The sequence below is a fragment of the Bufo gargarizans genome, chromosome 1 (assembly GCF_014858855.1).
Source record: "Bufo gargarizans isolate SCDJY-AF-19 chromosome 1, ASM1485885v1, whole genome shotgun sequence".
Taxonomy (NCBI): domain Eukaryota; kingdom Metazoa; phylum Chordata; class Amphibia; order Anura; family Bufonidae; genus Bufo; species Bufo gargarizans.
Window position 1 is genome coordinate 264,751,645 of NC_058080.1, and position 288,358 is coordinate 265,040,002.

General features: G+C 43.8%; 1 protein-coding gene across 1 annotated transcript; it reads left to right on the forward strand.

Annotated features, from left to right (window-relative positions):
• The first annotated feature begins 69,401 nt into the window (after window positions 1-69,401).
• Window positions 69,402-242,385, forward strand: GPRIN3 (GPRIN family member 3). The gene is made up of 2 exons (XM_044276932.1): window positions 69,402-69,580; window positions 239,467-242,385. The coding sequence occupies exon 2, from the start codon at window positions 239,565-239,567 to the stop codon at window positions 241,767-241,769; it is 2,205 nt and encodes a 734-aa protein (XP_044132867.1). The 5' UTR covers window positions 69,402-69,580; window positions 239,467-239,564; the 3' UTR covers window positions 241,770-242,385.
• Window positions 242,386-288,358: the final 45,973 nt, after the last annotated feature.

The window sequence follows — 288,358 nt, forward strand, 5'->3', positions numbered from 1 at the left end:
AAACCGCTGATCAACCGTCCGAAGTTGATCAGCGTTGGGGTGTGCGATGCGCTAACAGTGGCCGGACACTAAGTGCCGGCCACAGTCAGCGTACACGAAAAAAAAAAAAAATGCACCCCAAAAAAGGTGGGGGGGGGGGCAGGGGGGGGGGCAAGTGGCAGCACCCCTGGGGGGTCTAGGGTCACACAGCTGTGCTGTGGACCCCAGACACCCTAACTTAGGGTGATGCAATCAAAGTTCAAAAACTAACTTTCCCTTTTTTTTCCCTGCCTAAACCAAACTTTCCCTAGCTGTCCCTATGTACCTGATGGGGTCCTGGGGGGCACAGATCGGGTCCTGGGGGGCACAGATCGGGTCCTGGGGGGCACAGATCGGGGTGCAGGCAGCGGTGGCAGACACGTGCAGGCAGCTCCTCTCTCCTCCGGCTCCGGAACACAAAAGGAGGAGGAGAGGAGCGCCTGCCTCTTTTGAATCTGCCGCCGGACCGCCCACAGACCAATCAGAAAGCGATCCTGAGTGGTGATGTCACCATCACCACTCAGGATCGCTGGATGGTGATTGGTGGGGTGAAATCACACCACCATCACCATCCTGTTCCGGGTTATCGGGACTTCAAAGACCCGAATAACCCGGAAACGCAGAAAACCGCAGGTCTGAATTGACCTGCGGTTTTCTGCGATCGCATACATGGGGGGGTCACCGGACCCCCCGGCGCATTTGCTCCAAGTGCCTGCTCAATGATTTGAGCAGGCACGGGGTTCCGATCACCGCCCGCCGTGCGGCGGTGATCGAAAATGCACAGGGCGTACATGTACGCCCTGTGTCCTTAAGTACCAGGGCACAAGGGCGTACCTGTACGCCCTATGTCCTTAAGAGGTTAAAAGAAGATAAATTTGCTGGGCCCGCTGGCCTTGCCTTTCCCACCGTCTCCATAACACCTTCTTGAAAAGAATGGCGTAGAAACGTCACTTGAAACTAAATTTAGTCACAGTGGTTTGAACTGGCACGGAGAAATGTAAATCTCCACTATAAAGTCTCAAATTTAGGCCTCATGCACACGGCGGTGTTTCGCGGCCGTGTTCCTGTTGAGAGCAGGAGCGGATGGCGTAATTGGTTGCTATGACGCCGTGCACTTGATGCCGCCGCTGCACTACAGTAATACACTATACGAGTGTATTACTGTAGTGCAGCGGCGTCATGAAGCGCACGGAGTCATAGCAACCAATGACGCTATCCGCTCCTGCTCTCAACAGGAATCCAAGCCGTGTTACCACAGACCGCTCTCGGCCGTGGAACACCGCCTTGTGCATGAGGCCTTAGGCTTATGTACTGAGCTGACTGTATTACACTGCATATTTTCTGCACAAAAATCCATGCATAATATGCAATGTGTGCTGATAATCAAGGGTTTATGCCAGTTTTTGTGTAAAATATTTTTTAACCCCTTTAAGACACAGCCTTATTCACCTTATTCACCTTTTTTGCAAATCTGACCAGTGTTATTTTAAGTGGTGATAACTTTAAAACGCTTTGACTTATCCAGGCCACACCTCCAAAAATAGTTATTACTTTACATTCCCCATATGTCTACTTTATGTTTGGATCATTTTGGGAATGATATTTCATATTTTGGGGATGTTACAAGGCTTAGAAGTTTAGAAACAAATCTTGAAATTTTCAGAAATTTTCAAAAACACAATTGTTAGGGACCAGTTCAGGTCTGAAGTCACTTTGTGAGGCTTACATAATAGAAACCACCAAAAAATGACCCTCAAGGTATTCAAAACTGATTTTACGAACTTTGTTAACACTTTAGGTGTTGCAAGAGTTATTGACAAATGGGGATGAAATTTGAGAATTTAAATTTTTGGGCAAATGTTCCATTTTAATCAATTTTTCCAGTAACAAAGCAAGGGTTTACAGCCAAACAAAATGCTATATTTATTGCCCCAATTCTGTAGTTTGTAGAAACACCCCATATGTGGCCGTAAACTACTGTACGGGTACACAGTAGGGCGTAGAGGGAAAGGTGCGCCGTATGGTTTTTGGAAGGCAGATTTAGCTGGACTGGTTTATTTACACCATGTCCCATTTGAAGCCCCCATGATGCACCCCTAAAGTAGAAACTCCATAAAAGTGACCCCATCTAAGAAACTACACCCCTCAAGGTATTCAAAACTGATTTTACGAACTTTGTTAACCCTTTAAGTGTTGCACAAGAGTTATTGGCAAATGGGGATCAAATTTGAGAATTACAATTTTGGGGCAAATTTTCAATTTTAATCAATTTTTTCCAGTAACAAAGCAAGGGTTAACAGCCAAACAAAATGCTATATTTATTGCCCCGATTCTGTAGTTTGCAGAAACACCCCATATGTGTCCGTAAACTACTGTACTGCTCTATAAAAACTTTTTGTACCATGCCCGGGTTTTGTGCATGGCGTTATATGGCTTTAGGACTTGATCAGAAAGATCAACTCCTCCCATATACCGATTGTAGTCAATGATACAATCGGGCTTGAGGACTGTTGCCGCGGTACCTCGCACAGGGACAGGGGTGATGCTGTTACCATGAATTGTGGACAGTACAAGGACATCCCTCTTGTCCTTATATCTGACCAGCAACAGGTTTCCACTAGTAAGGGCACGGGTCTCACCCATGGGGATGGGTACCTAGAGGGGGTAGGCAGGGAGGCCGCATTGATTTTTCCCCACGGTCCCACAAGCGGACGTGGATCTGGTGGCAAGGGGATACTAGTATAATAGTTATCCACGTACAGGTGGTAACCCTTATCTAGCAGTGGGTGCATAAGGTCCCACACAAGTTTCCCGCTAACACCCAGAGTGGGGGGACATTCTGGGGGTTAAATACAGGAATCTCACCCCTCGTACACACAAAACTTGTAAGTGTACCCTGAGGTACTCTCACAAAGTTTGTACAGCTTCACGCCATACTTCGCCCGCTTAGAGGGAACATACTGCCGGAAACTGAGTCTCCCCTTGAACGCAATGAGAGACTCATCAACCGCGACCTCCCTTCCAGGTACATAGGCCTGTACAAATTTGGCCCCAAAGTGATCGATGACCGGCCTGATTTTGTACAGGCGGTCATAGGCTGGATCACCTCGGGGGGGACATGCTGCATTATCTGAATAATGCAGGCATTTCCGGATGGCCTCAAACCGGGAGCGTCTCATGGCTGTACTGTAAAGTGGGGTCTGGTAGAGGACGTCCCCACTCCAGTAATGCCTGACACTAGGTTTCTTGACTAGGCCCATGTGCAGCACGAGCCCCCAAAACATCCTCATCTCGTCTGCACTGACCGGGGTCCAGCCACCGGGCCTAGCCAAAAAGGAGGTCAGGTGTTGTGTAAAATAGTCATATTCAGTGAAGCCCACTGTGGAAATCTGGATTCCTGGTTGGACTACAAAATCAGGAATCACGGGCTCAAATTGCTCTGGGGTACACCAAACAAGTTCACCGGCAGGGAACTCCGTTGGATTTAACTGGTGGGCCGGAAAACTAGTAGGAGCCCCAGAGCTGCTCGTACTAGGGTGGGCCACAGGGTCCCTATCATGGCGGTCCTCATCCGACGGGACATAGGGGAGTGTGTGTCTGCGTGTGTGTGTGCATGTAAATCTTTATTCAGTGTGTGTGGGGGCACGGGGCAACTAAAAAAAGGGGAAAAAATGTGAAGAAAAATTCTTAATCACTGATCAACCGTCCGAAGTTGATCAGCGGTGGGGTGTGCGATGCGTTAACAGTGGCCGGACGCTAAGAGTGCTGGCCACAGTCAGCGTACGCAAAAAAAAACTGCTTGCGCCCCCAAAAAAGTTGAGGAGGGGGTAGGGGGGCAAGCTGCAGCACCCCTGGGGGGTCTAGGGTCACACAGCTGTGCTGTGGACCTCAGATACCCGATTTGGGGTGATGCAAAAAAAATTAGTTTTTAGTTTTTTTCACACTAACTTTCCCTGAAAATTCCTGCCTAACCCAACCTTTCCCTAACCTTGCCCTTAATACCTGAGGGGTGCTGGGGCACAGATTGGGGTGCTGGCTGGAGATCAGTGCAGCTCTGGATCCACGTGCAGCAGCCTCTCTCCTTGGCTCCCAGACACAAAAGGAGGAGAAGAGGAGCGCTGCTCTAATTTGAACCTCCCGCCCGCCCGCCCACCAACCTATCAGGGCCGATCCTGAGAGGTGATGTCACCATCACCTCTCAGGATCGCAGGATGGTGATTGGTGGTGTATTATCACACCACCAATCACCATCCTGTTCCGGGTTATCGGGTTCCCAGAGACCCGAATAACCCGGAAACGCAGAAAACCACAGGTCTGAATTGACCTGCGGTTTGCTGCGATCGCCGACATGGGGGGGGGGGGTTACAGGACCCCCCCGCGCATTTAGACAAGGTGCCTGCTCAATGATTTTCAGCAGGCACCGGGTTCCGGTCATCGGAACTATACATGACGTACTGGTACGTCATGTGTCCTTAAGTACCAGGACAACATGCCGTACCGGTACGCCATGTGTCCTGAAGATGTTAAAAGTTGCTTTGGAATGTGTGCCAAATCTGTATATCTCTTTGGGAAATGTAGGCCAACAGGGTCATAAATATGATTGCCATCTATGAATCTAAGGCGGCAGGATTTAGGGGGTTGGAATTTTGCTGTCCTATTTTTTTTTAATAGTGCATTGAGGGCTGGGCAAACATTAAGGGGGTCATTTACTAACATAAATTTGTGTATTTTGGGCATATTTATGGTGCAGATTAATAACAGGCCTGTCTCCTTTATCATTTTCTGTTTTAGGCATGAAAAATTGTCTAAATTTAAGCCAGCAAGGAAGCTGGCGTAGATTTAGACTGGCAGTGGATGTGCCATAGTTCTTTATAACTTTGGCGATTACACCCCCAGTGCATTAGGTTATTAAGACTGGCTTCTAAAACGCTGGTCTTAATAAATGACCTGAGTGAATAAATGGAGAGCAGGACCGCTGGCAGCAACACTACACGGAGCTGTAGTACACACCCACAGCACTAGGGTTGAGTACAAAGCCACGCTAAATGTGGTTTAAAAAATCTACTGGGTGTCTAGCTGTCTTTGATAGGCTAGCACTCAATTGTTGGAGTTGGCAATTTGAAAGTTATGGATCGAACATGCATTGGCCATTCAACATGAACGCCAGTGAAAAGTTAAAAAAATATCTTCAGGGTGACCAAAGGCTAACAACAAAAATGAATATAAAAACGATCAAAACCCCTTTGATAAATCTGAATAAATGAATGTTTCTATCAAATCTAATTAGGTCCTGTTCACTATCTGGTCTTGTCTTTTTATGATAACTCATGCTGACACATTTTGTGTGTCTTTTAAAAGCTTTGCACATTTTGACAAATTCACTCAGCTGCTTGTCTCTGACATAGAGCTATTTTTGCATGCTAGCCATCCCAGCCATGAAGGTTAATCATCAATGCCTTCTCTAAATACTGAAGAGTTTTAAGTGATGATGAGTGCCTAGCCAACTGGTTTGGAAAATCACAAATCTAGCAAGGCAATTACATTGTAATGGAAAAATGTCACTCTTAAATCCCATTCTGACTTTTGCAAGTGAGGATTTTATTGAAGGCATGATTTATTTGTTATAATCTGTAGTACTGTGTTAAATATCTTAAAGGGACTCTGTCACCAGTTTCTAACCCCCACTTTTAAAAATATTGTTCTGTCCATGGAGCCCTTGTGATTACTAAGGTGTTGTTATAAGCTAAATCTCCCCCCTCCTTCTTTTCTAAGATCCCGCGCGTGCGCACATGCCTGTGCCTGATGCGCCCGTGCGGACTTTTCGGTTCAGCCTCATTAAGCGAAGTGCGCATGCGCGAGCACTTCGCTCAACCTCCCGATAACGCGAACACTGCCGCACGCGCGGGATCTTAGAAAAGAAGGAGGGGGGAGTGAGGGAGAGCCGGAGGCGTATCTCATGGTTTTCAGGCGGCGCTGACGGAGCAGAGGAGGAGCTGGGCACCAACGGCGGCGGCGGCGGGCGGTATCTTCAGGCCATGAGAAACGCCCTGGGCACCTTAACTATATGACTGACAGGTTAGATGAAACGTTTTTTTATCAAAACGAGCCAGCAGATTTAGCTTATAACAACACCTTAGTAATCACAAGGGCTCCATGGACAGAACAATATTTTTAAAAGTGGGGGTTAGAAACTGGTGACAGAGTCCCTTTAATGTATTTTACAAACTATAAGACATGGATTTGGTATGTTTTAGAGATGAGCGAATCGAAGTTGACGAAGTGGAATTCGTTCCGAATTTCAGGAAAAATTTGATTCGCACCGAATCCGAATTTCCTCATGCTTTATGGTAACGAATCACATTTTTTCCTAAAATGGCTGCTGCACGTTTTAGGACATGGAGCAAGGAACTCTGGGAACAAGGGATCACCCACAAAGGCCATGCATGCAGCCAATCAGCAGCCAGCCAGCCCTGTGATGTCACAGTCCTATAAATAACCTCAGTCATCTTGGATTCAGTTATTTTCCAGTGTACTTAGTGCAGGGAGAGACGTCAGCAGGCGCTAGGGACAGTGGTAGAAAAGACTTAAAAACTTTTATTTTGCTGTATAGACGTTCAGGGAAGCAGAACAGGGGTTTGAAGCAGAAGAGGGTTTAGTAGGGGAGTTTACAGCTTGGGTAATAGGAACAATCCTATTACACCTTGCTGCACTGACTGGCGATACAAATTGCCATTATACAGCTCTGTAATTCCAGCAAACCATTCTTATTAGGGTGCAAGTGCTGTTTGATACAGCCATTAACAGGGTTTATTACAAGGAAATATTTATAAGTCTTATTTGCCCTTGTGCCGTGCAGTTATTCTAAAGCATTTTTTGGCTTGTGTTAGTGGGAAAAAAAGGGCTTATTAGCCGTTGTGTGGTGAAATGAGAAAATGACAGCCCTTTTTGGCGTGTATTAGTGGAAGAAAGTAAGGGCCTATTTGCCGTTCAGAGGTGCAGTTATATGTTTTAAAGCCTTCTTTGGGGTGTATTAGTGGAAAAAAAAGGCTTATTAGCCGTTGTGTGGTGAAGTGAGAAAATTACAGGCTTTTTTGGGGTGTTTTAATTTCCTTTTTATTTATTTATTATTTATTTCAGACAAAAAAGTGCACAGGGGAGTGGCAGAGGCTAAATGTTTCTGGTGCAGGCACAGGTCACAGCAGAGTAAGGGGGCGTGGCAGCAGGAGTCGCAGCGAGAGGCCTGAGCTCCCAGTGTCATCTAGTGGTGTCATAGTGTCTTGACCAGCAACCCAGCGGTTCTTGAATGGTTGACTCGGTCATCTACATCGTCCCATGTGACATCAGACACCCCCAGCCAAGAGTTGTGGGTTTGTCAGATACAACCCTTAGTTGGCATGGCCCAGGAGCAGGTCCTTTGCCCTCACCTGTCCTCAACCTGCCTCTGTCCTTTTCTGTTCCCTGAGCCAGAGAAGTATTATATGCTTTGGGCTCAGCTCCACTATACAGTGAGGATGAGCTACTAGAGGATAGTCAGCAGCTACTGCCTAGCCAAGATCTGGAGGAGACATCCAGTAGGTGGGCAAGTAGTGATGAGGAGAGTAGCGTGGGAGATGGTGTTGCTGGTGTTGCGAGCGGTCAGGCTCCTGGCTCAGAAACCGTTGAAGAGGACATCAGTGACGTGCAGACAGTACTCGATGATAATGTAGCCTACTCGATTCGGAGCCGGATGATGAAGGGGCTTCATCATCATCGGGAGAAGAGGGTGGCAGCTTGCCCGTGAGGCAGCAGCGGAGCCAGCAAGTCGTAGCGTGGCCGGGAGTCAGCAGGGTGGGAGGTCGGGAGCCAAACATGCCCAGGGTAGACCAACCACTTGCAGGAGCCTACCTGCCCGGAAAGTAGTGGTGCAGGGGTTCACAGAGGCAGCGGCGATAGCAGTCAGTCAGTGGGGAGTGTTGGGGCTACCTACCTGGCATTGTGGCATTTTTTTGTTAAGCCGCCAGAGCAGATGATCATGGCCAGTTGTAGAATCTGTGGGCAGAAGGTGAAGCATGGCGAGGGTGCAGTGTTGGCACCACGGCCCTGTGTCAACATATGCAGCATCACCATAAAGTAGCCTGGGAGAACCGTGGCTCCAATGTGGTGGTCCAGCCTGATGCAGTAGCCGCTGCATTACCCAGTGGCACGCACCCGATTTCAGGCAGTCAAGACTCCACCACCTCAGCCGAAGGGAACTGTCTGTCCTTCCCATCATCTACTGGTCCTGATGCTCCTGCTCCTCACCCTCCAACTCCTCATCAGTCATTCCATCAGCAATCGATCACTTTGACAAAAGAAACCGGTTTCTTCCGGCTACATGCCTCAGCTACTATTCTGATGCTGCCACCCACCTGATGCCACACATCTGATGCCAAGTGCTCCTTCTTTCACCCTCCATCTTCAGCTGGTACTGGTATTGCCACCCACCTCCACAGTCTATCTCCGGCTTACTCTGTGGTCTCCTGATGCTGCTGCCACCTCCACACTATGTCACCTTGCCACTCTGTGGTCTCCTGATGCTGCTGCCACCTACACACTATGTCACCTTGCCACTCTGTGGTCTCCTGATGCTGCTGTCACCTCCATACTATGTCACCTTGCAACTCAGTAGTTTGCTGATGCCGCCACCTCCACACTCTGTCATTGCACCACTCTGTTGCCTCTTATTGCTGCTGCTGCTGCCACCTCCACACTGTCATTGTGCCACCCTGTGGCCTTCTCCTGATGCTGCTGCCACCTCCACACTGTCATTGTGCCACCTTGTGGCCTTCTCCTGATGCTGCTGCTACCGCCAGACTCTGTCATTGGGCCACTCTGTGGTCTCCTTCTGATGCTGCTGCTGGTGCCGCCACCTCCACACTCTGTCATTGTGCCACTCTGTGGCTTCCTCCTGATTCTGCTGCCACCTCCGCACTCTGTCATTGTGCCACTCTGTGGCCTCCTGATTCTTCTGGCACCTCCACACTGTCATTGTGCCACTCTGTGGCCTCCTCCTAATGCTGCTGCTGCCACCTCCACACTCTGTCATTGTGCCACTCTGTGGCCTCCTTATTCTGCTGCCTCCACCACAATGTCATTGTGCCGCTGTGTGGCCTCCTCCTGATGCTGCTGCCACCTCCAGACTCTGTCATTGGGCCACTCTGTGGTCTCCTCATCCTGCTTCCACCTCACCACTATGTCATAGGGCCACTCTGTGGACTTCTCATGCTGTTCCCACCCTCCCCACTTCATGAATGGCCCACTATTTTGCCTTTCTGCCTGGCTGACATCATCATTTATTTGACCCTTCTTCTCATCTGCACTCTACAAGGTATGTGGATTTTTGTGTGTGTGTGTGTTGTGGTGGAGGGCGTGATTGCATGCTAGGGTGTGGGAAGGCAGGATCCAGGGGGCCCTAGTAAATTCTTGTCATAGGTCCACTCTGTGGACTTCTAATGCTGTTCCCACTCTTCTCACTTCATGACTGGGCCACTATTTTGCCTTTCGGCCTGGCTGACATCATAATTTACATGATTTATTTGACCTTTCTTCTGATCTGTCAGAAGGAAGGAAAAATGAGACGCACAACAGATACTGTCTGTGTAGCAGCTGTAAGGCCTGTATGGACCCATCAGAATTGGTTCATGATTTGGTAGCCAAAAGCAGGAGTAGGTACAAAACACAGAAGACATGCAAATATTCCATTCACGTGTCATCTCTTTTTAACATCCACTCCTGTTTTTTTTTTGGGGCATTAGCAATACTTATGGATTATTGAGCAAATGTTGACCGAGTGAAGGCGTATGTTCCACAGACAGGATCCGTTTTATGTGGGTTATTGTTCTAACGGATCAGAGAAAGGGCAAATGATTCAGTGACGTCAACAGAAACTTACTGCTAACACCCTCTGCACTCTGTCCAGCGTTGGGCTCTACTTGCATATGTGTTTAATAGAGCAGGTTCTGTAGACATCTATATGGAATCAGCTGAAGACGCTGTAAAAGGAGTGCGCTTCTTCTTGGCGCTAACATCGACATGTAAGGCTGAGTTCATACTTGAGTTATTTGGTCAGTTTTGGCCCCATGAATGCCCTAATATGTGAAGTGTACAGTGATTGTAAGAGCGACATCTGTCATCTGCATGTCATACGGACTCACAGTATTATTTCACTACCAAAGCAAACTACCTATGTGTGTTACTACAAGGCACAGTGTTCTACATCACTATAAAGGCTCTCAGCAGCTAGGAAATAACAGTTTTTTTATGTAATTTGCAGAGAATAAATTTGGATCTAAGCTAATTTTTCCTGAAAAATTCGGCAAAACCGGCGAATGGAATTTTTGAAAAATTCGCTCATCTCTAGTGCCTACAGGTAATGTGACTACAGGTAATCTCACTACAGGAAATGTTACGTTCCTTCACTGGGCTTCTGTAAGCCTTGTTTTGTGTCCATCTAACATCCATTACTGTAGAATCCTATTAAACAGCTGGTATCTCTATTAAGTGTCTGTGACTTGATTAAATGGGCATGCCGGTGCCTAGTGATGAGTAGGGATGAGCGAACTCGAACTGTATAGTTCGGGTTCGTACCGAATTTTGGGGTGTCCGTGACACGGACCCGAACCCGGACATTTTCGTAAAAGTCCGGGTTCGGGTTCGGTGTTCGTCGCTTTCTTGGCGCTTTTGTGACGCTTTCTTGGCGCTTTTTGAAAGGCTGCAAAGCAGCCAATCAACAAGCGTCATACTACTTGCCCCAAGAGGCCATCACAGCCATGCCTACTATTGGCATGGCTGTGATTGGCCAGAGCACCATGTGACCCAGCCTCTATTTAAGCTGGAGTCACATAGCGCCGCCCGTCACTCTGCTCTGATTAGCGTAGGGAGAGGTTGCGGCTGCGACAGTAGGGCGAGATTAGGCAGATTAACTCCTCCAAAGGACTTGATTAACTGATCGATCTGCAGCTGTGGATCATTGAGCTGCTGATCCTCAATTGCTCACTGTTTTTAGGCTGCCCAGACCGTTTGTCAGTCACATTTTTCTGGGGTGATCGGCGGCCATTTTGTGTCTTGTGGTGCGCCAGCACAAGCTGCGACCAAGTGCATTTAACCCTCAATGGTGTGGTTGTTTTTTGGCTAAAGCCTACATCAGGGTGAAGCTGTCACACCAAGTGCATTTAACCAGCAATAGTCTGTTCATTTTTTGGCCATATACAAAATCAGGGGCAAGCTGCGCCTGTCACCAAGTGCATTTAACCCTCAATGGTGTGGTTGTTTTTTGGCTAAAGCCTACATCAGGGTGAAGCTGTCACACCAAGTGCATTTAACCAGCAATAGTCTGTTCATTTTTTGGCCATATACAAAATCAGGGGCAAGCTGCGCCTGTCACCAAGTGCATTTAACCCTCAATGGTGTGGTTGTTTTTTGGCTAAAGCCTACATCAGGGTGAAGCTGTCACACCAAGTGCATTTAACCAGCAATAGTCTGTTCATTTTTTGGCCATATACAAAATCAGGGGCAAGCTGCGCCTGTCACCAAGTGCATTTAACCCTCAATGGTGTGGTTGTTTTCTGGCTAAAGCCTACATCAGGGTGAAGCTGTCACACCAAGTGCATTTAACCAGCAATAGTCTGTTTATTTTTTGGCCATATACTACATCAGGGGCAAGCTGCGCCCGTCACCAAGTGCATTTAACCCTCAGTAGTGTGGTTGGTCAAGCTGTGACACCAAGTGCATTTAACCAGCAATAGTCTGTTCATTTTTTGGCCATATACTACATCAGGGGCAAGCTGCGCCCGTCACCAAGTGCATTTAACCAGCAATAGTGTGGTTATTTTTTGGCCATATCCCAGTCTAATTCTGTCACTAAATCCATACCGGTCACCCAGCGCCTAAATACTAGGCCTCAAATTTATATCCCGCTAAATCTCTCGTTACCGCTGTCCTGTTGTAGCTGGGAAAGTTATTTAGTGTCCGTCAAAGCACATTTTTTCTTCTGGGTTGAAATACAATTCCCAATTTAGCAATTTCATAATTTAGTGGTTTCTGCTATATCAGAGCTATTTGAAATCTATCCCTAAAAGGGTATATAATATTCAAGGTGCACATTGGGTCATTCAGAATAACTTCACACACACCCGCTACTGTGTATTTTCAAGTCTAATTCTGTCACTAAACCCATACCTGTCACCCAGCGCCTAAATACTAGGCCTCAAATTTATATCCCGCTAAATCTCTCGTTACCGCTGTCCTGTTGTAGCTGGGAAAGTTATTTAGTGTCCGTCAAAGCACATTTTTTGTTCTGGGTTGAAGTACAATTCCCAATTTAGCAATTTCATAATTTAGTGGTTTCTGCTATATCAGAGCTATTTGAAATCTATCCCTAAAAGGGTATATAATATTCAAGGTGCACATTGGGTCATTCAGAATAACTTCACACACACCCGCTACTGTGTATTTCAAGTCTAATTCTGTCACTAAACCCATACCTGTCACCCAGCGCCTAAATACTAGGCCTCAAATTTATATCCTGCTAAATCTCTCGTTACCGCTGTCCTGTTGTAGCTGGGAAAGTTATTTAGTGTCCGTCAAAGCACATTTTTTGTTCTGGGTTGAAGTACAATTCCCAATTTAGCAATTTCATAATTTAGTGGTTTCTGCTATATCAGAGCTATTTGAAATCTATCCCTAAAAGGGTATATAATATTCAAGGTGCACATTGGGTCATTCAGAATAACTTCACACACACCCGCTACTGTGTATTTCCAAGTCTAATTCTGTCACTAAACCCATACCTGTCACCCAGCGCCTAAATACTAGGCCTCAAATTTATATCCTGCTAAATCTCTCGTTACCGCTGTCCTGTTGTAGCTGGGAAAGTTATTTAGTGTCCGTCAAAGCACATTTTTTGTTCTGGGTTGAAATACAATTCCCAATTTAGCAATTTCATAATTTAGTGGTTTCTGCTATATCAGAGCTATTTGAAATCTATCCCTAAAAGGGTATATAATATTGAAGGTGCACATAGGGTCATTCAGAATAACTTCACACACACCCGCTACTGTGTATTTCCAAGTCTAATTCTGTCACTAAACCCATACCTGTCACCCAGCGCCTAAATACTAGGCCTCAAATTTATATCCCTGCTAAATCTCTCGTTACCGCTGTCCTGTTGTAGCTGGGAAAGTTATTTAGTGTCCGTCAAAGCACATTTTTTGTTCTGGGTTGAAGTACAATTCCCAATTTAGCAATTTCATAATTTAGTGGTTTCTGCTATATCAGAGCTATTTGAAATCTATCCCTAAAAGGGTATATAATATTCAAGGTGCACATTGGGTCATTCAGAATAACTTCACACACACCCGCTACTGTGTATTTCCAAGTCTAATTCTGTCACTAAACCCATACCTGTCACCCAGCGCCTAAATACTAGGCCTCAAATTTATATCCTGCTAAATCTCTCGTTACCGCTGTCCTGTTGTAGCTGGGAAAGTTATTTAGTGTCCGTCAAAGCACATTTTTTGTTCTGGGTTGAAGTACAATTCCCAATTTAGCAATTTCATAATTTAGTGGTTTCTGCTATATCAGAGCTATTTGAAATCTATCCCTAAAAGGGTATATAATATTCAAGGTGCACATTGGGTCATTCAGAATAACTTCACACACACCCGCTACTGTGTATTTCCAAGTCTAATTCTGTCACTAAACCCATACCTGTCACCCAGCGCCTAAATACTAGGCCTCAAATTTATATCCTGCTAAATCTCTCGTTACCGCTGTCCTGTTGTAGCTGGGAAAGTTATTTAGTGTCCGTCAAAGCACATTTTTTGTTCTGGGTTGAAATACAATTCCCAATTTAGCAATTTCATAATTTAGTGGTTTCTGCTATATCAGAGCTATTTGAAATCTATCCCTAAAAGGGTATATAATATTCAAGGTGCACATAGGGTCATTCAGAATAACTTCACACACACCCGCTACTGTGTATTTCCAAGTCTAATTCTGTCACTAAACCCATACCTGTCACCCAGCGCCTAAATACTAGGCCTCAAATTTATATCCCTGCTAAATCTCTCGTTACCGCTGTCCTGTTGTAGCTGGGAAAGTTATTTAGTGTCCGTCAAAGCACATTTTTTGTTCTGGGTTGAAGTACAATTCCCAATTTAGCAATTTCATAATTTAGTGGTTTCTGCTATATCAGAGCTATTTGAAATCTATCCCTAAAAGGGTATATAATATTCAAGGTGCACATTGGGTCATTCAGAATAACTTCACACACACCCGCTACTGTGTATTTCCAAGTCTAATTCTGTCACTAAACCCATACCTGTCACCCAGCGCCTAAATACTAGGCCTCAAATTTATATCCTGCTAAATCTCTCGTTACCGCTGTACTGTTGTTGCTGGGAAAGATTATTTAGTGTCCGTCAAAGCACATTTTTTGTTCTGGGTTGAAGTACAATTCCCAATTTAGCAATTTCATAATTTAGTGGTTTCTGCTATATCAGAGCTATTTGAAATCTATCCCTAAAAGGGTATATAATATTCAAGGTGCACATTGGGTCATTCAGAATAACTTCACACACACCCGCTACTGTGTATTTCCAAGTCTAATTCTGTCACTAAACCCATACCTGTCACCCAGCGCCTAAATACTAGGCCTCAAATTTATATCCTGCTAAATCTCTCGTTACCGCTGTCCTGTTGTAGCTGGGAAAGTTATTTAGTGTCCGTCAAAGCACATTTTTTGTTCTGGGTTGAAATACAATTCCCAATTTAGCAATTTCATAATTTAGTGGTTTCTGCTATATCAGAGCTATTTGAAATCTATCCCTAAAAGGGTATATAATATTCAAGGTGCACATTGGGTCATTCAGAATAACTTCACACACACCCGCTACTGTGTATTTCCAAGTCTAATTCTGTCACTAAACCCATACCTGTCACCCAGCGCCTAAATACTAGGCCTCAAATTTATATCCTGCTAAATCTCTCGTTACCGCTGTCCTGTTGTAGCTGGGAAAGTTATTTAGTGTCCGTCAAAGCACATTTTTTGTTCTGGGTTGAAGTACAATTCCCAATTTAGCAATTTCATAATTTAGTGGTTTCTGCTATATCAGAGCTATTTGAAATCTATCCCTAAAAGGGTATATAATATTCAAGGTGCACATTGGGTCATTCAGAATAACTTCACACACACCCGCTACTGTGTATTTCCAAGTCTAATTCTGTCACTAAACCCATACCTGTCACCCAGCGCCTAAATACTAGGCCTCAAATTTATATCCTGCTAAATCTCTCGTTACCGCTGTACTGTTGTTGCTGGGCAAGATTATTTAGTGTCCGTCAAAGCACATTTTTTGTTCTGGGTTGAAATACAATTCCCAATTTAGCAATTTCATAATTTAGTGGTTTCTGCTATATCAGAGCTATTTGAAATCTATCCCTAAAAGGGTATATAATATTCAAGGTGCACATTGGGTCATTCAGAATAACTTCACACACACCCGCTACTGTGTATTTCCAAGTCTAATTCTGTCACTAAACCCATACCTGTCACCCAGCGCCTAAATACTAGGCCTCAAATTTATATCCTGCTAAATCTCTCGTTACCGCTGTCCTGTTGTTGCTGGGCAAGATATTTAGTGTCCGTCAAAGCACATTTTTTGTTCTGGGTTGAAATACAATTCCCAATTTAGCAATTTCATAATTTAGTGGTTTCCTGCTATATCAGAGCTATTTGAAATCTATCCCTAAAAGGGTATATAATATTCAAGGTGCACATAGGGTCATTCAGAATAACTTCACACACACGCTTCTGTGCATTTCCAAGTCTAATTCTGTCACTAAATCCATACCGGTCACCCAGCGCCTAAATACTAGGCCTCAAATTTATATCCCGCTGAATTTGAATACAATACATTGGGCCAAATAATATATTTGTTGTTGTGGTGAACCATAACAATGAGAAAAACATCTAGTAAGGGACGCGGACGTGGACATGGTCGTGGTGGTGTTAGTGGACCCTCTGGTGCTGGGAGAGGACGTGGCCGTTCTGCCACATCCACACGTCCTAGTGTACCAACTACCTCAGGTCCCAGTAGCCGCCAGAATTTACAGCGATATATGGTGGGGCCCAATGCCGTTCTAAGGATGGTAAGGCCTGAGCAGGTACAGGCATTAGTCAATTGGGTGGCCGACAGTGGATCCAGCACGTTCACATTATCTCCCACCCAGTCTTCTGCAGAAAGCGCACAGATGGCGCCTGAAAACCAACCCCATCAGTCTGTCACATCACCCCCATGCATACCAGGGAAACTGTCTCAGCCTCAAGTTATGCAGCAGTCTCTTATGCTGTTTGAAGACTCCGCTGGCAGGGTTTCCCAAGGGCATCCACCTAGCCCTTCCCCAGCGGTGAAAGACATAGAATGCACTGACGCACAACCACTTATGTTTCCTGATGATGAGGACATGGGAATACCACCTCAGCATGTCTCTGATGATGACGAAACACAGGTGCCAACTGCTGCGTCTTTCTGCAGTGTGCAGACTGAACAGGAGGTCAGGGATCAAGACTGGGTGGAAGACGATGCAGGGGACGATGAGGTCCTAGACCCCACATGGAATGAAGGTCGTGCCACTGACTTTCACAGTTCGGAGGAAGAGGCAGTGGTGAGACCGAGCCAACAGCGTAGCAAAAGAGGGAGCAGTGGGCAAAAGCAGAACACCCGCCGCCAAGAGACTCCGCCTGCTACTGACCGCCGCCATCTGGGACCGAGCACCCCAAAGGCAGCTTCAAGGAGTTCCCTGGCATGGCACTTCTTCAAACAATGTGCTGACGACAAGACCCGAGTGGTTTGCACGCTGTGCCATCAGAGCCTGAAGCGAGGCATTAACGTTCTGAACCTGAGCACAACCTGCATGACCAGGCACCTGCATGCAAAGCATGAACTGCAGTGGAGTAAACACCTTAAAACCAAGGAAGTCACTCAGGCTCCCCCTGCTACCTCTTCTGCTGCTGCCGCCTCGGCCTATTCTGCTGCTGCCGCCTCGGCCTCTTCCTCCGCCTCTGGAGGAACGTTGGCACCTGCCGCCCAGCAAACAGGGGATGTACCACCAACACCACCACCACCACCTCCGTCACCAAGCGTCTCAACCATGTCACACGCCAGCGTTCAGCTCTCCATCTCACAAACATTTGATAGAAAGCGTAAATTCCCACCTAGCCACCCTCGATCCCTGGCCCTGAATGCCAGCATTTCTAAACTACTGGCCTATGAAATGCTGTCATTTAGGCTGGTGGACACAGACAGCTTCAAACAGCTCATGTCGCTTGCTGTCCCACAGTATGTTGTTCCCAGCCGGCACTACTTCTCCAAGAGAGCCGTGCCTTCCCTGCACAACCAAGTATCCGATAAAATCAAGTGTGCACTGCGCAACGCCATCTGTAGCAAGGTCCACCTAACCACAGATACGTGGACCAGTAAGCACGGCCAGGGACGCTATATCTCCCTAACTGCACACTGGGTAAATGTAGTGGCAGCTGGGCCCCAGGCGGAGAGCTGTTTGGCGCACGTCCTTCCGCCGCCAAGGATCGCAGGGCAACATTCTTTGCCTCCTGTTGCCACCTCCTCCTTCTCGGCTTCCTCCTCCTCTTCTTCCACCTGCTCATCCAGTCAGCCACACACCTTCACCACCAACTTCAGCACAGCCCGGGGTAAACGTCAGCAGGCCATTCTGAAACTCATATGTTTGGGGGACAGGCCCCACACCGCACAGGAGTTGTGGCGGGGTATTGAACAACAGACCGACGAGTGGTTGCTGCCGGTGAGCCTCAAGCCCGGCCTGGTGGTGTGTGATAATGGGCGAAATCTCGTTGCAGCTCTGGGACTAGCCAATTTGACGCACATCCCTTGCTTGGCGCATGTGCTGAATTTGGTGGTGCAGAAGTTCATTCACAACTACCCCGACATGTCAGAGCTGCTGCATAAAGTGCGGGCCGTCTGTTCGCGCTTCCGGCGTTCACATCCTGCTGCTGCTCGCCTGTCTGCGCTACAGCGTAACTTCGGCCTTCCCGCTCACCGCCTCATATGCGACGTGCCCACCAGGTGGAACTCCACCTTGCACATGCTGGACAGACTGTGCGAGCAGCAGCAGGCCATAGTGGAGTTTCAGCTGCAGCACGCACGGGTCAGTCGCACTACAGAACAGCACCACTTCACCACCAATGACTGGGCCTCCATGCGAGACCTGTGTGCCCTGTTGCGCTGTTTCGAGTACTCCACCAACATGGCCAGTGGCGATGACACCGTTATCAGCGTTACAATACCACTTCTATGTCTCCTTGAGAAAACACTTAGGGCGATGATGGAAGAGGAGGTGGCCCAGGAGGAGGAGGAGGAGGAGGAGGAAGAGGGGTCATTTTTAGCACTTTCAGGCCAGTCTCTTCGAAGTGACTCAGAGGGAGGTTTTTGGCAACAGCAGAGGCCAGGTACAAATGTGGCCAGCCAGGGCCCACTACTGGAGGACGAGGAGGACGAGGATGAGGAGGAGGTGGAGGAGGATGAGGATGAAGCATGGTCACAGCGGGGTGGCACCCAACGCAGCTCGGGTCCATCACTGGTGCGTGGCTGGGGGGAAAGGCAGGACGATGACGATACGCCTCCCACAGAGGACAGCTTGTCCTTACCCCTGGGCAGCCTGGCACACATGAGCGACTACATGCTGCAGTGCCTGCGCAACGACAGCAGAGTTGCCCACATTTTAACCTGTGCGGACTACTGGGTTGCCACCCTGCTGGATCCACGCTACAAAGACAATGTGCCCACCTTACTTCCTGCACTGGAGCGTGATAGGAAGATGCGCGAGTACAAGCGCACGTTGGTAGACGCGCTACTGAGAGCATTCCCAAATGTCACAGGGGAACAAGTGGAAGCCCAAGGCCAAGGCAGAGGAGGAGCAAGAGGTCGCCAAGGCAGCTGTGTCACGGCCAGCTCCTCTGAGGGCAGGGTTAGCATGGCAGAGATGTGGAAAACTTTTGTCAACACGCCACAGCTAACTGCACCACCACCTGATACGCAACGTGTTAGCAGGAGGCAACATTTCACTAACATGGTGGAACAGTACGTGTGCACACCCCTCCACGTACTGACTGATGGTTCGGCCCCATTCAACTTCTGGGTCTCTAAATTGTCCACGTGGCCAGAGCTAGCCTTTTATGCCTTGGAGGTGCTGGCCTGCCCGGCAGCCAGCGTTTTGTCTGAACGTGTATTCAGCACGGCAGGGGGCGTCATTACAGACAAACGCAGCCGCCTGTCTACAGCCAATGTGGACAAGCTGACGTTCATAAAAATGAACCAGGCATGGATCCCACAGGACCTGTCCGTCCCTTGTCCAGATTAGACATTAACTACCTCCCCATAACCATATATTATTGGACTCCAGGGCACTTCCTCATTCAATCCTATTTTTATTTTCATTTTACCATTATATTGCAAGGCTACCCAAAGTTGAATGAACCTCTCCTCTGCCTGTGTGCTAGGCCTAAATATATGCCAATGGATTGTTGCAGTGGTGGCTGACGTGAAGCCTCATTCTCTGCTATGACATGCAGACTGATTCTCTGGTGACATGAAGCCAGATTGTCTGTTACGGGACCTCTCTCCTCTGCCTGGGTGCTGGGCCTGAATTTATGACAATGGACTGTTGCAGTGGTGGCTGACGTGAAGCCTGATTCTCTGCTATGACATGCAGACTGATTCTCTGCTGACATGAAGCCAGATCCTCTGTTACGGGACCTCTCTCCTCTGCCTGGGTGCTGGGCCTAAATTTATGACAATGGACTGTTGCAGTGGTGGGTGACGTGAAGCCTCATTCTCTGCTATGACATGCAGACTGATTCTCTGCTGACATGAAGCCAGATTGTCTGTTACGGGACCTCTCTCCTCTGCCTGGGTGCTGGGCCTAAATATATGACAATGGACTGTTGCAGTGGTGGCTGACGTGAAGCCTGATTCTCTGCTATGACATGCAGACTGATTCTCTGCTGACATGAAGCCAGATTGTCTGTTACGGGACCTCTCTCCTCTGCCTGTGTGCTAGGCCTAAATATATGCCAATGGACTGTTGCAGTGGTGGCTGACGTGAAGCCTGATTCTCTGCTATGACATGCAGACTGATTCTCTGCTGACATGAAGCCAGATTGTCTGTTACGGGACCTCTCTCCTCTGCCTGGGTGCTGGGCCTAAATATATGACAATGGACTGTTGCAGTGGTGGCTGACGTGAAGCCTGATTCTCTGCTATGACATGCAGACTGATTCTCTGCTGACATGAAGCCAGATTCTCTGTTACGGGACCTCTCTCCTCTGCCTGGGTGCTGGGCCTAAATATATGACAATGGACTGTTGCAGTGGTGGGTGACGTGAAGCCTCATTCTCTGCTATGACATGCAGACTGATTCTCTGCTGACATGAAGCCAGATTGTCTGTTACGGGACCTCTCTCCTCTGCCTGGGTGCTGGGCCTAAATATATGACAATGGACTGTTGCAGTGGTGGGTGACGTGAAGCCTGATTCTCTGCTATGACATGCAGACTGATTCTCTGCTGACATGAAGCCAGATTCTCTGTTACGGGACCTCTCTCCTCTGCCTGGGTGCTGGGCCTAAATATCTGACAATGGACTGTTGCAGTGGTGGCTGACGTGAAGCCTGATTCTCTGCTATGACTTGCAGACTGATTCTCTGCTGACATGAAGCCAGATTGTCTGTTACGGGACCTCTCTCCTCTGCCTGTGTGCTAGGCCTAAATATATGCCAATGGACTGTTGCAGTGGTGGCTGACGTGAAGCCTGATTCTCTGCTATGACATGCAGACTGATTCTCTGCTGACATGAAGCCAGATTCTCTGTTACGGGACCTCTCTCCTCTGCCTGGGTGCTGGGCCTAAATATATGACAATGGACTGTTGCAGTGGTGGCTGACGTGAAGCCTGATTCTCTGCTATGACATGCAGACTGATTCTCTGCTGACATGAAGCCAGATCCTCTGTTACGGGACCTCTCTCCTCTGCCTGGGTGCTGGGCCTAAATTTATGACAATGGACTGTTGCAGTGGTGGGTGACGTGAAGCCTCATTCTCTGCTATGACATGCAGACTGATTCTCTGCTGACATGAAGCCAGATTGTCTGTTACGGGACCTCTCTCCTCTGCCTGTGTGCTGGGCCTAAATATATGCCAATGGACTGTTGCAGTGGTGGGTGACGTGAAGCCTGATTCTCTGCTATGACATGCAGACTGATTCTCTGCTGACATGAAGCCAGATTCTCTGTTACGGGACCTCTCTCCTCTGCCTGGGTGCTGGGCCTAAATATATGACAATGGACTGTTGCATTGGTGGCTGACGTGAAGCCTGATTCTCTGCTATGATATGAAGACTGATTCTCTGCTGACATGAAGCCAGATTGTCTGTTACGGGACCTCTCTCCTCTGCCTGTGTGCTAGGCCTAAATATATGCCAATGGACTGTTGCAGTGGTGGCTGACGTGAAGCCTGATTCTCTGCTATGACATGCAGACTAATTCTCTGCTGACATGAAGCCAGATTCTCTGTTACGGGACCTCTCTCCTCTGCCTGGGTGCTGGGCCTAAATTTATGACAATGGACTGTTGCAGTGGTGGCTGACGTGAAGCCTGATTCTCTGCTATGACATGCAGACTGATTCTCTGCTGACATGAAGCCAGATCCTCTGTTACGGGACCTCTCTCCTCTGCCTGGGTGCTGGGCCTAAATTTATGACAATGGACTGTTGCAGTGGTGGGCTGACGTGAAGCCTCATTCTCTGCTATGACATGCAGACTGATTCTCTGCTGACATGAAGCCAGATTCTCTGTTACGGGACCTCTCTCCTCTGCCTGGGTGCTGGGCCTAAATATATGCCAATGGACTGTTGCAGTGGTGGCTGACGTGAAGCCTGATTCTCTGCTATGACATGCAGACTGATTCTCTGCTGACATGAAGCCAGATTGTCTGTTACGGGACCTCTCTCCTCTGCCTGGGTGCTGGGCCTAAATTTATGCAAATGGACTGTTTCAGTGGTGGGCTGACGTGAAGCCTGATTCTCTGCTATGACATGCAGACTGATTCTCTGCTGACATGAAGCCAGATTGTCTGTTACGGGACCTCTCTCCTCTGCCTGGGTGCCGGGGCCTAAATATCTGAGAATGGACTGTTCCAGTGGTGGGTGACGGGAAGCCAGATTCTCTGCTATGGAACCTCTCTCCAATTGATTTTGGTTAATTTTTATTTATTTAATTTTTATTTTAATTCATTTCCCTATCCACATTTGTTTGCAGGGGATTTACCTACATGTTGCTGCCTTTTGCAGCCCTCTAGCCCTTTCCTGGGCTGTTTTACAGCCGTTTTAGTGCCGAAAAGTTCGGGTCCCCATTGACTTCAATGGGGTTCGGGTTCGGGACGAAGTTCGGATCGGGTTCGGATCCCGAACCCGAACATTTCCGGGATGTTCGGCCGAACTTCTCGAACCCGAACATCCAGGTGTTCGCTCAACTCTAGTGATGAGCAAGCATGCTCGGCCGAATACCTGTTCGGCTCGAGCATCGCTATGCTCGGCACATGGCGGTACTCATCCGAGTACCGAATGTGCTTGTGCGCCATGCTCGATTATCCTCCCTGCACGTTTCGCGGGTATTAAGCAGCCAATAAAGGTGCAGGTAGGTACTGCCCTCACTGTATGTCACGGTGGGGAGTGGGGAAAATCCCCACTGTACAATGTCAGGTATAAAGGAGAAGCAGCTAGGCCAGGATGCCAGAATCAGGGAGCAGGCTACCTCCTAAAGCGTCCCTAATCCTCATCCTAACTTCTCACCGTATGAGCGGACCTGGATGATAGGATGGCTCATATCAGGATACCTTTGGCCCTGAGTCGCCTTGATAATCCCTCACATAGGAGCAGGGGAGAGACGACCTGTTCTTCCCAGACATGGATGAACAGGAGTCTCAAATGGCGTAGCAGCAGGAAAAGGAAAAGACCATATGCAGCAACAGAGTCGGCAGGTAAGAACACCAGAAACACACTTACCTGCCGTAGCCACCATGACTGGAACCCATGCAAAAGTACAGGTGCCCACACACCAAATAGGACATCTTACAAACAGCACCACACACTATCCAGCACTCCTTATTCTGCCTGGGCCCGAAACAGCAAGGTGCACTGCAGCCCCAGGCAGCACTGCATACAGACTAATGGTTCACCCTTCCAGGAAACCAGCACCCTTCCGGAGGTACAACACACACAGGGAAACGTCTTGCACACATGTAGGTACAAACACCAAAAACATTCCAGACAAGTAACAACAAACAAGATGTACAACAAACCCTGAACATAAACCCACACTAAACATACAACAAGTGAGGATAAGAGAGACAAAGGAATGACATTGCAGAAGACATTGATGTTCTACAAGGTGGCCCTCAAGGACTGGGCAGATAGAATACCCTGGGCTGGAGCAGAACTCCAGCACCAACGACGGCTGGAGTACCACTGACTCCAGCCAGGAAGCCACAGGAGATAAAATCCAAGTGACCACACCCAGTCAGGGAGTTAACCCTTACAGCACCAGACAGAGGGAGGCTACATCTTAAAGGGTTTGTGCACACACCAGCCAACAGGTAACACGCTACCACAGGCAACAGCATGCGTGGCAACCATGTCACGGAGCACACAGCAAAAGCTGAAACACTGCCACCACATGTCATAACAGCAACACGTTGCCCAGGGCAACTGCAAGAGTTGGAAAAGTGTCACAACACACACAGCAAAGGCCGTGATACTGTAATGCCAGCAGCCATGTTGGCTGCTGGCATTACAGTGATTGGCTGGCTGGAACGCGTCATCTGGTATAAGGGACCAGACCGAGCTGTGGCTCTCTCCACTCAACCTACAACCAGGCATGGTTGTGTCTGACAATAGCCGTAACTTGGTGGCGGCTTTGGAGCTCGGCAAGCTGACACACATCCCATGCATAGCCCACAACTTAAACTTAGTGGTTCAGTGGTTTATCAAAACCTACCCCAATTTGCCAGAGCTACTAGTGAAGGTGCGCTGCGTGTGTGCCATTTCCACAAGTCGTCCACAGCTACAGCCGTCAACGATTCAGCAGCGCTTGTGGCTTCCAGCTCAGCTACTGTTGTGCGATGTGAGCATGCGCTGGAACTCTATGTTCTACATGTTGTCCAGGCTTTGTGAGCAAAAGAGGGCAGTTGTGGAATACCAGCTGCAACATGGTCGTCGCCTTTCGAGTCAACTGCCACTATTCACAAACGAGGAGTGGGCATTGATGTCAGACCTCTGTGAGGTTTTAAAAAACTTTGATGAAGCCACACAGATGGTTAGTGGTGATAACGCTATTATCAGCGTAACCATCTGTGGCAAGCACAGCACTATGAAGTGCCTTTTGCGCTGTGGCATTATAAGAATTTTGATATCTCTGACCTTTTAGTCTAACCAGACTGTCTATTCCTCTAGCACCGTTCTATGCAAACAGTAGATTTAAAGAGCACACCAAATACTTAAAATAACTTCAACTTTCTTCATATAACACTGCCGCCTCTGCAGCAGATAGTCCATGTACAAAACATGTGTTGAATAAAGTATCACAAATTGGCAGTATGCATAAGATGGTGGTTCAACTGTTCAATCTTGTCATTCAACATAAAATGGTGGATATACAGTTGCAAGAAAAAGTATGTGAGCCCTTTGGAATGATATGGATTTCTGCACAAATTGGTCATAAAATGTGAACTGATCTTGATCTAAGTCACAACAATAGACAATCACAGTCTGCTTGAACTAATAACGCACAAATAATTAAATGTTACCATGTTTTTATTGAACACACCATGTAAACATTCACAGTGCAGGTGGAAAAAGTATGTGAACCCCTAGACTAATGACATCTCCAAGAGCTAATTGGAGTGAGGTGTCAGCCAACTGGAGTCCAATAAATGAGATGAGATTGGAGGTGTTTGCTATAGTTGCACTGCCCTATAAAAAACACACACCAGTTCTGGGTTTGCTTTTCACAAGAAGCATTGCCTGATGTGAATGATGCCTCGCACAAAAGATCTCTCAGAAGAACTACGATTAAGAATTGTTGACTTGCATAAAGCTGGAAAGGGTTATAAAAGTATCTCCAAAAGCCTTGCTTTTCATCAGTCCACGGTAAGACAAATTGTCTATAAATCGAGAAAGTTCAGCACTGCTGCTACTCTCCCTAGGGGTGGCCGTCCTGTAAAGATAACTGCAAAAGCACAGCACAGACTGCTCAATGAGGTGAAGAATCCTAGAGTGTTAGCTAAAGACTTACAAAAGTCTCTGGCATATGCTAACATCCCCGTTAGCGAATCTACGATGCGTAAAACACAAAACAAGAATGGATTTGATGGGTGGATACCACAGAGGAAGCCACTGCTGTCCAAAAAAAAATTGCTGCACGTTTGCAGTTTGCACAAGAGCACCTGGATGTTCCACAGCAGTACTGGCAAAATATTCTGTGGACAGATGAAACCAAAGTTGAGTTGTTTGGAAGAAACAAACAACACTATGTGTGGAGAAAAAGAGTCACAGCACACCAACATCAAAACCTCATCCCAACTGTGAAGTATGGTGGTGGGGGCATCATGGTTTAGGGCTGCTTTGCTGCGTCAGGGCTTGGACGGATTGCTATCATCGAAGGAAAAATGAATTTCCAAGTTTATCAAAACATTTTGCAGGAGAACTTAAAGGGGTTGTCCAAGTTATATTTATTGATGACCTATCTTCAGGATAGGTCATCAATATCAGATCGGCGGGGTCCGACACCCAGCACCCCCTCCGATCAGCTGTTTGAAGAGAAGGCGTGCGCGGTGTCGGCGCTGCCTCCTCTTCACTGTTTACCTTCTAGCCGTTGCATCTGCAGTGGTAAGCAGGTGTAATTACACCCAAGCTTTCCTTTTGAAATGAATGGGACAGCTTTTGCTCACCACTGCAGATGCAATGGCTAGAAGGTAAACAGTGAAGAGGAGGCAGCGCTGACACCGTGTACGCCTTCTCTTCAAACAGCTGATCGAAAGGGGGTGCTGGGTGTCGGACCCCCTCCGATCTGATATTGATGACCTATCCTGAGGATAGGTCATCAATAAATATAACTTGGATAACCCCTTTAAGGCCATCTGTCCACCAGCTGAAGCTCAACAGAAGATGAGTGTTGCAACAGGTCAACGACCCAAAGCATATAAGTAAATCAACAACAGAATGGCTTAAACAGAAGAAAATACGCCTTCTGGAGTGACCCAGTCCTGATCTCAACCCGATTGAGATGCTGTGGCATGACCTCAAGAAAGCGATTCACACCAGCCATCCCATGAATATTGCTAAACTGAAACAGTTCTGTAAAGAGGAATGGTCAAGAATTACTCCTGACCATTGTGCATGTCTGATCTGCAACTACAGGCAACCTTTGGTTGAAGTTATTGCTTCCAAAGGAGGTTCAACCAGTTATTAAATCCAAGGGTTCACATACTTCTTTCCACCTGCACTGTGAATGTTTACATGGTGTGTTCAATAAAAACATGGTAACATTTAATTAATTTGTATGTTATTAGTTTAACCCCTTAAGGACTCAGCCCTATTTCACCTTAAAGGGAACCTGTCACCAGGATTTTGGGTATCGAGCTGAGGACATGGGTTGCTAGATGGCCGCTAGCACATCCATATTATCCAGTCCCCATAGCTCTGTGTGCTTTTATTGTGTAAAAAAAAAACGATTTGATACATATGCAAATGAACATAAAAGAGTCATATCTTACTTGTGTGACCAGAGAAGAGTCATATTTTCAAGCTCTGACTCATCCCAGGTTAATTTGCATATGTATCAAATCGTTTTTTATACACAATAAAAGCACACAGAGCTATGGGGACTGGGTATTGCGGATGTGCTAGTGGCCATCTAGCAACCTATGTCCTCAGCTCTATACCCAAAATTCTGGTGACAGGTTCCCTTTAAGGACTTGGCCATTTTTTGCAAATCTGACCAGTGTCCCTTTAAGTGCTCATAACTTTAAAACGCTTTGACTTACCCAGGCCGTTCTGAGATTGTTTTTTCGTCACATATTGTACTTCATGACACTGCTAAAATTGGGTCAAAAAAGTTTTTTTTTTACAATTTTTTTTGAAAAATTAGCAAATTTCAAAGTTTCAGTTTCTCTACTTCTGTAATACATAGTAATACCCCCAAAAATTGTGATGGCTACTTCATGTGTGTAGCATTTTGGGAATGATATTTTATTTTTTGGGGATGTTACAAGGCTTAGAAGTTTAGAAGCAAATTTTGAAATTTTTCAGAAATCTTCAAAATCCCACTTTTTATGGACCAGTTCAGGTTTGCAGTCATATTGTGAGGCTTAGATAATAGAAACCTCCCAAAAATGACCCCATTCTAGAAACTACACCCCTCAAGGTATTCAAAACAGTTTTTTCAAACTTTATTAACCCTTTAGGTCTTCCACAAGAGTTAATGGCAGATGGAGAAACAATTTAGAAATTTCTATTTTTGGGAAAATTTTCCAATATAATCAATTTTTTCCAGGAGTAAAACAAGGGTTAACTGCCAAACAAAACTCAAAATGGGTTGCCCTGATTCTGTAGTTTGCAGAAACACCCCATATGTGGTCGTAAACTACTGTTTGGCCAAACGGCAGGACATAGAAGGAGGGGAACACCATATGGGTTTTGGAAGGCAGATTTTGCAGGACTGGTTTTGTTTATACCATGTCCCATTTGAAGCCCCCTGTTGCACCCCTAGAATAGAAATTTCAAAAAAGTGACTCCATCTAAGAAAGTACACCCCTCAAGGTATTCAAAACTGGGTTTACAAACTTTGTTAACCCTTTAGGTGTTCCACAAGAGTTAATGGCAGATGGAGAAACAATTTAGAAATTTCTATTTTTTGGAAAATTTTCCAATATAATCAATTTTTTCCAGGAGTAAGACAAGGGTTAACTGCCAAACAAAACTCAAAATGGGTTGCCCTGATTCTGTAGTTTGCAGAAACACCCCATATGTGGTCGTAAACTACTGTTTGGCCAAACGGGAGGACATAGAAGGAGGGGAACGCCATATGGGTTTTGGAAGGCAGATTTTGCAGGACTGGTTTTGTTTATACCATGTCCCATTTGAAGCCCCCTGTTGCACCCCTAGAATAGAAATTTCAAAAAAGTGACTCCATCTAAGAAAGTACACCCCTCAAGGTATTCAAAACTGGGTTTACAAACTTTGTTAACCCTTTAGGTGTTCCACAAGAGTTAATGGCAGATGGAGAAACAATTTAGAAATTTCTATTTTTTGGAAAATTTTCCAATATAATCAATTTTTTCCAGGAGTAAAACAAGGGTTAACTGCCAAACAAAACTCAAAATGGGTTGCCCTGATTCTGTAGTTTGCAGAAACACCCCATATGTGGTCGTAAACTACTGTTTGGCCAAACGGGAGGACATAGAAGGAGGGGAACACCATATGGGTTTTGGAAGGCAGATTTTGCAGGACTGGTTTTGTTTATACCATGTCCCATTTGAAGCCCCCTGTTGCACCCCTAGAATAGAAATTTCAAAAAAGTGACTCCATCTAAGAAAGTACACCCCTCAAGGTATTCAAAACTGGGTTTACAAACTTTGTTAACCCTTTAGGTGTTCCACAAGAGTTAATGGCAGATGGAGAAACAATTTAGAAATTTCTATTTTTTGGAAAATTTTCCAATATAATCAATTTTTTCCAGGAGTAAAACAAGGGTTAACTGCCAACAAAACTCAAAATGGGTTGCCCTGATTCTGTAGTTTGCAGAAACACCCCATATGTGGTCGTAAACTACTGTTTGGCCAAACGGGAGGACATAGAAGGAGGGGAACACCATATGGGTTTTGGAAGGCAGATTTTGCAGGACTGGTTTTGTTTATACCATGTCCCATTTGAAGCCCCCTGTTGCACCCCTAGAATAGAAATTTCAAAAAAGTGACTCCATCTAAGAAAGTACACCCCTCAAGGTATTCAAAACTGGGTTTACAAACTTTGTTAACCCTTTAGGTGTTCCACAAGAGTTAATGGCAGATGGAGAAACAATTTAGAAATTTCTATTTTTTGGAAAATTTTCCAATATAATCAATTTTTTCCAGGAGTAAAACAAGGGTTAACTGCCAAACAAAACTCAAAATGGGTTGCCCTGATTCTGTAGTTTGCAGAAACACCCCATATGTGGTCGTAAACTACTGTTTGGCCAAACGGCAGGACATAGAAGGAGGGGAACGTCATATGGTTTTTGGAAGGCAGATTTTGCTGGACTGGTTTATTTACACCATGTACCCTTTCAAGCCCCCTGATGCACCCCTAGAGTAGAAACTCCATAAAAGTGACCCCATCTAGGAAACTACGGGATAAGGTGGTTGTTGTTTTGGGACTATTTTAGGGGTAAATATGATTTTTGGTTGCTCTATATTACTCTTTTTTGAGGCAATGTAACAAAAAAATTTAATTCTAAAAAATGTTCTACATTCGCTATTTAGTTTTGTGGAACACCTAAAGGGTTAACATAGTTTGTAAAGTAACTTTTGAATACCTTGAGGGGTGTAGTTTCTTAGATGGGGTCACTTTTTTGGAGTTTCTAGTCTAGGCTACATCAGGGGGGGCTTCTAATGGGACATGGTGTCAAAAAAAAAAACTGTCCATCAAAATCTGCCTTCCAGAAACCGTATGGAGTTCCCTTCGTTCTATGCCCTGCCGTGCGGCTATATAGCCATTTACGACCACATATGGGGTGTTTCTGCAAACTACAGAATCAGGGCCATAAATATTGAGTTTTGTTTGGCTGTTAACCCTTGCTTTATTACCGGCAAAAGGGATTCAAATTGAAATTTTGCCCAAAAATGGGTGTTTTGGCACCGTTTTTGTTTTATATTTTTAACACCGTTCATTCGAGGCGTTTGGTCAAATGTTATTTTTATAGCGACGACTTTTACGCACGCGACGATGCCCAATATGTATGGCTCTCAGACTTTGGAGACACTAAGCAGGCATCCTAAAAACTGCGGCCCTCCAGATGTTGTAAAACTACAATTCCCACCATGCCCTGCTGATGGCTGTAGGTTGTCTGGGCATGCTGGGAGTTATAGTTTTACAACATCTGGAGGGCCGCAGTTTGAGGATGCCTGCTCTAAAACTAATATTTTTTTGGGGAAAAAAAATTGTTTCTGTGTCTCCAAAGTCTAAGAGCCATAGTGTTTTATGTTCTCTAGTGGACTGTTGGGGATTATAAAAATTTAGTACTCCATGGAAGTGTGATACTCCCTGAAGCAATCGATAACGCAGAGGCCCGGATGATCGGGGCACGTGTCACATTGAGTGGTGGTGTCCTTCCGTATCCCCCTCTTGTGACACACTCTGCATCTTTTTTGGGTTCGTCCCTTCTTTCCAGTATGGGGGACCACACCTGGAAAGTGTTGGCCAGGGACGATCCGGGCGCCTCCAGTTCCCGAGGTACTCCGGCCTGCTCTTTCCCGGTCCGAAAAGATCAGGTCTTTGAGGACTGCCTCATAGAATTGGAGGAATGTCCCTGTGCTGCCAGCGCTTCGGGATAGTACAAAAGAGTTGTACATGGCAACCTGCACCATGTAGACCGTAACTTTTTTGTACCATGCCCGGGTTTTGCGCATGGCATTATATGGCGTGAGGACTTGATCAGAGAGATCAACTCCTCCCATATACCGATTGTAGTCGACGATACAATCGGGCTTGAGGACCGTTGCCGCGGTACCTCGCACAGGGACTGGGGTGGTGCTGTTACCGTGGATTGTGGACAGCATAAGGACATCCCTCTTGTCCTTATACCTGACCAGCAACAGGTTTCCACTGGTAAGGGCACGGGTCTCACCCCTGGGGATAGGTACCTGGAGGGGGTGGGCAGGGAGGCCGCGCTGATTTTTTCCGCACGGTCCCACAAGCGAACGTGGATCTGGCGGCAAGGGACCTGAACAAGGGAATGCTGGTATAAAAGTTATCCACGTACAAGTGGTAACCCTTATCCAGCAGTGGGTGCATAAGGTCCCACACGAGTTTCCCGCTAACACCCAGAGTGGGGGGACATTCTGGGGGTTGAATACGGGAATCTCGCCCCTCGTACACACGAAATTTGTAAGTGTACCCTGAGGTACTCTCACAAATTTTGTATAGCTTCACGCCATACCTCGCCCGCTTTGTGGGAATGTATTGGCGGAAACTGAGTCTCCCCTTGAACGCAACGAGAGACTCATCAACCGCGACCTCCCTTCCAGGTACGTAGGCCTGCTGAAATGTGGCCCCAAAGTGATCGATGACCGGCCGTATCTTATACAGCCGGTCATAGGCAGGATCACCTCGGGGTGGACATGCTGCATTATCGGAATAATGCAGACATTTCCGGATGGCCTCAAACCGGGGACGTGTCATGACCATACTGTACAGTGGGGTCTGGTATAGGACGTCCCCACTCCAGTATTGCCTGACACTGGGTTTTTGGACTAGACCCATATGCAGCACGAGGCCCCAAAATGTCCTCATTTCGGCTGCACTGACCGGCGTCCAGCCACCGGGTCTAGCCAAAAATGAGCCTGGGTTTTGAGCGACGAACTGTTGGGCGTACAGATTCGTCTGCTCCACCATCAAATTCACCAGTGGGTTACTGAAAAAAAAACTAAAAAAGTCTATTTCAGTAAACCCCACTGTGGGAATCTGGATTCCAGGATTGCCAGCGAAATCCGGAATCTCAGGCTCAAAGTCCACTGGGGGACACCAGCTAAGTTCATCGGCAGGGGGCTCCGGTGAACTTATTTGGTGGGCCGGGAAACCAGTACGAACCCCAGGGCGGCTCGTACTAGGGTGGGCCACAGGATCCCTAGCATGTGTGGCCCCTGGCTCCGCCTGGCGGCGTCTCCGCCGCCTTGGTGGCTCATCGTCATCCGATGATGATGAGGAGGATGCGGATGACAGAAGGAATGTGGGGTCATCCTCATCCTCACTGGGGCTCTCGGAGTCGGAGGCAATCTGGGCGTATGCCTCCTCGGCCGAGAACACCCGGCGGGCCATGGGTGTGTGTGCGTGTAGGTGTGCGTGTGTGGAAACCTTTATTATATGTGCGTGTGTGTGGGGGCAACGGGTGTTCGCGTACTAAAAAAGGAAAATAAAGGGGCAAGTGTTAGGAAAAAAAAAAAAAAAAGTTCAAAGTTGCTGATCAGCGGTACAACGCTGATCAGCGGTGGGGCAGGCGATGCGCTAACAGTGGACGGACGCTAAAGTGCCGACCAGTCAGCGAACGCAGAAAAATAAAAAAAAAGTGGTGGTAAGGGGGCTAGTGGTGAGGGGGGGGGGGGCTGGGGGAGGGCTGGTGGGGGGATGGGTGGGGGGGTGGGGGGGGCTGGTGGTGGTGGGGGGCTGGTAGGGGGGGGCAAGTGGCAGGGGGGGCTCTGGGGTCTGATAGATGGATCAAAAAAGTTTTGTGTAAAAGTTCTTTTTTTTTTTTTTTTTTCCTAACTAACTTTTCCCTTCTTTCCCTTCCTAATGGTGCCTCTCCCTCACTGACCCTAACCTACCTGAGTGGCGATGGGTGCAGGAGGGTGATGGATGCCGATTAGGGGGACACAGGAGCTGGTGCTGGACGATGCTGCACGGTCAGGGTGCTGGACAGGAAGAGGAGGGGAGAGAGGAGCGCAGGAAGTTTGAATCTCGCGCCTCTCTCCCCTGCACCAATCAGCACCCTGGACAGCAGTGTTCAGCACCAGGGCCAGCACCGCCTCCTCAAATCCTCGGACTGCGATTGGTGGTGTAAAATTACGCCACCGATCGCAGTCTTTTTCCGGTTCATCGGGTCACAGCACACCCGAATGGACCGGAAACGCAGAAAACCGCAGGTCTGAATGGACCTGCGGTTTTCTGCGATCGTCTATACGGGGGGGTCAAATGACCCCCCCCTGCGTTGTTACGGGATGCCGGCTGAATGATTTCAGCCGGCATCCCGTTCCGATTAACCCCCGCGGCGCCGGAATCGCGAATTAAAGCCATGACGTACCGGTACGTCATGGGTCCTTAAGGATTCGGGAAACATGCCGTACCGATACGTCATGGGTCCCTAAGGGGTTAAGCAGACTGTGATTGTCTATTGTTGTGACTTAGATGAAGATCAGATCACATTTTATAACCAATTTGTGCAGAAATCCATCTCATTCCAAAGGGTTCACACACTTTTTCTTGTAACTGTATGTGTATATATCAAACGTATTTTCCTCAGGTGAGGTATTCAAAGGCAGAATAATATATATATATATATATATATATATATATACACAGTACAGACCAAAAGTTTGGACACACCTTCTCATTCAAAGAGTTTTCTTTATTTTCATGACTATAAAAATTGTAGATTCACACTGAAGGCATCTAAACTATGAATTAACACATGTGGAATTATATACATAACAAAAAAGAGTGAAACAACTGAAAATATTCTAGGTTCTTCAAAAGAGCCACCTTTTGCTTTGATTACTGCTTTGCACAATCTTGGCATTCTCTTGATGATCTTCAAGAGGTAGTCACCTGAAATGGTTTTCACTTCACAGGTGTGCCCTGTCAGGTTTAATAAGTGGGATTTCTTGCCTTATAAATGGGGTTGGGACCATCAGTTGCGTTGTGGAGAAGTCAGGTGAATACACAGCTGATAGTCCTACTGAATAGACTGTTAGAATTTGTATTATGGCAAGAAAAAAGCAGCTAAGTAAAGAAAAACTAGTGGCCATCATTACTTTAAGAAATGAAGGTCAGTCAGTCCGAAAAATTGGGAAAACTTTAAAAGTGTCCCCAAGTGCAGTCACAAAAACCATCAAGCACTACAAAGAAACTGGCTCACATGCGGACCTCCCCAGGAAAGGAAGACCAAGAGTCACCTCTGCTGCGGAGGATAAGTTCATCCGAGTCACCAGCCTCAGAAATCTCAGGTTAACAGCAGCTCAGCTTAGAGACCAGGTCAATTCCCCACAGAGTTCTAGCAGCAGACACATCTCTAGAACAACTGTTAAGAGGAGACTGTGTGAATCAGGCCTTCATGGTAGAATATCTGCTAGGAAACCACTGCTAAGGACAGGCAACAAGCAGAAGAGACTTGTTTGGGCTAAAGAACACAAGGAAAGGACATTAGACCAGTGGAAATCTGTGCTTTGGTTTGATGAGTCCAAATTTGAGATCTTTGGTTCCAACCACTGTGTCTTTGTGCGACGCAGAAAAGGTGAACGGATGGACTCTACATGCCTGGTTCCCACCGTGAAGCATGGAGGAGGAGGTGTGATGGTGTGGGGGTGCTTTGCTGGTGACACTGTTGGGGATTTATTCAAAATTGAAGGCATACTGAACCAGCATGGCTACTACAGCATCTTGCATGCTATTCCATCCGGTTTGCTCTTAGTTGGACCATCATTTATTTTTCAACAGGACAATGACCACAAACACACCTCCAGGCTGTGTAAGGGCTATTTGACCATGAAGGAGAGTGATAGGGTGCTGCGCCAGATGACCTGGCCTCCACAGTCACCGGACCTGAACCTAATCGAGATAGTTTGGGGTGAGCAGGACCGCAGAGTGAAGGCAAAAGGGCCAACAAGTGCTAAGCATCTCTGGGAACTCCTTCAAGACTGTTGGAAGACCATTTCAGGTGACTATCTCTTGAAGCTCATCAAGAGAATGCAAGAGTGTGCAAAGCAGTAATCAAAGCAAAAGGTGGCTACTTTGAAGAACCTAGAATATGACATATTTTCAGTTGTTTCACACTTTTTTGTTATGTATATAATTCCACATGTGTTAATTCATAGTTTTGATGCCTTCAGTGTGAATTGACAATTTTCATAGTCATGAAAATAAAGAAAACTCTTTGAATGAGAAGGTGTGTCCAAACTTTTGGTCTGTACTGTATATACTCTCTGTAACTAGTGTTATTGTTATTTCTGTTAATACTACTGTTCAGTAGAGTTACTGTTTTTGCATCAGGAGCTGGTGTCTGTGTCGCTTTTCTTATACCATGACTTCGCTGTATCCTGGGGGTCCCTCCCGGTTCACGGTCTTACAACTGTACAGTTACGTACAAATATTATCTGCATACACAGTGGCAGGCAGTAGCAAGATGGTACAAGATGATTCAGCAACTTCAATAAGGTGGCCCCCTAAAGAAAGATGACACTGGCCAGCTAATGTGTCTATAATAATGCAATAGGCAGTGTGTTAAATAATTTACCCAGGTTTTATATGGACAAATAGGCTGGTTGAGATGCTGTACACTGCACTGCCTGTCTAGATGCAGTGCAATCAGACTACTGTGTAAATTGGACATTGGACGGGGGACTAGGGGTCCACCTTGCTCAGGGGTCCATTGGGTGAGTCACATTTTCCCCTGTGGGCCAGTCCTAACCTGTCTTAGTGTGGTTAACAGCATTACCACAGAGGTCAGAGACACCGGTGCAGAGCACAGAGGGATCAGGCAAAATCATAGTCCGGGGAAGGCCCAGGTCAGGGCTGGCAGAGTATTTGCTAAACAGTTAATAATCTGAGGTCAGGTCAGGCAGCAGAGAGTCAGAATCCAGAAGATGGGCAGAATTTGGTACATGGGTAAACAAACAAGTGCAGCATGGTGTCATATACTCCATTTTGAAACCTCAATTATAATAAACTCATAAATAAACAACAACTCTTAAAGTATTACATATTTTATTAATGGATATAAATGGCCACGGAGTCTTAAAGGGGTAATCTCATCTTTAAGATCATATCTAAAAAAATTCCCCTAGTGCCATAGACTATTTTTGCAATTAGGTTCTATCATTTATTATGCAGCCATTCTGAAAAATAATTTCCCTCTTACAGCATTGTTTACATTTGGAAACTCATAGATACGGCCACCGCTCGACGGCCGCATCCATGGGCCGCGATTGCGTAGACCGCACTTACTGTTCACCCAGGCGGCCAGCCATTCTCACAGGAACGCGCACACTAGCCGCGCGTGCGCTGATCTCATTTCTTCTCTGCCGTGTCTGATACAGAGCCGCGCATGCTCTGTATGCAGCGCGGCCTTCCAGGTGAGCGGCGGAGAGAGAGAGAGTGAAGACGTGCCCATAGGAGTGAGCGGCAGTACCGAGGAGGTGCACAGACAGCATATGTAAGTGCCAGGAGAACCTCAACCACTTATCCACCAACGATTTTATTTATTAGAACCATCAAAGGGGGTAAAATATATAGAGCAGGGAAGCTGGGCACAATGTTATTTAGGGCAGGGATGCTGTGCACAATGTAATTTATTGCAGGGATGCTGGGGCCAATGTAATTTAGTTTAGGGACGCTGGGCACAATGTGATTTATTGCAGGGGCGCTGGGTACAATGTGATTTATTGCAGGGATGCCGTGCACAATGTCATTTTTTGCAGGGACGCTGGGCACAATGTTATGTAGTGCAGCGATGCTGGGGACAATACTATACTATCCACATGAACGAGCTCTCAGTGTCAGGTAATAAGAAGGCATGGCCTGCCTTCACTATAGCTGCCTAAGCCAGCCCAGCTTTAGAAGCCTCAAACCAGGAAGTGAATTCTGCTGTAACTGCAGCTCAGGCTGATTTAGCAAGATGAGAATTCCCCTTTAATGTCATTTTAAATTAACAACAGTAAACTACAGTCGTGGCCAAAAGTTTTGAGAATGACACAAATATTAGTTTTCACAAAGTTTGCTGCTAAACTGCTTTTAGATCTTTGTTTCAGTTGTTTCTGTGATGTAGTGAAAGTATAATTACACGCACTTCATACGTTTCAAAGGCTTTTATCGACAATTACATGACATTTATGCAAAGAGTCAGTATTTGCAGTGTTGGCCCTTCTTTTTCAGGACCTCTGCAATTCGACTGGGCATGTTATCAATCAACTTCTGGGCCAATTCCTGACTAATAGCAACCCATTCTTTCATAATCACTTCTTGGTTCTCAATGGGATTAAGATCTGGGGAGTTTCTAGGCCATAGACCCAAAATGTCAACGTTTTGGTCTCCGAGCCTTATAGGGCCGCTTCACACGAGCGGATGCCGTGCGTGGCATCCGCTCCGTGAAAGAGTGCCAAGACCCGCTGCAGACTGCAGAGGCACGGAGCAGTAACATGACTGTTAATGCTCCGTGCCTCTCTGTGATCTCTTTACTACGAAATCACAGTGACAACTGTGATTTCGTAGTAAAGAGATCACAGAGAGGCACGGAGCAGTAACAGTCATGTTACTGCTCCGTGCCTCTGCAGTCTGCAGCGGGTCTTGGCACTCTTTCACGGAGCGGATGCCACGCACGGCATCCGCTCGTGTGAAGCGGCCCTTAGTTATCACTTTTGCCTTATGGCATCGTGCGCCATTGTGCTGGAAAATGCATTGTTCTTCACCAAACTGTTGTTGGATTGTTGGAAGACGTTACTGTTGGAGGGTGTTTTGGTACCATTCTTTATTCATGGCTGTGTTTTGGGGCAAAATTGTGAGTGAGCCCACTCCCTTGGATGAGAAGCAACCCCACACATGAATGGTCTCAGGATGCTTTACTGTTGGCATGACACAGGACTGATGGTAGCGCTCACCTTTTCTTCTCCGGACAAGCCTTTTTCCTGATGCCCCAAACAATCAGAAAGAGGCTTCATCTGAGAATATGACTTTGCCCCAGTCCTCAGCAGTCCATTCACCATATTTTCTGCAGAAGTTCAATCTGTCCCTGATGGGTTTTTTTTGGAGAGAAGTGGCTTCTTTGCTGCCCTTCTTGACACCAGGCCATCTTCCAAAAGTCTTCGCCTCACTGTGCGTGCAGATGCGCTCACATCCGCCTGCTGCCATTCCTGAGCAAGCTCTGCACTGGTGGCACTCCGATCCCGCAGCTGAATCCTCTTTAGGAGACGATCCTGGCGCTTGCTGGACTTTTTTGGACACCCTGAAGCCTTCTTAACAAGAATTGAACCTCTTTCCTTGAAGTTCTTGATGATCCTATAAATTGATGATTGAGGTGCAATCTTAGTAGCCACAATATCCTTGCCTGTGCAACGCAATGATGTCTGCATGCGTTTCTTTGCAGGTCACCATGGTTAACAATGGAAGAACAATGATTTTAAGCATCACCCTCCTTTTAACAGGTCAAGTCTGCCATTTTTACCCAATCAGCCTGACATAATGATCTCCAGCCTTGTGCTCGTCAACATTCTCACCTGAGTTAACAAGACGATTACTGAAATGATCTCAGCAGGACCTTTAATGACAGCAATGAAACGCAGTGGAAAGGTTTTTTTGGGATTACGTTTATTTTCATGGCAAAGAAGGACTATGCAATTTATCTGATCACTCTTCATAACATTCTGGAGTATATGCAAATTGCTATTATAAAAACTTAAGCAGCAACTTTTCCAATTTCCAATATTTATGTAATTCTCAAAACTTTTGGCCACGATTGTATAAAAATTACTCAAAGAGTGACTATTACCCTATACTAAACACCGTGACATAATACTTGCACACATGTCCCCCCTTTATTTGCATACACAAAAAGGGTTGGATCACACCTTTGCAGGGAACTAGCAAGTTAGACAACCTTTTACTCAGGCACTCTTCCAAGGGGAAAGGGCTTTAATTATCCCTGATTAACGCGATGTTGGCAGAAAGCAGGCCACAGCTTGCACAAGGAGATGTTGTCTGGGCCCACAGGGAGGGGGAAAGAGAAGGTCCGTGCCTCTGGCAAGCAGAAGCGGTGAGTAACACAGCTGAGCCGACCATGGAGAGTGGGATGGTGGCGAGCATGGACAGTCACCGTAACAACATAGTTACAATCTCATAAAACCACAGTAAACCTATTGGTTACAGTTTCTAAATGAGGGCACATACAGTTAACAGTTACACATCTGTAGTCCAGAGGCACAATTAGCATGTTGGTTTCTAAATAGAAATGCTATTACATAAATCCTTTGACTGGGCGGGTGACACCAGGAGGCTCGTCCAAGTCGCCACTTTCTATTGGCCGAACAACCACAGCCTGGTTAGATCGGGTCTGCTTGGACCCAGCTGTCACATCTGCAGCATCACCTCTGCAGTGATCTGCTTCAGTAAACACCTACAACAAGCATCCTCAAACTGCGGCCCTCCAGCTGTTGCAAAACTACAACTCCCAGCATCCCTGAACAGCCTACAGGTATCAGCCTACAGTAGGGTATCATTGGAGTTGTAGTTTTACAACAGCTGGAGGGCCACAGTTTGAGGATGCCTGCCCTACAAGAATGGAAACTCCCAATGCCCCCACATTGCGGCTCTAGCAACCACTCTACAAAATGGGCTGGTGCATCATTGTGGTCACCTTTGGATCTCCCAGCCAAAGTGGCCACTACTCTAATTTATGTCCCTTAGCCACGGACATGCTCAGGCCTGGTGTAGCTCCCCTATGGGACTTTAACATGTGATCATTAGATTGCTTATACCATAGACTGGGCTTGATACAAACTTTACTATGGCATGCCTCTGATGCTTCAGAAGGCTCCAGGCTGCCACAGCAACCGAACGACTCCCTCCATCTTGTTGAGGGGGGCCATTTGGTCACTGGGAGCGCTGATCACAGCATCTGCGGGGTTAAATTCCATATTCACAGTCTCCAGTCACAGATTTTTCCACCAGGTGTCTGCTCTCTAAAACAACAGGCATCTGCCAGCATGGTGCCCACACAACTCTTGAGCTGGTGCCATCTTTAAAGATCTGTTATCTGCCATATGTATATAGTGGATGTAGGAAAGGGGTTAAAGAGTGTTAGACCTGCGCTTATTGCCTGCGCTGCTGCCCTTACACATGGGCACCGGGCTTCCTCAATCTCTCAATCTCACGCTGACATGCATGGGCAGCAGGTAGCTTAAACTCTTGTATCTGCACCCCGTGCCGGAGCTTCCTTCCTTCCTGCTTAGAGTCCTGTGCTGTTTGTTAGGGCGTGTATGGGCATGTCTCTCCTTTTGTGAGGCAGCACAGGCACACCCTCTATCTCACCAACCTATGGATGGGTTGCAGGATGTATTTACCTGCCTCAGGAGGAAGCCTGAGCAATTTTGGTCACTAACCAGCCTAGTTCCTTGCGTGAAGGTGTTTGGAAGTTTCTGCTTTACTGTGTACCAGACCCTGCTTCTCGATTAAACAGACTTTGATTGCCGCCTGCCTCTGACCTTGGAGTTTGATTATGGACCTTGCTTGATCACTGCCTGCCCTGACTCTAGACTTCCTGACTACATCTTTCCCCTCTGTGTTTTCCACCGTTATCTCTGACCCCCAGGTCAGCTGCCACTGGCTCGGGGACTGCTCTGGAGTGGTAACTGATGACTACACTAATGGCCCAAGCCTATCCTCACCATCAGAGGCTCTAGTGAAGACTAGGTAGTTACTCAGTCATGCTCTTCCAGGGTATAGCCGGTCAGTGGCTCAGTGGGTCCACACCCGCTTGCATAACAGAGAGTCATAACTAGGGTTGAGCGCATTGATCCAAAGTGGACTTTGATTCAAATTTCAGGAAAAAATTGATTCCCTGAAATGGCGGTAGGAAAAAAAAACATACCTCATCCATTGGAGTGTGAAGAGGCCGCCGCAAATTCTCATGCGTGGTGACTTATGATGTCACGATGCCGGCAAGTGTGATGAGATCATGCACAGCGTAAGATGTCGCACAGTGCCTTCAACTAAGATGGCCGCGGCAGCCTTTTCACACTCAAATTGATAAGGTGTGTATTTTTTTTACAAGATTGACCCATGAAAGCCCTCACTATTATTCTCAGATGCTTCAATCAGTGATGAACGTTGCATCTGACGGGTTCAATGACGGGGACAGCACAATCGCCTTTCCCCGTCATTGCGCCCACTACTTACAAATAAATGCACATTGTGACAAAGTAATTCGTCATGAAGCAAATTTCTTTGTGCAATTCAGCGAAGTAGCCGAATCAAATTTTTCAAAACTTCGCTCAACACTAGTCATAACAATAATAATAACAACAATCTAGCTTATTCCACAGAACTTTACTATCAGAGGGTACATGTACAGACAAAATCAGACATTACAGAGTAACAAGCTAAAAATTCAAACAATAGAATACAGGACCCTACTCACAATAGCTTACAATTTATGAGGGAATTGGAAATGGTAAAAATAGTGCAAGATATATAGATTAGATAGATAGATAGATAGATAGATAGATAGATAGATAGATAGATAGATAAAAATATAGAAGATTGATAGAAAGACATACTGTACAGCATACTAGTTCAGAATATTGCTCCATTCTCCAGCACTACATATATTGAAAGTACTTGAGCAAGCTTTAAGTAAAATGTGATTTAGGGTAGGCAGGAGCTTTATAGATGAGGAGGTTTAAAAGCTTCATCATGCTTAGAAGGGGACGAATAATTAACTTTCTCTGTAATGTGTAAAGAGCTTGGATTATGGAAAAATTTCTGTAATGGATACTTTTTAAATACAAATGTGGGTGAGACACCCATTCGAATCTGTATATGTTTGCTGCACACAGAGCCGGAAGGCTAATTGTTTACACTTGACTTGTTTTATATCTGCTCTGGGTCCTCACTGTGAGGATAAATGCTCAAAGCTAGACTGAGAACCAGCCTGCTGAATTAAGAATCTGAAATCCAGCAAAATTGCTATGTACTGTAAGTAAGTAATCTTCTCTTGGCTGTACTGAATAATCATGAAATCTGTCAGGTCCTTTTCTCATTAGGGAGAATGCTAAACTTTACACTTTGCTTTTCTTGACAGATGCCAAAGTATAAAATAGCTAGAGTCGTCTACACGTCAGTCAGTTTTTTTAAAGGGCATGTTCACTTTTATAGAGGTACTGTATTCTGACTGTGAGAAGTTATGATAGGTATTAACTATTAGATCCTGGGGGTCCTACTGCTGGGACCCCCACGAATCACAAGAAAGGGGAACCTGAGACTTGCTCAACACCTGTCAGTGTTGAGCAAGTCTCCACAGTTATGTAAACAAAAGACAGAGAAGCATTTCTAAGGCTCAAAATGGGCCACTTTAGAGTTATTTTTCTAATAGAAATGTGCAATTTCAGTAATTAAAGTATATTACAAAAATGGTCAGCATCACTGCCCCTACACATTACAAAAAAAATGACAGTTACAGTGTAAACATAATTTTCCAGTCTGCATATAAGATTAAAAGGGTTGTCCAAGATAATGAAAAACTTTCTGTTTACTGTAATTTCTAATTACTTTTAGATTTTGGATGTTCTGAATAGGGATGAGCTTGGCCCGAAATGTCGACGGATACAGTAGAGGACTACAAAGAAGATGAAGATAGAATTAAGGAAATATACATAAAGATATCACTTTAATAATGTGAATGTGAATAGGAGTGATATACCGTATTTTTCGCCGTATAAGGCGTACTTTCCCCCCCCAAAAAAAGTGGGGGGGAAATAGCAGTGCGTCTTATACGGCGAATGCTGCTGATTTTGCCTTGTTTTCAATGATACACCCGCCGCGATGCCGTGCAGCGGGTGTATCAGCTGTGAGGGAGGAGGGGCTGGGGGCCGGCATCTGCTTTTATAATGACAGCGGGGCCCGTGCAGTGACTATTCTACTACACGGGCCCCGCTCACTGTATAATCGTATCTCTAATAGTTAATGGTTACCGTATGTATATAATCGCATAAGGAGCGCTGTGTATTACCGGTACTTTCAACTACAAGCGCTCGCCGAGAGGAGGGAGGAGGCAGGCTGGGAGGACGGGCGCTGGCAGCGCCGCCCACTTTATGAATGAAGCAGGCGGCGTGGGCGCATGACGTATGACTCACGCTGCCAGCGCTCGTCCTCCCGGCCTGCCTCCTCCCTCCTCTCGGCGAGCGCTTGTAGTTGTAAGTACCGGTAATACACAGCGCTCCTTATGCGATTATATACATACGGTAACCATTAACTATTAGAGATACGATTATACAGTGAGCGGGGCCCGTGTAGTAGAATAGTCACTGCACGGGCCCCGCTGTCATTATAAAAGCAGATGCCGGCCCCCAGCCTGTGTATTGAGGGTCATTCACTACAGGGACACTTATGGAGGGGATCTGTGGATGACACATAGCATAAGATGCTATATATGTGTCATCCACAGATCCCCCCATAACTGTCATACACAGATCCCCCATAAGAGCCACCCACAGATCCCCCATAAGTGTCACCCACAGATCCCCCATAAGTGTCACCCACAGATCCCCCATAACAGTGCCACCCACAGATCCCCCATAACAGTGCGTCACCCACAGATCCCCCATAACAGTGCCATCCACAGATCCCCCATAACAGTGCCATCCACAAATCCCCCATAACAGTGCCACCCACAGACCACAATTAGTTCAAAACCCAAAACCCTAGGTGCGTCTTATGGGCCGGTGCGTCTTATAGGGCGAAAAATCCGGTACTTTTTTTTATTTTTATTAATCATGTATATGGGTATTTACATTATTTAAAGCAGAAATATTTTTTTTCTCACTATTAATTTCATTATCTAGTGGCACTAGGTGGTTGATATGCATGGAATTCAGGCAGAAGAGGTGTCAGGAAGCAGATCAAGGGTCAAATCCAAAGGTAAGCTAAATAACAATAATAATAAACAGCCTAAGGGACCAAAATCACAGGCAACCTGTAGCCAGCAGGTTGCATGTATTTATAGTGGGGAGTGAGGGTCATGTGACGTGGCCAGCGTCAAATGACCGACAGACAAACAAGTCGAGCACCGAGTGATCAGCTCGGCGCTCAAGGCAGACCTAAGAGCAGGGAGCCTCCCAGCTAGCAAAAGCCGCTCTGGGAACGAAGCTGAACACAGATCCTCGCTCCCGAAGCTAAGCAGCAGATCTGCGGCTGATGGGAGACTGAGTGCGCATTCTGTGTCTCGTTACAGTACCCCCCCTTTTACGAGGGGCCACCAGAGCCAAGCACTTGGGTACAAATCTCCCAGGATGCTCATCATGAAACTTCTTAAGCAACGACTTATGAAACACATCATAAATACGAAAGGAGTTGGGTAGCTTCAGTCTAAAGGACACTGGGTTAACAACTTCAATAATATTGTATGGTCCAATGAATCGCAGAGAGAATTTCCTAGAACACTGTTTCAAAGCAAGATTCTTAGTCGACAACCACACCTTATCGCCGAGTACAAAATTTACCCCTTTGGAACGTCTCTTATAGGCATGTTTACACTGGGTTGAGTGAGGATACAGAGGGACTAGAACAAAAGCGAGGATGCAAACCACTGTTAAAAAAAAAAAGGAGACATCCCCGTGGAAGAATTAACTCGATTGTTAATAGCGAATTCTGCCAACGGGAGGTATCTCACCCATAAGAGTTGGTTATGTGATACATAGCACCTTAGAAAAAGCTCCACTGCCTGATTTAACCGTTCCGTCTGCCCATTGGTCTGTGGATGGAAAGAAGACGAAAAGGATAAAGAGATGTTGCATCTTCGAGAAAAAGACTTCCAGAAACCAGAAACAAACTGAACACCTCTATCAGAGACGATATTCTCAGGAACATCATGCAAACGTACCACATGGTCTTCGCATCAGGGAGCTTACTTAAAGGAACAAAGTGCACCATCTTGCTAAAACGGTCAACCACTACCCACACCACTGATTTCCCCTCAGAAGGGAGCAGATCAGAAATTAAATGCATGAAAATGTGAGACCATGGCTTGCAGGGAATGGGTAGTGGTTGTAGTTCACCAGCGGGAAGTGTTCTCGAGGTCTTATACCTGGCACAAACATCGCAAACCAAAACATAAGACCGTACATCCTTAGACAAAGTGGGCCACCAGAAAGATCTCAGCAGCAATTCCTTAGTGGCAGCAATACCTGGATGACCAGAGAACACGGAGTCATGACATTCACCCAATAATTGAAAACGAAAGCACTCAAACACATAACTTATCTGCCGGTTTTTGTGGAGGAGCAAGTTGCTGGGCCCGTTGAATCTCAGAGGAAAGATCCACAGAAATTGCTGCCACAAAGATGCTTGTCGGCAAGATGGGTTCAATCATCTTGAGTGCCTCCTGCTGTCTGTCTCTGTGTGAGTAAGTAGCATTTGCATGTAACTGTATAGTGGGTTCCTAGAATGATTTTTTCCACTGGTGGGCCCTAGGCATCCCAGTCCAACACTGCTGCCACCATCCTAAATACAGGATATTGGCAACACTTGGCAAGGAGACAACAAAGTTACAGTGAATTCCTGTCCAATCCACCCTGCCAGGGTTAGCATGTTACTATACCACTCAAATATTGCAGCTCATCATGGGGTCATGCCTACATCATAGCAACAGGGATCACAGCAGTCCCAAAGCCACATCGCTTACTGGTGTTACTGTATTAAAATTGTAGGTAAGACTACACAAACCCGGGTTATTTCAGACAATACTGCATTTACTTCTCATCCCTGGTCATGTCCTTTTCATTTCTGGGCACAGTACTGGACACTAACAATACTAAGTACGTGGCACACAACATGATGATTAGTGTTGAGTAAATTGAAGTCCGCAAAGTGGACTTCAATCCGAATTTCAGGATAATTTTGATTCTCTGCAAAGCTGAATTTTCTCGTGCTTCCTGGTAGCAAATCGATTTAACCTGAAATTGTGCAAAAAAACATGCTTACCTACTCAATTTGCTCGCGACGGGCCAGCCGCCGCCATCTTGCTTGAAGGTCTTGGCCAAAATCCCATGTGCGGGTCACGAGCAAATGGATCAGGTAACTATGATTTATTTATGTTTTTTACACAGTGTTAAGTACATCAGATGCCGCAATCATGTATAAACGAGCCATCTGAGGAGTACAATGAGAGGGCACCGCTCCCTGTCATTGCACCCACTACTTAAATAGAAATGTGTTTCATGACAAAGTAATTTGTCACAAAGCAATTATTTTTTTTTTTTATTCAGCGAAGCAACCAAATATAATTTTCCAATTCTTTGCTCATCTTTAATTATGATCATCTGTATCAAACCCCAGTGTGGTAGTGTCTGAAGCTGAAGAGGGCCCAACCATGAGCAAATATGATCCAAAGTCAGTGATAGACTTGCACAGTTCTTGCAACGACAGGCAAAATACATAACAATTTACATCCAGTGACTCATATGTGATGTCCTCTCTGATTGTGATATAGCATGCACAGGAGAGAAGAGTAGAGGTGAGGATAGGAGTGATAATAGCAAGAATGGTGGTTGTAGTTATTAGTCACTCTGATGCACCCCTGGGCCATGCAGTGATGGGAAGGGTACACCTTTCTTCCCTTCAGAGCACACCTTGGTTCTGGGGTTTCTCCTGCCTGTTGTTGGTTCGGGGTACTCTTAATTGTAATAAATTGTGTAGGGCAAGGCAGGGTCCCCTGCAGCAGTGGAGGCAATTATGAGGCAATTTTGCAGTAGAACGGTTCTTTACTGAAGAATTACGTTTAGGTACATTAGTCACAGTTCTCAGTATTCATAGACTGGCAGTTCTTACACAGTGTGCAATTTTCACATTTCTGACAGGTTACACAGCTGTAAAGGTAGTTAATAGGCCAAGATGTGTCTCCAAAGCTATTTTTCTCAGACTGCACCTTTCTACCTAAGGTACAATTATTCAGAAATAGGGATGCAACACTTCACCTGAGGCAATCCTGGGCAGACTCCAACGTCAGACTAAGTTTTGCATACTCACAGTTTTGCATTCTTACACTTATTGTAAGTCCCCCTAGGGGACTTTAACATATGATCATCTGATCAAGTTTCTCATAGACTACAATGATTTAATACTGCAGACTATGGGAGATTTACTTTGATATGGCAGGCCTGGGAGCCTTCAGAAAGCACAAGGTTACATGGTTGTCATAGCATCTGAACAGCATCCTTAATCTTGGCGCAGGGAGCCATTCAACCAAATACTGATGTAGCTATAAGGGTCACAGCGGTTGCAGTTGCGATCGGGCCCCTTTGCCAGTGGTGCTGTATATTTCCCTTTGCAGTGCATCTTATAAAGGGAATACTAGTGAGTGCTATGGAAGCACTCACTAGTCTGCAGGAGGCGAGGAAATGAAGAGCTGTACTTACCCCTCCTGTCTGCTTGCTCTTCTCAGGGCCTGCGCTGCTGTGTCCTGGCTGCCTACATCGTCAGGACGTACAGAGCGCAGTGTGACCGACACGTCAGGCAGTCAGGTGACTGGGCAGTGCGGGCCCAGAGAAGAGAGCCTGGGAGATCGCCAGAATTGGAGATTGGTGGTGCAGCAGGAGAGGTAAGTTTAATTATTTATTTTAAAGTCTGATCTGAGGTCTAATGGGGGTCTAGAGGTCTGGTCTGAGGTCAGATATGGTGGTGTAGAGGTCTAATGGGGATCTGGAGGTCTAATGGGGATCTGATATGGGGGTCTGATATAGGGGTCTGGAGGTCTGGTCTAAAGTCTAATGGGGGTCTGGAGGTCTGGTCTTAGGTCTGATATGGGGGTCTGGATGTCTAATGGGGGTCCAATATTGGCGTCTGGAGGTCTAATGGGGTCTGGTCTTTCTTCTGATATGGGGGTCTGGAGGTCTAATGGGGGTCCGACATGAGGTCTGGAGGTCTAATTGGAGTCTGGTCTGAGTTCTGATATGGGGGTCTGGAGGTCTAATGGGGGTCCGATATTGGGGTCTGGAGGTCTAATGGGGGTCCAATATGGGGGTCTGGAGGTCTAATTGGGGTCTGGTCTGACTTCTGATATGGGGGTCTGGAGGTCTAATGGGGTCAGATATGGGGTCTGGAGGTCTAATTGGGGTCTGATCTGAGGTCTGATATGGGGGTCTGGACAGGGGCGTAACTGCCTCTCTCCTTCCCACCCCCCATGTGCCAGTATCATAGTGCCAACCCCCCCATGTGCCAGTATCAAGTGCCTCTCTCTTCCCCCCATGTCCCATTATCATAGTGCCATCTCCCCCCCAAAAAAGTGCCAGTATTAAGTGCCTCTCCCCCCCCATGTGCCAGTATCATAGTGCCACCCCCCCCCCAAAAAAAAGTGCCAATATCAAGTCCCTCTCTCCCTCCCCCTCCCCCCTCCCCATGTGCCAGTATGTATCAGGTTCCTTTCTTCCCCCCCCCCCATGTGCCAGTATCATTTGCCAACCCCCCCTCTCCCCTCCAGGTGCCAGTATCAGGTGCCTCTCCCCCCCCCATGTCCCAGTACCATAGTGCCATCTCCCCCCCCCCCAAAAAAAGTGCCAGTATCAAGTGCCTCTCTCCCCCCCCCCACCCCACCCCATATGCCAGTATCAGGTGCCAACCCCTCTCCCCCCCATGTGCCAGTATCAGGTGCCTCTTCCCCCTCATGTGCCAGTATCAGGTGCCAACCCCCCTCCCCCCCAGGTGCCAGTATCAGGTGCCACTCTCCCTCCCCCCCATATGCCAGTATCAGGTGCCACTCTCTCTCCCCCCCCCCATATGCCAGTATCAGGTGCCAACCCCTCCCCCCCCCCATGTGCCAGTATCAGGTGCCTCTCCCCCCCCCCCATGTACCAGTATCAGGTGCCAACCCCCCTCCCCCCCCAGGTGCCAATATCAGATGCCAACCCCCCTCCCCCCATGTGCCAGTATCAGGTGCCACTGCCAGTATCAGGTGCCTCCCGCTCCCCCATGGCAGTAACAGTCGGGTATTAAAGAAAAAATAATAAACACTTCTACTTACCTCCATGTCAGCGATGCAGCCTCTTCCTGTGCCCCGCCTTGTATGTCCATATAGTGCTTGTATTTCAGAAAAGCTTCTGCTGGGATTCAAACCCACGACCTTCAGCTTCAGAGGCAAAGCAGCTAACCACTAGACCATACTAGCTTCCTTGCAACTGACTGAAAAAATATGAGACTTCTACTGTTATAGCTGGCTTAGTGTACATCTATACACATGACAGCTGCTCATATATAGAGATATAGCAGAGCTGAATGTGCTGAGACAGCTGTCATATACAGATATAGCAGTATCTCAGATATATCTCTAAATGACAGCTGTTCCAGCACACTCAGCTTTGCTATATCTCTATATATGATAGCTGCCCCAGCAAACCCAGCTCTGCTACATCTATGCATATAACAGCTGCCCAAACTGCCCAAACACACCCAGCAGTGCTATATCTCTATATGACAGCTGTCCCAGCACACTCAGCTCTGCTATATCTCTATATATGACAGCTGCCCCAGCAAACCCAGCTCTGCTACATCTATACACATGACAACTGCCCAAACACATCCAGCACTGCTATATCTCTATATGACAGCTGCCCCAGCACACTCAGCTCTGCTATATCTCTATATATGATAGCTGACTAGTATTGCTATACAGTAGATAGATATATAGAGATATAGCAGAGCTGAGTGTGCTGGGGCAGCTGTCATGTGTATAGATGTAGCAGAGCTGGCTGTGTTTCGGCAGCTGTCATGTGTATAGATGTAGTAGAGCTGGGTTTGCTGGGGCAGCTGTCATATATAGAGATATAGCAGAGCTGAGTGTGCTGGTGCAGCTGTCATGTGTATAGATGTAGCAGAGCTGGCTGTGTTTCGCAGCTGTCATGTGTATAGATGTAGTAGAGCTGGGTTTGCTGGGGCAGCGGTCATATATAGAGATATAGCAGAGCTGATTGTGCTGGGACAGCTGTCATATAGAGATATAGCAGTGCTGGGTGTGTTGGGGGCAGCTGTCATGTGTATAGATGTAGCAGAGCTGGCTGTGTTTCGCAGCTGTCATGTGTATAGATGTAGTAGAGCTGGGTTTGCTGGGGCAGCTGTCATATATAGAGATATAGCAGAGCTGATTGTGCTGGGACAGCTGTCATATAGAGATATAGCAGTGCTGGGTGTGTTGGGGCAGCTGTCATGTGTATAGATGTAGCAGAGCTGACTGTGTTTCGGCAGCTGTCATGTGTATAGATGTAGTAGAGCTGGGTTTGCTGGGGCAGCTGTCATATATAGAGATATAGCAGAGCTGAGTGTGTTGGGGGCAGCTGTCATATAGAGATATAGCAGTGCTGGGTGTGTTGGGGGCAGCTGTCATGTGTATAGATGTAGCAGAGCTGACTGTGTTTCGGCAGCTGTCATGTGTATAGATGTAGTAGAGCTGGGTTTGCTGGGGCAGCTGTCATATATAGAGATATAGCAGAGCTGAGTGTGTTGGGGGCAGCTGTCATGTGTATAGATGTAGCAGAGCTGGCTGTGTTTCGGTAGCTGTCATGTGTATAGATGTAGTAGAGCTGGGTTTGTTGGGGCAGCTGTCATATATAGAGATATAGCAGAGCTGAGTGTGCAGGGACAGCTGTCATATAGAGATATAGCAGTGCTAGGCAGCTGTCATGTGTATAGATGTACAATTAGCCAGCTATAACAGTAGAAGTCTCATATTTTTTCAATGAGTTGTAATGCAGCCTTTATGGCTGTGAGGGTAAATGCATTGCCACTGATACACTGCTAGATTGAAGGTTGTGGGTTCAAATCCCAGACCAGGAGACTTTAGCAGACAGTAAAATTAGATCACACTAGCTGCTGTGAAGGGGCCCTGAACATGATATTTAACTAACTTGAAAATAAACTGAGTCTGTCACACACGCTGCCGGGGCGCCGGGCCCCGAAGCACCTGCTTCCCCGGTAGTTACGCCACTGGGTCTGGAGGTCTAATGGGGGTCCGATCTGGAGGTCTAATTGGGGTCTGGTCTGACTTCTGATATGGCAGTCTGGAGGTATAATGGGGGTCTGATATGGGGTCTGGAGGTCTAATTGTGGTCTGGTGATGATATGGAGGTCTGAAACGGGGGGGTCTGACATGGGGGTCTAAAGGAGGTCTGGTCTGAGATGGGTGGGTTTGATATGGGGGTCTGATTTGAAAGGTAAGGGGGCATTTTTGGTACTGGTGCACAATATAAAGGGGTATTTTTGTACTGGCACACTATCTGTATGGTACCAGTATTTTCAGGGGGACTGTTTCTGCAGGATAGTATTGGGGGACACAGTATTGTGGGTGGCAGGATGGGGTGTTGACAAGGTGGTGAGGATGATGCAAAAGTGGGAAAGTAAGATGTCTGTTTGTTAAACTCTGCAGAGACAAAACACAGCTGAAAGAAATCATCATGGTGGTCTGAAAGGAAAGGAAAGGATGAGGAAAGAGAATGTCTACATCAGAGGAGATGCCTCTGGATGTTAGAGGTGTTCTGCAGCGATGTATGTAATGTTTTCTAAGTATGTCTTTAAAGGGGTTGCCCGCTTAGTTTTTTGTACGAGTGCTGCCTTCTTTGTTCTGTTTACCTACTAACCACTGCAATTGCTGTGGCGAGCAGGTAAACAGAGCAGAGAAAGCAGCTCTCATATGAGCGTTGCCTTCTCTTCAAACAGTTGATCGGCGGTGTACTAGGTGTCAAACCCCCGCCGATCTGAGGTCATCAGAAGTAAAAAGAGCACAACCCCTTTAACAGTAGGACTGGAGGTAAAGGGCTAGATTGAGAATTTGGCATGGGAGGGGACGTTTCAATTTTTACCTCGGCCAGATAGGCTAATTGCACCCCTACCCCTTGCCACAATGCACTAAGGAAGGGGGGTCCTAAGCTGAACTTTTGCACCAGGACCTATGAGCCTTTAGCTACGCCCCTGCAACCAAATGACATGGTTGCAACAGACTATGGCATCTGGTTAAATGTCCGTGATTATCGTTATTGCAGACCACTGACATTGCATCCGGAGGTCTGCCGTGTGAAACAGCAGACACCTGGCAGATATAGTGCCCACTCATAGCTGGTGCAATCTTTAAAGTGATAAATGTACGGTGAATGTTCTGAAAGAGTTGAACCCCTATGCACCTAAATGTAGGTGCATGCAGCATTTTTATGCCATCATTGATACTGGGAAGTGTAGAGCCAGTCTGGTGGCATGGCGGGGCCATCAGCCCTGGCAAATTCACTAACATTTGGCATAAATGACAATTGAAATCTACTCCAGTCAGGGGCTAGAGTAGATTTCATCTCGGTTCACAGACTGGTTGAGGATGTGCCTAATTTATGACAAGTCTTAAGTCTTGTTACAAATTAAGTGGCTCCTCCAGCAGCGCAGAGGATATTAAAGACGGGCATAACATGTATTAAAGATAGGCATAACATGCTGGTCTTTGATAAATGACCTCCAATGAGTATTGAAATATGGAAACATTGGGACAGATTTACTAAGCCTACAGATGGCATAAACTTAGACAAACTGTTTCGATCTGCACCAGATTTATCACAGGGGCTCTTGTGGTGTATGACTAGACACTTTTGTCTTTTTACCAACTACTGGTTGGCTTAGTTTGAGACACAATTTTGGCGCTAAGCATTGAACATTAGACCACAGTTTTTCCACAAAGCCCCAGCCTCTTTGTGCTAAAACCTACCTCCCCACCGCCACCCATCACACGAGTCAGAAAAGGTTATACAAACTCTAGTTATGCCAATTTGCTCCACTTTTTAGACAGATTCAAGTTGCATATACATTTGTAAATCTGGGCCAGTGTATCTAAACTGTTATTGGAACATAGAAAATAGCATCAGACAGTATTTATACTATCGCCTTCCGCAAAAGTCTGCAGCAGGAATAGAGATGGCACAGTCATATGTTATTTTGCCTGTTCCCTACAATAAACCTCTGACTTATTGAGGGCGCTGTGATTTAGACAGCGGTAAAAATACATTAGCAAATAAAATGTTAGACAACGCCTAGATTAAGAAGTTTTATTTAGCTATCAATCATCTTTGTTGTTCCTATAAATTATTATTAACTATACCATTAGGCAAGCTCCTGGGTGGATTTGATAAATGGTGCAATCATACTGCTAAATATAAACTATGTATGTTATAAATTGCATAAACCTGAAAGACGATGTCCACCCAAACTGGAATGATGGCCATATATCAGTAAAAATACAGAATTAGAAACCGTCACGTTGTTACTGCTACACAGAACATGAATAGAAAATACCACTTTAAACCACTTACTATAGTTATTTCAAAAGAAACCACCAAAATAGCTGCACTTTCAGATGTCATTACTGTAAACACCACAACAAATACCAATATCTTTGTAAATGAAATAAAATGTCTGTTTATTGATCTAATTTCTTAGTACATAGTTATCGTTATCATACTTTTGAGTGGAAATCCTCTCTTATAGATATTAGTGGATATTGAGTTACCAAACTGTGTCATAATTCTGGCACCAATTATGCCAAAAATGTATGTGATGTGCACCACATTTATCATGTGTCTTAGACACTTTTGCACCTACATATATAATTTTAAAAATATATATATACACTATGCTTGAGGAAAATCCCATTGAGAGGATTGAAACGTCACATGCTTGGTGAACAAAGTTTTTTTTACTTCCTTACTACGTGGATGTGCTGCGGAATTCTTTCATTCTATATATATATATATATATATATATATACAGTACAGACCAAATGTTTGGACACACTTTCTCATTCAAAGAGTTTTCTTTATTTTCATGACTATGAAAATTTTAGATTCACACTGAAGGCATCAACACTATTAATTAACACATAACTATGAATTCTATACATAACAAAAAAGTGTGAAACAACTGAAAATATGTCATATTCTAGGTTCTTCAAAGTAGCCACCTTTTGCTTTGATTACTGCTTTGCACACTCTTGGCATTTTCTTGATGAGCTTCAAGAGGTAGTCACCTGAAATGGTTTTCACTTCACAGGTGTGCCCTGTCAGGTTTAATAAGTGGGATGTCTTGCCTTATAAATGGTGTTGGGACCATCAGTTGCGTTGTGGAGAAGTCAGGTGGATACACAGCTTGATAGTCCTACTGAATAGACTGTTAGAATTTGTATTATGGCAAGAAAAAAGCAGCTAAGTAAAGAAAAATGAGTGGCCATCATTACTTTAAGAAATGAAGGCCAGTCAGTCCGAAAAATTGGGAAAACTTTGAAAGGGTCCCCAAGTGCAGTCACAAAAACCATCAAGCGCTACAAAGAAACTGGCTCACATGCGGACCACCCCAGGAAAGTTAACAGCAGCTCAGATTAGAGACCAGGTCAATGCCACACAGAGTGCTAGCAGCAGACACATCTCTAGAACAACTGTTAAGAGGAGACTGTGTGAATCAGGCCTTCATGGTAGAATATCTGCTAGTAAACCACTGCTAAGGACAGGCAACAAGCAGAAGAGACTTGTTTGGGCTAAAGAACACAAGGAATGGACATTAGACCAGTGGAAATCTGTGCTTTGGTCTGATAAGTCCAAATTTGAGATCTTTGGTTCCAACCACTGTGTCTTTGTGCGACGCAGAAAAGGTGAACGGGTGGACTCTACATGCCTGGTTCCCACCATGAAGCATGGAGGAGGAGGTGTGATGGTGTGGGGGTGCTTTGCTGGTACACTGTTGGGGATTTATTCAAAATTGAAGGCATACTGAACCAGCATGTGCAGTAAGCCGGATTGGGACTAATGCACACTGGGGCAAAATTAACAGTTTTTAGTTTGTGACGCCAATTGCAATGTGCGCAGGTTATAGTCTCAGGGCCCTTTAAGGTGTTATAGCTCACGTACCAGGTGAGGAATGCCAGAGGGGGATAATGTCTCTATGTAGTGTCAACGGTGTCTCCTACCTGGGTACGGCTGGACTCCTGGATCCTGGCTCACTTGCAATAAAATTTGTGTTGTTAATAGGAGTAATTGAGGAACTTTGGTAGCAGTAAATGAGATCCAAACAGGTAATATGATCCAACTTCTCTTTACTGAATGGCAGCTTTAAGTCCATATAAGTTACAGCAATAGTCTTGGGTCCCAACAGGTATATGCAATGTATGGCAGGGATCAGTATCTGTTCTGCTTCTATACTATGTGCCTGGAGAATCTGGCAGGAATCTATCTTCTGCTCTGTCTATCTTCTGCTTGATATGAGCCTGACTAGCTGAGGAGGAGTTTGGCTTCTACTGGTCTCAGGATATATACTCACAGCACTGCTCGCAGGGAATGCTTCTTCCTGGAGGCTGGAGATGGCTGCTTTTCTTGTCAACCAGCTGAGGCTGATGGCTCAGGCTGGGAAGAGTGATCTTTGCCTCAGCCGAGGCTGGATCCCTATTTCTGGGAGCTCCTACTAACACAGCCTTCCCCAAGCAGGGGGGCTGGTATACTAACTAGAACTTTCTTTCCTCCCCATGAGGCAGGAAGTGGGAACATTCCACACCTCCTCAAAGAGGGGGGGGGGAGCTAGATTGGAATGTACTATTCCAGTCTAGATATGCTAAACTGAACTAAACACATTGCTGCCACCTGCTGGTGTACATGGAAAATCATAGCAATTATATGAAACAGGCATAGAAAATGCACATAATGGAGAATGCAGTGTTAGATTACACAAGATTACAATAAATATACACCTGACATGTTGTAGCAGGGTAACAGAGTTTAGTAACATACTCTGGGATGTTACACATGGCTACCACAGCATCTTGCAGCGGCATGCTATTCCATCCGGTTTGCGTTTAGTTGTACCATAATTTATTTATCAACAGGACAATGACCCCCAAACACACCTCCAGGCTGTGTAAGGGCTATTTGACCATGAAGGAGAGTGATGGGGTGCTGCGCCAGATGACCTGGCCCCCACAGTCACCGGACCTGAACCCAATCGAGATGGTTTGGAGTGAGCTGGACCGCAGAGTGAAGGCAAAAGGGCCAACAAGTGCTAAGTATCTCTGGGAACTCCTTCAAGACTGTTGGAAGACCATTTCAGATGACTACCTCTTGAAGCTCATCAAGTTAATGCCAAGAGTGTGCAAAGCAGTAATCAAAGCAAAAGGTGGCTACTTTGAAGAATGTAGAATATGACATATCTTCAGTTGTTTTACACTTTTTTGTTATGTATATAATCTCACATGTGTTAATTCATAGTTTTGATGCCTTCAGTGTGAATCTACAATTTTCATAGTCATGAAAATAAAGAAAACTTTTTGAATGAGAAGGTGTGTCCAAACTTTTGGTCTGTACTGTATATGTGTATGCCTCCCACCAGAAGATTTGTATGTGTATGGATGTGCCCCAAGCATCTATACACATATCCTATACAAATAAAGATGTCTGGGTGCCCCGCCCCCTCTTCCTGCATCCCTGCAGAAGATGAGAAGGTCACCAGATGGAAAAGTGGAATCTGATTGGTTGCTATAGGCAACAAAGCCAGTTCTACTTTACATCAGTTTGATAAATCTCCCCCGTAGTTTCCAAAATAGAATAACTTTTTGGGCGTTCCGAATGTATTGGTGTCTCAGAGTCTCATCAAATGCACCTGAAAACCACTGCAAAGTCTGCCCTCCAAAAGTTAAATGGTGCCTCTTCCCTTCTTTACCTTCCCTTCTGAAAAATACATATTTTTACATTGAAAGTTGCAAAAATGAAATCCCCACAAATTTGGTATTGCAACATCCATAACGACCTAGGCTACTTTTACACTGCCGTTTCTGGGCCCGCCTGTGAGATCCGTTTCAAGGATCTCACAAGCGGCCCAAAACGGATGAGTTTAGCCCCAATGCATTCTGAATGGTTAAGGATCTGCTCAGAATGCATCCGTTTGGCTCCGTTCCGCCTTCATTCCGCTCTGGAGCGTTTTGATGTCCGTCTGACGAAACTGAGCCAAACGGATCCGTTTTGACTTACAATGTAAGTCAATGGGGACGGGTCAGTTTTTACTGACACGATATGGTGCAATTGAAAACGGATCCGCCTTCCATTGACTTTCAATGTAAGTCAAAACGGATCCGTTTGCATTATCATGAACATGGTTCATGGTAATGCAAACGGATCCGTTCTGAAAGGATACAAGTGTTTGCATTATAGGTGCGGATCCGTCTGTGCAGATACCAGACGGATCCGCACCTAAACGCGGGTGTGAAAGTAGCCTTACCCTATACAATTATCATGTAAATTATCCCACATGGTGAATGCCATAAAAGAAAAATATAAAAATGCCAGAATTGCTGTTTTTTTGCTTATTTGCCATAAAGAAGTTGAATAAAAAGCGATCAAAAAGTGTTATGTACCCAGAAAGTATACCAATGAAAACTAGAAGTAAGGCCTCGTCCACATTTCGGTGTTTCACCTACCCATTGATTTAAATGTGTCTGTTCATATTTCAGTAGTTTTTTACTGACCGTTGGTCAGTAAGAAAATCACAGAGACATGCACTACTTTAATCCATGATGTGGACCAAGCACGCCTTGAAGTCTATAGGTCTATTTTCACGGAAAGCAGATAGAAAATGCTCTTGAAATTAATTTTCAGCTGAGCAACGTCCGTGAATTACGGATGGCACACAGAGTGAAAAAAAGAACACATCCTTCACTGACATCTTCACGGATGATACACGGAGGCTTTTTTTCACGGATGTGACACTGGCACGGAAGTGTGGACAAGGCCTAATCCAGCAAAAATCAAGCCTTCCAACAGCTCTATAGAAAGAAAAAGAAAACATTATGGGTGTTGGGATGCTGTGATCCAAAAACATTTACAGTATATATTTTTTTTTAAAGGGGTTTTATCGTAGAAAAGTAGTAAAACGTAAAAAAAAAATGTATATGTATTTAGTATCGCTATAATAGTACTGACCAAAATAATAAAGTTAGCATGTTACAAAATGTAAAACTTAGTGACAGTATTCCTCCCAGAAAAAATATTATTAAAGTTAACACAATGGTGCAATTAAAAACTACAACTTGCCTTGCAAAAAAAGAAGCCCTCATATGGCTACATCAACAGAAAAATGCAAAAAATGATGAAAAACGTGACGATGAAAAAAAAGAACAAAAATTGCTTTGTCCCAAAACAGGCTGGCCACTACGGGGTTAAAGCGGTTACATATGCGATATATTAACCTGATCTATACATTAGGAGAAACGTTCGTGCAAATAATTTGACATAAACGTGTCAAAATCAGGAATTAAAAAGGGGAAGAAGATAAGATCCAATGATCAGTATGATAAGAATATAATAAATAAAGTAGTATGACAGGTAACTAGGGTTACAGATCCAACCATTCAGATGTTACTATGGGACTAAATGTTAGCCTTTTTTTGTCATTTTGTGTGGGGGTTTTTGTACATATTTTTTCCTGGTGTTTTTTGGGTGCAGTTTTAGTGACAAAAAACATGAGCTCCAGATGTTTTCTGAAAGTCTATATTTATTATTAAACACAGTACAATTATACTTTTGTTTCAGTGGCATGTTTCTCCACTTGAGTTGTTTTTTGGGGTCAATGCCATTTTTGTTCCATAGACATCCACTTTTTTTGGCCCTGCTTGAAAAAACGCAAGTGGCAATGTGTTGCTTTTTTATGATGTTTTTACATTGCATCTTTATAAGGCTTTTATTCACACTGATCTACCGATCTGTGCTATGAAATACTGCAAAAACACAGAAAAATTCTAGCATTTATGATTTTTTTTCTGCATTTCTCTAATTTTGATACATAGTGTGTAATTCTTAAAGAGTCACTGTACTTCCATACAGTTTGATTTCATTCAGTAGAGAATGGTGCAGAAAGACCCCTCTGTAAAAGACATTTGAAAGCCTACCTGGAGTTTGCAAAAAGCACTTAATGGACTTTCAGACTGTCAGAAACAAGATTCTCTGGTCTGATGAAACCAAGGTTGAACTTTTTGGTCTCAGTTCTAAGCATGATGTTTGGAGGAAACCAGGCACTGCTTGTCACCTGCCCAATACCATCTCCACAGTGAAGCATGGGGGTGGCAGCATCATGTTGTGGGGGTGTTTTTCAGTGGCTGGCAGAGGGAGACTGGTCAGGGTTGAAGGAAAGCTAAAGGGTTCAAAGTAACGAAAATCTGATCCTGACCAGCGTGTTTGGGACTTGACCCTGACTCATATGGTCAGCCTGATTGTTCATTGATGTTGCTACAGTATGTCTCGATGTCTTCTATGTCCTGGTCTGCCTTTAAACGCCATGCTACCTCTGTGTATCTGATCCACATGGGATCCTGGCGATGTTGCTATGTCTCAATGTCTTATGCTTTTGGTTACTTTCTGTTCTGACCATGAACACCATGCTTCCCTAATGTATGATCCACATGGGTTCTGGTTTATTACTTGATCCTGATTCAGTGTCTTTGATCTGGCTTGCTTGTGACCTTGATTTGTGTCTGTTTTGTGAGTTTGGGTTCTGGCTGTGTGAACAGATCCCTGCAGTTCTAACTGTGGGTGTTTGGACTAGGTTCCTGCATGCCAGCATACGGACTGTTGACCAGTTGGGGCCTGTCATTTACGACAGATCATCCAAGCAGGTAGGGACAGTGGCTGGGTGAGACTAGGTCTGCACTGTTCCCTACCTTTATGTCCAGTTTGATTCTGATATCTTATATGTGATATGTTCAGTGGTTCTCTTAACCCCTGAACATGACAGCATTGTAAATGATTACAGGTGTGGCCTGGATAGATACTGGGTTGTGCCACAAAAGAAAGTAAAAGCGCTACCCCCGCTACCTTATAAAAAGGCTCTCAGAGGCTACTTTTAGGTAGTTTACCTCTTGATCAGAAATCATTGACTGCTAGACATGCTTCTATGATGCGTTCAAAGACATTGTAGCCAGGTGACAGACTTCAAGATGGGGTGCATGATTGGACTGATAGAAGCAGGATTTTCCTTTCAATGAATTGCCTGCCATCTAGGCTGTTCTGACCTAACGGTTAGGAGGTGTTGGGAGAAGTGGTTCCATGAGGGCACACACATATGGTGAACCGACTCCGGATGGCGCAGACAGACCGCTTGTAGAGAGGATAATTTCATTAACCAATAAGTATGAGCAGCTCCCATAGTTTTGTTGTCCACCATCCAGACAGGTGGCCAATTTATTACATCCCCCCGTCTCTGCCCACACCATTTTCTGGTGTGTAGCTGACAGAAATTTGTTGTCAAAGTGCCCATTATACTATATGCCCTGTAATTAACAGCCAGTCACTATCACATTTGTTTGAAATGGTGTTGTGAACAAGAACTGGACTGCTATGGACTAGAACCGTATTGTCTTTAGCGATTAATCCAAGTTCTGTTTAGTATCTGACAATGGTTGGGTTCGAGTAGAAAGGTCTCATGCCTCTGCTATGGAATGACACACTGCCCCAACTGCTGGTATGATGATCTGGGGAGCCATTGCATTTGAAAGTCGGTCACCCCTAAGGGTCTATTCACACGTCCGTTGTTTCTTTCCTGATCTGTTCCGTTTTTTGCTGAACAGATCTGGACCAGATCTGGACCCATTAATTTTCAATGGGTCCTGAAAAAAATCAGACATTGTGCTGTCCGTTTTTTTTCAGGACCCATTGAAAATTAATGAGTCCAGATCTGGTCCAGATCTGTTCAGCAAAAAACGGAACAGATCAGGAAACAAACAACGGACGTGTGAATGGACCCTAATAGTGACAGGAGGACACTAACAGCTTAGTGATATGTGCAGGACTTCACTGGCCTGCCCAATGGCCAGATTTATCCCCAATCAAGCATATATAGGACCAGTTGGGGCACCTGTTTTAGCAACCTACAAGTGTGCAGGGTCCAAAGGCCTAGATGCAACATCTGTGGGCAAATTTGCTGCAGGATACCATACAGAACCTGTATATCTCCATGCCCAACTGTATCTCATCTTGTATCGAGGCTAGAGATGGCACATGTGGTTCTCAGGCTGCAGGTTGTGCACCCCTCTTATAACGTATATCTAAAATTCTTAAATAGAATGTGATATTTTCTTTAGATGCCAGATGCTAAAATATAGTTTTATCATGTGCAGTTTCCATTTGTTCTTGTTCATGTTTTATACTACAGTATGTTGATGTTTAATTTTATACTAGCATGCAATGCAGCACACATATATATATATATATATATATATATATATATATGTATATATAAAATAGTGGAAATCTGTTTGTGTATTTGTTCTTTGTAGGTTCCTATGTGCCTTGATGGGTCTCAACCAAACTTGGCAGATATACTCCTTATGATCCAACCCCTATCATGCTTCCCAAAATGCCCGAGCCCCTCACACAGATTGTTCTTACCTCGCTCCCTGGCACCCGTGTCGCTCCTGATGCCCACACGGCCGTCGCTGCATCTCTCTGTCGTGCGGATGAAAACATCTGGCGATGGGGGGGCACCCAATAGCAGGCCGCGACAAGAACAAACCTCCCTCGCATTGCGGGTAATATTAAAGAGGCTTGTCCCTGTCGTGGCCTGCTATTGGCTGCCTCCCCCCCTTTCCCGTCGCCAGATGTTTTTTATCCACACCACGGGGAGATGCAACTGCTGCCATCAGGAGCAACACAGGTGCTGGGGAGTGAGATAAGTGCAATCTGTGTGAGGGACCTGGACATTTGGGGAGGCATTATAGGGGTTGGATAACCCCTTTAATATGCTGCAGGTTCATCAAGTCCAGCTGACAGGGTTCATTACTTTATTAAAATAAAGTAATGTGTTTTTGAGGCAGAGTTCATTACAAAGTATACACTATGTAACTGGTGAGGCACTGCTTCTCACTCTGCCTCTCAACTTATTTTTTTGCCCATAGCAACCAATCACAGCACAGTTTCATTTTTATACAAGGCTTCTCAATCGGGACATTCTAAAACATTTAATGTGAAAATGGCTTAATGTACCATAATGTGCCTAAACCTCAATCAATTGCCTTGAAACTTTGCACAACCTAAGATCTCAGCTTTCCAAACCTATCCTGGAAGTTTCATGGATTTTGGCTACCCACAAGGCAAATGAGTGACATTAAGCTTGTTTTTTGGGGAGCTTAATGTGGCTTAACGTACAAAAAACAACTTAGATGTTAACCGATTTCCCCTAAACTTCCCATTCTACAAGACTCTCTCTATGCCAACATATTTTGATGATTTTGGGTCATTTGAGAAAACATACCAAAAGTTATTCACATTAAGCTATTTTATTGCTTGACTGGACATGGTCACACATTTTAATGTAATCCCGCCCAGAACCACTGCGTGTCAGCCGCCATGGTCACAATTGACCAAGACATCTGAATGGTCAAATAATAAAGTGTTACCGGTATCTCCAATCTCAGATATTAGCCCGAGGTGTCTGCTGTTAAAGACAGCAGAAATCCAGTGCCTATGGTACCTGCCGTGCTCGAGAGCAGGCACCATATTTAAAGACCTGACTTGGAAAGGGGTTAAAGAAAATTAATTAATTTTAAAAATGGTGTGTTTTCTTTAACTCTCTAATTGGGCCAAATACAATAATGAGTATTTCTAGGTATAAATAGCATTAGAAAATATCCTTATAGATAGATGTCTACTCAAGCAATTCTGGGTATATACACTAGTAGGAAATAAACATAGGTTCTGTAATGGTAGCGCTGTGGAGTTAGGTTTCATATAAAAAAATTACTTAACTCCATCCCAACATCCGCCGTACATGTACGGCGGATGTCGGGTCTTTAACCCTTTCATGACCAAGGGTCATTGATGCCCCAGTGTCCAGGTCAAAATTTACAAATCTGACATGCGTCACTTCATGTGGTAATAGCTTTGGAACACTTTTACTTATCCACGCCATTCTGAGATTTTTTTATCGTGACACATTGTACTTCATGATAGTCATATATTTGAGTCAATATATTTCACCTTTATTTATGAAAAAATAGCCAAATTTACCAAAAATTGGGAAAAATTCACAATTTTTCAAATTTCAATTTCTCTGCTTCTAAAACAGAAAGTCATACCTAATAAAATATTTACTTAACATTCCCCATATGTCTACTTTATGTTGGCATCATTTTGGAAATGTTATTTTATTTTTTTAGGACGTTAGAAGGCTTAGAAGTTTAGAAGCAATTCTTACAATTTTTAAGAAAATTTCCAAAACCCACTTTTTAAGGACCAGTTCAGGTCTGAAGTCACTTTGTGGGACTTACATAGTGGAAACCCCCATAAATGACCCCATTGTAGAAACTACACCCCTCAAGTTACTGAAAACTGATTTTACAAACTTTGTTAACCATTTAGGCGTTCCACAAGAATTAAAGGAAAATGGAGATGAAATTTCTACATTTCACTTTTTGGGCAGATTTTCCATTTTATAATTTTTCTTTCTTTAACACATTGAGGGTTAACAGCCAAACAAAACTCAATATTTATTACCCTGATTCCGCAGTTTACATAAACACCCCACATGTGGTCGTAAACTGCCGTACGGGCACACGGCAGGGCGCAGAAGGAAAGGAATGCCATACGGTTTTTGGAAGGCAGATTGTGCTGGATTGGTTTTCTGAACGCCATATGTTTTTTTATTTTTCAGCCGATCATCTTGTGCAGGGGCTCGTTTTTTGCAGAAAGTGTTGAGGTTTTTATTGGTACCATTTTTGGGTACATAGGATTTTTTGATCATTCATTATTACACTTTATGGGGCAAGGTGACCCAAAAATTGGCTGTTTTGGAACAGTTTTCATTTATTTTTACAGCGTTCATCTGAGGAGTTAGGTCATGTGATAGTTTTATAGAGAAGATCGTTACGGACGTGGAAATACCTAATATGTATACTTTTTCTTATTTATTTAAGTTTTACACAATAATAGCATTTCTGAAACCAAAAAAATTATGTTATAGTGTCTCTATAGTCTGAGAGCCATAGCTTTTTTATTTTTTGGGTGATTGTCTTAAATAGGGTATCATTTTTTGCGGGACGAGATGACGGTTTGATTGGTACTATTTTGGGGGTCATACGCCTTTTTGATCGCTTGCTGTTGCACTTTTTGTGATGTAAGGTGACAAAAATTGCTTTTTTTTACACCGTTTTTTTTTTTTTATGTTGTTTATCGGACGGGGTCTATCATGTGATATCTTCATAGAGACGATAGGTACGTACGCGGTGATACCTAATATGTGTAGTTTTTTTATTTTTCATTTTTTATAGGAAAAGGCAATTTATTTTTTTAATTTTACATTTTTATTTTTTTATTTTTACTTTTATTTTTTTTCACATTTTTTTTTATCAAGTCCCTCTTGGATCTTGAAGATCCAGTGGGGCTGTACTATACTTTGCAATGCTCTTGCATTGCAAAGTGTAATACATTCAGATGCCCTGTAGGTGGCAACAGCGGACGCTTTTGCAAAGCGTCCGGTTGCCATGGCAACCATCAGGGCTGCCATCACAGCGCAGCAGCCCCGATGGTAGAGAGAGGGAGCCCCCTCCCTCTATTAACCCCATGGATGCCGCTGCCGCGGCATCTATGGGGTTACAGAACTTACAGCAGAGTGTCAGCATAGAGCTGACACTCTGATGATGGCGGCGGCTCAGGAATGGAGCCGCTGCCATCAAACACAGCAGGGGGGCAGACCGAGCGGGGGGCCGCGCTGGAAGTGGGGAGGGGGAGGGAGGGTGTCACGCGTCACGCCAGCAGAAGGAATGGAGGGGGCGGACTCAAGGAGGGGGCACTGTGGATACAAGATAGGGCACAGATGGGGGGCTGCACAGATCGGGGGGGCTGCACAGGTGGGGAGGCACGAGGACACTGTGATTTCAGGCTCTGATCTGCAGAGCGCAGATCAGAGCCTGAAATCTGCATTTTTTCACTGCCGCGATCCGATTGGTTAGTCTGTACAGACTAACCAATCGGATCGATTGCCGGCAAGGGGCCACTCTGATTGGTCCCTTGCCGGCATTACTGCACTGTATGCTGTCCGTGACAGCATACAGGGCAGGGGCAGAAGCTTTAATCCAGAAGAGCTGCCAGAACGTTTATATACGTGGTAGCTGCACGGGGTATGTGCAGCTATCACGTATATATACAGATTGCTGTTGGGAAGGGGTTAAAGATGGTGCCTGCTCCAGAGCAGAGTGAGCACCATAGCCATCCAGTGCTTGATGTTTCATACAGCAGACACCAGCAGCTAATGTCTCGATCGGCTGTAATGCCGACTGAGGACATATTACTCCTCAGACATCATGGTCAAAATATTTAAAAAAATATATATTTTTTTTTATAAATTATAATTATAAAAATTCTAATTCTCCGTTACCCCCAAAATAAATATAACAATAAATAAACAATTGAAAAAAAACATCATGTGCGAAAACACCTGTACTTTTTACATTTAAAAAAAAATAGCCCATCGAGTAAATGGCATAACTGGAGAAAAATAAATGGCCAATTTGCAATTTTTTCATCACTTTATCTTTTTTTTATTGAATAAAAAGTGATCAAAAAGTCATGCACACCCCAAAATGGTATTACCAAAAACTACAGATTGTCCCACAAAAAAATTAGCCCCCACACATTTACATATACATAACTATTAAAAAAAAGGGTCAAAATATGGCAATGATAAGAAAACAATAAATTTTTCTAAAGTTTTTTTTTTTTCAGTAACAAAACACAAGAAAAACTATACATATGGTATCGCCAGATTCGTACTGTTCTGGAGAATGAAGAGCACAAGTCAGTTTTACAGCATAGTGAACGCCATTAAAAAAATTTAACGTAAAACTGTGTCAGAATTGTGTTTTTTTCCAATTTTCCAATTCCACCTCATTTTTTTCCTGCTTCCTACTATATTGCATGCCATATTAAATGGTGGCATAAGAAAGTGCAACTTGTCCTACAAAAAACTAGCCCCATATGGCTATGTGAACGGAAAAATAATAAAAGAAATTCCAACTGGATTTTATCAGTTATCTTCATTTGGCATCTATAGCTTGAATATATTTAAAAATGTAGCAAGCTGCAGAAGGCTGTCCACAGTCATTTCCATCATATGGACAAATGAACCTTCAGATCAGAAAGCTCGTCTGATGGATTTAAGGTTCCTTTATATGGGACAATACAGCCGGCCATTGTTGGGAGGGAAGCGTTCCTTCCCGGCAATTGCCTGCTCCTCAGCAGAGGAGACTTCTGCTATTACATGGCGCTATCTCCTCCACAGTATGGGGAGAAGAGATCGCTAATGCCATCACTCTTCCCCATACTAAATCATTATTTGCCGGCAGCAGAGTGTGATTAGACAGCACAATCTGCTGCCGGCAAATAAGGATTTTTAGCATGCATAAAAATTGTGATTGCCCGATGAATAATCTTGTTCCTCGGGTAATCGGAAGCGCTTTTAGGGCTGTATTACACAGGCAGATCATCGCTAAGGAGCGTTAAGGGTGTATTAGACTGGCAGATAGTCAGCCAGATCATCACTAATGAGAATTTGTAGTAACGTTTGTTGGCGATGATCTGGCAGTGTAATACTGCCGCCTATTACCTGATGAACGAACAAACGCTCGTTCATCGGGCAATTGGAATCTTTCAACAGGTTAAAAAATCATTGTTTGCCAGTGACAAATCATGCCATGTAATCAGTATATAGTTAATATGCGGAAGAGCGATGGCATTAGTGATCCCTCTTCCCCTATACTGTGGAGGAGATCATTGCATGTAATAGCAGCGGTCTCCTCCATTAATGAGCAGGCGATTACTGGGAAAGAATGCTTACTTCCTGACAATCGCCTACATAATCAGCAGGTCTAATACAGTCTTTACTATGAACGCAGACTATCTGCAGGTGTAAGGTCCCTTTAAACGGGATGACACAGTAGGCGATTGTCAGGAAGGAAGCATTACTTCCCAACAATCACCTGCTTGCTAGCGGAGACAGCAGCTATTACATGCAGCGATCTCCTCCACTGTATGGAGAGGAGGGATCGCTAATGTCATCTCCCGTCCCCATACAGAATCGATGTTTGACAGAAGCATACTTACCAACATTTGAGTTGGTAAAATTGGGACATATAAGTGCAGCGTCCCACATATGTGTGTAAAAGGAATGCTTTAAACATCTGCCTATTTAGTTAATGTATTTGCAATGAAGGGTATCCTATTATCAGACTGGCAATGTCATTACACTCATTCGCCCCTGGGTGGTGCTGGAGCCACATAATATATATAGTTTGGGGGGTGTCTAGCCTAGGGCATTCCAGTGTAGTGTATTGTAGTGAGAGAGGAAAGCAAGTTTATGGAGGAGAGAAACAGGCCTTATCCACCATGTAGCTGCAATTTCTTTCCTCCGGGACGTGATCAATCCTGGAGAGGACAAACTAAGAGTAGTCACAGCAGCTTAGCACTGGACAGTAGGTCTACGTCTAAATATAAAGCAAGCCTAGTGAAGGTTAGAGCTGAGTCTGGCCTATGGACTTCACAAGCACAAGTGACCAAGAATAACTTTCCAAGTTCCCAGACACAGCCAGATGACCAAGGAGCCAAGTTGTCCTAATTCACTAGAAGCCTTCTAGGAAATAGTGAACCTGAATACTTCAGGAGAGCATCCTGCAAATAATGTCACAGAGAGTTTGCCTGCCACGAGGGAGGAACACCCTTATTGGATAGCTCAAGATAAGTAGAAAACAGTATATTTAGTACCTGAGTGCTATAGAAAGCGGACTTAAAGGGAACCTGTCGCCTGGATTCTGTGTATAGAGCTGAGGACATGGGTTGCTAGATGGCTGCTAGCACATCCGCAATACCCAGTCCCCATAGCTCTGTGTGCTTTTATTGTGTAAAAAAAACGATTTGATACATATGCAAATTAACCTGAGATGAATCCTGTCCCTGACTCATCTTACGTAGAAGACTCAGGTTAATTTGCATATGTATCAAATAGTTTTTTTTACACAATAAAAGCACACAGAGCTATGGGAACTGGATATTGCGGTAGTGCTAGCGGCCATCTAGCAACCCATGTCCTCAGCTCTATACACAAAATCCCGGCCATAGGTTCCCTTTAAAGTAAATCTAATTATTCTTCGCCTGTAAATCTAAAGTACTAGAGAACTCCTCAACTGACAATTGCCTAAACCTGATAAAAGAAATACTACTGAACCTATTTCTGAATCATCACTCAGGCCATACAAATGAACTGTATCTGTACTGACTACCTGAAGACAATTGATTCAGTAAATGTTCAACTGATTACAACCGACTCCTTATCATTTCTACTACTACACTTAACATTTGCACCTTGCGGTGCTGGTGTCACGAACACAGGGACCCAGCCACCAAAGTACCTTAAACACCTATACCATCAACTACACCTCAACTTCCATCTGGTGGGTGTTCCCTGCAAATAGCGAGTGCCCCGGAGGATTTAGTGCTGTCTTCCCCATCACTGTACTCCGACCGGGGGAGGCTCTGCTAACTGTGAACATGAACTACTACCCCCATCAGCCCACCGTCACCTCATGTGTTGCCCCTGCGGACCCGGTCGCTGCCAGTGATGAGCAGCAGCTGCAATATTCAAATTCGCTATATTTTACGAATATTTGGGTGAATATTCGTCATATATTTGAGAATTCGTGATCTCGTCATTATTTTCTTGATTGCAAAAATCTGAAATCGGAAAATTTGCGATAAAAATTTGCGATACGAATATTCGCAATCAACACTACTCCTAAAGTCAAAGACATTGCATCCTTATCATTGGCCCACAATCAAGAAGCAGTGAGGGATCATGGGTTCAGATTTTAAAAGAAAAAGTGAATATTCGCGAATGCGAATATATAGCACTGTATTTTAGATATTTGTGAATTCTCGAAGTGCCAGTATTCGCAATAAAAATTAGCGATTTGAATATTCGTGATCAACACTAGTCGCTGCATTAGCCCAAGACTCACCCAGAAACACCCACAGGTGGGCAGGGTTTTTGTTAGCCCAGCTCATTTTTTAGCCCTGGACAGCGCAAGGATTGTGTCTAAAAATCAGGGACGGTTCGGGCAAGTGCGGGACAGTTGGCAGCTATGCTGTTTACAGCACAGGATCTGCTAAGTGCAAATGGTAATTTTTGTGACAGCAATCAGCATGATCTTTAACTGGATGAATGAGCTCGTTCATTGGGTAATTGGCGGCACACTTGCATTTACAGGAATGGCAGATTCCCGCACCTGTAAAGGACTAGAACAGGTTGGAAGTCATATATTTAACATTGGTGGGAAATCTTTAATACTGGAGTGATACACCCTTGATGCAGCAGTACACGCTGATGTGGTAGTAGTACTGCACCGGAGAGCAGTGAAGCAAGCACCCTCCTCCTCCTGCTGAGTGACAGGCAGCATCACAGGGGGCGTGTCCTCGCTGACAGCCAGAACGCTTCCCGTAGACCTGCTGCTGCTGTGCACGGCTCCTGGACGAGAGGAGACGCTGGTAAAGGCACACATAGAGGGCAAGCGGTGCCATCTCTGCCCCGTGACACCCGTGGATGGGAAGCCTGGATATCCCCAGTGACACCCCATTTACTATTGGATTATCATTTACAGTGACAGCAGATGAGGATTTTCCCTGCAAGGTCAATGCTGGCGCTTCTGAGGGTAAGAGAAGCAGTGGGTGCCTTTGTTTCCATCAGGCTGGTGAAGGCTGTGTGCTCCAGGTAGTCCCTGCCAGTGATGGCTCCACAGGGGATTATGCAGCATCACATAGAGTGTAATTACAGGGCAGGGATAAAGCTGCTGCTGCTGATGACCTTTGCTGGATGCATCACTATGTGGCTGCATTCCTTATGTCTTCTCTGTGATAGAAAGTGCCAGCCAGGGCCATGGCTGCAGTGTGGATGGGTCCATGTCCACTGGGGTCCATCAGCTGCACTATATAAAGGGACACTCCTCATGGACTAGGACACAGGGAATGTATATTCTGCTTACAGGCTAGATAATCCCCTGGGGACAGCATTCTCTTATAGACTCTATACTAGATGTTGTCTAGAGGATTCATTGCCTGCTGTGTGTGAGGATTGCCTGCCCCTAGAATCCCCCCAAATCATGTCAAACTTAAAGGAACATACATGAAAGGGTCAGTGTCCCTAGGCTGTTCATGGTTGTCATGATGTGCCTCCAATTTACACCCAGGATGGGCTTCTTTCTGTCTCTTCACTTTGTGAAATTAGTTTTTTCTTTAATGTTGCATGTGTACAACACCCTAGGGTCAGATATGTGCGACATCAGTTTGGTGTGCCAAGAAAAAGGCATCAGGCTTATGGGTATGCTAATGAAGTAGTAGATAGACAGACAGAAATAGATAATAGGGTAGATAACTGATTAATAGATAGGAGATAGATAGATAGAGGAGATGGATAGATAGAAGATAGATAGATAGATAGATAGATAGATAGATAGATAGATAGATAGAGGATAGATAGAGGATAGATAGATAGAGGATAGATAGATGATAGATATATAGATAGATTAGATAAATAGATAATAGTAGATAGATAGAGGAGATGGATAGATAGATAGATAGATGATAGATAGATAGATAGATAATAGATAGATGATAGATAGATATAGGATATAAATAGAGGATAGATAGATAGATAATAGAGAATAGATAGATTAGATAAATAGATAATTGTAGATAGATAGATAGATAGAGGATAGATAGATATTAGATAGATAGATAGATAGATTAGATAAATATATAATAGTAGATAGATAAAGTAAAGATAGATAGATAATAGATTAGATAAATAGATAATAGTAGATAGAGGATAGATAGATAATAGATAGATAGATAATAGAAAGATGATAAATAGATAATAGATAGATAGATAATAGATGATAGCTATTGTACAGGTGTAGCGCAGCAGCTGTTCTGCATATATATATATATTACAGTGAGATTTATGCTTTGAATGACATCAGGCGTGCGGCCGGCTAGTATTATTTCCACTGGATCGGCAGCATGGTTAAGGAAGGTGTAGAGCAGTATATAGCACTGCTGGATTGTGGAGTTTTTCCATAGAAATACTCCAGTCCTATCTATTTATGTCTCTATGTCAATGATTGGTGTCCTCTGTGATGTACACGACCCCTGGATGACTGACAGTGATGTCATCTGCACCGGACGTCTAGGTACCAAGGCTAAATCTGTTATCTGGTCCTGCAGATGCCGTACAGTTATCGCGACGAACGTGATTATTCTATTATTACATTTACTTACATATTTCTAAACAGTTTGTACAAGGGATGGGATATCTTCAAGGAGATGAGGATTTGCAGCCCCCATGGTTGTCATACCCAGTCTGGCGTGGGTACAAGGTTGTTTTATATAACTGCGGGATCCATTACTAGATGTTCAGCCATCATGCCAGGTAATCTGGCCCTGGAGTAGCAAATGATAGCAGACAAGTCAACGCAGAATGCAGCCAAATGATTTAGATGATGACACATGTACTATCTGAAATTCTTAATAGTTTGACAAAGAGAAATAGGTCTCTGTATTTGTAGGCAGAAAGAAAATCTTTGCAAAAAGTGCAAGAGGCATGACATATAGCGGTGAATGTGAGACAAGAGGCTGGCAGTATGCAATATGTCATTTCATCATGGAACAATAATGCAGGAGACAGTTACCATGATGAAGAGCCAGCAGAAAAGAAGACTGCCGGTCCTTTCACTCCCCCATAGACCTCTGTCCGCACCTTCTGAATACAGAGGCAGCAGTTGCTCCTGGTCCCTGGTGCCCAGAGGACTATACAATCTTTGTGTGATACCTCATGTAGCTATACATATACTCCGTGTCCAGGACACAGGTTCATTAGGGGATGTCCAGAGCCTTCTTCTTTCCCCATGTGGCTGGACCTGTGGAGGGATGCATACTTACCTGCTCCCCACAGCTGGGTTCTAGCTCCTTTAGTACCCCACCCTTGCTGCCTAGCTCCACTCTTTGCCTGTCAAACATCCTGTTTGACGGGGGTCACGTAGCCACTGCAGCCACGTGTACATTGAACAATTGATTTTAATGGGTCCCTTGCACACACCGATAACACCTAGAAACAAAATACAGTTTTGTAACTCAGCCCTTATAATGTACCCTATTATATCATGATGTGATATACATTGTACCGCTTAGATCTGATGTACAGTCAAGTCACATTATTATGGCCTGGGAGTAAGGTCCTGGTAGGTTGTCACAGGTATCTGGAGCCATGCAGACTGCAATACATCCCACAGCTGCTGGAGGGAGCAAACACTATGATTGAGGTGGTCCCACAGATGCTCAGTTGACTTCAATTCTGGGGAATTATGGGCCCAGGGTAGTACTTGGAAATCTTGGTCGTGCTCTTCCAACCAGTGTCAGACATTTCTAGACATGGGACATGTCATATTGTCTTGTTGGAAGATCCTATCCTCCCCATGGAAGACAATCAGCATGTATGGGTGTACGTGATCTGCAAGGATTGATTTGTACCCAAATAAGTTGAGTGCCTTCTACATGGGTGAGTGGGCCCAGAGAGTACCACCAAAACATTCCCCAGACCATAATGCTGCCACCTCCAGCTTGTGTTCTTCCAGCAATGGTTGCATAGAGTGTATCTGATGTTTCTTACCTGACACATCAATGTTCACCCCTTCGATGAAGCAGAAAATGCAACTCATCGGAGAAGGCAACCCTTTACCAATCAGTAAAGGTCTACTTCTGATACAGCTATGAAGATAGGAGTCTTGTCTGATGATACAACTTAGTAGATAGGAGAGGTGCAGTGACCATCCATCTGCTTTGGAGCGCGATATAGTAGGGTTCACCAAACTGTTTGACACACTTCTGGTAGCCTCTAGTCCATTTTGCAGGTGAGCTGCTCCTGTAGCGTGTTGGTCCACCCTCACTCACCTTCATTGCTGATGTTCACCTCTCACATCAATGGCACCTGGTGCTCTGCAGTTTCCATGTCACTTATGCACAATGGTGCCGTATGTCCAGTCACGATAACACTTTCACCACAGCTGAATGTGAACAGTTCACAAACTGCCAGTTTCAGAAATACCGCCAATAATCATCCTGTTTTGCAACTCTGATAAATCTCCCCTTTTACACATGACTGCAATAAGGGGTATGTGTGCAGACAGCCTATCGCACACCTTATATACCCACCGAGCCAGCTCACATGACTTCACGAGCTATGCTCTGCCAACATCATAATAATGTGACTCAACTGTGCATTAAAATAAAGACACTGGGTACTGTATGGCCTCTTTCACAAGGGCGAGATTTCCGCACGGGTGCAATGCGTGAGGTGAACACTGAATCCGGACCCATTCATTTCTATGGGGCTGTGCACATGAGCGGTGATTTTCACGCATCACTTGTGCGTTGCGTGAAAATAGCAGCAAGCTCTATTTTGTGCATTTTTCACGCAACGCAGGCCCTATAGAAGTGAATTGGGCTGCGTGAAAATCGCAAGCATCCGCAAACATGGTTGCTAGGTGACGATCGGGATGGGGACCCGATTTTTATTATTTTCCCTTATAACATTGTTATAAGGGAAAATAATAACATTCTCAATACAGAATGCTTAGTAAAATGTGGATTGAGGGGTTAAAAATAAAAATAATTTAACTCGCCTTCTCCTCTTGATCTCGTAGTTGCCGATCTCTTCTTACTTCTTTAATCATGAGCTGCAGGCTAAAGGACCTGTGGTGACGTCACATCACATGGTCCAATCACATTGTCCATCACCGTGGTGATGGACTATGTGATTGGACCATGTGCTGAGCTCAGTGACGTCACCACAGGTACTGAAAAAAGAGCAGAGACCGGCAGCTATGAAGGAGGTGAGTTCATTTTTATAAAAAAATGTAACCCTCAATTGACCTTCTACTAAGCATTCTGTATTAAAGAATGCTATTATTTTCCCTTATAACCATGTTATAAGCGAAAGTAATAAAATATACACTACAACTAACCCAAACCCGAACTTCATTGAAGAAGTTCGGGTCTGGGTACCACATTCAGTTTTTTCTCACGCGCGTGCAAAACGCATTGCACTCGCGCGAAAAAAAAACTGAATCCCGGCCACGCACCCGCTTCCTATCCGACCCCAATCTGTAACGCCCATGTGAAAGAGACCTATAAGTAACCTTTTCTGCTGACATTTAGTATTCATCTATTTTTTGTCTATCCTAGTGAAGGACTAAGTCAGAAACGTTGTTGCAGTTAAAGTTGTAATTTGTATTCAATGGAACATAAACTGCAATAATAAAAATTTACGAATTTGCATCCAGTTGATCAAAGAATTCAGTGTACCATTATCTCCAGGCACAGGGGCTAGAACGCTCCCAGTATTCATTCACTGGTATAATATTTAGGTTTATTCTGTGTGTTGCGATGCATCTCATGGGTTGATGCAAGCTGTGGTTTCCTGTTATCCTCCCGTATGACAGAGACTTATGGGCTGGAGGTGATTGCAGCCTTAGCTTCCCCCTAATTACACCTCAGCGTACAATGTATGTAATTACAAAAATAAACATTTCATTCCTAGTTAAGAAATGAATATTTTATCTCCGTTTTAAGTTAAAGAAAACCAGTCACCAGGAAAAACAGTGCAATCTGCAGACAGCAGGGTATAGAGCAGGAGGAGCTGAGCAGACTGATATATAGATTTATATGGGCATACAGCGATAGTTATCAGTCACTGATAAGACCTCCCCTGAGTACAACTAAAGTCAGAAAATGCAGAGATATAAATGTATAAATCACAAGTTTTGCTGAATCTTTTCCCACAATACGATATATTAATCTGCTCAGCTCCTCCTGCTCTATAACATGCTGCCTGCAGATTGTAGTGCAATTTGTATTGTCATATATCAATATCAGATCGGTGGGGGTCTGACCCCCGGGCCCCCCGATCAGTTGCTTGAAGGAGCACTGCGTCCCCTTCAGTGCTTATCTGCACAGCGTCTACTTTGTAGCGGCGGTTCTGTGTTATTACAGCTTACTGTCCCATTCAAGTGAACCAACAGCTTTAAAAGGGGTTGTGCCAAGTTTTGAAATTATCCCCTATTATCCTCCTATATGGGGATAACTGATCGGTGGGGGTCCGACTGCTGGAAACCTAACTGATCCCGATAATCAGGTTCCCGTTTCCTAGATCTAATGGAATGTTAGGTCGGGCATAGGATAGGAGATAACTTTAAAACTTGGTGGAAGCCCTTTATTTTCACCGCACAACCACTACAAAGTAGACCGCATGCAGGTAAATATTAAAGGGGACGCAACGCTTGCTTCAGTATCATGAACACGGACACCTTCTTTAGAAATACTGATACAACTGAATTTGGGTAATGAGAGAAATCTAGTGTCCAAGGTTATATATACAGACGGTAAGCTCTCCATATACATCTGTAATCTCTGCCAAACCTTTAAAGGGCATCTGTCAGCAGATCTGTACCTATGACACTGGCTGACCTGTTACATGTGCGCTTGGCAGCTAAAGGCATTGGTGTTGGTTCCATGTTCATATATGCCCGCATTGCTGAAAAAAATGAAGTTTTAATATATGCAACGGGGGCGTTGCCATTGCACCTAAAGGCTCAGCTCTCTATGCAACTGCGGCACTTTCTGTTTTTTGATTGACAGGACCAGGCAGTGAAAACATCATCATGCCTGACTCTGTCAATTAAAAAGTGGAGAGGGCGCGGAGAAAGCAGAGCCTCTAGGTGTAATGACAACTCCCCCGTTGCTCCTAGAGGGTCATTTGCGTATAATAAAACTTCATTTTTCTCAGCAATGCAATGAAAATCTTATCAGCTGTATTCAGGATTATAACCTCTGACAAGCATAGCATAGGGGAGAAAAGAAAGCTCTTTAGCTCCGTGTTCTGAAGTAACTTGTCCTGCTGTGTGATTAGGACAGGTTTTGTGTGTACTGATAGGACGGCAGCCATTTTATTTCTCCTAATGATTGCTCTCAAGACTAAACAAGCTGTAAGGGGGCGCCGAAGGGGCACTCGGTCTCCCATCAGCCACAGACCTGCTGCTTAGCTACGGCCTAGTTCCCAGTGCGGCTTTGCTAGCTGGGAGGCTCCCTGCTCCTAGGTCTGCTTTGAGCGCCGAGCTGATCACTTGGTGATGGACTTGCCTGTCTGTCGGTCATGTGACGCTGGCCACGTCACATGACCCTCACTCCCCACTATAAACACAGGCAGCCTGCTGTCTACAGGTAACCTGTGATTTTGGTCCCTTAGGCTGTTTATTATTATTGTTATTTAGCTTACCTTTGGATTTGACCCTTGATCTGCTTCCTGACACCTCTTCTGCCTGCTCCCTGAACCTTGACGCTACCTCTCGGATTTTGACCTCAGCTTGCTTTTGGATTTTGTCTTTGCCTCTTCTCTTGTACTGACGTGACCTCCCGGATTTTGACCTCGGCCTGCTCTCGGATCTGTCTCTGTCTCCTCCCTCGTACTGTCGTGACCTCCTGGACTGACCCCGCTTGTTGACCCGCCTCGACCTTCGGTTTTTGGTGGTGCCTTGCTTGTTTCACCTCTCTGTCCGCTCGAGTGCTACCTCTCATTGGCTGTCCACTTCCCTGCTGTCTCTATCTCTCTGCTTGCACTTACTCAGGTCAGGGACTGTTGCCCAGTTGCGCCCCCTCACCTAGGGCGGGTGGTGCAAGTAGGCAGGGACAGGGGACCGGGTGGCAGCTCAGGGGGTGCACCTCCACTCTATCTTTATACCTGTGACGCTACCCTGTGACACAAGCCATTATAAATAATGAAAGGTATTTGGGAATATATTTATAATAAAGTAATATTTAAGTATTTTCAGTAATTTTCTTAATTCCCGGACAACCCTTTTAACACGGTCTACATTTAAGAAACGTATTGGTTCTGTTTTATGCCATATGCTCCCATAACAGAACAGCTGAGTAGTGACAGGGTTCACATGCTGATTATTGGAAATTGGCATAAGGAACTTGTCACCAAGTTCCCCTCCTAACCGGAGCCACAGCAACAGCATAGCAGGGACAGCACTGTGCAAATAGGATGCTTAGCATTCCTTGGTGAGAATTTCATTTTTAACTTGTGTTCATGCCTTAGTTCTTTAGTAGGTGTGCTCTAGTAAATACACAGTTGCACTTTTTTACTGTGTATCTGTTGATAAGACGTAGGTTTACAATGGTGGGATAACACAAAGCACACGTTTACATTAGAATAAAAGACGTTCTACTTGCATGCTATGTTACTTTAAAAAGGACCCGCTGCCCTGACATGTCTTTTAGGGCTCATGCACACAAGCGTATTTTCTTTAAGGGCCCGTTCCGTTTTTTTTGTGGACCATATTCGAAACCATTCATTTCAATGGGTCAGCAGAAAAAACTGAAGTTATTCTGTGTGCATTCTGTTTCCGTATATACGTTCCACAAAAAAATTGAACATGTCCTATTATTGTCCGCATTACGGACAAGGATAGTACTCTTCTATTAGGGGCCAGCTGTTCAGTTCCGCAAAACACGAAATGCACACGGACGTAATCCGTATTTTTTGCAGATCCATTTTTGCGGATCGCAAAATACATAGGCTTGTGTGCATGAGCCCTGAGTCGTAGTTTTCCCAATAATCGATCGGTTTTGGAGCATCTTTTTTCATAACTGTGGTGTTGCATTGCTATGTTGTTCCTCCTAGAATTTAATGAATACATTGACAAATTGGCTTTGCCATCTCTCTGGACCCTGGATTCTGTCAGTACTATATAAATGTAATAGTAACAGATTTAATCCTGTCTAAAACATAGACAGGTGACTCAGGCAATCTAAGGTGGCTCAGGCAGGCTAACAAATTTGATGCATGGCTTGTCTAAATTTGTAGCACCTATTGTTTGGCTTAGGCTACTTTCACACTTGCGTTGTTTTCTGGTATTGAGATCCGATGATCTCAATGCCAAAAATAAAAATGTTTCCGTTTAGTCCCATGCATCCATCCATTCTCAATGGAAAGTGATCAGTTCAGTATGCATCAGGATGTCTTCCATTCCCGCAGCGTTCCGTTTGGTGACCGGACACAAAACTGCTGTAAGCTGCAGTTTTGTGTCCGGTCATAAAAACGGGGGGAAAAAACTGATCTAGCAGTGAAAACAATGCAAGTCAATGGTGAACAGTTTTTTATGGAGCCTAAGGCTCTTATGCACACGACCGTGCCGTTTTTTGCGGTCCGCTAACCGCGGATCAGCAAATAATGGAAGCCGCCCGTGTGCCTTCCGCAATTTGCGGAACGGAACGGGCGGCCCATTGTAGACATGCCTATTCTTGTCCACAAAACGGACAACAATAGGACATGCTATATTTTTATTGCAGGGCCACGGAATTGATCAACGGATGTGGACAGCACACAAAGTGCTGTCCGCTTTTATTGCGGGCCCATTGAAGTGAATGGGTCAGCACTTGAGCCGCAAAAAATGCGGCTCGGATGTGGACCACAACAACGGTTGTGTGCATGAGGCCTAAAAACCCGGATCCGGTGACATTGGCACGTGTATTATGTCAGCCTGTTTAATAGTGAAAAATGTGGTGACAGAAACCCTTTAAAGAGGTTGGCCTCTTTCTAGTTACTGTTTTCCAATGTGTCTGTAAGATAATTATATGACATTTATTAATATTCAGTGACATTATACGACATTTACTAATATTCTAGAAATTCTGTACCATTTTCTATATTTTCTATGGTCTGCTCCCTTGTTTGCCAAGTCTTTTGTGCTGTCTACACAGAAGTCTTATCCAAAAAAAGGCTGCTGATGGAGGGTCATGTGACCAGAGAAATCCCCTCCATTTGAATACAGTGTGCCTGCCATCTGCAGTTGTACTGTTGGGAGGTTAGTGCTGGCGTAGTGTGTTTGAATGGAAGAGGCGGAGTGATGTGTCTGGTCACATGACCCTCCTTCAGCCGCCATCTTATGGACAGGATCTCTATGTGGACTGCAGACAAGATTTGCCTAAGAAGGGGACATGGCTTGTGAAATATAGCAAACGACACAGAATATCAACAAAGGCTGTATTAGTAAGTGCCATATAGTCATCTTACCTACAAGTAGCCAGCCCTGTCTGATAGTAGAACACATCTTGTGTGTTGTAGAAGAGCTTTTCCACATAGGACAAGACCTCTCCTACATCTACTAGATCTCCACGAACACCCCTACCCACTAGCCATGTTATTAGTGTGGGGAGATAGAAAAAATTACATGGGTTGTAAAATATATATTGCTATATATTTATATATACAGTACAGACCAAATGTTTGGACACCACCTTCTCATTCAAAGAGTTTTCTTTATTTTCATGACTATGAAAATTGTACATTCATACTGAAGGTATCAAAACTATGAATTAACACATGTGGAATTATATACATCAAGAGAATTCCAAGAGTGTGCAAAGCAGTAATCAAAGCAAAAGGTGGCTTCTTTGAAGAACATAGAATATGACATACAGTACAGACCAAAAGTTTGGACACACCTCATTCAAAGAGTTTTCTTTATTTTCATGACTAAAATTGTAGATTCACACTGAAGGCATCAAAACTATGAATTAACACATGTGGAATTATATTCATAACAAAAAAGTGTGAAACAACTGAAAATATGTCATATTCTAGGTTCTTCAAAGTAGCCACCTTTTGCTTTGATTACTGCTTTGCACACTCTTGGCATTCTCTTGATGAGCTTCAAGAGGTAGTCACCTGAAATGGTCTTCCAACAGTCTTGAAAGAGTTCCCAGAGATGCTTAGGACTTGTTGGTCCTTTTGCCTTCACTCTGCGGTCCAGCTCACCCCAAGCCATCTCGATTGGGTTCAGGTCCGGTGACTGTGGAGGCCAGGTCATCTGGCGCAGCACCCGATCACTCTCCTTCATGGTCAAATATCCCTTACACAGCCTGGAGGTGTGTTTGGGGTCATTGTCCTGTTAAAAATAAATGATGGTCTAACTAAACGCAAACCGGATGGAATAGCATGCCGCTGCAAGATGCTGTGGTAGCCATGCTGGTTCAGTATGCCTTCAATTTTGAATAAATCCCCAACAGTGTCACCAGCAAAGCACCCCCACACCATCACACCTCCTCCTCCATGCTTCACGGTGGGAACCAGGCATGTAAAGTCTATCCGTTCACCTTTTCTGTGTCGCACAAAGACACAGTGGTTGGAACCAAAGATCTCGAATTTGGACTCATCAGACCAAAGCACAGATTTCCACTGGTCTAATGTCCATTCCTTGTGTTCTTTAGCCTAAACAAGTCTCTTCTGCTTGTTACCTGTCCTTAGCAGTGCTTTCCTAGTAGATATTCTACCATGAAGGCCTGATTCACACAGTCTCCTCTTAACAGTTGTTCTAGAGATGTGTCTGCTGCTAGAACTCTGTGTGGCATTGACCTGGTCTCTAATCTGAGCTGCTGTTAACCTGCGTTTTTTGAGGCTGGTGACTCGGATGAACTTATCCTCCGCAGCAGAGGTGACCCTTGGTCTTCCTTTCCTGGGGCGGTCCACTTGTGAGCCAGTTTCTTTGTAGCGCTTGATGGTTTTTGTGACTGCACTTGGGGACACTTTCAAAGTTTTCCCAATTTTTCGGACTGACTGACCTTCATTTCTTAGAGTAATGATGGCCACTCGTTTTTCTTTACTTAGCTGCTTTTTTCTTGCCATAATACAAATTCTAACAGTCTATTCAGTAGGACTATCAGCTGTGTATCCACCTCACTTATCCACAACGCAACTGATGGCCCCAACCCCATTTATAAGGCAAGAAATCCCACTTATTAAACCTGACAGAGCACACCTGTGAAGGGAAAACCATTTCAGGTGACTACCTCTTGAAGCTTATCAAGAGAATGCCAAGAGTGTGCAAAGCAGTAATCAAAGCAAAAGGTGGCTACTTTGAAGAACTTAGAATATGACATATTTTCAGTTGTTTCACACTTTTTTGTTATGTATATAATTCCACATGTGTTAATTCATAGTTTTGATGCCTTCAGTGTGAATCTACAATTTTCATAGTCATGAAAATAAAGAAAACTCTTTGCATGAGAAGGTGTGTCGAAACTTTTGGTCTGTACTGTATATATATATATATATATATATACACACTCACCTAAAGAATTATTAGGAACACCTGTTCTATTTCTCATTAATGCAATTATCTAGTCAACCAATTACATGGCAGTTGCTTAAATGTATGTAGGGTTGTGGTCCTGGTCAAGACAATCTCCTGAACTCCAAACTGAATGTCAGATTGGGAAAGAAAGGTGATTTAAGCAATTTTGAGCGTGGCATGGTTGTTGGTGTCAGACGGGCCGGTCTGAGTATTTCACAATCTGCTCAGTTACTGGGATTTTCACGCACAACCATTTCTAGGGTTTACAAAGAATGGTGTGAAAAGGGAAAAACATCCAGTATGCGGCAGTCCTGTGGGCGAAAATGCCTTGTTGATGCTAGAGGTCAGAGGAGAATGGGCCGACTGATTCAAGCTGATAGAAGAGCAACGTTGACTGAAATAACCACTCGTTACAACCGAGGTATGCAGCAAAGCATTTGTGAAGCCACAACACGCACAACCTTGAGGCGGATGGGCTACAACAGCAGAAGATCCCACCGGGTACCACTCATCTCCACTACAAATAGGAAAAAGAGGCTACAATTTGCACGAGCTCACCAAAATTGGACTGTTGAAGACTGGAAAAATGTTGCCTGGTCTGATGAGTCTCGATTTCTGTTGAGACATTCAAATGGTAGAGTCCGAATTTGGCCATCCCTAATGACCACCATGTACCCATCCTCTAATGGCTACTTCCAGCAGGATAATGCACCATGTCACAAAGCTCGAATCATTTCAAATTGGTTTCTTGAACATGACAATGAGTTCACTGTACTAAAATGGCCCCCACAGTCACCAGATCTCAACCCAATAGAGCATCTTTGGGATGTGGCGGAACGGGAGCTTCGTGCCCTGGATGTGCATCCCTCAAATCTCCATCAACTGCTATCCTATCAATATGGGCCAACATTTCTAAAGAATGCTATCAGCACCCTGTTGAATCAATGCCACGTAGAATTAAGGCAGTTCTGATTCTTTAGGTGAGTGTGTATATATATATATATATATATATATATATATATTTATTAATATTTTATATATATATATATATATATATTTATATAATACATTTTTTTTTTTCAATATATTTGCGGCAAAGTGACCAACTGACTCTGATAACCACTCCTTGTTTTGTTGCAGTTTATTAATAATCTGTAATTTACAAATGTACAATTTGTCTTTTATAGTACACTTTGAGACACTTTTTTTAGATCACCGTATTTTACATTAACATTTATTAAACACAATAAGGTGTTTTCATGTATAAACTCGGCAGGAACAGACTTTGAAGTGTTGGTTGTCACTTGAAATCTGTCTGGTTTGGTAAAAACCTAAAGGTATTGACAGCAGAGTGGCTATTCGCTGTTGGAAGCCAGTGTGATTTCAATTATTAGCTTCAACTCGCTCTAGAAAGGGATTTAACATCTGAGAAATAAATGTCTGGCACCCAGGCTGGCAATTTTGCAGAAAAAAAATCTCTTTTTATAAGAGCTTAGAGAGGTGTTAGATGTGATTGACGCAGATCATTTGTCAATTTCTAAGCCTTTTCCTGATGGATGAAGGGGTATTAACCCTTTCATGACCAAGGGTCATTGATGCCCTAGTGTCCAGATTAAAATTTACAAATCTGACATGCGTCACTTTATGTGGTAATAGCTTTGGGACACTTTTACTTATCCAAGCCATTCTGAGATTGTTTTCTCGTGACATATTGTGCTTCATGATAGTCATATATTTGAGTCAATATATTTCACCTTTATTTATGAAAAAATCCAAAATGTACCCAAAATTTAGAAAAATTCTAAATTTTCCAAATTTCTATTTCTCTGCTTCTAAAACAGAAAGTGATACCTAATAAAATATTTATTACTTAACATTCCCCATATATCTACTTTATGTCGGCATCATTTTGGAAATGTCATTTTATTTTTTTAGGATGTTAGAAAGCTTAGACGTTTAGGAGCAATTCTTAAAATTTTTAAGAACATTTCCAAAATCCACTTTTTAAGGACCAGTTCAGGTCTGAAGTCACTTTGTGGGGCCTACATACAAACCGGATTCCCAAAAAGTTGGGACACTAAACAAATTGTGAATAAAAACTGAATGCAATGATGTGGAGATGGCAAATGTCAATATTTTATTTGTAATAGAATGTAGATGACAGATCAAACGTTTAATCCGAGTAAATGTATCATTTTAAAGGAAAAATACGTTGATTCAAATTTTCACAGTGTCAACAAATCCCCAAAAAGTTGGGACAAGTAGCAATAAGGCTGGAAAAAGCAAATTTGAGCATAACGAAGAGCTGGAAGACCAATTAACACTAATTAGGTCAATTGGCAACATGATTGGGTATAAAAAGAGCTTTTCAGAGTGGCAGTGTCTCTCAGAAGCCAAGATGGGTAGAGGATCACCAATTCCCACAATGTTGCGCAGAAAGATAGTGGAGCAATATCAGAAAGATGTTACCCAGCGAAATATTGCAAAGACTTTGCATCTATCATCATCAACTGTGCATAACATCATCCGAAGATTCAGAGAATCTGGAACAATCTCTGTGCATAAGGGTCAAGGCCGTAAAACCATACTGGATGCCCGTGATCTCCGGGCCATTAAACGACACTGCACCACAAACAGGAATGCTACTGTAAAGGAAATCACAGAATGGGCTCAGGAATACTTCCAGAAACCATTGTCAGTGAACACAATCCACCGTGCCATCCGCCGTTGCCAGCTGAAACTCTACAGTGCAAAGAAGAAGCCATTTATAAGCAAGATCCACAAGCTCAGGCGTTTTCACTGGGCCAGAGATCATTTAAAATGGAGTATGGCAAAATGGAAGACTGTTCTGTGGTCAGACGAGTTACGATTCGAAGTTCTTTTTGGAAATCTGTGACGCCATGTCATCCGGACCAAAGAGGACAAGGACAACCCAAGTTGTTATCAACGCTCAGTTCAGAAGCCTGCATCTCTGATGGTATGGGGTTGCATGAGTGCGTGTGGCATGGGCAGCTTGCATGTCTGGAAAGGCACCATCAATGCAGAAAAATATATTCAGGTTCTAGAACAACATATGCTCCCATCCAGACGTCATCTCTTTCAGGGAAGACCCTGCATTTTTCAACAAGATAATGCCAGACCACATTCTGCATCAATCACAACATCATGGCTGCGTAGGAGAAGGATCCGGGTACTGAAATGGCCAGTCTACAGTCCAGATCTTTCACCTATACAGAACATTTGGCGCATCATAAAGAGGAAGGTGCAGCAAAGAAGGCCCAAGACGATTGAACAGTTAGAGGCCTGTATTAGACAAGAATGAGAGAGCATTCCTATTTCTAAACTTGAGAAACTGGTCTCCTCGGTCCCCAGACGTCTGTTGAGTGTTGTAAGAAGAAGGGGAGATGCCACACAGTGGTGAAAATGGCCTTGTCCCAACTTTTTGGGGATTTGTTGACACCATGAAATTCTGATTCAACATATTTTTCCCTTAAAATGGTACATTTTCTCAGTTTAAACTTTTGTTCCGTGATTTATGTTCTATTCTGAATAAAATATTAGAAGTTGGCACCTCCACATCATTGCATTCAGTTTTTATTCACGATTTGTATAGTGTCCCAACTTTTTTGGAATCCAGTTTGTAGTAGACACCCCCATAAATGACCTCATTGTAGAAACTACACCCCTCAAGTTTCTCGAAACTGATTTGGACTGCATCAGGAGATGAGCGCAGGAGATGAGCGGCAGGTGGACACAAGGGGGGGCTTGGCGCACAGAACGGGGGGCACAGATGGGGGGTGCACAAGGACATTATCTGATTTCAGGCTCTGATCTGCAGAACGCAGATCACAGCCTAAAACCGGCATTTTAACACTGCAGCAATCTGATTGGTTAACCAATCGAATCAATTGCCGGCAAGGGGCCACTCTGATTGGTCCCTTGCCGGCATTAGTGCACTGTATGCTGTCCATGACAGCAGCAGAGCAGGGGCAGAAGCTTTAATCCAAGCGCTTTGCAGCGCTTGGATTAAAGAGCTGGCTTGACGTTTATAGACGTGATAGCTGCACGGGGCATGTGCAAATATCACATATATAAACGTATTGCAGTTGTTAAGGGGTTAAGACGAGACTTACGGTATATGAACAGATTTCAAAACCTAAAATCATGTCAGGGGATATAACGCTATGTGTGTTTCATGTAAAGGGACACTTCCATCAGAAAAGGTTTTCTAACTCATTATTGATAGAAAACTATTTTTTAAAGATTTTTTTTGCCGTTTTTCTTTTTTAATTTTGGCAGTACTATACCATTGAAAATTAAAAACAAAATACTTGACTTCTGTAGCAGTCAGCACAGAGAGCTACAACTCCTTGGTACAGAGGTAATCCAATGTTAAAGTCCCTTTACACAGGATAATTTAGCAGGCGATTGTTGGGAAGAAAACATTCCTTCCTGAAAATTGTCTGCTCATCAGTGAAGGAGTAGTAAATGCAGTGATCTCCTCCACAGTATGGGAAGGTGTGATCGCTAATGCCTTCGCTCGTTCCCATACAGAATTATTATTTTCCAGCAGCAGAGTGCTGTTAAAAAAGCACAATATGCGTCCAGCAAACAACGATTTAGGTACCTGCACGTACAGGCATAATACCCGACGAACAAGCTTTTACTCGTTCATCAGGTAATTAGCGGCACCTTTAGACCGCTAGATAATTGATAACAATTGATCGCTCATTTGTGATTATCTGAAGGATTCTCGGCCTGTGTAAAGGGGCCTATATTTTACAGCTGCTGGGAGAGAAAGATGTTATCTGTTAGTAAAATAGTAGATTAGTAGGTTTGAGATAGCAGTATAATAGCTACATAAAGATGTGTACATAACTTGTCAGTGTAATGTGTGATGCTCTAATTGAGTCACTCATCCCCATTCCCTCTGTCTGGCCGCAGTGAATGGTGTGACTGAGAAAGTCAAACAAGGCTGTTTTGCTGTATTAAAAGAAGAAGGAAGTTAAAGGGGTTGTCCAGGACTTTACAAGTGATGGCTTATCCTCACTATATAGGCTATGAGTATCTAATCGGTCGGCGTCCGACACCTCTCACCCCACGGATCAGCTGTTCTGCAGTGGCTCTGGTGCCGAAACTACACAGGTCTGTCCATTGTGCCAAAGATGGAGCTGATTACTGCAGCACTGTTCATATTGCAGTATTTAGAAGCAGTGCTGCAGTAACCAGCTCTGTCCACCACACAGTGAATGGAACTGTGCATTTCCAGCGCTGGAGCTACTGCAGAACACCTGTCTGGTGGGGGTTCTGGGTGTTGGACCCCAGCCAGTCAGATACTCCTGGCTTATATTGAGGATAGGTCATCACTTGTAAACTCCTTGCCAACTCTTTTAAGAACTACGACAGCAAGTAGAATACCTGAAGAGAATGTAAAAAAATTATAACCAGAAAACCAACCACTAGTTTTTTTGTAAAACAAATAATGTCGAATATTCACAGGCTGTTAATATGTAATAAAAAAATTACGGTAGTGTCCCCTTGATAAAGAATACTCTTTAAATTGAATACATATCTTCATAGTATCAATACACTCTATACAGTGTATATTATAAGAAGGGAAGAGAAACATAAAAGCTGTAAATAATTGATCATGTGAAAGCAAAACAAAGACACAAAAAATAAAACATCAGTCAACTGAAAGGCAAACCTTAGAGGATCATCTGGCAGTGGTTTGGATTTCACGGCTGTTGAACTTTAGAAATATGCTTTTATATTGGTATATTTGTGATGGATTATTTATGATGTGTGTTTTTGTTGAAGAAGCCAAGCATTGATTAAAGCCTAACTCAAAGTCTAGACACTCAAATGTGACTACAGTTGACCACAATATTCCACTCCCTACCCATAGTTATATTGACTTGAAGGTCAATGGGAATAACCTACTAGTTTGTTAAAGGTGCTCTCCAGGATTTACATATTGATGATCTTCAGGATAGGTCACCAATATGAGATCGTCAGGGGTTCATCTCCCAGCACACCCATCGATCAGCTGTTTGAGGAAGTGTCAGAGCTCCTGTGAGCATGATGGCCTCCTCGCAACTGACCAAGCACAGCGTTGTACGTTGTATAGCAGCTCTGCTTGGCATTGCAGCTCAGCCTGAATCACTTGACTGGAGCTGAGCTGTGCCTAGGCATATGACTGATGAGTGTGATGTCACTGGCCTAGGAAAGGCTGCAAGAAGGCCATGGCATTCGTAGGAGTACCACAGCCTACTCAAACAGCTGATCGCCTGGCTGTCAGACCCCCACCGATCAGTTACTAATGGCCAATCCATAGAATAGGTAATCAGTTAAAAAGTTGAAGCACCGCAGCCTCCTCATACAGCTGATCGTCGGGGTACTGGGATGATATGACATCAATATGTAAATGCCAGAGAACCCCTTTTAGGGTTCATGCACAAATCCGTAGTGTATTGCAGATCTGTAAATTGCAGATCCACAATACACCCGGCCGGCACCCCCCATGGAACTGCCTATTCTTGTCCGCAATTGCGGACAAGAATAGGACATGTTCTATTTTTTTGCAGAGCCGCGGCCCGGAAGATTGGGCTGAAGCCTGAAAGTTCGGGGCCGCGCTCCGGAAATGTGGATACGGAGAGCACATAGTGTTCTCTCTGCATCTCTTCCGGCCCTATAGAGAATAAATGGGTCCGCACCCGTTCCCAATATTGCGGAACGGATGCAGACCCATTTGCAGACGTGTAAATGGACCCTAATTCACGAAAATAGAATGAGTATATTTCTTTATGTCATTGGTAAGCAAAGCTGTTGTACAGTGTGGTAATCCCTCCAAAAACTCCATATACCACAACTTCAGGGACCTATATTTACATGGGAAAGGGTTATTGGGTTTATCTATTCAATATTCCGTTTTTAAAAGGTCCACATTAATTTGTTATTGCATTAGATCTATAGCATGTGGTAGAATATCACTTTTGTGATTGGTTTTAAAATTCTCCACCGTTTGTCTTCTGCAGCCTGCAGGTTTTCACACACAAGCTGATCAGTATTGTTCAAAGTAAATCCAAGTAAAATAAACTTAAAAATATCAGTGTAAAAGATCATTCAGGAGAGTGGAGAGAAGGGCTACAGAAGGAGCCCAGAAAAAACTTGTCTGTCCATAACTTTTAAAAAGTTTGTAACAATATATAAACGTATTCCCTATCTGTAACATAGGAAATAATTGTGTGATTGCTGGGGACTCCCGCTGCTGTACTTTGCTATCTTGACAGTCCAATAAAAAATGAATAGAACAGCAGTGTGCGTACATGACCACCGCTCCATTCAACTCAGAGTCTTTGTTCTCGCAATCAGTTGAGGTCTAACATTCATAGATTATGTTGTTTATATCTCTGTTTAAACCCTTTAAAAGGGTTATCCCATAATTTCTGTAAAAAATTAAAATTATCTAGTACATGACAATACCTTTATAAATAAGCTAGAATCAGCTGCATCCAGAGATCTCCCCATTCATTGCTCTTCTAGATTTTTATCAAGTTGGCAGCTCAAGGGGAGGGTCTTTTCTGCTGCAGCTCAGGGGGCGTGTCCATGCTCTCCCTATCACAGCTCAGGAGGCAGATGAAGTATGAAACTGAGCATGTGCGACCATCTCAGTGAGCAGGACAAAGACATAAGGAAATAAGTGACACTATACAAATACATTTTATTGAAAAACTCAGTGGCTATACAAGTTTTTTCGTTACATGCATTACAAAAGTATTCGGATCTAGGTGCTGGTTTGAAAACTGTAGAATATCTTTTGTGGTACAACCACTTTAATTAAGGTTTTAGGTTTATACATAAAAAGCAGTTCTTATCACAAGTTGCATAAAGCATCTTGTAGTTGGTAAAGCTGATCTTATATATTGCTTCCTAAACATTTTGTATTCTGTTGCAGCTTTCGTGTGATATCCCCTTAAAGAGCATCTGTCCCCACGATCAGCCCTAATAAAGGACCATTATACCATAAAAAAAAAAAAAGAAAATAAAGCATAACCTGCTAAGGAAAGTTTGTCTTTACCTCTTTCTGCTTGGACATCTTCAAACTGTCACAGAAAGCAGTTTTAGGAGATTTCCTGCAGTCACGCAAGTCTCTTGTTGCTCCCAGCCTCTCCATCTTCAGCTGGAGAGAGGCTGTTATCAAGACAGAGGCTAGAATGGAGTTGGTAAAAGGAGGTGTGATGTCACTGATCACAGATGCTAATATATGAAATAATTGTTGTGTAATGCCTGTACCACCCAAATAATTGTTACCATTACCAAAACCCTCATTGTGGCACAGCCACCACCTCTACAATCTATTGCTGTTTCTGGCTAAGGTGTAGGGGTAGGGGTTAGGGTTAGGGTTCAGCTTAGATTACTGACTCCAGAGGGAGCACCTCTGTCTAAGAGCTGTATTACACTATGTGATCAAGCAGACGATTGTCTGGAAGGAAGAGTTCCTTCCTAGCACTCACCTGCTCGTCAGCGGTTTTTAAAACTAAAAATCATGCCGTCTTTGCACTGGCCACTATGTCTAATAATTGGCGTCACTTCTAGGTTTGTACAGATCACTTTACTGCAGTTAACTCATTCTAATCCTGCCTGTAATTATATCACCTCTGTGTATAGAGAAGACAGGATCCACCATGCACAATAGGTGGTTGTCACATTCTTCCCTTGTACAATGACCTCTGCACAGGTCACAGAACATGCCTAGAAAAGTCTCCCATAGAAATCAATGAGGTCCCCTCCTGTCCATTGTGTCTATGGCCCATGGGGCTGCCGTAAAGCAATTGTTTTAACACTGTGTAAATACTGTTAAGAACAGCTTAGGCAAGATGGCTGCGCCCATGATAATGTTCAGGAGCTAAAAAAATAAAATAATCTACAATCAAAAAATTAAAACAGATTAGAAAAAAAGGAGATGTATTACTATGTAGTTTTAACTGGCACATGGTGACACATTTCCTTTAAGGTGGAGCTTTGAGGCAAACGGTAGTAGCTGGACAAAGAGGTTAAAGAATGGCTTCCTAAAGATAGGTATGACTGTTGTATAAAAAAGGTAAATGAGGTGCACAGGAACACACAAGGACCAACCAGAGGTGGACTCACCCAGTCCACTAAAATAACGTGAAACTTGTGATACATGAACTGGGCACTCTCAGGATATAGGGATCAGACCAGGGGCGTCGCTAGGTTAAAACATTCGGGGCCTGGGCCCCGGATGTTTTGTCCCATGCCCCGAATGTCCTGCCTGCCTGCTAGATGCAACTGTATTGCCGTACACAGAACGGCAAATACAATTGAATCTTATACTGGGAACAGGCGAAGGACCTTTGGTGACATCACAGGTCATGTGATCAGCAAAACAGGCTGTGATAGGATGACCTGGATGATGTCACCATCCAGGTCATCCTATCACAGCCTGTTTTGCTGATCACATGGCCTGTGATGTCACCAAAGGTCTTTCGCCTCTTCCCAGTTCAGGATTGGACCGGAGTCAAGAGGAGAAGGAGCCTAATAGTGATGTCTGTACAGGCGAGGTAAGTGAAGGGAGAGGCAGAGAAATGCTGGGAGTTGTAGTTATTTAACTGGGATGTATTTTAGGGCTGAAGGGAGGGATGTTATTGACATGGAACTGTGTGCTTGAGGTGGCTGGGGGAGGGAGGGATGTTATTTACATGGGACTGTATGTTGAAAGTGGATGGTGGGGGGGAATGATGTTTATGTACATGGGACTTAATGTTTAGGGTCCGTTCACACTTGCGTTTGGTGATCCGCTTGTGAGATCCGTTTCAGGTCTCTCACAAGCAGCCCCAAATGCATCAGTTTAACCCCAATGCATTCTGAATGGATGCGGATCCATTCAGAATGCATTCGTTCGGCTCCGTGCGGTCCCCCGTTCCATTTTGGAGGCGGACCTCAAAATGCTGCAAGCAGCGTTTTTTGTGTCCGCATGGCCTTGCGGAGCCAAACGCATCCGTCCTGACAATGTAAGTCAATGGGGACGGATCCCTTTGCATTGACACAAAATGGTGCAATTGTAAACGGATCCGCCCCCCATTGACTTTCAATGTAAGTCAGGACGGATCCGTATTGGGACTTAGAAATTAAAATCTAATACAAACAAATTGGTCCTGAACGGATGCATTCGTTTGTATTATATCGGTGCGGATCCGTCCTGTACAAGTACATGAACGCAAGTGTGAAAGTAGCCTTAGGGGGTGATGTTTACATGGGATTATGCGTTGGAGGCGGCTAGGGAGGAGGTGATGTTATTTACATGGGACTGTATGGTGGAGGGAGGATTATAACTGCAGGGGGCACTGCAAATCCAGGGGACATTATAGGCGTTCTTATTACTACTGGGGGCTCTATAGGAGGGTCTTGTAGATCTGCCTTATTTCTACTAAGCGCACTATGGGGGCCTTATTACTACTGTGGGGTCTGTAGGGAGCTTTATTGCCACTGGGGGAACAATAGGGGGCCTTATTTCTACTAGGGACTCTGTGAGGGTATTATTAATATGGGAGGGCATTGTTGAGGAGCATTATCACGGTTGGGGCAGTGTTACTAATAAGGGCATTCTAGAAGGGAATTACTATTGGTGGGACTATGAGGAGCACTATTACTATGGGGGGCAGTAATGTTTCTTTAGGATAGTATTTGGGGGTATGGGGGGGGGGGGGGGTTGAGGTTTTGGCATAGAAAGCAGCAGGATAACACTGTGGGGACTCCAGTTGGGGGATAATGATAGAAAGTGAGGAAGCTAAGATGTCTGTGTGTCACACTCTGCAGAGACGAGGCGGCTGAGAGAAGTTGTCCAGACCGAGAAGATGATGACAGAGAGGAGACGTCACCTGGAGGCCCTGGATGTAACAGGTAAGTGCCGCTGTATAGCAAGTACAGCATAGTGCGGGGGGGGGGGGGGGGGCATATTTATTGGGGCTTGTGCCCCGGATCTTTTGAGACCCTAGCAACGCCCCTGGATCAGACAGATATTTATTGATGTAGAAGACAATAAAAACGACAATAAAAGAGAGAATGTGGCCCTCCTGTAGGAAATCTATGTATAAAGCAGCACTTGCTCCGTGACAGCCTACAGCAGAGACCGGGCTGCAAATGCCAAACTTTTACCTACGTGGGATTTCAATAACCTGACCGCTCAAAAAAGTCTGGAGGTAATTAAAAACACGACCCAGCAGAGCGACGGTGGGCAACGAAGTGGTGAGGAGAACCTTTCCGGTAAGACTATCTTTTTCATCAAATATTTGCTGACAGGAGATTTAACAAGACTTAAATGCTATTAGCCCAGTGGGACGCTACTGGTTGAATATAGAGCGGGACGCCGCTATACCTGTTTGTTGTGGGACTATCACGCCACGGTGCCTCTAACTGTTACCTTGGAGCTTCAGAACTTTGTCAGTGAGTTGGGGAATAACTCGCATTTGTAGTTTTCCCAGTGAACATTCAGCATCTGCGATATGTATGCGTTTTTATTGTGCGATTTTTTATTGTGTGAATAATTTGTGATGTACCTTTTTATTGTCGTTTTATTGCAGGAATATGCCATGTGTAGTTTATAATACCTATCTAGATTCAGAGTGCCAGCTACAGTGAGCAAGTGCTGTTTTATACATAGATTTCCAACAGGAGGGCCACATTCTCTCTTTTATTGTCGTTATTATTGTCTTATACATCAATAAATATCTGTTTGATCCCTATATCCTGAGAGTGCCCAGTTCATGACTGTTGTATGTTTAAAAGAAGAAGGGGGCATATTTGAGGTCAAATGGCTAATGATAAGTTTAAGGGATGGGTTAGGACTCTGATAAACACAGTAGTAAGATTGGGGGTGAAAACGTGATGCAGTGCAGTTTGAAGAGTAAGATGGGAAGATTTTCATCTGTAATGGTGGAGAAGCAGGTTTTAGTGAAAGAGGACTAAGTTGTCTATGTAGAAGAGTTGTGGACACTGTCAGTCAAAGTTTTCTCTAATGTTGTCGATCTTGTCTTTGAAGTATGTGGTAAAGTCCTTGTTGACATAAAAGATGTGGAAGATGCTACCAGCGGATGGAGTAGGGAATTCAAAGTCTGGAAACTTTGAGGTTGTGAGACAGAGGATATAAAGTCTTATAATTTACACTGGTAGGTAAATTGTCCCATATTTCTATACACTGCCAAAAATCATATATGGCCAAGGTTTCTCACTGTGCATTCTTTGCACGTAATATATATATAAATATATATAGAAAACAGAAAAATAAAAACATACATATTGCCTTGAAAGATGTGCAGATATAGTAAGATATATGCGCTTACCATATGCTGTTGTGACGGCTTCGCTGGTTTTCAATCCTTACCAGCATAGGGTCATGCTGTGCTGCTGCCCAGGTTCCCTCCTTGAGTACCAGGATGTACCAGAGTGATTTTGTAGATAATGTAAAGAAAAGAATGGAACCCACTGGTCAGCGCTGCCAGAAATATGGATGGAGAAGCAGTGTTCTTTAAATGTTTTTCTTAATTTAAAAATATATATATAATAAACGGTCAATGCGTTTTTGGGACGGAGCTTCCCCTTCATCAGGTGCGGAAGAGAACACTCCATCCCAGAAACACGTTGACCGTTTAATATATAAAAATAATAATATATATAATAAACGGTCAATGCGTTTTTGGGACGGAGCGTCCCCTTCATCAGGTGTGGAAGAGAACACTCTATCCCAGAAACACGTTGACCGTTTAATATATAAAAATAATAATATATATAATAAACGGTCAATGCATTTTTGGGACGGAGCGTCCCCTTCATCAGGTGTGGAAGAGAACGCTCCATCCCAGAAACACGTTGACCGTTTAATATATAAAAAAATAAATAAAGAACATTTAAAGAACACTACGTCTCCATCCATATTGCTGGCAGCGCCGACCAGTGGGTTCCATTCTTTTCTTCACATTATCTTCTTTTCACGTAAACCACAGCATATCCATTTGAAATATGCATGGTTACTGTGGCAACACCTCCTTTTACAGTATATACGCAGTCTCTGACTACAGATCAGCTTTAGTTATTATATGGCAAACACTTTGGTGACTTCAGCTGGTCTGTTGCCATAGACTGGTGAGAGTAGAGTCACCTGAATAGGGTGTTTTTAAGCTGCTTAGAAAAGTAATTTACCCTTATTGAATGCACTGAGGGTGAGCTTACTTTATAGAAACTAAGGGGGTCATTTACAAACAGAGATACGCCACATTTGTGGTGTATATCTGGCACAGATTCTGACGCACACCATGTTGCAGCAAAATTCCACTTCAAAAGTTTCCATTGGATTTCTAGCACATAACCCACATGAAAAACAGCAACACAAACACATGCATTACATGCGGTTTTTGCAGTTTAAAAGCCAGCAGATTTCACACATAGCAATGGGTGAAATCCGCCAGAGAAATCCGTCAGAGAAATCCGCAATACTGCAGCTTTTTTTTACCGCAGCATGTGGATGAGAATTCAGTGATTCTCATTCACTTTGCTAATTCTGTATAATGTTACGGATTTACTGCACGTAAATCCGCGACGGCAAATCTGCAGCTATTCAGTTACGTGTGACCTTCGCCTCAGAGGCCCATGGCCAGCGTGTTTGAAATACCTGTGTTAGTTACTTTGCCTAAATTTACGCCAACTATAGGATTAGTAAAAAGAAAAACGCCAAAAAGGACTACGGGGGAATGTAGGTTTCTGGCATACAAAATTCATACTTACTGTGGATGTAAGGTTTTTAAAGATGGCGCCATAACCAGACAGTGCCTGCTGTTTACCCAGCAGACCCCGGTGTCAGAGTCTGTGAATGGAGACGCCTCCAATCACTGACTTTTAACCCCTCAGAAGCCATGGGCAATTAGTAAAAAAAAAAATGTAAGTAGTCAAAACATAAGAAAAACTATAAAAATAAATTATTATTGCTGTAATCATATTGATCACAGAATTTTGTTAACAAGTCAGTTTTACTGCATAGGGAACGCCATAAAAACAGGGCACATAAAACAATGGGGAAATAACATTATTTTTCGCGTTCCACCTTGTGCAGTTTTTTTTCCTGCTTCCCACTACATCATATGGAATATTAAGTGGTGCCATTAGAAAGTACACCTTGTCTCACAGAAAACAGAGGTCAAACAATGGCTTCCTAAGGATAGGTAAGACGGTTGTATGTTTGTGTCACTTCCGTCAGAGATCAGATATTTTTGACAGGAGAAAAAGTCCTGCATGCAGTACTTTTTCTCCTGTGAAAAATAACTGATCTCTGACAAAGTGATGCAAACTTATCATAACTGATGCTCAAAAACAGACATATCAGTTATTTTTTGTGCAAACAGATGGTAGCTGTGCATAACTGATGCTCCAAGTAAAGCATCTTTAAAAAAAAAAAATTCTGTCCTGACGGATGAGAAGAACCGAAAGCTAAATGGTGATGTGAACTAAGCCTTAGGACTCATTCACACAACCGTGCTGTGTTTTGCGGTCCGCAATTTGCGGTTCCGCTAAACACCGATGCCGCCCGTGTGCGTTCTGCAATTTGTGGAACAGAACGGGCCACCCATTATAGAAATGCCTATTCTTGTCCGCAAAACGGGGCCACGGAATAGAGCAAGAGATGCGGACAGCACACAAAAATGTGGAACGGATGTGGACCCATTCCTACGGTTTTGTGAATGAGCCCTTATACCTGGATTTTTATTAGCAATTTTCTGAAGGATTAACCTATAAGACTATGTTCACACATACCGTAGCAGTTGCATTGCAGTTAAAACATTCAAAAGTACATCAGAAAATCAATGTGGGTGCATTTTTTACCGACAAAACATGTTAAATAAATTGGTTTCACCTATACAAAATTTGTAACCTTATCAAAACCAGATTGCATTTTTGCTGATGCAGTTCTGAAGCCATATGGGGATAAAGGCATGACTAATGAATGTACATCCCTGGAGTATGAAGATAATCATATTCATCTTTTCTACTTAGGGACAGTAACCATGCCTGCGGTTTGCTTCCCAGTCTACATAGGCTGTGTGTATATAGGAACCACATCTCATCTAATAAATATATCAAATATATCTTGTATCTTTCATTAGAAAATGAAGAAAAAAAATGTATAAAATCTATGCAGCCTTCACCGTTCTAAAATCATTTTCTCCAGTCCACAAACGGGTACACCTTACTCCACTGGCGCAACACATAAGTGCATAGTATCCGCATCACTATTAGGGCTCATGCACACCACCGTGTGCCGGCTGGGACTGTGCTGCAGACCGCAAACTGCGGTCGGCAATGCACGGGCAATGCACGGGCAGCATGCGTATCACGAACCCATTCACTTGAATGGGGTTCATGATCCGCATCAGACGGTCCACACCGCTAAAAAGTAGTGCATGCACTACTTTTTTGCTGTGTGAAGGCAGGGCCAGAAACACCATGAAAGCACTCCGCAGTGCTTCCATGGGGTTCCGATCCGCGCTTCCGCACCGCATCTCCGGGTTTGCGGACTCATTAAAGTGAATGGGTCCGCATCCGTGATGCGGGGTGCACATGGCCGGGGCAACGGCTGTGTGCATGGGCTGAAATAATTGTTCAGTTCCTCCTATGATACCTACATGAGTGGCGCTTCAGGAGTCAACAGATGATATAAGCACTAACCTGAATGGTAGTGCACCTGAGGCAGCTGCCCAACAGCTCCCTGTGCGGCGATCGGGGAAGCTGTTCATTCAGGCTGGGTTCAGACCTGAGCGTTTTACAGCGCGTTCCTACGCGCTGTAAAACACTCAACAGGCAAAAACCAATGATTCCCTATGGGAATGGTTCTCACCTGAGCGTTTTACAGCGCGTACGATCGCGCTGTAAAACGCCCGACACCCCAAGAAGTACAGGAGCTTCTTTGGGGCGTCTTGTCGCGCGTTCCCGTACATAGACTTCCGGGAACACGCGACAATGGGCGTTCGCATACTACCGGAGCCGCGTATGTGAGAAGCTGGAGAATCGCGCATACACATCGCTCAGGTCAGTACGCTCAGGTCTGAACCCAGCCTCACTGTGATAGCTTCAATCCCTCTGAAGGATCCAAGGTTATCACAGCAGTAGTTCCTATGGAGGCCTGCAGGTGGCAGATCTCCTTAGGAACATAGCGCGACTCCCATATGCTGAAATGGTATTTCACTGCAGTTTATGGGAGTTAAAGTTCCTAGGAGGACTTAAAAATAAAAATTCGAATTACGGTACCCAGCTTTCCACATAATAAAAATAAACAATAAAAAATAAAGATCGCTTGCACCATGACGTGTCAAAACACATGGGGCCAGATTTATCATTAGCTCAAGTCAAAATAATATAATGAAAAAGTCGTGAATTTTTGCGCAATTGCTAAAACTGTGCGACTTTTATTGGCTCTATGCTGTACTCCCCAGTTTTCTGAAAGTGGGGGTGTTTTCTTATGTAAATTAACCTCTAAACAGATTTTCTTTTGCGACAATTTAAAAAAGTCACAACAAATTGTGCAATATCACTCCAGTGAGGACCATTCTTATCTGATGCGACTTTATAATAGAACATGCAACTTTTTCGTAAAGACGTATGACTTTTGTAAGGCCGCTTACTGAAGGATAAACTGCTACCGTCAAACCACATTTATCACAGTATTAAAGGACCATTAATAAATCTGACTTAGCCAAAAGTGACTTTGGACATATGTAAAAGTGGAGTAAGATGTAAGTGTAATGATAAATCTGGCGCATGTACTATTAAAATATAAATATATGGAAATGGAAAGGAAATCAAAATGGCCACTTTTTCGCCCGTTCATCTCCCCCAATTTTTTTTTATACGTCATTAACTTTTGTATTGATTAGACATCGGTAAAACATTTACCGTAGAGGTGAGTTTCAGGTGGCCATAACACTACCGCATTTCCGTGTCTGTATTACAGCCACAAGACCTGGACCTCCTACAGAGTAAGTGGATCACCTGTTCTGTGGAGATCTAAATTCATTTTGGCAGAACCCCAGGGGTCCAGGCCTTATGAGCGTAATACTGACAGTAATAAGTGGCTATACAGTATTTCAGCCGCCAGAAACCAGCCAAACATAGGCATAGTACAGCTTGTTCAACTTGATGATGCCATAGTGAGCCAGATGAGAATGAGCATCTGCATGGTGTTGCGACCTTGATGAAGGATGATTTGATATATAAAATGCAGATGTTATCACACGTGGAAAAATAATTTATTGCTTGCCTTGTTTCCGCTATGAGACAGTATCTGTTACTGTCTGTGAAGGTTCTCATTTATCCAGGTCATGGTATATCCATAAAGAATAAATCAAGGCAACTGGACTTACTGTAGATTTCTTGAAAACGTTTCACTTGTTCTTCCAACGAGCTTTCTCAATTCTGAGTGACTGTTCAAGAATTCTCTGGGAATAAATATGTAACAGAATCATAGTGTTACATATTTATTCCCAGAGAATTTTTGTACAGTCACTTCCATGTACTTTATCATTTAGCTATAATACCCTGCCTACATTCAGTGCTCTGCCTGTGCTCTTCATAGCGCTCCCTGCACTGATGAATGGTAGGAAAAGTCTAAGGCATATTGGTACACCTTAGATATTTTCCAGGGTGTGGGGGCCCATAGAGAGGGCTCTGAGTGCCGCCTCTGACACCCGTGCCATAGGTTCACCACCACTGGTTTAGGCTAATCTGTCTATCTTTCTTTCTTTGCATGAACAAAGCATTTTCTCATCAGAGAACCTTTCCAATATACTCCTATATCTAATATATTCCTAAATCATTGCTCTGGGGAAAGTAACATCCCTGACTCTGCGCTCCCTGGGGTTGTCAGCAGAATACTGGCACTGTTCAGGCCACCTGTATTCCACTAATAGAGAGGAAATAGGCTGTTGTAATGTATAATGAAGGCAGCGCTCCAATGACATGAGTACAGATGCCATAACCAATGCCAGGACTGTATAAGATAATTGGATATATGCTGAGGTAAACCTTAACGGGGATGGCCCTTTCTGGTTACTGTTGACCAAAGAGATTGTGAGATGATTATATGGCACTTACTTATATGGTCTTTTTTGAAATTCTGCACCATTTTCTATAGTTCATAAAGTATGCCCCCCTTTTTTACCAAGTGTTTTGTGCTGTCCACACAGAGGACCTGTCCATAATGTGGATGCTGATGGGGGGTCATGTGACCAGTGTAATCTCCTTCGTGTGATGCTCCTTCATTCAAATACACTGCACTTGCCATCTGCACTTACTGTTGGGAGTAGTGCGGGTGCAGTGTGTTTGAATTAAAAATAAATCACATGAAGGTGATGTGTCTGGTCATATAACCCTCCATCAGCGGCCATCTTATGGACCGGACCTCTGTGTAGACAGCACAAAAGACTTTGTAAACAAGGGGGCAGACCTTAAGAAATATAGAAAATGGTGCAGAATTTCAAAAAAGGCTGTATTAGTTAATGCCATATAATCGTCTTACATAGACACTGGTCAACAGTAACTTAAAGTGGCCAAAATCCTTTAAGGTGGCTCTACACCTTCAATAGATGTCAGCTTGTTTGGCTGGCAGCAATTACTTCCAACTCCCCCGATACAAATGTACATTGAGAAATGTGTTCCCAGTAAGGAGAGGGGAATACACCACAAAACAGACAAATTGATCAGACATATTAAAATCCAGTATGGCCAACCCTTCCTTCCTTTGACATCTGCCATCAGGGGAGAGCCAGCACCAGCGGAGATAAAGTGGCTCGAAGGCTGCTGACTGTTCCTCAGGCTGGGGGCCTTCTGATTCTTTACCATCACCCTGCCACACAGCTGCTGATGTATGCCCTGACACGTACATCATCTGTATCCATAGGCTCTTTTATGGCCTCTCTCAGGCCCGCCTATTGTTGTTTTTTTAGGGTACATTCACTCGACCATAATTCTGGGTCCGCATCCGTTCAGGAATTTTGTGGAACGAGTGCAGACCAATTCATTTCAATGGGGCCGCAAAGATGCGGACAGCACACCGTGTGCTGTCCGCATTCATAGTTTCGTTTTACAGCCTCAGCAAAAAATAGAGTATGTCCTATTTTTGTCCTCAATCGCGTCGGCCATGTGCGGTCCGCAAAATGCGGAATACTCACAGCTGATATCCATGTTTGGCAGATCCACAATTTGCAGATCACAATACACTTACGGTCGTGTGAATAAGCCCTTATGCTGTATATAATAACACAGTCTGCTTCAATATTTCATACAGAGGCATCCAGTTATAAAAAATACTGTGCAGCAAGTGTTTTTCTAGAATCAGATGGATACATCAATGTATACACATACATATACATGCACACATATGCTGTTCATCTATTTATACACATGCATCTACATATATAAGTATCCATATATATTTTACATGGACTGTCCCTAATTTTAAGAGACAGACCTTGCAAATTGGGTCTGTCCCGAGCTGAAAATGTGCGGGGTTTATGTAATTCCTGCCCATGATTATAATCCGCCATTGCTAGGTATACTCCCATACACATTAGATGTTTGGCCAACATTCATGTAATGTATATGACCACTTTTAGCTTTAAAATTACCATATAAGACAAGAACAACAGATGATCCAAATGTATGTTACACAATTCATTGCGACATAAAAATCATTAAGTGCAACTGTCAAACAATTGTAAGGACTCAAATTAGTTTTACATACCATAATTTTATTTCATTTAATAGAGAATGGTGTAACTAGCAAATTTCTAAATCACTTCATTTAAAAATATGCCTGCATCCATTAGGGGTCTAACTCCCACCTAATTTGCAGTCAACTGCCTATTTTCAGGCAAGATCCGTCTTTAGTAACAGAGACACGGAAGATAGTTCACAGGAAGTGGGGGCATGTCAGAGCTAGCTAAAAGAACTGCTTCTACACTGCTTTTAAATTCACAGGAGCCTCCTGTGTGTCTGTAAGTGTGATCTCTCCCTCCTCTCTGTCCTGTGAGCTCTGGAACGGAAAACAAACATAGTGGGAAGTAAGGGAAAAGACATCACAGCAGTACAGTACAGTACATGCTGGCAGATTGTGAGACTGCTTGTGAGAGAAATGCATCTAGCTGCTCAGCTGAAGAGGGGACTACGGTAATTACTGTAGGCTGAAAGACATTAGGGAAGCCCAAAAAGACCTGCTCCTTTACAGTTTGCACAAAAGAGCACAGCTATTATGCAAACTTATTTTGGAAAACTCATGTATGCTTTAAGAATTTGTCTGAAATAATTTTGAAGGCTGCATTTACAGTTCATGTCTTAATCATTACATCTCTTTATTAGTATATTGAAATGTATTAGTTATTGTTGCTTTTTTAAGGGCCCATTTTCATGGGCAGATTTTTGGGACAATAATCAGAAACAAATATTCCCAGAAACGCTCGCTTCCGATAATTGCTTTGTGCAATTGTGTTGACGATCAACTTGACAAACAGCCAAAATGCTTGTTTGTCTGGTGAGCTGTCATTTATGTGGCTTGTTGCCAGCACATCAACCCTGCAGGGGAGGATTACTGATTGTAAATGCTGCCCACAGAAGCTGGCAATGAGCAAAAATGAACCCTTCATTGCCCTGAGTATGGGTGCATGTAAATGGGCCCTAATAGTAAAGTGTTTTTACCTTTTTTTCCATATATTAGCATACTGTGATTTATAAAACAAAGTACCATAGGACGTCTGTGGACCCCTTGGGCAGCGGTGCCGGGATGCCTCTTATTTCTCTGTTGCTGAGATTAGGAGAAATTCAGTTAGAATGCATTGTAAAAACATTCACATAATCATTAACAGAGATTACAAGCTAGTTTTTACTGACTCATTATGCCTTCTCTTATGTCAGCTCCATGCCTGTTATCAAGCTTATCTTGGTATGTTTGCCCACTAAAGTAATGCAGTTTTAGTATAGTTACAGAACAGTCAAACGTCTGTAGTAATTATATATTTTATTCGTTTTATTAGGTAATAATGTTATGAAAATGACGTTGCTCAATATAGAGGAAATATTATAGAAATGTGTTACGTGCTTTTTTCCCTCTTTATTAGAAATAGCAATCATTCCTATGTGATTTTAAAAGTGACAAACAATTTATGAAGAACATTTCTTGGGGTTTTCTGGGAGTTTTAGGCATCATTTACAGGTCTGTGTCCGTGATGAAATCCGTGATGGTCATTGAAGGTTTCTGTGGAGAATCTTTGTTTGTTTGGTTCGTGTGTCCATTTTTTCCTTTCCACGTGTCATCTGTGTTCCACGGACACTGCACGGCTGGATATTAATTTCCAGAGCATCTCCTCTTATTGGTCTATGAAACACGGATAGAATCCGTGCTGCATCCGTGTTTTTCACGGACCCATAGATTATAAAGGGCGTGAAGGATGTATAAACACAAACAAAATAGGGCTTCCTTCTGTGCTAAAACCACGGAGCCACAGACCGTGGTAAAAACACTGATGTGTGAAAACACACATTAAAATGAATGGGTACATGTGCTGTCCATGGAGAACATGGACAGCACACCTCTGGGAATCATTGACATGTGAATAAGGCATTAGGCCTCATGCACATGGTCATTGCCCGGCCGTTGCCGTATTGCGGCCTGCAAACAGCGGGTCTGCAATATGCGGGCATGGACGGTGTGCTCCCCGCATCACGGATGAGGACCCATTCACTTGAATAGGTCCGCAATCCGGACCTGCGGTAAAGTGAATGGGGATGAGCTGTGATACCAAGCACAGCTGCTATTCAATGTACGGTGCTGTGCTTGGTGAGCTATGAGAAGGCAGTGGCACTCACAGGAGTGCCGCTGGCTTCTTAAAATAGCTGATCGGCAGGGGTCCTGGGTGTCGGACCCTCACCGATCAGATACTGATGACCCACCCAGAGGATAGGTCATCAGTATAAAACTCCTGGAAAACCCCTTTAGCATGAGGGGAATGTTAAGTCAGTTTTACATGAGTCTGGGGATTGAGAATTTATCATAGCATTCATGGCAGAATTTTAGCAGGAAAAAATTCTCAAATTTGTCACACGCCATTTTAGTTTACAAATTGCAAGCTTTTTGCAATTTTACTCCCCTTTCGCCACTTTTGAAAAGTGTGCGGGAAAGTGGGCATGGTTAGCTAACTAGGCGCACACTAGCTTTATCAACTGGGCCTATTTAAAAAAGAAAATCCCCCAAAAATGTAGAAATCTTACTCCAGTAAAGGGGTGGAATACAAAAACCCAGGTAACATTTCTAGACAAAAGTTTTATGTACAAATATGAGCCAAATCTATCAGTTTGATAAATTTGGCTCAAATTACTGCAATGCAGACAAAAAAAATATAACTGACTTGGCTGGCATGAAATTTGGCACATCTTTAGAAATAACGCTTTTGTCTACAGTTTTTACTCCACCTTTCCTCCCACCCCTCTCCCAGAGTGAGCCTGTGCCAGTCTGTTTAATAAATCTGTCATGCACCTAGCTATTCTGGATAACCATGCCCATTTTCCTATCCACTTTTAAAAGTGTTGAGAGTGGTGTAAAATCGCTAATTTGTTGTCGGCTTTATTGTCACAGTCAGTGTGGGGCTGAGGTGCCTAGGGCCTAACAGTAAACTTCATTGTAGGGGCCCTTACTCGTGTAGTGCTTACTCATAGCTGTCAGTAAGCACTACACACGTAAAAAACATGTCAGCAGGGGAACTCCATGGAGTTTAAACAGGTTAAATTAAAAGTTACATTTTATTCATTGGGCGTTGGATTGCCCAATTTTTCTTGGAGATATTGTATGCCCGAGGTCAGGGAAGGATCCGTGCTGCCCTACACTGGCCAAGAACTCTGTTCACACCATCTGCTTCTGGGTGAGCTGTGCTTATTTTTCTTTTGCGCATGCAAATATTACCTGATCCCCAATCTCAAATCTCCAAAACGATGCCAGCGCACATTTATTTTCAGTAGTAGCCTGCTGCGTCTGTGCCTGAAACTATTCTGTCCTGAAGACCCAGTCTCTTTGCCTGTCTCAGCCAGATGTATCTAGAATAATAAACAGGGTAGTTTCTTAAATAAGGTCATGGGCGTAGGGATCACCATAGCAGCCATAGCAATGGCTATGGGGCCCTACGCCATTGGGGGCCCGGGCTGCCGGCTGAGCATTATATATATTTTTTTAATTCATGTGGCGTAGCTACAGGGGTTGCAGGCCCCTCCAGGACAGACAAAGAAAGCACTATCTGCAAGGCCTGCAGGCTGTGGGCGGTGTGATAGGGTGCGGCCGGAGGCAGAGAGGCATACCTGCAATGAGGAGATGGAGTGGTCCCGCTCCCAGTCTAGGCGTCAGTCAAACTGGCCGAAAGTGGAGGATGCGGAGCGTACAGCGAAGCTGCTGGGCCTGGCAGCGCTGCTGGAGTGTGGGCGCGCAGACGTTCAAGTGGCTGTGAGGTGAGGGCTGGCTGACTCTGGGACTGGTAAAACTTACTCTGGAGTCCTGGACCATTATATCTGGGGAGGAGGGGGGAGCAGCACCCTAGAGGTCTAGACCAGTACATTTAAGGAGAAGGGGAGAGCAGGACCCTGGAGGTTTGGTCTGGACCATTATATAGGGGGAATAGGACACTGGAGGTCTGGACCATTATATCTGGGGAGGAGGGGGAGCAGGACCCTGGAGGTCTGGTCAATTATATTTAAGGAGAAGGGGGGATCAGGACCCTGGAGGTCTGGACCATTATATTTAAGAAGGGGGAAGCAGGACCCTGGAGGTCTGGACCATTATATTTAAGGAGAAGGGGGCGCAGGATCCTGGAGGTCTGGACCATTATATAGGGGGGAACAGGACACTGGAGGTCTGGACCATTCTATTTAGGGGGAGCAGGACCCTGGAGGTCTGGACCTTTAGATTTGGTGAGGAGGGGGAAGCAGGACCCTGGAGGTCTGGACCATTATATAGTGAGGAGGGGGGAGCAGGACCCTGGAGGTCTGGACCATTATATATTGGGAGTAGGGGGAAGCAGGATCCTGGAGGTCTGGACCATTATATTTAAGGAGAAGGGGGATCAGGACCCTGGAGGTCTGGACCATTATATTTAAGAAGGGGGAGCAGGACCCTGGAGGTCTGGACCATTATATTTAAGGAGAAGGGGGGAGCAGGATCCTGGAGGTCTGGACCATTATATAGAGGGGAACAGGACACTGGAGGTCTAGACCATTCTAATTAGGGGGAGCAGGACCTTCGAGGTCTGGACCATTATATTTAAGGAGAAGGGGGGATCAGGACCCTAAGGTCTGGACCATTATATTTAAGAAGGGGGAGCAGGACCCTGGAGGTCTGGACCATTATATTTAAGGAGAAGGGGGGAGCAGGATCCTGGAGGTCTGGACCATTATATAGAGGGGAACAGGACACTGGAGGTCTGGACCATTCTATTTAGGGGGAGCAGGACCTTCGAGGTCTGGACCATTATATATTAGGAGTAGGGGGAAGCAGGATCCTGGAGGTCTGGACCATTATATATGGGGAGTAGAGGGAAGCAGGATCCTGGAGGTCTGGAACATTATATATGGGGAGTAGGGGGAAGCATGAACCTGGAGGTCTGGACCATTATATAGGCAGGAGGGGGGAGCAGGACACTTGATGTCTGGACCAATATATCTGGGGACTAGCGGTGGGAGGTTTAGGGTGGGGGTGGGAGGTCTAGGAGGGGTGTAGGGATGTTGGGGTGGGAGGTCCTGGAAGGGTGTTTGGGTGGGAGCTCTGGAAGGGGTGGGGGTCTGAGAGGTATGTGGGGGTGGGAGATCCGGGAGGGGGGGCCCATAAAAAAATGTTGCTATGGGGCCCAGTCATTTCTAGCTACGCCCCTGAATAAGGTACCCAGTTTTTTTTATATGGCAAGTTGAGATGATGTACACTTAATATCTGTATGTAGCGCAATCAGTGTAGTGTGCTGTGTGCCACTTGTTCTGGGGGGGACTATGGGCTATTGGGCGATTCCCCTGCTCCCATCCGGGCTAGTCCAAGCCTGGTCACAGTAGTGTCTAGTGATCCTCTGAATCAGCCCAGCCCATCCATTCACTACATAGACAGCCACCACTGTGCAATGACACATTGTGGCATTAAGTGGCCAGATGTGACCCTCCCCTTGAAGGTTAAATGGGCTGTAAAGTGTCAGGATATTGATGACGTATCCTCAGGATAGGTCACTAATATCAGATCGGTGGAGGTCCCACCCTAGGCATCCCTGGCGATCAGTTGATTGAAGAGGCTGCCGCAAGTGATGCTTTTTCTTCATCGTTTACGTTCAAGCACGCCGTTTAGATTGTAGTGGCACAGTGCAGTGTTATTATACTTTCCTTTTCTGTTCACTTAAAGAAGCCAGACCATGGGGATCAGCTAACTACTTTTTTCTTTTAAAAATGTGGTGTCTTGGTCAGAAGGCTTGTTCATAGTACATAATAGAATAACTGTGTGGGTATCAAGGCAACGTGTCTCACCAAATGAGGACTTCTAATTGGAAAGCAGAGCGCTGTCAACTGAAACAATAGGGCAAAAGTATGAGGAAGCGCAGTCTAAAGCTGTAAGTCATCATAAAAATTATGCAAGAGCAGAAGGTTGGCAAAGCCCAGTCAAATGGATAAATATTTTGCTGTAACAGAATTTCTTCTTGCTAATTTCTTGTTTATTTTTCAATTATTTATGCTTTTTTTAAATCACTCTTTATTTTTACTTTCATTTATATTAAAGATTGTTTTTTTTTTAAAAAAAAAAGGTCTTGAAAGAATAAACATGCACTGTTATCAATCAGAGATACTGAGATGTGATATTGACAGGCAAATACTGAAATACTGAGATGCGATATTGACAGGCAAATACTGAAACGAGATGCAAGTAAAACATAATACAGAAATACTGAGAGAGAAGAAAATAATAATAAAATTATCAGTGGAACAAACCAAAGGAATTAATAAACCATTCATATGTAATTTGCTTTATAAAAGGAGTAAGACAGCAGAGCAAGTAAGACAAACCATCACTAAGACCAACATAGACCAAAAAGAAACACATAAATTAGGGAAGGGGAGGAAAAGCAGGTTCAGAGGTCAGACAGGATCCGAAGATGAAACTCCAATGATAGAAACTAGGGCTGCAGCTAACGATTATTTGAATAAAAATATGGGAAAAAACACCAAAATGACAAAAAAAGGGGTTTATATGATTTTACTTGAAAAATTATGTTTAAAGGCCATATTAAAACAAATTGTGAATGGCACTGTTATGGGAGGGGTTCTGTGGATGGCACTTATGGAGGGGATCTGTGGATGGCACTTATGGAGGGGTTCTGTGGATGGCACTTATGGAGGGGATCTGTGGATGGCACTTATGGAGGGGATCTGTGGATGGCACTTATGGAGGGGATCTGTGGATGGCACTTATGGAGGGGATCTGTGGATGGCACTGTTATTGGGGATCTGTGGATGGCACTGTTATTGAGGATCTGTGGATGGCACTGTTATGGGGAGGGGGATCTGTGGATGACACTTTATAGCATCTTGTGCTATATGTGTCATTCACAGATCTCCCCCATAGCAGTAGCATCCACAGATCTCCCCCATAGCAGTGTCATCTACAGATCTCCCCCATAGCAGTGTCATCCACAGACCCCCCTCCCCATAACAGTGCCATACACAGATCTCCCCCATAACAGTGCCATACACAGATCCCCCTCCCCATAACAGCCCTGGCCCCGCCGCTCACAGCAGTATTCCTTAACCGGTAGTAACTTTTACTTTAAATCACTGCATCTTCTTTTACCTTACAATGAAGCTCCAGTTACAAGCAGAGCGGGCGGCGGCGTAACGTCACTTACTCACGTGACGTGCCTGCTCCACCTACTTTATGAATGAAGCAGGCGGAGCATGTGCGTCACGTAAGTAAGTGACGTTAGGCCACCGCCCGCTCTGCCTGTTACTGGAGCTTCAATGTAAGGTAATAAAGGTGCGGTGATCTAAAGTTCAAGGACCCGCAGGCATAGCGCCCGACCGCCCGCTCCCGCCCGCATAGCAACGAATCGGCCTATTATTCGATAACGGGATTAATCGTTGCAGCCCTAATAGAAACCCTACAGCTATAACAGAGAAAAATCAAGTCATGCTCAGTACATTAAGAGTATCCCAGGGGGTCCCAAATTGACTGGAATAAGTCCACAGAATTGTTGAGAGAAACCGTTTTTTTTTCTAAGGAGAAAATCTCCTTCAATTTAGCATACAGTATAGGGGGAGCGGTTTTCTCCACAATTTAGCAATGTGTTTTTGCCGCTGTGCTCACTTACAGAAACAACCTTGCAGACTTCTTGCCCAAGCGTTTTGGTAGGACATTTTGCAAGTAAAGCAGTATATTCAACAATGTATCAATAAAGAATAAAGCTTGAGGCCCCTGACATCATTCCAGAATGGAACTAAAAGGGGACATTCCCAGAATATATGAAAGAGAGAGCAAGTTGTATTAAGACAATACTATCATGTGGACGATATACAGTAGACAGGTTAAGGGCAGGAAGAAGGGCTGGACTGCATCATCAGTTTATACTGAATTTCTTTGTAGATTAAACAAGTAGAGGATTTGGCTGCCCAACGCCATATTATCTGCCACAAAGTAGGAGAGATCGGCCTTCCAAGGACAGTTGCCCACTCTTCCATAAACCTGTGAGGGGGTGTCCCATTTCCCACTGGAGAGTTCAGAATTTGATAGATTATAGATATAAGACCTTTGGTAGATGTGCTCAAACAACAAAGCTTCTCAAATGCTGTGGGAAAGGAGACCTTAGTAGACCCAAAAGCTGAGGTCACAGAGTGAAGTATTTAATGACAATGAAACTGTTCACTGGTAGGAAGGCCTAAGTTTTGGTCAGGTGATCAAAGGGTATAATTTCCAAAGTTGCAGCAACCACCACATCAGCTAATCCGAAAAGACCTGTTGATGACCAAGCCTGAACTATGGGAGACATCATGCTCTCAGGGATCTCAGGGTTATATAAAGAAAGGGTATCCTAGGTCAATATAAAGAGGACAAGGGAAAAAGACCCCAAAAAGGCAGTCAAAGGCCTTATCCGCATCTAACAATTATTTTTTTGTTTTAATACAGATACAAATGTCCCATTACGTCTCAGTACTGATGACATATCCTATGTTTGTGCTTTCATATGTTTGTATCTATGGAAGTTGTTCTTTGGACTTTGAACTCAGAACAAATGATGCCTTTCATATATTAATCGTACTCTGACATAGCACAGTGAGCATATTTGCTTTCACCATTGTATGATATCTTACTCTTTCAAAAAATATATCCAACACAGTGTGCTAGGATGGCTAACGCGTTTTCAGATTATATCATTCATAGTCATAGCACAGCTAAGTGTACATGCACACGAACGTTTGTGTTTTGCGGACAAGAATAGGATATGTTCTATTTTTTTTTTCGGGGCTACAAAACTTCTACGGCCCCATTGAAGTGAATGGGTCCGTACCCGAGCCGTAAAAAATGCGGTTCAGATGCAGAACCAAACCACGTTTGTGTGCATGTTGGCTAAGAATGTTATAATGCGAAAAGTGCACTGAATAATTCCATGCTGGATCATCTTTTAAACTGATGAAATAAAATTGAAGTTTTATTGACTTTCCCACTGGGCAGGACATATTTTTGATTGGTTCCTACAACCATGTCTGCAGTTTTTCTTACATGCGTGTGGGTTGGCTGAACAGTGGCGAGGTGAGCTGGACTATTTGCTGTTAGATTCCTTGCCCCTTGAAATAAAAGAATATCATTTCATGTACAAATCTATTTGTGAAAGAGATATTTCCTTTTTGTACAGAAATGCAATGAAAATATTTTTTTTATCTCTTCAGCTTGTAAATTCCAGTTGTCTGTAATCCTTTTTTCAGAATTGCGTGATAATTTAGAATTCCACAAGCCTAGTCTCACAGCATGCAAGATGCAAAAACTGCTTCTCTGTAAGGGTGAATTTACACACTGCAGATTTAGGCTACTTTCACACTGGCGTTTTGGTTTCCTTTTCTGAGATCCGTTCAGGGCTCTCACAAGCGTCCAAAACGGATCAGTTTTCCCCTAATGCATTCTGAATGGAAAAGGATCCGCTCAGAATGCATCAGTTTGCCTCCGATCAGTCTCCATTCCGCTCTGGAGGCGGACACCAGAACACTGCCTGCATCGTTTTTGTCCATCTGACGAAACTGAGCCAAGCGGATCTGTTCATACACACAATGTAAGTCAATGGGGACAGATCAGTTTTCACTGACACAATAGAGAACAGATCCATCCTCCATTGACTTTCAGTGGTGTTCAAGACGGATCCGTCTTGGCTGTGTTACAGATAATACAAACGGATCCGTTCTGAATGGATGCAGACGTTTGTATTATCTGAACAGATCCGTCAGTGCAGATCCATGACGGATCCGTACCAAACGCGAGTGTGAAAGTAGCCTTACTTGTTTGCCTGTTTGCCAATGACAAAAATATGTCTAACAGGGTTGATATTCCTGGAGGGATTAATAACAGGGAGAAAGATTTAGCTTCTCTGGTTAAATGCTCCAAATAATGGAAACTGCAGTTCAACATTTCCAAATGTAAAATGATGCACTTAAAGGGAACCTGTCACCGGGATTTTGTGTATAGAGCTGAGGACATGGGTTGCTAGATGGCCACTAGCACATCCGCAATAGCCAGTCCCCTTAGGTCCGTGTGCTTTTATTGTGTAAAAAAAACGATTTGATACATATGCAAATTAACCTGAGATGAGTCCTGTCCCTGACTCATCTCACATACAGGACTCATCTCAGGTTAATTTGCATATGTATCAAATAGTTTTTTTTACACAATAAAAGCACACAGAGCTATGGGGACTGGGTATTGCGGATGTGCTAGCGGCCATCTAGCAACCCATGTCCTCAGCTCTATACACAAAATCCCGGTGACAGGTTCCCTTTAAGGAGAAGGACCGTCTTCAATTTGGTAGTTCTTTGTTGGCGGGTTTAAAAGAACAGATTGACATCACTAAGAAATTCCAATCGGAACCAGAGTTCTCTGCTAAAGAGGTCCAGCTGCAGAATACGGTGGAGCGGTATCAATTTCATCTAAAAGACCGCAAACACCGACAGTTTAGCAGAGACTCCCAGGACTTCCGAGATAATAAAGCCTACCAATTCCTAACCAACCCACCCACGTCACAGAACACTGACATCTCCTCCACGGACACAGAACTCTCTGATACAGAGAAAGAGAGGAACCCGAGGGGTAGGGGACGTGGACGGGGTGCATATAGGTCCAGGGGACGGGGCAATCGGGCACGACAGGGCCAACAATACTCCTCCCAAACGCCAAATACATCTGCATCAGGTTCTTCTGTTCCTTTTTTAGACCAGGGGTCACATTATCCCCTGAGGAGCAAGTACATCGAGAAACAGGCAGGGTAGACCAGGCCCTGCTAGATAAACGAATCATAAACCTTTCTTCCCGCACTCTTTCCCCGACCGAACTCAGTCTGCTGGGACGTGGACTCTCATTTGTCCCCACCAACAAGTTTGACATATTTCGGTGGACTAGGGACTTGAGTCTATTTGCCCGCAGACTGAGATGGCATAAATTCCACAAGTTAAGAGACAAAAGAGAAAGTCGCGAACTTGGCGTCCCCGTAGAAATTTTAAAAGACGTCCGTACCTTATTCAATCTTGATCAACCGTCTCCGAATGCGGAAGGTCTGGGTCCATTTACATCTCTTAAAAACAAAAGTGTAAAAATGCCTCCTATGGGGGAAGTGTCCTGCGTGGACGTGTTCCTCCAACACACTACTGCAGAGCTAGCCAGTATACAGCCAGTTCCGTTGAGGTTCAACTGTAACAAAAAAGAGAGAAAGGCCATTAGGGACCTTGAGGATGACAATAATATTGTTATCAAACCGTCTGACAAGGGGGGTAACACTGTCATAATGGACACGTCCGCATATCGTGACATGTGTCTGTCCATCTTGTCAGACGGAACGGGATATGAGATCCTTCGAAGTAGTCCTATTGACAACTTGCGAGGAACCCTGAAAAAAATCTTGTCAAGGGCCAAGGACACCCATCTCATTAGTGACGAGGAATATGACTTCCTGTACCCCCTCCACCCGATTATGGCGACCTTTTACTGTTTGCCAAAAGTGCACAAAGAAACAACACCTATGAAAGGCCGTCCGATTGTCTCAGGCATCGGTAGTATATCACAGAACTGTGGGATATACGTTGACAGGGTTTTGCGCCCTTTTGTGGTGGCCCTGCCATCCTATGTGAGAGACACTGGCGATCTGCTAGGGAAACTCGAGGACATCTGTATAGAACCGGACTGGTTCCTAGCTTCCATCGACGTGGAGGCCCTCTACTCATCAATCCCACATGGACGAGGGTTGGAGGCCTCCAGTCACTATTTGAGTACAAGGGGGCAACAATTCTCTCAACACAACACTTTTACTTTGGAGCTCCTGGAATTTGTGTTGTCTAACAATATCTTCATGTTCGATGGCCGGGTCTACCACCAGCTCAGGGGCACGGCGATGGGCAGTTCATGTGCCCCATCATACGCCAACTTGCTCCTGGGCCGGTGGGAGGAATCGGTGGTGTTCAGTGACCCACCAGGGTGGTTCACGGGTCATATCGCTCTCTGGTCTCGCTACATTGACGATATCTTTCTGTTATGGAGCGGACCAGAGAGCGATTTTAACAAATTGATCAGTGAACTCAACATCAATAATTTCAACCTTAGGTTCACATCGGTCATTGTGAAGGACTGCCTTCCATTCCTGGATGTAGTCATCAGGAGGAACGACAGGGGCGGCCTTAACACATCCATCTATAGGAAACCTACCTCTACGAATTCCCTTCTTAGGTGGGACAGCTGTCATCCTGTCCCACTTAAGAGAGGGATACCCACCGGACAGTACCTGAGACTCAAGCGCAATTGCTCAGAGGACGCGGACTTTAAACTCCAGGCCCGCGACCTCAGGTCTAGGTTCCAGGAGAGGGGGTATCCTGATAGGACCCTCAGACTGGCCTATGAGAGAACCAGGACTCGTGCACGTACTGCACTTCTCCACCCAGCAAAGAGTGGAGAGCGCGTTTCTCAGGGTACTGTCCGGGTGGTAGGCACTTTCGACGCGGCCTGCGTCACAGGTGAGAGGTATTCTGACACGCCACTGGGACACATTACTGATGGACCCAGACCTGGCCGAAGTTCTGGATCCCTCAGTTTCCCTCACATTTAGGAGGGGCAACAATTTGAGAGACAGATTGGTGCACAGCCATTTCACCACAGCGAATAAACAAAAGACGTGGTTAGACAGATCCCTGACGGGTTGTCATAGATGTGGCCGCTGCAGCTTCTGTGTACACCTGACACAGGGAAGAACTTTCATTGGTGAACCCAAGGACACCGTTTACCAGATTAAAAGCTTCCTGAACTGCCGCACTACGGGGGTGATCTACTTGATCACATGTGTGTGCGGCCTGCGTTATGTAGGCAAGACAGTCAGGGAGTTGCGGAAACGCATGGGGGAGCACCAAGGCGACATTCGCAACAATAGAGACACCCCCGTGGCGCGGCATGTGCAGACGGTCCATGATGGACGCATAACATCAATTAGCTTTATGGGAATCGAACATGTTGCCAAACCGACCCGTGGGGGGGACTGGAACAGGTCCATCCTCCAAAGGGAGTGTTGGTGGACATATACACTGAATACGGTAACCCCCAATGGACTTAATGAACAGTTGAATTTCAGCTGTTTTTTGTAATTCACTTGATTTTTCTGCATGGGCCCTGTGGCCACTTATTCTTACTTCTAACCTCATTCTTTGGTCTTGTATATGCGGGATTTTGATATAACTGTCAAATCACGCGTGAGGAGGTGGGGGATATGTAGGGGAGTGCTGGGATCGCATTTGGACTTGCGAGCAATGCGTCTCCCCCCATCCCTTTCCGTTTCCCACCCCCCTCACCTTCCATAGCCGGGATGGATGTAGGTTCCCACATGTGTTCAAATGGGGAATCATCCATTCTTTAGGCCTAACCTATAAGTACCCTGCTTAATGTAGGAGACATTTAGACAGGATACCTTGCCTTACTGTGGAAATGGCCGACTGCACTATTGTGGTTATGCACAGCAGTCCGGCCATAAAGAGGAATCACTGCGCCCGCACGATCGAGGCTTGGCCTTGATCATGTGACCGCACATCTATCAGATACATGGGTGGCGCGACGCGGCCGGATGACGTCAGAACACGGCGCCGGCCGTGCGCTCCACACTTACTCCATGGCACGCATGATAGAGGCGCATGCGCGATAACGTCACTTCCGCCCACGTGACCGCAACCTCAGGACGCCACACAGTAGCGTCATCAATGAGCGCACATACCGGAAGTCCACGAGTTCCGACTGATGCGCTCCACCTGGCCCCCTAGCCTTATAATGCGGTACATTTCACCCCACCAGTGCCGGTCACAACTGCAGCAGACACCACCACACTGGGTCTTCGCCACACAGTGGGCTAACAGCCACTCTCGACCGCAGCCGCTAACTAAGTAAGTTGTATACCTCTCCTAGACTTCACATAGACAATGGGGGAGGCTTACTCTCTGACTTTTGCTATAGTGATATATTCTTAGATGTACATGTCTTTGTCCTTAGGCGTAGTCATTGTCTGACTTACATGAACACGCAGCCCCGTGTCCCCTGAAGAATCTTGGGGCTATAAACTGAAGAAACGCGTCGGGACTATATAGGTATGCACTCACTCTGACCTCTTACATTCAGGTGGTGTTATACCCCTTTTTTTCTTTTTTGTGTTCACTTATACCCTGCAGTATCCTCAAGTGGGAACCCCACCTTTCTTTCTGGCACTGCTCTAATAGGGCTTTACCAGGGAATTGTATTTAGGAACAGAGTTCCTGTCTGGGCCACCCCTTGCGGGGTTTTTTTGGACCCCGTCACTTGGATACTTATAGGGTGTCACAGGTCAAGCAGGGAGGTACTAGGGCTAGTGGTCTGCGTTCACGTATCCGCCGCCCATCTACCACCGTCCCTGCCCATTTCACCAGTGGCATCTCTGTTCGGTGCTTATACCCACCGGGCATGTCTTAATCGTTGTTTGTCTAGTAGGGGCTTTTTTATCTCCTGATGTATTAAAAGTAAAGTTTTATTTAGTCTACTGCCCCTTTAGTTCTTTTTGTTTGCATTTTGAGCAGTATACCAGGAGGCCCTAACGGTCCTTCCTGTAAAGACCACCATTTATTGTAGTTCTTTGTTAACAAACCTTCAGAAGAGAAGGATCTAGGGATCCTGATGTCAAACAGCTTCAAAATGAGTGCACAGTGTGGGCAGGCGGCTGGGAAAGAAAGTCAGATTCTTGGCCATATAGCAATAGCTATAACCAGTAGGAAGAGATTGTTGTCCTGCTGTATGGAACGTTAGTGAGACCACATCTAGAATACTGTGTCCAGTTCTGGAGACCCCACCTACAAAAAGATATAGGTAAAATGAAACAGATGCTTAGGCAGGCTACGAAAATGGTGGAAGATCTGAAGTGAACCTTATGTTATATCAGGAGGGACTTTTAAGGTCCTTTCACACTGCTAAATTGAGCGGACAGCTGCATTCATTTCCCACAAATGTCCACTCATCAGTGAAGGAGACCGCTACATTTATATCCAGCGATCTCCTCCACAGTATTGGGAGGAGCGATCACCAATGCCATTGATCATCCCCATACAGAATCATTGTTTGCTGGCAGCAGAGGGCTGTTTAGACAGTACAATTTACTGTTGGCAAACATTGATTTAGGTGACCAGATAAAAGATCCAATTACCTGATTATCGAGCGTTTCACCTCCTACAAATACTTCCTAGTAGTATGATCTGCCCAATTATCAGTCAGTGTAAAGTAGGCTTCAGAGAACTTAATATGTATAGTGGCATCATCCATCACCAAAGTATTATTTCAGCATTGTCCAGCATTGTTGTTTGGCCCAGTACTGCTCAATTCAATCACTATGTGATGATTCTAAGTATTGAGTACTATATCACAATGTAGTATCGTATTTACATACTATAGTAAAATAATAAATGATGTACTCACATGGCCTGGAGTAATTTCTTAGCGTTTCTGGATATAGCTTTAGAAAACATAATTAAAATGTGCTTTGTTTACAGGATGCCATGACCCTGCAGAGCTTTGTAGGTGAAGAACATTACCATTTTGATGTGTTTACCAATCTCATAGAATCTCTTAAGGGAGCAGTAAAGCTAGAAATGCAGTGGGTAAATACTGATGACCTATCTGTCACGAGGGTGTCAAGAGCCACGTCTGACTCCGTTATACCCGGGGTCAGGAAGTCGCAGCGGGTGGCTGCGCGCTCTATGTCTAAAGATCACGCTGTTTCTTAATGATAGTTTTCTGTGTTTGCCTTGCAATCCTTTTTGTCTCACTCAGGGATCCGTAGCTTCTCCTCCTCAGCTGTTTCTGGTCTGTCACTCCCAACCTCCTTATATTCTCCTCTCCCACTTCTCTGGTTGCCAGATATAGAGCTTCCTGCCTGGACTTCTATACTGACCCACTGGAGCTGAGATCCCTGGTTGTTGTTCCAGAGTGCTACCCTCCGGATCCCTGTTGGACTTTTGTTGTCCACTGTGGTCGCCCACCTGGGATTATATGTTTTGTCTGTATTGTCTGTCCTCTCCTTGGTGTTTTCCTTTAGTGTTAGTCGTGCGGACTAGTGTTCCCACCGCCCTATTCACTATCTAGGGCTCATCTTAGGGAAAGCCAGGGTTTTAGGCACGCGATCGGCGTACGGGTGAGGAACCCGTCTAGGGACGTTAGGGCAGTCAGGTGCCAGCCGCAAGGTGAGTTAGGGGTCACCACCTTTCGCTCTCCCTTGGACAGGGCCTTCCCTTTTCCCTCCCTTTGTGTCACGTATGTGATTGGCACACCGGTCATGACACTATCCTGAGGATAGGTCATCAATATCAGATCTACGGGAGTCTGACTCCCTGCACCTCCACCAATCAGAGGTAGCGGTGCTCATGTGAACGCTACTTCTTCACAATTACCTGCGTGTCATCTCGCTGCTAGAGGCAACTCAGTGTAATAACAACTGCGCGTCCCATTCACTTCTATATACAGCTGATCGTCGGGGGTGCCGGGTGTTGGACTTTTGTCAATCTGAGATTGATGACCTAACCTGAGGATAGGTCAACAATATTTACCCGCTGCACAATACCTTCATTTAGACAAATAAATCAACGTTAAACTAGTCCACTCTGTTTGACAATATTTAGGCTTTTCTAAAACAAACAGTTTTTTCAAAATCCTGCTGATCTTTCCATTTTTAGCTAGTGAATGGTTAAAGCTAGGTTCATATCTTGGCACCTGACCCCAGTAGTCTGTTTCAGCAGAGGAACACACTACCGGAGTTACTAGATCTGGCATAGATGGATTCCGCCATACACTGCCAGATCCTGATTGACTATAATGGGATCTGTCAGCTTTCCAGTATAACTGCAGGGTTTTGTATCTGGCTGAAAGCAAGCATTTATGCTGGAAAAACACTGGATCCCTGTCAGATCCCATTATAGTCAATGGGGATCCCTTGGTGTTGAATGGTACCTCCAGTAGTGTGTTCCTCTGCTGGAACACCCTACCCAAGTTAGGTGCTGGAGATGTGAACGTAGCATGAGGGGTGGCAGAATTTATGGATATTAAGGCTCTGTCCTGCAGTAGACAGTGTAGAGGAGGAGGCTTCTGGTGCAGCCAGTTGTCTTGCAGGAGGGAGGGGGGCATGACTGATCTCATGGGACACAGCAAAAAGATTCCTTCATGTATTTTCCAGTTTTAATTGTAAAATGAGGCAACATAGGATTGAAACAGAGGGTGAGATTCAGGGTTCAATTACTGAATTTATTTTCTATAGAGCAGTAGTCTTCTCACCCACCCCTCCTATTAGCAAGAGTGTGGGTCCCACTGGAGTGCCAGTATATGATACACTGACGGACCATTGATTTCAATCAACTTGTCATCGGGGACCTTTTATGTTTGGATTGTTTAACTGTGCAAAGTCTTTAATGGTGGCAGGAACAGAAATATGCATATATTATAAATGACGAGGAAAAGGAGTACAGTGTATTTTATAGAAGCAGAGAAGTCAACATGAACAATTCCATCTAGTGGATGTTCATTGTCTCCTGATGTTAGCTCGCTCTTTCAAACTGAGCTAGCCTAGACACATTAATTAAACACATTCCTATTCCATCATTTTAATTAACCAAGTCCAAGTTAATTCACTCAAAAATTCAGTGCTATTTCCAGGAGCAATCAGATATCCATAAGATGAAAATGGTCTTATCGACCTCTCTGTAGAATAGTCCTTTTACTTTACTGTTGGATACAATATAGAGGAAAGGTACAGAGTGGATTTATTAGGGAATTCCTGACAACAATGGTCTATTTGGTTTGGATAGGCAAAGAATCAGAACAGTTCAGTCGTGAAAGAAAAACCACAACAGATCAAGGAATAAGGTGAATGAATGGGTTTAGGTGCAATGCCAGACACAGCCCATGGACTAGACTGGCAGTGTTTCTAGAAAAAGCTGACCTATTTAATGGTTTCCGTACAATAGACTACTATTCAGTTTCTGGTGTAAAGACTTTACCTCCCAGAATGCAGATCTTCAGAGGAAGCTGAATGTAGACCTTTAACCAGGCTTTAAAGGGAACCTGTCATCTCCAAAATCCATCCCAAGCTGCCAGCAGTACCTGACAGCAGCCAGCAGCGTGTTTCTGACGATCATTTTCTTCTTGAAGGCCGATGGGGCTAAAGCTCTGAAAGCGTTCCTTTATCCCCTGCTGGCGCGGTTTTCTAGTCATGTCAAGGGGGCAGCAGCCTCCTTGCTTCAAGTCAGGGTAAACGCGCCCCCTTTCCTATGACTGACAGCCGGCAGCTCGGCAAATCAAGTTGAACTCTCAGCATAAGCGCTGTTCTTTTGTTTTTCACGCATCTGCCTTCAGGAACAAAATGATCATCAGAAACACGCTGCTGGCTGCTCTCAGGTACTGCTGGTGACTTGGGATGGTTTTTGGAAGTGACAGGTTCCCTTTAAACAGTTTGAAGCTAGTGTTGGGTGAACGCAGCCAATAAACGAGCGCGGAGGTACTGGCACTCACTGTAATGCCGCAGCCATGTTGGTTACTGGCATTACAGTGATTGGCTGGCCGTAACGCGTCAACGGGTGCTATACAGCACCCTATGACACGTGGTTCGGCTCAGTTTTAGTCAGGGAGAGCAGCAGAATGGACAGATAGTGTAGGGACAGGAATAGTTTTTTTTTTAGGCAGGGTTTACTGGTGAAAGTTGTTAGAGACCCAAAAGTCCTTTTAAGGACTACTGTTTTATCTGGCTGCCATATATGTTATTAGCACAACATGCGCTAAATTGCGTGCAATTGTTTGGCCGCTGCTGACAGTGACACAACCTCTGCTACAACTGTTGTGTTACATTTGCGCTGTGAAATTTAGTGCAATTGTTTGGCCGCTGCTGACAGCGACATTACCTGCGCTACATCTCCAGTATAACGTTAGCGCATCCTAAATATCAGGGACATTCAGTGTAATTTTTTCGCCGCTAGTGACAGCGACATTACCTGCGCTACATCTCCTGTATAACGTTTGCCCATCCTAAATATCACCAGTGACACAATCAGTCGAATTTTTTCGCTGCTGGTGGCAGCGTCATTACCTGTGCTACATCTCCTGTATAACGTTTGCCCATCCTAAATATCAGTGACATTCAGTTTAATTTTTTCGCCGCTGGTGACAGCGACATTACCTGCGCTACATCTCCTGTATAATGTTTGTGCATCCTAAATAGCAGTGACATTCAGTTAAATTTTGTCGCCGCTGGTGACAGCGACATTACCTGCACTACATCTCCTGTATAACGTTTGCGCATCCTAAATATCTGTGATTACATTTTTTGCGCATACATTAACAAAACCTGCACTAGTGTACGTGTGACATACTTGCAAGCATATATACCATTTCATATGCTTAAGGCAAACAGTAAGGGATGGGGAAGTGGCCGTGCTGCTGATCGTGCATGCAGAGGCCGTGGTCCTGGGCACGGTGAAACTGTGCCTGCTGCCAGAGCACAAGAAACACACTCATCCACGATACTTAGCTTCATGTCCCAGTTTGCAGGGCGGCACAGGACACCACTCTCGAAGTCACACCAGTGCGACCAGGTGGTCGGTTGGATTGCAGCAGATAATGCTTCCAGTCGGTTAAGCACCACCCTGTCTTCCACAAAGTCCAGTCTCAGTAGCCAAGAGTTTGATCAACAGAATTCTCACCCTGATCCTCCTTCCTCCCACCATGGAGAGTCTTGGCAAACAAGTGATCCCATACTTGGATATTCCGAGGAGCTCTTTTCATTGCCATTCCTTGATTTGGTCCTCTCGCCAAGCTCGCTTGAAGAGGGACATGAGGAGATCTTGTGCACCGATTCCCAAAACGCGAGCATCTACAATCACAAGAAGGTGATGGTGGGGAATGGCATTTAGTGTTTTACGAGGTGGATGAGGATGATGAGACAGTGTATTCAATACACCATAAAAGCCACATTTAAAGTGTCTTATGTTCAGCCGCTTTCCTCTAGTGGAGTAGAGAAGTCAGGGGCAATCAAGGCCTTGTACATTTTGATAAGAGTCAACCTGTCAGCATTTTCAGTTAACAGGCGGATGTGCTTATCAGTTATCAGGCCCCCAGCAGCACTAAATACCCTCTCTGACAAAACGCTGGCGGCAGGGCAGGCCAGCTCCTCCAAGGCGTAGAGCACCAGTTTGTGCCAATAGTTGTAAGGCACAGAGGGATCACTGAGGACGCTGACACAGTCTGCTACCAACTCCACCATCTTCCAAAACTTTTCCCTCCTTGTGACACTAGGCCGCATCAGGGTGAGGGTGCTGGCGGAGTGTTATGAAACTGTCAGAGGCATTGGAGAGTGTTGCCCTGACTCTGCTGTGTGTTCCCCTCATCTCCCCTCCTCGGTTGCCCAAGATACTACATACTCTGCTGCCAGCGTTGTCAGCTGGAAATTTTGGGAGCAATTTTTCCACAAGGATCTTCTGGTATTGCACCATTTTGATAGTCCTCTCCACCACAGGAATGAGAGATGAGAAATTCTCTTTGTAGCGGGGGTCAAGAAGGGTGAACAACCACTAATCGGTGTTGTCCAAAATGCGTATAACGCGAGGGTCACTTGAAAGGCAGCATAACATAAAGTAAGCCATGTGTGCCAAAGTCCCAACAGACAAGACTTCTCTATCCTCATCAGGAGGATGACTCTCAATCTCCTCATCCTCTTCCTCCTCTTCGGCCCATCCACCCTGAACAGATGGAATAAACCTGGTATGGGTACTACCCTCTGTAGCGGAGGCAACCGTCTCCTGCTCCTCCTCATCATCATCCAATTTGTGCTGAGAAGACGAACGGAGAGTGGTCTGGCTATCTCACCCTGTGTACTGTCTTCCCCCATTTCCACCGCTCACCATCTGTGTTGATTCCTCAAAGTTGCGTAAAACCTCAGAGGTCAGACATCCATGCCCACTCGTCTCTTGTGGAGAACGGAAGCTAAAGGTGTTGGATAAGATGCAGTTCTTAGGCCCTTTCAGAACATTTATATCTGCCCTCTACACAGCCCCTAAAGCAAGGGTTTCTATACAGGATTCCTCTCTACACCCGTCACATTACATAAAGGAACTCGTGAGGGATGTCCTCTTTTGCCTTTTATTGTTTAATCTAGCATTAGAGCCCCTGGCAAGGATACTGGAAGATGGGGATATATTCAAGGGAACCAAGATAGGTGAGAGGTACGCACGTCTCTTTTTGCCGTTGATCTTTATCTTTTCATGGCATACCCGGTAGAGGACCTGGAAAACATTCTGCAACTCTTAGGTCCCTTTCACACGAGCGAGTTTTCCGCGCGGGTGCAATGCGTGACATGAACGCATGGCACCCGCACTGAATCCTGACCCATTCATTTCAATGGGTCTGTGTACATGAGCGTTGTTTTTCACGCATCAGTTCTGCGTTGCGTGAAAATCGCAGCATGTTCTATATTCTGCGTTTTTCACGCAGCCCTGGCCCCATAGAAGTGAATGGGGCTGCGTGAAAAACGCATTGCATCCGCAAGCAAGTGCGGGTGCGATGCGTTTTTCACTGATGGTTGCTAAGAGATGTTGTTTGTAAACCTTCAGTTTTTTATCACGCGCGTGAAAAACGCATCAAAACGCATTGCACCCGCGCGGAAAAAACTGAACAACTGAACGCAATCGCAGACAAAACTGACTGAACTTGCTTGCAAAATAGTGCGATTTTCACTGAACGCACCCTGAACGCTTCCGGACCTAATCCGTCACGCTCGTGTGAAACCAGCCTTACACTCCTTTGGTCCGGTTTCGGGTTTCAGGGTAAACATAGACAAATGTTAAATATTACCGCTGAACACACTAAGGCCCCTTTCACACGGGCGAGATTTCCGCGCGGGTGCGATGCGTGAGTTGAACGCATTGCACCCGCACTGAATCCTGACCCATTCATTTCTATGGGGCTGTTCACATGAGCGGTGATTTTCACGCATCACTTATGCGTTGCGTGAAAATCGCAGCATGTTCTATATTCAGCGTTTTTCACGTAACGCAGGCCCCATAGAAATGAATGGGGTTGCGTGAAAATCGCAAGCATCCGCAAGCAAGTGCGGATGCGGTGCGATTTCCACGCATGGGTTCTAGGTGACAGTCTATTCACTGAATTTTTTTCCCTTATAACATGGTTATAAGGGAAAATAATAGCATTCTGACTACAGAATGCATAGTACAATAGTGCTGGGAGGGTTAAAAAAAATAAAAAAAGTTAACTCACCTTATCCCCATGATCGCCTAGTTCCCGGTCGGTCTGTTCTTTAGCTGTGACTAAAGGACCTTTGGTGATGTCAGATCACATGCTCCATCACCATGGTGATGGACCATGTGATTGGAGCATGTGATCTGACATCACCAAAGGTCATTCAGCCCACAGCTAAAGAACAGACCGGGATCTACACGATCATGGGGATAAGGTGAGTTAACGTTTTTATTTTTTTTAACCCTTCCAGCGCTATTATACTAAGCATTCTGTATTCAGAATGCTATTATTTTCCCTTATAACCATGTTATAAGGGAAAATAATACAATCTTCAGAACATCAATCCCAAGCCCGAACTTCTGTGAAGAAGTTCGGGTTTGGGTACCAAACATGCGCGATTTTTCTCACGCGAGTGCAAAACGCATTACAATGTTTTGCACTCGCGCGGAAAAATCGCGGGTGTTTCCGCAACGCACCCGCACATTTTTCCGCAACGCCCGTGTGAAACCAGCCTAACACTGAAATCTAGCCTGCCCAATACCTGTAAACAAATTCCAGTGGCAGATTCACATATCACATACTTGGGTATTAAAATAGGGAAAACATATAACTCCCTATATAAATTAAACTATGTTCCCTTATTTAAATCAATTGCCAAAAATCTACGGAGATGGCAGGGTCTCCCACTGTCCCTAACAGGCAGAAGTCCCTTAATCAAGATGGTTTGTTTCTCAAAACTACTATACCCCCTCCAGACATTAGCAATTTTACTGATATCAAAGAACTTCAGTTGATATTTACCACTTTCTTGTGGTCAGCGAAAAGACCATGGATAGCCTTAACTAAGCTAATGTTGCCCAGAAATAAACGGGGGTTAAACATACCCATCCTGAGATTATATAATGTCTCATGTCTTTTTAGACATTGTATTGACTGGATATACAAGACCAATAATCATTCTAATTATCTATTGGAGCAACAACTGGCTTTTCCATGGCCATTGGTTAATCTATTACATTTAAGGAGGTGTACTCTACCAACAAATCTGAAGCACTCAATTATCATTAGAGATACTATGATAGCCTGGAGGGAAATGCGCAAACTAAGGCTACTTTCACACTAGCGTTCGATCGGATCCGTTCTGAACGGATCCGATCATAATAATGCAGACGGAGGCTCCGTTCAGAACGGATCCGTCTGCATTATTTTAGCATATAACAGCTAAGTGTGAAAATAGCCTCGTACGGATCCGTCCAGACTTTCAATGTAAAGTCAATGGGGGACGGATCCGCCTGAAGATTGAGCCATATTGTGGCATCTTCAAACGGATCCGTCCCCATTGACTTACATTGTAAGTCTGGACGGATCCGCACGCCTCCGCACGGCCAGGCGGACACCCGAACACTGCAAGCAGCGTTCAGCTGTCCGCCTGTCCGTGCGGAGGCGAGCGGAGCGGAGGCTGAACGCCGCCAGACTGATGCAGTCTGAGCGGATCCGCTCCATTCAGACTGCATCAGGGCTGGACGGCTGCGTTCGGGTCCGCTCGTGAGCCCCTTCAAACGGAGCTCACGAGCGGACCGACGAACGCTAGTGTGAAAGTAGCCTAAGTAAAAGGCCTTTTCTGGCTTCTCGAGAAATGGGCCTTTGGCGCCATCCTGAATTTCCCCAAGGAATTCACAATAAGATGTTCGAGACCTGGAGAGAGAAAGGTATTAATATGTTCTTAGACCTTTTACAGACCTCAGAGTTTCCTGAACTATGCAGTAAATATAATCTCAGTAAGATGCACTTTCTGCCATATCAGCAGGTTTTCCACTTCTGCCGCCAGAGGTTACTTAATGTCACTACAGAATGCAATAACACCGCACGGATACGCTCATTGGGGCCTGTTAACACCAAACAGTCTCTCTCTTCCATTTATCAAATCCTTAGAGAAATGGGAGACAAGAAAGTAGAGGCTAACCTAAAAAATAGGAAAAGACACTTAAAGGGCTTCTGTCACCCCCCAACCCCCCAATTTAAGTTTTTGACTTATTATATTTGTTAATGTAAGCAGATTCCATATATGCCCCTCTTACCTCGGGCTGTGCAGTAATTACAGTAAAAAACGTACTTTTATTATATGTAAATTTCTTCACTACCAGCAAGTTGGCCGGACTTGCTGGTAGCCGCCGCATCCTCTGTTTGAAAATACACCCCCTCCTCCACTTGATTGACAGGGCCAGCGAGCGCTCTCCTTCTCTTGCTGGCCCTGCCTGGAGCCTCAAATCCCGCGCCTGCGCTGTATCGATTGTCATTCGGCACAGGCGCTCTGAGAGAGGGACGGCCGCTTGGCAGCTCCTTCCTCAGTGCTCCTGCGCCGATGACGTCAGCCCTACACCCGGAAGAGAGGTCTTCTCTTCCGGGTGTAGGGCTGACGCCATCGGCGCAGGAGCACTGAGGACGGAGCGGCCGTCCTTCTGTCAGAGCGCCTGCGCCGAATGACGACCGGTACGGCGCAAGCGCGGGATTTGAGGCTGCAGGCAGGGCCAGCGAGGGGAGGAGAGCGCTCGCTGGCCCTGTCAATCAAGTGGAGGAGGGAGGAATTCTCAAACAGAGGATGCGGTGGCTACCAGCAAGTCCACCCAACTTGCTGGTAGTGAAGAAATTTACATATAATAAAAGTATGTTTTTTACTGTAATTACTGCACAGCCCGAGGTAAGAGGGGCATATATGGAATCTGCTTATCAAATATAATAAGTCCAAAACTGAAAATTGGGGGTTGGGGGGCTGACAGAAGCCCTAAGATCAAAGTAGCACCTGAAGAATTTCTTCAAGGGTGGATCAGAGTATGTCCCATGTGAAAAACGGAGAGAATGTCACTTTCGCCTGATACACTTGGCCATATATGCATTTAAGTTTTCTAACAAGACTGATAACCCTGAGCATCTGAGGGCGTGTCCCGAATGCGGATTGGATATTCCCATGCACCCCTTCCACCACAAAAAATTGTATATTATTCAATCTTCCTTTTCTCGTCCTCCTCCATCATATCAACATGCTTATTAGGCTGCCCTCCTAATGTTTTAGAGGGTCACCAGCAGGCCCTCACCCATAATGTTTTAGATAATCAGATCAGCAGCAGGCCCTCGCCCCAAATGTTTTAGAGGGTCAGCTCAGCAGCAGACCCTCACCCCAAATTTTTTAGATGGTCAGATCAGCAACAGGCCCTCTCCCCTAATGTTTTAGATGGTCAGCTTAGCAGCAGACCCTCACCCCTAATGTTTTAGATGGTCAGATCAGCATCAGACCATGACCCCTAATGTTTTAGATGGTCAGATCAGCAGCAGACCCTCACCCCTAATTTTTTAGATTGTCAGCTCAGCAGCAGACCCTCACCCCTAATGTTTTAGATGGTCAGCTCAGCAGCAGACCCTCACACCTAATTTTTAAATGGTCAGATCAGCAGCAGACCCTCGCCCCTAATGTTTTAGAGGGTCACCAGCAGGCCCTTGCTCATAATGTTTTTGAGGGTCACCAGCAGGCTATCAATCATAATTTTTCAAAGGTGTGTATGATGCCCTCCTTTATGTGATATACAGGGTGTATCGGAGTGCCTCTTCTTTGTAATTTTTGGCAGCACTTGCACTTTATATACAAGTAAATATACAGAAAAGAATGTTTCCTAACAATTTTTCCTCAAAATTTTTTATCTTCTGTTTGGTGCGTATTATTGTCAGTCTGTAAACGTGGCGTACTACTTGGACAACATCATTCGGAGCAGCGACCTGGGAGTCCAAGATGCATCCAGACATCCTCCCCATGCTGTTCCCGAATCATTTCGGTGGTGTTTCCATCAATTTATGACCTTTTCCTATGAACCAGACACCCTCCCCTCTTCAGAGCAGGGGGTGCCTGGTTTAATGCTCTCATTGACTTTCATTGTGCTCGGGTGCTCTGTAGAGCACCCAAGCATCCCAAAGTGTTCTACTTTGGTGCTCGATCAACACTATTTGAGACCTCTTGCACATGACCATATGCAGTCGGCAATTCGCAGATCCACTAAATATGTATGTGGTGCATGTGCACACAGGCCCTATTGTAGAATTGCCTATTTTTGCCCTCAAAACAGACAAGAATAGGACATGTTCTATAATTTGAGGCATGGCCATACCTAATAATTTCTATGGGGCCACAAATTATGGTCCACAGTACACAGGCACCATCCATCTAAACCCTGTTCATTGACTTGAATGGGTCCGTAATCCGCAAGGTAGGGCATGTCCTATCTTTTACAGTGCGGAAGCACGGATAGGAATCCCACAGAAACAATCTCTTTTGTTCGCTCTTCGAGTCTGAAGACTTTTATTTGTTTTTTGCATTGTAGTAATAACAGCTCACTTTATGCCCCCACATAATAAAATGCCTATCTCTGTGGCCCATAATATGAGAATAGCGCCCATTAGAAGGAAAATAATGTCTCTCTAAGGCCTCATGAACACGAACGTATTTTGTTTACATTCCGTTTTTTTTGTGGATAGGATGCAAACCCATTCATTTCAATGGGTCCGCAAAAAATGCGTACAGCACACTGTCTGCTATCCACATCCGTATGTCCATTCCTTAGCCCCACACAAAATATAATACATGTCCTATTCTTGTCCATTTTGTTGACAAGGATAGGCATTGTTACAATGGAAACACATACGGTCATGTGAATGTAGCCTAATAGAAAGAGTGCCCCCAATAGTACAGTAGTGCCCCCTGATAGTAAAATAGTGCTTATTTTGTCTCCAGAAAATAATACATGTTGTACCTACCTCTATATCTCCCAAATTTGAAAAACCCAAGGAGGGATAATATCTACATTTCTACATGTGTCGTGGCAATTTTTTTTACACTACGTTATGCCTCTAACTATGCTCAATCCTTGCCCCCACACAGTAGCAATACACCCCTAGTGCTCCGCTCACAGTAGTAATGCTCCTTTAATGCCGCTACATTGTAGTTATACTCCCTTATAGTAGATATGCTTCCTTAATGCCCCCTCACATTAGTTATGCCCTCTAAATGCAGGGTGATAGGTTCCTAATTTCTTCTCGAGAAGAGACTGGGTTCCTTTCTGCCCAAAGACCACATCTACCCTGCAACCACATCCTCTGTTCAGCAAAACCTGCTGCACTGTACAGCCTTCTCTGCCTGTACTAGCGCTGCTGTTGGAGAATACTTGCTAACTGTAGTATTAGTAGTCAGGAATGTCCTCTCCCAGTGCCAGGACAGACGGGGCAGCTTGTACAATACAGAAAACTCTGTGAGTAGCAGATGTGGATGTCGGTGTTCGAGGAGCCACATCCTCACCCAGCATAGTCTGCTGTGCTACTCGGCCTGTAAATATTACAGTTACCCTGCTATGCAAGGGTCAGTTAATAACCTCCGAACCAGGACCATATAGTGACTAAATAATGCCATCCATCATAGTACTACTAAATAAAAACCACTTTACAAACACCAATATTATCACCACAGAGTGATCATATAGTGGTAATAGTAAAGTAATAGTAATGTCCAGTGACTTACATCTTCTTTAAATCGAGTTGTTCACTTTACTTTTTCTGCTCCATCTGCAGAAAACTGCCTTCTGACCATGACACGTTTCTTCAGAGTTTTCTTCACTTCCATCTTTGGCTCTTTATTTTTCCAGCACAAACTGCCTATCTTTTCATCTTTGTCACAGTACGGTCCTTCTGCTTCCCCCAGTGCCGCCCCAGGAGCCCCCATATCTACATTAAGCCTACTTAAACAAGTGCCAAATAGACAGTACCCCAGATGGTAATAGTGCACCACATGATAACAGTGCCCCCTTTGTGCCCTGCACAATAAGTCTCCCCCTTTCTGCTGCACACGTCATTAGTGCTCTATTAGTGACATCAACAAGGTAATAGTTCCCCATGCAGCCTCCACATAGTAACAGTGTTACCCTTTGGGTATGCACACAGTGTCATTTCCCCCACATAGTAACACTGCCCATTTAGTGTCATTCTCTCAGTAATAGTACCAGCTTACTTCCCCTACACACTGATAATGCCCCCTTAGAAAAAGAATACTGAGCTAAACCTGTTACCTTGATAATCAGAGCAGCTCAGGCTTCTGGCCTGTGCCCCATGCTGTTAATCTGTATTGCTCTGGTAATGTATTGCTCTGGCCTGTATCCAGTTCTTAGTGCCTTAACCTGTAGGCCACAGGCCACTTTTCTGCCACAGTATTCAATAGTATTTGCATCCTAAGGACACTGAAACAGTTAAAAGGCGGGTAAGGGGCGGTTGTAAACCCTTCATTACGTATACTCATGACCTTAATTGTGTATCCGACCATAATGCGCTACTCCTATCTCAAGAATAGGGGTCCCTCCACCCCCATTTTGTAGTTGGTGGAAATGGAGTTGTGGCATGCTTGCGCAGCTTTCTCCATTCACTTGGGAGTTCACTGTACTATAATGTACTCAGCTACTTCCAGCAACCGTGTAGAGAATGATTGGAGCAGCACTGCGCAAGCTTAGCCACCGCTCAGGGGACTCCGGACCCTGTTCTTATCGTTGGTGAGGGTTCCAGTGCTTGGACTTCTGCCGATCAGATATTCGTCCCCTATCCTGTGGACACCTTGGGCCAACCTTTTTAAGACCTCTCAGAGGCCCACATTTCTTTGGACTTTCTTTCTGGGTGTTTACAGAATGTGCAATGGTAATATCAATTTATATATATATAGCACTAGCATATTCCACTGCAGTCTACAAGAACCGGCATACAAGATGCCAAATAGTGTAGACTATTTATACTGTATATCTGTTACCAGTGAAGAAAGAGCAGGTAGGACCTTGCCTGAGCGCACAGGGGTGTGACACAATTGAGACAAATAACTTATTTTGTTTAGTAGGTCAGCCTTCTCTGAGAGCAGGTAATAAATTATGCAGCGTGATTCAGTAACCCAGCCACTAGCTGTGCCAACTTAGATGAAACATGTTGAAAGGAAGGTAGTTAAAGAATCAAGGGGGAAAAGTTTAGAAAACGAAATAAAGAAATACTAAAAACGTGTCAATGTTCCCAACAAATGTATTGTGATTGTAGGTGTATATTCCATTGAGAATCAGGATCTGCCATAAATGTCTGATAGGAGGTGGTTTCATCACTGGGTCTACCTTCTCAGTTGCCACCATCAGGGGCGTAGCTATAGGGGAAGCAGGGGAAGCGGTTGCTTTGGGGCCCTGACCCAGAAGGGGCCCATCCAGGAGGAGGAGGACTAAAGAATTTGGTCAGGGCCCCCTCAACAGTATTACACAATGAGATTATTTACAGTGACAGTATAGACAGTGCATAAAACGGATGGAACAGCTGCCGGGCCTGGTCTGAGAGAGCGATCTTTACTAGCCACAGGAATGGGGGTAGCATGAAGGGAAGGGGGCAGTAAAAAATTACTGGGGGAGTGGGGCCCCATTCAAAAATATGCTGTGGGGCCTAGTCATTTCTAGCTATGCCACTGGGCACCATCTTGAACTTATTGGTGGTTTAGTAGTCCATACTGCATTGAAAATCAGAGCTTCATGCAGTGACGTCCTGGTGGGCCTGTGATAGGCTTGTTTTATCCACAGCAGCCAATCTGAACAAGCGGAGCTGCAGGAAGGAGGGAAAGAGCAGCAGCCAGTGTAGAGTTATACTACCCTACCTCGTGAGATTTCCCTACCTCCTGACTTCCTGTCGCACTACTAATGACGTGAGGAGGCGTTCCTGAGTTTTGACGATCTGCGCATGCGCAAACCAACAGTTTGTGGAAAATCTCAGCGGAGTTCAGCTTTACACCGGGACACTGCGCATGCGCAGGAGATCCTCAGTAGGGAAATATTACGGCCCAGTGCGCAAGCGTGGCTAACTCCGGCCGGCGCATGGGCAGTGTCCCGGTGTGAAGCTGAACTCCGCTGAGATTTTCCATAAACTGTCGGTTTGCGCATGCGCAGATCGTCAAAACTCAGGAACGCCTCCTCACGTCATTAGCAGTCCGACGGGAAGTCAGGAGGTAGGCAAATCTCACGAAGTAGGGTAATGTAACGCTACACCGGAACCAATAATGAGAGAGGAGGCACTGGTGAAAAAGGGTTTTGGTTTTGGGGCATGGCCTAACACAGGGTGTTATTTGACACCAATGGTTTGATCATATTTTGAGTTTTGAACTTTTTAAAAAATTATCATTTTTTTTGTCATAATTTTTAATATAAAATGCAGCCAAAAATGCTGAGTGAACAGGTGTAATGAATAAGCTCAACAAGCAAATATCCATAAAGCCATGATAAATTCATCCGTTTCACCTATTTCATTTCTGCCCCTGAACCGTGCAGCCCTATGCAGGGGTCCAGATTGCCCTGGCTTGTCATCCTGGCTGTTTTGAGAAATTAATTTAAAGCGATTGTTTGTTGTCTGTTGTGGTGGAAACTTTCTCCATCTGTCAGAAGTATGCTAGATATTTCTCTCAAGTGATAGTCTTTATCTCAAATATTGAAGCATGTGATATATTTCTCTCTAGTGATAGTCTTTATCTCAAATATTGAAGCATGTGTCACTAATCCTCTGGATAGATCATCAGCATCTGATCGGCAGGGGTCTGACACCCGGGACCCCCGCCGATCCAGGAGCGCCGCGGCCTTCTCACTGTTTACCACAGGTCCATTGACATCAAGACTTATATCACTGGCCTGGGCGCGGCTAAGCTCTGTTCACTTGAATGGAGCTTAGCTGCGCCCACGCAAGTTGATACTAGTCATGACATCACTGGGCCTGCGGTAAACAGTGAGAAGGCCGCTGTGCTCCTGGAGTGCCGCTGCATTCTGAAACAGCTGATCGGCGGGGGTCCCAGGTGTCGGACACCTGCCGATCAGATGCTAATGATCTATCCAGAGGATAGATCATCAGTTTAAACAAACTGCAGAACCCCTTTAATGAACAAGCGATTATCTCTTTAATCCTTTTCTGGAAAGAAAATGACACCCTATATCAGAGCAAGGATTGATTACATGCATAGCAGTTAGGTTTCGTCCACATCTGTATTGAAGGGTCCATCTGGAACTTCCGTTGCAGAATCTGTTAAAAATATGTGACAGAATATGTGTCAGCATGCTGCGTTTTCTCAATCCCATTATAGTCAGTGCAGTTTGCCAGGCGGCGTTCATTTCCATCATTTGGAGATCATTATTTTAACTATTATTTATTTTGTAAATTTTTTAGCAATTATTAAAAAATTATAAAATGATACTGTGTGTGTATGAATATATATATATGCGCTCACCTAAAGAATTATTAGGAACACCATACTAATACGGTGTTGGACCCCCTTTTGCCTTCAGAACTGCCTTAATTCTACGTGGCATTGATTCAACAATAGCACTCGTGATAGCATTCTTTAGAAATGTTGGCCCATATTGATAGGATAGCATCTTGCAGTTGATGGAGATTTGAGGGATGCACATCCAGGGCACGAAGCTCCCGTTCCACCAAATCCCAAAGATGCTCTATTGGGTTGAGATCTGGTGACTGTGGGGGCCATTTTAGTACAGTGAACTCATTGTCATGTTCAAGAAACCAATTTGAAATGATTCGAGCTTTGTGACATGGTGCATTATCCTGCTGGAAGTAGCCATCAGAGGATGGGTACATGGTGGTCATGAAGGCATGGACATGGTCAGAAACAATGCTCAGGTAGCCCGTGGCATTTAAACGATGGCCAATTGGCACTAAGGGGCCTAAAGTGTGCCCAGAAAACATCCCCCACACCATTACACCACCACCACCAGCCTGCACAGTAGTAACAAGGCTTGATGGATACATGTTCTCATTCAAATTCGGACTCTACCATTTGAATGTCTCAACAGAAATCGAGACTCATCAGACCAGGCAACATTTTTCCAGTCTTCAACAGTCCAATTTTGGTGTGCTCGTGCAAATTGTAGCCTTTTTTCCCTATTTGTAGAGGAGATGAGTGGTACCCGGTGGGGTCTTCTGCTGTTGTAGCCATCCGCCTCAAGGTTGTGCGTGTTGTGGCTTCACAAATGCTTTGCTGCATACCTCGGTTGTAACGAGTGGTTATTTCAGTCAACGTTGCTCTTCTATCAGCTTGAATCAGTCGGCCCATTCTCCTCTGACCTCCAGCATCAACAAGGCATTTTCGCCCACAGGACTGCCGCATACTGGATGTTTTTCCCTTTTCACACCATTCTTTGTAAACCCTAGAAATGGTTGTGCGTGAAAATCCCAGTAACTGAGCAGATTGTGAAGTACTCAGACCGGCCCGTCTGGCACCAACAACCATGCCACACTCAAAATTGCTTAAATCACCTTTCTTTCCCATTCTGACATTGAGTTTGGAGTTCAGGAGACTGTCTTGACCAGGACCACAACCCTACATGCATTGAAGCAACTGCCATGTGATTGGTTTACTAGATAATCGCATTAATGAGAAATAGAACAGGTGTTCCTAATAATTCTTTAGGTGAGTGTGTATATATATATATATATATATATATATATATACATATTTAAAAAAAATTGCAGCACTGGTAATAATGACAGACATTTACAAACGATAGGTACAAGTCCAAAGGGAATAGGCAAGTACCCAAAATACCAAATCTGCAGATGCAGCATATTATGCATACGAAAAAAGCAATTGAGGTTTTTAATCAGCGAAAATCCTTCTATTAAAAACAGTGGGATCTGGGGCTCACTGCTTAGAGCTTTTGTCCCATACAGAAGGTCCTGTGTTCAAGACCCGGAAGTGACAATCTGAAAGTTAAATACACAGGGGTATCTCCAATGTTTTGGTCAGTGATTTCTATCAGTGATTGTGAGTCACAACCAGGAGTGGAGCCTCCACAGACATAAGGTCTGTTAATGTTCTATGATTTTGATCCACATCTGGTTTTGACTTAGAATCACTGATGGAAATCACTGACCAAATACTGAATAAGTAATGACTGTGTGAAAGCAGCCTAAGGGTCCCTTCACACGTCCGCAAAATGGGTCCGCATCCGTTCTGCAATTTTGCGGAATAGGTGTGGACCCATTCATTTTCAATGGGGCTGGAATGTGCTGTCCGCATCCGCATTTGCATCCGCAAAATACATATGTGTGCATGAGGAATAGCTCATGTGGATTTTGTTGCAGAAATGTAGCAAACACCGCACGAAAATCTGCACATAGAATTTGCATAGACGACTCTGTTGTGTGCGTATACATTGCATGTGTTAGCAACTTGTTTCTTATACATCTAGACTGAAAATAATAGGTCATTTTGTTTTCTATAGTCAAAGTCAGTTTTCTCACCAATGTTGATATCTATGACCGTATAATGCTGTTTTCTGACACAGCACACAAATGTCCATCTGGCTACCATTTTTCAGAAACTTAAAGGGGTTGTCCGGGTTCAGTGCTGAACCCGGACATACCCATATTTTCACCCAGGCAGCCCCCTGATGTTAGCATCAGAGCACCTTATGCTCCGATGCGCTCCCTTTCCCCATGCTAGATCGCACAGGCCAAGGGCTCTCTTGTTTACAATAACACACGGCAGTGTGTTCGGTGATGTCACCGACTATGATGGACGTGCTTTAGATTCATTTTACAGGCTAGGGCAGCGCTAAAGCCCGCCCATCAGTGCCAGTGACGTCACCGGGCTTCCTGGCAGCCCCATGGAGAGCCCGGTACGTCACCAGAACTTTGGAAAATGCCTTTGCCCTTCGCGATTTAGCGCAGTACAAAGGAGAGCATCGGAGCATGAACTGCTCCGATGCTCAAGTCAGGGGGCTGCCAGGGGGAAAATGGAGGTATGTCCGGGTTCAGCTCTGAACCCGGACAACCCCTTTAAAATGCACACGTTACCAATTCCTATTCACTTTAGGCTGGGTTCACACCTGAACGTTTTACAGCGCGTTCCTACGCGCTGTAAAACGCTCAACAAGGAGAAACCAATGCTTCCCTATCGGCATGGTTCTCACCTGGGCGTTTTACAGCGCGTACGATCGCGCTGTAAAACGCCTGACACCCCAAGAAGTACATGAGCTTCTTTGGGGCGTCTCGTCGCACGTTCCCGTACATAGACTTTCGGGAACGCGCGACAATGGGCGTTTGCTTATCTCTGTATGCGCGATTGCAAACGCTGGTACAATCGCGCATACAGAGCGCTCCTTTCAGAACGCTCAGGTCTGAACCCAGCGTTAGGCCTGTCAGTCTTTATGGATTCTAGGATTGTTTCAAGCTATTGATTCCCAGTTTCAGGAGGCAGGATCCTATGGTAGTATGACAGAGCCATGTCTCACTCACCTGACCTAGATGCAGCAATGAAACGCCCCTGCTGATAACCCACATCTACCGTACAGGATACGCTCCCTCTTCACGTTAGGAACTAATGGCTTGGAGGATCTAACTTACTAACCAATGATTAATGGGATGGACTAGTATGATGCCATGTTTAACAAGATATACCGGTAATTGATTTGCCTAAATGTAGGCCGCTGCTTCCCCTTGAGAGATCACATACTTCCAGCAAAACTATTACATTTAGAAAGCACATTGGACATAATGCTCAGCTATTCCAGCTGGTTTTAGCATAAAGAAGAGCAGTGTAAGCAGTAATACTGTACCTGGCCACTGCACACGCTGTATAAAGTTTTATTTTTTTTCAACTACAGTATAATTCAATAATTATGTTTATTTTTTATTTTTGTGAGAGCTAACTAGTTTTCAGACCCCTCATGGAAGGTCCTCTCCGAAGCGCACCTTCAGTTTAGGTGAATTTCAAAATAATTTGATAAGGCCAGTTAGTGGCTGAAGCTTTCACGTACTGGTACAGCACATCACTGCTGACATCAACATAACTGAAAAAAAAGTTAAAACCGTGACATTTAAAGGGGTTCTGCAGTCTTTTCAAACTGATGATCCATCTTCTGGATAGATCATCAGCATCTGATCGGCGGGGGTCCGACACCCGGGACTTCCGCCGATCAGCTGTTTGAGAAGGCAGCTGCACAGGCAGTAGCGCCGCGACCCTCTCGCTGTTTACCGCAGGCCCAGTGATGTCACTACTAGTATCAATGGCCTGGGCGCGGCTAAGCTCCATTCAAGTGAACAGAGCTACGCCCCGCCCAGGCCATTGATACTAGTCGTGACATCACTGGGCCTGCAGTAAACAGCGAGAAGGCCAGCGACGCTGCCTTCTCAAACAGCTGATTGGCGGGGGTACCGGGTGTCAGACCCCTGCTGATCAGATGCTGATGATCTATCCAGAGGATAGATCATCAGTTTAAAAAACTGCAGAACCACTATAAAGGGGTCGTCCAGCCTTAGGCTCACAGGAGCATTTTGTATTCAAATAAAAAACCATACTCACTTGCTCCCCGCCGCTCCATTCCATGTATTCTGCTCTTAAAAAGTGATATTTGCACTGTGATTGGTTGCTATGGGTCATTTTTCATAGATCTGGCCATCTGAGTAGTCTCATGCCATATGAAACCTGAACCTAGGTAATGATCAAGGTTCTGATGGATGTCCTGTGTGATTTGTCCTGCACAATTGTAGTGTCCCACTAGGTATGGGTGGGCACTACACAAGGGTCAATTGGTGTGCGCGTTACTCCTACTCACAAGGAACAGAAATGTCATATTTAATTCTGCATTTAATGTATGTTTTAATGTGTTGTTATATGCAATGTACCCCTGTCTAATGCAGCAGCAGGCCTAGTTGGGTGTAATTAGACATCCCAGACACTAGAGGGAGATAGGGAGCCCCTAGTATAAATGTCCAGGCCCAGACAGGGAGAGGTGGTGAGTGCAGAGTCAGGAGTCTGAGAAGACAGAGGCCAGTAAGCCTGCTCCTGACATGCAGCTGGATAGCCCTGGCTGCTAGTGATGTCCAGGAGGCTGTTGAGAAGCTCCAGCCTGCCTGAAGAACAAGAGAGCCTAAGTTAGCTCTGAAGAGATACCCCAGTTGCAGGATTCAACCTCCTGGGAGAAACCGACAGTTATCCACCTGATAGGAGGAGGCGTCCCAGGGTAAGCCAAGTGCCCCTGATAGGCAGAGGAACCTAGGAACCATTGCAAGCAGTATAATACCTGAGGAAGGAAGTAACCAAGGATATAAGCCACCCTTTTAGGCATCCGGGCCTTGGGAATTATCAAGCCAGAGTAGGAGTTCTAGAAAGGACAGTGTAAAAGTGCAACCTGCTGCTGAGTGCTTGTGGAATTTACCCTCAGTGTAACTTGCATGTCTATTGCCTGCCATACTTGTGAATAAGCCCCTTTTTGTGGAACTGTAATACAGAGACTATACTACTCCCTGCTGTACAAAGTTGGATTGTCCAGTAAAGTTTCCGTTTGGTTCACTGCATACTTGTGTACCGTCATCTTTCCAACCATCAACCGGCGTGCCACCGGCCAAAGGCACTGGCGTCACGAATACCACAGGGACCTTGCCCCAGGCACACAAAATACCTGTAACATCCAGGGCACCTCAACTACCATCCGGCCTGGTCCCTATCTACAGAGCGTGCCCCAGAGGAACTGTGTCTACCTCTCCTTCACTGCCACGCGCCTGCCCAGGGTTCTTCAAATATAGTGAGTACCCTCGATTGCCCATAACTGTGACCTCACTTCGGCATACCCTGCAGGTCTGGCGTGTTGCACAATGTCTTATGTACCCACATCAGTCAAGGTCTATTCATTCTTAATAATTTCTTCACTTCTTTAAATCATACCTCCCGTGAAAAATCTGAAATTCACAAGTCTCTTAGGGTACTTTCACACTAGCGTTTTTGTTTTCCGGTATTGAGTTCCGTCCTAGGGGCTCAATACTGGAAAAGAACAGATTAGTTTTATCCCCAAGCATTCTGAATGGAGAGCAATCCGTTCAGGATGCATCAGGATGTCTTCAGTTCAGTCCCCATATCATGCTGCAGTTTTCTCTCCGGCCAAAAATTCTGAACACTTGCCGGAATTATGGATCTGGCATTAATTTCCATTGAAATGTATTAGTGCCGCATCCGGCATATGTTACAGATAATACAACTGGACCCGGTCATAACGGATGCAGACGGTTGTATTATCAGTAACTGAAATTTTTTGCTGATCCACGATGGATCCAGCAAAAACGCTGGTGTGAAAGTAGCCTTAGAATCAGGGATGGCCAACCTGAGGCTCTCCAGCTGTTGCAAAACTACAACTCCCAGCATGCCCAAACTGCCTACAGCCAACAGCCTACAGCAGGGCATGGTGGGAGTTGTAGTTTTACAACAGCTGGAGAGCCGCAGGTTGGCCATGCCTGCCTTAGATCATCATGTTTAGTGCCTTTGAAAAGCTTTTCCGTTCAAAGCCCAGCTGTCTGTACGTCAGACCTCTACCTCCTGATTGACTAACAGGAGATTGTTGTCATGGACTGCTATGTTACGGATTGAGTGTGGCTGCAGTTTGGTCACGTTCAATGTTTCTGCAAGCCTGCCAGTTCATATTATACCTGGCACATCTCCCCCTCTCTGCCCTGTTAGTGCACTCCCATACTTCACTTGACTCTGTGCCAAGGCTTCTGTAAGCAAGACCTAAAATTACAAGTGAATGAAGCAACCAAGCATCATAGAACTCTCACTCACTATATATATATATATATATATATACACACACACATAGCCCTGCAGCACACGCTATATACAGGGTGATTCAAAAGGGTTGGTGCAAACGTAAAGGCCTGTATTTAAAGTAAACAAATTGTGCACTTGAGAAATGAACAGTGTGCTGTGATTGATTGCTATGGGCAACAAAGTCAGTTTTATTGTAGACAGTTTTCATGAATCCGCCTCTTTGTGTATAGGTTATTTCAAACCCGTAAACAAGAGGGCAGGTTTAAGATGGTGACATTGTATCAGGAAAAAGTTTTCTGCGTGTTGGAAAGTGCAAAAACGGTGGGGATTATTTATTATAGTGAAATACGTCTATATTAGGCGTATTTCAGGCTCAGATTGCGATGTAATGGTTAGTTGCGTCACAATCTGTGACTTTTCTCTGCTCACGCCAGGTCTAAAGAAGAATTCATTTTAGGTGTAGAAAATGTTCTAAATGTAAGACAGCTAGGAAGATGACTTACATTTAGACTGGCACTGGATGCGCCAAAGTTATGCCTGTTCATATTAAGACCGGCGACTAAAACCCCCAGTGTCTCCTGTGACACTAAAGTATGTCTATGTAAGGCACTTTTCCCAAGAAGAAGGTTTCTAAACTTTAGGTTGCCTAGTTTACTAGTCCTAGTTAAGTTGTGTTTATTTTGACTGCCCGTATACCAAACTCTCCCTGTTTACCGATTCTAACCTTCTGCTGCCTGTCCTGACTGCTGCTTATATACAATATTAGCTGCCTGCCCAGACCTCGGGCTTATTTCACGGATGCGCAAAGACTCTGCCTGCCCTGACCTCAGCTTGCTTCTTGACTATAAGTATTACCTGATCCCCTTGGTGACTTGCACTGATGTCTCTGACCCCCATGGGTCATATGCTAACTACAGTATACCAGGACTATATTTAAAGCGGTAGCACCCTGGTGTTTCCCTGCAGCCAAAGCCAGATACTTATATAGGGATTAAAGGGTGAAAACCAGGGGACCACTAGGATAATGCCCTTAGGAATAGCCCAAGCCAAACTGGTTCCACAACCATTGTCATTTACAGTAGTGTATCCGCGAGATTGCTCCTCCTTATTTCCAGTTGAATGTTCGCTGATGCCTGAATGAAACGCTACTGAAATCTTGTATCAACAATGCCGGAATAAACAATTCACCAATGTTGCGCTGGCCTCCATAAACACCAGATCACCCTGTAACTTCAGTTCTTTATACAGTCAGGTCCATAAATATTGGAACATCAACACAATTCTAACATTTTTGGCTCTATACACCACCACAATGGATTTGAAATTAAACAAACAAGATGTGCTTTAACTGCAGACTGCCAGCTTTAATTTGAGGGTATTTACATTCAAATCAGGTGAACAGTGTAGAAATTACAACAGTTTGCATATGCGCCTTCCACTTGTTAAGGGACCAAAAGTAATGTGACAGAATAATAATCATAAATCAAACTTTTACTTTTTAATACTTGGTTGTAAATCTTTTGCAGTTAATTACAACCTGAAGTCTGGAACGCATAGACCTCATCATACACTGGGTTTCATCCCTGGTGATGCTCTGCCAGGCCTCTACTGCAACTGTCTTCAGTTCCTGGTTGTTCTTGGGGCATTTTCCCTTCAGTTTTGTCTTCAGCAAGTGAAATGCATGCTAAATTGGATTCAGGTTAGGTGATTGACTTAGCCATTGCATAACATTCCACTTCTTTCCCTTTGGTTGCTTTTGCAGTTTGCTTTGGGTCATTGTCCATCTGCACTGTGAATCGCCGTCCAATGAGTTCTGAAGCATTTGGATGAATATGAGCAGATAATATTGCCCGAAACACTTCAGAATTTATCCTGCTGCTTTTGTCAGCAGTCACATCATCAATAAATACAAGAGAACCAGTTCCATTGGCAGCCATACATGCCCACGCCATGACACTACCACCACCATGCTTCACTGATGAGGTGGTATGCTTAGGATCATGTGCAGTTCCTTTCCTTCTCCATACTCTTCTCTTCCCATCACTCTGGTACAAGTTGATCTTGGTCTCATCTGTCCATAGGATGTTGTTCCAGAACTGTGAAGGCTTTTTTAGATGTCGTTGGCAAACTCTAATCTGGCCTTCCTGTTTTTGAGGCTCACCAGTGGTTTACATCTTGTGGTGAACCTCTGTATTCACTGTGGTGAAGTCTTCTCTTGATTGTTGACTTTGACACACATACACCTACCTCCTGGAGATGTTCTTGATCTGGCCAACTGTTGTGAAGGTTTCCTTCACCAGGGAAAGAATTCTTCGGTCATCCACCACAGTTGTTTTCTGTGGTCTTCCGGGTCTTTTGGTGTTGCTGAGCTCACTGGTGCGTTCCTTCTTTTTAAGAATGTTCCAAACAGTTGTTTTGGCCATGCCTAATTTTTTGCTATCTCTCTGGGTTTGTTTTGTTTTTTTCAGCCCAATGATGGCTTGCTTCACTGATAGTGACAGCTCTTTGGTCTCATCTTGAGAGTTGACAGCAACAGATTCCAAATGCAAATAGCACACTTGAAATGAACTTTGGACCTTTCATCTGCTCATTGTAATTGGGATAATGAGGGAATAACACACACCTGGCCATGGAACAGCTGAGAAGCCAATTGTCCCATTACATTTAGTCCCTTAACAAGTGGGAGGCACATATGCAAACTGTTGTAATTCCTACACCGTTCACCTGATTTGGATGTAAATACCCTCAAATTAAAGCTGACAGTCTGCAGTTAAAGAACATCTTGTTCGTTTCATTTCAAATGCATTTTGTGTATAGAGCCAAAAATGTTAGAATTGTGTCGATGTCCCAATATTTATGGACCTGACTGTATATGCATGCGCAGTTTTTAATACATTACACATGGAGGTGCATACCCTTTGATATATCCCTTACAGCCATACCTTATCCTTATTTTCAACAGCAAATAAGGTCTGATCCAACCAATTAAGATCCAAAGATACATACTTACTGGATTATAAAATGCAACATTAAGGAAGAAAAAATACTGCTAAAAAGAACCTACATCTTACAGTCTGCAGTAATAGTAGTAGAGTAATCCAGCAGTGCTAGACCCTCTGCCTGATTCCATAGTGATTCGGCAGAGCACTCATATAGCATCCGCACACTTCTCACTGTCCTTGCCAAGCACTGATCTGTGTGATCAATGCAGGCAGAGAGGACTTGTGGAGATGCTACTTTTACATATGCGGTTTTGTTTTCCGGTTTGGAGATCCAGCAGAGGATCTCAAAACTGGAGCAAAACGGTTCTGTTTGATTTAACCCTTTCTACCCCGGGCCAGTTTTCACCTTTCTGCCCAGGCCATTTTTTGCAAATCTGACGTGTCATTTTATGTGGTAATAACTTTGGAATACTTTTACTTATCCAAGCCATTCTGAGACAGTTTTTTCGTGACACATTGTACTTCACGACAGTGGTAAATTTGAGTCAATATATTTTTCGTTTATTTATAAAAAAAATCCCAAATTTTGAAACATTCACAATTTTCTAAATTTGAATTTCTCTACTTTTAAGACAGACAGTAATGCCTCATAAAATAGTTATAGGTCATCATTCCCCATATGTCTGCTTTAGGCTACTTTCACACTAGCGTTCGATCGGATCCGTTCTGAACGGATCCGATCATATTAATGCAGACGGAGGCTCCGTTCAGTACGGATCCGTCTGCATTAATAACTTAGAAAAAATTCTAAGTGTGAAAGCAGCCTGAGCGGATCCGTTCAGACTTTCAATGTAAAGTCAATGGGGGACGGATCCGCTTGAAGATTGAGCCATATGGTGACATCTTCAAGCGGATCCGTTCCTATTGACTTACATTGTAAGTCTGAACGGATCCGCTCGCCTCCGCATGGCCAGGCGGACAGCTGAACGCTGCAAGCAGCGTTCAGCTGTCCGCCTGTCCGTGCGGAGGCGAGCGGAGCGGAGGCTGAACGCCGCCAGACTGATGCAGTCTGAGCGGATCCGCTCCATTCAGACTGCATCAGGGCTGGACGGAGGCGTTCGGGTCCGCTCGTGAGCTCCTTCAAACGGAGCTCACGAGCGGACCGGCGAACGCTAGTGTGAAAGTAGCCTAATGTTGGCTACATTTTGTACAAGTCATTTTATTTTTTTAGAACCTTAGAAGGCTTAGAAGTTTAGAAGCAATTTTTCACATTTTCAACAAAATTTCTCAAATCATTTTTTTAAGCACCAATTCAGATATAAAGTGATTTTGAGAGGCTTACATAATGGAAACCACCCTCAAATTATTCAAAACTGATGTTGCAAACTTTCTTAACCCTTTGGGGTTTAACAAGAATTAAAGGAAAATGTTTCATGTTAATCAATTTTTTCTTGCAACATAGCAAGGGTCAACAGCAAACTAAACCTCAGTATATATTAGGGCTCATGCACACGACCGTATGTATTTTGCGGTCTGCAAAAAACTGATTCGCAAAAACTACGGATGACGTCCGTGTGCATTCTGTATTTTGCGGAACAAAACAGCTGGCCCCTAATAGAACAGTACTATCCTTTTCTGTAATGCGGACAATATTAGGACATGTTCTATTTTTTTGCGAAACGTAAATACGGACATACGGAAACGGAATGCACATGGAATGTTTTTTTTTGTGGACCCATTGAAATGAATAGTTCCGTATATTGTCTGCAAAAAAAACCAAAACGGAACGGACATGGAAACAAAATACGTTTTGTGTGCATGAGCCCTTGCTCTTATTCTGCAGGTTACAGAAATACCCCATATGTAGTAGTAAACTGCTGTTGGGGCATGTGGCAGTGGTCAGAAGGAAAGGAGCGCCATATGGTTTTTGGAGGCAGCTTTTGCTAGAATAATTTTTGGGCACCATTTTGTATTTGAAGTGACCCTGATGTACCCCTACAGTGGAAACCCTAAAAAAATGACCCCATTTTGGAAACTACACCCTTCAAAGAACATATTAAGGGGGGACCCCCTAAGCGTTTTACGGAATTTGAAAACACTTGGCTGTGAAAATGAAGAGTTTCATTTCTTCCAATAAAATGTTGCTTTAGCCCCAAATTTCAATTTTACAAGGGGTAATAGGAGAAAAAGCACCCCAATTTGTTACCCATTTTCTCCTCAATACGGCAACACCCCATATGTCGTGGTTAACTGCTGGGGGGGGGGCACATGGCAGTATTCAGAATGGAAGGAGCGCCATATAACTTTTTCAGCACAGATTTTGATGGATTGGTTTATGGGCGCCATTGGTTTTTATTTTTTGAGTGATTGTCTTATGTGGGGGCAAATTTTTTGTGGGATGAGGTGACCTTTTCATTGGTACCATTTTAGGGTACATAAGACTTTTTGATCACTTGGTATTACACTTTTTGTGAGGCACGGTAATAAAAAGGCTGTTTTGGCGTAGTTAGCATCGGGCTGCCATCCCAGCCATCGGGTCCCCGTCACAGCAGCACGGACCGTGGCATAGTGAGGGTTAATGCGCCGGCATCAGTGTTTTCACCGATGCCGGTGCATACAGCAGGGGTCCGGCTAACGGGAACAGACAGTCCCCTGCAGCTGATCGGGCGGGCGCAGCTCCTTCACCCGCCCGATCAGCGTGCAGTACTAGTACTACGGCACTGGTCAGGAAGTCACTTCCCGCAGAGCCGTACTATTATGGCGCTGGTCAGGAAGGGGTTAATGCACCAGGATGTATCCGTTCCGTTAGGATGCGGTTGTACTAAATCGAAATGGAACAAACCGGATCTGGCATTAAAATCATTGTAAGGCCTCATGCACACAACAGTGTTTTTTCACTGTCAGTGATTTGGCTTCAGTGGTCCGTGTCCGATTTTGCTTCAGTTGTGTTTCCTTGTGTCTTCCTTTTTTTTTTGTCTGACGGGAAAAAAAAGGAAGGTAATGAAAAGTGTAATTTTATTGCACCAAGGTCTTGTAGAAAAAACGGACACGGACGCGGACACGGATGACATACCAACTGTGCATCCGTTTTTTTTGAATGACCCATTGACTTGAATGGGTCCGTCCTTCATTTTCCACTGACAAGAATAGGATAGGTTATATTTTTTTGGACGGACTGGAATCACGGACGCAGAGAAAAAACGGAGGACTATCAGTTTTTTCTATCAGTTTTTTTTCACAGCTCCATAGAAATGAATGGGACCTCCGCTAAACTATAAAAAATGATGAAAAAAAATGATCTGGCACCACTGACAAAACCGCACAAACCGGAACTGATGCATCCTGAATGGATATTTCTCAATTCTGAATACATGGTTACAAAACTGAAGCGTTTTGCTCTGATTTTGAGGCCCTCTGCCGGATCTTAAAACCGGAATATAAAACCGCAGATGTGAAAGTAGCCTTAGAAACACAGCCCTCTCCATGCAGCAGAAAAAGAGATGAAAGCTCTCACTAATTGCAGCTTGAGGAACTCGATGATGTTACAAGTGGAAGTAGAAAGACCAGGAAGAGCGTATAGTGGATGCTAATGTATAGAAATATATTTTTTTTTTTTCATTTAGAACAAAATAAATTTTTTATTCGAATTTTCAAAGAAATTTCCATATAACATACAGGAAATTGAATGTTTCACACGTAATATTACTTCATATCACATGAGGTGAGAACACAATCTACATTTCAAATATAATTGGTGATGCATGTATCAGAATAAATTGCAGTAAAATAAAATAAACATATACACGAAAGTGCCTTCAGCTGTATATGTGTATCACTTGATCCCTTGTGCATGCACCAGTGGTGGGTTTGTGTTATTTATAATTAAAGATGAGCGAATTTTATGTTAGGAAATTTGTTCACGCTTCGTTTGGTGGTAAAATCAGGACCATAACGCAATTCTATGAAGGAATGCATACCACCAAAAGAAGCATGAACAAATTTCAAAATATGAAATTCCCTCATCTCTATTTATAATGTGTATGTGGGAGAATTGGCTGTGAATATGTGCTGTGCGTAAAGAAGAGTTGTATGTGTGTATATACTGTGCATGCAGTGTGTGTATATAATGTGTGTGCTGCAGAGCTGTGTGCGTGTATAATGTGAGTACTGCAGAGGTTGTGCATGTGTAATATGCCTACTGCAGAGCTGTGTGTGTGTATATTGTGAGTACTGCGGAGCTGTGTGTGTGTGTAAAATGTGCATACTGCAGAGCTGTGCATGTTTATTTGTGTAATTACGATTTGTGTATCATGGAAACAGCAAAAAAATACTTCAAAGTAATACTAGAGTAGAACCAGGGGTCAAGTCCTGGGAAAAAAAGTGTGGGAACTCACCCAAGATCCACTGCAACCCCCCCCCCCCCCCCTCCAAAAAATAAAAAAGCACAGAAAATCTAGCATGCTGTAATTTGTGCCGCTGCGGACTAAAAAAATAAATAAAAAAAATAACACTTTTAGAAAAGTTTGTCCTGGGATTCGATCTCATGACCTCTACACAGCAGAAGCAAGGCATATGCCCTCACAGCTATGAAAGCTGTCTAGCTTGTTACTTTAAAAAAAAAAAATATAAGACTTCTACTGTAGGTAACTTTGCCCACTGTGTATGGATGTAGCAGAGCTGGGTGTGTTGGGGCAGCTGTCATGTGTATGGTTGTACACTAGGTATCAGTACACTAGGTATCAGTAGAAGTATCAGAAAAAAAAAAAAAAAACACTTTTAGAAAAGTTTGTCCTGGGATTCGAACTCATGACCTCTACACATTACAGGCAAGGCATTTACCCTCACAGCCATAAAAGCTGTTGAGGTAGTTGCTTAAAAAAAAAAAAAACTAAGACTTCCACTTATACCTAGTGTACTGATACCTAGTGTACAACCATACACGTGACAGCTGCCCCAACACACCCAGCTCTGCTACATCCTTACACAGTGGGCAGCTGTCATGTGTATGGTTGTACACTAGGTATCAGTAAACTAGGTATCAGTAGAAGTCTTATAAAAAAAAAAAAAACACTTTTAGAAAAGTTTGCCTTGGGATTCGAACTCATGACCTCTACACATCAGCGGCAAGGCATTTACCCTCACAGCCATAAAAGCTGTCTAGGTAGCTGCTTAAAAAAAAATAAAAAATAAGACTTCTACTTATACCTAGTGTACTTATACCTAGTGTACTGATACCTAGTGTACTGATACCTAGTGTACAACCATACACATGACAGCTGCCCCAACACACCCAGCTCTGCTACATCCATACACAGTGGGCAGCTGTCATGTGTATGGTTGTACACTAGGTATCAGTACACTAGGTATAAGTAGAAGTCTTATATTTTTTTTTTTTTAAGCAACTACCTAAACAGCTTTCATGGCTGTGAGGTTAAATGCCTTCCTCTGATGTGTAGAGGTCGTGAGTTCGAATCCCAGGACAAACTTTTCTAAAAGACATTCTAAATGATCTCGTAGTGAAGGAGATTATGTCATTAGGGGGCGGGGCGCCATGAGAGGAGTCGCAGGCAGCGGCACCGCACAGACAGCTTCCTCTCAACTGAAGCCGCCCCTCCTCCCTTAGCCTGCCCTGCACAGTGCGCTCCGTCCCCCCCTGTGAATCTGATTCAGCCGTGTTCTCCTGACTTGAGGCTGAAAGGGAACGGCGTTCCTGCCATGAAAAAAGTGCAGGAACGCCGTTCCCATGCGTTCCCCCTCCACTCGACCCCTGAGTAGAACAAACATGTCAGGACACTACAGAGCAATATGGGAAAAGCAAATGACAGTAGACACATTATTTGGATACGTTTCAATGGTCAACAGATAACACACTAAGGTTAACAGGAGCTAATCTTAAACCATTAAAGGAGTTGTCCGGGTTCAGAGCTGAACCCGGACATACCCATATTTTCACCCAGGTAGTCCCCCTGATGCTAGCATCGGAGCATCTTATGCTCCAATGCGTTCCCTTGCCCTGCGCTAGATCGCGCCCGGCAGCTTCCGCCCGGCAGTGTGTTCGGTGACGTCACCAGCTCAGATGGGCGGGCTTTAGCGCTGCCCTAGCCGTTTTACTGGCTAGGGCAGTGTTAAAGCCCGTCCATCAGTGCCGGTGACATAACCGAGCTTCCTGGCAGCCCCATGGAGAGCCCCGATACGTCACCGGAACTCTTGAAAATGCCTTTGCTCTGCACGATTTAGCGCAGGGCAAAGGAGAGCATCGGAGCATGAACTGCTTAAGTCAGGGGGGCTGCCTGGGTGAAAATGGAGGTATGTCCGGGTTCAGCTCTGACCCCGGACAACCCCTTTAAATACCTTAAACTATACTCTAAAGTTATTGACATTGACCCCTTAACTTGTCACATGATCTGTTCCACAATATGAGTATAATGCCAATTACTATAGCGCAGCACAAAATACAGCAACAGCAGCACATAATACCTCCTATGGCACTCCCTAATTTCCCCCAGTAATAATAATTCCCCTATAGGACCCCCTTTTAAATAATGCCCGTATACTGCCATAAGTAATAATAATGCCCCTATAGTGCAACCAGTAATAATTCCTCCTTTAATGTCCTTAGTAATAATGCCTTTATAGTGCCCCAGTGTATTAATAACGGCCCTATAGCACCTCTGGCATTAATAATACCCTCTGTTGTTCCCCAAGTAATACTAATGCAACATTAATGCCACCCTCTTGTGCTCCAGTAATAATAATGGCCTCTATAGCACCCCCTATAGCGCCCTTAAAAGTAATAATAATGCGCCTTATAGTTCTTCCACTAATAAAGCCCCATATAGTTTTTCCACCAATACTAACCCACTATTGCATCTCTAGTTATAATAATGCTCCCAGTAATGCCCTATGATGCCTCCAGTATTAGTACTAAGCATGTTCGCATAGTGCACCTAGTAAAGCCCCACCGCAGTATTTAAAGGGACACTGACAGGCCCAAAAAGCATATTTAGGTATATATATGACAGTACAGGTCATATAAAGGGTATTAGAATCATCTAAGTATCCCCCCTGTCCGCCTCATAAATACAGTAAAAAGAAGTTTTATAACCTGCTTTCATCGTGTTCAATCTGCCCAAGGGGCGGTGCTTCATCTCCATTTGCGCCCAGCCAGCCTCGCCACAACTGCCGTTTGAAGCGCCGCCCAGCTAATCAATATTCACTTCGCTGGGCGGCTACTAGTGTCCCCGGCCATCTTCAGCGCATGCGCCCGGCACCCTCACTGGCCGGGATCGCATCGCGCCTGCGCACAGTCTGATTCCCAGAGGCCGATGCAGCCTCTGCTTAATGCGCATGCGCCGGGCACAGCAGCGCTTCAGAGTAGCCGCCCAGCGAAGTGAATATTGATTAGCTGGGCGGCAGTTGTGGCGAGGCTGGCTGGGCGCAAGTTGAGATGAAACACCGCCCCTTGGGCAGATTGAACACGATGAAAGCAGGTTATAAAACTTCGGTTTACTGTATTTATAAGGTGGACAGGGGGGATACTTAGATGATTCTAATACACTTTATATGACCTGTACTGTCATATATATACCTAAATATGCGTTTTGGGCCTGTCAGTGTCCCTTTAACTGTATCACCATCCTATGGACGCCAATGCAGTTGAATTCAGGAGGGCACCTGTGGCCATTGGGTTGCTGCATAAGTACCTGGCACTTCCAGCATTAATTAACAATGGGAGTTGGGGAATACAATATCTATTTATGGAAAGCACCTTAAACAAAGGGATTTTTACAAATTTTAACAATAGACAATGGCAGTGTAACAGTATTATGTATATGGCGGTCCTGAAGAGGGTGTGGGCACCAACAAAAGCTCATATACTGCTAAAATTACACTAGAGTAATTTAAGTGGAAATAGGTAGAGTGGCTTAGACAAAGCCCAGACCACAATTGAATAAAAAATATGGCAAGACTTGAAGACTGCTGTACATGAACACAACCCATCGACGGTAACTTGAAGTAATGAGTTAGATGAGTTTTGCCTGGAAGAATAAACAAAAATTCCATTGTCTAGATGTGCTAGGGTCATAGAAACATGCCCCAAGAGACCTCAATCTGTAATTGTAGCAAAATATGTCTCCACTAAGTAATGACTTTCAGGGGCTGAATACTGTTATTTTGTCTTAATTATTCTTTGTGTCACAGTAAAACATATTTGCACTTGTAAAGTACTATTGTGTAAATCAAATGGTACAACCCCCTCAAAAATCCATTTTAATTCTAGGTTGTAATGAAACAAAACAGGAAAAACACAGTGGGAGATGAATACTTTTGCAAGGTACTGTACTAGCCTGTTTCCCTTTTAAATGTTTCACTATTAAATTTTGGTCAGGAAGGCTTATTACTAAGGCTACTTTCACACTAGCGTTCGGGCGGATCCGTTCTGAACGGATCCGCTCATAATAATGCAGACGGAGGCTCCGTTCAGAACGGATCCGTCTGCATTATTTTTAGCATAGAACAGCTAAGTGTGAAAATAGCCTCGGACGGATCCGTCCAGACTTTCAATGTAAAGTCAATGGGGGACGGATCCGCTTGAAGATTGAGCCACATTGTGGCATCTTCAAACGGATCCGTCCCCATTGACTTACATTGAAAGTCTGGACGGATCCGCACGGATCCGCACGCCTCCGAACGGCCAGGCGGACACCCGAACGCTGCAAGCAGCGTTCAGCTGTCCGCCTGTCCGTGCGGAGGCGAGCGGAGCGGAGGCTGAACGCCGCCAGACTGATGCAGTCTGAGCGGATCCGCTCCATTCAGACTGCATCAGGGCTGGACGGCTGCGTTCGGGTCCGCTCGTGAGCTCCTTCAAACGGAGCTCACGAGCGGACCAGCGAACGCTAGTGTGAAAGCAGCCTAAATACAGTTCATTCCTTAAAGATGATTTGTCACCAGATTTCACAATACAAACTGCAAAGATTATTAAGTAAATCACTTGATGTGATGGGGGCAGTGTGCCTACTTTGAAAATCCATGCCAGAATGAGTGTATAATAATTGTATGATATTAAAATGAGCATTTTTTAGTCCAGCTAGAGAGTGAGAGAACTGATTAAGGACTGTTTCACATCTGCGTTTCAGCAGATCTGGCAGACTGTACCGGCCAGGAACAACCTGCCGGATCCGCTACTGCCGGGTGCAACCGTGTGCTGCCGAAATTCTGTCCGGTTGCATTCACTATAATGGGGACTGGCAGAGATTTAGAGATTCTGCAAATATGCAGAAGAGCGGCCAGTCAAATACAGCTGTGTGGTATTTGCAGCAGTATTTGGCCTCTCCTCAACATATTTGCTGGGTTGCGGACGGATTTCTGCAGGTCTCCAATATAGTGATGGGGGACAGATGGAATTCTTTCAGCGCACGGTTGCGCCCGGCAGTGACAAATCCGGCGGGCTGTTCCCGACCAGAGCAGCCTGCCAGATCTGCTTAACGCAGATGTGAAACAAGCCAATCTAGTGTATACATGAACTAAACTTAGTCACCACCCTCCGAGCCTAAATGACAAACTGGAAGGAAACTTGTCAGTCATTTTAGGTGCATGGAGATTGAGTTTAACTCATGAATACACTTGGAATGATCAGCTCTCACTCTCTAGCTGGAATCATACAATTCTCAAAAGGATTATACAGACATTCACTTTTTTTTTATTTAACAATTATAAATATTACATATTAAAGAAAAATAGCAAAATTTGTAAAATACCCCAAACCTTAACTCTCTCCCCCTCAAAGATGCAACATATGATCAGAAAATAAAAAAGCCAAAACATATATTGATTAAATAATGAAATATTTCATAATCCCTGTCTCTCCTGTCCTTCAATTCATTGAATTAGACAACTCTCCTCTCCCGATTCCTCTACTCATTGGTTAGCATTCTTATTTGGGTCAGAAAAAAGGTTTTTAAAATATTAGTAATCTGATCAGAGATTTGGTAAGGAGGGGAAAAAAACAGGTTAAGCTTCATGTCTAATAGCAGGTGAGGAGAATTGTTATGAATACAAAGGAGAGAAGGGAATAGAGGGTCAATGTCCTAGACCACTACCAGCAAACTCTATATCTGAAACCTGTTTTCCTTCACCACTCTGGTTAGTTAGACCTAAAGCTACCCCTAGGTGTTCACCAGAAGCCTCCACAACAGGCGTGAGATCACAGCAGACCAATCAGGTGCCATGGCGTAGAAGAAGAGTAGATCAAGTCAGCGTCAAAGCCAGGAAAATCTGTAGAAGTCAAAACAGTAGACAAGGAGTTAATTCAGAAACAAGTCAAGGAGTCAACAGTGGAAGCGGAACAGTACAGTGGAAGGTCCAACAGAAATTCTACACTGTTCTAATCACAAAGAGCAAACAAGAGACAAGAATTCAAGAACTTCAGACACTGAGAAGCAGTAAGTGTTTGACTTAAATTCCCGCCTAGCTCTGGGAGTGGACGTTGATCCAGGGACCTGATTTGCCTGGCGTCCAGACTCACTGATAGGTCAACCAGCTGGAGCTTGGCTGGTTGCATGGCAATCCTTCTGGAACAGTCTGTAGGAACATTGCTGGATATATTCCTAACAAGGATTATTAGTTTGTGATACAATACTTTATTTTGTAGCTGGACAGTTTCAGTTCTTGATTACATGGAATTAAATTGTATTTGTGGATAACCTGATAAGGGATAGCAAAGGCCCATTAAAGATTTTTTATTTTTTATTTTTTTGAGTTGGACAAGTTGCTAGGAAAGCATTAACAAATACCTTAAATTAAAAGTGAAGCACAAATTTTAGGAAAAAATAAGGCCCATACATAAAATTTAAGATATTTCTCCAGGATGCTTTTAAAAATTCAAGCAGTACATGTGAAGAGGTCTACACGTACCTACTTCCTGATACTCTGTTCAGGCTCTATGGCTGTCCTCACTGTACTTCTGGTCCTCACCTGTTAATATCCGCATGAATGATGTTGAGTGTTGTTGCAACCAATGACTGGCTTTATCAGTCATGTTCTAAAGTGGCATGTCACTGATAGGCCACGTGTAGCTTGGGGACAGGTGACCTCTAAGGCCAGTCATTGGATGCACAGTAACTGTGCATATGACCCAGTCTGTGCGGAATTTGACAGCTGAGGGACGGAATTCCAGTGAAGACAGCCCAGGAACCACATAGCTGAAACAGAGTTCTCTTTACAGAATCTGCTGGTTGCAAGGGGATTTACAAACAAAATAAAACATGAACAACCCCTTTAGGGTGTTTCTGTGGTTTATTACATTTATTAGAAGTGAATATGTTTACACAGGTTAAGTGTTGGAGAAGAGAGGGGATGTGGCTGATAGTTCACTTTTTTCAGAAAAGTAAGTGTCCGTGTATAGAATATCGACATGGTTGTATTATTTATTAATATATTCATTTGCCGCACGCAGTGATGGCCACTTAGAATACAGGTCTTTTTCACTTAGACAGTTCTGAAGAGTTGAGTGAGATTCTTAGTTTGTCTAGAGAGAAGAGTCTACTATCTTAGCTATATTAAAAATTTAAATAGTTCTGTGATGGTGGCTGTGATCTTAGACATAAATAAAAATGTATGTCCTCTTACATTGGAAGATTGAGAAATGAATGGGAGTTGCACTATTATATGTAAAAATTCACATAGGATAACTCACTGTTTTATGTTTAATTATTTGTACTATACACCAAAAAGACTAACTAAAATTTGTAAAAAATAAAAATAGGGGTGGTGGTAAATACCCTAAATGCAATAGAGATGATTTGGGGATTATTCATTTATATTGGAAGTATCCAGTAGAAACTTTTGGGATCAAGTCTTACAAATTACCGTATTTTTGCCCTCCCAAAAGTGGGTGAAAAATGTCAGTGCATCTTACAGGGTAAATACTATAATACTGTACTGTGCTGGCTCTGTACTCATTGCTTCCTGGATGTCTGCTGGCGCTGAATCCTAAACTGTGACCTGCACACATGACAAGGACATTGGCGCACTCTGTGGCCTCACATTGTCTGATGTTGGGTCACAGCATGGCAGGAAGAACACTGGATCTCAGGAGCTGGATCTCAGCATTGGGGGTCTGAGCTGAGGTCTGATTAACATTGGGGGTCTGTGCTGATGTCTGATGAAAAATATTTTTTTTATTTTCCTCATCTAAAACCTAGGTGTGTCCTATGAGCAGTTGCATCTTATGGGGTGAAAAATACGGTAATATCTCAGATAATCCCCTATTTTGCTGTTGAATCTCATGTCCCCTGGCCAGTGCAGCGCTTCTTGGCAGAACCGCCATTGTCCGGTTGTTAGGGCACATGTTGGGTATCTAGGTGAGGGAGCCTCAACCAATCAGAGCCAGCTCTCACTTACTGGCAGTACTGATATCACGGATCATGTAATGCCAGCCACATCATGTATTTAAACAGGATAATCTGCAGGCCACAGGCTGTCTGTGATTGCTATTATTCATTTGGATTTTTCTGAAGATGTGCACTTTGGAGTGCTGGTACGCAGATCAGAATTTGTCACTTACCTAGAGAATTTCTTTGATCTGATCATATCCAAAAAGCCCCAACACATCCATCCAAAGTGGGTGCTCTACTGCTGCTACAGAGACACTCCATCCCATTGAAGGCACAATGCAGAGTCAAAAATATGTGGCTGTTCTGAAGACGAAACTGCTACCAACAATACAGAAGTGTTTTCCAAGTGGTTATTGCATATGTTAACAAGACCTGGCACCCTACTATTGCAGTACCCCAGATGGGGTATCTACAATTCTTTGTTGTTTGTTGCACTCCTAAGGGGAAGTGCTGTATGTAATGTCATGTAATATGTTTCTATGTCACACACTCAGCATGTTCCAGCATGAGTCAGGTTTGGCCAGAGTTAACAATTCTGGTCCAGCCCCCTCTGGAGCTCATGGAGGGGGCTTGTCCTTCCCTCTAGCTCCAGAAGATTCTAGAGTGTGCTGGGCGTAGGCAGTGGTGAGGACGGGTCCTGGAGGAGAGGAAGCAGACTGCAGTTGCTTCTGTAGCCAGGTATTTAACTAGAAGTGTCCGGAGACTAACAGTTCCCTGTGTGTCCTCTGCTACTTTTGCAGGAAGAGAGAGAGAAAACAAAGGAGAATTTCAGAGCTACAGTGTGAGTCAGTAAGGTGATCAGTGTCAAGCATTACAGGCCATGTTGCAGTTGAGGGAAAATAGGGTAAAGACACCCTTTATGTTCACAGTGGAGGGAAAACTGGTTAAAGACACTGCACTCTTCAGTTACAATTTTGGCCAGTCGTAGTATAGGAAGTACGAATTGCGAACATTGTGATAAATTGCTGTGGTTAGCAGGAAATCCCAGGATTAGAGACTGTAGCAGTAAAGAGAGTAACCCGAGGGCCATAACTTCTATCTAATCATTTGACTCATGCTTGGACTTCAGTGTTGACTTTGCTTTGTCTATGGATAAAGACTGAATGTACTATTTGGTGCACAGTAAAGATAAACTTTGCTTAAGTTTAATCAGGCCTAGTTACTGACTCTCCTAACACCACATGTTGGCTGCTGCCTCACCTGTCCTGCCTTGTACCCACTTGGACATTAACATCCAAGGCACCCCTAGCTACTATCAGGCAGGAAGTCCACAACTACAGGGAATGCCATGATGGAATATATGGTGCCCCTTTTTGACTGCACAGACCAGAGGGTGAGACTGACCGAGATAGGACACCCCTGATAGTACCACTACACTACATCAGGGCCATTATCACTCCCATTCTCCACATTGGCTCCTGCGGGTAATTGTTGCACTATAATTCAAATTACACCAAGAAGGTTTTTTGGCACAACACAGCTTGCACAGTGACCTGGAAACTCATGAGATTTGAACCCGATAGAAAACCTATGGGCCACTAGGAAATCATGAATAAGAAAACATTGATTGTCCAGCAAAAATTTATACTGTATGATTACAAGTGTGATTAAAAGGGTCCATTCACACGTCCGCAAATGTGTCCGCACCCGTTCTGCAATTCTGCGGAATGGGTGCGGACCCATTCATTCTCTATGGGGCAGGAATGGATGCGGACAGCACACATTGTGCTGTCCGCATCTGCATTTCCGGGGTGCACCCCCGATCTTCCGGTCCGCGGCTCCCGAAAAAAATAGAACATGTCCTATTAGGCCATTCTATAGGTGTGCCGGCCGGGTGTATTGCGGATCTGCAATACACTAAGGACGTGTGAATGGACCCTAAAGCGTGGTTCCAAGATCAAGAAGTTAAAGAGTTGTACAGAAAACTGGTTGAATCAATGCCTAAGAGGGTGAAGCAACTGATCACAACAAAAAAGAGGACACATCATGTACTAAAATTGATTAAATAAATCTGACTTTGTATATATTCCAGTTACACTTCCCTATTTAGGCTATGTGAGCAATTTGCAATTTGTCATTTTAGTCAAGCACCCGAGGAAGTAGAAAAATAATTATTATTGTAAAAACAAATACATTTTAACCATGGTTCCTCTTTCTGAAGAAATAATTCAGTGCAAGGCATGTGACAGCATCAAATATATAGGATTCAACTAACTTACCGGTACTTTCCCTTTTTCCCCTAATTCTAATGGCCTTTAACTTTTTGAGGGAGATTTAACCTCAAAATGTAGTATTTTAATCTTCTTGCCTTTTTTCAGAAAATGCAGTTTTCAGAAAATGCAGGTACACTATTAAAACTTTTGCAAGCAAACTTAGTTAACTAGCCACACCTCAGATGGCTTTACCAACGTGTTAGAAAATAGAGCCATTCATGTCATTCTGCACATTACAGCCACAGTATGAAGCATATTATCTCCTCATCCTTCACTTTTCACTACCATTGTGCATTCGATTCAGACAGAAGTACATCCACCATCAATCAGTTTAATCATCCAAGAGCATGCATTTTTCATGTCCAGCATAACTTTTATGGATAACAATAGAAATAATCAAACAAGTCAGTGGTAAGAAATACCAAGGTAAAACAGCCCAAAACTTACCATTGGGCACCTGAAGGCACATGCAAGCTGATTCCCAATGGGCTGTATGAACCTCACTTGAAAGGCCGCCGGCTGGGTACATAACAATCTGGCGCTCCCAGTGTTAATTAATGCCGTGAACACTTATGTACCTGGCCAGAGACTACAAATCCCACTGTATTGGTGTCCTCGGGACAGCAATGCAGTTGAATACAGCGGTGGGGCACAAGATACAATAGTTTTCTGTTCCGCTGTTAACTCTCACCTACGAGGCAGTAAGTCCTGGTGCTAGGACACATACCACAGTGCACAAAAAATACTGGCTCAGCAGAACCAAATACCACAGTGCAACAAGAAGTTCTGCTGGGTCAGTATATTATGCTGCACTGTTGTATTTTGTTCTGCTGGGACAGTATATTATGCTGCGCTGTAGTATTTTGTTCTGCTGGGTCAGTATATTATGCTGCACTGTTGTATTTGGTTCTGCTGGGCAGTATATTGTGCTGCGCTGTAGTATTTTGTTCTGCTGGGACAGTATATTATGTTTCAGTATAGTATTTGGTTCTGGTCGGGCAGTATATTCTGTTGCACTACGCTATTCCTTTCTACTGGGGCAGTATATTCTGTTGCACTACGCTATTCCTTTCTGCTGGGACAATATATTGTGCTGAACAGTGGTATTTGGTTCTTCTGGGGCAGTATATTGTGCTGCACTGTGGTATTTGGTTCTGATGGGGCAGTATATTTTGTTGCGTTACACTATTCCTTTCTGCTGGGGCAGTATATTGTGCTGAACCAGTGGCGTTGCAAGGGGGTGCGGGCCGCACCGGGTGACACCAGCAGGGCTGGCAACTTGCACACTTCTCATTTACGAATCCCAGGCATAGTCATCTCAGGAGAGGATGTGTCTGGGATTAGAACCCATGACCTTCTGTATCTTTGTATTTCAGAAAAGTTTCTGCTGGGATTTGAACCTACAACCTTCTGTATCAGAGGCAAAGCATTTACCCACCCAGCCATAACAAAACTGAAAAAATATGAGACTTCTACTGTTATAGCCGGCTAAGTGTACATCATATATAGAGATATAGCAGAGCTGAGTGTGCTGGGACAGCTGTCATATAGAGATATAGCAGTGCTGGGTGTGTTGGGGCAGCTGTCATGTGTATAGATGTACACTTAGCCAGCTATGACAGTAGAAGTCTCATATTTTTTCAATCAGAGGCAAAGCAGCTCTTATGGCTGTGTGGGTAAGTGCTTTGCCTCTGATACAGAAGGTTGTGGGTTTGAATCCCAGCAGAAACTTTTCTGAAATACACAAGCACTGACTCCATATATGGACATACAGGGCAGGACACAGGAAGAGGCTGCATCGCATCGCTGACATAGAGGTAAGTGTTTTTTTTTGTTTGTTTTTTAATACCCGACTGTTGCTGCTATGGGGGGAGCGGGAGGCACTTGATACTGGCACATGGGGGAGGGGGGTTGGCACCTGATACTGGAACATGGGGGTGATGGGGAAGGGTTTGGCACTATGATACTGGCACATGGGGGGGTTGCCACTATGATACTTGCACATGGGGGGGAAGGAGAGAGGCACCTGATACTGGCACATGGGGGGGGGGGTTGGCACTATGATACTGGCACATGGGGGGGAAGGAGAGAGGCACCTGATACTGGCACAAGGGGGGAGGGGTTGGCACCTGATGCTGGCACATGGGGGGAGGGGGGTTGGCACCTGATACTGGCTACTGGCACATGGGGGGGAGGAGAGAGGCACTTGATACTGGCACTTTTTTTGGGGGGGGGGTGGCACTATGATACTGGTACATGGGGGGTGGGAAGGAGAGAGGCACTTGATACTGGCACTTTTTTGGGGGGGGAGATGGCACTATGATACTGGGACATGGAGAGGTTTGGCACTATGATACTGGCACATGGGGGGTTGGAGGTAGAGAGGCACTTGATACTGGCACTTTTTTGGAGGGAGGAGATGGCACTATGATACTGGCACATGGTGGGTGGGAAGGAGAGAGGCACTTGATACTGGCACCGTGGGGGGGGGGGGGGGGGTGGCACTATGATACTGGGACATGTGGGGGGAGGAGAGAGGCACTTGATACTGGCACATGATGGAGGGCATCTATGGGGACACTTACTGGCACATTATTGGGGGGCATTATGGGGGACACTAGGCCGGCAGCCTATCAGAGGCCGGACACTGAGGGCATCTACTGGGGCACTATATATGGGGCATTTTATACTGGTACATTATGGGGGGCACTAGCAGGAAGGGGGGAGAGGAGCACTATGGGAGAATTTACTGGGGGCACTATATAGGGGTTTTTATACTGGCACATTATGGGGGCACTATGGGGACATTAACTCAACTGGGGGCATTACAAGGGGGTATTTTTTGCACTGTCACATTATAAGAAAAATTATTTCTACTGGGGGGGGCATTATGGTGGGCTTTATTACTCCCCCATGGTATGACCCCCTAGTGGCAGCACCAGCCACTCCCTGCTCTGCTATCCCTCTGCCCCTTCTCCAAATCCTTATTATGAAATCTTTCACATCAGCTCCGCCGAGCCCCCAGCCAAAGTGTGAAAGTGGCATCCGAGATCCCCAAGGGTCAAGCCAAGTAACTGTAAGTTTTCATGTGGAGTATGTTTGTTATACACATATAACATACACTGTTCCCCACAATATACAGTATACCGCTACACTGTGCCACACAATATACAGTATACCGCTACACTGTGCCACACAATATACAGTATACCTCTACACTGTGCCACACAATATACAGTATACCGCTACACTGTGCCACACAATATACAGTATACCGCTACACTGGTGGCGGACAGAAAATAATCTGGAAGTGCCCCTCCCGAGACCAGGCTCTGACTGCTAGGGGGGTCTTCTGAGCTAACGGATGCCCCCTATGGCAGTAGCACCACTATAGCCCCCATATATGGCAAAAAAATTATTGCTTTGGGGGGGTGACACCATCTACTGCACCGGGTGACACCAGCCCTAGCAACGCCACTGTGCTGAACAGTGGTATTTGGTTCTTCGGGGAAAGTATATTGTGCTATGCTGTGGTATTTGGTTCTGCTGGGGCAGTATATTGCGCTGCACTGTGGTTTTTGGTTCTGCTGGGGCAGTATATTATGTTGTTTTGTGGTATTTGGCTATGCTGGCGAAATACAGTATATTGTGCTGTGTTTTGGTATTTGGTTCGGCTGCAGAATCAAATACCAAGTTGTAGCACAATATACTTACTGCCCCTTTATGGTACTGCTGGCCCTATCCACATGTGTTTGACCCACCAACTTGAGATATCACACATACTTGTTTTGGTTCCACCTTCTGTAACTTTGGGCCAGCCTACAACATGAGGTCACTTAAAATTCCCAGTTAGCTCCTGTGCTCACCCTATCCCAGACAGTTGCTACTCTCTGTTTGTACATTGTCAGAATATCATGCTTAGTGTATCTAGAATTCCAAAATGTAAAGAATAGCAAGTCATATAAATCAAATCCAACAAATCTCAAATGTTTTGTGAAAAATTACTGTCTTGAATAGTAATGGTTGGTTACTAATCAGGAATCAGTATTACTGTGTGTGGCAGGACCATAGATCTAAAATATTTTTTCAATCATACAGTATAGATGTGATACTGAGCATGTTCATAATTGATAAGTTATTAACCCCTTAGTGACCAGCGATACGCCTTTTTACGGCGGTCACAAGGGGCCTTAGTCAGGCCGCCGCTTTTTTACGGAGGCCCAGTCTAAGAGCTGCACGGGTCCCCTGTGCAGCGGGGAGCGGGGACCTGGCTCTCACATGAGAGCCGCGGCTCTGCTCTAACAGCCTGAACCGACAGGAGTCCTGATCCGGGCTGTTTAGCACTTTACAGGCCACGGGCAATGGCACCCGGACTCCCTCTGTCTCCCATTGGCACCCCGCAAATGCAATTGCGGGGTGCCGATGTGTGTAAAATCAGGCTGGGGTCTTATAAAGGCCCCAAGCCTGCCTTGAGTAGTTTCCAGCAGGCTGTGCCTCTCTGACGCAGCCTGCCGGTCAATGTCAGTATAGCACTGACATTAAAATGCAATGCACTATAGGGATAATGCATTGCATTTTTAAATCAATCTGAATATTGTCTGTTATAGTCCCCTTGTGGGACTATTAAGTGGTAAAAAAAGTAAAAAAAAACAAAAAAAAACAAATGTATTAAATAAAAAAATTCTGTAAAAAAAAAATTAAAAGAAAAAAATAGCTAAAAAAATCTCTCCCATATGTTTGGTATTTCCTCGTCCGAAACGACCCAGACTACATAAATATTATGTAAATTATCCCCTACGGTGAATGCCGTGAGAAAATAAATAAGAAAGAACAATGACAGAATTGCTAATTTATTCTTAGTTGCCACCGAAAAAACTTAATAACAAGCAATCAAAAAGCGGAATTTACTCCAAAATGATACCAATGAAAATCACAAGTCGTCCCGCAAAAATCAAGCCCTCTCACAACTCCATAGAAAGAAAAATTTAAAAATTACGGGTTTTGGGATACGGCAAAAACATTTTTTTCCTTTTAATTAAAAAAGGGGTTTTATTGCAAAAAAGTAGTAAAATGTAAAAAAGGAAACTATATGTATTTGGTATCACTGTAATCATACTGACCCAGAGAATAAAGATGTTATGTTATTTATACCAAAAAATGAACGCCGTAAAATTTATAACGTAAAAACGCAGTGACAGTATTGCTGTTTTTCCAATCTCCCTCCCAGAAGAGTTAATAAAAGTTAATCAGAAAGTTATGTGTACCCCAAAATGGCACCAAAACTACAACTTTTCCTGCTAAAAACAAGCCCTCATACAGCTATATAGACGGAAAAATAAAAAAGTTATAGCCCTTGGAAGGCAAAGATGAAAAAAGGAAGAAAAACGCTCGGTCACTAAGACCCAAAACAGGCTGGTCAATAAGGGGTTAATTTTGAAATCTATGGAGCAATATTAAAGGGGTTATCCTATGACTAATGTAACAATGAAACATCATGTAATACAATAATCTCTTTCTAACAAAGCTAGAACCAGCCCTGTACCTCACATGGATCCAGAGATCTCCCCATTCATTGCTCTGCTAGATTTATATCAAGCTGGTAGCTCAAGGGGAGTGTCTTTTCTGCTGCAGCTCAGGGGGCGTGTCCATGCTATCCCTATCACAGCTCAGGAGACAGTTGAAGGATGAAACTGAGCATGTGCGGCCATCTCAGTGAGCAGGACAAAGAAATAAGGAAAAGAACAAACATTAGGTGGTGCTATACAGATACATTTTACTGAATAATAATTCTTAATCACATGCAATTACAAAAGTGCTGCTTTGAAAACTGTAGAATATTTTTCAAGGGAAAACCCCTTTAAACCTTACTGTTTGGTGCAGGATTTATTATCTTATACAACAGTTAATACTGTACTGTATGTCATCTGTGAAATGAAGAAGAAGATGTAGAAACAATACAACTTTGTAAATGCAGTAATTCAAATAAATGTTCTATGTAAGAATGAAGTAAGGCTACTTTCACACTCACGTTAAGCGTGTCTGGCACGCAGGCCCGGTGCTGCAAACCTAGCGGCCGCCTTAGGGCGCTGAGAAGGGGGGGGCGGAAAAATGAAACGTTTTTTTTTTTTCATTAATCACTTGCATGCCGCCGGCCTCCTGCGGCTGTTCTCCTCTGTGTGGTGGTCCTCATATGTTCTCTCTGGGCTCCCGAGTCCTAACAAGATGTTTGAGGACCTTTCCCACTCTGTCAATCAGTGGCCGCAGCTGTGTCACGTGTCAGGGCAGTGATTTCCCGCTGAGCCAATCACTGGTCTGACACATGACACAGCTGCAGCCACTGATTGGCTGAGTGGGAAAGGTCCTCAAAGTCTTGTCGGGAGCACAGAGAGAAGATACCAGGACCACACAGAGGTGAAGGGGAGCTGCTGCAGACAGGACCAGGGCCAGGTGAGCATAATGTTTATTTTTACACAACATTAATAGAGGAGGGAAATGTGCCATGGGGGGGGGGGGGTGATGTGACATAGGGGGAGAAATGTGACATGGAGGGGGTTGAAATGTGACACAAAGGGGGTGATGTAAAAAGCAGGGGGAGAAATGTGACATGGAGGAGGAGAAATGTCACATATCACCCACCCATGTCACATTTCTCCCCCTCCATGTCACATCACCCTCCTATGTCACATTTCTCCCCCCTCCATGTCACTTTTCTCCCCCCTCCATGTCACATTTCTCCCCCCTCCATGTCACATTTCTCATCCCCTTCCATGTCACATTTCTCATCCCCTTCCATGTCACATTTCTCATCCCCTTCCATGTCACATTTCTCATCCCCTTCCATGTCACATTTCTCATCCCCTTCCATGTCACATTTCTCATCCCCTTCCATGTCACATTTCTCATCCCCTTCCATGTCACATTTCTCATCCCCTTCCATGTCACATTTCTCATCCCCTTCCATGTCACATTTCTCAGCCCCCTCCATGTCACATTTCTCAACCCCCTCCATGTCACATTTCTCAACCCCCTCCATGTCACATTTCTCAGCTTCCTCCATGTCACATTTCTCATCCCCCTCCATGTCACATCACGCCCTCCTTTTTACATCACCCCCACCGAGTTGTGGGGGGGGGGGGGCGCCAAAATGTAGCTTCGCTTGTGTGTGCAAAAATCCTTGCACCGGCCCTGCTGGCACGCTGCGTGTCTCGTCATGTTTGCCATGCTGCGGCCGGATCTCTGGCCGGTCCCCATTATAGTGAATTGGGCGGACTTCCAGCAGCATACGCAAATGTTGTTACGCGAGTGTGAAAGTACCCTAAGTAGTACAGTTATAGCCTGTCGATATCAGGCCATATGCAGTGGGTTTTGAATTATGGCTATTTACACAGTTCTGCAAACACTATATATACATTTGATTCTAAATTGTGAGTAAGAAAGTGCAGGGATAGCATAATGTGCCAAAATGTTTCCCTTACCCTACAGTCATTGGAAGGTGCTGCCTGAGGTGGCCTCATGGTTGGTGTATCTTTGTGTCTCCTTTGCAGGGCCATTTGCACTGAAGCTATTTGATGTCTAAGGACTTTGTTGCATCCAGTGAATGGCAGAAGTCCAGGAAGTGGATCTCAGATGAAGCTGATATAGGGGGTGCTGAACTATAGTTGTACGTGGTTTATTTGGGCATAAGTGAAGTTATTCAAAGGTGTCCATATACTTTCAATAGCTATTGGCCAAACAGCTGTTCCTAACTAATTCTCCATACGTTCAGCCGGGCCAAGTACTCACACATTTTCAATGGGGAAAGGGGCTGGACGATAATTGTGGTGCAGGGATAGACACTTTTCACTGACTCTATACCAACTATTGGTTGGCTTACTTTGAGACTGGTTTTATGCTAGAACTGCACCATAATTTTGGCAAAGAATGGCACATCTTAGGCCTTGCCCATTTTCAATCAATCCCCACTAACTTTCCACTAAGCCCGTCTGCATCCTTGTTGAGCAGGTACGGCTGCACCAATCTGTACCACTTTTTGGTACAGATTTTTGGTGCAGACACATTTGTAAATCTTAAGGCAGACAAACCCATAGCATTTTATACTGAACTTTCCTATATAAAGTTCAGTACAAAAAAACAACAAAAACAAACACAATGCAACAGCGCTCTGCAAACACAAATAGGAAAGTAAATACTAAAGTACCATACTCACTATAGAAAATGTGCTAAGGCTACGGTATAAATGTGAGGTTCTTGGCAAATAAATGTTGTACAAAATTATTTGTGCCTGTCCAGAGAAGTGCAAGTATAAAGCTGTAACCATGTTTTCCCTGCATTTATTGGAGGCCATTTGGCACCAGAAGAGGTAAAATACAGAGTGGGCTCAGCATGCATATGGAGCCTGCATTCCCTGCATTGTCCTAAAGAGATTGCCTTGTCTTTGCAAGTATAAAGCTGTATAAAGCCTTGTTGTTGGTGGACAGGCACAAATCATTTCATACAAAATATATTTGCTAAGAATCTCACATTTATAACGTAGCATTAGTATAGTTTCTATAGTGAGTATAGCACGATTGTATTTACTTTATTATATGTGTTTGCAGAGCAATGTTGCATCGTATTTGTTTTTCCTTTTGTGCTTTCAGCCATGGTGACGTGCACCTGCGCATTGGGATGTGCTGACTAACCCCCATTTTATTCTCTATGCCACACCACATTAGTTTATTGGCCTCTCTACCTTGATTTTTTTCTTAATGCAGACCAAAACAACTGAATAATAAAAGGTCCATACTCCTATATTAGCTTGGCATTCAAGACTCATGGAACTTAAAGCTTTCTACATTAGCGTTCATTGTAGGGATGTCACTCCTGTCCCTATGTCACTACTCTCCCCTCTCTTATAGGATATATGGATTTACTGATTTCCTGGTACCCAAGAACTTCTAGTCTCCATTAGCTGTTAAGCCTCTTACAAATGCTCATCTGCATTCCCTCCCTCGCAACAGTTTAAACCCTGTTTGCAAATATTCTATTGAAAAGCATATAGTGATGTACCAATTTTCATCTTCATTCTTAAGTTAAAGGGGCTATGCCATGATTGATGTAAATAAATGAAAATCGGACATCATATAGATGACAGTCTATTTCTAACAAAGCTAAAATCAGCCCTGTACCTCACATGAATCCACAGCCCCCGCTATTCATTGCTCTGCTAGATTCTCTTCAGGTTGACAGCTCAAGAGGAGTGTCGTTTATCAGGGGGTGTCCTTTCTGCTGCATCTCTTTCCCTGTAAGTGTCACAATAGATAGGGCTTGGGGGCAGTTGAAGAATGTAACTGAGCATGTGTGACCAGCTCAGTGGCCATCAGGTCACCCCTATCTAAAAAGTTTCCAGCTAGGGGCTGACTGACAGACTGGTGTATTGTGCATTTGGCTGTTATATTGTCTGTTAATGTCTTTTAATATTGTCTTAAGGCCCCTTTCACACAAGCGAGTTTTCCGTATGGTGCAATGTCCCACCTCTGGGACCTGCCCCTATCTCTAAAACTAAGCCTAACACGAGGCCGATAAAGTGGTGGCCGGCGGTGCCGGGTCCTGCCACCACCAAGCCTTCCTATTGGCTTGCGCGGCCACCGCTATCATTCATTTCTATGGGGCTGACATAAATAGCTGAGCCAGTGCTCGGCTATTGTCGGCGGCCCAATAAAAATGAATGGAGGGCAGCCACGCATGCACGGTGCGCCCTCTGGCGTTTATGTGATAGATGAGGGTCCCAGAGGTGGGACCTGCACCTACCAGACAATGGGGGCATATCCTAGTGATATGCCTCCATTGTCTGAAATGATACAACCCCTTTAACTCATTGTGATATCCTGTAACAAAAGCCATTGAAAAACAATTGAAGATGTCGGCTTAACACAACTACACGTAGCTTAGTTAACACATCTAGTTAAGCGTGTGTTAACTCTACTACATCACTATGGTAAATTTACACAGAGACATGGGTGTCTTTTATTGGATAGGCATTGTCAATGGAACAATTCAATAATGCATATGTTCATAAACATGTCCTAATTTTTGATCTATTTTTGCCTAATAGACATTAGCAGAGCCCTACTAATCATCGAATATTACAACAGTAATAATAGTAATAGCAATAATCGCAGAGCAAAAATATGACTAAGAAACATGGACATAACACAGCACTTTAAAAGAGATGAAAAATACAATAGAAAAGACAAGTAGAGACTTGGTATCTGGATAGAACACATCTGTATCCTGTGTCCTTATTTAGCAGCAGATTCCTTCCACATCTGAATACAGTCATATCAACAAGGTCATGCAGCTGCTTCTAGAACACAGCTATACATATGTAGTATGGAAACATATTGGATGACAGAAGGCTGTTGTGATTTTCACAAAGATTTATATAGGCTATAGGATTATATGTGGTAAGCATTAGAGTCATGCTAAGCGTAGGATTGAATGCGGTGGGCGTAACTTTCATAGGTTTTCCTAAATCAATCTATAATCTGCCTCAAACTTGCAATCATGAGAAACACTTTGAATTATTCGGTAGCTGTCACGTTTTAGGAAAGAGTAGAATGTTTTCAGGGCTGCAAAAATTACTGTATGCAATAGAACTTTCAAGAGCTACACCTGAGAAAACCTGTATGATTGCCATGTCTATGGGGAAAGCTGAAATCGAAATAAATGGTTGTCCAAACTAGAATTTGCACCCAACCAGCATAAACACCAACTCACCATTATTTATCTAGTTGACTCCAGCCAATGACGGGTTCTTGCCTTACTTAGATTTAGTTACATGATTCAAGAGTCCAATAGCTACTGCTAGTTCTACACCCTGGAACAACAGTCTCTAGCACACCATGTCTACTCCCTATGACCATCAAAAGCGCTTTTTGTGGAGAATTGGCCAGACACAAACCGCTGCACGCTGCAGTTTGTGTCCAACCAATTCCCAGCTTTGTCTGCCTGATTAGGCGGCTGGATCTACGTGCCGCAGGTGTGAAACTAGGAGGTAAAAGGTGGTTAGTTGTTTCTGGTAGAACTTTTCTCCTTTACCCAAATGTCTTTGGAGTCCCAGAGTTAATTTTCTTTTTTCATAATCTGCTGATTTTGGAACTTTGTGGACTAGCTCCTGTTACTTTTATGTTTGTTGCCTGGCTCACACTAACATTGATGAAGATTTCTCTGCTGCCAGATCTAGGCCTCAGCAATACACCATGTGCCCCCACTTTACTCATGCGTAACCACAAGTGTGTATCATCTCCACATGGCGCACAGTCCTAAATCGTGACTCTCTTACAACCACAACTGTCTACCTTCATGACTGCCTCTCCTTCGTGTAGTCCAGTATGCCACACTCTACACAGGAAATCTCTATACAGCAACCTGGTTGGTCTGTTCCTCATAACGTGGCCTATCACATGTCCTCTGAACACTCAAAGATGCAAGGGCTAGGAATTGCTGTGAGTGTCGCCGCTCCAACCGCTATTTAGGTTCTGAGAGTGGTGCCACCTCCATTTGATAGCTAACTACCAAGCAGTTTGGCTGTTCCTCTCCATACCAGGGGCTGTAGTATTTTCTGTGTACTGCCCACTGCATACTGACAATGCATTCCTGCTGGGCACCACAACTCCCCACATGTCAACAACGTACAGAGCAGCTTCTCATCAATTAGTGAGGTTTGCATTAATTACAGTGTGCTTTCTGACACACATATTTGCAGTGCACGCCAACATTCTGTCTGAGGGTCTAGAGCTCACATGAGCATTATCCCCATTTCAGAGGCCAACTGTGACATCACCACCTACAATATACACCTTACACATAGTGTGAATACTCAGGGCATTTAATGGTGCATACATTACTTAAGTGCTGGCATCTCACAGTGACGCAAAACACATTAAAGGGGTTGTACAGGTAATATCTCATCGGCGGCAGTCTGATTTCCAGCACCGCCACCGATCAGCTATTTAAAGAGGAGGCGGCACTCCATGCAAGCAAATGAAGCAAGTACTTGTAGTTACACCCCCTTCCAAGATGACAGGCAGCATAATGAAGAGGAAACGACGCTCAGATGGAAAGCCACCTCCTCTTCAAACAGCTGATCAGAGAGAATGCTGGGTGTTTGACCCCCACCGATCAGACATTGATCAATATATATTGCCTGCACAACCCCGTTTAAATGGCATATCATACAAGCAGTATAGTCAGTTGGCCCTTCAGGCATCATTAGTTCCTATCATTTTATGGATCCTGCTCAGCCATTATTTTTTGTTGTTCTGAATATATAATGCAGCACAACAATGGGAATAACAATGCAGATGTTAACAGAGCCTAAGACTTTGACTATGTTGGCTCAGCTCTTAAAGGGCTACAGCTTTTATCACAAAATTAGTGAGAATTGTTTATGTTCTAATTATATATATATATTATTCTCCTATTACTTTATGAGGTTTCTCAAGCTATTATAAGGTCCTCTTTAATACTAGTTCTCATGGCAGATTTAATCCGCGCTGCTCTGATTTGGGAAGCATGCTAGTAGATTCTTAAAAGCAGTGAATAATAGAATATCTAACCTACTTAGTGCCTGTGCCAACGTGTGACCTATTTTCCATGAATTTATATTCCTCTGATACATGCCAGTTTGTGAAATTAATTCTGCTGCATGCTGACTAGAGGGACTGTAAGCATTTGGCAAAATGTATGCTTATTTCCAATCAAGCTTCAGCAAGGCTTGTGTCTTTGAGTAAGTCTGTTGATTTGATGTAAAATGCAATGACCAAAGGGGACTTTCAACACTTATTAAAATGATTTACACTGTGGTTTTGGAAGTCTGACCTACAGCAAAAATTCTTTCAAATGTCTTCTGACTCTTCTCTAAGATATTGTTTTTGTTATCTTTTCATTTATAGAAAAATGTGCATTATTTTCCATCAAGTGGATACTTTTTTTTATCAAAATGGTTATGGGCTTTAAGCAGACATCCTGAGAATAAATCTACTATATTCAGGTTAAACAATATAATTATTAAAGAGTCTGTCAAGCTGAGACAAACCTCTCTAACTTAAACTTTAATCTACCCTTGCAATCTGATTGTGGCGCCTACTATAACTGCTTAGACCAACCTGGAGGGTTTCAGGCAAACCACCTTTATGCAATTGGAAAGGTCAGTGTCCCACTAAAGAAATGGAAGAATACATACATCAGTAATCATGGCTGGATTAATTGGAATGATACATGGACTTCCTTCGCCTTGGAAATGTAGGTGATTACACTTAATACATTTTTGTTTTATAAAAGGGGTTGTCTGAGAGTTTAATACTCATGACCTATCCTTAAGGTAGGTCATCAGTATGTGATCTGAAGGGGTCTGACTCCCGGCATACCCATCAATTAGCTGCTTGAAGAGGCTGCAGGCTCCCGGCAGCTTGCCAAGTACACCGCCATCCCTTGGATAGCGGCTAGGTTTGGTATTGCAGCTTAGCCTCATTTACATAGTGCTTAGGATTTTTCTTCTGGCCAATTTTTGACATATTTGCCGGGTTGTGACCGGTTCTCCACCAGTCCCCATTATAGTTAATGGGGCCGGACAGCGACATTTAAGCTTCCGGCATTGCAAATAAATCCGTCAGGCTGTTCCAGTATGGAACAGCCTGCCAGATCCTAAGCACTAGTGTGAAACTAGCCTCAGAGGTTAAATAGGACTCCTTCTGTTATCCTGTTGCCACCTCTGTGATACAATTCCATGGTGGCAATTGGTTTTCAGGGTCTAACAAAGATCCCCAGGTCTGATACCTTTGTACCCCTATAAAGTATACATTGAAATACATAATTATTGTTGTGTATTATATCAGAAATCAAGTGATTGCATTGTCCAGTTCCAAAGTGGGACTGAAAAAATGTAAAGTAAAGTCACATACCTTGCTAAAAAATTAAATTCTCCTTCCCCCAAGCTAAAAGTTATACAGTACATAAAACGAACCTCAAAATAGTACTTTTCAAACATACGCATGCAACCAAAACTGGTTCTCATCATGGTTACGTTGATTAAAAAATTTAAATAATAAATAAAAAAAAATGCTGCATCCTTAAAGGGGTTGTCCACTTTTTATTGAGTTATGACCTATCCTCAGGACCTGATTGGCAGGTGTGTGGGGTACCCGGAAGATAGATCAATTAGATAAAGGTGGAAAGCCAGTTTAAAGGGACATAACCCTGAAAAACAAGAAAAAAAGAAGCATAACCTGCTAAGAAAAGTTATTTCTGCATGCATATCTGCCGACTGCTGCAGAAAGCAGTTAAACAGATATTCTGCAGTCGGAGAAGTGTCTCCTTCCTTCATGCCTCTCCATTTTCGGCTACGGACCAGTTCTGTCCCAGCCGAAAATGGAGCTCACAGGTAAGCAGGAAGTTTGGGTAAGGGGCGGGGCTTAACACTGCATTCACTTTACCATTACACTGACCAGATGATGTTACCATTACAATGTGCAAGTAACCCACCTTTTCCAGGACCCTGAAAAGCAAATCTAACTATGCCATTATTTAGGAGAGAGGAGGGGCTTTTTCTTGTCATATTTATTATTCTGCAATCTATTACAGTTCCACATATCTGTTCTAGGACCCTAAAAGTCAAATTAAGCTAACTTATGCATATTTAGGGGTGAGAAAGAGGGATTGATCTTTGTAGAGTTACTATTCTACAGACTCTATTGCAGCACCACATGGCGGTAACCTGGTTTTACCAGGAACCTGAAATGCAAATCTACCTAGTTGTGGCACTATTTAGGAGTGGAGAGGATTTATCTTGGTAGATTTAGCATTCTGCAGTCTATTACAGTTCCACTTGGTGGTAGCCAGCTTTCCCAGGAACCTGAAAGGCAAATATGCCTAGCTGCACTATTATGCAGTGAAGGGAGTAACTGAATTATCACTGCCAAACTAGGCAGTTGTGTAGCTGTTATGTACTATGGCTGGTATTATGTATATACTAGAGCTGGTACTATTGGCATTATGGCTGGCTCCTTTACCAAGTCTATTTAGTACTATTACTAGCTAGGAGCTTCCTTCCAACAAAATGGCCACAATCACTGTGTAGACTAAAATTATCCAACTAAACCCAGCTCCCTACTCCTAAGAGAACAATACACTGCTTTTCTATTGTATTTTTCATGTTCTGCAGTTGTGACATCTGATAAAAAAAGGAGCAAATAACAATTATTATTATTTTTGTTATTTTTTTTTAATTCCAGGTTTAGTGTCCCTTTCAAGTGAATATGTTGAGAGCTTTATGCTGCCGTATATAGCCGACAGCAGGATATGATCAAGGAAAAGATTTGGTGCAGGATTTCTGAGTAAAAAACAGTAAATCCTGACAAGACTCCTAGGAGAGGCAGTGAGAGTCATGATTACTTCGTCCATACAGGATGATTGACAGCTTTACCTGTATCAATGTGTAGGGGTTTACTCCATTTTTTTACTCAAATATCCTGTTTTAGCTCATATAAACTGATATATAACACAGCAAAGCTTCATTACCTCTATCATACCCTGCTCTCAGACAGGACAGCAGCACCGGATCTGGATTCAGCCGGTAACACGGTTCTCCGATCCTGCTGTAATTTTAACAACCGGATCTGAAGAACCTGAGGGAACTGGCTGAATCCCATGCCTGGTCTAATGTATAACCTCAGGATGTATTATATTTATGCAGAGCTGGATGTTCTCTTCCTAGTTCTGCTAACTATATTATAAAGTTGGAGCACATCATGTTCTTATTTCAAAAAGCTATATTTCTAAGAGCTTGAGAACCCCTTTAAACCAGTCACTCTGAATTTTCACTCCAAAGTATCAAGAGCTAACTTCATACATGAATAATAATGAGCAATGAATAATTCTGTAAGGTGTAGTATTTTATTGCAAACCATATACTCACATGCAGCAGGCCTGCTATATGAAAATAGCAATCAAATTGGCTGTTGCTTTCACAGTTTTACTATAGTTTATAGTAGGTTTATATTCTATCAGCTTACTGATCTTTTTGCCATTATTTAGTTATATTAGTTATAACTTATCTGAAATCCAAACCAAAGCCATCAGAAAACATTGTTAAAATTGCAACTAAATGCTAAGTGACTGCATATAATAATCCAGAAGATCTGCCAGTGCTTACCAATCAGAATTGTCTGTGGCGAATGTACAACATTCTCCATTTTACATTATGGATTTTGTGCTAACACCAAATAACACCAGAATTAGGGTCCATTCACACATCCGTATGTGTTTTGCGGATCCGCTATTGCCACCCTTGTGACTGTTGGGACATATTCAGATATATTTTAGATTAATTTTAGTCTACATGGCTTATAATACCACCTATACAATAGCTTTGTATTAGTTTCTAAATGAATAATATTAGAAGCAGTGTAACTTAGAGAGAATATGAATAACCACTGCAAGTCAGAAAATTCAGTTTTCAAGTCCACTTCCCATCGAAGTTGGAAAGGGAATTTAGCAATACTAAGGTGCATTTGAATCACCTGATACCTCTTGGATATGCCCTTGAGAAGCAATTTAGGATCATAAAAGCACTTGTCATTCGGGGTTTGAGACCCCTTTTATATGTTGATAGTTGCAATATAATGAGTCAATCCCCCAGCTTTTAATTAGGTAGAGAATAATGTGAGAAGACAGGGACACTCTAAACCCCCCAACCCCTCAACCCCCCAAGGTTTATACAGAACAGTCGTTTAAACTCTTGCCCTTTGAGTGTTCCATATGAATTATAAGAGCAGTTTCTGAAGGTTGTTAAGAACATGAAGGGGAATAACAATTGGTAAATTGTAGAAATAATTTTAAATCTTTGGAAGTATAAGCACTTTCCGAACAGCAATATGGCCAAGTCATGAAATTGGGTAGTGGGAGTACAACTGAAGATCTCTCTTTACCTTTGAGACAAGCATAAAGTAGTTTGTAGTAATTTGTTTAAAGGCTAAGAGTAATTCGCATGTAGGGGATGCTATCACCAGCCCACTGAAAGGGAAATTTGTTAGCAATATCTTGTTTTGTTGTTCACAGGGATGTTCATACCCAACAATACTGATTTGTGGGCATTAACGTTATAATAACTAACCCTACCTAAATGCTCATGATCCACTACGGGAGGCAACGAAGATTCAGGAGAGGTCAATGAAATAATGTAATAACATTGCTCACAAATAATCTGATATTATGGGCTTCCTTTCCCTTGAAAATTCCCTATATAATGAATGCAAAAATCAAGATAGACAGTGGACATCCTTGCCGGGTGCCGTATGAAGGCCAAGGAGAGAAGTCCCAAAATCTACACCCTAGCGGAAGGAAACATATAGTACCATAAATAAAGATAGCAATCATGGTGGAAAACCAAATTTACAGACCACTTCCTTTAGATAACCCCAATGCACATGATCAATCACCTTCTCAGCTTCCAAAGGTAGGAGCAGAACAGGTGTCTGATCCGCAACGACTAAAGAGAGCACGCCCAAGAAGCCGCGCTTACCAGCTAGCTTTTTGTAATTTTGTAAAAAAAACACCTGATCAGAACTAAACAGCATTAGGAAAAGACTGCTTGGGCGGGAGGCTAGCTCCGAGTTCAGTAAAGAAATCAGTCTGAAGTTAGATGGAGTATCTGGTGGTTTCCTTGTTTTTGGCAGTGTTACTATTAAAGCCTCCAGCATTTGTGATGGAAACACACCTGAGGGTGCCAGTTCATTGAAAATTCTTGCTAAATATGCGGCTAATAATGATCTAAAGGATCAATAAAACTCAATCCAATTTTTTGTAAGACTATGAGGTCCAAGAGATAAGGCCATTTTCAAGAAATTAATAGCAAGAGAGACATCATGTGCCATATAGTGATAGTGTATCATCACCACTTGTAAAGGATCACCTAAATGACAATAGTAATACTTCCTGGTAATTATCTATACAAGATAACCATGTAGATTAGCTTTCTGAGCAGATCTCAGTGTGGTGAAGCTTTAGTACATAGTGATATGATATTGCTAGCACACAGCTCTAGGACACAGCTCTGCCCTCAGCCTGATGTCTAGCTCTGTCAGTCAAGGAGAGGAGCGAAGTGTGCAGAGCATAGGGGGTGTTACAAAGCAGTGCTCAAACGATTCAGCCTGACCTTCTGGTGCTCCAATTACTCATTTGCATATTGATGCTATTTATCACACAGACAAAAGAAAGGTATAGTTTTAATCAGCATGATGAGTCCTGCCAGTCAGTATGTGGTTTAATAGGGTAGATCCTGGTGACAGAGCCTTCAATAGCAGGTTGCTGCTAATGCAGTTGCTAAATACCTACTGAATGTATGAATTGGAGGTAGATACAGTAGTGATCGAGGGTGGTAGTGCACACTATCTAGATCCTCACTCCTGAGATTCAGATAGTACATAATCTAGATATACATAGTACCTGCCTGCTGGGTTTTTTATTGAACACCAAGATCTTATGAAATGTGAATCAATAAAAAATCATGGTTTTATAATGCACCAAAAATTAGGGGAAATGAGAAAAGGGTAATATTAGCCGATTAGGCTACATTTGTGTGCTACAAGGGTAAACACTGTAAGTTGTTAGGATTCCTTAATTTCTATTTTAAACCACATTTTACTATGAAAAAATATCAGCTAATTGCCCTAGATATGGGGGAAATGTATCATTCCCCTTACGACTCTTTATGGCGTAGTCTGCATTTTACGCTGCCCTCACAAGTCTACGAAAACGGGAAGTGGCGAGAGCAGAGTAAGGGTGTTGCAAGGGTGGGGCTATCAGCTCCGGCTAATTCATCATCCTTATAAATTACATGCCTGCTCTGGCAGCACAGGTATTATCAAGGCCCCTGTAAATCAGAGCCAACGTTTTTATTATTTAGTGAAGTGCCTGCAAGACGGAAGGCATACACTTTCTAATGCAGTTAAAATGAATGGAGCAGGAGTGCACATGCTGGTCCACTGGTCCATGCACTGCTATGGGACTGATGGAGTGCCGCTTACATTAGTCCCATTGTAGTGAACAGAGCGCTAGACCAATGTGCACACTACCGCTCCATTCACAGAGGGCACTTGACGACCCTCCATTCTGGAGATTACTGAGAATGCCAATGGTTGTACCCCACAGTGAGCAGACATTTAAGACAGTTTCATCTGATAAGGGATAGGGAGAGACTATGGTCACATCCTGCTTGCAGTTCTGAAGATATAGGTACTTACATTTATTTTATATTAGTTTTTTTTATCCTTATAACTATGAGCAGGAGCACGGCTATGTGGGTGCTCTGCTTCCCACTGAGTTAACATCCACATGAGATAAATAGTTAATAAAATCTTTGTAGTCTGTTTAATAAAAATGTCAATAAAAGGATTTGCAGTTATGTTTTAAATGTTCCCCTGTTTACCTTGTGCCCTGGAAAAGTTTAAGAACTTTATCTAATCTTTTCCAAGATAGCTCGGAGGAACACATCCTTCCACAGACAAAGCTGTTTATTTTTTACCTCTTTTCTCCTTGAGAAATGGCGTCACAGTCAGTCCTGAAAGGCTTTTAACCTGAATATCATTCATGATTATCAGTAAATTAAACAGAAGGAGTCTGTGTAGAATCTGATACATTTTCGCTGAGCTTTAAACACATTGTTTACCTATAAACAGGTATATAAAATTATAGCTCATTATATGAAGTGGTGTTGCAGACTACAGTTTACTTAAAGGGACACTTTAATCAAAATGTTTTATCATATACTAACAGCCTATATGTCAATACTGAATGTCATTTATTTATTTTTTTACTAAACACAGGTGTATGGTTTTCCGAATGTCATTTTTTTTAAATCTCTCCATGTATTCTATTTCCTGTTCTGGGTCTGTTTTTGTTGGGGTGTTTAGCATGGCAAACAGTCTTGGTTTTCTGGGGCTAGAATATTGATGCCCTTAGGTCATCAATATCAGATTGGCGGGGTTCCAACTGTCCTAGTCAGTTTTTTTAAGAGGACACATCACTACGGTGAGCTCAGAAGCCTCTGTCTAGGCCAGTGATATCACATTCATTAGTCTTGTTGTCTAGTGAATTGGCCTGAGCTTCAATACAAAGTACGGCCAATATACAATGTATAGCAGTGTGCTTGGTATGTTTTGAGGAGGTCATGCTGCTCAAACAGCTGATCAGTGGTGGTGCCAGGTGTTGGAAGCCCACCAATCAGATATTGATGACCTATCTTAAGGATAGATCAATATTTTACTCACAGAAAACCCCCTTAACTTTTTCAGTCCTATCATCACCGTGATCAAAAGACAGTCTAATAAATTACACTGATTAATCCAATGCTCTTCCTGGGGCATCTTTATCTAGACTTAGGGTATCAAGAGAACAACAGTGTTGTCATATGACAATGGATTACCAGTGTATATAGAAGGTGTTATTCTTTGTGTTGACCTCAACAGAACCACCAAAATTAAAAAGAAAGACTGCCCAATATTCTAAAAAATGTTTTCTATAAATATTGAGCTTACAAAATACCCCTTTCTATTGGAAATATTCCTTTAACCCCTTCCAGGCATGCGCCATACATGTAAGGCAGATGTCGGGTCTTTAAAGATGGTGCCAGCTCTGGAGTGGAGTAGGTGCCATAGTCGCCAGGTGTCTGCTGTTTTACACAGTAGATACCTGGGGCTAATGTCTGCGATCGGCATCTGAGAGGCTTTTATCCAGGAGCAATGCTCTCCTGGGACTGGCACGGCTACCCCGCTTGGTGAGCTACTACAGTTTTCCTACTCCACCCTCCTTCTGGAGTGAGATTGCGACTTTTAAAAAAAAGCCTCATGCCTTATTCACTCAATTGGTGTTTGGTCAATCATTTCCATCATTGGTTTTGAGCCAAAACCAGGTGCGGCTCTAAACACAGAAAAGGGGCAGATCTTTCCATTAGGCCTCTTTCACATGGCCGTGGTGGTTCCGTGCATTGGGGACCACAACTTGCGGTACCTAATGCACGGGCAAGGTCCGTGCGGCGACTGGGATGGATCCAGACCCGTTCAACTTGAATGGGTCCGTGATCCGTCAGTTACACAAAAAGATGGAACAGGTTCTATTTTTTTGTGGAACGGAAGCATGGATCAGAACCGCACGGAAGCAGTCCGTAGTGCTTCCGTCGGTTCCGTTCCCTGCTTCCGCACCGCATCTCCGAATTTTCGGACCCATTCCAGTGAATGGGTCCGCATCTGTGATGCGGAATGCACATGGGCGGTGCCCTGTGTATTGTGGAACCACCGTATGTGGCCCGCAATACAGCCACAGGAGCACAACGGCCGTGTGAAAGAGGCCTAACATCTTATCTCTGTGTAGGCTCCAATCCTCGTTTTGGCTCACAATCCCTGACCAAATCACTGACGTGTGAATAACAGCTAACCACACCCATTTTCCAAAACTAGAGTGTAAAAATTCTAAAAGGTGCAAAATGTTTGCACATATGAGCCCAAAAATGTCACAAAAGCCTCATTTTGAGCCTTTTTTTAAGCTGAATATCTTTTCCTTGGTACTTTTTTGAGTTTGTGAATGGCATGAAGTTCTGGCGATTTTACATGCATTTTTTGGAGTTGCACTTATTAGTCATACATTTTTTTCTCAAAAATACCAATGAAGGGACAAGGGAATGGAATAAAATACACCTTTATTGATTTTGTTAAAATAAATGAATTCATAATGTAAAAAAATATTTTATTTCGATCAAACATTGATTACAGACATACAAAAAATTAAAAACAAGGGAGAAATAAATAACTTTTAAGGTTGGAGATCCATAGTAAATAGCTGAGTGTGGAGCAAAATTATGTATACCAACCAGGGAACCAACGTGGGTTTCACCTAATGCTTTATCATGAAACATCACCATGTCCTTGGACGGTTTTGTTTTCATAGCACTCACTGTGCGCTAGAAATGACATGACAACCTTATTCTGCAGATGAGTATGATTACAGTAATATCACATTTATATAGTTTTTATTATGTTTTAAATCGTTCATACATTTTCAAATGCAGCAGTACCCATTATGTGTATTCTTTATAGTTTATTGTTATATGTACAGTTGGGAAAGGGGGTGATCTGAATGTTTCATATTTTTGTGTATCGATAAATTTTTACTGGCCAGTATGTAACATCTGGCCACTGTGTTTTTTGCTCCAAAAAAAGTAAAGTCACAAGCCATAGCAATTGTGCAGTTTATTGTGACATTTGGTCAAAATTTGCAACATTTGGTGACCCTCGCGACTTTTAAAAATGGTGTATGTTTAAGAGATACAAGTGAGATTAGACTTGGATCATGGCTTATTAACTGATTTTAAAGAATTTGCAACCTACGCCAGGCAACCCCCTGGTATACTTTACACTTAAAGATGTAAACCACATTGGACTCATGCCAAATATATTATTAAAGTGCACCATTTCATAAATTTGGCGCGGTCACTCACAGCAAAGGCAGACTTTCAACTGACACAAAAACAACCACCACCAATGATAAATGCCTCCCATAGTGTGAAACGACCCTTAGGGCTCATTTACACGACTGTACCCCTTTTTGCGGACCGCAAATTGCAGAGCCATAAAACACAGATAACGATTGTGTGCCTTTTGCTGAATGGAACATTCTCCTCCATGATAGAAATGTCTATTCTCGTCCGCAAATACGGACAAGAATAGGACATGATCTGTCTTTTTTTGCGGGTCACGGAATGGATATACGGATGTGCCCCCACACTGAAATTAATGGGTCCACATCCGAACCACAAAATTGCGAAATGGATGCAGACAGATATATATACGATCTTGTGAATGAGCCCTTAGACAGATCCTTCTTAAAGGGGTTTCCCAGGAGTAAAGTACTGATGATCTATCCTCAGGACACGTCATCAATATCTGATCAGTGGGGTTCCAACACCCAGCGCTCCACTGATCAGCTGTTTGCAGAAGCAGCACTGCTCTGGTGAGTGATGCTTCATAGCATTCCAGGCTGTGCTTGGTATTGCAGCCCAAGCCCATTTACTTGAATGAGACTGATCTGCTTCTAGGCCCTGGGATTGATGAATATGAAGTCACTGGCCTAGGCTACAGCGCATACTAGAGTTCCGCAGTCTCTTCAAATTGCTGATTGGTGGGAATGCTGGGAATCAGACGCCCACCAATCAGATATTAATGACCTATTCTGAGGATAGTTGTGATAAATGAACTGGGCACTCTCAGGATATAGGGATCAAACAGATATTTATTGATGTATAAGACAATAATAACGACAATAAAAGAGAGAATGTGGCCCTCCTGTTGGAAATCTATGTATAAAACAGCACTTGCTCACTGTAGCTGGCACTCTGAATCTAGATGGGTATTATAAACTACACATGGCATATTCCTGCAATAAAACGACAATAAAAAGGTACATCACAAATTATTCACACAATAAAAAAATTGCACAATAAAAACGCATACATATCGCAGATGCTGAATGTTCACTGGGAAAACTACGAGTTGTTCCCCAACTCACTGACAAAGTTCTGAAGCTCCAAGGTAACAGTTAGAGGCACCGTGGCGTGATAGTCCCAAAACAAACAGGTAGAGCGTCCTGCTCTATATTCAACCAGTAGCGTCCCACTGGGCTAATAGCATTTAAGTCTTGTTAAATCTCCTGTCAGCAAATATTTGATGAAAAAGATAGTCTTACCGGAAAGGTTCTCCTCACCACTTTGTTGCCCACCGTCGCTCTGCTGGGTCGTGTTTTTAATTACCTCCAGACTTTTTTGAGCGGTCAGGTTATTAAAATCCCACGTAAGTAAATCTTTGGCATGTGCAGCCCGGTCTCTGCTGTAGGCTGTCGAGGATTCCTTATACTTGAACCTTATCGTGGTGTTGAGCAGTATGGTACGAGATTCCGGCACTATCTGTTGGTCCTCACTCCTTAAAAAATTTGGGGTCCTGTTAGAGCTAGACGCGTTTCGGGGCTTAAGATTGCCGGAACCTTGTACCATACTGCTCAACACCACGATAAGGTTCAAGTATAAGGAATCCGTGACAGCCTACAGCACTAATTAGAGCACTAAGAGGTGGGGCTGAATAATCTGAGCACTGCTATGTAACACCCCCTGTGCTCTGCACACTCCCCCCTCCCCTTGATTGACAGGGCAAGACATCAGGTTGAGGGCAGAGCTGTGTCCTGGCGTATACATAGTGTATCTACTGCATATATGTGTATTATATACATTCTGTACTATAGCTTCACAGCACTGAGATCTGCTCAGAAAGCTAATCTACATATCACTCCTTTATTCACAGGTACAATATATGATTATACAGACAACAGTTATGTGTGTCAGAATATAAGCTGGCATCTCTGTGTGGTAATGCTATAGCTTGGTGGTATAGTGGTCTACCCTCTATGTAGACATCCCTGGTTCAAGTCCCAGGAGAGACATATTTCTTCTTTCTATTGTTTTTTATTTATTTATTTATTTATTTAAAACCATATTAAAAGGCTTTACTATAATAAATAATACATAATCATATAATAATAAGGCCTTACTATATTGAGAATAGTTTTTGCTAAAACCTATTACCTGTTTATTCACAGACACAATATATGATTATAAAGCTGTAATGACCGGTGTCGCGCACAGGGAGGAAAACAGGGAAAGCCCTGCCCAAGGGAGAGGGAAAGGTGGTGACCCCTAACTCACCTTGCGGCTGGCACCTGACTGCCCTGACGTCCCTAGACGGTTCCTCACCCGTGCGGCGATCACGTGCCTAAACCCTGGCTTTCCCTGAAATGAGCCCTAGATGGTGAACAGGCCGGTGGGATCGCTAGTCCGCACCACTGCACTAAGAGGGAAATACCATGGGGGAGGACAGACAAATACAGACAAACACAAACACCCAGGTGGACGACCACAGCAGTCCACAAAGGTCCAACAGGGATCCGGAGGGTAGCGTTCTGAATCAACAGTCAGAGAACGCAGCAACACAGCTCCAGTGGGTCAGGATAGATGTCCAGGCAGGAAGCTCTATCTCTGGCAACCAGAGAAGTGTGAGAGGGGAATATAAGGAGGTTTGGGAGTGCTGGACAAGGAACAGCTGAGGAGAAGGAGCTACGGATCCCTGAGTGAGCCAAAAGGGTTTGCAAAGCAAACTCAGAAAGCTACCATAAGGAAAACAGCCCTATCTTAAATAGAGCGTGCAGCCAACCGCTGCGACTTCCTGACCCCGGGTATAACAGAGTCAGGAGTGGTTCTCGATACCCTCGTGACAGTACCCCCCTCTCTACGAGGGGCCTCCGGACACTCAGGACCAGGTCTCTCAGGATGAGAGGCATGAAAAACCCGAACTAACCTGTCGGCGTTTACCTCAGACGCAGGAACCCACATTCTTTCCTCGGGACCGTAACCTCTCCAATGCAGATTTTCTGGGGGAAGGGACAAGTTTTTGACATTCCGTGAGGCCTGTAAGTTATATTTTAAACTGCGCCCTTACTCCTCTGGTAATGAAGATCAGCGGGTGGGGGTTGTTATTTCCCTGCTGCAGGGGGACCCGCAGTCCTGGGCGTTCTCTTTACCTACTGATTCCCAGGCTCTTCGGTCAGTGGATGAGTTTTTCGGGGCCTTGGGTCTCATATATGACGACCCTGACCGAGTAGCACTGGCTGAATCAAGATTACGGAGACTCTTACAAGGAGAACGGCCGGTAGAGGAGTATTGCTCTGAATTCCGTAGGTGGGCTACGGATACCCAATGGAACGACCCGGCTCTCAGGAGTCAGTTCTGCTCTGGGTTATCCGAAAGGGTTAAGGATGCGCTTGCATTATATGAGACCCCCTTTTCCCTTGATGCGGTTATGTCCCTTTCTATCCGTATAGAGAGACGCCTTAGGGACAGGTTGAAAGAACCGGAGAAATTGGTAACTCCTCCCAAGCAGCAGTTAGTCTGTACGGACTTAGACGAGCCTATGCAGCTAGGAGGAACTACTCGTCAGGTCCGTCCTCCTGAGGCTCGCCGTAGGCGTGGGGTTTGTTTTTTTTGTGGGGAGAGGGGTCATTTCATTAATGTCTGTCCTTCTTTTCTCAGAAACAAAAGACCGTCGGAAAAACTACTAACCCCAGGCTGTGTGGAGGATGTCAGCCGGGGGGTATACGTCTCCTCCATACGTACATCGCAATTTGTGTTGCCAGCGGTTATTATTTTTGGTGATAAGACGGAGACTATTTCTTTCTTTTTAGACAGTGGAGCAGGGGTAAATTTGATAGATGCCCATTTTGCCCGCACTTTGGGTTTGTCTCTCTGTACGTTACAGAGACCCATTCCCATATTCGCTATTGATTCTGCTCCCCTGTCTCAGAGAAACCTCACCCACATTGTTCATAATTTACACCTTCGGGTAGGGGACCACCATAACGAGATGCTTTCAGGTTATGTTCTGGAGGGGCTTCCCACTCCGGTGGTGCTGGGTCTTCCCTGGTTGGTAGCGCACAATCCAGTAGTGGATTGGCAGGCCAGGGAGATATTGGAGTGGAGTGAGCAGTGCAGAGAAAATTGCTTAAATAGCAATTGCTTAGTCGCCTCCATAACTACCCTACCTACATTTATTTCTGATTTTGAGGATGTTTTTTCTGAAAAGGGTTGTCAGAAGTTACCACCTCATCGTCCTTATGATTGCCCGGTTAACCTTATTCCCGGCGCAAAATTACCCAAGACCAGGTTATATAATCTTTCGGGTCCAGAGAGACAAGCCATGAAAGATTATATCTCCGAGAGCTTGGCTAAGGGACACATCAGGCCCTCTTCTTCACCCGTGGCTGCAGGGTTTTTCTTCGTTAAAAAGAAAGATGGGGGCCTGCGTCCTTGCTTGGATTTTCGCGAATTAAATCGGATAACCATCCGAGACCCATACCCTCTTCCTCTCATTCCTGACCTGTTTAATCAGATTGCGGGTGCTAGGTGGTTCTCCAAACTTGATCTTAGGGGGGCCTACAATCTGATTCGTATTAAGGAGGGGGATGAGTGGAAGACAGCGTTTAACACCCCCGAGGGGCATTATGAAAATCTAGTTATGCCTTTCGGTCTGACCAATGCTCCTGCCGTCTTTCAACATTTCGTTAATGACATTTTTAGTCATCTAATCGGCAGGTTTGTGGTAATATACCTAGCTGATATTTTAATTTATTCGTCTGATCTGAAAACACATGAGGTGCATGTCAGACAAGTACTGCAGGTCCTACGGACGAATGAATTATATGCTAAGATTGAAAAATGTGTCTTCGCCGTTCAGGAAATACAATTCCTGGGTTATTTTTTATCTGCTTCAGGTTTCCGTATGGATCCTAGGAAGGTCCAGGCAATTTTAGATTGGGATCTTCCTGAGAACCTCAAAGCACTACAACGGTTCTTGGGCTTCGCGAATTTCTATAGGAAATTCATTAAAAATTATTCACTTATTGTAAAACCGCTTACTGACATGACTAGGAAGGGGTCTGATTTTTCTAAATGGTCTGACGCCGCTAAAGTTGCTTTTTCCTCTCTAAAAGAGAGGTTTACCTCAGCACCTGTACTAGTCCAACCTGATGTCTCTCAGCCTTTTATTGTTGAAGTCGATGCGTCAGAGGTGGGAGTGGGGGGTCTCAGGGTCCGTCTCATGGCAAATGGCGTCCTTGTGCCTTCTTTTCGAAAAAACTATCTGCAGCAGAAAAGAACTACGATATTGGCAATAGGGAACTATTAGCTATTAAACTTGCGTTTGAGGAGTGGCGTCACTTCTTAGAGGGGGCAGTCCACCCCGTCACTGTGATTACGGACCACAAAAATCTCCTGTACCTCGAATCAGCTAAGCGTCTCACCCCTAGACAGGCTAGGTGGTCGCTATTTTTTACCAGGTTTAACTTTGTGATTACCTATCGTCCTGGGGCAAAGAACACCAAGGCTGATGCACTATCTCGTTGTTTCCCTGGAGGGGGTAATGTGAGTGATCCGGTGCCCATTCTACAAAGAGGAGTGGTTTTCTCTGCGGTACACTCTGTTTTGGAGGGGAAGGTGTTAGAGGCCCAGGGGGACGCCCCGGTCTCTTGCCCCTCAGAGAAATTGTTTGTACCGTTGAACCTACGTTTCGAATTATTAAAGGAACATCATAATTCGGCACTTGCTATGCACCCGGGTAGTAAAGCAACCTTGGAGCTATTGTCTCGTCGTTTTTGGTGGCCAAGGTTGCGTCAGGATGTATTGGATTTTGTGTCTTCTTGTTCTACCTGTGCGCGCGCAAAAGTTTCACATACACGTCCTGCAGGGTCTCTATTACCACTCGTCATTCCCAATAGACCGTGGACACATCTGTCAATGGATTTTATCACTGACTTACCTTTGTCTGCGGGTAAAACAGTTATTTTGGTAGTAGTGGACAGGTTTAGCAAAATGGTACACTTCATTGCGTTACCCGCACTACCTAATGCTAAGACTCTTGCTCAGGTATTCGTCAGTGAAATCGTGAAGCTTCACGGGGTCCCCTCCGATGTTGTTTCGGATCGGGGTACCCAGTTTATTTCTAAATTTTGGAAAGCTTTTTGTTCCCGTTTGGGGGTACACTTGTCCTTTTCCTCAGCTTTCCATCCTCAGTCGAATGGACAGACTGAGCGTACCAACCAAAACCTTGAGACATATCTAAGATGTTTTGTGTCTGAAAACCAAGAGTTGTGGTCGTCATATTTACCGTTAGCTGAGTTTGCCATAAATAATCGTCGTCAGGAATCCACTGGCAAGTCACCATTTCTTGGTGCATATGGTTTTCATCCCCAATTCTGTACTTTCAAAGAGGGGGGGTCTTCTGGGGTTCCCGAAGAGGAACGTTTTTCGTCATCTCTTTCATCGGTATGGCAGAAGGTGCAAGCTAACTTGAAAAATATGGGAGGTAAATACAAATGCATGGCTGATAAGAGACGGTCGCCAGGTCCGGACCTAGGAGTGAATGACTATGTGTGGTTGTCTACTAGGAATATTAAATTGAAGGTTCCCTCTTGGAAACTGGGTCCTAGGTTTATTGGCCCTTACAAAATTGTAGCCATCATCAACCCCGTGGCTTTTCGCCTGGAGTTACCTCAGACTTTTAAAATTCATAATGTAATGACCGGTGTCACGCACAGGGAGGAAAACAGGGAAAGCCCTGCCCAAGGGAGAGGGAAAGGTGGTGACCCCTAACTCACCTTGCGGCTGGCACCTGACTGCCCTGACGTCCCTAGAAGGGTTCCTCACCCGTGCGGCGATCACGTGCCTAAACCCTGGCTTTCCCTGAAATGAGCCCTAGATAGTGAACGGGCCGGTGGGATCGCTAGTCCGCACCACTGCACTAAGAGGGAAACACCAGGGAGAGGACAGACAAATACAGACAAACACAAACACCTAGGTGGACGACCACAGCAGTCCACAAAGGTCCAACAGGGATCCGGAGGGTAGCGTTCTGAATCAACAGTCAGAGAACGCAGCAACACAGCTCCAGTGGGTCAGGATAGATGTCCAGGCAGGAAGCTCTATCTCTGGCAACCAGAGAAGTGTGAGAGGGGAATATAAGGAGGTTTGGGAGTGCTGGACAAGGAACAGCTGAGGAGAAGGAGCTACGGATCCCTGAGTGAGCCAAAAGGGTTTGCAAAGCAAACTCAGAAAGCTACCATAAGGAAAACAGCCCTATCTTAAATAGAGCGTGCAGCCAACCGCTGTGACTTCCTGACCCCGGGTATAACGGAGTCAGGAGTGGTTCTCGATACCCTCGTGACAAAAGCAACCAGTAACATTTATTAGCTTTCTAAAAAAAAAAAACATTATTCTCAATATGATAAGGATATAGACTTTTCTTATAGAATACATGTGGAAGAAAAAAAGTCTCTCCTAAGATTCAAACCAGGGATCTCTACATGCAAAACTATTAGCTTAACCACTAAGCTATAGAATTACTATACAGATACTTGTTTTTTCTATGCTTATAAGCTAACACATATTACCAGTGTCAGTATAATATTGTGTCTGTGAATAAATCATAGGTGTATCAGCTTTCTGAGCAGATCTCAATGTGGTGAAGCTGTAGTACATAGTGATATGATATAGCTAGGACAGAGCTCTGCCCTCAGCCTGATGTCTAGTCATGTCAATCAAGGGAAGGGGGGAGTGTTCATAGCTCTGCTCAGACGATTTAGCCCCGCCTCTTGGTGCCCTAATTGTACATTTGCATATGAATAAAAACAGATTTCTCTGCAGCTAGTTATCATACAGACGAAAGAAAGATATAGCTTTAATCAGCATGATGAGCTTTACCAGCCAGTATGTCTGGTTTAATAGGGTTGATCCTGGTAATAGAGCCTCTTTAAAGTCTCAGTCCAGGCTTGGAACACCCTCCTTTCTCAAGTGTCTGATGATGCTACTAACTTGGTCCTCGTCTCGGCTCTTCGTATAAGATATGCTTAATCTTTATTACCGGGCATTGATTTCTCTTCATGGGAGTCTCAAGGGGGATTTGTCTGATGGAAATGTATTGAAGGACGCCCCACTCCATCAGCAACAATTCCACATTTCAGCCAATTTTTTAAAATATCTAACATGTACTTCAGTCCATAGATCTTCATAGTGCAAGCTTCCCAAAAGTAGCCTGTAATTTCTTAGCTTTGTCACATCAAGTTAAAGAAGGTATATCCACTTTTTATAATTTATTTTTCATCATGGTCTCTTGCACAAAATCCTCGCACATGTTAACTTGGGAGAGAGACTTCAGTAGACAAATTTGCCTAAAGGCTTGGAAGCAGGCTATCTCATTGTCCAAAAAACATGGTGTGAGTCATTGGGAGACATCTCAGAAGATTTTTATGTTGGTACTATACTGTACTGTACTTTTCACTAAAATGTATAACTTTTATCCAGAGACATGTTGGAGAGGATACAGCACTAAAATGTGGTGGCTGTGCTTTCTGGATGTCGATATTTTTTATGTGCATGGTGTTTACCTGCTCGATCCCTAACTTTCCATCATTGGTGCTCTGCTTTCTGGATGCAAATCATCTCCCATCTAGTTCAGTGGTAGTATTCAATCATATTATTCTTGCAGCCCGCTTAGCCATTACCAAGTGGTGAAAATCCCAGACTCCTCCGACCTTACAAAAAGTCATAAACTCTGTCTCCAATATGTGGAACGCCTCTACTCTGCTAGATTTCTTGGAAAGTGGTCACCCTCCACTATTTGGCTGCCGTGGACACTTTTTCAAGACATTGCAGGATAACAGGCCGAACTGCATAGACAAATGTATTTTTTCGGCCTTATATACTATGCTACTATGTTACAAGACCGTGATGGCTTTGGCTGGGGCCCCCCTTGTTCTAAGTTGTTATCCCCCACCCTTTTATTATCATTGGGGGGTCGAGTTCTATCTGTGCTAGATATTTGAAAGAGGATTTTTCTATTTGTGCATGGAAGCTGAGCTGTAGTACAGTGGCATGACTACTGCACAATGGACAGAAGCTTCTACTTTCATCTCGGTCCACTGTGTAGTTTATGGCACCAGTGGAGGATAAATCACCAATATAAAAAAGCTTGAATACCCTTCAATGGGAGAACCCATTTAATTTGAATGTAAAGTACCTCCAGTTGTTACCCTCCATTGTTATTGGAGGGTCCAGTTCTATTTGTGTTAGATATTTAAAAGATGACTTGTCTTTTTGTCTTTTTTCTTTTATGTACTTTAGGCTCTCGTTTTAGGCCTTTGCATTACTTATTTCTGTTTAATCACTTTGACCCTACATAGAAGTTTCAAAATTTCAATAAAAAGTAAATATCAAAAATTTGTTGTGGGGTGAAATAGAAAATAAAAACTAAATAGTTTTTACAGCTTTCACTGTGCGTTAACAGTGACATGACAACCTTATTCTGTGGGCTAGTATGATTATAGTGATATCAAATTTATATAGTTTTTTATCATGTTTTACTACTTAAAAAAATAAAAAATAATTGAATAAATGTTTTTCTTTGCATTGCCATATTCTGACATTCATAACTTTTTTATATTTCTATCTACAGTGTTGCTTGAAGGCTGCTGTAGTTTTTATTGGTACCATTTTGGCATACCTACAAATTTTGGGCCCTGTTTATTCAATCTTTTTGAGGAGTCGCTGTGATAAATAAAAATATGCAAATCGACCATTGTTAATATTTTCCGTTACGGCATTCATCGTGCTCGATAAATATTTTTATTTGCCTTTGCCTTTTTTACTGTACTTTTTAGGGAACTTTAACTGATCATGTATTCCATAGAATGCAATGATATACACTACTGTTGTTGTCTGTGGGATTTTCACTGCATACTAAGCCCAGCAGCAGACAGAGCTTAACAGACTTTCACAAGCTCACAGGCTGCCATAGCAACTAATTGGAACCCCGCAATTTAGCCACTGAGGCACCAAACGGAGTTATCTCTGATCCCGGTCATTGCAGACTGGTGTCAGTTGTATTACACTGCAAACACTGGCCGCGTGTGGAGCAGGATCAGCTGGTGATCCTGCTCTATACACCTCTCGCGCCCCGCTGACATACTACTACATCATGGGTCATGAAGAGGTTAAGGTAGTTTGTTCAATAAATAACGCTTCCCTAAGATTTCTTCCATGCATAAAGATGTCTTGTATTTATTTTAGTAACTTTTTACATTTTACTGTAGTCCTTCATTAATTAACTATACTAATCAGAATTCTAGCGCACTTTGTGTCACAATAGTGGCATACTTGCTTTGCACCACTTTTTTAGAAAGGAGTTTTCCAGGATTTTAATATTCATGACCTATCCTGAGGATAGTTCATCAATATCAGATTGGCTGGGGTCTGACACGCAGCACCCTTGCCAATCAGCTGTCTCTCTCCCTGCCAGCCATAGACATGGCAGTAGTGAATAAGAAGAGAGATGCCTTCTCTTCATACAGCTGATCAGCCGGGGTGTAGGGTGTCCGACCCCCACCTTTCTGATATTGATGACCTACCCTGAACATAGGTCATCAATATTAAAAGCCTGGAAAACCCCTTTAAGTTATATGCAAAGTTTCCAGCACCAATACCAGCAGATGAAATCTTCACCTTTATTGATACAAATAGTAAAATAATCCAACATGTTATGAGTAAGGCTGCACACAGAAACTCTTAACCCATGATTGTGCCGCTATTTGCATCAATAAAGCTGAAGATTGTGTCTGCTGGCATCAGTGCTGGAAATGTTATATGTATACCAAGATTTGAGGCTATACTCCTGGCATTTCCTTTGCACAGCATATGCCAGATTATGGAGGAAAGGTGAGCAGACTGTTTGTGAACATTTTTTAAAGGGATTCTGCAGTGTCATAATATTGATGACCTATCCTAAGGATAGGTCATCATTATCAGATCAATGAGTTTCTGATTTGCGGTACCCCCACCAATCAACTGTTTGTATAGCAGCTGTGCTTGATATTGAAGCTCAGCACCATTCACTTGAATGAGACATAGGCCATAGGCTGCACATAGGCCATGTGGCCGATGAACATGACGTCACTGGCTTAGGAAGAGGTGGAGGCACTCAATGGAGCTTAACGGTCTCTTCAAACAGCCGATCGGGGGTGCCCGAAGTTGCACCCAACGTTAAGTCATCACTAATAAACACTCAGATAACTTCTTTAATTTGATTTGCTCTACTTTTTTCTTCCACCCTACTACTTGTAAGGGGGTAATTGGTACTTACCTTCTTTGACTTTATTGGCCAGGTCTGTTGCTAAAGAGAGAAGCTGGGGTCTCTTGAGTGAGGAAAGTTGGGTTCTGACCTGATTGGTCGGCAGCTAATTTGGTGGGAAAATTTCAGCCCCCTTCCCATCACAGACACTAATGTTGTGGTATTTTTTAGTGCAGGGATCAGCAACCTCCGGCACTCCAGCTGTTCAGAAACTACATCTCCCAGAATGCTCCATTCACTTCTATGGAAGTTAGAAGAGCAGCCGAGCATGTTTGCATGCTGGGAGTTGTAGTTTCACAGCAGCTGGAGTGACGGAGGTTGCTTTTCCCTGCTTTAGTGGGGAACATTTAAATGGACTGCTTATGTCTGTGCTGATCATTTTATTTGGACTTTTTGGCCTGAGTATTTTGGACTAAGGCTTTGGTATTGGTTATTTATGATTTGAATTGTATATTGGTATTTTAAGAAATATTTGTTCTGATGTCCCAGAGAGGTATACCCTGTTAATACCAGTTTTATACATCTTGTATAATATTTGGTGTGTATATCAAAATGACTGATATATAAAGGGGATATACTAAAAAATATATATTTTAGTTGCACATTGTGCTATTAACAAAAATATTTGAAAAATTTGAAAAACATTATTATTTCCATGGTTTTTACATTTTCCATATATGGTACAGGTTGTTATAAATGTGTATAGTTTTTATTGATTTTTATTTTTTTAAACAATAAAGCATTTTGAATAAGAAAGTAGGAATATTTTTGTGGATTTTTATATTTTTTTAATTTTTTTCCCAGTTGGGAGTTAGAACATGTGATCTTCTGACCGCTAATATAACACACTGCAGTACTTTTGAATTGCAGTGTACTGTCAACATAATGGTTACAGCCACCGTATAATGGCACTACTTTACAGGAGCAGCAGTTTATTTCAGCAGGCTTTCAACACCCGAAGGCATGAGCTCAGCTCCTGAGTCTGTGCCATCACATCCCCATACATGTATGTCGAGTTGTGCAAACTGCTAGCCTGCTGCACCATACATGTACAGCACAACTTACAAGATGATGATAAATAGTAAAGAAGAGCATAGCACCCTATGTGTTGAAGTATTGCCAATGAAAAGGTATCCAGATGTAAACCTGATTTGCCAAATGGACACACTGCTGGCATACAACTGCCCCATAGAAGCATAGTGGTGCAGTACACAGGGCTTCCCAGTCTTTCCCTACTGGCACCTCACAAGACAGAACATGATGATGGGTGAATCAGTCATCAGATAGGTGGGGATCTGACACCTGCATCTTCACCAATCGGCTGTTTTCTGCAGCTACTGGCGCCAGAAGTGAAATAGTGGACAGAGCCAGAAGCAAAAGGCTTTGTCCAATACATTGCTTAGTGGCCGTGCCAGCATTCTGCAGATGATCTCCCATACAAGTGAATGGAAGCTGAGCTGTAGTACACCATCACGACCCCAACACAATGGACAAAACCCTCTACTTCTGTCTCTGTAATGAAAAAAGCTGATCAGTGAGGGTGCCCTGCGATGGACCCCTACTAATTTGATACTGATAACCTATCTGAATGATAGGTCAACAATATCAAAAAGCTGGAATACCCTTAGGGTCTATTCACACGTCCATGTGTGTTTTGCGGTTCTGTGGACCCGCAAAACACGGACATCGGCGATGTGCGTTCCGCATTTTGCAGACCGCACATCGCCGGCACTTAATAGAAAATGCCTATTCTATAGGACATGTTCTATTTTTTTTTTCGGGAACGGAAGTGCGGATCCGCAATTCCGGATCCGGGCAGCACATCGTGCTGCCCCATAGAAATGAATGGGTCCGCAATTCCATTCGGCAAAATGCGGAACGAAATTGCGGACGTGTGAATAGACCCTTAAGGCCTCTTTCACACGGGCGTCATGTTTTTTGCCCGGATAAAAGCCGGGTGCGTTGCGGGAAAATGCGCAATTTTCCCGCGCAAGTGCAAAACATTGTCATGCGTTTTGCACTCGCGTGAGAAAAATCACGCATGTTTGGTACCCAAACCCGAACTTCTCCACAGAAGTTCGGGCTTGGGATTGATGTTCTGAAGATTGTATTATTTTCCCTTAAAACATGGTTATAAGGGAAAATAATAGCATTCTGACTACAGAATGCATAGTATAATAGTGCTGGAAGGGTTAAAAAAAATAAAAAAGTTAACTCACCTTATCCTCTTGTTCGCGTAGTTCGTTCCCGGTCCGTTCTTTGCTAGCTGTGGGCTTGGGCTGAATGACCTGTGGTGACTTCAGATCACATGCTCCAATCACATGGTCCATCACCATGGTGATGGAGCATGTGATCTGACGTCACCACAGGTCATTCAGCCCAAGCCCACAGCTAGCAAAGAACAGACCGGGAACGAACTACGCGAACAAGAGGATAAGGTGAGTTAACTTTTTTATTTTTTTAACCCTTCCAGCACTATTATACTATGTATTCTGTAGTCAGAATGCTATTATTTTCCCTTATAACCATGTTATAAGGGAAAATAATACAGTGAATAGACTGTCACCTAGAACCCATGCGTGAAAATCGCACCGCATCCGCACTTGCTTGCGGATGCTTGCGATTTTCACGCAGCCCCATTCACTTCTATGGGGCCTGCGTTGCGTGAAAAACGCACAAAATAGAGCATGCTGCGATTTTCACGCAACGCATAAGTGATACGTGAAAATCACCGCTCATGTGATCAGCCCCATAGAAATGAATGGGTCAGGATTCAGTGCGGGTGCAATGCGTTCAACTCACGCATCGCACCCGCGTGGAATACTCGCTCGTGTGAAAGGGGCCTAATAGGAGAACCCATTTAAATTGAATATAAAGTGCCTCCAGACCAAAGTCTAATAAATACTCAATCAATAATTTTATAAGTGGCTCTAATATGCTAAGATATTAACAACTTTATATTTTTGGGGATCAATTTCATAGAAAGAGTCTAGATTATTTTATCTAGTACTCAAAAGCTATAAAAAAATTAATTAGCTAAATTACTCATCTAAAAGTCTGTTTACTTTGACACCTAGGGTTTCATTAAAGCCTTAATTGCCATGAATCTTACACAAGCAGCAAAACTGTTAATTATTCTAAAAAGAAAAAAAGCATCATTTGAAGTAATCTCCTTATACTAAGGCCTCATGCACACGACCGTATTTTGTTTCTGTGTCCGATCCGTTTTTTTTTGGCCGATAGGATGCGGACCCATTCATTTCAAAGGGTTTTCAAAAATTGTGGACAGCTGTGCTGTCCGCATCAGTATGTCCGTTACGTTGCTCCGCAAAAAAAATAGTGCATGTCCTATTTTTTTCTACTTTGCGGACAAGGATAGGCATTATTACAATGGATCAGCAAAAAAAAAAAAACGGATCTGCAAAAAAAAAGGATGCCATAAGGAACGTCATCCTTTTTTTTGCGGACCTCAAAACACATACGGTCGTGTGCATGTAGCCTAACAGAGTGCAGATTTTTTCGTCTTTGCTCTTGGCTATTTATAGTGTGTATAGTTTGTGATATACCATAGGCTTTACCGTGTAGACACTAGCAAAGAGTAGTAATTACATAATCTTCTATGGTAGTAGCTAAAAGAAATGCAACACACCTGCTGAATTGTTGTAAAGATTTGTTACAGTCTTAGGCTAGCTTTCACACTAGCGTTCGTCGGTCCGCTCGTGAGCTCCGTTTGAAGGGGCTCACGAGCTGATCCGAACGCCTCCGTCCAGCCCTGATGCAGTCTGAATGGAGCGGATCCGTTCAGCCTCCGCTCCGCTCGCCTCCGCACGGACAGGCGGACAGCTGAACGCTGCTTGCAGCGTTCAGCTGTCCGCCTGGCCATGCGGAGGCGAGCGGATCCGTTCAGACTTACAATGTAAGTCAATGGGAACGGATCCGCTTGAAGAGATCACCATATGGCTCAATCTTCAAGCGGATCCGTCCCCCATTGACTTTACATTGAAAGCCTGAACGGATCCGCTCAGGCATCTTGCGCACTTAGAAATTTTTCTAAGTTATTAATGCAGACGGATCCGTACTGAACGGAGCCTCCGTCTGCATTAATATGATCGGATCCGTTCAGAACGGATCCGATCAAGCGCTAGTGTGAAAGTAGCCTTAAAAGAGAATGTAGGAGAATCAAGCAATGATCCAAAATTATTCCATAATTGCACACAAGGGCTTTGCTGCTTACACGTTTTGAAACATCAGTCTTGCTCAGAATTAAGCAACAGATTTGGGCCCAAAACCCCCAAAACCACCAGCACTCTATCTGCAAGGAATTACATATTCATTAGTCAGTCCTATATAAATTTGCTCCTTATTATTAATGTCAACGGTTTCTTCTAGTTAAGTAGAATAGTTAGTAGCTTTTAAAATAATTCCCTGTAAAGGTAAATGAGACTTTTCATGAAGTTCTGACAAGGTCGTACATGGTTTCCTTATATACGGTAGACTGTTTCTGGGTATCTTTTCTATACGCTAAGGATGTAAGGACATGAAGGTATTGAGGCTTGCATGCTCTCTTTCCTTTTTTGCCCTCACATTGTCCAGTATTAGCAAGGTAATTGAGAATGGTGTACAGACAAATAGCACCTTGCTTTATTCTTACCTCATGTTTTTTTTTAGTTCTGTATATATAAAACAAAGAAAAAGTCGGTGGTTTAGGTGGTGCCAACATTGTTAACCCCTAAAAAGACTGAGCAATTTTTCATTTTTGTGTTTTCATTTTTAACTCCCTGCCTTTCCAGAGCCATAACATTTTTATTTTTCTAATCACAGAGACATATGAGGTTTTGCTTTTGTTTTTTGCAGGACAAGAGATAATTTTTTTTATATTATTATTATAGTGTTTTATTGGGTAAGATATTGTCATTACAGTACATGCAAGGGACACAGAAAATAATACATTCAATTCTGTAGTCAGAAGTTACAACCACTAGTCTTCAAATTACTCACTATTTTCATTTTCTATCCTCATATTTATATAAACATGAACATCTCATCCCACAAATCCCCTCGCCCCTTACCACCAAAAAATTGAAAATATCCACATATACCTGTACGAATAGTGACCACTGGAATACTCTCCCTCTTTAAAGCGATCGACCCAAGGTGCTTCTTTCTTTTTGTATGTAGTACCACGTTGTGTACCTGAAAGGTTCCAACAAGAATTGTATTTCCTGCTGCGTCAAAGGATGTTCAATAAACTTTCTCCATCTCCTAAAGAAATGTTTTGTGCTGTGCTCCTTTATAAGCCATACGTTCTAATGGCACCTATCTTATATTGTACATAATGTAGTGGGAAAAAAACACAAATCTGCCATAGTTTTATGGGTTTTGTTTTTATAGTGTTCCCTATGTGGTAAAACTGACCCAGTACCTTCATTCTACTGGTCAGTATGATTACAGCGATACCACGTTTGTATAGTTTTATACATATAACTAGGGCTTCTGTCACCAGAATCATTGTAGTAAAACAAACGGACCTGCAGCATGTGGTGGCAGTCTTGGTCCCATCCCCATCTGTGGCTTAATTTCAGAAAAAACAAAATATTTTATATATGCAAATGAGCCTGAGAGGAGGCTCCATTCTCCCTGCTGGTGTGTATATAGCTATGCGTACAGTGTATGTGCTGGGGTGCACCTAGCCTTTCTGCTGCCTAAGGCAAAAACTGAAATGGCGGCCCAACCCCCCAATGCCAACTTCTTAACTGAACCCCTACTGTCAAAGACATACTTGGAAAACATTACATACAGAGCTACAAAACATATAGAATAATACAGTGCCGTCCACTGTGCTTCCCAATACTATACTGCAGAAACAGATAATCCCCCTTCTGCTGCCCCCCTCTTGCCCCTACCTGGTTCTGCCTTGGGCAATCGCATCACCTCGCCTTATTGTTGGTGCACCCCTGTGTATGTGTGCATATAGATGTCAGTGTTCATGTTATAAATACATATCTTTATTTAAAGGACTGAATGGACTGTGGCAGGGGTAGGACATTTCTAATTTAAGGCTCATTTAGACAACACACACAACGGCAATGATAACAAGCATTTACAAGCATTGAGTATTGTATACTAAATCGTTCATATTCGATCGTAAACTCACTTGAGCTGTCTTTAAACAGTTTCCCTCTTTACATCTATAAATGGGAAAAAGTCACACGCAAGCAATGATTTACATAAAACACACCTGCATTGACATCGTGCCTATTGGTGAAAGATACATTACCACAATTTTTTAACAACAGACGATAATTTACTTGTTCGCATCAGCAATTTCAGAAGTGTTGAATGAGCATTTTTACATTACACACTTCACATTACACCTGGGGAAAACTCAGTTACTTGGACATGATTTGGAACACACACCCCTGTTTATATAAGGTATCACAGCTGACAATGCAAATCAGAGTAAGAACCAAGCCATGAGAAGGAAAAAATTACCTGTACAGCTCAGAGACAGGATTGTGGGGAGGCACGGATCTGGAGAAGGACACACAAAAAAGATCTACTCCAAAAGCATAGTGTCCTCCACAGTCTTTAAATGGAAGAGGTTTGGAACAACCAAGACTAAGTACTTACTCAACTAAGTACTGAGTAAAGGGTCTAAATACTTATGGTCAGGATTTTGAGCATTTTGTTTTCACTTCGTCATTATGGGATATTGAATGTTGAGGATGATGGAGAAATACTTGACTTTTTTAGTTCAGCACACGGCTGCAACATAACAAAATGTCTGGAGACTTTTCAAATGTATTATAAGCTTACGCTATCTTTAGAATCAGTAAATCTGGGCCACATTTCGTTCTTTGGAGAGGAAACTGCTGTAGGTGAAAGCCAGTTCTGCAGTCCTGTGAACAACCAGCCTTGTTACAGTTATTGTAGCAAAATATCACAGCCGACACTCTTTGTCTTCAAACCATCTCTTTCTTTATTACATCAATGCAGATACATATTGAGGATGCGTATCGGCCCGTCCAGCCTCCATCAGCTCATTACAAACAGAGTAATGTGTAGCCTTAAAGGGAATCTGTCACCTATTTTGACCATATTTTGTCACCTATTTTGAATAAATTAAATGACGTAGTGGGGAGGGGGTAGCGCCGTAGGCAAATATGTGGGAGGACTTTTATTTCTTAGGAGGCTGGCTGGGCACTGCAGGGGGGCGTTACTGGGCACTAGAGCAGAGTAATAACGCCCCTCTGGGCACCTTGAGACTTCATTTGCATATCAGAAAAATCTTTTTTATAAGAATGAAAAGTTGAATAAAAGAAAGAAGACACATGTAGGTAAGAAGGTACTCTATTGCACATTGCTATGTTAACGGCTTTATATGGTCAGATAGGTGACAGATTCCCTTTATAAACCTATCCAAACTCCTCCTCCTCTCTGACATAAAACACGCACAGCTGGCTGTGATAATGGATTGCTATGCTAGTGAATCACTCCTCTGACCCATTGTAACGACACCTCAGATGAACAACATACAAAATAAGCAAAAATAAATAACATCTATACAAAAATTAGATGTAAATATCACTTGCTTGTAGTAAATAATCGCAAATTCACAGTCTGTAAGAAAATCCAAAAATAACCCAGAAATGAACATGTTAACTCATAAGCATAATAAATATAGATCTTATATCAGATGAGTAATTTCATATTCTTGATTTAATCCCCTGGGTTGCAGTGTCCCTAGGGTATGAATCCAGAACGCCTCTCTGCGCAACAGTTGTGTTTTAATATCACCTCCTCTTCTATGTCGTCTAACTTGCTCCAAGACCTGGAACCTACCGTAAGTTGAGAGATCGAATGGCGTGATTTACGGAAGTGAGCTGGAAATGGTAACAGCAAATTGCCAGTACGTATGTTTGACTTGTGTTTACACATGCGATCCCTAATCAATTGTATTGTTTCTTCTATGTAAGCCAAGCCACACGGGCACTTGATCATATATACTGCGTTAGCTGAATCGCATGTAAAAAAAAAACTTTAATTTTGTATGTCCTTCCAGTATGCGAACACTGCACACATTGCAGACATGGATAAGTGCCGTTTCTTTGACTGCCCAATAATCTTTGTCGCAATGTAGTCTGCAGTATTCCAATGTCCGCATGGACCAACCGATCTCGATAATTAGTCCCGCGCTTGTTACAAATTAATGGAGGGTTTGTAAACTCCATTATTTGTGGATATGACTTTAAAAGTGACGAATGTTTCTAAACAATGTTATCAAATCGTTTATTGAATATATGAAACTTATGACTAAATGGGATACGTAAGGTGTTATCCTTTTTCTTGGTCTGTGTACAGACCATTGTCGCTTCCCCTAGGAAATCTATCCAGAATTTCTCCTACCCTCTGCTCCTGCACCTATTGATCAGACACTATACGTTTAACCGTCTGTATTTGGGATCTAGGAATGGCTTTTTTTAAAGAAACCGGGTGTGCACTGGTATAATGTAGTACACTATTTTTAGCAGTATCCTTTCGAAAAAAGTCTGTATGTAACAAGCCTTCTTCATCCTTGATAACCAAGGGATCCAAAAAACTCACTTGTTTTTGATATGTCATTGTGAATCTCAGTGTAGTACACATTGTATTCAGGTATCCAAAGAAGAATACTTGAAAACACATCATCTATATATCTTTTCCATAATATAGCAAATTTCCGATAATCAGGATTTGGGTATATATGTATCTCCTCAATTGATGCCATAAATGTGTTTGCGTGGGGCGGGCCCACATTTGAGCCCATCACGGTCCCGCGTTGCTGCCAGTTGAAAGTATCACCAAACATAAAATCATTTTCAAAAAGAACCAATTGTTACAGCTTCAGAAAAAACTCTCGTTGTATATCATCATATTCACTCTCATGTAGCAATCGTGACACTGCCGCCCCCCCCCCCCCTCATGGTCAATGGAGGTGTAGAGGCTCACCATATCAATAGTTACCAAGAAACTATCTTTTGAAATTTGATGATGACCTTTAATCATGTCAAGGAAGTGCGATGTATCCAGCAGAAAAGAGGTGGTTTGCTTCACAAGAGGTGTCAAAACTTTCTCTAATACTATTGCTAGTGGAGACAGGATAAAATTCACTGACGCCACTATAGGACGTCCAGGTGGATCTATAAGGGTTTTATGCACCTTTGGGAGGACATACCTTATTTTTTCGCCCAATAAGACACACCGGCCCATAAGACGCACCTAGGTTTTTGAGGAAGAAAATAAGAAAAAAAATATTTTGAACCAAAAGGTGTGCTTTTGGTGGACTTTGAACTAATGGCAGCCTGTGAATGACACTATTATGGGGGTCTGTGGATAACGCACTGTTATGGAGGATCTGTGGCTGACACTGTTATGAGCGTCTGTGGATGGCACTGTTATGGGGGTCTGTGGCTGACACTGTTATGGGGGTCTGTGGCTGACACTGTTATGGGGGTCTGTGGCTGACACTGTTATGGGGGTCTGTGGCTGACACTGTTATGAGCGTCTGTGGATGGCACTGTTATGCGGCGTCTGTGGATGGCACTGTTATGGGGGTGTCTGTGGCTGGCATGACACTGCTATGGGGGGGGTCTGTGGATGACAGATAAATAGCATCTTATGTTATGTGTCATCCATAGATCCCCCACATAACAGTGTCCCTGTGTATTGTGAATGACCCCCAATACAGGGGGTGGGGGCTGGCATCTACAGTCGTTTTGTAATGGCAGCGGGGCCCAGTGCAGTCATTGTATTCTATTGCACCGTGCCCCGCTCATTGTATTAATCGTATCTAACTGCAGGCAATGTTTAACTATAGAAAATCTTCAATCCAGCAGCCTGTACTTACCACCATAGCAGGCACTGGGCTGGGCGGGGGGGGGGGGGGGGTTTACAGGCAGGCACTAGCAGCGTAACTCACTACATTACGTGCCCGCGCCGCCTGCTTCATTCATAAAGTGGGCAGAGCAGGCGTGTGACGTAGTGCGTTACGCTGCCAGTGCCTGCCCAGCCTCCTGCCTGCTACGGACGTAAGTACAGGCTGCTGGATTGAAGATATTCTATAGTTAAACATTGACTGCAGTTAGATAATACGATTAGTACAATAAGCAGGGCCCGGTGCAATAGAATACAGTCACTGCATCGGGCCCCGCTGCCATTACAAAACAAGATTCCGGCCCCCAGCCCCTCCTCCCTCCTCACTGATACACCTCCGACCGCGCTGTGCAGCATGCGGTCAGCGGTGTATCAGTGTAAACGGCTGCATTCGCCCCAGAAGATGCACTGCCATTTCCCCCCCTCTTTTGGGGGGGTGCGTCTTATAGGGCAAAAAATACAGTAAATACCGGAGTCATCGGTGAATGGTTTATCAAGAATTCACTCATTTTATCAATCACTCCCAAAGATGCATAATGATTAGTGTTGGGCGCGAATATTCGAATCGCGAATATTAATCACAAATATCGGCAATTCGAGAATTTGCGAATATAGTGATATATATTCGTATTTTTAAATATTCTAGATTTTTTTTAGTTTGAACCCATGATCCCTCCCGGCTTCTTGCTTGTGGGCCAATGAGAAGGCTGCAATGTCTTTGTCTGAGCTTAGCAACATCCCTAGCAACCAGTAGGAAAGTTGCCTACCCCATACTAGTGGGAGATAGTCAGTGTATGTTATATCCTGATGTAGTGTAGCTGTTGCAGTGCAGTGTGTTAGGTAGTGTGATAGGTTCTGCTGTCCATACATACATGCTACAGACATAGTGCTGTGATGTCACAACAATACTTAGTGCACCAATCAGTAATATGTAGTCAGACCTGCTAAAATGTTAAGTTTCACGTATTGCGCCAAAATATTCACATTATTAGTGCGCAATCGCGAATATATTGGAGCGCTCTATCGGCATATAAAGCCATTTTTAATGTTCTGCCGTGCCAAACCATTTTCTCCAGTCTCAGGAAACGTCTAGTAGCTTGGAAAAAGTAGCAAAAGTGACCCACGCCTGTATTGCGCGCACATTACGTGAATATTATATTGCCAATTTTTGCAATCAAGAAAATAATCGCAAATTCTCAAATTCGCGAATATATGATGAATATTCTACAAAATATTCACAAAATATTGTGAATTCGAATATTGCCCCTGCCGCTTATCACTAATAATGATGTACCACAGTACCACAACAGATCCCTGTCTAATGCCACATATGTATCATAATCAGAAAGCTAACGTTCAACCTCCTTGACATAATTAGCCCTATCCATGATTACCACAGAACCCCCCTTGTCCGCAGGTGTCACAATCCCTCCCGTGCAGGGCCGGCTCCAGGTTCATGTGGGCCCTTGGGCGATAAATCCCAGTGGGCCCCCATGAGGCATTTTTTTACATTTACATGTCCCCCTGTGGCTCCCACACAGGTATAATGACCCCCAGTGGCCCCTATACAGTATGACCACTAGTGGCCCTTCACACAGTAAAATTAACCCCCAATTCCCCCCCCCCCCACACTGTATAATGACCCCCGTTGGCCCTGCATTTAGAATAATAACCCCCAGTCGCCCCCATTCAGAATAATGACCCCCAGTAGCCCCCACACTGGGGGAATACTGTATGGAGGGGGCTCAGGGGGTCATTATACTGAATGGAGGGTCATTGGGGATCATTATACTAAATGGGGGACACTGGGGTCATTATACTATGTAAAGGGCCCTCACAGTATAATGACCCCACAGTGGCCCTCCATTCAGAATAATGACCCCCAGTCCCCCCCACACTGGAGGTTATACGGTATGGAGGGGGCACTGGGGGTCATTATATTGAATGGGGGCTCTGGTGGTCATTATACTAAATGGAGGGTCAATGGGGATCATTATACTAAATGGGGGGCACTGGCAGTCATTATACTGTGTAAGGGGCCCTCAACTAAAATTTGTACGCCCCCCCCCCAATGTGTGTTCACATCACGTTTTTCCTATCGGTTTGATGTATACAAATGTGCAGCACTCCATGTTTTTTCACAATGGGAACGGACGCCACTGTACGGCATCAGTCTGAGGCATCTGTTAACACATACATTTTTGGTATACATTAAATGAATGGCACAAATAGGATGTGAACCCAGCCCTAGTGTCAAAATAAGCATCAGTACGGAGCGGAGCAGCGTGACGGAGAGGGGAGGCCGCCATGTACTGACAGAGCGCTACCTGGTCCTGGTGGTCAGAGATTAGGACTGTGCTTCCCAAGGATCATTTTCTACATGGAAATACAGGGCACAGTATAATACACTAGAATCTATATAATATAAAGATATTAGCCCTACCCCCGAATAATAATACAATTAGGGGGTCATTTATTATATAGAAATACGTCTATATTAGGCATATTTCTGACACCGATTGTGGCGCAAAGGTTCTTAGCACCGCAATATGTATATTTTCTCGCTTGTGCCAGGTCTAAAAAAAGTGGTGTGGGCAGGGAAGGGGATACAGTTATGGCCATGCAGTTATTAGATACCACCGCCATATAGTGATAACACCACCATACAATGATAAAACCACCATACAGTGACCGGATAAAAGGGTATAAGAGGGCACAGTACAGGGAATGACTAGGGGCACTGCACAGGGTGTGGTAAGAGGGCACAATGCAGGGTATAAAGGGGCACAGTACAGGGTGGGGGGCACAGTAAGGGGTGGGGGGCACAGTCACATGACCCTGTGACGTTAGAAGGTCATTATGGTGAATGCGGTTCAGATGCCACCATAATGAGAGGCAGAGGAGTGAGACAAGGGCCCTGGATGGACAGGAGGGGTGGACACAGCAAGTAGATGGAAGGGGCTCTGAGGGGGATTCATACAACAAGTAGTGGCAGGAGGTCTGTGCAGGGCAGCAATAGGAGATAGGAGGGTGGGACAGGAGCTCTGGATACATGAGAGAGGAAAGGAGACAGCAGGGGCTCCATGAGGATAAGATAGGACAGGATATGGGGGGGCAGGTGTCATGGAGACAAACTGCTTAATGAAACAGTAAAGCAACTAAATAGAATGAAGCAGCATCCAGCAGCAGGTGGAAGAGTCCCCCCCCCCCTTCTGTCCCACAGACAAGAGACAGTCACAGTGCAGACTTACTCACAGACTGTCTTTACACTTCTCTGCTCCAGCCCTGCGGTCTCTCTCCTCAGGCAGCATGTCGTGTGTAGAAGGGGCGCGTCTGAGTCTCTGCAGCAGCCGGACCCATGTGATTCAGAGGGCCCACCAAAGGGGTACTGCGTAAATGAAATGACAGCAGTGAGAGCTTCCATCTGTATTGATGGAAGTGCTCATAGCAGCTCAGTGGGCCCCCCCAGGAGCATTGGACCCTGGCACTTGCCCGGGGATGCCGGGTTATGACGCCAGCCCTGCTCCCGTGACAGAGGTTAGAAGATCTGAGAGACTGGCGGCATGTAAGGTTATCTGACAGCCTCTTGGCTTTCACTTGTTACAGTGTTGTTGGTAATGACCACATATCTTGTCTCAGGTGTAGCTTGTGGTCATTACTGCTCCTCTATTTAGTCTGGACTCACACTTCTTACCATGTGGTTGATATTATCTGCCTGGAGTTGGAAGAGCTGGTGTGTGGTTCTCATCTGAGTTCCTTCTCATCCATTTTCTATTGAAGATAAGTGTACTTCTCTGTATTTTGTTTCTCCCATTTGCTCGTTGCTTACTAGGCCTCAGGGAGACGATGGTTCGTTAATCTGGGAAGGAACCAGTAGTCTCAGACCCTGTGACTACTCCTAGGGCTATTCAGGGTTACTAGGGCCTAGGTTTTCGATGTATGAATATTCCCACCTTCAGGGTCTATTCATACTGACAGGCGTCAGGGCTAGGTTTAGGGTTTCCTAGGTAGTTACCTTTTCCCTTTCCCTAGCCTTGAGGCCTAGTTCCTGGTCATTTTCCTTCTGTTGTCATTCTGGTGTTCCTCCCTTCCCCCCACATTGTGACAGCAGGTTTTATGATCAGGCTTTTATCATCCACCAATGATTGAATAACCTATTTTTCTAGGTGTGTAGTATTACTTGTCATATGTAGTTATCTCTTGTTATTGAGTTTATTAAAATCAGTGTATCCCTTGTCGCCAAATATATATGTCTCTACTGGGTGTAGATATTTTGGTGGCATATATCTACTTCTCAGTCTCAACCCCAAGTCTGTTAACTTTAATATACCTGTTTCTTTATCTGGGTTATCAATCACATGATCTTCAGAAACAAATGCGTTATCAGCTGTAGCAAAATGTGCCTTCAGTCTTAGGGTCCATTCACACATCCGTGTGTGTTTTGTGGATCTACGGATCTGCGGACCCGCAAAACACGGACACCGGCAATGTGCGCTCCGCATTTTGCGGACTGCACATCGCCGGCGCTTTATAGAAAATGCCTATTCTTGTCCGCGGACAAGAATAGGACATGTTCTATTTTTTTCGGGATCGGAATTGCGGACCCGGAAGTGCGGGTCCGCATTTACGGATCCGGGCAGCACATCGTGCGGCCCCATAGAAATGAATGGGCCCGCAATTCCGTTCCGCAAAATGCGAAACAGAATAGCGGACTTTTGAATGGAGCCTTATCCTCCTGAAAAACTGCTTCAAATCAATGTCCATTTGAAAACGATCAAATTGAGAAACTGGGCTGAAAGACAAGCCCTTCTCTAAAGCAGATGATTGTGTCGGGGTTAATGCTTTAGAGGACAGATTAATAATCAGAGATGGCGTCCTACCTGGGATCGGGTCTGTATCTTCTGTGGGGTCATTCTCTCGTGTTCAATGTTTGTGACCTGCTCTACGTTTCCTCCTGGTAGTCGTCGGCCATTTCCCCTCCGAGAAAAAGGGCGTGATTCTTGCGACCCAACTAATTCGCTTCTAGAACTTGCTGAATAATAATTCCTTCTGGGAGGTCTCTTGTAACCCAGACCGGAACGCTGTGAGGACTCTTGCCATTTATACACTTTATTTAATAAATAATCCTCGTTATCACGCAAAAATGTAGATCTCTTCTTTTCCTCCACTTCTTTTTTGTAATTGGAGATATACTTATTCACTGTGTCTTTCAACTTGGAAAATTCTTCAGTATTAAGGCAATCCTGCAACTGGCGTTCAGTGGTCTCAAGTTGATCTTTAATCTCTATTATCGCTTTCTGTAGGCGATCCACTGTAAGTAGTATGAAGTCCAAGGAACATTAATATAGATTTTTTTCAAAGTCACTACAGTAAGCCACATCATCTGAAAAAAGGGTAGGTCGTAAATGGACCCTCAGACCTCTTGGAATTCTATTCAACTTATAGTATTCAGCCAGAGTAGTAGCATGCAATTCATAACAAGTAAGTCTTCTTAATTCACGTTCCCAGTGTCTCTTTTTGTACAGTCGTGGCCAAAAGTTTCGAGAATTTCATAAATATTGGAAATTTGAAAAGTTGCTGCTTAAGTTTTTATGATAGCAATTTGCATATACTCCAGAATGTTATGAAGAGTGATCAGATGAATTGCATAGTCCTTCTTTGCCATGAAAATGAACTTAATCCCAAAAAAACCTTTCCACTGCATTTCATTGCTGTCATTAAAGGACCTGCTGAGATCATTTCAGTAATCGTCTTGTTAACTCAGGTAAGAATGTTGACGAGCACAAGGCTGGAGATCATTATGTCAGGCTGATTGGGTTAAAATGGCAGACTTGACCTGTTAAAAGGAGGGTGATGCTTGAAATCATTGTTCTTCCATTGTTAACCATGGTGACCTGCAAAGAAACGCGTGCAGCCATCATTGCGTTGCATAAAAATGGCTTCACAGGCAAGGATATTGTGGCTACTAAGATTGCACCTCAATCAACAATTTATAGGATCATCAAGAACTTCAAGGAAAGAGGTTTAATTCTTGTTAAGAAGGCTTCAGGGCATCCGAGAAAGTCCAGCAAGCGCCAGGATCGTCTCCTAAAGAGGATTCAGCTGCGGGATCGGAGTGCCACCAGTGCAGAGCTTGCTCAGGAATGGCAGCAGGCAGGTGTGAGCGCATCTGCACGCACAGTGAGGCGAAGACTTTTGGAAGATTGCCTGGTGTCAGGGACAGATTGATCTTCTGCAGAAAATATGGTGAATGGACTGCTGAGGACTGGGGCAAAGTCATATTCTCCGATGAAGCCTCTTTCCGATTGTTTGGGGCATCAGGAAAAAGGCTTGTCCGGAGAAGAAAAGGTGAGCGCTACCATCAGTCCTGTGTCATGCCAACAGTAAAGCATCCTGAGACCATTCATGTGTGGGGTTGCTTCTCATCCAAGGGAGTGGGCTCACTCACAATTTTGCCCCAAAACACAGCCATGAATAAAGAATGGTACCAAAACACCCTCCAACAGCAACTTCTTCCAACAATCCAACAATAGTTTGGTGAAGAACAATGCATTTTCCAGCACGATGGAGCACCGTGCCATAAGGCAAAAGTGATAACTAAGTGGCTAGGGGACCAAAACGTTGACATTTTGGGTCCATGGCCTGGAAACTCCCCAGATCTTAATCCCATTGAGAACTTGTGGTCAATCCTCAAGAGGCGGGTGGACAAACAAAAACCCACTAATTCTGACAAACTCCAAGAAGTGATTATGATAAGGCAAAAGTGATAACTAAGTAGCTCGGAAACCAAAACGTTGACATTTTGGGTCCATGGCCTGGAAACTTCCCAGATCTTAATCCCATTGAGAACTTGTGGTCAACCCTCAAGAGGCGGGTGGACAAACAAAAACCCACTAATTCTGACAAACTCCAAGAAGTGATTATGAAAGAATGGGTTGCTATCAGTCAGGAATTGGCCCAGAAGTTGATTGATAACATGCCCAGTCGAATTGCAGAGGTCCTGACAAAGAAGGGCCAACACTGCAAATACTGACTCTTTGCATAAATGTCATGTAATTGTCGATAAAAGCCTTTGAAACGTATGAAGTGCGTGTAATTATATTTCACTACATCACAGAAACAACTGAAACAAAGATCTAAAAGCAGTTTAGCAGCAAAATTTGTGAAAACTAATATTTGTGTCATTCTCAAAACTTTTGGCCACGACTGTATTCACTGTTTGGTATCGTCAGAAATTCACTAGGTGATGTCACCTGCAACAGAATCCTTGATGCGTCGGCTTCATTGAAATTTAAAGTGTTCGCTGTTGTGGACATGTGGATAGTCGGTGCACGTACCCAATTAACGATAACTTGCAAAAATGGTCAGCACCTGACTTCCAGTTCGTTGGCACGGGAAAGGAATCACTCCAATGGAAATGTAGCAAAACATTCCAGCAGATGCTCTTTGTCTTCAAAACATCTTTTTCTTTATTAAATCAGTGCAGATACATATTGAGGACGCGCATTGGCCCGTCCAGCCTTCATCATCTCATTACAAACAGAGTAATGTCATATGTAGCCTTAAAAACCTATCCAAACTCCTCCTCCTCTCTGACATAAGGGGATTGAATCGAGAATATGAAATTACTCATCTGATATAAGAGTTATGTTTATTATGCTTATGAGTTCATATGTTCATTTCTGGGTTATTTTAGAATTTTCTTACAGACTGGAAATTTGCGATTATTTACTACAAGCAAGTGATATTTATATCAGTCTTTGTTGCACATCCAATTTTTGTATAGATGTTATTTATTTTTGCTTATTTTGTATGTTGTTCGTCTGAGGTGTCGTTACAATGGGTCAGTGGAGTGATTCACTAGCATAGCAATTCATTATCACAGCCAGCTGTGGGTGTTTTATGTCAGAGAGGACGAGTTTGGATAGGTTTTTAAGGCTAGGTCTACACGACGACATTTGTTGCGCGACAAAAGGTCGCGCAACATTTTGTTGCACAAATGTCGCGCAACAATTTTTATAATGGCAGTCTATGGTGTCGCACTGCAAAAATTGTCGCGCGACATTAGTGCAACAAAATGTTGCACGACAACTGTTGCGCCCTATCTGTTGCGCAACTTTTTGTAGCGCGACAAATGTCGTCGTGTAGACCTAGCCTTAGGCTACACATTACTCTGTTTGTAATGAGCTGATGAAGGCTGGACGGGCCTATACGTATCCTCAATATGTATCTGCATTGATGTAATAAAGAAAAATATATTTTGAAGAAAAACAGCATCCGCTGGGATTTTTTGCTACATTTCCATTTCCCGTGCCCACGAACTGGAAGTCAGGGGCTGACCATTTTTGCAAGTTATTGTTACAGTTATTGACATAATAAAACGTTGACTGCCTGCAGCCACCACTAAGAGGAGCTCACTACATAAAGATGCATTCAACTAGCTTTGAACTTGCAACGGATAATTAGGGCAATATTTTGTTTCATAAACTATTGGGGTCATTTATCAATGTAAAGTAGAACTGGCTTCACCTTTATGCTGCCCTTATTTATTTGAACTAATATTAGGTAAAACACACTGTATAATCTAATCAGCATATGCCAGAGAACACTCATACGCTGCCTGAAAAGAATCACAATTACATATAGATATGGATATAGTAACCCCCAAATCCTGGCTTTACCTTGTTATTAAGGTGAAACCCTCCTTGCATATTATATTGACATTTTCATGACTGAGCACTTTATCAATTCACTGTGCAAAACGGTACTAAGGTTTAGGCCTCTTTCACACGAGCGTGATGGATTAGGTCCGGATGCGTTCAGGGTGCGTTCAGTGAAACTCGCACTATTTTGCAAGCAAGTTCAGTCAGTTTTGTCTGCGATTGCGTTCAGTTGTTCAGTTTTTTCCGTGCGGGCGCAATGCGTTTTGATGCGGTTTCCACGCGTGTGATAAAAAACTACCTTTTAGTTTGCTACAGTGTCTATGGCACACATTTTTAATTGTGCCAAGTCTAGTATCCCAACTGGAGTTGATTTTAGGGTCACAAGTACACACGCTCTGGATGTGTATGAGTTGTTATACACCCCAGTGATACGATGTACCTCCTGATACTTTCTAGTAGGTATTGGGATTTTTTGCACATTTTTGATTTATTAAGGGTTGATCCTTCCTATCCCATTGTATTAATCAGATATCAAATAAAGATTTAGTATTTTAATCTTCAACGTTCCTTTTTGGCAGTGATAAGTGATAAATAAATAAGTGGAGCATAAACCTTAGTACCAATTTGCACAGTGAATTGATCTAACTATACGCCTACCGTATTTTTCGCCCTATAAGATGCACCGGCCCATAAGACGCACCTAGGTTTTTGAGGAGGAAAATAAGAAAAAAATATTTTGAACCAATAGGTGTGCTTTTGGTGGGTTTTGAACTAATTGTGGTCTGTGGGTGACGCACTGTTATGGGGGATCTGTGGGTGACACACTGTTATGGGGGATCTGTGGGTGACACACTGTTATGGGGGATCTGTGGGTGACACTTATGGGGGATCTGTGGGTGGCTCTTATTGGGGTCTCTGGATGGCACTGTTATGGGGATCTGTGTATGACATTGTTATGGGGGGGATCTGTGGATGACACATATATAGCATCTTATGCTATGTGTCATCCACAGATCCCCTCCATAACAGTTTTCCTGTAGGGAATGACCCTCAATACAAGGGGTGGGGGTCGCATCTGCTTTTATAATGACAGCGGGGCCCGTGCAGTGACTGTATTCTACTACACGGGCCCCGCTCACTGTATAATCGTATCTATATTCTGTAATAGTTAATTATGTATATACCGGTAATTGCATAATCAGCGCTACTTACAACTACAAGCGCTCGGTAGGTAGCAGAGAGGAGGGAGGAGGCAGGCTGGGAGGACGGGCGCTGGCAGTGTGAGTCACTACATCATGCGCCCATGCCGCCTGCTTCATTCATAAAGTGGGCGGCGCAGGCGCGTGACGTAGTGAGTGATGGGGGAAAAAGTGCGTCTTATAGGGCGAAAAATACAGTATTTTATCAGGAATGGCATACAACAGGAATGGCATACAACTTACTAAAATATATAAGGATCATATGAGAGACTGGTGGGAGATACAAACTTTGGACATTTATATCAAGAACAGAATACGATTACGATTCCCTTTTTGCAGACATCTAGGTTTCAGTCACCCGAATTCTACAAAAAGTGGGAAAGAGAGTCACTGAGACTGATGACGCTGCTCCTTGAGGAAGAAAAAACACTGTATAAAAAAACACTCAGGTACTTCAGGAGCAAATCACAGCGACAAAAAAATTCCCAGACAGTCCAGACTTTGCCTGTAAGGAAGTGATATTGCAGCAGACTATTGAACGATTCACAGCCCAATTAAAGGAACGCAAGCATTCTCAGTATATGAGGGATACTGTAGATTTTAAAGAAGGGAGTATACTTGATTTTGGGTCAAAGACTACCAAAGTACTCGAGTTTAAAGAGGACCTTTCACCAGAATAAAACTTCTAAAGTAACTATACAGGCATGTAGAGCGGCGCCCAGGGACCCCCCTGCACTTACTGTTATACCTGAGCGCCACTCCGTTCTCCCGTTATTGCCTCCGGTATCTTCACAGTTAGGCTCCACCCAGGGGAACCTGCCAGCGCCTCCTTCTCCCATGCTGCAGCGCTGGCCAATCACAGCGCTCAGCTCATAGCCTGAGAGGCTTTTTTCTCTCTCAGGCTATGAGCTGAGCGCTGTGATTGGCCAGCGCTACAGCATGGGAGAATGAGCCGACGGCAGGTTCCCCTGGGTGGAGCCTAACTGTGAAGATACCGGAGGCAATAACGGGAGAACGGAGCGGCGCCCAGGTATAACAGTAAGTGCAGGGGGGTCCCTAGGCGCCGCTCTACATGCCTGTATAGTTACTTTAGAAGTTTTATTCTGGTGAAAGGTCCTCTTTAAGGGCTCATGCACACGACAGTATTTTGCGTTCAGTATACTGGACGTTTTTTTAGCTCAGTATACGGAACATATACTGAACCATTCATTTCAATGGTTCCGCAAAAAAAACGGAATGTACTCCGTATGCATTCCGTTTCCGTATTTCCGTTTTTCCGTTCCGTTTTAACATAGAACATGTCCTATTATTGCCCGCAAATCACGGTCCGTGGCTCCATTCAAGTCAATGGATCCGCAAAAAAAACGGAACACATACGGAAATGCATCCGTATGTCTTCCGTTTCCGTTCCGTTTTTTCCTGAACCATCTATTGAAAATGTTATGCCCAGCCCAATTTTATCTATGTAATTACTGTATACTGTATATGCCATACGGAAAAACGGAACGGAAAAACGGAACAGAAACGGAAACACAACGGAAACAAAAAACGGAACAACGGATCCATGAAAAACGGACAGCAAAACACTGAAAAAGCCATACGGTCGTGTGCAATAGGCCTAAGAATGAGCGTTCATCCTCAGAGGGTGAGATTGAATCTGAAGGAACTAACTATTAAACCACTCAGTTCCCGATTTTCTCATCCTTTAGGGGTAGATCAAGATGGAAAGGCAGAAGACCCTGTTAACTAGTTTTTTTTTTAGGAGCACCTTCAGTGACGGATGCCTATGCTCTGAGGGACAGAAAAAATCAGTAGAACATATGTCAAGTTGGGGTACAGTTGCTGCAAAATTAAACGATAAGGCAACATATAGATTCAGACATACAGACGAGTTACAAATCATCAATCTATCGGATAGGCCTCTAAACACAGTAGAGATGCAGTTGCTCAGTAAAGGCCTTTAATTTGTCCCTGTATGCACGTTTAATTGATTTGGATGGGTCAAGGATTTGACCCTATTCATAAGGAAACTGAAATGGAAAAAATGTATTGCCACAGGTAACAATGCATGGAATTAGGGATTGACATTCAGGAGTTGCCAGATGTACAGTACAGACCAAAAGTTTGGACACAACTCATTCAAAGAGTTTTCTTTATTTTCATGACTATGAAAATTATAGATTCACGCTGAGGCATCAAAACTATGAATTAACACATGTGGAATTATATACATAACAACTGAAAATATGTCATATTCTAGGTTCTTCAAAGTAGCCATCTTTAGCTTTGATTACTGCTTTGCACACTCTTGGCATTCTCTTGATGAGCTTCATGAGGTAGTCACCTGAAATGGTTTTCACTTCACAGGTGTGCCCTGTCAGGTTTAATAAGTGGGATTTCTTGCCTTATAAATGGGGTTGGGACCATCAGTTGCGTTGTGGAGAAGTCAGGTGGATACACAGCTGATAGTCCTACTGAATAGACTGTTAGAATTTCTATTATGGCAAGAAAAAAGCAGCTAAGTAAAGAAAAATGAGTGGCCATCATTACTTTAAGAAATGAAGGTCAGTCAGTCTGAAAAATTGGGAAAACTTTGAAAGTGTCCCCAAGTGCAGTCACAAAAACCATCAAGCGCTACAAAGAAACTGGCTCACATGCGGACCGCCCCAGGAAAGTAAGACCAAGAGTCACCTCTGCTGGGGAGAATAAGTTCATCAGCCTCAGAAATCGCAGGTTAACAGCAGCTCAGATTAGAGACCAGGTCAATGCCACACAGAGTTCTAGCAGCAGACACAACTCTAGAACAACTGTTAAGAGGAGACTGTGTGAATCAGGCCTTCATGGTAGAATATCTGCTAGGAAACCACTGCTAAGGACAGACAACAAGCAGAAGAGACTTGTTTGGGCTAAAGAACACAAGGAATGGACATTAGACCAGTGGAAATCTGTGCTTTGGTCTGATGAGTCCAAATTTGAGATCTTTGGTTTCAACCACCGTGTCTTTGTGCGACGCAGAAAAGGTGAACGGATGGACTCTACATTCCTGGTTCCCACCGTGAAGCATGGAGGAGGAGGTGTGATGGTGTGGGGGTGCTTTGCTGGTGACACTGTTGGGGATTTATTCAAAACTGAAGGCATACTGAACCAGCATGGCTACCACAGCATCTTGCAACGGCATGCTATTCCATCCGGTTTGCGTTTAGTTGGACCATCATTTATTTTTCAACAGGACAATGACCCCAAACACACCTCCAGGCTGTGTAAGGGCTATTTGCCCATGAAGGAGAGTGATGGGCTGCCTCGCCAGATGACCTGGTCTCCACAGTCACCGGACTTGAACCCAATCGAGATGGTGAGCTGGACCGCAGAGTGAAGGCAAAAGGGCCAACAAGTGCTAAGCATCTCTGGGAACTCCTTCAAGGCTGTTGGGAGACCATTTCAGGTGACTACCTCTTGAAGCTTAGCAAGAGAATGCCAAGAGTGTGCAAAGCAGTAATCAAAGCAAAAGGTGGCTACTTTGAAGAACCTAGAATATGATATATTTTCAGTTGTTTCACACTTTTTTGTTATGTATATAATTCCACATGTGTTAATTCATATTTTTGATGCCTTCAGTGTGAATCTACAACTTTCATAGTCATGAAAATAAAGAAAACTATTTGAATCAGAAGGTGTGTCCAAACTTTTGGTCTGTAGTGTCTGGCAGGTTTGATTGAAGAAGTGGGAAGGAGTCTTGGTGAAGGCTCACTTACGGACCTCAGGCTTCCTTCCACCAAGAATCCGCCAGTTGGACATCTTTCTGAATGTTGTGATAGAACAATTAAGCATTTTAGAGGACCAGAGAACAAAAGGATCTAATCTATCTGGAGCTGAGACTGAAGCACTTCTTTCTCTTGAACAAGATCCCATCATCTTCAAAGACCAAGAAGGGAACCTTGGACCACTGTTGCTCTGTAAGTACATTGCCGCAAACAGTCTGCTGCGTTGGGATAGTTGTCATCCTTTGGCCTTGAAAAAAGGCATTCCCAAAGGACAATATCTGAGACTACATCACAACTGTTCCAGGGTGGCTGATTACTGTGTGACAGCGAAAGATCTACATCACATCTGTATTAGCTAGAGCTTACCAACATTCTCTAGTGGTTGCTTGAACCCAAGAGGGACATTTCTGGGGATGGACAAATGCGCATCATCGCAACTTATGATGATGTGCATGAGAATGTATGTGAGATTCTCACGCGATATTGGGGCATCCTGAAGTTCGACCCTGACGTGGGACATCAAGTTGAAGCAAAACCAACAATAACCTATCGCTGTGGCCGTAACTTGAGGGATAGGTTGGTCCATAGCTTTCAGCAATCTCCCAGGGCAACCACCTGGCTCAGTACTAACTTGACGGGTACTTTTAAATGTGGCAACTATGTAGCCTGTGATGCTATAGGGTTAGGAAACAGTTTTACAAGTACTGTTACACAGCGGATGTTTACAATTAAATCGTTTATCAATTGCAGAACTAAGAGAGTTGTCTATTTGGCCACATATAAGTGCATAAAACAATATGTGGGTAAGACCTTTCAGGACTTTCACAGATGGATTGGCGAGCATCTTAATTAATTAATTAATTAATTAACATCTACTGCTATATTTCTCCACTGTGCCATCTAGGTCCAGCGAACTATTTCAAATTATAGAGCATGATCCTTTGAATTTGATGGACCTCTCATTATCAATAAATAACCTATAGAGACCTATTTCCATTTAAACATATCCCCACATGTTGGGGTCGGTGAATACATTATTATGTTGATCGCTCCTTCCACCTTGGAGATAAATAAATAAACATGTTCTAAATTGGACGACGGAGTGCATCCTCTGCTTTGCTAACCAATTTGCTGTTCCGTTTGATACAACACTGCTGCATATTAATTTCAAACTGCCATGTAGTTTCTGTAGAGTTGGAGTGTGTTGACACTCCCTGCGCGATCGCCTCATAGAGGAAGCCAGCGTGGGATGCGGCAGTTAGGGACGGTATTACCGCGCCCCCTGCCTACCCATTGGCTGGTTCAGGGGCTGGATTGCATTCATGGGAGAGGCTTCCTCCTTATAATAAGCATAGGTTGGCGGCCGCGCTACGGCCATCCCAGCACCGATGCCACCACCTCTTGACACGAGGTGCACGGCGTGTTACATGTTGTCTGTCTTTACCCTAAAGTGTAATAGCTCCTGATGAGCCGAATGGCGAAACGCGTAGAGAGTGAAATAGGGGAGACATGTACACAAAGAAAGGGCTGCAATAGTAGGCGCTTTAGCAAGTTATAGGCGGCTTGGTTTCACAAACATATCATACAGGCATAGTTGTTATGGTATATGCCCATCGGGAGTGGGGTCCTATTAGGCCACTTGTGGATGAGCTATTATTAAGAAGGTCCATACTCCAGCAGCAGGCACAATTGATCTGATGTTACATAGTAGCAACTGAATATACACCAGTTAAAAAGCGCTACAGCATACTGGTGATTTGGAATACTTTTGAGTTTGCTACAGTGTCTATGGCACACATTTTCAATTGTGCCAAGTCTAGTATCCCAACTGGAGTTGATTTTAGGGTCACGTATGCTGTGGATGTGTATGAGTATATGAGTTGTGTGGCAGTGGAGCTGCCAGAAGGCCATAGGAAGGCCATACAAGTGGTGTATCTCACCCAGAGCAAGCTGGGTGAGAACAAGAAAGCCAAGGAAAAGAGGTTTTCCCATTGTCTGCAGCAGCTAGGCTGGTAATGAGGTTAATTAGCAGCCAGCTGAGGAGCCTGAATAAATCTGGGCTGAGCTCCGCAATCAGGTCTCGCACAGTCTGGAAAGGAGCAGGCTGTGTCAAGTCCTGTGGGAGCTGGGACCCTCTAACCCTGTGTGGGGGTAAGCACTGTGATGTGTTTTGGGGAGCTAGGTGGTAGACCCAGATCCCGATGAAGAGGGAAAAAATGTTTAGTCAGTGGCCAGACGGCTGAGGATTTATGTTTTGGTTGCTGTTTTTGTGTTGATGTGCTTAAAAATAAAAGCATCGTTTGGACTTCAACCTGGTGTCCGTGGCAAAGTCTGTGAGAATGACCCCCGGATAAGAGACAGTTGTTTATAAACAGAAAATGCGGGAACCGCGCTCTAACAAACAGTTAATGTCAGTTCTTGAATCTTGCAACCACAGAAGACCGGACGTCCACTCCAGCTCGCAGAGGCGAAAATAATGTTCGTACGAACAGATGTATAAACCGCCTCCTGCTGGTCCACAGGTCTTATAAAGGTTCACCAACCATGGAATCCAAAACCCCGGACACGGATACCTTCAAGAAGGAATAGAACAAATGGTGCAATACCCTCGGGATCTTAAGACGTAAGCGGTTTATTGTACTTACAATTATTAAATGACAAACTTGCACATAGAAATGCCCGACCCGGGTTTCGCTATTCGCTTCTTCAGGGGCTGCGATGCACTCACCGCTGCAAACACGAGTAAAATGTCTTCTACCCCGGAACTGAAACTGACTTCCGTTTTCAGATTGCTTATCACCTGCTCAATGCCTTCACTAACTGTTTTCTCTTTCCTCCTTCCTGTTCCTGAATAGTATCTTCCTGCTCCCCCTGATACTATTCAGGAACAGGAAGGAGGAAAGAGAAAACAGTTAGTGAAGGCATTGAGCAGGTGATAAGCAATCTGAAAACGGAAGTCAGTTTCAGTTCCGGGGTAGAAGACATTTTACTCGTGTTTGCAGCGGTGAGTGCATCGCAGCCCCTGAAGAAGCGAATAGCGAAACCCGGGTCGGGCATTTCTATGTGCAAGTTTGTCATTTAATAATTGTAAGTACAATAAACCGCTTACGTCTTAAGATCCCGAGGGTATTGCACCATTTGTTCTATTCCTTCTTGAAGGTATCCGTGTCCGGGGTTTTGGATTCCATGGTTGGTGAACCTTTATAAGACCTGTGGACCAGCAGGAGGCGGTTTATACATCTGTTCGTACGAACATTATTTTCGCCTCTGCGAGCTGGAGTGGACGTCCGGTCTTCTGTGGTTGCAAGATTCAAGAACTGACATTAACTGTTTGTTAGAGCGCGGTTCCCGCATTTTCTGTTTATAAATTCGTTCAGGAGATCGAACCTACTCCCTTAAGGGGACCGCTGCTGAGGTTCATTAACTTCACACCAGATAATATTATATAACTCTCTTAAGAGACAGTTGTTATACACCCCAGTGATACGAAGTACCTCCTGATACTCTCCAATGGGTATTGGGATTTTGTGCACATTTTTGATTTATTAAGGGTTGATCCTATCCCATTGTTGTAATCAGATATCAAATAAATATTTTGTATTTTAATCTTCAATGTTCCTTTTTGCCAGTGATAAGGGTTGAGCCTTTATGCCTAGACCAAAAATATATTATATTACTATAAGAGGCACTCGCCCCAAAAAGTGAAGGGAAAATGGCAGTGCGTCTTATAGTCTGAATGGAAGTTTTCATTAATATGCGGGGGGTCTGATCTGAGGCTGATGGAGGCTGGGGGCCTGATCTAAGGCTGATGGAGGTTGGGAGGTCTGACCTGAGGCTGATGGGGGTCTAATCAGGCTGATGGAGCTTGGGGGTCTGATCTGAGGTCTGATGGAGCTTGGTGGTCTGATCTCAGATCTGATGAAGAATAAGGGTCTGATTTAGCAGTCTGATGAGGATTGAGGGTCTGATCTGTGGTGTGCTGAAATGTATTTTTCTTATTTTCCTCCTCTATAACATAGTCTGAAAAAATATGGTTCTTTTGGAATTTGACGTCCTGAAGATTAGTTTTTATTTCTTAGTTTATCACTAAATTTTTGTAGGACGCATAAAGCTTTCTTCTTATTTACAATTAAAGCTGTTATAGGTAAATTTTCCTTTAGGAAAAAATTATCAAAAATAAGAAATACATTTTGTTTCATTTTTTCATTTTCATTTTCTGGTTTAATCCCTTTGTAACATGCATGGCAGTTATTGAAATTATATATATATTTTTTAAAATCTTTATTGTTTTTCATCATGATTACATCATGCACATGTCAATTAAAAAAGAAAATTTATATTTATACCAAACTCCCACCTTTATCCCCCACCCCAAGGGAGCCAGCTGGAACAAAAACAATATTATTTTTTTTTATTAACCTTTACTCCTATCCATGGGACCCAGATCTTTTCCAAAGTTCTTATTCTATCCATACCCCGATAGTATATCTTTTCATAAATAATTACCATATCCAACAAGCCTTCCCAGGCTTTTTATAGCCGGCATTTTATCAGAGCCCCACTCCCTGACAATTATGATCCTGGCTATTAATAGGACACGGAGCATACACTTACGGTTAACACCTATTTTGGGGCATTTGTCAACATCTCCATTAACTGCAATTTCTGGTATACTAGGGCATATTATACCCAATATACAATTAGTTATAAAAAAAAATGATTCCAGTATCTTTACATTATAAGGCAATTCCATATTAGGTACAAAAAATCTACCTCCTCCATACAGAATTTATGACATGCAGCACCCATAGACAGAGTCTATGATTGGAGATAACTGACATTCAACCCTTCGCCATGGTCAGTAGTGACTAGGACATCTGAACAGTTAAAGGGGTTGTCCAAGTTATGAAAAAAAAATTGAGCACTGTAAATCTGATGTTACCAATATATACACAGGCTAAGCAAGTTTTAGCCAAAAAAATTACACACATATATATATATATATATATATATATATATATGTATATATATATACTCACCTAAAGAATTATTAGGAACACCTGTTCTATTTCTCATTAATGCGATTATCTAGTCAACCAATCACATGGCAGTTGCTTCAATGCATGTAGGGTTGTGGTCCTGGTCAAGACAATCACCTGAACTCCAAACTGAATGTCAGAATGGGAAAGAAAGGTGATTTAAGCAATTTTGAACGTGGCATGGTTGTTGGTGCCAAACGGGCCGGTCTGAGTATTTCACAATCTCCTCAGTTACTGGGATTTTCATGCACAACCATTTCTAGGGTTTACAAAGAATGTTGTGAAAAGGGAAAAACATCCAGTATGCGGCAGTCCTGTGGGCGAAAATGCCTTGTTGATGCTAGAGGTCAGAGCTAGAGGTCAGAGGAGAATGGGCCAACTGATTCAAGCTGATAGAAGAGCAACGTTGACCGAAATAACCACTCATTACAACCGAGGTATGCAGCAAAGCATTTGTGAAGCCACAACACGCACAACCTTGAGGCGGATGGGCTACAACAGCAGAAGACCCCACCAGGTACCACTCAACTCCACTACAAATAGGAAAAAGAGGCTACAATTTGCACAAGCTCACTAAAATTGGACTGTTGAAGACTGGAAAAATGTTGCCTGGTCTGATGAGTGTTGATTTCTGTTGAGACATTCAAATGGTAGAGTCCGAATTTGGCGTAAACAGAATGAGAACATGTATCCATCATGCCTTGTTACCACTGTGCAGGCTGGTGGTGGTGGTGGTGGTGTAATGGTGTGGGGGATGTTTTCTGGGCACACTTTAGACCCCTTAGTGCCAATTGGCCATCGTTTAAATGCCACGGGCTACCTGAGCAGTTCTGAAGGCAAAAGGGGGTCCAACACCGTATTAGTATGGTGTTCCTAATAATTCTTTAGGTGAGTGTGTATATATATATATATATATATATATTTATATATTTATTATATAAAGCTGAGTGTATGCGTGTGTGTGTATGTCCGCTAAAGGAATCCGTACCGTTGCATTTACAATCACAAAATTTGCACACAGGTACATCAGGTGTCCAGGAAGGTTTTAGACCAGGTCTCAGCTCTCTAGGATGTACTGTTCTTGAGATATTCCCAAAAAAATGCATTAGCCAATAGAAGCTTGGTCACATGACCCTTATCAGCCAATAGAAGCTCTCAGGTCCTCCAGCCTCCACAGACACAGTTTTATTCCAGGTTTCCATAACAACCTAGCCATTTTTCTTCAATGCTGTAGGAGAGCTTTAAAGGAAATCTGTCACATGGAAAATTGCTATTGAAGTAAAGCCATGGCCTAATAGCACTTAGTACCTTATTTCAAGATGTGCCTTTGTTCCAGCAATAGATGTTTTTATCCTCTGAAAATCCAGTTTATTTGGTAGGAGAATGAGCCAGTAAGGTGCCCAGAGGGGCGTCACTCTTGCAGGAAGACACGCCCCCTACCACAATGTGTCCACCCTCAAAAGACTTAAAACCCCGTCCCCAGGTCCAGCTAAGCCACGCTCCTGATATGTTTAGGCCACACCCCCTCCCACTCCTGAGCCAACGGGTATTGAAAGAATGAAGTTAAAAATCAACTGGTTAGGCCACACCCCCTTCCACTCCTCAGCTGACTGAGATTGAAAAATGAGGTTAAAAATCAACTTCTAGCTCCTGCTAAGCCACGCCCCAATCTGGTACAAGTACATTCCCTCCCACTCCTCAGGGATTGAAAAAATTAAGGTAAAAATCAACTTCTGTCAGCTGCAGAGGTGGGAGAGAGGGTGACTTTCTCCCTGCAGCTCACACTCAGACAGTAAAGTGCTGCTGTCTTAGAGTGAGCTGTCCAAAAGGACACCGCCCCCCCCCCCCCCCCCCGATCCAGTAAAGGCCACTGTTAAGGAAGGGGGCAGGCCCCTGTGGAGGTCACTGTCAAGGGGGTGGTATGCTGTGAAAGTCACTGTTAAAGAGGAAGGCTGCTCTAAAGGTCAAAGTTAAGGGGGTGAGCTGCTGTGGAGGTCCAATTTTAAGGGATGGGGCACTGTGGGGGGTCAGGGTTAAGGGGTGGAGGGCTGTGGAGGTCACTGTTTTAGGGGCGGGGTGCTGTAGATGTCACTGTTATAGTGGATAGTGTTGAAATCTTTTAACGACACACACAAACATTAAATGAAATAGATTAAATATACCCGAGCAAAGTCCTTTAGCTAGTATCAAATATATACACTGAACAAAAATATAAACGCAACACTTTCGGTTTTGCTCCCATTTTGCATGAGCTGAACTCGAAGATCTGAAACATTTTCTACATACACAAAAGACCCATTACTCTCAAATATTGTTCACAAATCTGTCTAAATCTGTGTTAGTGAGCACTTCTCCTTTACCGAGATAATCCATTCCACCTCACAGGTGTGGCATATCAAGGTGCTGATTAGACAGCATGAATATTGCACAGGTGTGCCTTAGGCCTCTTTCACGCGTCATGTTTTTTGCCTGGATAAGATATGCGGGTGCGTTGCGGGAAAATGTGTGATTTTTCCGCGCAAGTGCAAAACATTGTAATGCGTTTTGCACGCGCGTGAGAAAAATCGGCATGTTTGGTACCCAAACTCAAAACCAAACTCTGTAGATTGTATTATTTTCCCTTATAACATGGTTATAAGGGAAAATAATAGCATCCTTAATACAGAATGCATAGTACAATAGGACTGGAGGGATTAAAAAAATAAAAAATGAACTCACCTTAATCCACTTGATCGCGCAGTCGGCATCTCTTCTGTCTTCTTCTTTGCTGTGCACAGGAATAGGACCTTTGATGACGTCACTGTGCTAATCACATGGTTCATCACCATGGTGAGGGACCATGTGATTGGATCATGTGATGTGACGTCACCACAGGTCCTTAGCTGGCAGCTCAACATTACAGAAAAAGACAGATCCGCAAATACGCGATCAAGTGGACTCGGTGAGTGATTTATTTATTTTTTTCTTCCATCACTATTTTACTTTGCATTCTGTATTCAGAATTCTATTATTTTCCCTTATAACCATGTTATAAGGGAAAATAATACAGATCGGGTCCCCAGCCCGTCACCTAGCAACCATGCGTGAAAATCGCACCGCATCCACACTTGCTTTTGGATGATTTTCACGCGGCCCCATTCACTTCTATGGGGCCTGTGTTGCATGAAAAAGGCAGAATATAGAGCATGCTGCGATTTTCACGCAACGCACAAGTGATGCGTGAAAATCACCGCTCATGTGCACAGCCCCATTGAAATGAATGGGTCAGGATTCAGTGCGGGTGCAATTCGTTCAACTCACGCATTGCTCCCGTGCGGAATACTCCCCCATGTGAAAGGGGCCTTAGACTGCCCACAATAAAAGGCCACTGTCATGGCAGCCTGGGACCTTGTGATGGCACTGTACTATACTATAAATGATCAATCAATCCCCAAGCTAACTTGAAATAAAGCTAAGAAAAAGTAATAAATAAGTTTTATATAAAATATATAAACAATTAAATACTAAAATTCAAATCACGCTCCTTTTCCCATTTACATCTGAAATAAATTAACAATAAAAAATAAACATAATTGGTATTGCTGTCCAAACTATCAAAATATAAAAACAATAATCCTGTGTTGTGTATACCTTCATTTGAAAAAATCTAATTGCCCGAATTGACATTTTGTTTTGTCACGTTGCCCCCTGAAAAAATTAATAACAAGTAATGCAAAGTCACCTGTACTCTTAAATAGTACCAATAACAGCTGCTCTGTAGATTAAAAATGTTATGGGTGTCAGAATATGGGAACACAAAGCAAATTTTACAAATAGTTTAACTTATTAAAACTACGGTAGCAAAGCAGTAGAAAAGATACATAAATTTGATATCGCTGCAATTGTACTGACATCCATAATAAAGGTACTGTAACGTCAGCTTAGTGCATACTAAACACATTAAATACAAACCCCCAAAACAATGGCAAATATGTGTAAATTGTGCAATGTATGCTGTTATTGTAGCGCCAAGAACAAAGATACTATGTTAGGATTTCTTTTACTAGTTGCTGTTTGATGATGACTTTTCTAGCGAATGAAAGAATATAAAGGGATACCTCGAAAGACAAGTTAAGCCATAATAATGTTGATATATTTCTAATTTGAGTCAAGTATTGGCTAAGTTCCTAATCAGAAGCATTCTTAATTCCACCTAATGACCATCTGGATGTCTATTGTAATGCAGGCCCCTCCTTTTTTTACCTCAGGATAATTTATCCTTATACAAACATTGCATAGTACATCCAGATGGTACAAAATATACACACACCAACATATCCAGATTTTCCTAGCAACCAGTATTAGTGTGTGCTGAGTATATATATTTATATACAAATGAGTTTCTGTCTGTCTAGACGTCTGTCTGTCTATCTAGACGTTTTTTATGCCCGACCAAACGACTGGACCGATCTTCACCAAATTTGGCACACAGGTACATCAAGTGTCCGGGAAGGTCTCAGCCCTCTAGGATGTACCGTTCCTGAGATATTGCCAAAAAATGACCTGCATTAGCCAATAGAAGCCAGCAAGCCTTTCACTTAAATCCGAACTGCCATTTACACGGTCACATGTCCCTTATTAGCCAATAGAAGCTCGCAGGTCCTACTCCAGGTTGTGGATATCACTTTTAAAAGGGCGGCCATTATGAAGGTCACTGTTAAAGGGGTGGTCAATGTTAAATGGGTGGGCACTGTGGAGGTCATTGTTAAAGGGGCGGACACTGTGGAGGTCACTGTTAAAGGGGCAGGCACTGCAGATGTCACCGTTAAAGGGGTGGGCACCGTGGAAGTCACTGTTAAAGGGACAGGTACTGTGGAGGTCACTGTTAAAGGGGCGGACACTGGAGGTCACTAGTAAAGGGGCGGCCACTATGAAGGTCAGTACTAAAGGGACGGGCACTGTGGAGGTCACTGTTAAAGGGGCAGTCACTGTTAAAGGGGCGGGCACTGTGGAGGTCACTGTTAACCCCTTAAGGACTCAGTCCTGTTTCACCTTAAGGACTTGGCCATTTTTTGCAAATCTGACCAGTGTCACTTTAAGTGCTGATAACTTTAAAACGCTTTGACTTATCCAGGCCATTCTGAGATTGTTTTTTCATCACATATTGTACATCATGACACTGGTAAAATGAAGTCAAAATTTTTTTTTATTTATAAAAAAATACAAAATTTACCAAAAATTTGTAAAAAAAATGGCAAGTTTCCAAGTTTCAATTTCTCTACTTTTATAATACATAGTAATAGCTCCAAAAATAGTTATTACTTTACATTACCCATATGTCTACTTCATGTTTGGATCATTTTGGGAATGATATTTTATTTTTTGGGGATGTTACAAGGCTTAGGCTTAGAAGTTTAAAAGCAAATCTTGAAATTTTTCTGAAATTTTCAAAAACCCAATTTTTAGGGACCAGTTCAGGTCTGAAGTCACTTTGTGAGGCTTACATAATAAAACCACCCAAAAATGACCCCATTCTAGAAACTACACCCCTCAAGGTATTCAAAACTGATTTTACAAACTTTGTTAACCCTTTAAGTGTTCCACAAGAATTAATGGAAAATAGAGATACAATTTCAAAATTTCACTTTTTTGGCAGATTTTCCATTTTAATAATTTTTTTCCAGTTACAAAGAAAGGGTTAATAGCCAAACAAAACTCAATATTTATGGCCCTGATTCTGTAGTTTACATAAACACCCCATATGTGGTTGTAAACCGCTGTACGGGCACACGGCAGGGCGCAGAAAGAAAAGAATGCCATACGGTTTTTGGAAGGCTGGTTTTGCTGGACTGTTTTTTTTGACACCATGTCCCATTTGAAGCCCCTCTAATGCACCCCTAGAGTAGAAACTCCATAAAAGTGACCCCATCTAAGAAACTACACCCCTCAAGGTATTCAAAACTGATTTTACAAATGTCGTTAACCCTTTTGGTGTTCCACAAGAATTAATGGAAAATCAAGATACAATTTCAAAATTTCACTTTTTTGTCAGATTTTCCATTTTAATAATTTTTTTCCAGTTACAAAGCAAGGGTTAATAGCCAAACAAAACTCAATATTTATGGCCCTAATTCTGTAGTTTACAGAAACACTCCATATGTGGTCGTAAACCGCTGTACGTGCACACGGCAGGGCGCAGAAGGAAAGGAATGCCATATGGATTTTGGAAGGCAGGTTTTGCTGGACTTTTTTTTTTGACACCATGTCCCATTTGAAGCCCCCCTGATGCACCCCTAGAGTAGAAACTCCAAAAAAGTGACCCCATTTTAGAAACTATGGGATAGGGTGGCAGTTTTGTTGGTACTAGTTTAGGGTACATATGATTTTTGGTTGCTCTATATTATACTTTGTGTGAGGCAAGGTAACAACAAATAGCTGTTTTTGGACCGTTTTTATTTTTTGTTATTTACAACATTCATCTGACAGGTTAGATCATGTGATATTTTTATAGACCAGGTTGTCATAGATGTGGCGATACCTAATATGTATACTTTTTTTTTATTTATGTAAGTTTTACGCAAATGATTTCTTTTCTTAAACCAATAATGTTTTAGTGTTTCCATAGTCTGATGGCCATAATTTTTTCAGTTTTTGGGTGATTACCTTGGGTAGGGTATGATTTTTGCAGGATGAGATGACGGTTTTATTGGCACTATTTTGGGGTGCGTGTGACTTTTTGATCGCTTGCTATTACACTTTTTGTGATGTAAGGTGACAAAAAATGACTTTTTTTACACCATTTTTTTTTTTTTTTTACGGTATTCACCTGAAGGGTTAGGTCATGTGATATTTTTACAGAGCAAGTTATTACGGACGCTGCGATACCTAATATGTATACTTTTTTTTTATTTATGTAGGTTTTACACAATGATTTCATTTTTGAAGCAAAAAAAATCATGTTTTAGTGTTTCCATAGTCTGAGAGCCATAATTTTGTATGACTTGGGGGATGAGATGACGGTTTTATTGGCACTATTTTAGGGTGCATATGACTTTCTGATCGCTTGCTATTACACTTTTTGTGATGTAAGGTGACAAAAAATGGTTTATTTAACACAGTTTTTATAAAAAAAAATTACGGTGTTCATCTGAAGGATTAGGTAATGTGATATTTTTATAGAGCCAGTCGATACGGACGCGGTGATACTTAATATGTATAAATTTTTTTATTTATGTAAGTTTTACACAATAATATCATTTTTGAAACAAAAAAAAAATCATGTTTTAGTGTCTCCATATTCTGAGAGCCATAGTTTTTTCAGTTTTTGGGCGATTATCTTAGGATAGGGTCAAATTTTTGCGGGATGAGAAGACGGTTTGATTGGCACTCTTATGGGGTGCATAAAACTTTTTGATCGCTTGCTATTACACTTTTTGTGATGTAAGGTGACAAAAAATTGTTTTAGCACAGTTTTTATTTTTTAGTTTTTACGGTGTTCATCTGAGAGGTTAGGTCATGTGATATTTTTATAGAGCTGGTCGATACGAACGCAGAAATACCAAATATGTATACTTTTTTTTATTTATGTAAGTTTTACACAATAACAGCTTTTTTAAAACAAAAAAATGATGTTTTAGTGTCTCCATATTCTGAGCCATAGTTTTTTTTATTTTTTGGGCGATTGTCTTAGGTAGGAGCTCATTTTTTGCGGGATGAGGTGACGGTTAGATTGGTACTATTATGGTGGGCAAACGCCTTTTTGATCGCTTGCTTTTGTACTTTTTGTGATGTAAGGTGACAAAAAAATTGTTTATTTAGCACAGTTTTTATTCTTATTTTTTTACGGTGTTCATCTGAGAGGTTAGGTCATGTGATATGTTTATAGACCCGGTCGATATGGACGCGGTGATACCAAATATGTATACTTTTGTTTTCCTCCTATTTTTTACCATTTTTTCTTAACTTTATTTGGGGAAATTGACGTTTTTGTTAATTTTTACTTGAAACTTTAAATTTTTTTGGGGGGGGGGAAACTTTATTTTTTCAACTTTTTTTCACTTTATTTTTTGTCCCACTTTGGGACTTGAACTTTGGGTGATATATTCCTTTACAATGCATTCCAATACTTCTGTATTGGAATGCATTGGCTGTATGAGTAATACTGTGTGTATTACTCATACAGCTTCCGGGGCCTATGAGCGTGATGCCTTCCTTAGACATCGCGCTGCCTTTCATGCCATCGGGTCCCCCCCACAGCCGCATGGGGACCCGATGGCACCGCCGGATTACCGCCACAACCACTGGTAAAAGCCGTAAACCGCAGGTCTGAATTGACCTGCGGTTTGAGGCGATCGCCGATACGGGGGGGGGCACAGGCACTGTGACAGGATGCCCGCTGAATGATTTCAGCGGTCATCCTGTTCCTATTAACCCCCGCCGCAATGTAAATTTTAACTTAGGACGCACCGGTACGACTCAGGAAACAGGGCGTACCGGTACGCCCTAAGCCATTAAGGGGTTAAAGAGGCGGGTACTGTGAAGGTCACCGTTAAAGGGGCGGCCACTATAAAGGTCACTGTTTAAGGGGTTGTCAATGTTAAAGGGGTGGGCACTGTGGGGGTTACTGTTAAAGGGGGGGGCACTGTTAAAGGGGGGGCACTGTGGAGGTCACTGTGGAGGTTAACGTTAGAGGCTACTGTTAAAGGGGCGGGCACTGTGGAGATCATTGGTAAAGGGGCGGGCACTGTGGATGTCACTGTTAAAGGGGCGGACACTGGAGGTCACTATTAAAGGGGCGGCCACTATGAAGGTCCCTGTTAAAGGGGTGGTCAATGTTAAAGGGGTGGGCACTGTGGGGGTTACTGTTAAAGGGACGGGCACTGTTAAAGGGGGGGCACTGTGGAGGTCACTGTTAAAGGGGCAGGCACTGTGCAGGTCACTGTTAAAGATGCAGTCACTGTTAAAGGGGTTGGCACTGTGGAGGTTAATGTTAAAGGGGCGGCCACTGTGGAGGTCACTTTTAAAGGGGCGGGCACTGTGGAGGTTAATGTTAAAGCGAGCACTGTGGAGGTCATTGTTAAAGGACCGGGTACTGTAGAGGTCACTATTATGGGAGATACTGTTGATATCTTTTTACACACGGAAACATGAAATTAAATAGATTAAATATACCCGTGCGAAGCCGGGTCCTTCTGCTAATATATATATATATATATATATATACACACACATATGTATAGTTTTTTTAATATTTACACTTTTTTCATTTTAAACTCACAAACTTAAATGTACTGTATAGTGATTTTATGTGATAGACCAAAACAAAGTAGCAAGTATGTGTGTAGTGAAAAGAAAATGATATATGGTTTTCAAAAAATTTAAAAAATACAAATCTGAAAAGTGTGGTGTTTATTTGTATTCAGCCCCCCTAAGACAATACAGGACCACCTTTCACTGCAATTACAGCGGCAAGTCTTTTGGGGTATATCTCTACCAGCATTGCACCTCTAGAGGCTGACATTTTTGCCCATTCTTATTTTCAAAATAGTTAAAGCTCAGTCAGATTGGATGGAGAACATCTGTGAACAGCAATTTTCAAGATTATAAATGGGATTTAGGTCTGAACTTTGACTGGGCCATTCCAACACATAAACATGTGTTGATCTAAACCAGGCATGCTCAAACTGCGGCCCTCAAGCTGTTGCAAAACTACAACTCCTATCATTCCAGGACAGCCTACAGCTATCAGCCTACAGAATGGCATGGTGGCAGTTATAGTTTTACAACAGCTGTTGGGCCGCAGCTTGAGCATCCCTGATCTAAACCATTCCATTGTAGATCTGTCTGTACAGTATGTTTAGAGTCATTGTCCTGCTGGAAGAAGAACCTCTGCCCTAGTCTCAAGTCTTTTGCAGCCTTTACCAGGTTTTCCTCCAGGATTGCCCTGTATTTAGCTCCATTTATCTTCCCATGAACTCTGACCAGTTTCCCTGTCCCTGCTGAAGAAAAGCATCCCCACAGCATGATGATGCCACCTCAATGTTTCACGGTGGAGATGATGTGTTCAGGGTGACGTGCAGTGTTAGAGTTCTGTCACACATAGCATTTAGCATTTGGGCCAAAAAGTTTAACTTTGGTCTCATCTGACCAGAGCACCTTCTTCCACATCATTGTTGTGTCCGCTACATGGCTTTTGGCAAACTGCAAACAGGACTTGTTATGGCTTGCTTTTAAAAATGGCTTTCTTCTTGCCACTTTTCCATAAAGACCAGATTTGTGGAGTACACGACTAATAGCTGTCCTGTGGACTGATTCTCCCACCTGAGCTGTGGATCTCTGAAGCTACTCCAGAGTGACCATGGACCTCTTGTCTGCTTTGTCTGCTTCTCTAAGTAATGCTCTCTTTGTCTGGGCTGTCAGTTTAGGTGCATGGCCATGTCTTTGTAAGTTTGCATTTGTGCCATACTCCTTCCATTTTGGGATGATGGATTGAACAGTGCTCCATACGATGTTCAGAGCTTGGGATATTTTTTAATAACTTAACCCTGCTTTACACATCTTCACAACTTTAGCCCTGACCTCTCTGGTGTGTCCCTTGGTTTTCATGATGCTGTTTAATCACTAATGTTCTATAACCAATCTCTGAGGCCTTCACAGAACAGGTGTAGTTATATTGAGAATACATTACACACAGTTTACTAATTAAGTGACTTCTGAAGGCAACTGGATTTTATTTAGGGGTATCAGAGTACAGGGGGCTGTTTCACTTCACACATACTTGCACTGAATATATATATATATATATATATATATATATACACACACACACTACTCACAAAAAAGCTAGATATTTTTGGCTTTCGGGTGAAATGTAGGTAAAACGTTCACACTACAGTGATATTATATCATGAAAGTTGGGCATTTAAGTAGAAGCATACAATGGTGATCTCAAACAATTTATTGAAACAAAAGCCAACAACAGTGGTGGGTATATCCTCACGAAAAATTAAAATGTCTCAATAACTTGTCAAAGGCCTCTGGTGACAACAGTGGCTGATTCATAGCGCTCTCCTTGACGTCTCCAACATTGTTGGCGGCCATCATTTCTGCTCAGCGTGAATCGACTTTCATCAGTGAACAGCACTGAGGCCCACTGGTCCCTCGTCCAGTGTAGATGCTCCCTGGCCTATGCAAGACAATGATGCCTGTGGTCAGGTACCCTTGCAGGTCATGTAGCATACAGACCATGCTGATATAAACGGTTTTGAATGGTCTGACGTGACACTTGGGTGCCTCTCACCACCCTTAAATATGCCTGGAGTTGTGTAGCATTCATCATCCGGTTCTACAGGGCATTGTTCACAATTAAGCAATCATCAATGTGGGATGTGGCCAAAGGACGTCCACTTCTATGCCTTTCTGTGACTCTTCCAGTCTCTCTGTATCTCTGTTGCAACCTGCTGATGACACTGTCACACACTAAGCTCAGTGGCCACTTCCGTCTGAGAACATCCTGCTTGAAACCCCATAATGGCAAGGTACTGTTCAATTGTTAGGTGTCTTCTTGGTCTCATGATGTCAAAATGTGAACAGTATGATAAGGAGGACTGTTTAAATACCAATTCTAGTGAAACAAGTAAATTTATTGGGCTATTCATGGATCAACCACCTGTTGTGAATTTTGCTGTTAGGCTACTTGTTAGAGAACAGCAAGTTTTACAAAAAGTACTGAAACATTGAACAGTTGGATATGTGCCTTCAAAAGATTAGAGAAGGTCACATAAAATTCACCTGTAAAGGTTAGAGTGCACTTTAGGTTCATCCTGAAATTTCACCCACAAGCCAAATATCCCTAATTTTTTTGCCATATGTGAACAATGCCCTGCGGAATCGGATGATGAGTGCCACACAACACCAGGTACATTTAAAGGTGGTGAGAGGCACCCAAGTGTCATGTCAGACCATTCAAAACCATTTACATCAGTGTGGTCTGCGTGCTAGATGACCTGCAGGGGTACCTGACCACACCATCAGGCACAGGTGTCATCGTTTTTCATGGGCCAGGGAGCATCTATGCTGGACGAGGGACCAGCGGGCCTCAGTGCTGTTCACTGATGGAAGTCAATTTACGCTGAGCAGAACTGATGACTCTTAACGATGTTGGAGACGTCAAGGAGAGCGCCTATGCATCAGCCACTGTTGTCACAAGATAAGCCTTAAGTGGTGGTGGTGTTACAGTGTGGGCAGGTGTGTCTAGTCAATACAGAACTGCCCTACACTTTGTTATTGGTACAGTGACAAGTCCATACTACTTAAATAACATAATTAATACAGTCATTGTGCTTCTGCATGAACAACACAGGTGTAATTTCATCTTCATGGACAACAATGCGCCAGCTCTTCAAAGTTGCATCATTAGGGAATGGCTGCTGGAGACTGGGGTACCTCAAATGGAGTGGTCTGCACTTTCTCCAGACCTGAATCCCATTGAAATCCTATGGGATCATCTCAGTCCCGTGTAGAGACTTGTAACCCTGTACCAGAGAACCTCAATGACCTAAGGGCTGCCCTTCAGGAAGAGTGGGATGCCATGCCTCAGCAGACAATAAGTCGACTTGTGAACAGGCGAAGGTCCGCCGAAACGCGTTGGGGCTGGCACCATCCCAGAGGAGACACATAATGGGTAAATAGACTCTGTATATGATATGTATTGGACATTTATATGCACTATGCACTTGCACTTTATTATTCTGTACATGTGGGATTGAGTCACCATTTGTGACGCCCGTTGCGGATGTCGCCTCTTTCCTTGAACTAATGTTTTATGTATGGATTCTGATTTATGAATTGTGTCAATAAATTATATTTATATTTCATGTTGTCTGGTAATTTTTAATTGGCACACAAGCTGTAATTGATGCTCAAGGCCACATGACAAGTTATTGAGATATCGACTTTTTTTGTGGGGGTAAACCCACCACTGTTGTTGGCTTCTGTTTCAATAAATTGTTTGAGATGAGGAAATCACTTTGTGTGCTATTTTCATAAAAAAATAATAATTTTAGCATATGTTACTGCTGCAGCAGCATTATTCATAAAGCAATCTTTAGTTATTTCACTTACCACTGTTTTCCTTGAGTTTCCCCCTTAGTTACGGCTGTTTTGAACCCTACATTATGAGGATCTTCTCAAGATGGCTCCTTTGCCAGTTCTCTGAGGCCAAAACTGCATTCCCTCAGGTCACATCCAAACTTGCTGTAGCCAGCAGCTTTCTGCCAGCCAATCAGATTGGAATACTGAGAGACACGGCTCCTCACTCTGAAGCCTAATGCAGGCATGCAGTGTGAAGGACCGCCCCTCTGTCTTCCTAGCCAGAGACAGATGAGCCATAGCAGTGGAAAGGGACAGAGGACATTAATGAAAGCTGTTATTATAAAGTAATTACAGATCTTTGCCAATCATTGACAGACTAAGTCAGGTATACATGCCTAGCTCTAATAAATTATCAAATAAAAAAAAATATGACAGTTATCCTTTAATGATATAATATCACTGTAGCGTGAATGTTTTCCGTTTTCCATAAATTTCACCCCGAAAGCCAAATATTTGATGGCATGTTACAGCGCTTACTAGTTTCTCTATGCGCCACTCCATTCCCCCACTGTTCCCCCTGTACTGGTTTCCTGCCTGGCATGTAAATCCATACCATCGGTACAGGAAGGAGGAGAGAGCCCGGTTTCTCAGGGGGCGTCTCCTTCTCCCTGGCTGTGAGCTAACCTTCTCCCTGGCTGTTACGCTCTCTGCTGCGATTGGACTGCGCTACAGCCAGGGAGAAGAAGACTCCCGTTGAGAAACATGGCCATCTCCTCCTCCCTGTACCGATGGTATGAATTTGCATACCAGGCAGGAAACCAGTATGGGGGCACAGCAGGCGAACGGAGCAATGCATAGAGAAACTAGTAAGCGCTGTAACATGACTTAACATGACTGTGTTATACCTCTTCATACCAATAAAAAGAGATCTGACACAAATATGGCAGATCTGCAAGCTTTAATTATGCCCCTGGCTGTCATATCAACCCATCTGCAACCCACAGGGTGGCAATTGTATGACAGGGACCCCTTTCACTCTAACCACTTAAATCACATTATTTCTATTAACTATAACATCTAAGGGGTTAAAAGACAGGGATCAGAGTTATCTCTTATTCCAGCCAACGCAGCTTTCATATACAGCTGATACCGACTGCAGATGGCATTGGCATGTGTTCAGGATTTATACCAAACATATACGGCAGAATGTGTTAACCCTGTGGATGTCACTAAATACGTTCACTGGGACTTAAATAAGCAACCTTGTAATATATCTTATGCTAGAAAATGTCCCTTTCTCTACTAATCAAGTTCCCTTCCTAAAATGATCAATTCTGAATTAATTGCTAAATTCATTTTGCAAGTTCAGACAGCCCATCATCTCACTGAGGGATCAGGTTATATGCTGCCCAGAGAAGTCTAGAGGAGGAAGATGTTGCAGAATAAGGGAAAAAAAAGGCAGAGACACATGCAGACATACTGCTGCTGTTGCTGAAGACTGCATTAATGTAGCCACCCAGTAGCGCAGGGGCAACACGTGAGGTGCGCGATGGACCTATGAGGGGCCAAATTATAACCCACAGTTCATCAGTTTACTCACGGTTAACAGAAAGCCTCCCTGGGCTGGCAGCACAGTGTTGAGGTGGACCGCACAAAATCCTCCGGGGCACGCTCTGTGTTAGGGAAGCATCAGCCAAGATGGTGGTTGAGGTGCCCTTGATGTTAGGGGTGCTTAGGGTGCTTGTTGCGACCGAGTCCCTTGATGGTTTTTGTCGTGATGCCAGTACCGTTAATGGTGGTACAACCAGTAGTGGTAATAATGAGGTAGACAGTGGTAAGATGCAACTCACAACTTTTACTGGTGTTGACTTTGGTTGTAGCAGTACAAAATACAGTATCTTGTTGGTATTTAGAGTAAATCTGCAAATCCACTGTTTCTAGGCTTCCTTTGGCTTGATTTGGAGCTGTGGTTAAGGTGTACCTTATTTCTGCTGATGTGCTCAGTCCTATATCTTGTCCTTTACCTACAAGCTGGACATTGGGACAGGTAAACTCATCTGTCTCCCAGAGTTATGGTGTGGCTGCCAGAAACTATATGTCCTCCACCATGCGCAAAGGTGTCTGTGGCCCTAAATAATTGCTCTTATCACCGATGAATCCTTAGGAAGCTTGTTTCTATTCCAGGGAGGCAAACTCTCTCCTACTGGTCAGGGATGCAAGTATATAGTCTGGCTACTTCTGCGCCTCACACCTTGATACTACCTCATAGCGAAGTTGGCTCCACTCTCTAATCTGTGTTATGGAGTCTTCACTCTGCATTCCCTCCTACTAATCTGATCTCCTCAGATCTGCTCTAATCTCTACATCCATTCTCAACCGTGATCTGGTTTAAAAAACTCACTCACTAGGCCGGACCTAGATATATATATATAGAACCTAAGTGTCGTCCCCATCTAGTGGTGGGATGTATAAATTACACCTAATCTGCTTGGTAACAGGGATTTTGCAGATACATTAGTGCAAAGTCACACAATACAGCATAATACAGTTTCAAGGTTAAAAAGTGCTTTTAAGCAGTGCCCACACACACGTAGTGGGATGCTGCATTAAGTTTTCTATCGCACCCCAGTGCTTAATTCTAAGCTGCACTGCACAATACTACTGTAAAATGTAATTATGCTCCTGCTGCTTCTGAGTGTGTGCTGCAGATAGGAGAGCAGAAGCTCCTCTTCTCCGTGTGTGCAGTGTATGGGGACGATTATTGCAGCTCGTCTCAGCCCCTTCACTTGGTGAAAATGACAATGAGTTATGGAGCATGCAAAAGGGAAAATTGGTGAAAATGCACAATATATGGTCATAAATAATTTTATTTCTCATATACACAAACAACAGCTTATTCTGAAAGGTCACTTAAAATGACAGGTGAGCTTTAAAGGGGTTGTTCAGCCATGGAGACCTTTTCTGCAGACTCCACAGTGTAGCCTTGACCTATGGTGGGAATCATACTTACCTGATCCCTGTGCTGGGTTCCGGCAACATATCTCCCCCTCAGGCACCACAGGTCTCGGGTCTCCCCACATCAACATCCGGTTTGGCAGTGGTTACATAGCTGCTGCAAGCTGAAAAATTTCAGTTCACGCCACACTGGGTAGATTCAAACAGTCTCCTGCACTGGAGCTTCATTTTGCTCAATATATCACAGTCAGTCTAAATCAAATGCACATGGCTGCAGCAACCAATGACTGGCCACAGCATTGTCACTCATGCATCACGTGACCCAGTGACATAACACATGGATGGCAAATAGGGCTGAAACGATTACTCGAATTAAAGGGGTATTATCATCTTAATGATCACTGTTAAATCTGTTAATGATTTAACAGTGATAATTTTTCTAAATATATTTAATTAACAAATTCCCACCCCTTAGAAAAAAATAAACCTATACTTACTGTACCTGACTGTTGTCTTCCATCTCCCCTGGTTACGGCCACTGCTCTTCTCAGGATTCGCGGTGGCCGCGCGTGCGCAGACCACTTATTTTCTTCTCCTGGCCGGCCGCACGCTGTACTGAACGCCCACGCCGAGGCCACGCATGCGCTATGGTGATTTCTTCCTGGCCAGTATAGTATACTTGCCAGGAAAAGGTCACCAGGGCGCATGCGCGGACTCGACGTGCGCGTTCAGTACAGCACGCGGCCCGGCCGGGAGAAGACATCAATCAAGATGGAGCCCGCCCCCTGCCGAGTGCCGAAACCAGGAAGTGGACAGCGCACCGGGAGCAGGTAAGTATTAAACGGCGTGTTGAGGATATCCATTTAATCGATTAACTCGACACAAAAAATCCTTGAATCGATTGAATCGATGATTCGTTTGTGCCATGTGACCACAGGGTGTGAGTGAATAGCTTGCTATTACTCACGCTCCATGGTCACCCGCCTGCTCGCACAACGCTGCACTGGATCCTGACGTACACACATCGTCAGGACATTTTAGTTCACTGGCGCTGAGCCTGGGCACTGATGGCTAGGAGGGGGAGTGGAAGAATTGGTGGCATTTGGGGAGGAGATGTGGCATTGGAGGGGGAGCTGATGGCACTGGGAGGGGGAGCAACTTATGACATGGGGGAGCTGGTGGCATTGGGGGAGGAGCTGGTAGCATAGGAGGGGGAGTTGATGGCACTGGGTGGGGGAAAGCTGATTGCATTGGGGGAGTGGAGCTGATGGCACTGGGGTGGGGGAGAGCTGATGACACTGGGGGAGTGGAGCTGAAGCCACTGGGGGAACGAAGCTGATGGAGCAGGGGAGAGAAGTGATGGCACTGGGGGATAGTGGAGCTGATGGCCCTGGGAGGAACTGATGCACTTGAGCTGATCGCACTGGGGGAAGGAAGGGTGTTGGGGACTGATGGCAGGGGATCTGATGAGTTTTTATAAAGGAAAACAGTCTATAAATTAATTTTTTCTTATTAGAATACTCGATTAATCATAAAAAATAACAGATAGTATACCCGATTTCTAAAATAATTGTTTACTGAAGCCCTAGTGACACATAACCACTGTGACATATTATTGGATACAGCGGCCACTTGACCTACATGTGCAAAGTCTAGGATTACGGGTTGTTAAAGTTCTGTATTTGTCGTGATGCCAATTTCAGCGTGCTCAGGGTAGTACCCCAGGGCCCTTCCAAGGTATTATAACACACGTCCCAGATTAGGAATGCCAGAGTAATGTAACAGCTTATAATGTCTCTATAGGGTGGTGATAATTGTGTCAACGGTGTCTCCTACCTGGGTACGTTTGGGCTCCTGGCTCACTTGCAATAAATTTGAGTGTAGTGATAGTAGGAGTAATAGAGGAATTTTGCAGCAGAAATGATGTCCAGACCTTTAGATGAAGTTCAAACGTTTCTTTACTGAAGATAACTTGTATCCAAGCAGTATACAGCTTTGGTCTCTGGTCCCAGCAGGTTTTAGCAATGATTGGCAGGAATAAATATTTCTGCACTTTAAATGTGAGCTTGCAGGATAAGTCGTCTGCTTGGTAGCTCTGTACTGCTTTGTGGGGAGAGACTAGCTGAGGAGGAATGGCTTCTCCTAGGTCTCTGGACTTATCTCTCAGATGATTTCACAGGGGATGCTTTCTTCCTGGAACTCTGGAGGTTGTCTTTGGTTCTCTGCTTCTTCCTCCAGCTGAGGCGAAAGGTGCTCAGACTTGGCATTTGATCAAGTCTCAGACCAAGAATTGGTCCTTGCCGTCTTCCCTATCCAGGGGTAAACTCAACTGGTTCTAACAGTTTTTTCCCTCCCTTGCTGCAGGAAGACGGAATCCTCCACCTTTCTTCAGACGGGGGGCAGAATAGAACAGGATTGTTCCACTCTGAACTGCCATAACATTAAAACTATCTCTACCAATAAAGCTTCCACCTACTAACATGGTTTTTAACATGGTTTTAAATGCACATTTGTGGTGAACATAAGCAAAATCACATCAGATGACTGTGTGAAAGCTTCTGCGCGGGTGCAATGCGTGAGGTGAACGCATCGCACCCACACTGAATCCGGACCCATTCATTTCTATGGGGCTGTGCACATGAGCGGTGATTTTAACTCATCACTTGTGCGTGAAAATCGCAGCATGCTCTATACTGTGCGTTTTTCGTGCAATGCAGGCCCCATAGAAGTGAATGGTGCTGCGTGAAAATCACAAGCATCCGCAAGCAAGTGCGGATGCGGTGCGATTTTCACACATGGTTGCTAGGAGATGATCGGGATGGGGACCCGATCATTATTATTTTCCCTTATACAGAATGCTTAGTAAAATAGGGATGGAGAGGTTAAAAAAAAAATAATTAACTCATTCACTTGTTCGCGCAGCCGGCATCTCTGTCTTCTTCTTTGATGACCAGGAGGAAAAGGACCTGTGGTGACGTCATTGCGCTCATCACATGGTCCGTCACATGATCCATCACCATGCTGAAGCTGTGCGTACAAATGGAAGAGGTAATTTGTTTGTTTTTGGCTTTAAAAAAGCACATTATTACAACTGAGAACGGCTAAGGGGCAAATTGCGGGCCACTATTGGTGACATTATTACTGCTGGGGGCCAATATGCGGGACATTATGTTTACTGCAGGGCTTAGGATTTTATTAAATAAAAGACAATGAAAATCATCCATTTTTAATGGCCATTAAAAACTGATGTAAAATAGCCAATAAAAAAGGCCAAATGGACAGAAAATGGATGCAAAACTGGTTGAAAAATGGGCATACGGATGCAGTATAGAGGCAACAACAAGTTCTTTGGATCAAACAGTGACAAAACAAGCAGTCATAAACAAACAAAAAGTCACCTTGCGGTGTTGGTTGTAAATCACACCTTGCGGCAATTCTGCCTCAGAGTCCTTGACAATAGCAGCACCAACCTGTTTTTACACCAAACAGGTAGCAAGCCTTCATCCAGACACAAGGCTCCCAGATCACAACACAGAGACCTAGCTTCTGAGCCCAGCTGCCTATTTTAGGACAGCCAGGGGCTGCCAAAAACCGGACCGCATTTAAAATCCGGTCCAGTATTTGACCTCATCTGGTTGTAAATCAGCCCAGCAGCACATGCTGGGAGAAAAATACCTGTTTTCCCAGACAAAACCTCTAACTGTGTCACAGTTACCAAATTGTTCCAGTGCACCCATGTCTAAGCGGATGGGTGCACCCCTGTCTAAGCGGCTGTTAAAAACACTCTGATTGCTTTCAATGGGGTCTGTCTGGCTGTGAAAATAGCCCAAAATAGGGCATTTCCTATTTTTTGACAGCTGCCATTCACTGTTCGAAAAAAAAAAAACGGCCATGTGAATAAATTGGCATGCTAAAAATGGGCGTGTGCCAGCCGTACTTAAATGGCTGTCACGCGGCCATTTTTTATTGTTGGGTGCAAGGGAGGATACAGTTTCTTCTTTTTTCTGATAGGAGGATTTATGTTATAGCTACAGTGTTGTGAAGACATGACCTCTTTCAGATCTCAATTTAAGTGTCATATCTGCCATACTAAATAATTTCTAAGCATTTGATATAAAATTAGACAAAGGGAACCTTAGTAAGCACATACAGGATCAGTAAGAGCAGTAGGATGCCCGAAGAGTTCTTCTATTCATGGGACTCTTCTGAAGCCTTATTGTTGCTTGCAACTGTACTGCTTAGTATGCCTCCTGTGTCTCTTAACACCCGTTGTTAGATTGGGTGAGATAAATTATAGTGATGCATATATTAACGGGTTTATTCCATATAAAGTACTACAATGCAGTGAATAGGGCATTTAAAATAAAGTATGATTATTACAATATACATATTTTACATTCTTCTCTTTATAGCAGCCCCTGCTGTCTATACTTCTGGTCCAGCTTCTCCTAAATTCAAAGGTAGACTGACATGCTTCTGACCCACAGAAAGGCAAGCAAGTCCTTCAGATATTTGAGTAAATACAGTTTTAAATTCAAGGGATAATTCCTCTAATGGGAAACACTAGCCTCACTAGAAATTCAGCCCGATAGGAGGTATCTATTTTTATGCATTATAGTTTTGTTCATGTCTTTTTTATTAAAACTCTTCATTTTTTTCTTACACAGGTTTGAAAACTCAAGACTCGATCTTTGATCTGTTAAATTGTTGCCTTATAAAACACAGTTATTCTGCCTGACAATTTTGCCCAACAAAATCAGAATCTATGGGGACTGTACCAGATCCTTTAGGATCTGACAAGTCATCACCTACATCAACAGGAGAGGAATGCCCTTCTAGAAATATATCCCAGGAGGATACTATCCAGCTAAAACGGGCAACGTCAAGTAACAATGGGAATGTTGCACAAATAACAGGTGTATGTTCTTTAGATCTAAATTGCAAACCATCCCCCGAAAGTCCTGGTAATGAAAATATATGTGAACCTGAAGATCAGCAAACCAGTAAAATATTGTCATCATTCAGGACTTGTACACAATTAGATACCTTGCCTCCCTTAGACTCCACAAGCAAAGAGACACAAGACATCAATGAAACTAGTGAACATGTTGCCATTACTAAGAATGCAATACAGTCACAGTCATCTGTTGTATCATCTAGTGTTACACACATTACGTTGCCAAGTGAGAAACCAGCAACAGAAGAGAGTCACTTGCCAAAAGACCTAACTGTGGTACAAATAGCAACAGAAGAGAACAGTAGAACAAGCACACAGATAGCTGAAATGTCAAAAAACATGGACATTAAAATATCAGATAGTAACAAAAATGAATACATTCCTTCCCCTATCCAAGAAAAAGAAACGGAAAACGCACAGACAGAAACAAGTCTCAACTTAGATCCAATACAAGATGAAGAAGAAAGGGAAGATTGTGACGTTGAACCTCTAGGTGTGCAATGTGCACAGTTTAGCCGGACTGAGGAAGAGATAAATACAAATGGGGATCATGACACTTTGGAGTTGCAGTTAGTTTGCAAGTTTAGGGAAATGGGTACAATGACATCACAGTTTGAAAGCTGGGCTAAGCAAGATGCAGAAGTACAAGCTGTAGCAAATGTAGAAAATAAATCTGTGTCCACTAGCCCAAGCATATTAGCTGCATTTCTGAAATCCAACTCACCAGTACTTAAGGAAAGACAGGAACAAGTGTGTATAATATATCAGGGCAACCCTGGGAATCCTCAGATTGACCGTGCTAATTTTGCATTGCATTCACAGCTCACCCAAAACCACTTAGCTCCAAAAGTATGTTTTCAACCTTCTGACGCAAAGGGTCCTCAGCCTCTCCAGTTGCACACAAAAAGTCCTCCCGATATGATACGGTCCCCTTTTCAGAGACCAGAGCTAACAAGAAATTCACAGGTTTTATATAGAAGTGAGTTAGATGGTCAGGGATTGTGTCTCCGAGAAAACCACCCCATGGCACAGATGCAAAAGGGTAATGCCTCTCCAATCTTAATGAATGTAAAACCTGTTTACCAAATCAACATAGACAATAGCAATCAACCCAAAGCAGGCCAGATGATAAAGGATAAGTTTAATGAGCCACCTCAGTTCAGGGCAGCACATGATCAGGGCAGCAAAGCTAGGCTCCATCATTTAAGTGGAGTAGAAAACATTCAGTTACATAATATTCGCCAAGACAATGAACAGATAGAATCTCTTAGCATGCCGGGTGAAGCTAGCTCTGACCGGAAACCTTTTCATTTTAAAGTTACTAATGAACAGGGTTCCACCCAGACTATCATCACCACAGATATAAAAAAGCCAAAGAAGGAAGAAAGGCCAACTCCACTTCAAGTTGAAGTTGAAGTCAACAGCAGTATGGGTGCCACTGGAGGTCAGGTAGAGGAAATACTTGAAGTTTTGGTTAGGAAGGATCAGGATGAAGGGGAACATGCCAAAAGGTCAAGCAGTTTAACTCTACAAACAAGACCAGCGACAGACTTTATTCAGAGTGCAGCACAGCTCACACCCAGACTAAGAAAAGCTAGGGAAGAGAAAAAGGAACCAGTTCTGGTCACCTTGCCTACTTCTGATCCTCCCAAGCCACATGGAAAAAAGTCAAGTCCAAGTTCAAGTGGAGAGGCTAAAAGCCAAGCAAAGCAACCATCTAAAAGTGTGAAAGATGTGGTATGGGACGAACAGGGCATGACGTGGGAAGTTTATGGTGCTTCTATGGACCCCGAGGCCTTAGGGATTGCTATACAGAACCACTTGCAAAGACAAATCAGAGAACATGAGAAAATGATTAGGGCTCAATTAAAGCAAAACCGTAAATCAATTTGCTCTGATTCTTCAGGGAAAAAGCACAAAAGAAGACAGCACAGGGTATTCCAGTCAATACTCAAGAATTTTAGACGACCCAATTGCTGTAGTCGTCCACCTCCTTCTGCTGTCATAGAGTAACTTTCTGTAAAATTGTTAACATGTATTGCCACATCAACTAGCAGACAAATGTTTCTTTGCACTTAAGAATGTCATAAAAAATGTTTTATTTGATTACTGCACAGGGTTTAGGGTGATGGTCAAATCACTCTATTTTGTAATGCAATACCATTTTATTTTCATTTTCATGATAGGGTGGATAATACATTCACAAGTTGTCTTTCCAGAACCAACATTTGATAACAGTTTTGTATGTGTCGAATTAGTATTTTCATCTCAATAAGCAAGCAGAATTAGGCTGAGCTCCTGAAATGTCAATAAGTGTGCCGTTAAATGCAGTGCCAGGAACGCCTTTTCACATCGGCCTTTTTTGACTCTGAAGGTGATAAAAGAATGAGTGACAATGAGTTGTACACTAGAGCAATATAAACGCAACAGAGGTGTCTGCGCCATGTTAGTATTACGTCCTTACATTTGATAGAAGATACTGTAGCACATTCTTTATCCAGAAACAGGGTCTTTGTACTACACACAGCCCAAGAGAAGTCAAGTAAAGAATAAACTTTACACACATAGAATAAGTAGCTCATTGCTTAAGGGTTATATATTTTATATATATTCAAAAATAGAAACAAAATCCAGCTTCGATAAAACTTGACAGATTTCATTTTAAAAAAAGTGCAGTAAAAACCGACATACAGTCCATGAACTGTGTGTCGGTTTTTACAGGTTTTATAAAAAAAATGCAGTAAAAAACGACATACAGTCCATTGACTGTATGTCGGTTTTTACTGTACTTTTTTGAATAAAAGCTGTCACATTTTTTGGAAACTGGATCTTGTTTCTATTTTTGGCATATATCCTGCCCTTGGTTCCCGGCACTTTCTGTGCTTCCTTTAAAAATCACGTGATGATCACGGCACTCTATCTAAGGCTGATAGATTTAGGGTGCGCGTCTAAGTGCGTTCCTTGCTCCACCTCTCGGAACTAGTAAGTATTTGAATAATTTAGACAGCACTCCAGTATATGATTAATGCTTTTTATTTGTCGGACATAAAGGTCCTTTTTGGAACTGAGGCCTCAGTTCCAAAAAGGATCTTTATGTCCGGCAAATAAAAAGCATTAATCGTATACTGGAGTGCTGTCTTCTGTGCTTCCTTTGTCATTATAGCCAGGTGAGCACAGCTATTCCTTTTTTGTTTATTGCTTATATATTGTATAGTATCACACTTCACCAGGGTTCCTCCATACATTACTGAGGGTCATCACAAAGAACCATTCAAGCAAAAGATACAATAATTCAACAATCTTTTTTACATATTTATGATGAACCTGTTGGCCATTTTGTTGCAGTTCTAATAATTTTATGAACTGGTTTTTGAAGGTAAAATGTTCTGTCACACATAGAAACCTATCTATATATGGTTAGTAGAGTGGTAGAATGTATATGATCCTGTGTATTTTTTCTTATTGGCATTGAATAAAGGGAACAAAATTATCCAAGGTATCGACATCCATTGACCAAGTAACTATGCGTAAAGGGAACCTGTCATCACCTTTATGCTGCCCATACTAACGGTAGAATAAAGTAGAGACAGGTGAGTTGATTTCAGCGGTCTGTCATTTATAAGTTAAAAGTAAGTGGTTGCCGAGAACCAACATCACAATCCTTGCAGACTGGGCCTGGAGAAGAGTCACGGCCACCTGAGAAGAGTCCTGGTTATTCATGAATTCCTGCTCTCCCTGCCCACCTGCTGGTCTTCTACCTAGTTTTCTCTCTATATCTCTAGGAGAGAACTGCCAATCATCCGCAGATAGGGGGGGGGGGGGAGCAGGAGATTAGGAATAACCATGACTCTTCTCGGGTAGATGTGACTCTTTTCAAGGCCTGTGCTGCAATGATTATGATGCTGGTTCTCAGCAACCACTTACTTTTAGCTCATGGGTGACACACCGCCGAAATCAGCATTTCTGTCACCATTCTATGCTACCCTCAATGAGGTCAGCATAAAGTTGACGACAGGTTCCCTTTAATCTTGATAGTCAACCACTCTCATGAACTTGCTTATAACAGAGTATCAAACAGATTTCAGCACGCATTGTACTTTGAAAAATGAAAACAGTGGCTTTTGTCCGTTTCCTCCAATTTTCATTTGCACTAGTTTTCATCAATATCCCCCAGTTAGGCTTTCTATAAGAAAGTTAGTAAAAGCAAGGAAGGAAACAAAGTACATAAAACAGTGTCTGCTGTGTCTGTGTGTAATGCCAGCTTGCCCAGCAGATTACACAACCCTAACTGCCAAACTCAGAAGCAGCTTGTTGAGAGTTATGACAAATCTATATCCAATCATCCTGTCCTCCGTGGATCGCTATATTTTACTGATATTGCTGAATTACGTCTTCCTAAGGCCTCTTTCACACTTGCGTTGTCCGGATCCGGCGTGTACTCCACTTGCCGGAATTACACGCCGGATACGGAAAAACGCAAGTGTACTGAAAGCATTTGAAGACGGATCCGTCTTCAAAATGCTTTCAGTGTTACTATGGCACCCAGGACGCTATTAAAGTCCTGGTTGCCATAGTAGGAGCGGGGAGCGGGGGAGCGGTATACTTACAGTCTGTGCGGCTCCCGGGGCGCTCCAGAATGACATCAGAGCGCCCCATGCGCATGGATGACGTGCCATGCGATCACGTGATCCATGCGCTTGGGGCGCCCTGACGTCACTCTGGAGCGCCCCGGGAGCCGCACGGATGGTAAGTATACTGCTCCCCCGCTCCCCGCTACACTTTACCATGGCTGCCAGGACTTTAGCGTCCCAGCAGCCATGGTAACCACTCTAAAAAAGCTAAACGTCGGATCCGGCAATGCGCCGAAACAACGTTTAGCTTAAGGCCGGATCCGGATCAATGCCTTTCAATGGGCATTCATTCCGGATCCAGCCTTGCGGCAAGTCTTCAGGATTTTTGGCCGGAGCAAAAAGCGCAGCATGCTGCGGTATTTTCTCCGGCCAAAAAACGTTCCGTTCCGGAACTGAAGACATCCTGATGCATCCTGAACGGATTTCACTCCATTCAGAATGCATGGGGATAATCCTGATCAGGATTCTTCCGGCATAGAGCCCCGACGACGGAACTCTATGCCGGAAGACAAGAACGCAGGTGTGAAAGAGCCCTTAGTGGAAAAAACGTATCCATAACAATGTTGTATCATGTTACCACAATAACAGCACCATAGTTTTGTTAATATGTTGGAATATTATGGAATCCACAAAGAAACATGTCAAAGAAGGCAACCGCAACCCAGACTTTGGTTTAGATAGTTAAAAAAAAATCATCGGTTTATTCAGCAGCATTTCTCAAGCCTTAGGCTTCTTTCACACTTGCATTGTTGTTTTCCAGTATTTATTCCTCATGCATTCTGATTGGAAAGAGATCAGTTCAGGATGCATCAGGATGTCTTCTGTTTTGTCAGAATTCAGTTTTTTGACTGGACACAAAACCGGTCATAAAAACGGATCCGTCACTGAAAACGATGTAAGTCAATAGTGACAGATGCGTTTTTTTAAGGAGCCTAAAAAACTGGATTCGTCACCCATTGACTTTCAATGTACTTAGTGATGGATCAATAATTTTTTTCCGTTTTGTTTTCACACAACCGCATCCTAACGGAACGGATGCATCCTGATGCGCAAAATCAAAATGGGTCAGTTTAATTCCGGTATTGAGATCCTCTGCCGGATCTCAAAACTGGAATTAACAACGCAAACGTGACAGTAGCCTTAGTTTAGAGACGGATTTTACATGTGTTGGTGAATAAACCAGGAACATTTTTGCCTGTTTAAAGCAGTCTGTGTGCGGTTGTCTTCATTGAAGTTTTTTTTTTTATTCATGTCAATTGATCCACTCTTTTGGTGCATTACAGTCAACATAGTGTGCCGTGTGCTACATCCATATGTGGTTTTTCATATTTTTTGTAAAAGTCCATGGAAAATGTGACAGTTGTATAGTATTCTGACAATTAAAGGGGTGGTTCACCCTTGGGAGCCTTTTGACCAGACCCCACCCCCCCCCCCCCCCCCCCCACACACACACACACTCACACACACGTGGGTGGACCTGCAGAGCAAAGCATACTTACCTTCTCCTTGCCGCTGGATCTCTGCTACTTCAGTCCCACTGCTGCTCCGGTCTGGTCCCACTCCTCAACATCCGGGTTGACAGGGAGTCATATATGCTGCTGCAGCAAATGACTGGCTGCAGCAGTTATGTGTGCAACGTGTATCACGTCAATGAAATACATGACATATGGGAGACATGTCACCACCAGTCATTGGCTACAGTAGCACACATAACCCCCATCAAACCAGATGTTGAGGAGTGAGACCAGACTGTGGCAGTGGAGGACGGATGGAGCTGGAACCCAGCGGCGGCTAGCAGTTAAATATGCTTCCCTCCACTACCAAGCATGTTAATGCCTAAAAATGTGACACAGAAATCAATCCATGGCACTCTGTGCCCTTATTGGATCATAATCCAATTCATGCATCCTACTCTAGTTTTATTTACAAAAAACCTTGCATTTCTAGCAATGTAGGAAATTGAACTTAGTTGGAGAATGTATGGCGTCCATAAGCTCTGTGACTAAGGTCAATTTTTGAAAGCCATCCAAGGATCTTGGACCAAAATGTCTTGTATATACAGTACATTTGTATATGTACTGTGTATATACTTTAGATTGTCTTTGCAATGAAACTGCTCTAAAATGCATTAGAAGTGTAGAGCTCTTTTTATATATAACTATATATGTGAAAGGGATGAGAATATACCGAGCACCATTTTGAGGAAACAATAGCATCATGCAGGGGAGGGGGGCTGTAATAGTCAGTCTTGAATGCTCTTCACACATGCTACTAAACTGTAAGAGTAAATACACTGTACATAGGAGTGCTATATGTGTGTATATTGTGCTACTACTCAACAGTATCTCACATCATCCAAATCATCATTGTTTCCGTTTCGAAACCTTCTGTCTCCAGCGCAGACAGAACTGCAGTTTTAAGGGATTTTCTCTTCACGAGTATAGGAGGATTAATCAGAATGAACAAATTATCAATCCATGCTAATCCTAGGAGATGCTTAACACTGCAGTGCCCTGACCCAAATGCATGCTGGGTACAATTTTGCATATTGGTCAGAAGTGAAAAAAAAAAAAAAAAGGAGAAGGATATATTAATTTTATATTAGCAATAATGCAATTTTTTTTGTGTTCCTGTCTGGACTATGCTTCCTCCAAAAGCAATACAAACACTATTCAATGTAAATATATAGGCATTGATTTGATTTGCAACCTATTTTATATATGTACCAGAAATGTGCATTTCCCTTACATGATGAGATGTAAAATGGTTGATCTCGTTCTAATAGAGTTCATGTATACTAACACTAAAGAGGTTCGTGTTTGAAACAATCTGTGAGTTTGTGTGATTGTAGTATTTCAATTATTGTAGCCCACAAAAATGTCACTTACACAAACGTTTCAAAGGTGTACTAATAGAATTTTGTCCCATCAGCTAGACCTCATTCAGTGTTTCCAACATGTGATATAGAAAGATGGAGTCGATGTCGATGTAAACGTTACATGAAGCTGTCTGAATAGATTTCATCAGTTACATTGAAATCCATATAATTTGTATTTATTGTAATGTTATGAAAACAGATGTTATCTAAAAAAAAAAGAAGAATGTTCTTTTATGTGTAAAGAGAAAAAAAGACATTTTCTTTTCAAACGAAGAACCATTTTCTGGCACACTTTTCAGAGTTAAACATCAAGATTAACTAAAAGATGATGGAAATTATGTAAACAATTTTAATTTTTATTATAGTAGTATGTAACATTTATGAAAATATATCTGAAATAAGTAAATGCACTTGTGTCACAGATCTGTAATAAATATAAATCAAACCTTGCATTGAATCGTATTCAGACCTGAACCTTGTTTTTACATTGTAAATAATAGCCCCTTTGTTATATATATATATATGTTATTCAGTTTATTACTGTTCAGTACTTTTCCTTTAATTACACTGAACAAAAATATAAACGCAACACTTTTGGTTTTTCTCCCATTTTGCATGAGCTGAACTCAAAGATCTGAAACATTTTCTACATAAACAAAATACCCATTACTCTCACATATTGTTCCCAAATCTGTCTAAATCTGTGTTAGTGAGCACTTCTCCTTTGCCGAGATAATCCATCCCACCTCACAGGTGTGGCATATCAGGGTGCTGATTGGACAGCATGAATATTGCACAGGTGCGCCTTAGACTGCCCACAATAAAAGACCACTCTGAAATGTGCACAGTTTTGCCTTACTGGGGGGGGGGGGGGGGTCAGAAAACCAGTCAGTATCTGGTGTGGCCACCATTTGCCTCACGCAGTGCAACACATCTCCGTCGCATAGAGTTGATCAGGTTGTTGATTGTGGACTGTGGAATGTTGGTCCACTCCTCTTCAATAGCTGTGCGAAGTTGGCAGGAATTGGAATACGCTGTCGTATACGCCGATCCAGAGCATCCCAAACATGCTCAATGGGTGACATGTCCAGGGAGTATGCTGGCCATGCAAGAACTGGGATGTTTTCAGCTTCCAGGAATTGTGTACAGATGCCTTGCAATATGGGGCTGTGCATTATCATGTTGCAACATGAGGTGATGGTCGTGGATGAATGGCACAACAATGGGCCTCAGGATCTCGTCACGGTATCTCTGTGCATTCAAAATGCCATCAATAAAATGCTCCTGTGTTCGTTGTCTATTACATACGCCTGCCCATACCATAACCCCACCGCCACCATGGGCCACTCGATCCACAACGTTGACGTCAGCAAACGAATCACCAACACAATGCCACACAGGCTGTCTGCCACCTGCCCTGAACAGTGAAAACCAGGACTCATCCATGAACAGAACGCCTCTCCAACGTGCCACATGCCAGTGAATGTGAGCATTTGCCCACTCAAGTCAGTTACGACGACGAACTGCAGTCTGGTCCAGACCCCGATGAGGACAATGCGCATGCAGATGAGCTTCCTTAGACGGTTTCTGACAGTTTGTGCAGAAATTCTTTGGTTATGCAAACCGATTGTTGCTGCAGCTGTCCAGGTGGCTGGTCTCAGACGATCATGGAGGGGAACATGCTGGATGTGGAGGTCCTGGGCTGGTGTGGTTACACGTGGTCTGCGGTTGTGAGGCCGGTTGGATGTACTGCCAAATTCTCTGAAACGGCTTATGGTAGAGAAATGAACATTCATTGCACAGGCAACAGCTCTGGTAGACATTCCTGCAGTCAGCATGCCAATTGCATGCTCCCTCAAATGTTGCGACATCTGTGGCATTGTGCTGTGTGATCAAACTGCACATTTCAGAGTGGTCTTTTATTGTGGGCAGTCTAAAGCACACCTGTGTAATATTCATGCTGTCTAATCAGCACCTTGATATGCCACACCTGTGAGGTGGGATGGATTATCTCGGCAAAGGAGAAGTGCTCACTAACACAGATTTAGACAGATTTGTGAACAATATGAGAGTAATGGGTCTTTTGTGTATGTAGAAAATGTTTCAGATCTTTAAAGTTCAGCTCATGCAAAGTGGGAGCAAAACCGAAAGTGTTGCGTTTATATTTTTGTTCAGTGTACGTTCATTTTATTTTTCATGAAGAAAACCCCCCTTCCTTTTACTTGGAAATCGCAACAAGCAGAATGTCTGCCGCTGAATAATCTTGTTGTGGATTCAGAGGGACTCTAGTTGCTATGTTTAGTACAGCAGGGTTCACTGAATGGGTGTTTAGTCGCAATTGTTCCACAGGATCTTCAATGGGGCTGTCCAGTGAGATAACATTTTTATATATGGCCCCTTTCACAAGAGCAATACGGATTAGGTCCGTATGTGTTCAGTTAAAAATTGCGTGATTTCGCAAGCAAGTTTATTTAGTTTTGCCTGCGATTGTGTTAAGTTGTTCAGTTTTTATCGCGCGGGTGAAATGTGCATTGATGTGTTTTTCACGCGCGTGATAAAAAACTGAAGGTTTACAAACAACATCTCTTAGTAACCATTCGTGAAAAACGCATTGCATCCGCACTTGCTTGCGGATGCGATGTGATTTTCACACCTCATTGCTCATTTAGATCCACCTCAGCCAGCGATTGTTTGAGCAGGCATCTAGAAACATTTCCTGTGTGTCAAGCCACGACCGGGAATCGGATACCAGCAAGGACACAGTGTTGGAATGGCAGCCGAGGGGAATTGCTGAGGTGAGGTCAACAGAATGGGTTGAAAAAGAAAAGTATTACTCACCTCAGCAATTCCCCTCAGCTGCCATTCCAACACTGTGTCCTTGCTGGTATCCGATTCCCGGTCATGGCTTGACACACAGGAAATGTTTCTAGATGCCTGCTCAAACAATCACTGGCTGAGGTGGATCTAAATGAGCAACTTGCAACATGAAGATCCATTGATAACATTGAAAGGAGTTTGCTGCTCACTAAGACAGATGTAGAGGATAATAGCATGGAGGTGCACGTGTTCGGTGAAAGAAGACGGAGTGGAGACAAAAGTGTTGGAGGCTAATTCTGATATAGCATACTCAAACAGTTCTGACAAGTTAGTAGGTGAGGGGAATGCCAGTTCAGGCATAGCAATGCTGTAGCAAAACATTTCCTCTCACATCCAAAGAAATGTCTGCTCCAGTAAGGAGGGGAACAGGCGTACAGGAAGGCCATGCAAGTACTGCTAGTTGGGACTCAATTATCAAGGGAACAATCATAAAGTTAAAAGAAGGTAGAACGTTTTTAAAAATGATTTCAGGAACTTATGCTGTAAGATTAGAGGAAGGATCTAAATTGTAGTATTTTTGAAAATACTTCCTTACCATGTGCCAAATCTAGAGAGGCAGTGGGAAATTATGAAGGTAAGCAAGTGGCTCAAGAACTAGTCTAAGAAGGAGGAATTCCACTGACTAAAAGTTGACCTAAGGCTACTTTCACACTAGCGTTGTTTTAATCCGGCGTTCAATTCCGACACTGGAACTGCCCGCCGGATCCGGAAAAACGTGTGAAAACGGATTACATTTGAATCCTGATCAGGCTTTCGATCACAATGGAAAAATGCATTGGAAAAAACGGATCCGCCATTTATGGACTTTAACTTTTTTTTCACATTTTTCGGGTTTAACATGCAAAAGCCGGATCCGTTTTGACTGAACACACGGGGCCGGATCCGGCGTTAATGCAAGTCAATGGAAAAAAAGCCTGATCAGGCGTTCAGTCAAAGTGTTCAGGCTTTTTGGCCGGAGGTAAAAATACTGCATGCTACGTTTTTCTGAAAAGCCTGATCAGTCAAAAAGACTGAACAGAAGACATCCTGATGCATCCTGAAGGACTGACTCTCCATTCAGAATGCATTAGGATAAAACTGATCAGTTCTTTTCCGGATTTGAGCCCCTAGGACGGAACTCAGCGCCGGAAAAGAAAAACGCTAGTGTGAAAGTACCCTTAAAGGCATAAACTGAGACAATACCTTAAAAAAGTACACAAACCAAAACATTTTTAAAGCCATCTTAAAGGGGTTGTCCGGGTTCAGATCTGAACCTGGACATACCCATATTTTCACCCAGGCAGCCCCCCTGATGTTAGCATCGAAGCATGTCATGCTCCGATGCGTTCCCTTGCCCTGCGCTGGGAAGGGCTTTTTTATTTACAGCTTCCGTCCAGCAGAGTGCTGGGTGACATCACTGGCTCTGATGGGCCGGCTTTAGTGCTGCCCTAGCCTTTTTACAGGCTAGGGCAGCGCTAAAGCCCCCCTATATGTCACTGGATCTCCTGAAAATGTCTTTGCCATGTGCGAATCAGCAAAGGCAAAGGAGAACATCGGAGCATGAAATGCTCTGATGCTCCTGTCAGGGAGCCTGCCTGGGTGAAAATATGGTTATGTCTGGGCTCTGAACCCAGAAAACCCCTTCAACTGCCTCCGGACCGCCTAACGCAGGATCGCGGTCCGGAGGCGGTCGATTCATTCCTCCTAGACGCATCCGTGCGTCATCTCGCGAGACGCGAGATGACGTGCATAGCCGGCCCGCGCATGCGCATTGCGGGCCGGCAAAAGTTGCAGGGGGATATCGTCACCAGCCTGCCAGCCAATGATCATCGCTGGCAGGCTGGTGAATTAAAAAAAAACGAATCACAAGCCATATAACTCATTATATTTATAAATATAATGTGTTAAATGGCTTCAGTGCTCCTCTGCTGGTCCTTTTCGTCAGTTGGTCCCAGCAGAGGAGCACAGATCACTGTAAGTGCACAAACACCACACACTTAGCCCCAGATCACCCTCCCCCATCACCCCAATTAACCCCTTGATCACCCCTGTCAATTACTAGTGAAAGGGAAAAAAGTGATCAGTGTAAACTGTCACATTTTTTTTCCACTGGAATTGACTGTTAGTTTAGGCCCCTTTGTTAGTTAGTTAGCATCGGTTAGCACCCAGACCACCGCACCGCAGTCACTGATTCGCTGATTAGCGTATGGCTAATCAGCATTGGTACTTTTATAGTATCTGTAAGTGATCAGAACTGATCACAGTCAGATCTATAATAGTATTAGTGTCACCTTAGCTCGCCCTCGACCCAAAACGCAGTGTTTGCCCGATCAGGCCTGATCGGTCGCCCACACGTGCGTTCACCCACGCCCGCCCCGCCGCAGTGACAAAAAATTATTTATTTTTTTATTACTGCACAATCACTTTACAAGCGCTGCGGCGATAAAAAAAATCAGTTTTGATATTTTTTATCAATCGCAGCGGCTTCCGGTACTTCGCTAGCCTCCCATTTGTAAGACAGGCTTGCTTTTTTTCTTGGGTAGTCTCAGGGAATATCCCCTAAATTTAGTTGACCAAATGGCAAGTAAGGGGTATTCTTCTGAAGAGGCCTACAGGCTTCTGACCCAGTCGGATGAGGAATGGGAACCCTCATCTGACGAATCCAGCGGGTCAGAATACGAACCTGTAGAAAGCAGTGGCAGTCTGACCCAAAGTTCGGACGATGAGGTTGAGGTCCCTGATACCACCAGGCGTACCCGGCCCCGTGTTGCTAGACCACAGGTTGCGCAGAATCTGCTTCAAGGGCAGCAGAGTGGGGCTGGCGCTGTCGGATTACGTGGTGAGGCATACACCAGCAGCGCAGCCCATCCTGGACCTAGTACCAGCACTGCCGTACAACATGATGAAGTGGTGAGTACCAGAAGGGCGGTTGAAGCTGGTACGGTGGCACGTGCAGTAGTTCCCCCGTCGCAGCCACCGCACAGACAGGCCCATAGAGCCCCTAGAGTCCCTGAGGTGCTGGCAAACCCTGATTAGCAGCCCCCAACTTCAGCCGCACCAGTAGTTCCCCCTTTCACCGCCCAGTCTGGAGTTCGGGTTGAGACAGCTCAGATCGGATCGGCACTGGGGTTTTTTGAGCTCTTCTTGACTGCGGAGCTCTTGGACTTAGTTGTGGCAGAAACAAATCGGTATGCCACTCAATTTATAGCCGCCAACCCGGGAAGCTTTTATGCCCAGTCTTTCCGGTGGAAACCCGTCCAAGTTTCCGAAATTAAAACTTTTCTGGGCCTTCTCCTCAACATGGGCCTGACAAAAAAGCATGAATTGCGGTCATATTGGTCCACGAACCCAATTCATCACATGCCCATGTTCTCTGCTGCCATGTCCAGGACACGATTTGAGACCATCCTGCGTTTCCTGCACTTTAGTGACAACAGCACCTCTCGTCCCAGAGGCCACCCAGCTTTTGACCGGCTCCACAAAATTCGGCCCCTCATAGACCACCTTAACACCAAATTTGAAGATTTGTATACCCCTGAGCAAAACATCTGCATATCCCTTATACATTTTACCGGGTGCTTTGGCTTCAAACAATACATCCTAAGCCTGCGCGCCCGGTATGGGGTCAAATTGTATAAGCTCTGTGAAAGGGCCAAAGGCTATATGCACAAATTTCGTGTCTATGAGGGTAAAGATCAGACCCTGGAGCCGGTCGGTTGCTCTGACTACCTGGGGAGCAGTGGGAAGACAGTCTGGGACTTGGTGTCACCCTTATTTGGCAAGGGGTATCATATTTATGTGGACAATTTTTACACAAGTGTGCCCCTCTTCAGGCATTTGTTTTTAGAACAGATTGGCTGCTGTGGCACCGCGCAACCTAGTCGCCGGGGCTTTCCCCAACGGCTCGTTACCACCCATCTTGCAAGGGGGGAGAGGGCTGCCTTGTGTAACGAAGAACTGCTCGCGGTGAAATGGAGAGACAAGCGTGACGTTTACATGCTCTCCTCCATTCACACAGACACGACAATACAAATTGAACGAGCAACCAGTGTCATTGAAAAGCCCGTCTCGGTCCACGACTATAATTTGCTCATGGGAGGGGTGGACTTCAATGACCAGATGTTGGCTCCTTATTTAGTGTCCCACCGCACCAGACGCTTGTATAAGAAGGTGTCTGTATATTTAATTCAATTGGCTATGTACAATAGTTTTGTTCTCTACAGTAAGGCTGGGAGAACAGGATCCTTCCTCAAATTTCAGGAAGAGATCATCGAGAACCTCCTGTATCCAGGAGGTTCCGTGGCCCCATCCACCAATATAGTGAGCCGTCTACACGAGCGACATTTCCCCAATGTCGTTGCTGGTAATTCAACCCAAGCGCCACCCCGAAAAAGATGTTGTGTCTGTAGCAGGAGTGGAATAAGGCGTGACACCCGCTATTTCTGTCCTAACTGCCCTGACCACCCTGCCCTATGCTTAGGGGAGTGTTTCCGGAAGTACCACACACAGGTACACTATTAGCATAGGGATTGCGTCACACAGGACAGGCACACAGGGCTCTTAGGGCCCTTTCACACACAGAGCTGCTGCAAACCTCTCCTTTTACCTGGGACAAAGTGCATAATGTACTTCGCCACATCTCTGGGCGATTTGCGCTTTGCACATTGTCCCATGGGGAAGGAGAGGTTTGTCCTATAAAGGTAAAAATAAAATAAAAAATAAATCACCGGTAAGCAATAAAGTTAATGTCCTGTTCCAAAAGTTCAAAAAAGTTTATAAAAGTTAATGTTCTGTTCAAATGTTATTATAAAGTTAATGTTAATAAATTTATTGCGTTGCGGCCTGTTTTTTTTTTTTTTTTTACCTAGGTGAACCAACCGATGAACCAGCTGCAGCACTGATGTGCATTCTGACAGAACATTGCGCTGCTGTCAGATTACACAAAAGTCTGTGTATGCGGCGCTGCAAGACGAGATTTCTCCTCTGCAGTAAAAAAGATACGTTTGCTGAGGCTCGTGAGCTGAGGGGCGGTGTTCATATGCTTTAGCAAACACTTTGTATAAAAAAAAATAAATAATCCCGGCAATGATTTATTAATTTACATCAATTGATGTGAATGGAGAAATCGGGTTTGCCAGGGCATACGAGCTGAGTGGGTTTGGATCTTGGGCGGAGCTCCTATGTCCTGGCAGACGCCTTTCCCCTCCTTTTTTTTTTTGGGCAGAGATTTTTTCATCCACATTGATCGATGCGAATGAAGAAATCTGTGCCGTTCATTTTTTCTTTCAGCCCAGAGGCTGAACGGAAAAAAAAAATCTCATTACCCATATGCTCAATATAAGGAGAATAGCAGAAACTCCTAATGCTGGCCATACATGTAATGATTGCGGAGACCCTCAAATGCCAGGGCAGTACAAACACCCCACAAATGACCCCATTTTGGAAAGAAGACACCCCAAGGTATTCGCTGAGGGGCATATTGAGTCCATGAAAGATTAAAATTTTTGTCCCAAGTTAGCGGAAAGGGAGACTTTGTGAGAAAAAACTAAAAAAAATCAATTTCCGCTAACTTATGCAAAAAAAAAAAAAAAATTCTATGAACTCGCCATGCCCCTCATGGAATACCTTGGGGTGTCTTCTTTCCCAAATGGGGTCACATGTGGGGTATTTATACTGCCCTGGCATTTTAGGGGCCCTAAAGCGTGAGAAGAAGTCTGGAATCCAAATGTCTAAAAATGCCCTCCTAAAAGGAATTTGGGCCCCTTTGTGCACCTAGGCTGCAAAAAAGTGTCACACATGTTTTATCTCCGTACTCAGGAGAAGTTGAGCAATGTGTTTTGGGGTGTCTTTTTACATATACCCATGCTGGGTGAGAGAAATATCTCTCTAAAATGATAACTTTGTATAAAAAAATGAGAAAAGTTGACTTTTAGAGAGATATTTCTCTCACCCAGCATGGGTATATGTAAAAATACACCCCAAAACAAATTTCCCTACTTCTTCTGAGTACGGCGATACCACATGTGTGACACTTTTTTGCAGCCTAGGTGGGCAAAGGGGCCCAAATTCTAAAGAGCACCTTTAGGATTTCACAGGGCATTTTTTACACATTTGGATTTCAAACTACTTCTCACGCATTAGGGCCCCTAAAATGCCAGGGCAGTATAAATACCCCACAAGTGACCCCATTTTGGAAAGAAGACACCCCAAGGTATTTTGTGATGGGCATAGTGAGTTCATGGAAGTTTTTATTTTTTGTCACAAGTTAGTGGATTATGAGACTTTGTAAGAGAAAAAAAATAAAAAAAATAATTTTCCGCTAACTTATGACAAAAAATAAAAACTTCTATGAAGTCACTATGTCAGCGAATACCTTAGGGTGTCTACTTTCCGAAATGGGGTCATTTATGGGGTGTTTCTACTGTCTGGGCATTGTAGAACCTCAGGAAACATGACAGGTGCTCAGAAAGTCAGAGCTGCTTCAAAATGCGGAAATTCACATTTTTGTACCATAGTTTGTAAACGCTATAACTTTTGCGCAAACCAATAAATATACACTTATTGCATTTTTTTATCAAAGACATGTAGAACAATAAATTTCGAGAAAAATTAATATAGAAATGTAGTTTTATTTGAAAAATTTTACAACTGAAAGTGAAAAATGTCATTTTTTTGCAAAAAAATCTGTAAATTTCGATTAATAACAAAAAAAGTAAAAATGACAGCAGCAATGAAATACCACCAAATGAAAGCTCTATTAGTGAGAAGAAAAGGAGTTAAAATTCATTTGGGTGGTAAGTTGTATGACCCAGCAATAAACCTGTGAAAGTAGTGTAGTGCAGAATTGTAAAAAGTGGTCTGGTCATTAAGGGGGTTTAAGCTAGGGGAGCTGAGGTGGTTAAATAGGTCTTGTGAAAGATATATATCTCATATACCTTATGGGAGTAAATGCATTAAACCATTGTGGCTAAGTAAAAATATTCATCAATTACATAAATAATAACTCTGATTTCAGCCAGGTGTCCTTCATGAAGGAAAAGTAATCATAATTAGAGATAAGCGAATTTATTTTAGTGGTGAACCGCGTTAAAAACAGCTATTTCATGGCTGCAGAGAGCCTGTATAGTGGTGTAGAACACTGTACCTTGCAGTAATATGCATAGGGAGTCTGCTGTGGTAGTGAAACAATACTGGGAGTCAGTATGACACGCACATGACAGGCGTCGCTCTTAGAATCACTGCACACTTCACTTATTTGGGCAGTTACAGGGCCAAAACTGACCAAATAACTCAAATGTGAACTTACAGGTTGATGTTAGTGAAGAGGGTGTCAGCAGTAAGTTTGTGTTGACGTCACTGATTATTTTTCCCTTCCTCTGATCCTTCAGAACTATAACCCCCCAAAAAACGGATTCTGTCTGTTGAGCATCCGCCTTCACTCGGTCAGCATTTGGTCAGTAATCCATCAGTATTGCTAAAGCCAAAAATAAACAGGAGTGGATCCAAAACAGAGATGACACGTGAATGGAATATTTGCATGTCTTCTGTGTTATGTATCCACTCCTGGCTACCAAATCATAAGCTAATTCTGATGGGAACATACTGGCCTTACAGCTGCTACACAGAGAGGATTCGTTGCGCGTCTCATTTTTCCTTCCATCTGACAGATCAGAAGAAGGGTCAAATAAATGATGATGTCAACCAGGCCAAAAAGACAAAATAGTGGCCCAGTCATGGAGTTGGAAGGGTGGGTGAACAGCTTGAAAAGTCCACTGAGTGGCTCAATAACATAGTGTTAAGGTAGCAGCAGCATGAGGAGACCACAGAGTGGCCCAGTGATATAGTGGGGAGGTGGCAGCAGCACAAGACCACAGAGTGGCCGATTTACATAGTGTTAAGGTGGCAGCAGTATGAGGAAGCCACAGAGTGGCCCAGTGACATAGTGTTGATATAGCAGCAGCATGAGGAGACCACAGACTGGCAAGGTGACATAGTGTGGAGGTGGAAGCAGCATTAGGAGTCCACAGAGTGGCCCAGTAATATAGTGTTGATTTAGCAGCAGCATGAGGAGGCCACAGAGTGGCAAGGTGACATAGTGTGGAGGAGGCAGCAGCATGAGGAGGCCAAAGACTGGCAAAGTGACATAGTGTGGAGGTGGCAGCTGCATGAGGAGACCACAGAGTGGCTCAGAGACAGAGTTGTGAGTTGACAGCAGCATGAGGAGACCACAGAGTGGAAAAGTGACATAGTGTGGAGGTGGCAGCAGCAACATGAGGAGGTCAAAGAGTGACCCAGTGACATAGTATTGATTTAGCAGCAGCATGAGAAGACCACAGAGTGGCGAGGTGACAAAGTGTGGAGGTGGGAGCAGCAGCATGAGGAGGCCACAGAGTGGCACAATGACAGAGTGTGGAGGTGGCAGCTGCATGAGGAGACCACAGAGTGGCCCAGAGACAGATTTGTGAATTGGCAGAAGCGTGAGAAGACCACAGAGTGGCAAGGTGACATAGTGTGGAGGTGGCAGCAGCAGCAGCATCAGGAGGCCACAGAGTGGCAAGGTGACATAGTGTGGAGGTGGTAGCAGCAGCAGTATAAGGAGGCACCAGAGTGGCCCAGTGACATAGTTTTAATTTAGCAGCAGCATGAGGAGACCACAGAGTGGCAAGGTGACAGTGTTGATGAACAATTGGAGAAAAAAAGAAGAAGAAATGGATCGCACATCCACTGCAAATGCTATGATCTCATCCCTGCATATCTGCAGGAGACAGCGCTAAATAGCGCATGTGTACCACCTCCATGCTAACGCTAAATGAGGCATTAGTGTACATTTTGATCAAAAGGCATAAGCCCACTCACCACACCAAGGTCGCCTCAATGAGTGGGTCCTAACCTAAAATTGGCGCGGCGCTGCACGGCGACCACCAGCGCTGTGGCGCCATCCCGGCCGGCGGCGGGACCCAGTGGCCAAACAGCACCCCTGCTGTCTGACCATGCCAAAACTAGCCCTGGGCCCCACCAACCAGCCAGAAAAACAGCACAGTGGCCCCCGTGCAGCACCGCACCATGTGAACAGTTGTCAAAGCTCACCTGCTCTGAAGCTCACAAGAACTCCAACTAAGAGCATGATAGGCTAATTTAACCCCTACTACAAAATACTAGGCTAATTAAAATCACCTGGCTAGTGGAAGGAGTGCTGATCCAGGGACAGAAACTCTATGTAATGAACAATTGGAGAAAAAAAGAAGAAATGACATAGTGTTGAGATCGCAGCAGCATGAGGAGACCTGAGTGGTTAGGTGACAGCAGCATCAGGACACCACCCGGTGACAGAGTGGGGAGGTGGATGGCATTAACAGTACCCATTGACGATGGTGGGTGTAAAAAGGAGCACTTGGCATCAGATGTGTGGCATCAGGCAGGTGGCAGCATCAGAATAGTAGCTGAGGCTAGTAGCCAGAAGAAACCGGTCTCTTTTGTCAAGGTTTGGGTGAGGCAGCATGGATGATCTAATCTGATCCATCAGGCATTTGTGTGTGGAAATCCTGGCTGATCCACGCCTCATTCATCTTGACAAAGGTCAGTCTCTTCACTGAAGAGTTCTCATTGGGGTAACTATGGCCCCCACTGCACTAAACACCCGCTCTGATGCCACACTACTGGCCGGCAGGACAGCTTTTCCAGGGCAAACTCGGCCAGTTGCAGCCATAAATCTAGTTTGGCTGCCCAGTAGTCCAACGGATCTTAAATGTGGGGTGGCAGGGTGCTGTCCAAGTATGCCACCATCTGCTGGTTCAAGTTCTGCTCCAGGTCTAGCAGCTGCTGCTGGTGAGTAGTTTCTTCACTAGGTGGGTTAAGAAAGCTGCTCATCATCGACACTAGACTCAAGCTGCTGCTGATGGAGCTGATACTGCTCCTACCCCCCCAACCCGCCACAGTAGCCATGGCCATGGACCGAGAGCGCAGATGTGAGAGGATGGACATGCCCATGAGTAAGGGGGCATGACCCCTGAAACATCGCATATGAATTAATGTGCTACAACTTGGCGTTTTCTGAATATATGGGCCTGCGAGCCATGCAACATTTTTAATTTTGAAGACTTGCGTTATGAAAGTACTAATGGTTCTTCAGAAGTGTGAGTAATACTCACCTCATCTATCAAAGTATGCTCTAAGTTATATATGGCTGAATTGTATATGAAGAATGGAAGACTTTAGGAACTGCTTGTCGCGGAGAAAGCCAGGTTCGATTTATTGATGAAGGACACGGAGCAGTTACTTCCCTGTGTGACTCTGTTTGCCCAGGCAAAGTTGCTGGTTTGTCTGGGCAGGAACCACATTTACCCAGTGGGCCATAAAGGACATATATTGTCCTTGATCTTAGTTACAGCTCCACACGTCGGCGCTGCGGTGCACATTGGCAGACACCAACAGGCTTAAGGACTGGACCACCTTCTGTTCTACATATTTGTGCAGGGCTGGTAATGCCTTTTTGGCAAAGAAATTATAGCTTGGGACTCTCCACCTTGGCTCGGCACAAGCCATCAGTTCTCTGAAAGGTGCAGAGTCCACCACTTGGAAAGGGAGGGACTGCAGCACCAGCAACTTGGCCAGGAGCACGTTCAGCTTCTGCGCCATTGGATGACTGTACGCATACTGTTGTCTCTTGGAAATCGATTCGCTGATCGATTGCTGATGGAATGACTGATGAGGAGTAGGAGGGTGAGGAGCAGGAGCATCAGGACCAGCAGATGATAGGAAGGACAGACAGATCCCTTCGGCTGAGGTGGTGGAGCCTTGATTGCCTGAAATCGGGTGCGTGCCACTGGGTGATGCAGCGGTTGCTGCGGCAGGCTGGACCACCACGTCAAATGGCCATGTTCACCTCCTCCGGCAGCTTAACATAATACTGCCACACCGCCGAGTAGGTGATTATACCCCCAACACTCCACACTGACTGACTGCCACCGCCGCTGCCTCCGTTAACCCCTGCACCACTACTTTCCGGGCAGGTAGGCTCCTGCGAAGAGAGTGGTCTACCCCAGGCACGTTTGGCTTCTGATCTCCCACTGCTGCCACCCTGCTGACTCCCAGTCACACTACCGATTTGCTGGCTCCGCCACTGCCTCACACGCAAGCTGCCACCCTCTTTTTCAGATGATGATGAAGCCCCTGCTTCACCTGGCTCCCAGTTTTGATCGTCTACATCATCATCGAGTACTGTCTGCACGTCACTGATGTCCTTCTCAACGGTCTCTGAGCCAGGAGCCTGACCGCTCGCAACACCAGCTCCCATGCCACTCTCCTCATCACTACTTGCCCGCCTACCGGAGGAAGCGGCTGATGTCTCCTCCAGATTTTGGCTGGGAAGTAGATGCTGACTGTCCTCTAGTAGCTCGTCCTCGCTGTATAATGGAGCTGAACCCACTGCATATAATACTTCTCTTGCTGAGGGAACAGAAAAGGAGAGAGGCAGGTTCAGGACAGGTGAGGGAACAGGGCCTGCTCCCGGGCCATGCCAACTATGGGTTGTGTCTGGCGAACCCACCGACTCTGGGCTTGGGGTCTCTGATGTCACTTGGGATGAAGTGGATGACCGAGTCAACCATTCAAGAACCGCTGGGTTGCTGGTCAAGACATGACCACTAGCTTACACTGGGACCTCAGGCCTCTGGAAGTGACCCCTGCTGCCACGCCCCCTTACTCTGCTGTAACCTGTGCCAGAAATATTTAGGCCCCTCCCCTTCGCCTGTGCAGGACCTGTCACTTCTCTGTCTGACATACTGTTAGATCAAATAAGTAAATAAAAAGGAAATTAATACACCTCAAAGGCTGTAATTTTGTCACTTCACCACACAACAGCAAATAATACTTTTTTTTGCCACTAATACACACCAAAAAAGGTTTTCGAACAAATAACTGCACCGCTGAAAGGCAAATATACATTTTTTGCCACTAATACATGAAAAAAAGGGCTGTAATTTTCTCACTTCACCACACAACGGCTAATAAGCCTTTTTTCCCCACTAATACACACCAAAAAAGGCTGTAATTTTCTCATTTAACCTCACAATGGCAAATAAAAAATTTTTGCCACTAATACACGCCAAAAAAGGCTTTAGAACATTTAACTGCACCGCTGAACGGCAAATAATACTTTTTTTGGCCACTAATACATGCCAAAAAGGGCTGTAATTTTCTCACTTCACCACACAACGGCAAATAATATTTTTTTTGCCACTAATACACGCCAAAAAAGCTTTAGAACATGTAACTGCACCGCTAAACGGCCAATAAAGCTTTAGAACATATAACTGCACCGCTAAATGGCAAATACTTTTTTTTTGCCACTAATACACGCAAAAAAGGGCTGTAACTGCACTGCTGAACGGCAAAAATACTATTTTGTTGCCACTAATACACGCCAAATAGGGCTGTAATGTCCTCACTTCACCACACAACAGCTAATAAGCCTTTTTTTCCCACTTATACACGCCAAAAACGGCTTTAGAACATATAACTGCACTGCTGTATGACAAATAATACTTTTTTTTGCCACTAATACACGCCAATAAGGGCTGTCATTTTCTCACTTCACCACACAACAGCAAATAATACTTTTTTTTGCCACTAATACACGCCAAAAAGGCTTTAGAACACATAACTGCCGCGCTAAACGGCCAATAAAGCTTTATAACATATAACTGCACCGCTAAATGGCAAATACTTTTTTTTTGCCACTAATACACGCAAAAAAGGGCTGTATTTTTCTCACTTCACCACACAACGGCTCATAAGCCCTTTTTTTCCCACTTATGCACGCTAAAAAAGGCTTTAGAACATATAACTGCACCATTGAACAGCAAAAAATACATGCCAAAAAAGGCTTTAGAGCATATAACTGCACCGCTTAAATGAAGAACAATTTAGCTATATTCGTGTTTTTTTTTATATTCGCTATATTGCTATATATTTGTTTTTTAGAATTTTCGTAATATTCTAAAGCAAGAATATATAGCAATATAGAGAATATTCGAGAGTTTTTTAATCAGTACAAATGATCCCTCCCTGCTTCTAGCTTGTGGGCCAATGAGAAGGCTGCAATATCTTTGACTTTAGGAGTAGTGTTGATTACGAATTTTCGTAATGCAAATTTTTTAAATGAGAATTTTCATAATGCGAATTTTTAAAATATAATAATTGGCTATATTGCTATATATTCTTGTTTTAGAATATTACGAATATTCTAAAAAACTAATATATAGCAATATAGCGAATATTCGGGAAAAAATACGAATATAGAGCAATTTAGCTAATAAAGTGCTAGACTCTTCTTTGTCTAATAGTTGTAATTTTTTTCTCATCTGATGTTCAGATTGGAAAAAAATTCCAACTATAAAAAAAAAAGATTATAGCACTATATTAGCTAAATTGTTCTACATTCCTTTTTTTTTCCGAATATTCGCTATATTGCTATATATTCTTGTTTTAGAATATTATGAATAGTCTAAAAAAATAATATATATATACAGTCCTAACCTCAGTATCTGAGGAAAGGGATTTAGGGGTCATTATTTCAGAAGACTTAAAGGTAGGCAGACAATGTCATAGAGCAGCAGGAAATGCTAGCAGAATGCTTGGATGTATAGGGAGAGGCATTACCAGTAGAAAGAGGGAGGTGCTCATGCCGCTCTACAGAGCACTAGTGAGACCTCATTTGGAGTATTGTGCGCAGTACTGGAGACCATATCTCCAGAAGGATATTGATACTTTGGAGAGAGTTCAGAGAAGAGCTACTAAACTGGTACATGGATTACAGGATAAAACTTACCAGGAAAGATTAAAGGACCTTAACATGTATAGCTTGGAAGAAAGACGAGACAGAGAGGATATGATAGAAACTTTTAAATACAGTGGGATGCGAAAGTTTGGGCAACCTTGTTAATCGTCATGATTTTCCTGTATAAATCGTTGGTTGTTACGATAAAAAATGTCAGTTAAATATATCATATAGGAGACATACACAGTGATATTTGAGAAGTGAAATGAAGTTTATTGGATTTACAGAAAGTGTACTATAATTGTTAAACAAAATTAGGCAGGTGCATAAATTTGGGCGCCCCAAAAAAGAAATGAAATCAATATTTAGCAGATCCTCCTTTTTTCAGAAATTACAGCCTCTAAACCCTTCCTGTAGGTTCCAATGAGAGTCTGGATTCTGGTTGAAGGTATTTTGGACCATTCCTCTTTACAAAACATCTTTAGTTCATTCAGGTTTGATGGCTTCTGAGCATGGACAGCTCTCTTTAAGTCACACCACAGATTTACAATTATATTCAGGTCTGGGGACTGAGATGGCCATTCCAGAACGTTGTACTTGTACCTCTGCATAAATGCCTTAGTGGATTTTAAGCAGTGTTTAGGGTCGTTGTCTTGTTGAAAGATCCAGCCCCGTCTCAGCTTCAGCTTTGTCACTGATTCCTGGACATTGGTCTCCAGAATCTGCTGATACTGAGTGGAATCCATGCGTCCCTCAACTTTGACAAGATTCCCAGACCCTGCACTGACCACACAGCCCCACAGCATGATGGAACCACCACCATATTTTACTGTAGGTAGCAGGTGTTTTTCTTGGAATGCTGTGTTCTTTTTCCTCCATGTATAACGCCCCTTGTTATGGCCAAATAACTCAATTTTAGTTTCATCAGTCCACAGCACCTTATTCCAAAATTAAGCTGGCTTGTCCAAATGTGCCTAAGCCCACCTCAAGCGGCACTTTTTGTGCTGTGGGTGGAGAAAAAGCTTCCTCTGCATCACTCTCGCATACAGCATCTCCTTGTGTAAAGTGCGCCGAATGGTTGAACGATGCACAGTGACTCCATCTGCAGCACAGTCTTTGGTGCTGGTCTGTGGGTTAACTCTGACTGTTCTCACCATTCGTCGCTTCTGTCTATCCGAGATTTTTCTTGGTCTGCCACTTTGAGCCTTAACTTGAACTGAGCCTGTGGTCTTCCATTTCCTCAATATGTTCCTCACTGTAGAAACAGACAGCTGAAATCTCTGAGACAGCTTTCTGTATCCTTCCCCTAAACCATGATGGTGAACAATCTTTGTCTTCAGGTCATTTGAGAGTTGTTTTGAGACCCCCATGTTGCTACTCTTCAGAGAAAATTAAAAGAGGAGGGAAACTTACAATTGACCCCCTTAAATACTCTTTCTCATAATTGGATTCACCTGTGTATGTAGGTCAGGGGTCACTGAGCTTACCAAGCCAATTTGAGTTCCAATATTTAGTTCTAAAGGTTTTGGAATCAATAAAATGACAACAGTGCCCAAATTTATGCACCTGCCTAATTTTGTTTAAACAATTATAGCACACTTTCTGTAAATCCAATAAACTTCATTTCACTTCTCAAATATCACTGTGTGTGTCTCCTATATGATATATTTAACTGACATTTTTTATCGTAACAACTAACGATTTATACAGGAAAAACATGACGATTAACAAGGTTGCCCAAACTTTCGCATCCCACTGTACATAAAGGGAATCAACAAGGTAAAAGAGGAGAGAGTATTTAAAAGAAGAAAAACTGCTACAAGAGGACATCGTTTTAAATTAGAGGGGCAAAGGTTTAAAGGTAATATCAGGAAGTATTACTTTACTGAGAGAGTAGTGGATGCATGGAATAGCCTTCCTGCAGAAGTGGTAGCTGCAAATACAGTGAAGGAGTTTAAGCATGCATGGGATAGGCATAAGGCCATCCTTCATATAAGATAGGGCCAGGGGCTATCCATAGTATTCAGTATATTGGGCAGACTAGATGGGCTAAATGGTTCTTATCTGCCGACACATTCTATGTTTCTATATATTAGTTTTTTAGAATATTCGTCATTAAAAAAAAAATCTGTACAGTTGCTCCACTTTGGCATACTCCTCCTCGACAAGCGTCCCCGTCACCATGGGAACGCCTGGGGGTCAGAATATACAATCGGATCAGAGTTTTCATGATCTCATTGATTCTCATTACGAAAATTCTCATTACAAAAATTTGCATTACAAAAATTTGCAATCAACACTACTAACGAATTCGTGAATATTCAATGAATATACTACAAAATATTCGCGACATATCGCAAATTCGAATATGACCCCTGCCACTCATCAATATTTAGATACTGCTGCCATATTCTATTATTAAAAAAACACCCTTTTTGGGCAAAATAATACATTTTACAGCCCTTGCACCATCTGTCATTGTGAGTTACACGCTTTAGATACTGCTGTGCTATTTTGTTATGAAAAAATACCCATTTTGGGCAAAATACTTCATTTGCAGCCTTGTCTGCATCTGTCAGTGTGAGATACACGCTTTAGATACTGCTGTGCTATTCTGTTATTAAAAAAACTGCTATTTAGGGCAAAATACTTAATTTGCGGCCTTGTCTGCATCTGTCAGTGTGAAATTCAAGCATTATATACTGCTCTCATATTCTGTTATTAAAAAAACACCCATTTTGGGCAAGATTCTAAATTTGAGAAATATGAGGAGCGTCAAATAAGGGACGTGGCCCGGGTCGTCGTGCTGATGGTGGAGCTCCTGTTGCAGGGAGAGGACGTGGTCGATCTGTGCCAGCTACACACACAAGTGAAACATCTTCCTCAGGTGTGAGTAGGCGACAGAACCATTAGTGGTATTTGGTCAGGCCTAATGCGGCTCTACAAATGGCCAGAACAAGTACAGGCGATAGATTGATAGATTGGGTTGCTGACAGTGCCTCCAGTTCCTTTACATTGTCTCCCACCCAGTCTCCTGCTGAAAGATCAGACTTGGCACCCGCAGCCGATGTCCATCAGTCTTTCACCTCACCCCCTTGCAAATCAGCCAAGCAGTCTGAGCCCCAAGTCATGCAGCAGTCTCTTTTGCCTTTTGATGACTCTGCTAGCAGGGTTTCCCAGGGCCATCCACCTAGCCCTGCCCCAGAAGTGGATGAGATTGAGTGCACAGATGCCCAACCACTTATGTTTCAAGATGGGTACATGGGTGGACCACCGCTGCACGCCTCAGATGATGATGAAACACAGGTGCCAACTGCTATGACTTTCTGCAGTGTGCAGACTGACAAGGAGGGCATGGGTGAAGACTGGGTGGAAGATGATGTGGAGGACGATGAGGTCCTCGACCCCACATGGAATTAAGGTCATGCGACCTGAGTCGTTCGTAGGAAGAGGCGGTAGTCGCACAGAGCCACCAGCACAGCAGAAAAGGGAGCAGGTAGCAAAAGCAGAGCAGACGTCCCCTAGACAGTACGCCTGCTACTGCCCACCGCAGCAAGGGACCGAGCACACCAAAGCCAGTTCCAAGGAGTTCCCTGGCTTGGCAGTTCTTCAAACAATGTGCTGACGACAAGACACGAGTGGTTTGCACTCTGTGCAATCAGATCCTGAAGCGAGGCATAAATGTTCTCAACCTGAGCACAACCTGCATGACCAGGCATCTAAGTGCAAAGTACGAGCTGCAGTGTAGACACCTCAAAAACCAAGAAAGGTCTCTGGCTCCTCCTGCTTCCTCTTCTGCTGCAGTCTCGGCCTCTTCATCCACCTCTGGAGTGAAGAGGCACCTGTAGGGTTGCCACCCTTTCTTCAAGCCAAACCTGAACACTTTACCAAAAAATTGCCGCGAGGTGCTAAAGTATGAACCATAACTATCAGGAAGGCGGGCGGCGGATCATGACCCATCGCCTGGCTCCCTGCTTTCCCATGAAGACGACGTTCAAGTGAAAGAACACCTGCTTCAGAGGCAACCTAGCTTCCTGACCAATCAAGAAGAGGGGGGGGGAGTCATGATTTCAATCCGCTTCGTGATTGGCTAGGAAGCCGGATTAACTTTTTTGTAGGCAGCGTACCTTCCTGACCAATCAGGAGGCCAGGACGCGAGTCATGACTTATTGCCCAGCTTGCTGATTGGTTAGGAAGCCAGGCTGCCTAGCAACAAGTGGAGCAGGCTTTCTAGCCAATTAGGAAGCCAGGAGGCGGATGAAAACCCATCTCCCGGCTTCCTGATTGGAAAGGAAGTCAACTGTATGCTCCTGTGGCGCTGCCAGTCAGAGAGAAATCTCCCTCCAACTGGAAGTTCCAATATCGGGGAAGGTATCGGAGCATTTGGGCGAGTACAATGATGAAGGGGACCCTGCACATCCCCAAAAGCACTTGCCGATTGGACGACAACTATCAATAAAATGGATTTTGCAGTAACATGAAATTTGTCTGTTTTTGAACGATATGTATTATTGCACATAAAAGATGCCCCCACAAAACATGTCACTGGTTACTTTTATGGTGGAATGTTTTATGTGCAATAATAACAAGTGCCATGCCCCCCCCCCCCTTCCAATTAATATTTTTTATAAAAAAATTGCTTCAAATGTTTTAAATATGTTTTTACTGACTCCCTCCCAGACGAAAAGAAGAAGAAAGTACTGCTGCTGGGCTGGAGTGGAGCAGCTCCACGTGCAGGCGGCTGCCGGAGAATGATTTCTCCTCTTCCACGCTCCCTCCCCCTCTGATGTCACTTCCTCTAGTACTCGCTAGCAGAGAGAAGGAGAGGAGTGAGTGTCTGAAGAGTCAAGACAGCGCCGCCCGCCTGCCCTGCTAGCAATCACAGCCTGTGAGCAGCAGCAGCCGCATGTGAAGTTTTACGATCGTGCCCGCGGCTGTCTTATGTGATCTGAATTGATGCTCTTCCAAAATCCACACTAGCTTGCAGCTCCAGCCTCTAGCGATGAGGTCACAGGCACTGAATATCCTAATCCTGCACAGTCACACAGCAGCTCGCTTCAGCTGATCGCTGCGCCGGCAGTGTGACAGACTCAGCTAATGTCCTCTGTTGACAGTCCTGTCCTCATCGCCGGACGCGATGTCACACACCACCCACTCACTCACCGCACGCCGTACCACCAGCTGTCAGGTGAGGGCAGGCAAGAGTAGAAGACGTCTCTGCAGTTTGAAATGAATCTTCCTGTGCCCGGGTCTGAGAAAGGCTTGTACCCGGGCACAGGATTACAAACGCGGACTGTCAATCCCGTACGGGTGGCAACCCTAGGCACCTGCCACCCCGCAAACAGAGTATCTGCCAGCAATACCACCCCCTGGGTCACCAAGCATCTCCACAATGTCCCACGGAAGCGTTCAGCTCTCCATCTCCCAAACACTGGAGCAGAAGAGGAAGTACCCCCCTACCCACCCGCGATCCCTGGCCCTGAATGTCATGCCCCACTGCCACTACTTTTCCAGGCATGCCATCCCTTCCCTGCACAACCAAGTGGCGGGAAAAATCAGGTGTGCACTGCGCAATGCCATCTGTGGCAAGGTCCACCTAACTACGGATACGTGGACCAGTAAGCACGGTCAGGGATGTTATATCTCCCTAACAGCACACTGGGTAAATGCAGTGGCGGCTGGGACTGAGGCAGATAGCAGTTTGGCGCATGTCCTTCCACCACCGAGGATTGCAGGGCAATTCAGTTTGCCTCCTGTTGCTTCTTCCTCCTACTCCGCTTCCTCATCCTCTACTGGCTCCTCATCCGGTCAGCGTAACACCTTCACCACCAACTTCAGCACAGCCAGGGGTAAACGACAGCAGGCAGTTTTAAAACTTATCTGTTTGGGGGACAAATCCCACACCGTGCAGGAGCTGTGGACGGGCCTTGAACAACAGACCGATGAGTGGTTTGTGCCAGTCAGCCTCAAGCCCGGCCTGGTGGTGTGCGATATTGGGCTCTGGGACTAGCCGGTTTGCCGCACATCCCTTGCCTGGCGCATGTGCTGAATTTGGTGGTGCAGAGGTTCCTTAAAAATTACCCCGATATGTCAGAGCTGCTGCAGAAAGTGCGGGCCGTCTATGCGCGCTTTCGGCTTTCTCACCCTGCTGCTGCTCGCCTGTCAGCGCTGCAGCGTAACTTCGGCCTTCCCGCTCACTGCCTCATATGCAACATGCCCACAAGGTGGAACTCCACCTTGTACATGCTGGCCAGACTGTGCGAGCAGCAGCAGGCGAGAGTGGAGTTTCAGCTGCAGCATGCACAGGTGAGTCGCTCTGCAGAACAGCACCATTTCACCACCAATGACTGGGCCTCTATGCGAGACCTGTGTTCCTTGTTGCGCTGACATGGCCAGTGCCAATAACAGTAGTGAGCCAAGTAAGGGGACTGGTGGGTAGAGATACCCTTCAGATCTTGCCTATTTGGAATATACCCTTTTGAGCGCCAATAGTGGTTGATTGTTACTGATTGGTATTTGGGCTTTGTGTTGGTATGAGGAGCAAGTTTTTTTGGATGTAGGGGTGTGTATATATGTCTCGAGCTGTGAGATAAAAGCACATATATGTTTATGCATATATAAACGCGTATAAAAACCTGCAAAAAAGGTCAAAAGATTGTATCTATATAAAAGTCTAAAACATTTTCACATGGGTAGGATTACTGCAAACTGTCTCAGGTGCCTAAGAGACTGTGCTCTGCAGCATCGTGCGCTGTATGGTATGGTACAGTACGTAAATCAATGGGTTAAAAATCTGTGTCCAAGGATACCATTATACATATATTTAAAATAACATATATATAATATAAAAAAAAAATATATATTTTTTAAAAATTTTTCAAAATTTTTTTTTAAAAATAATGTAGTAACGTGGGTTCAGTTACTCACTTCACGAGGGGGGCGGTTTACCAGGATAAGCATAAAACACCTGTAAACCAAGTACCCCCCAGCCTGGATCGCTTCTAGAGTATTAACGGATGAAGGCAGCAAATCACACGGGTGCTTTTCGGGAAGTGGACGTGCCTTCCTGATGAAGGGACGTGCCTGTCCCGAAACGCGTTGAGCCGGATTTACTTACATATGCAAATAAAGACCTTTGAAGAGAAGCACTCGTGTGATTTGCTGCCTTCATCCGTTAATACTCTAGAAGCGATCCAGGCTGGGGGGGTACTTGGTTTACAGGTGTTTTATGCTTATCCTGGTAAACCGCCCCCCTCGTGAAGTGAGTAACTGAACCCACGTTACTACATTATTTTTAAAAATATTTTTTGATTTTTTTTTAAAAAATATTATTTTTTATTTTTATATTATATATATGTTATTTTAAATATATGTATAATGGTATCCTTGGACACAGATTTTTAACCCATTGATTTACGTACTGTACCATACCATACAGCGCACGATGCTGCAGAGCACAGTCTCTTAGGCACCTGAGACAGTTTGCAGTAATCCTACCCATGTGAAAATGTTTTAGACTTTTATATAGATACAATCTTTTGACCTTTTTTGCAGCTTTTTATACGCGTTTATATATGTGCTTTTATCTCACAGCTCGAGACATATATACACACCCCTACATCCAAAAAAACTTGCTCCTCATACCAACACAAAGCCCAAATACCAATCAGTAACAATCAACCACTATTGGCGCTCAAAAGGGTATATTCCAAATAGGCGAGATCTGAAGGGTATCTCTACCCACCAGTCCCCTTACTTGGCTCACTACTGTATTCTCTACAGGCAGACATCTTGTCGACCTGACTATACCCGGAGCAGCCTTTAGTATTCAACACCCAACCTTCTCTCCATTTCCGCTCCTATAAACCCGAGGCGCCTCAAGTCTTTCAGATCTAGTGGAACCCCGTTTCCAACAGATCGGTCTGACCCTCACACTTCTCTCTCTCTCTCTCAGTGCCAATAACGCCGTTCTCAGTGTTACTATCCCATTTCTATGCCTCCTTGAAAAAACACTGCTGGCGATGATGGAAGAGGATGTGGCACAGGAGGAAGAGAAATCATTTTATAGGGTTTCCGGCCAGTCGTTCACAGTTCTGGAGAATGATGAGGTGGAGGATGAGGAGGAAATGGAGGAGGAGGAACCATATTCACAGCAGGGTGGCACCCAAACCAGCTCATGGCCATCACTAGGGCGTGGCTGTGGGGATACAGAGGACACAGACAATACACTTCCCACAGAGGACAGCTTTTCGTTGCCTCTGGGCAGCCTGGCACACATGAGCGATTACATGCTGCAGTGTCTCTGCAACGACCACCGAGAAGGATTTATTAGACATCGGCAGACTCACCGTTATTTTCTTGAACTACCTCAACTGACACTGAAACAAGGCAAAGAGCTGTTTATCAGTGAGTACATAACTAACTACCCTAGCCTGACACATTACCACCAGCACAGCCTGTTACTGGGATTAATCACATCCAACTTGCATGTGTATCAGAGACTGTTTAATAACTGGATGTAAACTGTTATCAAGAACCTGGTTATAGTAAAGTTCCCAGTTGGATTTAAACCAGCCTAATTCTTCTAGCTCCATACTACTAACACTCTCAACATTTTGCACTGTCAAGGTGCTGGCGTCACGACACTACCTAAGTCAGGGGCCCAGCCGCACAAGCACTCAGCAACCATCCACCAACAAGGGCACTTCATTCACCACCTGGCCGGTGTTCCTCTGTAATAGAGTGTGCCCTGGAGAATCCAGAGCTGTTCTCCCCGTCACTTCACTGCTGACCCAGGGAGGCATCTACTAAACCGTGAGTAACCGATGAACTGTTTGTACACTTTGGCCCACTGTGAACCTTACATGTTCTACCCCTGTGGACTGGCACGTTACACCAGCACATCCCAAACTATATCACCGGGCCTAGTACTGACCAATACTTACAGTAAATACACTAATATTAGACTACTAAGAGATACTGTAATGTATCTAGTCTAGATCTATTATATTTACTCATTTATTTCATGTTTCTATCTACAAACCGGATTCCAAAAAAGTTGGGACACTAAACAAATTGTGAATAAAAACTGAATGCAATGATGTGGAGATGGCAAATGTCAATATTTTATTTGTAATAGAACGTAGATGACAGATCAAACGTTTAATCCGAGTAAATGTATCATTTTAAAGGAAAAATACGTTGATTCAAATTTTCACGGTGTCAACAAATCCCCAAAAAGTTGGGACAAGTAGCAATAAGAGGCTGGAAAAAGTAAATTTGAGCATAACGAAGAGCTGGAAGACCAACATGATTGGGTATAAAAAGAGCTTCTCAGAGTGGCAGTGCCAAGATGGGTAGAGGATCACCAATTCCCACAATGTTGCGCAGAAAGATAGTGGAGCAATATCAGAAAGGTGTTACCCAGCGAAAATCTGTCATCATCAACTGTGCATAACATCATCCGAAGATTCAGAGAATCTGGAACAATCTCTGTGCGTAAGGGTCAAGGCCGTAAAACCATACTGGATGCCCGTGATCTCCGGGCCCTTAAACGACACTGCACCACAAACAGGAATGCTACTGTAAAGGAAATCACAGAATGGGCTCAGAATACTTCCAGAAACCATTGCCAGTGAACACAATCCACCGTGCCATCCGCCGTTGCCAGCTGAAACTCTACAGTGCAAAGAAGAAGCCATTTATAAGCAAGATCCACACGCTCAGGCGTTTTCACTGGGCCAGGGATCATTTAAAATGGAGTGTGGCAAAATGGAAGACTGTTCTGTGGTCAGACGAGTCACGATTCGAGGTTCTTTTTGGAAATCTGGGACACCATGTCATCTGGACCAAAGAGGACAAGGACAACCCAAGTTGTTATCAATGCTCAGTTCAGAAGCCTGCATCTCTCATGGTATGGGGTTGCATGAGTGCGTGTGGCATGGGCAGCTTGCATGTCTGGAAAGGCACCATCAATGCAGAAAAATATATTCAGGTTCTAGAACAACATATGCTCCCATCCAGATGTCATCTCTTTCAGGGAAGACCCTGCATTTTTCAACAAGATAATGCCAGACCACATTCTGCATCAATCACAACATCATGGCTACGTAGGAGAAGGATCCGGGTACTGAAATAGCCAGTCTGCAGTCCAGATCTTTCACCTATAGAGAACATTTGGTGCATCATAAAGAGGAAAGTGCAACAAAGAAGGCCCAAGACGATTGAACAGTTAGAGGCCTGTATTAGACAAGAATGGGAGAGCATTCCTATTTCTAAACTTGAGAAACTGGTCTCCTCGGTCCCCAGACGTCTGTTGAGTGTTGTAAGAAGAAGGGGAGATGCCACACAGTGGTGAAAATGGCCTTGTCCCAAATTTTGGGGGATTTGTTGACACTATGAAATTCTGATTCAACATATTTTTCCCTTAAAATGGTACATTTTCTCAGTTTAAACTTTTGTTCCGTGATTTATGTTCTATTCTGAATAAAATATTAGAAGTTGGCACCTCCACATCATTGCATTCAGTTTTTATTCACGATTTGTATAGTGTCCCAACTTTATTTTTTCCTCTGTAGCTTCCTGCAGACCTGGACATCAGCTCGAATAAAAGGCTGAAACTACAAGCTGGTCGCACTGGTTTCCTTCTGAATAATGGGGAACACTCTGCCATCATCCAGCTTTCTGATAAAATCTGCGATTCTGCAGGTAGGTTTCACATCATGTACGATTTATATGTTTGCTTCAGAGAAATGTTACATATGTCTTACTACTGCTTGTATGTGTATCCTCTTCTTTCTTTAGATCGACTTAGAGACACATTGATTCATGAGATGTGTCATGCTGCCTGCTGGCTCATTGATGGAGATGGAGACTTTGCCCATGGCCCACTATGGGTGTCCTATTGTGAGAAGGCCATGCAGATTCTCCCTGAGCTCCCACCGATCACTGTATTACACAGCTTTGAAATCCACTACCCGGTGATCTACCAATGCTCAGGCTGCGAGTTCAGGTACAACAACTTTGTGATAGGTCATAGTGCTTAGTTCATGAACAGACTAGAGATTGAGGCTGGCAGGGAGATTGTGTACTTGTACTTCTGGCCTCTTGCGTTATTATTATAGTATGTTAGATATTCTAGTTACCACCACTGATTGCTTTTCTAGTTTCGGAATGAAGAGGATTCTGTAACTGACTTTGGCTATGTTTGTGCATTTAGTATTTGTCTTTAATATAGGTTTTGTTTCCCACTCTAGAGTTGGACGTTGGACGGCCTCTCTCGACACTGAGAAGTTTGTTTGTGGCACATGTTACAACAAGATGGTTCTTGTAGAGTACAACTGAAAAAAAACATCAGTGACCATCATGTCCCATCATCAGTCAGAACATCAGCCCAGCCAAGATGGCAGCACGTATATTAAGTCATCCAGAAGACCTGTGGAAAGTCAAAACTCCATTTTCCAACAAAATATGGTCTTCAAATAATCTCTTGGGCAACACGGTGGCTCGGTGATTAGCACTGTTGTCATGCAGCAGTGGGGTTGAGGATGCAAATCTCACTAGTACCAACATCTGCATGGAGTTTGTATCTTCTCCCCGTGTTCACGTGGGTTTCCTCCGGGTACTCCGGTTTCCTCCCACACGCCAAAAATATACTAATAGGTTAATTGACTTCCTTCTAAATTGTCCCTAATATGAATAGTGGTCATGTCCTGTATAGTGCTGCAGAATATATTGGCGCTATATCATCAACAGGAAATAATGCCACCATTAATAAAATCTCTTAAAATGATTTTTATTGTTATGTTGATTGATTTCAGACTTTGAGTAGAGATCATTTACAGAAGAGTTATGGTCGAGACAATTATGTGCTAAACTAGAAGACTAAAAGTGGTTCTGCAGCAGCTGAGGTGTACATTATAATATGTTTTTAACCACCTCAGATCCACCCATAGGATAAAAAAAAGTCCTGTGGATGGATGTTTATCTCTGAATGGACATTCTGGAACGTCCATTCAGAGATGGCAGCTGCACGCTGTCAGTGACAGCAGGGTACTCCAGGGAGAAGGCAGGGACAGTTCCCAGGTGTCCCTGCCTTCTAGATCGTTGTATACACAGTGCTCAGTGAGTGCTGTGTATGCAGATCAGGAAGGGCTATGCACTTCCTGGCCCGGCCCGGTGATCATGTGACCGCCGGGGCTGGGAGAGTGCAGGAGCTGTTGGGTCTTCCATAGACCTTGATCAGCCCTGCATTGAGGCAGTACAGCGTTGTATTCTGCTGTACAGCCTCTCTGGGGGGTGTATTTCCCCTGTGACTGGGGCTACTATGCCAGCCCCAGTTACAGGAAAAATGACTAGTGAAAAACAAAAAAAAGTGAAGTTAAATGTCCCCCAGAGGTCTTGTATGACCTTATGGGGGACCCAAAGTGCAAGGCCCCTTTCCCACGGCAAGTTTTCCACTTGGGTGAAATGGTGAGGTGAATGCATTGCACCCGCACTGAATCCGGACCCATTCACTTCAATGGGGCTGTGCAGATGAGCAGTGATTTTAACGCATCACTTGTGCGTTGCGTGAAAATCGCAGCATGTTCTATATTCAGCTTTTTTCAATCGCAAGCATCCGCAAGCAAGTGCGGAGTTGGTGCAATTTTCACGCATGGTGGCTAGGAGATAATAGGGATGAGCAACCCCGGAAAGGCCAGTGCTTCCATAGAGGCAAGGGGGGCAATTTCCCCCTGCCCCCGAGTCCTTAGGGGCCTCCAAGCCCACCACCCGACAACGGCAGGTCACAGGGAGATGAACGCTTCCATTGTTGAAGTGTTCATCTCCATAATCATCTGTATCGCGGTCCTTAGAGCAGCGATACAGATGCCTGTGCTATGGGGCAGGGGAGGGAGAGGCGTCTCTCCCTTCCCTGCTCTTCTGATAGGCTGCCGACACAAGGCCCGCAGCCTATCAGAGGCCGGTGCAGGCGGTGTGATGACGTCACTGCACCGCCTGAGCCACACAGCGCGGGACACAGGCCAGAAGAGGCCTGCATCACAATGGAGGTAAGTATAAGTGTTTTTTTATTTTTTTATACTGGACCTTTACTGCCACATGGGGGGAGCGGGAGGCACTTGATACTGGCACATGGGGGGTTGGCACTTGATACTGGCACATGGGGGGGGTTTGGCACTTGATACTGGCACATGGGGGTTGGCACTTGATACTGGCACATGAGGGGGTTGGCACATGATACTTGCACATGGGGGTTTGGCACTTGATACTGGCACATGAGGGGGTTGGCACATGATACTTGCACATGGGGGTTTGGCACTTGATACTGGCACAAGGGAGGGTTTGGCACTTGATACTGGCACATGAGGGGGTTTGGCACTTGATACTGGCACATGGGGGAGTTTGGCACTTGATACTGGCACATGGGGGGCATGGAGAAGCACTTGTTACTGGCACATGGGGGGGCATGGAGAGGCACTTAATACTGGCACATTATTATGGGGCACTATGGGGGCTTCTACTGAGGCCGCAAAGAAGGGGTATTTTATATAGGGGGCTGTGTGTGGTACTAGTATTATCAGGGGTATTATCTGTTTCTGCAGTATAGTATTGGGGAGCACAGCGGCACAGTATTGTGGGTAGTAGGATGATGGGAGGATGATAGAAAAGTAGTAAACTAATATTTTTTTTGTCAAACTGCAGAGACGGAAAATGGTGACAAAATGGTGGTCTGGTCTGAAAGGAAAAGACGAGGACAGAGAACATCTACATCAAAGGAGACGTCAATTAATATAAGAGGTATGGGGCGCTGTATTTCTGTAGTGATGGGGGGGACAAAGTCAGCAAGTGTCGTGTTGGGGGGGCAGGGGCCCTTATTGTTTTTTGCCCCAGGGCCCCATTTTACCTAGAACCGGACCTGCCCTACAATTCAATGCACTAGCCTCTTGTCATAGAGAATTTCGATAGGGATTAACCAGTGCTGATGCAAAAGAAGGAGGGTGACGGGGTCGCGTGTCGTGGAGGAGTATGTAACAACTGTACAGATAAAAATAAAAAAGACGAACATTGTAAAAAATGTATATATTCATTTTTTAGAATATTCGTAATATTCTAAACCAAGAATATATAGCAATATAGCAAATATTCGAAAAAAAAACGAATGAAGAACAATTTAGCTAAAATAGTGCTATAATCATTTTTTTTAATAATTGTAATTTTTTTCCAATCTGAACTTCGGATGAGAAAAAAATTACAACTATTAGACAAAAAAAATTATAGCACTATATTCGCTAAATTGCTCTATATTAGGTTTTTTTTTTTATATTCACTATATTGCTATATATTCATTTTTTAGAATATTCGTAATATTCGAAAACAAGAATATATAGCAATATAGCGAATATTCGAGATTTTTTTTAATCAGTACAAATGATCCCTCCCTGCTTCTAGCTTGTGGACCAATGAGAAGGCTGCAATATCTTTGACTTTGGGAGTAGTATTGATTGCGAATTTTCGTAATGCAAATTTTTTAAATGAGAATTTTCATAATGCAAATTTTCGTAATATAATAATTCGCTATATTGCTATATATTCTTGTTTTAGAATATTACGAATATTATAAAAAAAACTAATATATAGCAATATAGAGAATATAAAAAAAAACGAATATAGAGCAATTTAGCTAATATAGTGCTATAATCTTCTTTGTCTAATAGTTGTAATTTTTTTCACATCTGATGTTCAGATTGGAAAAAAATGACAACTATTAAAAAAAAGATTATAGCACTATATTAGCTAAATTGTTCTACATTCGTTTTTTTTCGAATATTCGCTATATTGCTATATATTCTTGTTTTAGAATATTACAAACATTCTAAAAAACAAATATATTCTTTTTTAGAATATTCTTTTTAAATCTGTACAGTTGTTCTACTTTGGCATACTAGTAGGTGTGGGGTCACTAACAGTGGGACAGTCAGAGACAGGCTTACACTTTTAACAAGTAAACACATACACACCATATACACACATATGTACAGCATATACACACACATATGCAGCATATATACGCTCACACATATATAGCATACACACATCACCTACACACATACTGTATATAGAGCATCTTCACACATATACACACAAACACCACCTTTCATAATTCTTCACTAGGGAGATTCCAATGCACAGAATGTGTGTGTTAGGCTATTTTCACACTTGCGGCAGTGTGATCCGGCGGGCAGTTCCGTCGTCGGAACTGCCTGCCGGATCCGCCGATCTGTATGTGACTGAAAGCATTTGTGAGATGCATCACGATGCGCATTCCGGCAAGTCTTCAGTTTTTTTCGCGTGAGATAAAACTGTAGCTTGCTGAGGTTTTATATTTTGCCTGATCAGTCAAAATGACTGAACTGAAGACATCCTGATGCAAACTGAATGGATTACTCTCCATTCAGAATGCATGGGGATAAAACGAATCAGTTATTTTCCGGTATAGAGCCCCTGTGACGGAACTCTATGCCGGAAAAGAAAAACGCTAGTGTGAAAGTACCCTTAGGTGATACACAGACATTTTTAACACATTGCCATCCATTTAAATATGTCCTTCAAACATCACTAACATGCACAAGAAGTGTATATGACTTATCACACCCCAAAGTGAATATAGACCCCAGACCAGACACCAAAGCATGTTCAGACGCAAAGCCCAGAGTAAATACAGACCCCAAAGTAAGTATGTACAATCACTAAAATAAATAATGACCCCAGATCTCAGTCCAAGGTTGACAACCTATTTTTTGTACAATTTTTTTTTTTGCCGCAAAGTGAACTCCGTGGGAACCAAACGCATAAAAGAGTCGAGGAATCGCATTTTTTCCAATTCCACCAAATTTGGAATTTGTTTTCCGCTTCCCACTACATTGTATGCCATATTAAGTAGTGGCATTAGAAAGTACAACTTGTCCCACAAAAATAACCCCCCATACAGGGAAGATGGAAAAGAAAAAATGAAGAAAAAAAAACTACGGTATCCTAATGGTTAAAACAAACTGATATCACCATGTGCTTCTGGTCAGTCCCTTTAATTCAAACCCCGTTCTCAAACCCCTGTGCAGTGTCCATATAGGCTGAATAAGAGCAGATACTGAGAATTACACCCAGTATATGCAGGTACTGTGCAGTGTCCATATATACAGAATAAGGCCTCATGCACTCGACCGTTGTGTGTCTTGCGGTCCGCAAATAGCGAATCCACAAAACACAGATGGCGTCCATTGATATAACTGCCTATTCTTGTCCGCCAAACGGACAAGAATAGGACGGGTTATATTATTTTTGCGGACCACGGAGTGGAGCAATGGATGCGGACAGCACACGGAGAGCACACGGACAGCATCTTTTGCGGCCCCATTGAACAACGGTCGTGTGTGTGAGGCCTAAGAGCAGATACTGAGAATTACACCCAGTATATACAGGACAGGAGAAGTAGCACTGTGTAGTGTGCATATATGCAGAACAAGAGCAGATACTGAGAATTACATCCAGTATATACAGGACAGGAGAAGTGGTACTGTGTAGTGTGCATATATGCAGAACAAGAGCAGATACTGAGAATTACATTCAGTATATACAGAAGAAGAGAAGTGGTACTGTGCCGTGTCCATATATACAGAATAATAGTATATAATAACAATTACAACCAGCATACAGGACAAGAAAAGTGGTACTATGCCATGTCCATATACACAAAATAAGAGCAGATACTAAGGACAAAAGCAGTATACAGGATAAGAGAAGTGGTACTGTGCAGCATTCATATATACAGAATAAGAGCATATACTGAGGATTACATCCAGTGTACAAGACAATAAAACGGTTACTGTGCAGCATCCTTATATAGAGAATAATAAAATAAAATTGATAACTACACCTAGCATACAGGACAGGAGAAGGGTTACTATTGTAACACCCCAGAGTGTCATTACCACCTTTTTCTGGCCCCCTACTATCTTCTATGGTGCATCCTGTATCATCTTGCATATACTGCCATGTCCTGCAAAATGTGTATTTATATTTCCTTGCATACTAGTGAGCAGCACAGCCTTTTTGAATCCAGAGGGAAAACAAACCAGGCTGGTGTAGTGAGCTGCATTTATATTTATTTATATAAGGAGATATATAACGCAAGTTTGACCGTGACGTGTGGTTACGTAAGTGTGTGACTTAAGATTAAGTGACTGTAGATTCAGGGACTTCAGTGAGGGACTGTAATTAGCCAGTTCTTAGTACTACATTATATTGTATTTTTCGCTTTTGTGGTGTAATCCCCATTTAGTATGTGTTGCACAATTGACAACGCAGTCCAGTGCACATCTTGCATGATGTATGCAGTCCTGGAACAGGAGTTCAAGGGTGCATATCTTTGTTCAAGATGTGAGCAAATTACCTGTTTGGAATCACAAATCGAGTCTCTAAATGGGCAAGTTGCAACACTGAGAGGCATTGACAATTTGCAAAAGAGTTTGCTTCTCACCGAGCAAGCACTCTTTGGGGTAGATGAGGGGGAGGGTGACAGAGAGGAGGCTGAGGAAAGTGAGGTAGCTAGCTGGGTAACAGTTAGAAAGCGGGGTAGAGGGAAGAGTGCCAGGGAGGCTAGCCCTGATCTGACACACCCCAACAAGTTTGCACGTTTGGCAGATGAGGGGGATGTCAGTCTAGGGATGGCACTGCCGCAGCCAGACACTTCCTCTGCCAATCAGGGGAATGTCAGCTCCGGTAAGCAGGGGACCAGGAGAGCAGGGCAGGCCAGACAGGTGCTGGTAGTGGGAGACTCAATTATTAGGGGAACAGATAGGGAAATCTGTCACAAAGACCGTGATCGCCGAACAGTGTCTTCCTGGCGCTAGAGTTCGACACATCGCGGAGCGGCTTGACAGATTACTGGGAGGGGCTGGAGAAGATCCAGCAGTCATGGCCCATATCGGAACCAATGACAAAGTTAGAGGTAGGTGGAGAGTCCTTAAAAATGATTTCAGGGATTTAGGTCAAAAGCTTAGGGCAAGGACCTCAAAGGTAGTATTTTCCGAAATACTACCTGCACCACGGGCCACACAAGAGAGGCAGCGGGAGATTAGGGAGATTAACAAGTGGCTCAAGAACTGGTGTAGGAAGGAGGGGTTTGGGTTCCTGGAGAACTGGGCCGACTTCTCTATCGGCTACAGGCTCTATCGTAGGGACGGGCTGCACCTCAATGGGGAAGGGGCAGCTGTGTTGGGGAAGAAGATGGCTAGAAGGTTGGAGGAGTGTTTAAACTAGGGACTGGGGGGGGAGGGTAATTATGTTATAGGATGGGAAGATAGTGTAGATAGAGACCGGGGGCAAGGTAGTGGTACTGGGGGAGGAATGGAAGGAGGGACTAGAACAGTTCAGAAGGAAAGGTGTAGGGTAAAAAATATACATAAACCTCTTAAATGTATGTATACTAATGCCAGACGCCTGACTAATAAAATTGGTGAACTGGAATTAGTGATGTGTGATGAGGACTATGACATAGTGGGAATAACTGAGACATGGCTGGATGATAGCTATGACTGGGCAGTTAATGTACAGGATTACAGTCTGTTTAGAAAGGATCGTCAAAACCGGAGAGGGGGAGGGGTCTGCCTTTATGTAAAGTCCGGTCTAAAGCCCACACTCCGTGAAGATATAAGTGAGGGACATGAACATGTGGAGTCACTGTGGGTAGAGATACATGGTGCTAAAAACAATAATAAATTACTAATAGGAGTTTACTATAAACCACCTAATATACCAGAGTCCACAGAAAATCAACTACCCAGATATAGACTGGGAAACTGAAACTTGTATATCTCATAAAGGAAACAGGTTCTTGGCAATAACCAAAGACAATTACCTCTCCCAACTGGTTCAGGACCCGACTAGAGGGACGGCCATACTGGACTTAGTATTAACCAATAGGCCTGACAGAACAACAGCCGTGCAGGTTGGGGGACACCTGGGAAATAGTGACCACAAAGTAATAACCTTCCAATTATCATTCAAAAGAGCGTTTCTACAGGGAGGAAAAAAAATACCAAACTTCAAAAAAGCTAAATTTAGCCAACTAAGAGAGGCCATAGGCCTAACTAAATGGGATAAAGTCTTCACAAATAAAAATACAGCCACAAAATGGGATATCTTTAAAAGCATCCTAAAATCTCATTGTGAGAGGTACATATGGGAATAAAAGGTTAAGGAACAAAAAGAAACCAATGTGGATAAACAGAACTGTAAAGAAAGCAATAAATGACGAAAAGAAAGCATATAAAACACTAAAACAGGAAGGTAGCACGGAAGCACTGAAAAACTATAAGGAAAAAAATAGAACATGTAAAAAACAAATAAAAGCGTCCAAACTAGAGACCGAGAGATTAATTGCCAAAGAGAGTAAAACTAACCCTAAAATATTCTTCAATTATATAAATGTTAGAAAGTATAACCCTGAAGGTGTCGGCCCTTTAAAGAGTAATGAGGGGGGAGTCGCAGAGAGCGACGAGGAGAAAGCAAAGCTGTTAAATATTTTTTTCTCCAATGTATTCACTGAGGAAAATAAACTGTCAGATGACATGCAGAATGTTGAAATAAATTCCCCATTAAAAGTGTCCTGTCTGACCCAGGAAGAAGTACAACAGCGACTTAAAAATATTAAAATAGACAAATTGCCAGGACCGGATGGCATACACCCCCGTATCCTAAGGGAATTAAGTAATGTCATAGCCAGACCCTTATTTCTGATATTTGCAGATTCTATATTGACAGGGAATGTCCCACAGGATTGGCGCATGGCAAATGTGGTGCCAATATTCAAAAAGGGTCCAAAAACAGAGCCTGGAAACTATAGGCCGGTAAGTTTAACATCTGTTGTGGGTAAACTGTTTGAAGGTTTTCTGAGAGATGCTATGTTAGAGCATCTTAACGGAAATAAGCAAATAACGCCATATCAGCATGGCTTCGTGAGGGATCGGTCATGTCAAACTAATTTAATCAGTTTCTATGAGGAGGTAAGTTCTAGACTTGACAGCGGAGAATCAATGGATGTCGTGTATTTGGACTTCTCCAAAGCATTTGACACTGTACCACATAAAAGGTTAGTATATAAAATGAGAATGCTTGGACTGGGAGAAAACGTCTGTAAGTGGGTAAGTAACTGGCTCATTGATAGAAAACAGAGGGTGGTTATTAATGGTACATACTCAGATTGGGTCACTGTCACTAGTGGAGTACCTCAGGGGTCAGTATTGGGCCCTATTCTCTTCAATATATTTATTAATGATCTTGTAGAAGGCTTGCATAGTAAAATATCAATTTTCGCAGATGACACTAAACTGTGTAAAGTAAATAACACTGAAGAGGACAATATACTACTACAGAGCGATCTGGATAGATTGGAGGCTTGGGCAGATAAGTGGCAGATGAGGTTTAACACTGACAAATGTAAAGTTATGCACATGGGAAGGAATAATGCAAGTCACCTGTACATACTAAATAGTAAAACACTCGGTAACACTGACATGGAAAAGGATCTAGGAATTTTAATAAACAGCAAACTAAGCTGCAAAAAACTGTGTCAGGCAGCTGCTGCCAAGGCCAATAAGATAATGGGTTGCATCAAAAGGGGCATAGAGGCCCGTGATGAGAACATAGTCCTACCACTTTACAAATCATTAGTCAGACCACACATGGAGTACTGTGTACAGTTCTGGGCTCCAGTGAACAAAGCAGACATAGCAGAGTTGGAGAGGGTCCAGAGGAGGGCAACTAAAGTAATAACTGGAATGGGGCAACTACAGTACCCTGAAAGATTATCAAAATTAGGGTTATTCACTTTAGAAAAAAACCGAATGAGAGGAGATCTAATTAATATGTATAAATATATCAGGGGACAGTACAGAGATCTATCCCATCATCTATTCATTCCCAGGACTGTGACTGTGACGAGGGGACATCCTCTGCGTCTGGAGGAAAGAAGATTTGTACACAAACATAGAAAAGGATTCTTTACGGTAAGAGCAGTGAGACTATGGAACTCTCTGCCTGAGGAGGTGGTGATGGTGAGTACAATAAAGGAATTCAAGAGGGGCCTGGATGTATTTCTGGAGTGTAATAATATTACAGGCTATAGCTACTAGAGAGGGGTCGTTGATCCAGGGAGTTATTCTGATTGACTGATTGGAGTCGGGAAGGAATTTTTTATTCCCCTAAAGTGAGGAAAATTGGCTTCTACCTCACAGGTTTTTTTTGCCTTCCTCTGGATCAACTTGCAGGATGACAGGCCGAACTAGATGGACAAATTTATTTTTTCGGCCTTATGTACTATGTTACTATGTTACTACTGTTTAAGTGTAATGTGCCTAGTCCACCAGCAGATGGCGGCAAGAGTGGCAGAGTTAGTTTTCCTGGAGAGGAACCTTCTAGTTCCTTCCAGCCCTCTCTAGAGAGGGAGGAGATTAGTTTGGAGTTAGTTCCAGCCTACTCCTCCTGGCGAGAGGTTGTGTCTAGAGGATCCCCTCCTTGGGAAGGAGCAGGCCTTGTCCCTGCCGGACAGGCCCTGCCTGTAAGTTCTAAATGGTTGCATGCCCTCTCCTAGGCTTGCATTGCCTAAAGCCAAGCTAATTAAGCTTGAAGCCAGGAAATAAGTTTTCCAAGGATTACAGTGAGAGACAGACTACAGAAAGCTAAGTTTCAGCAGAAGAGGAAAAGTTCTTATTTAATCCAGCCAACATAACAGAGCTGAGAGAGTACAGATATAGCAGTGCTGAGGTGTTTGCCTGCCAAAATTAATGCCAAAACCTGCTGATGACCAAGATAAAGTTGTAAGATTGTTCCTTGATGAAGGTTTATGCAAGTAAAGCTGTGTTCAACATATATTCAAAGTCTGGACAGGAGAATGTTACTCTGGAGTGTTCATACAGTATATACAAAATAAGATCAGATACGAAGAATTACACTCAGCATACGGGACAAGAGAAGTGGAACTATGCAGTGTCTGCACACATATACCCTGTTGCTGACATGGGTAAAAGGGCAGGATGATTGATCAGAGTTGTAGTACTGGCTTTCAGGCCAAGGGTGGCAGTATTTCTGAAACTGTGCAGTGTGTGAACTGTTCATGTGCTGCTGTGGTGAAAGTGTATCATGAGTGGACAAACTGCACCATTCCAGTGATAACTGCAGAACACCACCTGCCATTTATGTGAGAAGTGAACATCGGTAAGAAGGTGCAAAAGGGTGGACTGAAACTCTACAGAGGAGTAGCTCATTGCCAAAATAAAAGACAAGTGTCTAAAACAAGAGTTCAGCGAACTCTACTGTGTATGGGGTTCCAAAGCAGATGGATGGTCACTGCACCTCTACTAACAAAGTTGACTTAATTTTTGCAGCACTATTGAAATTGAACCTCCACTGATTGGCAAAGGTTGCCATTTCCAATAAGGCACAATTTTTGCTTCATCAAATGGATGGGCATTGGCTTGTCAGACGAAAATAAATACCCTGCAACCATTGCTGGAAGAACGCAAGCTGGTGGTGACGTAATGGTTTGGGGAATGTTTCCGTGGCATTCTTTGGGCCACTCATCCATGTGGAAGGCACTCTTAACCAATTTGGGTATGAATCCACCCTTGTAAATCACATACAGTCATATATGTTGATTGTCTTCCCAGAGAATGGTATCTTCAAGCAAGACAATGCGACATGTCATACAGCTTGAAATGTCTGATGCTGGTTAGAAGAGCATGACCAAGACTCCCAAGTACTACCCTGGCCCCAGCCCCAGCCTTGAACCCAATTAAGCAGCTGTGGGACCACCTCAATCATAGTGTTGGTTCTATGGATCCTCCCCCACACTCCCTCCAGCAGCTGTAGGATGCACTGCAGTCAGCATGTGTTCAGACACCTGTGACAACCCACGAGGACTTTGAGTCACTCCCAGGCTGTCTAGCTTCTGTCTATACTGCACGCGGCAGTTACTCTGGGTATTATGTGGTGGTCATAATAATGTGACTCAACTATGTAAGTTTCTGGAGAAAAGATGTTGAGCCAGGGATTTTTTTTTAATAGGTTTTACCATATTTGGAGTCAGAAAATAAATTTTACCCAAATATCAGGTAATTGGTGATCATTTACCATTGGTATAGCTTTATATTTTTTGCCTTACTCTAAGACTCTTAATTTTTCTATTTTTTGTTGTCAGAGATATGTGAAAGCTTGACACAAAACTATAAAAACATTATTTAAAAAAAACTATAAATTTGATATTGCCATAATCATATCAACCCACGGAATAAACTTATCAGTTATACCACACAGTGAATGGTATAACTATGGTACCAAAACATGGAAAGTTACATTTAATTCTTTGTGTGTTATTAGTTTAAGCAGACTGTGATTGTCTATTGTTGTGACTTAGATGAAGATCAAATCACATTTTATGACCAATTTGTGCAGAAATCCATATCATTCCAAAGGGTTCACATACTTTTTCTTGCAACTGTACTTTGAAAACGAAACCTTTTGAAGGGGTGTTACCTGCTTTGGCCGCCACAGTGACTTATGTAAGTTGAAATGCTGCTGCGGTGGCAGGTCCAATAATCAGTGAATGATGCAGGAAAGTTCACAGAGTAGGGACGGGGTGATTAGACTAGTTGGCAAAATCTGCTCCCTAAAATGGTTTATGGTACAGATAGCATCTCCTATGAATCAGCCAGATGTACCTGGAAAGACCTGCTCACACAGAGGGAACAGTGAGGATTTCTGCTGGGGAGGAGTCCTGTTGCCGCAGGAGAAAGTCAAATAAGCAGTGAGTGCTGCTATCAAGCAGGTTGTGTGGAAAGAGTCAGTTAAAGGGCTTCTGTCACCCCACTAAACCGTTTTTTTTTTTTTTTTGTTTACTTATAATCCCTATACTGCTTTTAAAATAAGCAAATCCCTATACTACTTTTAAAATATGCAAATTACCTTGCTACCAGCAAGTAGGGCGGCTACTTGCTGGTAGCAGCCGCATCCTCCGATCCTAAAGATGCCCCCTCCGCATGTTGATTGACAGGGCCAGGGAACGGGATCGTCCTCTGCTGGCCCTGTTTGCACTCAAAATCTCGCGCCTGTGCCCTAACGGTATTCAGTCGGTGCAGGCGCACTGAGAGGCAGCCGCTCGCTCGGCTGCTCCATCCTCAATGCGCCTGCGCCGATGACGTCACATCTACACCCGGCGCAGGCGCATTGAGGATGGAGCGGCCGAGCGAGCTGCCGCCTCTCAGTGCGCCTGCGCCGATTGAAGACAGGTACGGCGCAGGCGCGAGATTTTGAATGTAAACAGGGCCAGCAGAGAACGATCCCGTTCCCTGGCCCTGTCAATCACAATGCGGAGGGGGCGTCATTAGGTTCTGAGGATGCGGCTGCTACC

What these genes read in the sequence shown, in the direction of transcription:
- GPRIN3 (XM_044276932.1), top strand. Translation starts at nt 239,565, where the DNA reads ATGGGGACTGTACCAGATCCTTTAGGATCTGACAAGTCATCACCTACA.